The sequence below is a fragment of the Lemur catta genome, chromosome 7, assembly GCF_020740605.2.
Source record: "Lemur catta isolate mLemCat1 chromosome 7, mLemCat1.pri, whole genome shotgun sequence".
Lineage (NCBI taxonomy): Eukaryota > Metazoa > Chordata > Mammalia > Primates > Lemuridae > Lemur > Lemur catta.
In genome coordinates this window covers 92,042,406-92,326,705 of record NC_059134.1, presented here as the reverse complement: position 1 = coordinate 92,326,705, position 284,300 = coordinate 92,042,406, and the positions used below count along the sequence as shown (strand labels likewise).

The following is a 284,300-nucleotide window of genomic DNA, read 5'->3' as shown; positions in this document are numbered from 1 at the left end:
ACGCAGAATCTGCCAGCACCTTGACCTTGATCTTGGACTTCCCAGGCTCCAGAACTGAGAAGTCAATTTCTATTTATAAATTACCTAGTCTGAGGTATTTTGTTATAACAGCCTGAACAGACTAAGACAACCCCCGTGACATTTTGGCTACTTACTGAGAAAGAAATTGCTGTCTAATCTAAGCCATTTGTTATTTCTGGGCTGTCTCTTTTCAGTAGCCACGTGGCTTGTACTAGCCAATAGATTTCCTCTGCTGCTCCTCCAGCTGCAGGTGGTTCCTTTGGCTTTCTTTTTGTTCTTTTCTTTTCCTTTTCTCTTTATCTTTCACTTTCCTTTCTGTTCTCTTTGTAATCAAGCACCTTGACTGCTGCGACTTATTGAGCACAAAGTGCACACAAGATATCCGTAAATATTAGCTATTACTCTGCGTCTAGCTGCAAAGTCTCTCCCCTCACGGGGCAGTGTCGTCCCTTCCTCCAAGGCTTTGGCACCAGGCCCATAAGTTCTTACCGTCCTCCCCTGGACTTGTCACAATAGTTTTTTTCCAAACAATGTTACGGTTCTTCTGATGAGGCCTCCGGTGCCAGCTGTTAAGTTAATAAAAGCTCCTGCACTCCGATATGCTTGTTTTGTTTAGCCTGTGAGCCTGGTGTCCGGCATTTCTGTTCCTTTGATCTCTAAATGGAAAACAAAACCCGAGGAACCTGAGCCTGTGGCCCACAGAGAGAGCCATGCTGGGTAGAGCTCAGCAGCCCCTGAGCCGAGCGCCAGTGCCAGGCGGCAAATCAGAGAATGTCGGCTCTGGAAGGGCAGGCGGGGAAAGCGAGGCTGATGTTGGACGTCGCATGGCAGTGCTGAGCCCAGCCCAGGAGTCCTGCCTCCTGGTCAGCAATTCTGCTGCTGGACCAGAGAGTCTTCTAGGTTGTCCTTGTGGGTGTGTATGACGGACACAGAAGAATCAGATATGGGTCCTGCCCTCCAGGGACTCACAGGCTCAGAGAGGAGCTGGGACATGCTTCCCAAGGTCGATAGCACGTTGCAGAAAGTGATGGGGACAAAGGGAGCTTGAACACTCAGGAGGGAAGGGCTATTTGCCTCAGAGGGAGAGGGAGCACAGGGGGACCTCCTGGGGGAGGGGGCATTTTGGTTGGCTCTGGAAGGATAGGGAGGTTAGGACACGTGAGTCAGGAGGAAGCTTTCTGGGAAGAGGCGACTGCTCATGCCATGAATGTTTACTACGCCTTCCTGAGCCAGCTCCGTGAAGGTGACAGGGGTGGTCTCGTCTCCGAGAGCTTACAGTCTAGCTAGAGAGACAGTGAGCGAACAACTGCTCATACCAATCAATATCTAATTACAATTGCAATGGGCACCGTAAAGAACAGAGTCGGGAGGCCGTGAGAACATCTAACAGACCCTGACCCTGCTGGGATCAGGGAAGTTTCTCGAGGGAGCTGTCATTTCAGCTGAGGCCTGGAGGAGACGCGGGAGTTATCCCGTCCAGGATGGGCGGCTCTGTCACTGCCAGCAGAGGCACCATGTGTGGGAGGCCCCGAGGTGGGGGGCAGAGGGGTGCCCAGAGCACAGAAAGCAAAGGCAAGAGGGGAGAACAGGTGTCGCAAACGCAGGAAGGGGCCACCGTGCTATGCTCAGCAAGGGTGAGAAGGCTGGCCGCCAGTTCAAACGCACTACAGCAAAAGGGAGCGTGGTCACACCTGCCAGTTGCCCCAACCCTCAGTTCTCCCTTTCTCACCTGATCTCAGAACTCTTTTTCTGCTGAGCATGTAGGCAGGCAGAATAAAGACTACATTTCCCAGCCTCTCTTGCAGCTAAGCATAGCTGTGTGTCTAAGCTGTGAACACAGGCGTGTAAACAAAAATGGTGTGTGCACCTTCCAGGAAATGTCCTCACATGGAGTAGGAGTACCTTCTTTTCTCTAATGGCTGGAATGTAGACATGATGGTCGGAGCTCAAGCAGCAGTATTGACCCAGGAGTTGGGAGTGTGGTATTAAGGGCAGTGAAGCAACAAGGCAGAAGGAGCCTGGGTCTTTGATGGTTGTGGACCTTTCATGCCTGCCCTGGACTTGCTTCTGGATTTTAGTCTCTTGTGAAGTACCAAAACCAAACAAACAAACAAACAAACAAAATTTCTCTCTTATTTAAGCTACTTAAAGCTTAATACAATCTAAATTGATAATATGAATTTGTTGGATGATGTTGATTATTTCCTATAGTCACAGGAAGAACTAAGGCCCTGGGGGATCTTCGGGGAACTCACTATGGAATGATGGCACTCATGGTGATTCTAGTGCATTCTATAAGGAGGCAACTCAGAAAAAGGACATTGCAGGAGCCAGGTGACAAGGGCCATAACAATTGGACAAAAAGTCCAAAAGAGGAAATGCAGCCATAGCCGAACCATGCACTACTTGGTTCAGGTGTGAGTAACATCTATCTGGTCATAATTATGGAACATTGACTATGGATTTAATAAAAAATGGAGATTTAATTATGCTGGGAGGAGACGGCAGCAGGGAAAGCTGCTTCTAGCTTTTATTGCACCTCTGGGCAACTAGAGAAATGGAAAGAAGTTTTGCTGCCACTGGAAGAAAAATTGTTGAAATAAATATACAAACATATGATGCTTGCAGGTGAATCATGGCTCCTAAAGTTGCATGGTGGTCCTAGGGTAGGGGGTCTACATGGTCAAAAGTCCTCGTCCAGCATAAGTCAAAAGGTTGAGTCTAAAATGGCTGGCCAGGTGCAGTGGCTCACGCCTGTAATCCTAGCACTCTGGGAGACCGAGGCAGGTGGATCGCTAGAGGTCAGGAGTTCGAGACCAGCCTGAGCAAGAGTGAGACCCTGTCTCTGCTAAAAATAGAAAGAAATTATCTGGCAAACTAAAAATATATATTGAAAAAATTAGCCGGGCATGGTGGCGCATGCCTGTAGTCTCAGCTACTTGGGAGGCTGAGGCAGAAGGCTTGCTTAAGCTGAGGAGTTTGAGGTTGGTGTGAGCTAGGCTGATGCCACAGCACTCTAGCCTGGGCAACAAGAGTAAGACTGTCTCAAATAAATAAATAAATAAATAAATAAATAAAATAAAATGGGTAAAACAAGAAGTAATACAGGGCATAAATATTTTAAAGTAAGGAAGTAAATACCCCAAAGAGTGGCTAAAAGAGTTGAAAGTAGTCTCTTCTGAGAGCAGAGATGAGAGGAGGGCAGGAGGAATAAGAGCTTGCTTTGCTTTTTTTTTTTTTTTTTTTTTGAAGCACTATTTGATCTTTTAAAATGATACTTTGAAAATATAAAATTCAGGAAAAGCCTGACTTGGATATGGTCTCTCTCTCCTTTGAACATCCAAATCGCAGGACAGCTTTCTCTGTGGGTAACACACGGGCTTTGTAGTTAGAGAGACAGTGGTTGGTTTGCAATTGGATCCACCACTTGCTAGATGGTTCCTAGGGAAATGAGTGAGCCTCCATTTTCTCATCTATATAATGGGTACAATGGTATCTTCCTTGTGTTGCTGTGGAGCATTAGTGCAGGTAAAGCGCCTAGCATATGTCCAGCATATAGCCCTCTAGATGGTGTTTGCTGCAGTTGTTTTTTGTGTTATTTGTTCTGGATTAGTCATGCATGAAGTCACCTTATCCCCCATCACAGTGGTTCTCGAACTTGAACATGCATCAGAGCCAGCTGGAGGGTTATTAAAGGACAGACTCCCTGCCCTGTTGCCCCAGAGTTTCTGCTCCAGTTGGCCTGGGATGGGGCTGAGAATCTACGTTTCCAGCGAGGTCTCAGGTGATGCTGAAGCTGATGCTGCCGGTTCAGGGACTGCACATTGAGAACCACTGTTCTGTTACCTGAGGTTCCTTATGGGTGGACCCAAGGTTGATCTGGGAATGCAGACATGAAAGAAGATAATTCAAAGAGCTCTTGCAAGGCTTCTCATCGACTCAGACTTCCCATGTGGGAAGGTTTCATGGAAGAAGTGATACTTGAGCTGAGTCTTGGAGGACCAGGAGAGATTTGCCAGGATGGCTAGACAAAGAACACCGTAGCAGGGGAAACAGCTAGTGCCAAGGTGGGGTAGCAGGAGAAAATAGGGCACGTTGGAGGCACGGCGATTTTCCCTAACTCCTAAGGCATCTTTGGAGAGCACAGTGGACCGAATGGGTCACTCAGCAGATGTTGTGTGCACATTTGGAGATCTCTTTGAAGGGCTGGAGTGACGAACAACAGACCTAGTAATGCGAGTGGCGCTCAGCTCCCAGGAGAGGCAGCTAGAGCCTTGAAATTAAAAGGTGCCTTCACACCTTCCAGACAGGAGTCTTTGATGACTTGTTGGAAATGTCAGTGATATCACACATTTAGGGAGAACATTAAAAGAATCATGAGAAAGTCTTTAATACCAGAACTGCCCATTCTGTGGCTGCATTGTCACGTCCTCCTAGGAAATGTAGCTCGAGGGCTCAAACACTGGCCTTTCCTGGGCATGCGTGGCGGGGGCAGCAGGGCAGACCATATAAAATGAGTCTGAAAAGTCATGTTGCAAGTTCACCCATGGATCCAGCCTTCCTCTTTGAAGGCGTCATCTCTTCCCAGCCTCCTCCTGGCCCCTTCTCCTTCCCATCTCCATCCCGCCTGCTGCCTGGCTGTTTCCTGCTCCGCTGTAAATCTGACCCCAGAGAGCACAGCTCCTTGCCTGCAATAGCACTTGCACGTTAATGGAAGATTGGCGGTGACGCAGGCAGGCGGTTTCTAGGCATTCGAAGGTGCTGATGCTTAGCGCAGGCTCCCGAGGGGCCGCTGGGGCCCTGCGCCTCTCTGGAGAGCCTGCAGCCCAGAAACCTCCAAACGTCACCAGCTTTGTCCACGTCACATGTTAGATTGGCACCTACTGTGTGTGTGGCTGCAGGCTGGCTGCCGAAGGGGTGATGTCGTGGCTGTCCGGCGACCTCTCTCATCAAGTGCCTACTATGCACAGTCCCTGTGCAAGAGTCTTTCTGGGCATTTGGGTTCCTGTTTTGTCCTCTAATTTTCTGCATGATATAGGCACCAGTGTACCCATCTCACAGAGAAGAAAATTGAGCTTCAAGCAGTTGAGCAAGCAAGGCCGCCGGGAGGGGTACAGCGTAGGGGCTAAGAACACGGACTCTGAAGCCAGCCTGCCCAAGTTCAACTCTCAGCTCAGCACTGACCGGCTGTGCGGCCTTGGGTGAGTTGCTTAACTCTCAGCTCCTTGTTGGGAAGAGGAGGGGGTACCTTCCTCATGGAGTTTCTTCAGGGGTCAAGCCAATACATCTAAAGCACCAAGAAGGGCAGCTGCCACGTGTGCTATCTATGTGTCACTTACTGCTACTGGTAAAGTAATTCACGGGCAGTGGGCTGAACATTACTATAGTTCTGATCTTCCATCTGCCCCAGGGCCCCTAAGGCTGGTTTCTAGGAGGTGGAGGAATAAGGACATGAGGGATCAAAAAGCTGTCCCCTCCCTGGGGCCTGCATGCTAGACTTTAGAGTCAGACTGACCTGGGGTTGAATCCTGGCTGTGTGACCTTGGGCAAGTCTCTTGACTCTCTGAGCCATGGTTCCACATATTTAAAATGTCACAAAGTGGTTGTGAGGGTTAAATAAAGCAAGAACCAGGCTCTGGAGCCACACTGCTTGGGTGAAGTTCCCAGTTCTACCGTGTCCCAGCTGCGTGACTTTGGGTAAGTTCCTTTCTCTGTGCCTCAGTTTCCTGCTCTATAAAATGGGCGTGATCATAGTTCCCATATCATAGAGCTGTTAGGGAGATGAAATGAACTGTCACGTGAACAACCCCCTGCACAGTGCTTGGTGCAGAGGAGGCACCGCCCAAGGGTGTGCTGAGCCTCACGTGTGCACCCACCACGGGCCACGCACCTACTAGGTGCCCAATCACCAGTAGCCGTGATGAGGAGGGGGTGGCGAAATCCGGCCTGGCCTCTTGCTCACTGAAAGGTCTCTGGGCCAAGAATTCTCCGTGGCATTTGAAATACATCCGTGGGGTTTATTTAAAATGCCAGCACTCAGGATCCACATCCCAGAGATTCTTAATTAGCCTGCACAGGGCCCTGGCATCATACTAGTTTTACAAGCTCCCCAGGTGATTCCAACAAGGAACCAGAACTGGAAACCGCTGACTTAGGAGAGAATGGAGGGCTCGCTTGGAGGAGATGTTTTAACTACGGGGGTCAGGGAAGGCCTTTCTGAGGAGGTGCCGTTTGAGCTGAGACCTGAAAGTTGAGAAGGAGTGAGCTGGGCACAGACCTGGGGGAGCAGTGGGCTTCAGGCAGAGAACAGAGCTGATGCAAAGGCCCTGAGGCAGGCATGAGCTGGAAGAAGAGCAGGAATTCCAGGGTGGCAGAGAGGCCCATGTGTGTGGGACAGTGGCCAAGGACCCAAGCCCAGGATGGCAAGAAAGGGAAATTGAGTCCCACTCTGGCCAGAGGGACTGAGGTTAGCCCTTGGAATAGGCAGAGAGCAGCTGGGAGCTTCCATCACTCATGTCCACGGCTGATTTAAGTCCCTTAGGTGTCCTCAAGTCAGAGAGCTGGGAATTTTAGGGGGCATATCTGCTGATGCAAGCCTCGAACTCCAGAAAGACTTTCTTCCCGGCCACTCTCATAAGTGGGCCATTGGCCTGAAAAGAATCCTTTGGAAGAATAAGATGAGGAGTCGCTCCAGGGTCCAGAGAGGGAGGAGGCGGAGACAGGCTGGGCTGAGTGCGCCCCTGGGGCCCATCACAAAGGCCTCTTGGGCTGGCGGCCGCTCTGGCAGCGAGGGGCAGCGGGGCTGCCAGGGAAATGCCAGCCTCCCGTGAAGGCTTAATCAGCCTGCTCCCGCGCTGCCGGGGAGGGCTTGGTGGGGCGCAGGTGTTTCTATCTTCTGGCACAATTATCTGGGAGGTGAGGGCAGGAACATCAATGGATGTGTTTGCAGCTTTGTGTGTGTGTTTGTGTGTGTGTGTGTGTGTGTGTGTGTGTCCAGTGTAGAATGCCATGCTTGTATGTCACAGCCTCATAGGAAAGCGTCTGTCCTCATAGGATGGTGTGGGTCTGTGTGTGCTTCTCGATGGCATTTGGCATGTCTGTGTTTCTGTCTTCCTCATGGAACAGCACATACGTCCGAATCCCTCTTAACCACGCAGGACTCTGTGTGGTTGTGTGTGTGTGTGTGTGTGTGTGTGTGTGTGTGTGTGTGTGTATACACAGGTGTGCCCGAGTGGAGGGTGCCATCTGCCTCTCAGCCTTCCAGGGCAGGCCAGGCCCGAGTCTGTGCCTCTGTTTCCTCAGCATCAGGCGGGGCTGCAGGCCTCGGTCCTGGGGCCACATGGCCTCTGTGCACTGTGCTGACGTTCTGCCTGGCAGCTGAGTCTCTTAAAGAACGAGTCTCAGGCCAGCTGCTTTGTCCAGGGCAGTGGACCGGCCAGTCCCCATCCCCCTGTCCCCATCAATGTAGGCTCTTCCTGCTGTACGGCCAGGTGAGGCCCAGCTGCATCTGGGGCCTGGCCGACGTGGCTGGGACAGAGCCTGGCCCAGGGCCATCCGGGCCTGGTGTGCTGTGCGTGTGCAGAGGGTGCGCCATGGGAAGCGCGTCCAGTCCCCGTGTCTGTGCATCCTCCCAAACAGCTGGGCTCGGTGGGATGCCGAGGAAGAGGAAATGAGTCCCCAGCCCAAGGCAGGGCAGGACTAGAGGATGCGAGACCTCCAGGAGTCTCTTTAGTTATCAAAGGGGAGTGGTGATGGGTTTCCATGGAAATACCGCACAGGTTGTGCCTGAAGTCCTCGCCCATCAGCCACTCTAGCATGAACCGAGCACTTGCTCTGGACCAGGCCTTGAACCTGAGTGAGTGTCAGTAATAGCAGCAGTAACAATAAAGCAGCCTCTGCCTGCTCAGACCACCAGCACGGGCTCCACCGGCTACACTGCAGCCCCGCTGGCCTCCCCCGTCTCTGTCCTCTGTCCCCCACCAGGGACTTTGCATGTGCTGGTCCCTCTTCTGTTCTTGCGGCTGGCTTCTCCTCAGCATCAGACCTTGGCTTAGATGTCACCTCCTCAGGGAGGCCTTCCACAGCCCCTTGCCCCATGTCATGCCTCCATCACTGTCTGTCACATCGGGCTTCAGAGCATGTCTAACCACCTGCCGTTATCTTTCTTTCATGTGTTTATTCCGTCCTTCCCTTCTGGAGTATAAGCCCTGTGAGGGCAGGCCCTTGTCTGTCTTGCTCAGCCCCCCAGTTCCAGGATCAGCATCAGCATGTAGTATGTGCTCACTAAAAACTGGCAGCATAACAAAATTATTGAACACTAGCTATGTGTCAGGCACTGAGTATTATCTCATTTCATACTCACAACCCATAAGCCATAGGTGTGTGTATCTTACTGATGAAGGAAAATAAAGTTCAGAGAGGTTAAGAAACCTATCTAAGGTCACACAGCTAAGAAGAAGGAGAATCTGGATTTTTATCCAGGTCTGGCTGATGCAGCTGCATGCTCTTAACGCTCTGCTCTGCTGTGATCAGGAGATAGGAAGAGTAAGCAATTCTGGTCAAAGAGACAGATGGACAGACAGACAGACAGCTGTATCAGTTATATACTAGGGAAAAACTAACCACATGAGAATTTAGTGGCTTAAAACAATTGCCACTGATTGCTCATGACTCTAAGGTTTGGCAATTTGGGCAAGGTTCAGCTGGGGTTGGCTCCTCTCTGCTCCACGCGGTGGCGGCCGCTCTAGGTTTAAGTAAGAGAAACAGTCCACTGGCAAGTGGCTGGGGGCTGGCTGGTCCCAGATGGCATCCCTCGTAGGTCTGGCAAGGGGTTGGGCCTGCCAGTCAGGTGCCTCAGTTTATCTCCAGGCGGCCTTTCCGGTGGGTTAGCTCAGGCTTCCTCATGTGGCAGCTGGATTCCAACACAGCAAAAGTAGAAGCTGCAAGTCCTCTTGTAGAAGTCAATCAACCTCGCTTCCACCACGTTCTACTGACCAAGGCAAGTTACAAGGCCAGCCCTAAGTCAAGAGTGCTGAGAGAGACGTTCCCTCTTGACGTGAGATGCTACAAAGGATTTCATTTTTGATCCGCGGTAGTACTTCCATTCGACCATAATCGTCCACATGCAAAACACACTCACCCTCCCCAAGACTTCCTCAGTCTCACCGCGTTACGGCATCAGAGCCCACGACCTTGCGGGGTGCATTTGAGGTACAGCACCTCTTCTCTAAATCCCTTTCCCCTGCAGAGGACTGCCGGGGGCTGACAGCAGACATCCCCTGGCCTCTGACTTTCCGGCCTTGCACATGTCACCCGGTGCTGGAGACCAAGCCCAGCCACTTCCTCCAGAGTCTCAGCACTTTGCAGACGTGTCAAGCTCTTCCTCCTCCCAGCCCCTTTGGGAAACCGGAGGAGGGGCTTTATTTCCTCATTTTACAGATGGGGGACCTTGAGAACCAGAGAGGTGAAGTGACTTCCCGAATTCACTGGAAGATTCCCACGGAGATGGAAATGGGGGCCAGGGGTGCTGAAGTCTTAGTCCAGGTTGCTACTTCAAAATTTGGGTAATGCCAGGAGATCCTAAGGGCAGCCCAGAGCCCTGGCCTGGGGGGAGATTGAAGTGGGACGATAAGTGGACATGCATTCATACAATCCTTCAGTCATGAAATATTGAGAGCCATCGAGCACCTACCATGTACTAGGCATGGTTCTAGGCACTGAAGATGAGATCGTGAACAAAACAGAGAGTCCCTGTCCCCTTAGAACTTACAGCCTGGTGGGGCAGGTACATTAAACACATAACCACAAGAATATGTGACTTGAAGGGCAAGGATATAAGATGTTATAGTTGCTGCAAATCGGGGCCCCGATTCAGCCTGAGGAGAGCTTGTCTCAGGAAGTATTATGTAAGCTGAGGCTTCAAAAAATGAGTTGGAGTTTACTAGAGGTAGATAGAGTGGAGGGAACAGTGTTGTAGGCAGATGAAGGAGTAAATGCAAAGCCTCTGAGGTTCGAATGTGCTTGGCACATTTAAGAAACAGCACAGCAGCTAGTCCCAATCAGCCAGTTCCCTCCCTCCCTCTCTGTACAACTGTCCCACGAGGCTGAGGATGAGATTGGGTGGGCCAGGCTTCCTGGTCCTGGCTTGCCTCCCTCCTGACGGTGGGGCGCCGCCCGCAGCTGCAGCGCCCACAGGCTCCCCTGGAGAATGCCAACAGCACAGGATGGCCACTCCGTCCAGACACCACCCGACCACATGATTAAGGCTCATTTTCCCCGGCAGTGACTGGCAGGCATTTTATTTCCTTTTATAAGGACAATGTCAGCAGCATGTTTATGGTTTAATTTTTGTTTTCTCCTCCACCGCTCTGCGCAAAACTGCCAGAGAACAGTTCAGCCTCTGCCTGCTGCTCTCGCTCAGAGCTGGCAACGCTGGCCTTCCGCTAAGGCCTGGAGGCAAACAGCTTCCTCGGCTAGCCTTGTTGCACTCACCCCCTGATTCCTCTTAAAGATGGGCTGCAGGGTATGTCTGGCTGTGCCTGGGAGGCCTGAGGACCCTGTGCCCACCACCCATGATCTGGACAGAGGTGGCCAGGACAGTCCTTCTCTCTATACGATGTGCCCAGGGAGCAGTATGTTCTCCTACTGTAGTTGTTGTTTGTTGTTTTACATCACTTTTTAATTTAAAATAGTTTAAGACTCACAAAAAGTTGCAAAAACAATTTGGAGAATTCCTACATACCCTTCACCCTCCTTCACACAATGGTAATATCTTCAGTAACCAAAGTACTTCGTCACAGTCAGGAAATTGACATTGCTGCAATATTATTAACTCAGATACAGACCTTATTCAGATTTTACCAGATTTTACACATACTCTAATTGTATTGTTTTTAATTTTCAATTTTTATTGTTACCCACTTGCCTAGTTTAGCAAATCAGCTGGTTTAGGAAGCCCCGGTCTTCAGTTCCCCCTCCCTGGCCTCTTTTCCAGAAACATCCATTTTCAGCCCTCCTGTCCTCCCTAGATAGTTGTGCCATAAATTTGGTAAGATTAGTATCTTCAGTATTATGACGGTTAAGAATTTCTTCACTTGTTTACTTTTCTGTGTACTAATCACTAATTTTTCTAACCTCAAACTCTTTGCCAATTGTCCAAATCTTTCTCAGTATTTTCATTCACATCAGGCCTTCTGTCAATTTCATATCTTGAAAACAGTCTCTCTTGGAAACTTCCGGCATCTCCAAAGTGGGCTTGCTGCCCTCTGCAGCTGGCATCCTGGGCTCTCCCTTCCCCATCACTCAACCTTCGCCAGCTCCGAGCAGGACTTCCTGTTTCCTGGATCCACATCTTCCTGTTTCTTGGTTACGCCCTCATTCTGGTGGAGCGCATCCTCTCGTAGTTTCCTGAGAAAGGGTAGGTGGGAGGCAAATTTCTCCAGACCTTGCATGTCTAAAGGTATCTTTGTATTTTGACTCTGGGTTCGGAATGGTTTGCCTTCCTTTGCTCCATTGTCTTCTTGCTTCTGGGATCACCATTGAGAAGTTCAAAGCTGTTCTGGTCCTGTTTTTACCTCTCTGGAAGTTTGTAGACTTTCTCTGTGCTACCAACGTCCCGAAATGCCCCACTGACCTTTCCTGATGGAAATCTGGTTTTATCCGTGGTGCTGAGCGCTTGCGGAGTCCTCTCAGTCTTGAGACTCATGTCCTTCCCTTTTAGGAGGTTTTCTTCGCTTACTTTATTGACATTTCCTCACCTCCATTCTCCTTCTCTTTCCAGCATTCATAGGATTGGAGTGTTAGGGTTCCTGCACCAGTCCTCTAATTTTCAGATCATTTATCTCCTATTTTCAACAATTTATTTTGCTATATATTCTTGAGAGATTTCCCCAACTTTATCTCCTAAACCTTCTATTGGATTTATTTCTGCTATCATAGTTTTGTTGTTTTCCAAGCGTTCTTTTTGTTCTTTGTGTTCATCAAAAAAGAGCATCAAGCTCTTTTTTCATGGATGTGTTATGTTGTGCTATCTCTCTTTGGCTTTAGAGGATTTTTTTATTATGATTACATTATTACGACTTTTCTCCATGTGCAGTATCTCTTCCATTCAAATTCTGAGTGTTTTGTATGTCTATTTAGGTCTCTATGTTCACATCAGAGACGTGCAGGGACGCCCTGGGGTCCTTCATCATCTGCTCTTGATAAGAGCCAGGCCCCAAAGTAGGGGGGGGTGTTGACCATGTGGGGGGAATGTTGGATGTTGGTATCCTTAGATCTTTCCTCTTAATCTGTCAATTCCCTGGAGGAGCCTTTTCCATCCTCCTGTCTGGAGGTCAGAGGACTGGCTGCTAGCGTTCTAGGAGCAGAGCGGGCTATAGTCTCTATATGACACATTCACTTAACTTCCTCTTGTGTTCAGCATGGTGCCCGTCCTCCCCTGTGCCTGCAGTTCTCTGGTGCAGGGACTCCCTGCTTTACAGTCACCAGAGAATAAACCTGGAGTCCTCTGTTGGGTGGGGCGGGGCAGGCAGTCACCCTGCAGCATGGAGCTGGGAACGGGATCTAGGGGGATCTCTTTCTTCAATAGCTTTCCCTGACTGCCCTTCCCTCTCCCAGGACATCCCCCTGCCCCCTGTCCCCACCACCCAGGAGCCCAGGTTCAGAGCTTAGCAGGTCAACAGCCTAACTCGGCAACTCTGACTCAATGTGGGAGCCTTCTGTTTGAGGGTGACAGCCGTCCCAACCTACCACTTTCTGAGCATGGAAAGAGAGCAGGCTGGTTGGAGGGCCCCGGCACTGCCACGTTAAGCCTCATGCTGACAGCTGGGGCTTGGTCCCTGCTCAGCTCCCAGACCCACCTTATGAATGGACCTGGGAGTAGGGTGAGGTTGTGCTTTGTCCTGTCTGCAGAGTGTGGACGGATGATGCACTGATGACTGGGTGTGATCAGGGTCCCCCTCCAAACCTCTGCCTCTGCACAGGGCCTGGCTCCAAGCAGGGAGGTGGGAGAGCCCAGGGTGGTCATCAAAGCACGGCCCTGGATACTCCATCGGGATGACCTTGGGTGCTTGTCAACATGCAGGTTCCTGGGCCACCCCAGGTCTTCCGGGTCAGTCATTGGTGGTAGGGTCTGGAATCTGCCTTGTCAACCAGCTCTCTGGGTGAGAAAACTAGCACAATGGGTAAAATGTACAGACTTTGACCTTGATTCAAATTCTGGTCCTGCTATTTCATCATATAAGACTTGAATAGTTAATATTAATAAGAATGTAAGAATGGCTAAATTTTTTTAAGAGACAGGACCTCACTGTCACCCAGGCTAGAGTGCTGTGGAATGATCACAGCTCACTGCAGCCTCGAACTCCTGGGCTCAGGCGATCCTCCCGCTTAAGCCTCCGGAGTAGCTAAGACCACAGGTGTGAGCCACCACTCCCAGCCACAAGAATGGCTAATTTGTGTTGAGTGTTTGTTACGTGCCAAGCACTGTGCTAAACCTTACTGTGTATTCACCCAGTTCATCAGCTGCTCTATGTGGAAGGTTATATTTACACCCATTTGAGATGGGAGACTAAGGTTCAGGAGGTTAAGTGCATTACTCAAGACTGCACAACTTGAAAGTAAACAAAGCTGGGATTTGAACTGGTCAGGACCATGGTCACTATCCTGAATCTCCAGTCTCCAGTCCCCAGTGAAGACACCACTGGGTCATCTCGGAAGGAACACAGGAAGCTCCAGGGATGATGTCTGGGGACGTGAGACCATTCTGAAACTTTAGGGTTTCTCCTCTCTGTCCCATGGCCAAATGCCCCAGAGCCACTGGCTGTCAGATAAGGAAGAGGTAGCTTCAACAAAGACATGAAAGCAGGTTCCATGTGTGCGACAGAAGATTCTCAAATCCTTTTAGATCATAGCTTCTTCTGCAGGTCAAATCAAACACACGTGTGTGTTGTGGGATGAAGGTTTATTCCTTCATTCCATAAATATTTGTTCAGAACTGTCCGGGTGCTGTATCCCCCATCTCTAACTCAGTTGCCAGGACATTTTACATAGTTCCATTTAGTGTGTTTTCTATGTGCCTGGAACTTCAAGTAGATTAAATATACATCCTTATTTTTATAGCAGAGTGGGTAAAAGCCCTGATTCTAGAATTGGATGGCATTGCTCTCTGTTAGTGATGTGACCTTGGACAAGGTACTCTTTCTTAACTTCAGTTTCCTCATCTGCAAAATAGTCATTTTGCCAAAAAAACACTCTCAGAGAACCATGTACTCCTGCGTAATAGCATTGATCTTCACTGCAGTTACGATCTCTGTGTGCTTATCTCATTAATGCCTGTGTCCAATAATAGTAATAGCAGCTAGCAATTATGGAGATTTCCACTTCCAATTAGGATAGAGAGATATAAAGGACCCCTGTCCCTGTGGTAACAGCAAGAAAAACTCAGAAAAAAAAATCAGACTTTCTATGGTGCGAGGGAAGAGCAGCGGCATCAAAGAAGCCTTAATGGACTGAATTCCAGAAAGAAACAAGAGCTCTGGCAGCTGCATACCTGGGGAGGTGCTGCTCTGTGTGGGTGGACAAAGGAGCATCAGCCATAGATGGAGAGACTTTGCAAGGACAAAGGAAAATCTTCCCAGCCTCGGATCAGAGTAGGATGACAGATCAAATCAGAGTCTGGAAGAGTCCCGAATTCCAGGAGAAATCTCTCAGGTTAGCAAGATACATGAGGCTTAGATGCAAGACGAGATCATTCTGTTCAGCAATTCAGCTTCCCCGCCTGTCCTACCCAAGTTTTTCTAGAAGGCAGTGGTGGAGGAAAGGCGGTGGAGGAAAGGCACGTAAATATAGAAAACTTGTGCGCAGTCTTGTGCATTCTCACAGCGTTTGGATTGCAGGACCCTGAAGTAGCTGCATTTAAATGTGAACCAAAAATATCTGAAACTGCTCAAGGTCATGCAACTCACTCATGGCACCAAAAGGCAAGGTTAGTCGGATGTGCTTATCATTGGATCTCGGTGCTCAAATAGCAATATTGGTAGCTTGTGTGAGGCAGGAATTATTAGCCCATTGCCCAAAAGGAACCGAGGCTCAGACTGGCTAAGTGACTTCTAGAAAGTGGTAGAGTCAGGATTTGAACCCAGGACTGGCCTCTCGAGCTTTCCATCTCTCCCCAGCCCTCTCTTGGGCGGCAGATGACATCCGTGCATCCTGGCTTCACACACAGCCAGGTGAGTTGGGCCTTCACACCTGCCCCTTTGGGGCATGTTCCAATGCACAGTCCAGGACATTGCACTGTGCTCCTCACCTCCACCCGGGCGGCCACAGACACTCTGTGGGATAGAGGTGTGTCATTTCAACAAATATTGTGACTTTTAGGGCACGGGAATTCAGGATGTCCCAATTTCTCACCAGTACACTCCTTCAATAAATCTTTTTAAGCACCAACCATGTGACAGGGCTGGGGATGTGGCAATGAGCAAAGTAATGGAGCTTATACCCTAGTGGGACAAGACAGGCAACAAACAAAGGAACGATAAACACGTCATAAAATCTCCAATGGCGTGGCGTAATGAAAAATAAATCAAGGAGACAGAGCATGACAGAGAGGGTGTCGGGATGGCTTTTCTCAGGAGGTGGCAATTGATGGGGTGACCTCTGGGGAGTCAGGGAGTGAACCTCACCATGGGGAGATTTGGGGGGTGAAGCTGCAGGTGCTGCTCAGGGACAGTGTGTGAGACAGGGTGGGGATGGGGGTGCACAACACGCCCGGCTGGCTGAATATGTTTTACTCCTGCGGAAACGGTCCCGGCCAAGTTCACTCCAGGTCTCCAAGACAATGAGAGGAAAAGGAAGACACCAGCTCTGGCCAGACCAAAATTAGGTCACAGCCTAGGAAGGATCCGGGCCAGGCTTTCTGCAAGGGGGGCAGAGAGACATCCTTCCCTAGTGGCCCTGAGCCTCGCTGGATAAGAACAACTCCAGAACTTCCTGCTCGCCCCCAGCACAGGGCACTTGAGAACGTATTCAAGCATGGAGCAGGAGCTGAGGCCCTGCTGGTCCCAGGCACTCCCGCAGGGACTATGTTCACTGCCTTGCTAAATGCCCACAGTAATCGGGAGGTAGCAGGTGCTGGTTCCATCTTCCAGCTGAGGAAACTGAAAGTAAGCTTACTGCTGGAAGATGGCAGAAAAGGAGCTTGAGCCCAAATCTGTGCAGAATCTGCATACATTTTTTTCTCTCTCTTCCGTGATGCTAAGAAGGTGGAGAGCTTTAGGTGCAGTTACCTAGGCTGCAAGATGGGAAGGCCAGAGCACCTGAGCCTTTGGTACCTGTGGACTGGACGGATGGATGGATGGATGGACGGATGGATGGGTGGGCGAATGGAGGGCCAGATAATGACAGGCAGACCATTTTCTGTAACTTATGTGCGTGTGTTTTCAACAAACTTATTTCCTTTTTCTGAACCTCAGGGTCTTCATCTGGAAAATGAGAGGGTTGGATCTGACCAGTTATTGTCAGACTACTGTTTCAGGAGTAAAATCCTCTCTTCCTTTCCTCGTGGGGAAATTTGAACACAATAAAGAAGAATTGCTCTGGATGAGGTCAGGGAAAGAGGTGGGCAGGATACCAGAAGCTGTGCCCCAGGACCTCACCCTGAGACACCTCTGCAAAAGCAAGGATGGCCTTGGACAAAGGTGATCCAGAACATTCTGGCTTCAGATCCAGGGAGGGACATGTGGAGGACAGGTAGCAGAGAAATGGGGATCTTAGCCAAGCCACTGGCCTGTCCTGCCCACATCAAATATCACTGCCTCGTGGTCTAGCAAGGGCCCACCTAGCTAAGAGTTCCCAGCATAGCAACGTCTGCTTCTAGCCCCTCTGAGGATGTCCAGACCGGGGAGTCGGGTATTATCTGCAGCCCTGCCACGTTGCTCACTCAGCCCAGGAAGTGGCAGAGGGGAGGGGGTAACTCTGGGCACCCTCTGCCAACTGCTGTACCCATGTGTGGACCAGACCACAAGCGGGGGCTGGTCGAAGGGATCAACCTCACCTATTGGGTAATGGGCTTCTTTGAGGTGGCACCAGACCAGGTGGGACATTCACTTGGATGTCCTGGGGATGCAGAGCTGCAGTCAGGATGGGAGAGGCTGGGGCCACTGTCACTGAGTTGCGGAGGGACCCTTCTGTGTGCTGGCCTGAGCCTGGTGCCAGGAGACAGCAATCTCTGCGGGGCCCAGTCCCAGAAAATTGGAGAAGGAGCTCACATAGTCAGGACTCCCATTGAGTTCTTGGGAGCTGGATGTCATGGTTTCTCTGTTGTATAACGTTTTGTTGAAAGTGTAGAGCCAAGTGCTTAGGGACAGGGAGGCAGCGAGACCAGGGTGGAGTCCAGCTCTGCCACTCACTGCTCAGGTGACCTTCATTCCGCAAGTTACCCATCTTCTACGAGGCTGCGGGCACAGAGGGGCTGCCTGGGGGTGTCTTAGGTAGGCCCTATTTACTTAGGATGGTGTCCCAGCTGCTTAGCATGGCGGAAAGAGTCCCCCACCTGCCTCAGTCTACCTCCTAGCTTCACCTGGCATCACACTGTGTGCTCTCTCTCCCCCCGACCCCAGGGTTTTGCACATGTGATTTCCTCTGGAACACTCTTGCCCCTCTCCTCTCGGACTCTTCACGGGGCGTGTTCTTTGAGGAAATACTAGCTGCTGTAACAAATAGACTCCAAACCTCCCCGGCTTAAGATAACAGAGTTTATTGATTGTTCTCACAGCTGCACAAAGTAGGGGTTCTTGGAAAGAACTCCTCCCCTCTGCCGTGTTGTTCTGTACCCGGCCCTGCCTGGGGGACTCTGCAGTAGGGCGGGGGCAGGGCCTCACCTACAGGGTGAGATCACCCCTGGGGGCCGGGACCGGGGCAAACACGTGGCTCTCAGACCAGGAACTGGGGGGAAGGGACGGAGGTGGAAGGCGGAGGGCTCAGGGCGCTGTTGTCTTGCTCAGGATGACGCAATGCCTGGGAGACAGGCGGTGAGCATGACGGGCGACCAGCCCAGAGCCGCAGGCAGAGGGGCACAGAGTGGGCGAGCAGCATCCCAAAGCGCTTTCTCCGTGAGGCTCAGACTCCACCTTGGGGGAGCCAGATTGTGTTTATGTCCCTGTTGTCTTCTTGGAGTGTTTGGTCTTTGGGGACATCCAGTGAATCTCAGGTATGCCAGAAGAAGAATTTAAGTTCACCCTGGTGCCTGGGTCCCCAAGGGGGACAGCAGCTGTTAGCCGTGGGAATGGAACAGAGAACAATAATCAAAATAACCACGACCGTTCTAGCAGCTGGGACGTATCGGGCAGGTGCTGTGCACCAGGCAATGCTGTTCTAAACTCTTCCCTGGATTAACCCACTTAACTCACCCGAGTACCCTATGAGGCAGGCACCACTGCTAGCCCCGCTTTCCAGCTGAGGAAATTGAGGCAGAAAGATTTAACCAGTTGTCCAAGGGCACCCAGCTAGTAAATGGCAGGGCTGGGACTTTACCCCAAATGGCCCCGTCACTAAGGGGTGGGTAAAGCTGGAGCCTGCCTGAGCATCTTGTTCTACGACCCCCTCCCGGGGTAGCCCTGGGCGTTCCGGGTTGTGTTTTATTAATGGGATTGGTTTTCTTTTCGAGACCTGCCCTGCCTCCCCCTTGTTTTTATTATTGAGTTATAATTTACATGTAACAATATGCATGCACAGACCTTAAAGTACAGAACAAGAACTTTTAACAAACATACACAGTAGCATAACCGACACTCCACTCAAGATATATAGAACGTTTTTCATCACTCCCGTGCTGTCTACTAACCAGTTCCCCACCATAAGAAGCCACCACCATCTCATGTTGCCTGTTCTTAAACTCGATGTAAGTGGAATTGTGCAGTGTGACCAGTCTCCCTCTTTTGTCCCTCTCCCTTTGTCCCTCCCTCTCTCAAGCTGGTGTCTCCTATCCTCAGTGCCTTGGTTCACACTGAGCTGTCAGGAACTGAGTGCACAGATGGCCTGAACCTCTTCCAGCTTCCCCATGCCCTCCCTGGAGTCCACGGCAGACACCACTCATCGATTACGGCACTTGTCCCCACTGGACCCAGATGTGGCTTCAGAATCCTTAACACTATGAATTGTGAGCCAGAGAGCCCCATCATTGATTGGGATTGGCATGCGAGTTGAAATTCATGTGCCATCTCAGAATTAAAGCTGACACCTGTCTCCTAGTGGGGTCTACATTTTTTAAAATTTGTTATTTTGAGATAAAGTAAGACTCACAAGAAGTTACAAAATTAGTACAGAGAGTTCTCAGGTACCCTTCATCCATCTTCCTCCAATATTAACATCTTTCATAACCACAGTATATTGTCAAAAGCAGGAAATTGACATTGGTACAATACTGTTAACTAAGCTACAGACCTTATTTCAGGAGTGAGAGTATACAGTTTTATAAAATGTTATGACATGCATAAACAGGGAAACTCCCTTGTGCTACCCTTCCCTCTCTGCCCCATAAATGAGCCTTTCACTGGTCTATGTGTCTCTGCCTCCATCAATACCATGAGGTCTTGATTACTGTAGTTATATAGTAATAGAATTCCATTTTAATGAGAATTCAAACCTTAAGCCAAAAGGAAGAAGCCATGATCATGAAATTTTGTGAAACCTGGATTTAAGGCTTGACTCTGCGTGACCTTGGACAAGTCACTTCACAATGTTCAGTCTTAATTTTTTATTAATAAAGTAGGGATAATAATAACAACCTTTATGTTGCATAGCTGAAATGAGGATTCCAGGAAGTTATAAATAGGAATATTCTCTGACCTATAAAGTGCTATCAGGGTGTCAATGTTGACGTTTTTGAAGGGGCCTGATAAATACCTCCCTTCTTCGCTAAGTTCTGAACAAATTAGGAAATAAGACAAAAATATTACCATGATCACTGATACAGGTGATAGTGGAAAAGGTAGCTTGTCTCCCTGAGAAAATGGGCTTCCTTCTGCAGAACTTCGGAATGAGGCAGGACTCCCCACCCCGGGGCGCCGGGCACCATCCTGCCCTGGGATGGCTTCAGCTCTGTCTCTTTGAGACAGAGAGGTGTGGATGACTGTGAGTCTTAATTAGCCGTGGCGCTGACAAGTTTTGCTGATGGAGCAGATGTGGGTGGTGAGGGAAGGAAGGATCCTAGGCTGGTCCCTGTGTTTGTAGTTTGAGGAATTTGGGGGATGATGGTGCCATTTACAGAGAAGAAGAAAAAAATGGGAGTTGGAGCAGGTTATTGGGAAGGAAAAACCCAGTGAATGGCCACAAACTGAGTGACAGCCCACAACCTCTTCCATAGGCTGCAGATGGGCACTGACCCCGATGAGATGGACGCTTAACCCTGGTGAGTCTCTGAGCCCTGTCCCTGCTGCTGTCCAGGAGCTTGTTCTTTCAGCGTCCAAGTGACCGTGGGTGAGTGCCAGCTAGAGGGTGGGCCCTGGGAGCCCTGTCAGTGCCCTCTGAAAGGTCAACTGTCACACGGGCTTCACTCGGCCCAGGCCTATGTGACCTCCCACGTTTGACCTTCTCAATGCAAGGGGCACCTCCAGGACTTACGGTGTACACTAGTGGGTCTGGGGACACAACCCTTCAGAAGGGAATAGCCTGGTGGGAAAAGCCCCCCCACACTGCAGTTACCTCATCTCCTCAGGGGCTGAGTGGCTCATACCTGGGCCTCATGACTCCCTGTCCAGTGCTCTTCCTGTCCCATCCATCTCCCATTCAGAACAGTCCCCTTTCTTCCCAGGACAGCCCACTCCCCGGGTGATGCCCTTCCCCATCTGAGGGGACAGCTGTGATGACAGCCCCTACAGGGACCTGTGTGGTACTGACTGTGCTCATAGGGTACTGAGAAATCCACCACACTTGTTCTCTGCTTCATTCCTTGCAAATGTCCCCAGGTCACCCCGGGGAGCTTTACCTCAGATCGCATACAGATTGTGTTTGGGAAAATACTGTTCTCTGCCAGCTGGGAGCCCAACGAGTGCCAAGGCTCGGGTAGGTGGGGAGGGGTGTGGAAGGAACTCCCCGCTCCGTACTGAGCTCAGCCCTATGGGGCAGGGGGTGCGTGCTGGGCATGGAACCACCAGTGGAAAACACAGCGCAGGGCAGAGGCCCTTCCCCTGTGGGGTGAAATTTGGGCAGCTCTTGTCTGTCTGATCCAGCTTCAGTAAGTCTGACCCAAGGGCAGGGAGGATGACCTTCTGAACTCTGATCAAGAAGTTCAACCACAACAAAGCTACAGAGCCACTTGCAAGGTAAGCCAAGGGCAGAGGAAATGAATCCAAGTTCAACACGCAGATGGTTCCACCCCCCATCTGCTTGGAGCTTGCCCAGCAAGGATTCAGATTGGGAAATTATACCAAGACCTTAGTAACCAGTAACTGAGAAAATGCAACTAGCTTTACATTGGCCCATAAACCTATTAACAATTTGTTTAGTTATTATTGTTTGTAGTGAATAAAAGAATCCCTATTGGGAGATTACTGCAGGCATCATGCTAAATGTCACCTACACTCCAGCTCATTCAACTCCCTCATCAACTTTAGTGCTGCTATTATCACCTTTCACTCAACGCAATCTAGAGAAGTTAAACAGACGACCTGTGGTCCCACCCTGAGGAAGAGGGGAGGGGAGATTTGAATGCGGTCCCTGCAAAGGGTTGACACTCCACCGCGCTGAGGGCCTGCCGTGCCCAACACATTACAGAATGTCTAATTTTATTTTGAGTCCAAAGATCAAGAATTCTCATGCAAAACCTACACTGTTTTAATTACTGTCACTTCATCGTGTGTTTTGGTGTCACATAAGGCAAGATCTCCTCATCACTGTTTCATAATTATTCTTGTCCCAAATCTTCTTGGCTATTCTCAAGTAATTACTCTTCCAACTAAACTTTATACTCCCATTGTTTTCCCTGGAATTACACAATGTTCATTAATTATATTAGGGAGAACTGACATCTTTACATCTGGGGCTTCCTTCCTAGAAACGTGAATGTGTCTCTATTTGTTTAGATATCCTTTCCCCCCGCCATAAACTGTTAAAGGTTTCTCTATACAGCACTTGAAACACTTCTTGTCGAGCAAATTTCCTAGGTGGTTTTTTCTTAGCTTTTTGTTGCTATTATTAGTGAGACCCTTTTCTGAATAACATTTTCAAATTAAATATAGTGACCAGATGGAAAACAATAAACTTCTACCTAATTCGTGCACCCAGTTCTTGTATCAAACTTTCTTACCAGGACTGCTCCTTGTTACCCCAGCAGAACTGTTGGAATTTTTCAAGGTAGAAAATCATACCATCAGCAAATTGTTCTCATTTTTGCCTTCCTTTCCAATGTTGATAATTCCTATTTGTGTTTTCTCGTCCTTGGGACCTGGAGCAATTCTCCCATGTGCCGAGGCTGGGGCCGTGCCGTGGGGAGAGAAGAGCCTAATACTGTTGGATGTGTCATTTGCATTTCATGTTTCGCCAAGTCCTGTCACATACACCATCTCACTTGATCTCACGACAGTCACTCAGCCAATCAGTAACTATGTGTTGATTGACCTGACATGTGCGTTTCTTATTTCCATGGGGTACACAGTTCAGAGTGAACACAGAAAGCAAACAACTGCACAAATTAAACAATTACAAGTTAACAACACACAGACAAGAAAAGGTGTAAAAGTACCATCATCCCTGTTTTACAGATAAGAAATCAAGGCCCCAGGTGGGGAAGTGACTTGCACAAGGTCACCCAACAAATAGGTTAGGTTCCCAAGGCTGAGATGCATCTTGAGGCTGGGGGCAACCTCTCTGCTTGCCCCAGCCTGGCAACGTGCATCCTCCTAGGCCGAGAGGACCAGCTGTCTCCCAGGCAGTGCCCGCTTCCTTGGCAGTGCGCATTCCAGCTGGCTGAGGGCCGAGGAGCGAGCGCTCTAGCTTTCCTGGACAGCCAGCCAGGGAAGAGAATATTCCGTTGGCAGGGCTTCCATGGAGGTCGGCAGCCGGGCTGAAGACCTTGAAACCCCACAGCTGTTGCCATTCAGTGGGCACCGCCCACCCTCGGGGTTGCCATGTTGCTGAGTCCCACTTTACTAGCTGGCAGGCTCTGCCCTGAGAGGTAAACTCTGGCCATAGGATGTGACCTAATTCTGGGTCATGTGGCTTCGGGCCCAGCTGAGAACCGAGGCCAACGCCAAACCTTCTAAAGTGGGAATGAGTGTGGCCATTGGAAATGAGGTCACGTTTGTCTACAGATGCCCAAGCTCCACGGTGGCTTGGAATATGGTGGTTGGGGATAGAACCTTCTTTGGTTCCCACTTGTTACAAAACCAAGACTAAAGTTCCCACCTTTGGGTCCTCCTTGACCTGGTCTAGCCATATTTCTCCTCTCAGCAGCCTTCTTGTTCAAGGCCAAGCGGTGCTATTCCCTGTTCTCCGTTTGCTTCCCAAACCTACTCCCTCTGTGTTTGCTCACTCTGTTTCCCTCCGCCAGGAATGTTGTTCCTGCTCATACCACCCGCCCTAACCCTTTCTCTACAGGACCAAATCCTGCCCATCCCGCATGCCCCAGCTCCAAGTCGCCTTCATCCACCCACCCCAGCCAGAAGAGATCTTGCTTCCTCTGAATTAGGTGTCAGATAGGCAGATATCCTGGTTGGGAAGGTTGGTGGACCCCCCTGAGCCTCGGTTTCTCTATTTGCAAAATGGGGCTGCTGATGCACCCACCTCAGAGCATCCCAGGCTCAGAGGGTAAAACAATGGCGGCAGCAGATACTCTCACAGAACTTACCCGGTGCCAAGCACTGTTGGAGTGTTTTGTAAATATCACCTTGCTTGCTCTGCACAGTGGCCCTGCGAGGCTGGGATCTTATTATTATTTCCAGTCTATTGCATAAAGAGAGAACCAAGGCACGGGGACGTGAAGGATCAGGCTCAAGGACCTAGCAGTAGCCAGGATGGGATTATGTGGAGGGCTATGTGGCTCCAGGTCCCTGCTCTTAATCACTGTGTGTGTGTGTGCGTGTGAGAGAGAGAGAGAGAGAGAGAGAGGGAGGGAACACACAGCACAGTGGTGCCTGGCACCAAGTGGCCAAACGCTCAGCGATGATCAACTTTCCATAACACATTATTTCTGTCCCTCTCTGACTTGGTACCTTGTGCAGTTTTTTCGTTTTGTTTTATTTTGTTTGAGACAGAGTCTTGCTCTGTCATCTGGGCTAGAGTGCCGTGGCGTCAGCATAGCTCACTGCAACCTCAAACTCCTGGGCTCAAGCAATGCTCCTGCCTCAGCCTCTCAAGTAGCCAGGACTACAGGCGCTCACAACCATGCTGGGATAATTTTTTCTATTTTTAGTAGAGATGGGGTCTCACTCTTGCTCAGGTTGGTCTCAAACTTCTGACCTCAAGCAATCCTCCTGCCTCCACTCCCAGAGTGCTAGGATTATAGGCATGAGCCACCCTGGCAGGCCAGCATTTTATTTTTACAATTTTTGCATTTGTAACTTATCTCCCCACTCAATTGTGTGCTCCTGGAGGGCGGGGCCCCAGTCTTGCCCGTGTCTGAATCCCCAGCGCCTAATCCTGGAGCCCTGACATCCCTCCCGCTCGCCTTCGCTGGCTTGCACAAAGCCCATGTCTGACTCTACCGTTTAAGGGAGTCTTGCCGTCAGTGCTCCTCCAATCGTTAAAGGGCTTGAGCCCCCTCATCATTCAGGCCTCCGCCAATGTCCCTGGCTCAGGGAGGCCTGCCCCGGCCACTCTTCCTAAAATGGCCCACACCACCCCCGGCACCTCCCTCCTCATCGCCCTATTTCATTCCCTTCTTAGAACACGTTGCAGTCTGAGATTATCTCATTATATTTATTTGTTTCTGTCTCCCTCCCACAGATACGTAAGCTCCCAGAGTAAAGCTCCCTTGTCCCTGGGGCGGTTTAGAGTAGATCTTTGTAAGCTGCAGGTCACTCACAGATCACCCCAGGATCTTGCTAAAATGCAGATTCCAAATGAATCTTGGTGGAGTAGGACCAGGGCGGGGTCTGGGAGCCACATTTCCAGCCAGCCCTGGGCGCTGCTGACCTGGCTGACCAGCCCTCTGAGCTGTGGGGGTCCCAGAGCTGTGCGTCTCAGCCCCGGGGGATCAGAAGCTCTGGGGAGGGCCCCCACGGTGGGCATTTGAACAGGTGATTCTGTTGAAACCTCTGATCTCGAGCAATGTTAAGGGCCCCAGCCCTGGAGCCAAGGCTGCCTTGGTGCAAACCCTGAGGCTACTTCACTTGCCCATGCCTCTGTTTCCCTGGCTGTACAATGGGGTGACAACAGTCCTTTCCTCATAGGACCGCTGTGAAGACCAAGTGAGTTATCGACTTAGCTGAGTGATCAGGATGTCAGCCGGAAGCTGTGGACAGGAGGTGATGGGAGTCAGAGCGGAAGGCTGTGCCAGGCTGGGTGTGACCTCCCTGGCTGAGGAGGGTCCCTGTTGGCACTGACTCTCACACTCCAGCACGATGACGATGGTGTCGGCCTAAGCGCCAGGCTGCAGCTGGCTTCGCAGCATTTGCCAAAGGTTAGGGCATGCAGGAAAGGAGAGGCCTTGGGGTGCTGGCGACTGACGATCCTTCCCTAGGTTTCTGCTCTAGGGACGCTGGCCTTGGGAACTCCCTGGGTGCCAGAGGAGGACGAGAGGTGACTCTGTCACCAGCCCTGGTGGAGGACACTTCGTTGTTGATCATGCTCTTCCCCAGGTGCACTCATTGGAACGCAGGTCAGCCTGTGAGCTGGGCCTTATCTCCATTTAGCAGATGGGAAAAGTAAGGCTCGGAGAGCTCCTGGAAGGATCTGCGAACAGAGCTCCTGGTCCTTGGACAATGGGCGAAGCAAGAAGGGCTGCTCCTGACCTAGAGGAAGGGAGGGCCAGGACACCTGCCCTAGAGGTCACCATCCTTCATCCATTGATCTCCACAGGCTGAAGGAGGCCCCTAAACATACTTGGGGTCCCAAAGCAGCGCTGTAACTTAGCACAGGACCATAAGCCTGGGCCCCTGACAACTGACCAAGAGCCAGTAAGGACCAGTGCTACGGCCACTTGGGCAGAAGCGAGCTGGGAACTAAGGGGAGGGTGGCAGGAGAGAGGGCTGTTCAAAGACCGTTGCCTTTGCTGTCTCCTCTCTGCCCCTCCGGGTCATGGTCCGTCCATTCGGCTCAGCTCCCGCGCTTCACGCTTCACCTGCCATCTTCCCAGCACGGTCTCGCAGCCTTTGAGGAGGTCCCTTTGGGAAGAACGAGCCCATGGGGAGAGTCCACTGCCAAGTCCATGCCTAGATCACTTCTCCCCCGGAGTGGCTCGGGCTGCCCTCACCCCTCCATCAAGACCGACTGTGTGTGCACCATGCGGTGGGTAGGGAGAGCCAGCCACTGCTGACCGAGCCCTGCGAGACAGTAATTGCAGTTCTTCATCACCGCTGACAAGTTCTTGCTGCTTACAGGACGTTCCTGCTCGTGAACACTGTGCAATCCTCACTGCCCTCCTGCGAGTACTGTCGTCCCCATTTAGCATGCGAGGCCCAGAGAGGCAGAACATTCCCTAAGGTCACACAGCCAGGAAGCAAAGTTGCCTCTTTCAGCTTCGATCCTTTGCTTGGGTTCCTGCCCCTCCGAGAAGTAGAAACAGGTCTTCTGTTTTTGCAGTGGTGGTTGGCTGGGTGGGAAGCCGGAATCTGTCTAGTATTTGCTGTCTTCCTTCCTTCCTTCTTTCCCTCCTTCCCTCCTTTACAATCCATCCATCCATCCCAAAAACACCTGCCAGGTGCTGCGCTAAGGAGGCCCGAGAAATTCAGTAAAAGCCGGTGATGTGTGGCCCCATGGAGCTCACGGTCTGGGGAGCGGGCAGAAAGAGACAGCTACTAATCAAATAACGACACACACACATGAAAACGGCGACAGTGCCACGTGCTCTGGAGGAGAGCCGTGTGGCCATGAGAGCGTGGTCAGGGAGGGGCCCCAGAGCTGAAGTCTGAAGGGGGAGCAGGACGCAGCAGGTGAAGAGAAGGGAGAGCGGTACCCACTGGGGCGCGGACGGCTGTGCAGGGAAGGGGCCACCCGTGCCGGCTCTGGGGTCAGGCTGGGGTTCAAATCCTGGGGTTGCTGCTGACCAGCTGTGCAAACTTGATAAACCCTTCCCGCTTTAAGCCTTGATTTTCCAAAATCCAGGGTGATAAGAAGACCTGCTTCACAGGAGTGCTATGAAATTGCAATGGGACGGAGTGAGTAAAATCTCAGCGTGGTGCCTGGCCTGCCTCATGCTCTGATCCAGCAGATTTGCTCTTAGTAAGTGCGGACAAGGAATAAACAAACCCATAAAAGCACTTTGCAGGAACGTCTGGCCATAGCTTAATGCAAGGGAGTGTGGAGAGTTCTAGATAGCCCAGCAGTGGTTCAGCCTCAGGACCCTTCAAGGATGGAGATTTGGATGCACAGAAAAGACAAGCAAGGGCACTCCAGGCTTAGAGAAGAGGCTGAACAAAATTTTGGAGATTTTGGAGACTGGGATGGAGAGTGGCACTTGTGAAATGGGTATGTTAAAGACTGAACGGTGGGGGCGGCTCGCACAGCAGGGTGCTCAGCCACGGGCAGCTGGGGTCAAGTGCTGAGCGGGCTCAAGAGTCATGAGAGGCCTTTGGTCTGGCAGGACTGGAAACATCCTTGCAGGAAGGTGGTGTGGAAAGCCCTCATCTGCAGGGCTGCATGGTGGGGTGAGCAGGACGGCAGAGGAGGGACATCTCACACGCCAATGCCCAGCGACTGGCGTAGCTGTTTAGAGTGTGTGTTGAGAAGGATTCAGAGCCTGCATCTAAGGGTGATTAATAGCGATGGCCAAGAGCATGGGGGTCGGGATGGCAGCACATATGCCAGGCACTTCCCATCCCTGCTGGCTGGAGTGGAGGGGACAGCTAGGGTAGGGAACAGGGATGTGCTCTGGACTGGAAGTTGGTGTCCCCCCAAATTCATATGTTGAAGCTCTCCTCCCCACTGTGATGGCATTTGGGAGTTGGACCTTTGGGAAGTGATTAGTTTATGAGGGTGGGGCCCTCATGGATGGGATTAGTGCCCTTGTAAGAAAAGACACAAGAGAGAGCTGCTCTCTGCTCTCCCCCTGTGAGGACAGCCATTCGCAAGCCAGGAAGAGCCCTCACCCAGGGACCGAAGCAGCCGGCACCGTGACCTTGGACTTTCCAGCCTCCAGAACTGTGGGAAATAAAATTCTTTTGTTTAAGCCACCCTGTCTATGGTATTTCATTATGGAAGCCTGAACTAGGGCAGATTGGTCTTTACTTCTGTGAGCCTTTTCCTTCAAGAAAGAGGACCTTCCCCACACCTTGGGGACTAAGAAGCCAACCATGCTGATAGCAGAGTGGGAGGAGGATAGTTAACAATGTATTGTGTATTTCAAAATAGCTGGAAGGGAGGACTTGAAATGTTCCCCACACAGAGAAATGATAAACACTCGCTTGAGGTGATGCACACCCCAAAATACCCTGACTTGATCATTACACATTCTATGCATGTAACAAAATATCACATATACCTCATAAAAAATGTACAAATATTATAAATCCATAAATTTTTTTAAATAAAAGAAAAAAAAAAGAAGAAGCTAGCCAGAGGAAGAGAGCTAGATTTGTGTTAGAAAAAAAGCACAAGGCAAGACACAGTATGATGAGGAAAAATAGAGGGGTGGGCTGAGAGGCTCCTAGGATACCTTCCAGTTCTGACATTCAGAATTCCCCAAAGGGCCTTTGAGAGGGTGTGAGATCCCTGTCACTGGAGGCATTCAAGGAAAAAACCTCGCAGATCAGTGGACTAGACTGCAGAGGCCCATATCTCGACAACAGCTGGTTGACAGGACCTCTCGGGGGTCCCCAGCGTGGTGACTCTGTGCTACAGCCAGCAGCTGGCCGGGAGGCTGACAGATGACTTGCTCCTGAGGCCTGAGCAAGGACATCGCTGGGCTGGGTCTGTGCCGCCAAGGCCCAGAGAGCAGGAGCTAGGACCCAGAGGGAGGGGGCGGGGGCAGAGCAGAGCGCATGGAGGAAGGGATGTTGGCTGGATGGCTGTCCCAGGCCAATGACCCAGCAGCGACCCAAGTGCCTCTCTGAGTTTCCTTCCTCTATGGTGACCCAAGCGTCTCTCTGAGTTTCCTTCCTCTGCGCTGGCTTTTACCTTGGAGCTATTTGGGGCCTGGGATGGTCTCCCTGGGGCCTCTCTTTTGGACGAGAGTCTTGCAGGCATGTGTCCTCTCTCTACTGTTCTGACAAACACATCCTGGAGCAGCCAGCTCTCCTCTGACCGGCTGCGTTTGCCAGGGACAGAGGACAGGAAAGGTTGTGCTGGGGTCACGGTGACCTTCCAGGGCCCTTCTGTCCCACTATGTGCTCTGGAAGGCCAAGACCGCAGGACAGGCATGCCCACCCAATGCTGTGTGCACGCTTTGAACCACCGGCTCAGCCCTCCAGCCCTGAGCTCCACCTGGGCCTCCAGAACAGAGGTCAGGAGCCGTCCCTACACGCATGGACACAGAGCCATCCTCCAGACAGACACGGCTGGCTGCGGGAGAAGGCACAGGACTGAACATGCTGCTCCCTCTGTGTGAAACACAAAATTAAAATCCTCCTATATTTTCTCACAGACTACATTTGGAAGAATATTCTAAAAAACTAGGAAGTTTTTTATCTGTAGCAGATACTTCCTAGGAGGGGACTGGGTGGCAGAAAGGGTGAAGAGGGAGATTGCATTTTCATTCCATAACATTTTGTGTCTTTTAAATTTGTACCATATGCATGAATTACCTTTTCAAAATTCAATCATTTTTAAAGCACCGTTCTGAGGTCAGACTCTGTGGGTGCAAATGTATGGCCTTAGCCTCTCTGTGCCTCAGTTTCCTCATCCGTTAAAAAAAAGTAAGGATTTGACCAGCATGTGGCTCAGAGGAGTGTTGTGAGACGGCACAAGGTCGTGCAGCTGTGTGGTTATCACGGCGCCTGGCACACGGATGTCCTCGGTGACGCTTAGCCACCCTGGGGATGCCTGGCCCAGCAAAACCATCCCCACTCCGCTGCAGACGAGGAAACTGAGTCTCAGCTAAGTGCCGGGGCCAAAGTCACACTGTCGGGAGCCTGTTTGGGATTGAGCACAGGTGAGACTGCCCGTCTGTGTTGGAGGGAGGAGGGGGGACCAGACACGAAGACAGCTGAGCCCTGGCGCAGTAAGTGCTGTGACAGAGACTGGCAGGAAGGGCTGTGTGAACGCAGAGAAGGGGCCATCAGCTGTGCCCAAGGAAGGGCGCCAAGGAAAGTAAGAGAGGGCGCTGCGGACTTGACGGCTGTGTGGGCGATTGTGGAGGGGAGAGGGGCGCGCCAGGCGGAGGGCACAGCTGGGGCAAAGGCTCGGAGTCCCCGACGGCCTGTGCGGGGAGGGAAAACCGGGAGGCACACGCCTGTTCACACATGCACAGAGGCGCACTGAGCCTTCATCCTTCCTTGCCTTGGGTCCAAGAGTCAGTCACAATTCAGCACCAATTATATTGAAGCAAATACAGGGACATCACATCGATAGATGAAACAGCAAGGGGAAGCTCAAAAACCATCGTCACCTTCCCTGTGGGGCCATCCCTGGCCAACTTCATAAAGTCACAGCACCCCCTTCCTCCAGCACCGCCCCCCCCACACTGATTATCATCCTCTGGCCTACTCAGTAATCCACTCGTTTGCTTATCCTCTGTCTCCCGTCTCCAAAATGAGCATCCTATGAGGGCATGGGGTTTTGTCTGTTTTGTCCTTGATGTACCCCCGCTGCCTGGGACTGCACCTTCTGCATGGTGGGCACTCACATACTAATACTCACCAGTTACTGGGCGATGACCACGTGCTGAGCACTTCTCACGCGTGCTTTCATTTCCACAGTCGTACAGACAAGGTGGGTATTTTCATTCCCATTTCACAGAAGAGGAAACTGAGGGTTGAGAGGATCCAGTAAGTCATCGAGGTTTGAAAGCAGCTCCTTGAGTTCAGCAAAGCCTTGAGAAGCATGTGGGTGTGTTCTGGAGCCCCTCAGAAGCAGGAAGTGAGGCGCTCACAGCCCTGAACAGCCGGGTGTCTGTCACCCCACCCAGCTAGGGCGCAGGAGAATGTGGCCGGGAGCCCGGCAGGCCTGGGGCCACTCACTGCCACCGAAGGGCCATGTCCTCGGCACCCACCCCTCCTGTAGCCGCTGGAGGCAGCAGCCCTGGGGGTTGTGACTCAGGCCCTGGAGCCAGCGTGTTGGATGCCACTTCTTACATGTGACCTGCGTCCCACTCCAGTAAAACAGATCATGAGAGATAAATAAGCAACTTCTGATGCTATCAGTGGTCGTATTACTCAGGATCCTGGCAGGAAATAGAGGCCGCACGGGAGGCTTTAACGGAGAGAACGTAATTAAGACAGTGTTTACAGAAGTGCGGTGCGTGAGTTTCCTAGTACTAACTGCTGCAAAAAATTACCACACGCGTAGTGGTTTAAAACAACGCCAGCTTATTCCCTTACCGTCCTGGAGGTCAGAAGTCCAAAATGCTAAGATTAAGGGGCTGGTTCCTCCTGGAGACAATCCATTCCTTGCCCCTTCCGGCTTCTGGGGACAGCTCCCCGACGCATGGCTCCCACCCCTGCTTCCATGGTCACGTCACCTTGACCCTCCTGCCTCCCTCTGGTGACTCCATCACGGGGCACCTGGACAATCCAGGCTCGTCCCCCATCTCAAGGCCCTTAATTTAATCACCCCTGCAAAGTCCCTTGTGCTGTGTAAGCTGGCACATCCACAGGGCCCGGGGATCAGGACACGGACATCTTGGGGGCCATTACTCAGCCCACCACACGTGGGAAGGGGTGGAGGGGCAGCCAGGGCTTAGCAGCAGGGGGTGGGGGGGACTTGACCACCCCTAGGGCTGAAGGGGCAACGGTGGGGGAGGAGCGAACGCCCATCTCTCCCCCAGGGAGCCGTGGTTGCAGGTGAGGCCGGACCCAGTGCAGAGCAGGGAGGGCAGGGGGTGGGGAGAGACAGGAAACAAGCAGCTCAGTACTTGTCTTGGCTGTAACCGCACCGTGTGGCAGCCTGGGTCTACTGAAGAGGGGCCAGGGCCTGGGGCTGCCTGCCTCGGGCCAGGCCTTCCACACCCCAGGGCACCGGATGGAGAGTCTGTTCTCCCCCAGGCAAGCTTCAAGGACGGAAGCAAAAGAGCTGCTGGGGAGATTCAAAGCCAAACAGCCAGAGGCTCTTCAAAGCGCATTTCCTTAGCAAAGGGCTTGGAGGAGGCAGGAGGATAAAGACGCTGGCCAGCAGGTGGCCGGCTCAGCAGCCCCCAGTCAGCCCTGAGAAGGGTGAGCTGTGTGAGCTCCGGCTCTCCTGTCTCCCCCAGGCCCCCCTGCAGGTCCTCGAACAAACGGGAGGGACAGGGAGCCCCGCACTGGGAATCCGGAGACTGAGGTCCCACCTCTGCCGGTGACTTGCTATGTGGCTTGAGCAAGGTCTAGTCATTCCCTCTGCACCTCAGTGTCCTCGTCCGTGAGATGGGGATAATGTTGCCCTGTGACGGAAGTCAGGTTCTCCAGGAGCAGGGATCCTTGTGCAAGAGATTTGTGGGGAGAGTTTTCTGGGGTGAAAATGCAGGGAGCAGAGCAAACGGGAGAGGCGAGGGAAGGGGCCAGGCATCGACGCCGGTCCAGCTGAAGTCTAGCCTCGGCCCAGCCCCGCGGGAGCTGTGGAGTAGGAATAGCGCCACGGAGCTGTCCCCTTGAGACAAAGGCAGGACTGTGTATCCATCGTGGGGGAGGCAGATGTCCCCTTCCCTCCCCTGCTATGGGACACTGCATAATGGCCCACAAAGGGGTCCACATTCTCATCCCCAGAACCTGTGGATATGTCACCTCACACAGTAAAAGGGACTTTGCAGCTAAGGGTCTTGAGGTGGGAAGAGTGTCCCGGGTTATCCCAGGGGGCCCCAGAGGAGCAGAGTCAGCAGTAGGAGACTTAAGGGCAGAAGCAGAGGTTGGAGGGGCGTGAGGACGGGGCCACGGGCAGAGCAGGGCAGGCAGCCCCCGGAAGCTAGAAAAGTCCAGAGAATGGATCCCCCCAGGCCTTGATTTAGACTCTGACCTCCAGAACCATAAGAAATACATTTGTGGGGTTTTAATCCACCAAGTGAGTGTCATCAGTTACAGGGGCAACAGGAAACTAACACGGCTGACCCGGCTGGGGGGCCACACGACTTGCCCCAGGCCCAGGGGTCCGAGACCCAGCTCTGGGAGTGCCCAAGATCATGGCCCCTGCTTAACAAGCATGTCTGTGTGTCAGGCATGGGTCACACTGCTGGTGCTGCGCCCAAATCCCCCTGGATGTCTCTTGCCATTCTCGGTGCCCACCTGGCCCCAGCCGCTGTGCCTTTGGTCTCTAGTGGCCCTCAGGCCACTGGAGCCACTTTGACCTTGAGCGCAGAGAGCCGGAAGCCAGGATGAGACCCTCAGCCTGGGATGGGGGGTCTTGCCTTGAGTTTGAGCAACCCGCAGGCGCGATCTAACCTGGCGAGCAGCCCTCCTCACCCCTGCACTGCACCCTGGCTCCTCTCCTCTCAACCCCTCCCCAGTCCCCCTGGGAGCCCGTCTTTGCCGAGTCCCCACTCACAAATCCTCCCCTCAGGCTCTGCTCCTGGGGTCCCCAGGGCAGCACTGTACAAGGGGCTTTTTCTCTTTGGTCCTCAGGGTTCCACCCCAGGCAGGGAAGCCAACACTCATTTTATAGGAAACTGGGACTCCGGCCACCTGCAGACATGAGGGGTTAAGCCAGACTCTGAGCTCAGACACTGGAGAACTTTTCAGTCCTGCACATGGATTCTACAGCCTCCCAGATGTCCCCTGTCCCCTGGGCGCCTCCTCAGCCCCTGGGGAAGGGAATCACTGGGACGGGAAGTGGCTGGCACAATGGGCTGGGCTCTGCAGGCGAGGGGAGTCTTTGTGGGTCCCTGCCTGTCTCACCCCAGCCTGGGTCCCCGCAATGGGACAGCAGGTGGGGAAGGCCTGGGGAGACTACTGGGCCCTGAAACGTGGGTGCCAAAGCCAGGTCTCCCCAAGGCTATGAGGACTGTTGAAAACCTCCCAGGCTTAGTATTGATCCCTCAGTCAAGTCCTGGCAAATGACTTACTCCTCTCCGCCTTCATTTTGTCCTCTGTAGCATGGGGACAATAATAACCACCTCACACAGTCGTGGCTGGGATGGAGGGAGGAACACACGGGCACGTGGCTTGGGCAGAGCCTGGCACAAAGTCAGAGCTCCCTCCCTGCTCAGTTCATCTCTTTGAGCCTCAGTTTCCTCATTTGTAAAATGGGGACACACCATCACGCGGACACTGTGAAGAAACACTCAGCATCGGGAGAGGCTGTAGTGGGGGTCAGGAGTCCTGATCCTGCGTGACCTGGGAGTAGCCACTTACCCTCTCTGGGCCTCCGTCCCCCCTCTGGCTTGTGAGAGCCCCATGAGTGAATACAGGCGACGTCTCAGAGCCTGCCCAGCACACAATAGGTGCTGCTGTTGTCGTGCGTGTGAAGGCTCTGGCTCTGCACGGCACACAGTGAGTGCTCAGTGAGCAATGGCTTTGTGTTCCTCAGCGTTCCCTCGCCTCTGTAGTGAGGAAGGTCGCCTCCAGCCACCCCCCCCACAGCCCTATGGCGGCCATCCCCAAACTCCCAGTGCCCCCGTGGCCGGCTGCTGTGTTGATTTTGTGAGGCGCATGTTCCCTCCACATCCCTCCCCCCTCTTGGAGCCATTTCATACCTCCAGCTCAGCCCCCCAAACACGTCCCTTCCACTCCCTTCTCCCCCCTCCCCAGGGCCCATCCTGCACCTGCTCTGCTCCGCACCTGCCACCGGCCACTGGGTGGTGACTCACACCGGGGCTGGGGAGATGCTGCATGGGTGCCCTGTCCTTCCTGGAGCTCCTGAGGACACGTGCCCTGCCATCCCCGAGAGGTGGCCAACCTCCGGGCCCCCTCAGGGTGCTACCTGCCTCTTCCCCCCGAAGAACAGTGGCAGCCCATTCCAGGTGGCCCGCGAGTCCCCTGCATGACTAGCGTGTCTGCTGGTGCCATCCTGCCCCGTGGGAAAAGCAGCTTCCAGCCTCTCAGTCTCCGCCTCCCAGACCCACAGCAGCAGCTGCCCGGGCTTTTATCTTTCTTTTCCTGGACTACACAGGCCTGTAGCACACGGTTCGTTTTCCTCCCTTCCTGGAGCTCAAAGCCCAGGATGGACGGGGAGCCCAGAGCTGGACCAGCTGCCAGGAGAAGGGCCCCTCTGGCCTCTGCCCTCTCACAGCAAGACTGGCTCCTCCTCCCTCCCACTGGGTGTCCAGCTGCCGCCCAGACTCCCTCACGGCTGCCTCTGTGGCACCCAGGAACTCAGTGGGGCCCCGGGCCAACCCAGGGGAGGTAGGTCCATCTCCTTGTCCCGGTGACACTGAAACCCGGCAGGCAAGAATTTGGGTCTGAGCCCAAACTGCCTCCCTTGTTAAACAAAACCAACCTAGAAAACAAACAGAGTGAAAACTGCCAAATCCACCTGCTTGGAGCTCAGCCAAGCCCGGGGTGTTCAGTTCAAACAATGTTGGCCAGTCCTGGCTCTGGGCTAGGCCTGGGCTCAGGGATCAAGCCACACATTGCCCACGCTGGGGACTGTCACTGTCTATAGGGAAAGAGGGGTGAGAAGGCTCCAGGACCCACAGAGGTCCAAGGCACCGTCCAAGGGGCATCCAAGGGGCACCCAAAGGCTAGGGCACATGCAACAAGTTTGGCTGAAGATTTCCAAGGCCGCTGCTAAGAGTGGCATGTCACACGGCCTATCTCCCCTCCCCTGCACACGCCCCTCTGACATTTTTGTTTTATCTGGCTCCTCCCCTGACATGCAAAGACTTCTCTTTTGTTCCTCTCTTCCTTCTTGGAGCAGCTCCAGCCTCACTTGCTTCAGTCTCCTCTCCCCAGTTCCTGCCTCCCCTGCATGCACGCGCAGGCAAACACACACACACACACACACACACACACACACGCACGCACACACACACTCACACAATCTCTCCTCTCACACACTCCACCCGCTCCACACACCCTCCCCATCCCCGTTTATGATGTGGAGCAATTTGCTATCACCTTTTGTCACTTGAGATGCCCCTACCCCCACTGCTACCCTGACTGCCACCCCCACCACCATCACCCTCCTCCCTTCAATCAGAGACACGCTAGGTGTTGTCCCTGAAGGGAATTCTGATGGCTACAATTTTCTCAATCTAGTTTCAAATTAAAAAAAGCTTGTCTTTACCAAGGGCTAAAATATTCATGAATTTTTTAGCTCCAACACAAGGCTTCAAAGGCATTTCCTGCTAAAGAAATTAAGTGAGATGGTGGATGTGACACTCAGCACTCTCTGCACTCCTGAGGCTGCTCCCTGCGGCCGGTGCTCCAGACTGAGCCCTCAACCTGCCACGGGGAGGTCTTTGCTCTCCTTTGCTATTGGGGGCACGTTGGAAGGAACGTTTGCAAAGCCTTTCAGTGCAGTGAGAAGCTGGCAGCCATGGAGGGGCACGAGGGACAGAGGCGCGCAGTGATCCTCAGGCAGAGGTGTATGTGTGTGTGTGTGTGTGTGTGTGTGTGTGTGTGTGTGTGTGTGTGTGTGTGCATCGTGCGATCGAGAGGTGAGGAAACAGACAGGTGTGTTGTGGGGGAACTCAACCAGGTCCTGTGCAGCCTCCCTCTGCCGTGGGGTCTCACTCAGCTGCTCTCTTTTGCTGCCACTTCCATGCTGGCCTCAGGAAGTCACTGTGGTCATCACAGTCCCCTCTGGCTCAGACTGAACCTCTTTCCCTTAGTTTCCCCCAACTGATCAGAGACTGGCTGCCATTTCCAAGAGGATTTTGCAGGGAGAACATGGTGAAAACCTGACTGTTTTTATGCCACCCATATGCCCTATGGTTATTTCTTAAGGCCTGGCTTCCAGTTCCCAGGGACCCTTGGAAGCAGCAAAGACAGGTGCAGGTCTTTGATTCTCCACCCTGAGATAACCCCAAAGACATGTCAAGTGCCCCCCTGGGCATGCTTCTGTTCTCTACTGACCAGGGGACAATAGTAGCCCACGGACATTGAGCACAGGGAGAAGGGGACTTCCGTACCCTGTGCTGGAACTGTGCCAGGAACTGCTCACCCATTAACTCACTCAGCCCTCAGAACAACATCATGACACAGGGCCCAGCAAGGTCAAGTTCACTTGTCCAAGATCACACAGTTGGAAATAATAGCTTCATTTATGGAATGTACCGTGTGCCAGGTGGAAAGTTAATCCATGTTGTATATGTCACTGGATGCTCTCAAAACGGCAGTCAGAGATTAGGTACTATTATTGTCCCCATTTTATAGATGAGGAGACCGAAGTTCAGAGAAGGGAAGTGATTTGTCTAAGATCCTCCAGCTGGTAAGAGGCAGTGCTGGCGGCCGGGTGCGGTGGCTCACTTTGACAGGGCGAGGCGGCAGGATAGCTTGAGGCCAGAAGTTCAAGACCAGCCTGAGCAAGAGTGAGACTCCATCTCTACAAAAAATAGAAGAATTAGCAGACATGGTGTTGTGTCCCTGTGGTCCCAGCTGTTTGTGAGGCTGAGGCAGAGGATCGTTGCAGCCCAGGAGTTTGAGGTTGCTGTGAGCTAGGCTGATGCCACGGCACTCTAGCCTGGACAACAGAGTGAGACTCTGTCTCAAAAAAAAAGAAAGAAAGAAAAAGAAAAGAAAGAGGTAGTGCTGAAACCCACAGGCGAGAGTAGGTGAGGAAAGCCTCTTCCCTTGGCTCTCCCAGGCTTTCTTAAGGAGGAAACGGGCAAATGCAGCAGCTCCTAACTTTCTGAGGGCTTCAGCCCAGCGACTACAATAAATTCAACGATTTACAAGGGCTCATGCTCAACCTAGGCAAGAAGCATGTGGCTGTGGGGGTGGCCCAGAGCCCACCTCTGCCACAGCCCAGCTGAGCCATGGCTCCTTCTCTCGGACTCAGCTGGAGCAGATGTTTGCATGCTGGGGTCCTGGTGAGCCTTGGCCAGGTGCCCCTCCACGCCTGCCCCTACCCACAGCTGAGTCCTTCTGCCCCGGCCCAGGCCTAGCCCCGGCTGAGCTCAGGGAGTGTGGCAACACTCCCTCCTAGCCTGAGCAGCCATGGACCTTACCCCTCCCAGCCCTCTGGCAGGGTCCTTGCTGTCCTCTTCTGCAGGGAGGACTGGCAGGATGGGATCAGAATAGTTTCTGGTACAAGGACCCCCTGGGCTTCAATCCCAGCCCTGCCACTCACGAGCTGTGTGACCTCAGGTACGTTAACTCACCCCTCTTCCCTTGCTTACACCCTAAGATGCAACTAACAGTGGTCCTCTACCCTAACAGCTGCTGTGGGGCTTCCTTCACCCCCTCCTGTTTGTTGTTGTTGATGTTGTTATTTTTAGGGAATACTATTTGTGTAGCACTTACTTTGCGCCAGGCACTGTGTTGTGAGCACTTTTATTCCTAACTGAATCCTCATGACAACCCTATGAGGGAGGCACTGTTACTATCTTATTTTTCAGATAAGGACTCTGGGGCACAGAGAGGTTAAATAACTTGCCCAACATCACACAGCTAATAAGAGGCAGAGGCAGGATTCACACCCAGGCAGGCCAGCTCCGGAGTGTATGCTCTTAACTTCCTACTCTATAGTGAGATGATGCGTGTAAAGCATTTTACCGTAAAACTCAACAAAGGGGAAATGCTTAATAAATGGTAGCTGTAGTTGCCATGTGACCTCAGGCAGGTCATGTTACTTGTCTCAATATTTTCAGCCCTAAAATGGGACTAGTCATGCCTTTTGGACAGGTTCGTGGTGAGAGTCGTTAGAATAGCGGGGTGAAGTGTCCACCAGAGATCCTAACGCAGAGCAGGGCATGGGCTCTTGGTGGTTCTCGTCCCCTGCAGGGCAGGGGGGAAGGGGCTGGAGCCGATATTAGCTAGACACGTCCACGGAGTCAGCGAGAGCCAGGTGCAGAAACACCAGCCTGGAGGGGCCTGGCTGAAGCAGCAGGCGTGTGAACAGCAGGGGTGAGCAGAGCACAGGTAAGGGCCTCTGGGGCAGGAGGTGGCATCTGGGGTCCAGATGGGGCAATGGGCAAGGAGGTGAATTCTTATGGGGCCATCCAATCCTCACAAGGACTCTGAGAAAACAAGAGTCTCTAAGAGAGGGAACCTGACTTGCCCCAGGCCACATCTCTAGAAAGGGGTAGCAGTGGCTTTGCATCCAGGACACCTCTGTGCTTTCTGTCCCAGGAGACTGCTCTTCAGCAGGGCGAAGGGCCGAGCTAGGGGGTCAAGCTCTAGGAGTAAGTGTTTGCTAAGAGGACTGGCAGAAGAAAGGTGGCAGTCCCTCCTGCAGAAGTGTCCCAAATCAGCAGGTGGGCCAGGGGGGCCTGGGGCGGGGAATGAGGGGGAGGGTGAACAGGAGGCAGGGGTGGCCGGATGCTGCCGGAGTCTGGCTTGGTTCTGGGAGCAGGCAGGGCCTGGCCGGCATGGGGGGCGGATCTCCTGGGATCCCGAGAAGGGCAGAGGGTGCTTCCCCCACCTCAGTCAATCCCCGCAGAAGATTTTCCCCGCATAGATCTCAGAGCAGCCTGTTAGGAGACCCGCAGCGAGGGAGGATGGGAGCCCTTTCCAGGGAGATTATCTGCTGTCTTCAGAGGCGGGTAAGCCACTTCCTTTGGCCCCAGCTGTACCCTGTGAAAAACCAAGCCCCGGCCCAGCAGCCAGGGGGCTTGGGACAGATCCACTCAGAGCCATTATCCTAAGAGAGATTTGTTTCTTCTGGAGAGACCTCACAGTTGCTCTTTTCCCTTGGTGGCAATGACAGCCAGCGATGGGCGGACAGCTAACTCCTGTCCCGGCCCGAGTCCAGCAGCCCCAGAGTGAGGTCACTGCAGTGAGGTCTGACCTCAGCGTTGCCATGGGGACGCTCAGGATGCCACCGCTGCCTGCGAGCAACACCTTTACCCTGGGGGAGTGACTGATGCTGACGTGACCTGGCCCTGTTCCTGGCTGCCGGGGCTGTTTGCCCCCAAACATATGCCATCAGATCTCAGCTGAGTGGGGCCGGCCAGGGCGCGTGGGCCTGCGGGCTCCCCTGTGTGTGCCTGCTTGGGGTGCGGGGAGAGTATTTATCAGACCTCATGGGCGCCTTATTTTCTTTTCTCCCTGGGCTCCTAATGGGCCCCAACTGACATTCACAGCAACCTGGTCTCCATAGCAACCAGTTGTGATGTCAGGAGGAGCCCTCGACCCTTTAGCTGGAGCCAGGAAGCAGGAATGCATGTTTGGGGAAGAAAGAGCACCTGCTGCCCTCCCCAGGGGAGCGTGACGGCGGAGGGGACAGGGACGTGCTGAGGGAGCCGGGGCCTCTGGCTGGAGTGCCAGGGCCTCTCCGGAGGCTCGAGCAGGCTCTGAATGAAATCTCTCCCTTCCTCCCTTCCTCCCCTTTCTCCTCATCCCTTAAAAAAAAGGGTGCGTGTGTATATTTTATAAATTTCCTCAACTATAAAATGGGGACAATAGCGGCCTCTCTTCGCGGCGCGTTTACTATGTGCCAGGCACTGTCATGAGCACCTTGCATGGATTTTCTCATTTGCTTCATAACAACCCGATAAAGCTCTTTCCTCTTAGCGTTTCCCAGAGGGAGAGGAAGCAGAGCAGAAGGGCTGGAAGCAAGACAGCCTGGCTCCAGAGCCTGTTCCACCGCGACCAGAGACGTGCACCAGATTCCTGCCGCACGCCGCCCGCCGCGTGCGCGCCGCGCCTCTATTTCCAGCCCGCCGTGGCAGGCAGTTCCGGCGGCTTCCACTCGCCCTGCTCTGGCAGCGCCTCTCCTGCTGGCAGCGCGAGGCGGCTTTCGCTTTCTGGCCTGGGGCTTCCGCAGCGCCCGGGCGCGCTGCTGGCAGGAGCATCCTAGGCGCCAGGGCTTCCACCGAGCCCGCCTCAACCCAGTGCGCTGCGGGGCCATGATGGCACAATGCGCCTGCCGGTCCCTCTGTGCTCTGTTTGGAATGTCCCAGCAGCGCTGAGCCCTAGGCACCCACAGCAGTGAGCTGATAACGCACTCTTATGTTGGCTTTTCTGCCTTCTATTTTTTCCCCTTGTGCTGGGACCTCCTTTCTGCTCCCTGGGATTACCTCCAAGATAAACTCCTGCACGCACGTCTCTGCGTTGGGTTATGCTCTCACCGGGTCCTAGGCTAAGACAGTTGGCACCAGGGCAGCCCTGGGAACACTGCAGGCTGGGGCAGTGGACCTGGATCACTTGGTGAGATGTAATGAAGACCCCCTTGTAGTGGGATGTGAGGTGGTGACAACCAAGCATCACAGTGATTAAGACTGTCACCTGCGGTGGACTGGGAGAGGTACAGGTAGACAGGAGCGTGGGGTTATGTGAAAGCACTGGGATTTGAGCAATCCGGGGCAACGGTGATTGTAGGGACCGTGGGGCAGGTGGGGGGGCGGGGGAGGGCAGTAACTGTGTGGGAAGCTGTAAGGAAAGAAAACAGCAGGTTTGCAGGTTGATCAACTCAGGGCGTGCAGTAAAGACCAGAATCCCCCGTGGTGCTGTCTAAAGAGACTCTCTCCTATCACAGTCAAAGGGTACCTGGACTGAAAATCGGGCTCAGGAGGGACTTGGGTGGCCAGGCCCTGAAGGAGGTGGAAGGTGTAGCCTGGGCAGAACTCACCCAAATTCAGAGCCCCGTGGGGGTGAGAGTAGGACCCTGAGACTTGAGATGAGGCTACTTGGGTGGATGATTTGAGAATCTCGGGGACCCAGACTCCTCTGAAACTTTGAGCACTGAATCCCCACAACTCAGCAAAGCACTCGTTGACTAGCTGGGGCAGGCACCAAGGCTAGACTTCCTCCAGGGAAGACTACCATGTCCCCCATCCCCACCCTGTCTCCTGCTCGGCTCAGGGCTCCACTGAGAAACCCCAGTCAAAGGTGGGTATTGTATGAGCAGAACACAAGTCCCACAGCTTGTCTCCTGCCCAGTGAGCGTGGGATTAATCGAGTCTTGAGCAGAAATACAACATGCGCAAGTGGGGAGGAGGTCTGGGCTTGGGCTCAGCTAGACCCAGGGACTCATCCCACCCAGGGCTCAGGCAGAATGTCACCCTGTCAGTCTCATGGCTTGTTGGGGTGCTTAGGGAAGCTCATGGGTCCAAACTGCAGTATCAGTGACTGAACAGGTGTTTACGGTGCACTAGGCACTGCTAGATATAAGACTACAGCCATAAAACAGCTCATCTCTGTTTTCAAAGCACTCCCGGTGCAGTGGGGAAGATAAATGCAAACCGTACTACCAGTAGTAAAACTGCTTTTGAGATTTCACTAAGTGCCAGGCTTTGTGCTGAACTCTCAGATGTGCAGTATCGTAAGATCCTTAAAAGAATCCTACAAGGGAGAAATTTTCACCCCCAGTTTACAAGCGGAGCCAGGTGGTCGGGCTGGGATTTGAACCCAGCCTTATCTTTTCTGCTCTCTCCGCAGCCTGCTTGCCCTGAGAGAGGGTGACAGCCTCAGCAGGAGGGGGCCTGAACTGCAGAGGAGAGAAAGACCAAAGAAGTTGTCCTGGTGGGAAGGTCCAGGTAAGCTTCCCAGAGGGGTGGCAAGGGAATTTGCACACTTAAAAAGCTGAATAAATGTGAACCATGGTTGGGTTATCATTAAGCACCTAGAGTGAGGGCTCCATCTTGGGATCAAGTTTTCAAAAGTGGTTCAAGACAACACAGATCAAAGCAAGACAAGCTCTAGCCGCTGCCTAACACCTAGGTAGAGGCAGCTTCCCAGGTTACAGAGCCCAGCTCTGCCCCCAGAACCGGCGACAGCAACCGCTCCTGTTCTCAGCTCTTCCTCTCGTAGAATGGGCCCTGGAGGATGGAGGTTTTCTGGTCGGGTATTTTCTGGACTGGATGGAGCCAGGATTGCACTCGGGCTCTGGAGTTTTGAGTCAGAGAAATCTACTCGGGCTGGGGACTTATTTATGAGTTCCCAATGGTATCTTCCAGATTTTCCCCATGTGGGCTGGGCAGGAAGGGCAGGGTCTGGGCAGTCTTGAGCTGGCATTGAGAGGTGGCTTGACCATTTCTCCCACCCTCATCTCGGTTCCTCTCTGCCGGGTGGTTTCGTTCCTTTCTTTCTGTGCCAAGCAACGCCTTTCATTCCCCAGAAGCCACAGCTGCCCTGAGCAACTGTGTCAACTCCGCTGTGACCTTCCCTCTGGTTCCCTTCCCAAATCCTAATGTTTGGGACAGAGAACTGATTGGCCCAGATAGGATCTGTGTCCCACCTGAGTCTAGTCACCCATGGCCAGGGCAGAGTCATGCAGTGTAATCCTGCATCCTCCCCTAGAAAGTCACTATGGAGAGAGGGGTCTTTGGCTCAGACTGTGCAGTCTGAAAGTGCTCACGACCAAGGTTTCACCGCTGTCCATATGGAGACAGCTGGGTGGCGGCCCAGGTTGGCTGCAGTAGTGGGGCAGACACCAGATTCCAGCAGACCTTGTTTCCTGCTGCACCCCTGGAATCCAGCACACTGTGGAGCAATTTGTTGGATTGAATTGGTCTGAAATAGCAAGAAAAGGTGACCCAGAGTGGGAGGCAAGTGGTCTAAGCCACAATCAAATGAGACCAAGTCCTCCCTCCCACAGGTCCTGTATATGTGTCTGTGCGCGTGGTTTCTCTCTGGGTTGACCCTTACAAGCCAGTAACGTTAACACAGGTCATTCTTCCTCATCTCCAGATGAAGAAACCAAAGCACAGAGAGGTGAAGCATGTTGCCCAAAGTCACACAGCAAGTGGAGGCTCAAACTCAATACTCCTTACTGCAAATCCAGGGATCCCAGGAGGCGGGGGTCTGGATCACACCTAGGCATAGGTTTCCAGAGTCTAACATAAACCCTGCCATGCTAAAACACCAACATTTAGAGGTAGAAGAGAGTGTTTTAGAGCCACGTGGATTCGAATTCTGCCTTTGTTGTTTCCTAGGTGATCTTGGGCAAGTCGCTTGTCTTCTCTGTGAGCACAATGACGGTGCCTCAGAGGATCCTTGCGGGGATAAAGGAGGCAATCAATGCATGTTATGATCATAGTGAGTAAATGTTCAACAAATGTTAACTATTGTTAATTACCATGACGAGTGGATTAACCTCAACTCTTAGCTTTCTCAGCTACAAAATGGGGGTAGTAATACTTCCTGAACAGGGCTGTTGGGAAGATAAAACGAGATAACGAGTTAACGTGCCCAAGTCCTATCCTAGCGCCTAGTTTCACACATGTTCATTCCTTCCCCCTGCCATGCTCCCTCCTGTCAAATTTAAAATTCTAGCATAAATGACGCGCCAGTCTAAGAAAAGCACCACTTGTGAACTTGAACGCACAGGCGCGAGCTGAGGAAGCATACTGCCTTTCCCTCTCCCACCTGGCGAGATAGCCTCCCCAGGCTCTGGGGTAAAATGATCGATTGATCGATTGGATGCTGAGTGGGTGTTCTCGGGGCCAGAGAGAGCCTGCCGGACTCAGCTTCCAGGATTCCCTCCGGCCTGGAGATGCAGCTATGGGACAAAGCCAGTCGGGGCCCTTCTACAAGGAGATCCTTTAGGTGAGGTTGACCAGGGGTCGGGAAGAATGTTCTGGGATGCAGGGTAAGGACAACGTTCTTCTGAAGGCTGAGCCCCAGACCTGACCTCCTCCCACCTTTTTTTTAAACAAACCACAGATTAATGAGCACACATTTTGTTCCAGGCATTGTGCTGAGCAGTTTACATGGACCCCAGCCACCACTGTCTGTGCAGGCTCGGGCAAACAGGTTAACATCTCTGAGCCTCACTCTCCTCATCTATGGAATGGGCTCAATGACGGTGCCTACCTCACAGGGCTGTGATGAAGATTAGATGAGTTAATACATTAGCAGCTTTAGTGAAGCCCAGCTAGATTTTCGTATTATTTATAGACATTCATCAATTTAATCCTCACAACAACCTTGAAAGATAGGAATAATTGTTTTCTTTCTCACCCCACCCTCAATTTTTTAAATGAGAAGATGGAAATGTAGAGAGGTTAAATCAGCGATTCCTAAGTGCTGATCTGACCACGCCCAGATACACGTAGAGAACACGTGATAAACCAGGTTCCTGCAGAGGACGATCCCATGCGTGAATCTAGGATGGGCCCTGATGATGTGCTGGTAGCACATGCAGTGCCCCAGGTGATGTGGAAGTGAGGAGCCCTGCTGGGTTAGGGGGTCCAGCAAAGGCCTCACTGCTAGTACGGGGCAGAGGCAGGATTTGATTGTGGAGGTAGGATCCTAAACTGGCATGATTTACTACAAAGAGCACTGTCCTGACCCATCCCCTGCCACTCCCCAGGGCTGGGGGATTCTGGCCTGGCCCTCTCTCTGACGAGAAGGGCTGGGTGGGGTTCTCCTGAGCAAGGTCACCCAAGCAGCCATTTGCAGGCCATCCTGTCCTTGCCATGGATTCCTTTCCCAAAAGCCACCTGAGCCAAGTCAGCATGGCACCCGTCAGCCCTTGTGCATTCCGGAAGGCCTCACCAGTGGTCAGGGACACGTCCCCTGTGATCTCCCTGCAGCTGTCCTCCATCTCCACCCCCTGGTGCCACTGGGCATGCAGAGAGCCTCTGGCAAACCTCAGGAGCTGCCAAAGCATTTGGTTATTTTGCTCATTTTATTAATAAATGTGTACAAATGCCAACCCCATGGAAGCTGCTGCCTGGGAACAGGACTTGGAACATGCTCTGGGGAGTTTTCTGGCTGGATTATGGTGATAGCAAAGACAGACAGGAATCTGTGGGGAGAAGGGAGGCAGCCGGAGGACGTCTGGGGGCATCCGAGGACCTGTGGAGTTGTGAAGACCTTCTGGGAAAAGGAGAGGCGGAAGGAACTGGAAGGAAGGATCCTGGTGCCCTGACCTTTCAGCCCCAGGACTGTGAGCCACGTGGAGCTGGAAGCCTGGCTTGGCCTCCCTGCAGGCAGCCGGACCCTTCTTCCTCCCAGGGCCTGCTGGCCTGGGTGTGTGGCGAGGGGGAGGCGATGGCACCAGTGTCACACCTGCAGAGGATCTGGAAGGCCCGGAGCAGTGGGAAAGCCCTTCCCCCAGAGGGGCTGCAGGGAGGGAGTCGGCGATCCCATGTGTGAAGCGCAGGGCCCAGGGCCTGGCACCCAGCAAGCCCTCAGTACACACAGCAGGCATCATCAGCACCTCTCCAGGATGCTGTAAGGAGAAATGCTCAGGAGTGATGTGCCCAATAAGGTCGGGCCAGACAGTGGGCCTTTGTGCAGACGTAGCTGGCAGGAGAACCTCACAGAGGGCGAGCTCCATCCCCCTGTTCAGGCACCAGAAAGGCCTTCTCCTCCGGCCAGGACGTGTGTTCTAGTCTATGACTGGCCGACGAATAATCTGAAAGCCTCGCCAGAATCTGCCGTTTACCCTTTAAGGGAATGAACTTGTGTTCATTTGGGGAGGGAAAAAAAAGCCTTCCCAGATGAAAGTCTGGGCTGGGGGAAGTGTTTCATGGTGTGAACTAGACTGCGTGGATGACCGTGGAAAGCCCTCAGCCCCAGCAGGCCGGGCCCAGAGACCGTGGCACCACCTGGACAGCCACCTGCAGGAAGCCAGCACTGCCCATGCCAGCCGGGGCCTTGGCTCCTCAAGTGCCAGCCTGGGTCTCCCCACCTACTTGCTCAGACCCTTAAAACAGCAAAAAATGTTGATCACACAAACTCAGTCTAATTACTAATTTATAAATAATCATCATGCACTACCATACTAACATATTATGAATGTTACCAAACATGCATAAATATAGAAATTAAAAAGAAAGTGAAATAAAAATAAAATAATATTTTTAGATGTTTTAATCATTGTGAATTGTTTTATGCCATCGTTAACTATACTCTCAAAGCAAAAAATACATACTTATGGTTTGGTTTATTAGTAATAAACTGAAATAAAATATAGTGGTTAAAAATTTTTATTTCAAATTGTCTTTTCATTCTTAACATAGATCTGGGGGCTGCTTTCTGGTGAGACCCCCTGTGTCGTTGCTGTTCTAGCTTCCTATGTGGTTGTCTGGAGCAGTCACCAACAGGCCTGGGGTGTCCACACTGTGCCACGTTCTCCACGCTCGCATTAGGATCCACGCTTTTTGCTTTTCTCTCGGTTTCTCCCTGTTCTGCTTTCTTTTTAAGTCATTTGTCCATTTGGCGGAAAATCAGTGGGAGGGTATTACAATCTATAAATCTGCCTAACGGGTCTCACATGAATAGAAAACTTCTTCCAAATGCCGCCAGCGCGGATGAGGGCAGGGCGGCCTGCTTCTCTGTGGGGACCTGTTCCCACTCCTCCCTCCAGAACATTTCGCATACGGACCAAATATGGACGTCAGTGTCAATCTATAAATACTGGAAGAGCTGAATGCTTTCCTTTTTTTTTCTTTTGATGAAATAGAAATAGAGATTAAAAATTTAAATATTCCTTTTACCTTCCCCACCTCTTAGGGTGCCGCCCCTACTTTGGAGACTTCTGTGCCTCTGAAGCTCCCCACTGTCCCCCTCCCTTCCGAGCCAATCCGTATGGCAAACAGTAGCCTGTGTGAGCTTAGCAAAATGCAGAAAATCTAGATCACATCAAGCCGCTGCCCCTCCCCTGCTTCCCACGGAGGCCATAGTCTTGGGGGAAAGTTAAACTTCCTACCAGGTCTGGCGCCCGCTGCTCGTCCAACCCTCCCACTCTGCACCAGCCACGCGGGCTTTCTGGAGCTCCTGGCCCGGGCACGCACCCCGCTCCGTGGGACACGTGGCAGGCTCCCTCTCCTCCACAGGTCCCTGCTCCAGTGTCACCTTGTCTTAAGAATATTCCCCCGCCCTGTGATTCTCTGGCTCAGGGCTTCTTCTGTAACCCCTACAGCACCGATCACATTCCATCACTGTGTACAGCTGCTCTCGGATCCTGCCTGCTGTCTCGGCACCAGGCGACGAGCTCGGGGTCCGTCAGAGAGGCCCTGGGTCGCTGTTTTCCCTGCTCTATGCCCAGAGCCCCGCAGGGTCCCTGGGATGTTGCAGGGGCTTGATAAATGAATGAATGAGGAAATGAATGAATCAGGTCTGAGAGGACCTACAAATGTTTGCTTGGACTGGGCTTGTCTCTTGGTCATAGCTAGAAGCTGCAGGATGTGGGGTAACCGGCCTCCCACCTCCCTGGCCTCAGACCTCGCCAGCCTCCCGCCTTACACCAGGGAGCCAGGGTCCCAGGTCCAGGGCGCTCAGAGGAAGCCGGAGTGGTTTTCCATGGTGGGAGGAAGCTACGGAGAGCAAGGTGTCCGCTCCCCTTTGTGCAGGGCTGAGAACTTGGGATGTCAGAGAGGGCAGGGTCATACCTAATGACAACACAGAGCAAGGTCAGGGCACGAGCACTGCCAGGAATGCAGGTGAAGAGGTGAGTTGGGGCCGCCCTTGGCTAAGTGGACTGAGGCGTCCTGAGTCATGTGTGCTTGTTGGGGACACCAGGTGCTGTCCCCTGGGCTGGGCCTCTCAGAGGGGCCGGGGCTGAGGCCTGACTTCTTCCCCTCTGGCTACCAGACCTGGTGCTCGCAAGACCCTCCTGGGACCCCCCCACAGCCTGGCCAGGGAGGCACAGATGAGGCTGACAGACTTGTCCCCGGTGACAGGGCTAGAGAATGCCAGGTCAGGGATCACACCTGGGTCTCTCCCGCAGGAGGGGTGCCCTCCCCTTCCCCCCTGCCCCCAAGCTGCTCCCTTCTGGGCCCTTCCTTCAGGCCAGGCAGCAGCTGCCAGGCACTTTGCAGAGCCTGGTCACCCTGTGATTACCTGGAAAGCAGGGGAACAGGTGTCAGCTGGCTCCTGTGGGTGTGGCTGCTCCCCCGCTGCCACCAACCTCTCCTGCTCAGCACTGCCTCAGAGAGAAAAGGGAATCCAACCCTCTGGGACACCTTGGAGAGAAAGCAGGAATAAATATTGCCTTTCCAGAAAGAAACTCAAAGGGCCCCTGATTTTACCAGATTCCTTAACAGCCTCTCTAAAGTGAAGCTCTTTTTAATGTATATATGTATTTTTAAATGAAGCCCAGGAGAACAGCTTGGGGAGGAGGTGGTTGGGGACATTTCTAGAAGTCCTCCGTCTCTGGCTTTCAGGTACTTCTTTACAATGAAGGGCCGGCCTCAGCCACCCAAAATGCACAGTGGACAGGCCTCACGTTCTGGCTCCGAGCCTGGGAGGCTTCCAGGAGGAGGTGGGGACCTGATTTGGGTGTTGAAGGATTTGCAGGAGCTGAAGAGTTAGGAGGGCATTTCAGGCAGGAGGAAGAGCTGGGCAGACACACAGAGGTGGGGAGCCGGGGTCTCAGGAGAGGCAGTGCAGGAAGGGAGGGAGGAGGGGAGAGGGGAAGAAGGAGGGGTGGCAGGAAGAGCCTCCAACAAGGCTTCAGGACTTCTGGGTTCCAGGCCCGGCTCTGCGGCTGACCTGCTGGGCAATGTGGAGTGAGGGCTCTGCCCCCCACCCCGGGCCTCAGTTTCCCTATCTGCAAAGCTGGTGGGAGAAGTTTGGACTGGGGGAAGCCTAAGGTCCCCTTGGTCTGACGTAGCTCTGACTCCCCATCCCTCCACCCCCAGGCATCCTCCCTCCAGCCCCAGCTGAGGCCACAGGTGTCTGTCCCCTCTCCCCTGTCCCCGCTGCTTGCTGTGGGACCTGCTAATCTCCCCTTACACCCACTTCTTCCTGGCTGCTGTTGCCACGGGAGGCTGGCAGGGTCTCCTGTCTCAGGGAGAGAGGACTTTGTGACTTAGCAGAGGGAAGGGGGCAGGTCTGGCCTCCGTCCACCCCCTCACCCGCCGGTGCCAGCGGCCCTCAGGCCATCTGTTCCCCAGGCCAGGTCCCAACAGAGAGGCCTTTCAGGGCTCGGTGGCCTGTGTCTGCCCCCCTTCCCGGCCCAGGCCGAGCAGATGGCCCACCTGCCACACCCCCCCCCCGCCACCCCCCCATGGACGCCTGGGAGCCTGGAGGCCCAGCCGGAAGCTGGGGGCGGCGGGGTCTGCCCTTCTTTTACAGCTCGGCCAGCGCCAGGCTCCAAGCCCCGGCCCTGCCTCCCTGCGCCTCTGTCCCGGGCTGCCCTCCCCCCCTCAGTGCCCGGCCAGCCCCACCCAGACGATTCAGAGAGGCGCTGTCAGAGCCACCCTCAGACACCACCCAGGCCAGCACCCCGAAATCACTCAGGTGGCATCAGCCACGGGCAGGGGATGAGCCAAGAGGAGGACCTGCATCTCCGGCTCCTGGTGAGCGCTGGCTGCCCCAGGCTGCGCTGGGCCGCAGATCACTTGGGGGGCAGTTACAGAGGCAGATCCCTGGGCTCCACCCCCCAGATTCCGACCCAGGGGGTCTGAGGAGGGGCTGTGAATCTGTGTCTGTAACGAACTTCACAGCTGAGTCCCTGAAGCTCCCACGGCCACGGCCATCTGGCTCTCTATTCATTCCTAGCCCGAATGGCAGCTGAAGGTCTGTGACGTGGGAGGGACAGGAGCAATTATCCCCACTTAGCAGGTGAAGAAATTGAGGACCCCAATTGCACACTATTTCATAAAGTAAATTTGATGCTATAAATTCTCGCCGGAGCCAGGCCTGGTACCCAATACTTCGGGCTCCTTAGTTAATGGCTTTTGGACATTGGTCCCCAGGGGAGAACAGGGGCCCTTAAACACTCCCCTCCAGCCCTCCCTGCACAGCTACGACACATAACAGCCCCCCCACGCCCTGAAGACTGCAGTGTCTCCCTGCATCCCCAATGAATCCTAAATAAAAATAACACTGAACTACAACCGTAAGGAAATAAAATAACCATAAGGAATAACTGTAAGGAAATCCCATGGTGACAACCGTACTTTAATGTGTTTTTTTAAATATAAATGAGTATTAAATTGTTTAAAAACATCTCCCTTATTTTATTGGTGGCCCTGCTTCTGTGACGCCCAGAGCAAAAGAGCAGCTTCCTAGGAGACGGTTCTTTGTCCCCTGTGGTCCATCCAGCGTGGGTTGTGGGTGAGGAGCAGGTTGGCCCCGAGAGCTGCCCCCTCCCACCCTCGGGCTGGTCCCTGCCCCGGAGTTGGAATGCACTTGCCAGGCGAGCCTGGCATCTCAGCCGTGCCCTGGCAAGGCAGACGCTCATTGCTGGGGATTTCAAACGTAAGCCTCTTGTCTCCTTGACGACCTGGCTTCCCTTCCTGTCGGGGCATCTTCCAGGGAAAGCCCAGGCTTCCTCCTCAACCCTCTGGGGAAGAGGCCCCACTCTAACCCTCCTCGGAGGAGATAGAGACAGAAGGGAAGGGCAGCACACCAGGGATGCAGCCCGGAAGCTGCCCCCCAGCCCCAGGACCCTTGGTGTTAGGTAATTCTAGAGCACGGAGAAGCCAGGAGGGGCTGCAGGGGCTACAAAGTCCTGCTGTGTGTCCTTGAATAAGCCATTTAACCTCTCTTAACCTTACTAAGGTACAACAGGGCCTATACTCTAATCCTACTTTCCAGGATTATTCCAAGAATGGGAGGAAATAGCGAACACATAAGCCCGGTTCACAGTGAGCATTCAACACACTGTACTCATTGTCCCTCCGAGCGTGCATGACATCATGAGAAAGAGCCCTGGAGCAGGAGTCAGGGCACCTGCATTCTAACTTAGGCTCTGCCACGTACGAGCTGGCAACTCTGAGCAATTTTCAAAGCCCTTCCAGCCTCAGTTTCCCCATCTGTAAAATAAGAATGTTGAACCAGGTGATGTCTCTAGTCTTCCAGAGCTGACTTTCCATCACTCCAACACTTTCCATAGCTCCCATTCATCCTTCCCAGCTCAGTCAGATGTGATGATCTCTAGGAACCCTTCCGCAAGACCCCCGAAGCAGTGAGCCTCACTGGGCACCTGCCTGGCACTGCATTTCTTCCCTGGACCCTGGGCAGGAAGAACGTGTCACCTGCTGATGCCCACGCCTGCTGTGTGAACCACCTTAACCTCTGATTTCCAGCCTCAGGGAAAATCATGAGACTAAGGCGACACTGGGTCAGCTCCTTGGGGCTGGTATTATTCCTTCCATTTTACAGATGTAGACGCTGAGGTCCTAGGTATTAAACAACCCATGTGACACAGCTCAGGGAGCCTGGGAGTCCCAGAGCCTCAGCCCGAATTTCTGCAGTGACTCAGGGCTTAGACAATCATTACAGCAGCGATTACTCCTTAAATTGGTTATTTTTCACTGTTGACGCTACTGTGTGGGCCTTTTTCTTTTTTTCTTTTCAGTTTGCGTTCACAGGCTGGGGGAGGGGGAATTACGTGTGAGGGAAAGCAGAAGGAAGAGAAAGAAAAAGAGGGGGCGGGAGGGCCGGACAGAGGAGAGAGGCCCGGGTAGCTGTGGGATTTCTCACCATCTGCGAGGTCACCCTGGACCCCTGGGGAGGGCGGGGATGTGGGAGAGGGGCAGGGAGGTGACAGCAGGTGGTGGTGGTGGGGTGATGTTTCAGAGGTTAGCTGCACCCACGGGCAGTTCTGATCAGCTTCTTGGACTCCGGGGACCAGTGCCTGGGCCAGGGGAGCTGTGTATGAGGTGGGGGGCGGGGGGCAGCCATCTCCACTCTCACGATCTCCCCACCATCTCCCCTCTGCCTTCCCTCCTCCCATGTTGTTCAGACACCTACCATGTGCTCAGCACTGCGCTAGGCACAAAGACACAGCAGGGAACAGATACAGTCCCATCCTAAAGTAGCTCACAGCCAGCCCTGGGCACTCAGAACCAAGCTGTCAAATCCACTCCAGGGCCTGGAGGGAGCCGCTGGGGTCAGCTCTGGGGGGGTCTGTGGGACCCAGGGATGGGCTGGAGTATGGGGGGGAATGAGGAAAGGTTTCCAGAGGAAATAATATCTAAGCTGAGATAAGAGAAGCTTGAGCACAGCTGGCAGATGAAGACTGGGGTACCATGGGGAAGAAAGTCCCAGCAGAGAGAATAGCTGGGACAAGGACAAGGTCCCAACACAGGACAGAGTGAGTCACGAGAGGGGAACTGGGAGTAGCATCTGCTCAGATGTCTACCCCGCACCAGATTATGAGAATCTCTGATGCAAAACTGAGGTGCTGCTCCTCACTCCTTTTACATGTATGTATGTAAATAAGCGCACTGGTTCCTTCATTCGTTTTAGCCGGAACAATTTAAAGCTCATTACAAATCTTGTAGAAGGAAGTGGCAGATCTATGATGGCCTGTACCCTTGGGTTGCCATGTACTGCTGCACAGGCTGTGCACTGCACCACCCATCGGCCACAGGAGTAGCACCCTGTGGCCCTGCTCTCCGCTGTCATTTATTAGCAGTAATCATTCTCTCTCTGCTTACGTAATATGCACAGAGTAAGGTGCTGGGAATACAGTGATGACTGAGACAAAGTCTCTATCTTCTAAGAGGGTACATTCTAGAGAAGCAGATAAAAGAAAGAGGTAGATTTAAAAATTTAAAGGTAATCTTAGATGGCAACACATGCTATAAGGTCAGTGAAGCAGTTGAGTGACAGGGACCTACTACGATTTGGTGGTCTGGGAAGGCCTCTCTGCCAAAATGACCTTTCAGGTGAGACCAGTGGTGAGAGGGAAACAGCCGTGTGAAGGCCTGAGGGGAAGAGCATTACTAGCAGAGGGAACAGCATATGCAAAGGGCCCAAGGTAGAAACAAGTTCAGTGGAGACAAGAAATAGGAAGATGGCTTTGGTGTGGCTTCAGCAGAGGGCATGAGAGGAGGGAAGCAGAGCATGCAGGGACCAGAGCACATCGAGCCAGGCTGGCTACAGTGACAAGCCTGGGTTTTATGCTAAGTGAGAGTGGGGCCATGTTTCATAATCTCTGATTTGCTTCTTAAAACTCTCTTGGTGGAAAGCGGCTTGGGGGCCAGTTAGGAGGAGGATGGCAGTCCTGCTGACAGATGGCAGGGTGGATGGCAGCAGTTAAGTTGGAAAGGGACAAAAAGGGCAAAATAGAGTTGGGTATTTTTATTGCTCTGAATCATAAAAAAATAACATTATTATTATTATTCATGAGCACAAAGCACTTTTGCAGGCACTTTTCTCACCTGGTGAAACAGACAAGGCATTAGTAACAGCCACATTTTCAGCTGTGTAAACTGAAGCGCGGAGAGGTGAGGAGTCCCGCTCAAGTTCTCCCAACCCCAGGGAGACCCGCAGGGACTCTCTCCCTACCTCAGTAACCCCGCTGACGCCTGCTCCCTTGCTGGGCCCGGACGGTTGACCCAAGAGGACCCAGATGTCCTTCCTCACTCCAGGACTGTGGAGCTGCCAGGCAGAGTGGGCTTCTGTTTACTGCCTTGGGCTGAAAACGTGTATTAGCAATTGGCAAAACACAGGGAAGTTGCAGCGGAACATGCTCGATTGGCAAATGCATGCTGTGCCCTTCTCTTAATACAAGGAAATAAAACAATAATTTATTTATACTCGGAAACCAGAACACTTCCTTCTGCCAGGTCCCCCTGCCTCCCCTTCCTCCGCTCCACCCCCACAGAAGGGCTCCCAGAATGTCCCAGGGGCCTGTAGCCTTGGGGGAGAGAACTGAAAGGCAGGAGAGCTGCCCTGGGAGCTTTCGAATGGGGGGGGCATAACCATTATTGAGCACCTACTGTATGCTGGTCCTTAACTACTTTTCATCAAAGTATCAAAATAATCTTGCGAAAGGGAGACTAGAAACACAGGTGACAGAGAGACCAGTTTGAATCTAGGCTCTGTGACTTGGATTCAGCTGGTGACTCCGGAGAGTTACTTCTCTATGAAATGGAGACAATGATAGTAGCTACCTCCACAGGGCGGGTGTGCAGAGTCCAGGAAGTCACCAGCGCAGGTGCTTGGCGCAGTGCCCAGAGTATAGTAAGCGTTCAGTAAACACTAACTAGCCTCATGGGACTGGGGCTGCCGTTAGACCTTTTGTACCAATGGGGAAACAGAGGCCCAAGGAGGCAACAGAAGTTGCCCAAGGCCACACAGCTAGGAGTTGGCATGGTCAGAGGTGGGTTGGTGGAGTTCTGAGGCCAGGTTCTGAAGATTGTCACCAAGCGTTAAATCCATCTGAGGGTTGAAGCCTTCACCTGAAATTCTCCCAGCGCTGTGTGCCGGGCTCTGTGCAGAGGGCAGGTGGCTGGGTGAAAACGTTAGACAAGGAGCCATCATCCCAGAGCGCATGGCCTAATAGGAGCAGACAGGTGACAACAGCTCCTGCGATACAGTGTGGCAGGTGCTGTCACCAGGTGCTCCCAGAGCTGGAAGAGGCAGCCTGGAAGGCTTGCTAGTAAGCAGGGGGTGGGGGGCAGCAGAAAAGGATGCTCAGGGGTGAGATTGCCTGGTGGACAGAAGAGCAATCCTGGCACAGGGCCCAGCCTGAGCAAAGGCCAGGGGGGTTGAAGCACCAAGAATGTTTGGAGAAACTGAGGCAAAAACAGATTCCCATGGTCGTTATAAAGACCCCTTGTGGGGTCCAAGGGGGAAAAACGTGGGCTTTGCAGTTGACAAATTTGGAGATTACAAATCTTGGTGCACAAAGCCAGCCCTTCTGGGCCTTAGTTCCCCATCTGAAAAATGGGCCCCCTAGCCGACGATGCCATGAGTTTGAAACGCACACTGAATGAAGTCGCACCAAACATTGGTCTTTTTCTGTCTATTCCCCCAACTCAGGTTGGGGGTGGGGCGAGGAGGGGCGGTGTCGAGTTGGGGAGGGAAGCCGTGGCTCAGCCTTAGGGTCCTCGGGGACTGGGGTTCTGCCTCCGGAGCTCCCTTTGTCCCGGGCGGAGGACCGCACCCCAGCCACGCGAGGGTTAACCCGCCTCGCGGCTGCGGCCCGGGCGTGGGAGGAGAAGTGCGCGGCTGAAGCCGGGTGAGGACTCTTGGGCAGGTGCTCGCTCCACCCGCCGCCCGGAGCCCCGGAGCCCCAGCCCCCAGCGCAGCCTCCCCGCCGGCCCAAGCTCCCAGCCCCGCCGGCGCGCCCAGCCCTCCGCTCCTCCTCGGAGCAATTACATAACGGCGCCTCGGTGCGCGGCGAGAGGCCGCCTTTGTTATTGCGATCCGCCCCGGCAGCGGCCCGCCAGTACTAATAAACCGATCGCTGGACACGCCAGGCCGGGCTTTATTTGTGTAGATTTGGGTTGGGGCGCTGGGAGGGAACCGTAAGCACGGACGACCCCTCCCCCAGGAGGGCGGTGGAATCCCTTCCCCGCCCCACAACCTCTGATCTCAGAGCTCCACCCCCACCCACCTTGCTCCGCACCCTGGTCCCGAGAACCGAAACAAAAATGTTCCAGAACTGTGGGTTCCAGCCCATGGCTTCCACTTCCCCAATGGCTGATATCTGGCAGAGGGAGACTCATTAGCCTTACCTGGAAAATGGGCTGAATAATAACAAAGGGTCCATTTAAATGAGATAATCTAAGAATCTGCTTTGCAAACTCAAAGAATGGCTCTCAAACTTTAGCTTGTACCAGATTCACCTGGAGGGCTTGTTAGAATGCAGCCTCTGGGACTCTCCTGCAGGGTTTCTGGTTCTGTTACCTGAGATGGGACTGAGAATTTGCATTTCTAACATGTCCCCTGCCTCCAAGTACTGCTTGGAGACCCACACTACTCTTAAGTAATTTATAAACTAGAATCTGTTTGGCAGGTGTTCCTATGAGCCGGCAGGTGACTTCCTGCCCCCAGACGTGGATGAGTGTGTGGGGCTAGGAGGAGCCCCGCCTTCCAGGAGGATTAAATAGCGCTGTCCTGGTCAGTAGCACAGCCAGAGCCATCTCTGCCAGGTTCCTATCATGACATCACTGCTTTCTAGGGTGTGACCTTGGGCAAGTTATGTAACTCAGTGGGCCTCAGTTTCCCTATGTATAAAAGGGGGCAAATAATGGTACCAACCTCCTGAGATTTGTTAGGATTAAATACACGTAACGCTCCTAGAGCAGGGTCTGGCACACAGTAAGGGCTTGGAATGCTATCTTTTGAGATAATAATGACTCCCCTGGCTGTGCTACCCAAGCGGTCCAGCAGCCTCTTGGGCAGGAGGCTGTGGTAGGCACAGCCCTAGCTGGCAGCCCAGGGTCCAAGACAATTATGCCACAGCCCAGAGTGGCTGCTGTGGGCTCTCACTGTGAAGGGGTCTTGGGGTCACCCAAGCTGAGGGTCCAAACTCTGCTACCCTCCTTCCCCCACAGCAACTCTTTTCTTGACTAGGGCTTGGCACTTCCAGAGAATCTGGACCCAGGCTGAAGCTCTTACGTGGCTTGCAGAAGCGGCAGCTGTGCCCACAAGGGGCGGTCCATATTCCGTCCTCCCTGAGTTTTGGAAGCTGCCTCTTCAGCACCAGCACAGAGCAACAGGTGTCCTAGGCCTAGAATACAAGGTCCCCAGACCTCTCGCCCACTCTCACAGCTGGTGGAGGGTGGCTTTCCTGCAGACAGTCACATGCACCCTTCCACCCCACTCACTGCCATTTCCACACGTTCATTCACTCATTGAGTCAATGAACGTTTAGTGAGCACGTCCTGTGAGCCAGGCCCTGAGCTCAGGGCTCACACATGCAGTCTCACCCCATCCCCCAAGGACCCTGTGCATCCTCATGATTTTCTTTTTCCCACTTGACAGATGAACAAACTGAGGCTCAGAGAGGCTGAGTAACTTGCCTAAGACCATAGAGCTGGTTGGCAGAGGCCTAGGGCCTTGAACCTAAATCCAGGATGGTCTAACTCCTACTCTTATCTGCCCCCCTGAGCCCCCCATGACAGGAAGCAGGAAGGGGCTGGCCGAGGTCTTCTGTTGCTTCCCTGCGCTGTCACAGTCTCCCCCATCCCTATCAGTTCTGTCTCCCACAGGTAAGAAACTGCTTGACATTTCATGGTCCTGGAGCAACAACAGCGTGGAACGGATGACTCACAGGAGGGAGGGCGGCCGCGGGGAGGCGGGGAGAGGGAGACCTGCTCAGGCTCCCGAGCTGGAGGAGGGGCAGGTTGTGCTGGGGAGGCCCTCCTGGGGGATCCTGAGCTCCCAGCTGCTTCTCTAGTCCCCAGGCTCCGTCTGGGACCACCAGGGGTGGAGAGGAGAGCCCCGGGGGTCTGCTCACCAGGCAGGTTCACAGAGAAGGAAGCCCTGGAGGAAGTGAGGGAAACCATGAGGGGGACAGGAAGGCCGTAGGAGAGCCCAGTTCCTCCGCCTCACTCCCTGTGTCCTGCAGTGGAGACCCCTTCTGCTGGGCCAAGATGGTGCTCCTTGTGGCAGCCACAGCTAACCCTGGCTTGACAACTCTCTCCCCAGAGCAACCCTTTACAGTTTACAAAGCAGCGGCACTCTGAGGCCTTCTCCCTCCCCTCCTTCTTCTGAGCTGCCTAATAATAACCTCAGCAGCAAGAACTTACAATGTGCCTGCTCCGTGCTAAGGGCTTAACATGCATCCTCTCTGTTAAACTTCCATTAACCCCTATAAGGTGGGCCCCATGATCATCTCCATTTTACAGATGAGGAAACTGAGGCTTAGAGAAGTGAAATCACTGATCTATGGTCCCATAACCAGGATTGGAACCCAGGTCTGTCATCTCCAAAATCCCTGGGCTCAGCCACAATAGGCCTCTGACCATATCATCTTCCTCTACACGCCTCCCCCCTACCCCCAGAGAGGGGGGTCACTGCTGAGACCTCTATCCCCAGGCCTAGCCCCAAAGACGAGGCCCGATTCTACTCCCCCAGCCTTCTCCTCCACCGCCGGGTGCTAACAGGAGTCTCGCTGCAAGCATCTTTGAAATCCAATTACTTCCTCATTCTTTCCTCAGGGATTCACAATCCACAAGTGATTTCTGGCCACAGACACTGGCAGTCCCCGTGCCCACCCCACCTTCACACACCCACCTGCACGGGCACAGACACAGACACACAGGCACTCTGTACACTCACTCGCACCCAGGCACAAAGCAGGTGTGCCGCCCGTGCTGAGGGTGGCCGGGGCAGATGGAGCCCCAGCTGCTCTCGGGCTCCTGCAGGAGTCTGGAGAGAGTGACACCCCCCGGCATCTCTGGCTCTGCACCCCCATCCCTACCATCCTGGGGTCTTGAGAGGAACACTTCACCACAGTAAGAATAATTATAATAATAGAAATCAGCATTTCCAGCTTGCAAACCTTTTTCATCAAATCACCTCACTTGACTCTCATAAGCTCTGAGGCAGATATTTTTGTATCTCCATTTCTCACATGCAGCAGAGGGTCACGTAACTGATTAGGAGCAGAGCCGGGGTCCTAACCACTTCCTGTCATCCTCACCGCATTGTTCCCTGTGCCACGCACCTGTTCTTGCCGGGCATCGGCGTGCAGTTTATGAATGTCAGTTTTAATCCTCCCAACAGCTCAGCAAGGTGAGTTTCTTCATGCCCAATGTAAAGATAAGATAACTCAAAGACACTACGGGCAGAATGGCAGCCTAAGGAGTATTTCTGAACTGGACACACTTCTCTTTGGAAAAGTGCATAGAAGGAGGGGAATAGGAACCTCTGGTGGGTGCTTCAGGGCCCGAACATTTTGCCTGTTATTCTGAGCTGTTTGTGCTGCTGCTGTTGGCTGCTGTATGTGCATCCCTCTTGCAGGGGCTATGAGCCCTCCAGAGACACGGACAGTGTCCTGTTCACCCCTGGGGCCTCAGCACCTAGCACCTTGCCTCGCACACAGGAAGGGCCCAGTCACGATCACCTCCTTTGCAAAAGATGGTGGAGCAGCCGTGGCCCAGCCCGTGCTCCCAGCCTCCACAGCGTCCGGCTGATAAGCTGGGGAACTGAGAGAATGCAGAATCAGCACAGCCAGAGCTCAAAGGTTATCCACGCCAAGAACCACCTGAGGTGTGAATCCCTCCTCTGGTGTCCTTATCAACCCTTCCCTGGCTTCTGCTTGCATGCTGCTGGCGACAGGGCCCTCAGTACTCCTAAGGCAGCCTCTTCCATACTGAAGGTTTTGGAGTCATCGTTACAAAGGCCTTCCTGCTGATGTAAGGTTGGACTCTCTGGTGTCACCCACACAGATCAACCCTGCTTTTCGTCTTTAGGGTCACACCAAGTGGAGCACTGGGAGGTATCTCCAAGTCAGGGAGGACACTGTACACCAGTGGGGCTGGGGCCCTCCCTTCAGCAACCCGGAGTCCTGCATGCTGCAAAGGCAGAAGAGGGTGAACAAATGAATTCATCAGCCCGGCGTGACCCAGCTCTGTTAAAACTGAGTGTCTGAGTTGTTGCAGAGACCACTATAGAGCCCCAAGCCCAGTGGCTCTTGGGTTTGTGTGTCATTCAACACACCTACACAGTCCTGATCTGGAGTCACATACTTTGATTGATTGATTCATTCATTCATTCATTTATTATTGGCTTTCACTGATCAGGTGTTTCAGAGCAGCATTGGTGGCACTGCGGGATCAGAGTTTGGTTACCTTGGAAATCGGGACAGCTATCAGTCGCTGAGGGCTCACTATGAGCTAGGCACTGTTCTGTTTACTCCCTTGCAAAACGCACAGCCTCTCGGGCCCAGTCCCAGCTCTGGTGAGGGCAGTGGGAGTCTGCTGGCATAGTCAGAGCTCAGTAAGTGCAGAGGTGCCTGCCACTATTAACTCTAAATCTCTACAGCCCTTTGTCACTCTAAGTGATTAACTTGCCCAAGGCCACATAGTCACTAAAAGGCGGAGCCAGAATTTGAATCCAGACCAAGTGGTTCCAGAGCCTGCTTAACCCTTAAGGAACTGGTGCAGACAGAAGTCAGACCTGGAGTCAGAATGCCCACCTGGCTAGATGCCTGGGGCAGCCACTCGCCTCTCTCTGTCTAATTTACTTGTGAAACAGAGCTTCCTGTCCCCTCAGGCCCCCCCCCCCCCCGCCCCCACTTCCAAGTGCAGTGACTATCAGACCAGATGAAGAGACTCAGACATTCTCTAAGGAGAGCACAGGGTGCTGAGACTTGGGGTGGGAGAGCACGTTATCCCCCCACCATAAGGGCTTGAAGGAGCCCAGAATCCTGGGGGTGTGTGTGTGTGTGTGTGGTTTGTAGGAGCATGGCACTTTTAGGTTGACAGGCCACTGCACAACCTCCAGAACCCTTAAACCCCATCTCCACCTTCTGTCCCCACAGGGTGTGTAGAGATAAAAGGTCTGACAACTGTACCCCCCACAAGCATCCTAGAGCTCCAGATAAGATCCCTGTCCCCTGACAGAGCAACTTACAGCAGCATGGCTGAAGCTGCATTGTAAGGTGGAGCATGCTGGCCGGGTCATGTTATTTGGCCAAGTCACAGCAAGCCACCGCCCTAGGTTGGAGGCCTGAGGCTAAACGGAATCAAACATTCATGACCACCGTCTGTAAAATGGGACTAATCACAGGGACCTCATGGGTTGTGCAAATCAAATGAGTTAATACTTAACACCAAGCGGGCGCTCAGCAAACGGTAACCATTGTCGTGACTGTGTCATTACACACTTGGGTATCATTATGAGCCAAAACAGTCCCTTCCATTGTAGACACTGGCCTAGGCTCCGGGAGACACCGCGAGGATATTTAAGATTATGGTTTGCCAACCTACGGGGATGTGAATAGTCCCAAGAAAAGGGGCACCGTCTTCAGAACTTGCCAAAAAACTCTTCCTGGGCGGCGCGGGCCGCGCCAGAGTGTCCCCGCGCCCTGGTTCCAATCCCAGGCGCCTTCTCCCAGGGCGTGAGCGCGCCCCCCGCAGGCGGCCTCCAGGAAAGCCTCGGCTGGGGAGCCGGGGAGCCCGGCCTCCCCCCGCCCCGGCGGCCACCCTCGGGGGCGAGGCAGCCCGGCGCGTGGGAGGGGACGGCGCGCCATTGGCTTGCGCGCGGATCCGAGAGGAGGGACCAGCGCGGGCCGCTAGACTCGGGTAAGCCCCGGCCGCGCAGGGCGCCGCGCTCAGTCCGGCCGGCCCTGCCCTGCCCTGCCCGGCGCCGGCGGCGCGATGTGAGCGCCCGAGGCCGGAGCGTCCGCCGGGCCCGCGCTAGCCACGTAAGTTCTGCTCCCCGCCGCCGCCTCCCGGCCTCGCACTTTCCCCTCCCGCCGCCGTCGCCTGCGCAGCGCAACCCGGCCGGGCTCCCGCGGGCGCCGGGACCGCAGGGGGCGGCGAGGACCCGGTGCGCGCGAGCCGGGCGCCCCAGGACGGCTGGCACCCGCGGATTCAGCCGGGACCCCAGGGGTCCCCTCCCCGGTTCTCCCGGGCGCTGTCCCGCAGCCCCTTCTGTTTCTTCCCTTCGCACGGTCCCCTCGCTGCCCCTCCCTCTGACTCGGTTTCCCTCTCTCCCCGGCTTCCTCGCTCCGCCGTCGCCTTTCTCTTGGACCCTTTATCTCGTCCTCGGCCCCCGCCTCTCCGGCTCGCACCCTCTGCTTCGGAGCAAGAGAGAAACAGTGAAAGCAGTTTCCGTCTCCCTGGGGTCTGACCCTGTACCCTGCGCTCGGTTCGCCGTCCCCTCCCCCCTCCCGCCATTGTTCCCCGGCCGGAGGAGTGCGCGGTACAAACTTGCGAGTTCCCCCCACGCAGGGCTGCGGACGGAGGTGGTGGCGGAGTTCCCGCCGCCCACAGTCTGGCCAGACCTTCTGGTTCGGGGGCCGTGGGGGCGGGGGCTGGGCGGGAGGACCCGGGGGCGCCGAACAGCCCGCAGCTCCCCGCCTGGGGACCTCCGCGCCCAGGCCCGGCTCTCAGAAAGTGGGTGAGTGTCTGGAGCCGAGAGGTAGGGGACGGATTGGAGGGGCAGGAGCAAGGCTGGGAGAGACCCCAGTCCCCAAGCCGGCCGGAGAGGAGCAGGCGGAAACCGAGGCGAGACCGCGCCCAAAGCCCCGTTAGCGGGTGGGCAGGGGAAGCACAGGTGGAGAGAGACGCCCCCCACTTTCCCGAAGTCGTGCGATACGCAGGAAGGGGGCAGTGTGCGGCCACTGGCCGGGCGCCCAGTGGGCTGGGCCCCTGCGTGGGCACAATGCTCGCACCTACCCCGGGGGGGTCTTGCGGAGGAAGGGCCAGGACTGCCGCACCCACCCCCGGCCAGCCTTGGGTCCCCGCGCCCCCTCCCTCGTCCCCACCCATCACAGGTTCCCGCCATCTCCCGCAGCACAAAGGGGAGCGGGTTTCTCCACTAGCGATGGAAGCTGGGGCAGGAGCAGGGCGGAGACCGAGAACCCCCAGACCCCTTCACGGCGCCGCGCAGATGGCCAGGTCCCCGCCTCACCACCCCGCTGCCCCGCACTTCCTGCTTGGTTTCTTTTCCTTTTAGACAAACTTGTTGTTGGGGCCGGCCTGCGGGGAGGAGTCCCGGCGCTGCCCACCCCACCTGTGCGGGCCCTCGGACCTCCACTCCCAGCGGCCTGTGCAGAGGGGGCCCCGACCTGTAGCCTGTAAGATCCCAGGGACACGGGGGTCGTTTTGTCGCAGAACCAGGAGGGGGCACTGTCTATACCTTAGCCGCAGCCCCAGACCTCAAGAAAGAAAGGAAAAGATTTTTTCTCTTCGGGGTGTTCAGAAATAAGACTGGGTATTCTCCAGGCCTCTGTTGTCCCATCTGAAGGATGGGTCATCTTGTTCTTAAAGTCCTCTCTGGCCCCAACATCCTGGGGAACCAGCTGCCTTGGCTTCTCTTCTGCCACATGCTGTCAGCCCCTTCCAAATCTGAGGTGGAGGGCTGAGGCCAAGGCCCGTTCACCCCTGTCCAGCTGTCACCACCTGCTGGTTCCACAGCTCTGACCTGTCCTCTGCAGAGCCCTGTCCCCAGGGCGCCTGCGGCTTCTCCAGCCCATACTCAGTCCCACCAAGTCCTTATGATAGCCCCACCTCCGCTGGAGAAAGGGCCTGCCCCTCCCAGGGTGTGGAATTAATAAGTAATGCCCCAAAGTCACACAGTCTCCGGCTTTTCTTTACTTTTACTTAGTGGACAAAGTGTTTGTGAACACTACGCCAAAACTGATTCATTGGACAAAGTGCCAGGCACAAATTCAGGCGCAGGACAAAACAAAGGATTCTTGCCCTCATGGAGCTGACATTTAAAGGGGAGGGAGGCAAATAGCTAATAAAACAAATAAGCCAATGATACAGTGTACTGGGAGGGGAGGGGAGGAGTCAAGTGTTGGGGGTGTTGAAGTTGGGGAGGGGGTTGTCATTTTAAATTGGGTAGTCAGGGAGGCCTCCCAGAGGAGGTGACTTTTGAGCTGAAGCTGTGAGGGAGGTGTGGGAGTGAGCTGTGCAGATAGCCATGGGAAGCAAAGATCCTGCACACAGCGCCCTGAGGCTGGAATGTGCCTGCTGTGTGGCTGGGGTGAAGTGGGGTACAGGTGGGTGCGGTGGGGAGAGATAGGCAGCTAGGCTGGCTGAGAAGGGATGAAGCCCCCTCATTTCACGGATGAGGGAAGTGGGGCTCAGAGACGATATATGTTATCCTCGGACACACAGCCCAGGAGTGGCAGATTCCTGGCTCACGATACCTGCCCTACACCCTGCGTCTCTACTACTCATTCAGCAACGCTGGCTGGGCCCTCCCAGGGCTGGCTTGGCCCAGTGCTAGGGATGTGGAGGAGGGCCACCCAGGCTCAGTGCCCCTCGGGGCTCCAAATGTCTGGAAACCTTTTGTTGCACCTCCCAGGTTCTCCCTGCCCACCTGTTGTCAGGGCAGCATCTTCCTCCAGACTCAAAGTGACCCTTGTGCTCTCTCGTCCCACTTCGTTCGTATGGCCACCCACCTTCTAAACACCCCACTCTGTGTTGGCACATAATCCCTGGAAGGGGACCTGTTCTGAAGCCGGCTTGGTCAAGGGGGGAATAGAGGCAAAAGAGTTGAGTCTCCTAGTCTAAAAATAACAGCAGCATTATTACTGAACATTAACTACAAAACAGGTACTGTTTTAGGTGGGTTTTTTGTGCATCTGAGGGGCTGGTATCATTATGCCCATTTAACAGATGAGGAAACTGAGGCCCAGAGAGGTGAAGGCACCACCCAAGGCCATGCAGCTTATAAGTGGTAGAGCCAGGATGAAGCACAGGTCCTTTAACCACTAAGCCAGAGCCCCAGATGCTGGGGGAGACAATAATTACGAACTGTGGCTGTGGCCCATTCCTGTCTGGGTAAAGTACCGGGCCCCTTCCACCTGCTTCCCTCAACTCACCTGGAAGACAGATTACCAATTGCTTCTGAAAAAGTTGGCTCAAAACTGTGGAGCATCCCTTCAAGGAAATCCCTCCTCTTTCCTCTTCCACCCTCCTCCTCTCCTCCCTCTAAGTTCCTGAGCAGCCAGAGGGGGAGGGGGAGGGGGAGGGAAGGGGGGGGGTGGGTGTGTGGAGAGGGAGGTGCCTGCTGCATTCTCACCAGAGCCCTGGCCCCATGGGATCCGGAAGCCAGGCTGTCCCAGTGACGGCACTAGCTGCCCTTGAGGGCCGTGACACGGTCACTGGACCAAGGGGGAGGCTGGCCCACTCTGGGTAGAAAAGGTCAGGAATCCTCCACGTGCTCTGCCCTCTGTGAGTGACTGTGGGGACAGGAAGAGCCCTCCCAGTGACTTCTGAGTGGTGACCCATAGCCCCCCCACCACAGCAGCAGCTCCAGACCCCTGGGTGGAGCCCCCGGGGATGTCCCCTCCTTGTGGCCTGCTCAGCCCTGCCCTCTCCAGCACAGCAGGGAATGTTTATTTTTGTCTCTGTAGCTTTGGAGATGTTTGTGGTGAAAGTTTGGGCTTTCCTCTGCCTTTCTGGCAATTGGGCAACCTTCAAAAGAAAGAGTAGGAAGATAGAAGGAATCTGTGTGTTGGCCCCGGCGCTGACGGGGGTGGGCAGCTTGGGGGCGGCAGCTTGACTAGGGCCTAGTGTGTAGCTGGAGTGTGGCCAGCGAGACACAGGGCCAGGAGGGGCCTTAGAGACCACGCTCCCGTTTTTTTAGATAGGGAAACCGAGTTCCAAGGGTAGACCCTGGCTTACCAGTGATGGCAGAATCTGCAGGTGACCTCAGCTGTCCTGTCTCTGAGCCCAGGGACTCAGGACACACCTGCCAGCCTTCTAGCTTCAGGGCAAACCCTCAGCTCCCAGCTCCCGGGGTTCATGTTCCTGGAGGTTCTCCGAAATGGGGCGTGGCATCCTTTTCTGGGCTCAGAGCTTCCTCACGGGGACAGGGACGGACGGGGACAGGGACGGGGTTTGCTGGCCCAGCAGGATTCACACCATGCTCCCCCCTCCCTGCCAGTCCTACTTTTTGTCATCCCCACTTTTTGCAGCAGCCGTGACAGTGAGCCAGCCAGTGGCGATGCTGAGATGAGGAGGGAGATGGATGAAGCAGCTCTGCCCTCCCCTGGCTCAGACTTGAGAGACAGTCTGACTAAGGCAGGCCGGGCCCTTGGAATAATTACGCTCTCGCTATCGAGGGACCGGCTGTCAGCAAGCCAGCTGGAGCAGCGGAGGCCCTGCCGCACGGCAGCCTCGCCTCCCTTCGCGGGGCGCCCTGAGAACCCCCCTGGCCAAACCTGCACCCCCCGAGGCTGCTGCGATGGCGTCAATAGTGCCCCGGTGCTAAAGAAGCCTCCTTTGTATCCTGTGACTTCTAGATTAGCTGTCACCCTCCCAACAGCCTGTGGGGCAGGCACCAGCACCCCACTGATGGTGGAAGGCGTGAGGCTCCTTCATGGAGAGGTTCATCGGCCCGAAGGCCCGGGGCTGGTAGCCCAGAACCAAGATTTGAACACAGGTCCCTTTGTTTACAACCCTTGAGAAGTGGGATTCACCGCTCACATCTCAGGGCTATAATGGGTTCATCCTGCCCAAGGGGCTGATGGGTGGCCCTGGAGGGGACCACACCGGGGCTGGATGATGCAGGCTCTCCCCTTGGCTTTGCTCAGCCTGGGGAGAGGGGCTTTGCTTGTTCCTGTCATGGCCTCTCTGTTGCTGCCACCGGGAGCCACAGGGCGGCGTTATTCCCTGCCCTTCTCCCCGGCCACGGCCCCGAGGCTCCAGCGCCCACTGCCCCCTCCTGGTGCTGCCCTGTGTCAAACCCCATTTCCAGCTATTCTGCATCAAGGTGATAACAGAACAATGGGGCTCCCTGCAGCCCTTCCCAAGTCCTGCTGGAGTCTCAGGGCCTTAACCGAAGGGAGCCTGGACCCCAGGGAGGAGCTCAGATGCTGGCGACCTGCCAGGGAATTTCAAGGGGAGGTGCTGCAGGGAAGCAGGCTTAGTGCTCAGTTCCTTTGGGGTGCCAAGCTCACCAAGCCCCACCCCCCCATGCCCCCGCACGTACACACCAGCTCCTCTCAGGGTATCCCGGTAAGGCACATTTAACTTGGTTTGAAACCAGCTCTGCCACTTACCTCAAGGGGCACTTGAATAAATCACTTGGGCCTTAATTTCCTCATCTGTAAAATGGGGGCAATAAAATGGCCATTCTCATAGGTTGTCGTGGGGATTTCTGGTCTGGAGGTAGTTGGCCCCCCCAACGAGCCCTGGGGCAGCTGTCCTGCTTACCAGATGGGGAGGGACAGGGGACAGGTGTGCTGCCCCTACAGAGGGTCTTGTTTGGAAAGGAAGTGGTTCTTTGGCTGAGCTGCCCGGCAGCAGTGACTCCCTCTTGAATCACGACGAGGCTCGGCAGCTAGTGGCAGCTGGTGGATGTTCCGGGCCCCTTCCTCTCCCCCCTCCTCCGGCCAGTCAGGTTTTCTAAGCCAGCCCTCATGGGCACAGTCTCTATGTTGGGGACAGTGCTGCAGTCCATCTGTTTCTATGGAAACCAGGCTTCCTGGGAGGGATGCAGGGGGTTGGGGGAAGTCCTCCAGGATCTGCGAGGGGAGGATGCCACAGCCCCGTCTGATCCGCCGTCCATTCATGTTAGCAGTTGCCGTCTTCTGTGGAGCACACGCCAGGTGCCAGGCCCCTCGGCTGCGTTTCCTCATTATCGCGCACCCCAGACCCGCGCGCTGAGTAGAAGTAGATGTCTGGTTGCACAGACGGGGCATGGAGGCTCAGAGAAGTTAAGTAACTTTCCTGAGTCACAGAGCCATTAAGAGGAGTTAGGATTTGAGCCCAAGTTTTCCCAATCATTAAGGATGTGCCCACCCCATCCCCCAGTGTGTCGTCCTCCCCTGACTCTTGCACCCCTGATAAGCCTCTCTCTGGCCTGGTTCAGCCTGGGGATGGGGGGGCTTTGCTTGTTCCTGTCGTGGCCCCTCTGTTGCTGCCACTGGGAGCTAAGGGGACCTCAGGTTCCATAGCAGATGAGGAGGTAGGCGTCCCACCTTGGCCCCATTCATTCACTCACAGATACTTGCTAAGCTCCCCCTGTGCTGTGCTGGCTGCTGTCCCAGGCACAGAGAACAGAACCAACAGAAGTCCCTGCCCTGTGATGCCACAGCTTTCTGAGGTGGTGGGGACAAGGTCAGGGGCCTGGTGTTCCCATCCAGTCCTCTAACCCCCCCCCCCAGGTAGCCCTATGCCAACCCCTCTGCCCAGAGCATTTGCACCCACTCTCCTAGTTCTTCGGTGCCACACGAGCAAGGCACTGTCGTGCGATTCCCACTGTATTGAGGGCGTGGAGGTGACACCGCTTGCCCAAGGCCACCAGACCTGTAGGGGTGACCAGATGCAAACCCAGCTCTGCCTAACTGCAAAGCCCCCTCTGGCCTCAGTTTCCTGCTCTGTCAAGTGTGCGGTTCAAGGAGAGCCTCCGCTCGGGCCTGCCACGTCTGACCTTGCGTGAGGCCGAGCGTTCTGGGTGGAGTTGGCCCAACTGCCACTCATCCCACCTGTGCTGACAAAGCACTTACTGTGCACCTCGGCCCAGGGGAGATACACGGACGAGCATGACACCAGCCTTAACTTCAGGTTGTTCCTTCTTAGGGGACCACACTGCCATGAAATGCCCTTGAGACCTATGAGAGTCTGGAGGAGGGACAGGGCCTTGCGCTCTGGGAAGAAGGGCCGTGCAAAGATGGCCTTGAGCAAGGGGCAGGGGGCAGGGCAGTGTCAGGGAGGACCCTCCCTCTTGGGTAAAGGGTCAGCAGTGGGAACCACTGTTCAAAGGACAGGTGCCAGGTGTAGCTGGAAATTGGGTTTGAAGAGGCTGGCCAGGAGCAGAAGGCAGAGGCTCAGGATCCCAGGGCCTGGCTCTGGAAACCACTATCTCCCCTCTCCTTGCAGGGCAGGTGAGCTGGCAGGTCCTGCCTGCCCCTCCCCCACCCTCCCGCAGCCTGGCCCCTTGGGGGAGCCCTGTGGCCCTTCAGAACGCAGCTGGGTGGGACAGGAAGCCTGGCAGTGCTGACTGGCAGATTTTTCCACTGTGCACAGCTGAGCGAGGGAGGGAAGCGGAAGGCGAGCTGGGCCCCTCCCTGGGCGGGCACTTTGCCAGCGGGCACCCACCTGCACCCCCCTCTCTATCCACCAGCTCTTCTGCCAGGCAGGCATTCTCATGACCCCATTTCACAAGGGGGAAACTGAGGCTGGGAGAGCTGTCGTGACTTGCCCAAAGCCACACTGCTGGTAAGAGGCCAGAGCTTAGATTGAAGCCCAGGTCCACCCACCCCAAGGCCAGTGTTTGGCCAGGGTGCACGGGCCGGAGTGGTGGGAAACACCCTCTGTCCCCACTTAGGTTAAAATGGTGCCAGGCCTGAAATAAACACTTGGAGTGGCCTTGAGAGGCAAGAAGGGTCGAGGGGAGATCTTGGGGGCGGGTGTGGCCATCCTGGGGTTAGGGCATTTTAGGGGCTGGTGGGTGGATATGATCTTGCAGGGCCCAATCCTGGGGCTGAAGCAGGGCCAGACGCAGTGCTCAGGGCAGTTAGCTGCGCTGAAAGGTGGGTGTGGCGGATCCTTTCCCTGGAGAGGAAGTTCCTATCACGTTCTCCCTGGGAGGCCACGGGGGTCCTTTGTCTGTGGCGAACTCCCTGCTGGGCCTGGGCTCTGAGGATGGGCAGAGTGGGTCCCACAGCCCAGGTACCTGATGGCAGTGCCTGTGGATAAAGCTTGTGCCACCCTGGGTGACACCACCCAGGACACTGTAGTGCCCACTCTGGATCCAGCCCCAGCAGGCTGGCGCTGACATGTCTCCACAGCCTTTGTAGTCACTGTCATGGGCTCAGACCTGCGGTGCAGAGGGGAACAGCGTTTGTGTGTGTGTGTGTGTGTGTGTGTGTGTGTGAGAGAGAGAGAGAGAGAGAGAGAGAGACAGAGAGAGAGAGAGAGAGAGAGTTGGTGGGGAGGGGTCAACAGGCAGAGGAAGGCAGTGCTTCTACTGCTTGGAAGCACCCTGAGGCAGGTCGCTGTCACAGTCTAGGCCTGGTGGGCCTTGTGCCCTGGGACCTAGGTCTGGCGCTTTGCTTAATGGGGTGGCGAGGTTGGGAAACGCTCTCAGCCCTGGCACCTGAGCCTCCCCTGCTCCAGCCAGAGCCGCTGCGGCATGGGAGGGCATGGGGGGCCGGGGAGCGTGGCGGTGCCCCACGGACTGCACGGAGACCTCTACTCTCGCAACATCGCCATGAGATAGGACCCTTTCTTTCCCCAATTACAGATGGGGAGATTGAGGCACGTGGAGATTGAGTGACTTGTCCACAGGCACAGTTACGCGGGCAACACTGTGCCTTCTGGCTTTAGCAGTTCACTGGCTCCTTATAAAGCGCTTTCTGTCCATTATGTCGTTTCTCCTCAGACAGGCTCTGGGGGAAAAGGAAGGGCGGTCGTTTCCATTTCACAGACGAGAACGAGAACGCTGCAGCTCAGAGCGGAGAAGTAACTTGCTCTAATCCGCGCCCCCTCCCCACCCAGGCCTGTCGCCCCACCAGGGCACCTGGCTCAACGACCTCCCCAAATGCGGCTTCTTCATTCAGATGTGCCGGTGCTGCCCCGAGTGCTGTCACCAAGCTTCTCTTTGTTGCCCCACAATCCCCAGGAGGTGGGAATTATGGCTCCGTCTCACAGGGAAACAGAGCCCAAGCCACGCGGCCAGGGAGGGGGCGGCAGGACTGCGCGAGGAGGGCTGGAAAGCCAGGAGGGCCTGGAAGGACTCAAATAAAGCCCGACATACGAGTACTGGCAGGGAAAGGACAGGGCGTGGAGGAGCTGGACGCTCGTGCCCTGCTGGGGCTCGGGAACTGGGACAGCCGCTCTGAGGGACAGTGTGGCGCTTTCTCCGAAAGTTCAGTGGAGATGTGCCGTACGGCTCAGCGATCCCACTCCTGGTGTTTACCGTGGAGAAATGAAAACTTGTCCCACAAAAATCTGCGCACGGATGTCTGTAGCAGCTCTATCGTAAAGCTGGAAACAACTCAGACGTCCTCCAGTGAGCAAATGGATGAACAAACCAGCGCGTGTGGCCCCGGGAATATTGCTCTGCCATGAAAAGGAGTGGATTTCGATACGCACAGCACCTGGATGGATCTCAGAGGCATGTGCCGAATGAAGCTGGTCTCGAAAGGCTGCATACTTGATCATTCCGTGTATGGGACATAATTTGAAAAAAAAAAACAACAAAGCTGTAGTGACAGAAAATGTATCAGCGGCTGCCAGCTGGGACAGCAAGAGGGATTTTTCGGTGTGAGGGAACTGCCCTGTGTCCTGATTTGGAGCTGGTGGCTGCATGAATCTATATGTGCTAAAGTTCATATAACTGCACAACCAAAAAAAGTCAGTTCTTCTGTATGTATTATAAAAATGAAAGCCCAGAGGGGAGGCTGGAAGAGAAAGAGTGAGGAACGGCCGGGGACAGTTAACGTGTCCTTTGCTGAGGGCAGGGCCAGATCTGGGCTCTTCTTAGCAGTAGCTCGCTGGCTCTTGGGGCAGCCTCCCTGGCAGCCGGAGGGACGAGGCTAATTATAGCTTCTATCTGGATTCACAGGGAAGTGGTGGCAGACAGCTGAGGTGTTGGGACAGCGTCCTGGGCCCCCCGGGAGCCAGGTGATGAAAGACTAGACCCTGGCTTCCCAGTCCGGGTGGGGTGGGCTGCCTCCCCTGCCGGCTGGCACACACCATGGCAGCCTTATCTGAGAGCCTCCATGTGCCACGCAGGGGACTGCTGTCACAGTCACCGCCCTTGGTTTCCCATCACCCGAGACCTGTGTGTGGGGAGGGGGAAAGGATAGCCACGCCCTTTATAGATGAGGGACTAAGGCCCAGGGCTGTAGGGGGGCCACTTGGCCTGGACGTGACACCCGTTGAAGACCTTCCGTGTCGACTTCTGCTGTGATTTCCCGCTCGAGCTGGTACACTGCCTCCTCATTGACCTAAAGCCGCATTATTCAGATGCCCCACGGTTCATTCCCTGTTCTGATGTTTATTTGTTTGGGTGCTTTATTTTGTTTGAAAATACTGGCAGGCTTGAAAACAGGAGGTGCCCCGGGGACATTCCCACGTTCCTGGGGACATTCCCACGCTTGGCCTCTGCCAGCCCTGCCTGGGGCTGGGAGGATGAGATTTGCCAGGGCCACACGGCACTGAGATGGCAGGGTCCCCTGGCAGGGGGACCGGCAGCTTCTGAGCCTTGTCTGTCCCTGGGATGGTTTTCTGCCTTGCCGGAGGGTGGGTGTGAGTGGACGTGAGGTGCCGGCCCGCGGCCGCGGTGGGGTGGTGGCACTGCCGTTGTTCACTGCTGTTCCTCACTCCCGTCTTCTGTCCACGCCCAGGGAGCTTGGTGCCTTCTCTGCAGCGTGGCATAAACAGCGCCCATCTCGCAGGGTGGCTGTGACGAGGGGAGCCAGGGCCACCCAGAGTCTCAGCCTGCGCCCGTTCTCGGTCCTTTCCCCGTCTTCACCCCTGTCTCCTCTGTGTAGGTTCCGACTGACTGAAGACACGAGGGGCACTCCGCTCATCTCCGCGTCTCCGTCACCCGCGTCTCCGTCCCCCGGCACAGGGCCTGGCACACAGCAGGTGCTGATGACCTGGCCCGAGACGCTGCTGGGGGTGGCTGGGAACTGCGGCTGTGGGGGGCCGCCGGCAGACCTGGGGTGGGGGTGGTGATAGGGGCAAGGCCTCGGCAGCGTCCCTGCCAACACCCCTGGCCTGCCTCCTCTGGCTCGGCTGGGTCCCGGGCCACCCCCTCCCCTTCCTTTGGTCCTGTTTGAAGGAGGTGGGAGGGAGCTACGGGACCTTGCTGGGCAGCATGATTGCCTGGGAGAAGTTCAGTGGGGGCCTGGACCCCAGAAGCACCTGGCCCAGGCTTGGGCAGACCCTCCCTTCTTCGTAGCCTTGTTCGCCCCGTTGACCCAGGCCCCTCCCCCCATCCCCCAGGAAGCTCGGGTGTGGTCCCCATCCAGGCCTGCATGCCCTTTCCTGGTCACCAATCCTCCAGGGCTGGTCAGCCTGGTGGGATGGGGTGCGTCGGGTCCATTCAGGCCAGATGAGGCTCCCAGAGTCAGACGGGCCTGATGAGCATCCCCACAGCCCATTTGACAGATGAGGAAACTGAGGCCAGCTGGGCTCCACCTGCTGCTACCCCAGGCTGATGGGAGGCCTGGGCAAGCCTGGAGGGGTCTGGCCTCCCCCAGTATTGGGCCCCTCCCCTGAGGTCTGGAGGCTGGGTGGGAAGGTGGCCTGAGGCCTCTGTCTCCCCTCAGCCCTCTGCAGAGGCCGGGCTCAAGGACAAGATGGCAGCCAAGCAGCCCCCACCCCTCATGAAGAAGCACAGCCAGACGGACCTCGTGAGCCGCCTGAAGACCCGGAAGATCCTGGGTGTGGGCGGGGAGGACGATGACGGGGAGGTGCACCGTTCCAAGGTGGGCCACCGGGCAGGGGCCTGCCTCTGAGCACCAATGTGGGGAGGCTGGTCTGACCCGCCATTTGAGGAGAGTAGCTGAGGCTCACAGAGCTGCAGGAGTCCTAGGACTTAGATCATTTTTCTAGAAATCTAATGGAGACGTCAGGAGAATAACAACAATAACAAAAACAGATCGTTAGAATTAATTGAGTGCCTGTTATGTGCCAGGTATTGCACCCGCTGCTGTGTAAGCACTTTTTTTTTTGGTGGGAGGGACAGAGTCTTGCTCTGTCGCCTGGGCTAGAGTGCAGTGGTGTCATCATAGCTAACTGTAAGCTTAAACTCCTGGGCTCAAGCAATCCTCCCGCCTCAGCCTCCCAAGTGCTAAGATTACAGGCGTGAGCCACCGTGCCCAGCCTGTATACGCATTTTTAAATCTTCTTGCTAGCACTGGGAGATGAATCGACTGACAATTATTAGCCCATTTTATAGATGAGGAAACTGAGGCTCAGGGAGGTTAAGTGATTTGCCTGAGGTCACGCCAGTAAGTGGCAGAACCAGGATTCAAGCCCACATCGGGCGGACCCCTGAGCTTTCAGTCTTAGCCACCATATTTTTAGCTGCTTTTCATCCCCGGTGTTAAGGGGTCGCAGGAGACAGAGCAGCCTCAGTGTGACCGTCCCAATCCCTGGGCATGCCAGGGGCTCTGGGAGGATGAGGGGCCGGGCATGCTGAGAGCTGCCCTCCCCTGGTTGCCTCTGACCCCACTGTGTCCACAGATCAGCCAGGTCTTGGGCAATGAGACCAAATTCACTGTTCGGGAGCCTTTGGGGCTCAGGTGAGCATTTATCTGAGTTTGTTTTGGGGGCAGGGTGGGGGGATGCATAAGACCCCCTCATTTTGGCTGTGCCCCTGTTTCATCTTGCCCCTGACTCCATCCCATCTCATCATCTCCCCAGAACCAGCCATCCCTGGACACCTTGGCTGGAGAAGGGAGGGTCCCCTGGGGCCTGGGGTGGCAGCGGGGGGCCTGGCTGTGACCTTCCTCTCCACGCCTCCCCAGGGTCTGGCAGTTTGTTTCTGCTGTGCTCTTCTCCGGCATTGCTGTCATGGTGAGCCCCCACCCCAGCCCCGGCCCCCCGCTGCCTCTCCCTGCCTTGCCATCCTGTCGGGCCATCCGCCCAGCTCCTGACACATGCCCACCAGTGCCCTGCCCTGGGGCATCCTAGATTCCAAGGTCTGTGGCCCTGACTGTCCCTGGAGCCTTCTGTCCCGGCATGGAGGGGTGGGGGCCCTCAGGTCCCGACCCTGGATGCCCCAGGGACCACCCCAGGGACCCTGGCCCTGCTCCTTGGTGGAGGGAAGGAGAAGTGTCCGTGGGAAATGTCAACAGTCACCCCCCCAACCCTCCCCGGCCTGGCCGCTGAGTCCCCCCTCCCACCGCCCGCAGGCCCTCGCCTTCCCCGACCAGCTCTACGACGCGGTCTTCGATGGAGCCGAGGTGACCAGCAAGACCCCCATCCGCCTCTATGGTGGCGCCCTCCTCAGTGAGTTCTGCTGGGGTGGACTCTGGGGGAGGCCACGGGCTGCGGGGATCCCAGGCGGGGACGCGGGGCCATCCTCTGCCGGGCCCCTCCTGCCCCTGCCCGGATGCTGCAGCCCCGCCCCTCCGCCCCGCCGACGGGCGTCTCTGCTGGGTGTATGCTGCCACCCTGTGGCCATGGGTGGCATACGCCCGCGGCTTGGGACTCACCTTCGCCACCACCTGGGGCAAGCACGCGCTGATGCTTGCTGTGTGTCAGTGCGCCGCCCTGGGCACGGGGTGCGGACACGAAGGAGGCCCAGGCCCAGCTCTCCGGGGCCTCACAGTGGGCTGAGTGGGCTCGAGGAGAGGCAGAGTCAGTACTGTGCCTGCGACACCCCTCCCGTCTGTAGCCCCAGAGCATCTGAACCACCTGATCCTCTGATCTGAGGTGCACACAGTGGCTGCTAGGAAGCTGGACTACAGTTTTTAAAGCTCAGCATAGGTGTTATCCCCCACCCTCCCTCCAAAACATTCTATGGCTCCCTATTGCCTGCAGAGTAGAGTCTCAGCTCCTCTGGAGTAAGGGTGGTTGAAATAAAATGTGTCCACATGTGGTGACCCCTGGTGTTCAGAGCCAGCAGACACTGGCCATCGGGGCCTACTAGAGGCTGAATGGGTAGCTCTTCCACTAAAGAGCAGTGTCTGTCCCTCACCCCTGGGTGTTCCTTAGAGTGATGATTCCTTCATGGGCTCAGGTGTTCTGTCCTCAGGACTCCATTCAGAAAGAAAACCCAATCACCTGAGCACGTAACCCGTTAACTCACAGACTCCATCCGCAGGATCCTAATGACAGAACCAGATGTGAGTGGGGGCAGCAGCTCCGTTCTCCCACTTTGCAGATGAAGAGACTGAGTCCAGTGGGGAGAAATGACTTGCCCAGTGTCCCATAGGGCCTTGGAAATGACAGGAGCAGGCTGGAAGGGATGGGACAGGGACAGACACCTTTGATTTGAGGACTGTGAGGCAGGGCGGGGACGTGGAGTCCAGGGCCCTGGCTGTCTTGCAGCAGTGGCCAAAGAGAGGAGGGACAGGCCCTTGCCCCTGCCCCGAGGGAGTCAGGCTGTCCTCCCCCACCCCCCAGGCATCTCCCTGATCATGTGGAACGCGCTCTACACGGCTGAGAAGGTCATCATTCGGTGGACCCTGCTTACGGAAGCCTGCTACTTCGGGGTCCAGTTCTTGGGTGAGTCCTGGGGTGGGCGGCAGGGGAGGCTGAGCGGGGTGCAGGTGGGCAGCTTTGCCCCCCACCTGCCAGCTCCAGCCACTTGCGTTTGCAGGAAGTGATGAAAACCTGTCTGGGGTGGGGGTAGGGTGCGGCAGAGGGGTGGGGACTCACCTGGCTGTGTACCCGTGTGCCTACACACCTGCGTGCACACACCTGACACGTACCTGTATCTTCTAAACCCACACGTGTGGATCCATAGCCTTGCACCTCCCGCACCGCTGCTCACTGTGTACCCAGCGCCTGTGTGACAGCACACGCTCAATTGTGCCCACATGCTGTGCCCTGGTTCCTGCCACATGGGGACATCAGGACAGAAACGTCTGTGGGCTCAGCAGGGGCGGGGTGGGTGCTGCCCTTCCCCGCTGGCAGCACCCCCCGGGCTCAGCGTGGCATCGTGTGGTGGGGCGTGAGGGCATATCCCCTCCTCTGACCTCTGTCCCCTCCCTGGCCTTTCTCCCACAGTGGTCACTGCCACACTGGCTGAGACGGGCCTCATGTCCCTCGGGACCCTGCTGCTCCTGGCCAGCCGCCTCCTTTTTGTCATCATCAGCGTTTACTACTATTACCAGGTCGGCCGAAGACCCAAGAAAGTCTAGCCGCCTGCTGGGCCAGGGGACCCTGCCCGTGCCTGGAGCAGGGTGGCTCTGGGGCCTCTGTTTCCCTTTGGTTCCTGGAGGGCAGGAGGACCCCCGCCTTGGCCCAGGCGGGCAGAGGTGGTGGCCTTCCTTTCCTCCTGGGCACTCACCGGATGCTGTGTTCTCCTGGGCTTCCAGGTTTGAGATCCTGGTTTGGGGAGAGATGGGGGCCTCTGCACCCCCATTCTTCACTCCACACAGTGGCACCTCCTTTTCTTGGGTCTCTTGGCCTCCGAATCCCCTGGGCAGGCAGACTGAAGTCAAGTCAAGTCATAGGGGTAGTGGGCTAAGTCGAGGGTCCAGCCTCTTCTGCCAGGAAGCCCTTCTGGCTTTTGAGAGAGGCTGTGGACCAACTCCCTCCTTCTCCCTGCACCCCCAGGCAACCTAGTGCCCAGGCAGCTGAACTTGGCTTCCCTCTGTGCCTGGAAAACCTGAGAACCTGGCCCTGTGCCCCTACCTCTCAACCTGGGCCCTCCCCATGCGTGCCCCTGAATACACACACACACACACACACACACACACACACACACACGTGTGCGCTAGTGCCCCTTCCCACAGCCCAGCAGAGGGTGGACAGGCAGGGGTGGGCTGTCTTTGAGATGGCACTGCCCTTTCAGCCTCTGCAGATGGGCCACCTGCAGCCAGAGGCCCTGTCCCCACCTCAGGCCTGGCCCGTGGTGAGCTCTCCTGGGCTTGCTCTGAGTTCAGAGGCTGCCAGCGGCCACACGCACGGGCCCCACGGACAGGTGGGCACACAGACAGCCCCGGTGGAGCCACTGTAAGTGATGGCGTTTGGAGATGGGGGAGGAGAGGAACGCCGTGGCCTGTGTCCAGCTGGCTCAGCCCTGCCCGCCCCACTCCCCCCCACCAGGGAGCTGCCCCCGAGGCCTGGCCGCGTGGGCCCCAGGGGAGTAAACACACATTTCAGCAGGCCCTGCCTCTCCGCTCCCCCAGGCCCCGAGACCCCTCCCTGCCTCTCCCTGCAGGTCCCCCAGCTGTGCCGGGAGCCCCCCCCCATGCCTGGCGAGTCCCCGAGATGCGGTGAAGGGGGACGTGGTGAAGGGGGATGGCCACCGGCCCAGACTCCTCCCCCTTCTTGGGACAGAGTCGGGGGAGGTGGGGGTGCTGCCGCCTGGCGGGCCCTGGCCTGGGCCAAGCTGCCCCTGTAGCCGCGTGCCTAGTGCCATGGCCCGTGCCCAGCAGAGCGGTGGCGCCACCACAGTCACGCAGCTGAGGAGAGCGGCCGAAGGGATAGGAGGCTGGACTCTGGGGAAGGGCCCCTCTGTCCTGGCGTCCGAGTCTGGCTCCTCCTAGAGGGCTGTCCCCCTGCTGCCGAGACCGGCCGGCCGGGAGCCCACTGCCGCCTCCCAAAGGCCAAAGCCTCAGTCTCCCATCTGCGCCAGGCCTGCAGAGGCCCAGCGAAGCCCCCCGAGGCTGATGGTTGGTTTGTGCTCCCGGTAACTGCCGGCGTGGCAGGTAGACCCCGTGGCCAGAGGCAGGCGGGGAGCGGAGGGTCCCGAGTCTGGCCTGCGCCCGGCATCTGCTGGGGCTGCGCCCCCCAAACCTTCCACTCAGCTGCCGGGTGGCGAGGGGGCGTGGCCTGCCCCCCGGGGTGGGGCTCTCCAGGCCGGGGCACAGAGCAGAGCTCGTGACATAGTGTGTGGCTTAGTAAGACTTCATTGTAGTGGACCCTGGGGGTGGGGGTGGGGGTGGGGGGCCCCCGAGGTCAGATAAGACCTGCAGGACAGATGTGGCCTCGGGGGCAGGGGACATTAAGGCAAGGAAGGGTTATGGTTGGGAAGGAGGCAGTGACAGAGGGGAGAGGGACCCTCCCCTCCAGCCGGGAAGGCTGGGGTGAGCTGGAATGCCTCTTCTGCCAGTCCCCCTGCAGCCGGAACCCAGCACCCTCTTGTCAAGCTTCTGCCTCAGCCTCGGGCTACCCCCACCCCCAAATCAAGACCACCTTTCTTCACGGTCACTATTTATTCTTCGTTCCTTTTTCTTTTTGTAAGAAACAGTCACAAAAACCAGTGCAAAACCATCAGTGTGGGCGTCCTGCTTTATATTACAAAAACTCCTCTCGATATATAATATAAAAACGGGGGCTCACAGGAGATAAACATGATAAATTAGCTCTGCTATCTACCGCAAGGAACATGTACAGTTTTCAAAATAGACTTTCAACACAGGGCCCGCAGGGGAGGGGAGGAGGGGGCTTCTGGGGAAGTGGGGTGCTGGGGCCCCGGCTGGTTTGGGGAGTCCTGTCTGGGCCCCTTAGGCAAGGACAGAGAGAGGACAGGGGAGGCCCAAGCAACAAGGCTGCATGTCAGTAGGGAGCCTGGGGAGGGGCTGAGCCCCTGACCCCCCGCTTCTAAGATAGATTCCCTTTCTCCAAGATGCAGTAACTTCAGGAAAGTGGCTTTTGGAACAGGGTAGGGTGTGTGATCAGCCGTGTAAAGTCTTCCTTGTTCCTTGCCCTGTTAGTGGGGTCAGAGGAGGTCTCAGTTACGGGCTGTTGTATCCTGGGGTGGGAAGAGGCATCCCTGCCCACCGCCCCCTCCCCAGCCAGCAGCCAACTGTGGGTTGTGTCTGGAATCCTGGCGCCTGCAGGTCTTGTGCAGGGAGGGAGGGTCCAGCTTGATTTGGGCTGGGCTTTATTTTCCTTGGCACCTAGGAATGGTCTCAGGCAGCCTTGCCGATAGCTACCAGCCTGGGCGCATGCCATGGGAGCAGAGACGGCCTGCTTTCCCTCCAGCCCGGGACGGTGGGCAGTGGCTGGGAGCTGAAGTGGCGGATGCAGGTTCCTCGGCACCTTTACAGCAAGTCCTTGGGGAGTCTTGGATCCACCTTGAACCCACCTGAGCCACTGTTCCTCAGTGATCAGCCCTTTCTCCTAGATCCTCCCTCTAGCTCCTCCATGGGCGGCAGAAGCCTGGGATGCCTCTGGACTGGAGCCATGGAGCTGTGCGATTTCTAGCCCTGCCCAGCCTGGGTTTGGGGTTTTGGTTAACCCCAGACCAGCCATTTGCTTCTGCCGGGAAGCTGGAGCTAATCAAGTGGGTGGGTCCAGAGAGGGTCAGGCCCTAGGCCCTTCTCAGGCCAGGCTGGGGTCCCAGCTGCAGGTCCGCTTGGATCCTGGGAGCCGGGTCTCTAGGGAGCTCATGTATGGAGTCGCCAGGGAAAACCAAATCAGAAACCTAGGGGGAGGCCCAGGACTGGTGGGCACAGCAGGAGGACGGGAAGGAGGGTCACACCGAATCTTTCCTGCAGGCACAGAGCTCCAGGCTGCATCTCAGAAGGTGGCAGGCACGGGAGCACTGGGCTCTGTGTCTCCCGGATTTAGCTGGAAAGCATGAGCAGAGGCAGGGAGCTGGTACAGGGTGCCAGCGGCTTGTGAGACAGGACAGGCTCTTTGTAGGATCTGAAGAGGGACGGTGGAGAGAGCAGAGGGCAGGCATCGTGCCGCTCCTTCCATCCCTGTGCCTGTGGCAGACATCACTAATCACCCTGAGGGTGTGGGGCAGACATCACCGATCAGGACTGTGCTGCCCTCTCCCAATGACCCCAGACCAAACCTTGGATCCTCGGCACAGCCTCCGCAGCCACTCCTGATGAATCAGGGTCGAGGCATCTTGCAATCCGGTTGCCAACACTAGTCTAGACTTTGAGGCATGTATGTTGTGAGTGTCCCTGCCCAAGCCTAGAGGGAATACTCAGAAATGTATGGACAGTGTGAAGATACAGGAAACCTTGTCACAGCAGAAATGGCAGAGATGCCTTGGGGACTTTAGAGCCTGGAAAGAAGAGGGCTCAGGGGAGTCAATGTGTAGCCCTAACACTCCGGGAACGAGAGGGAGCAAGTGGGATACCATGGACGGTACCACAGAAAACCAGAAACCTCTTCTGTATATTCTGCTAAAGTCGGAGCAGTCCAAAGGCAGAAGGCTGCCTTGGGAGGTAGTGAGCTCTCCGTCCCTGGAGGTATGCAAGAAGAAAGTGGAGAATCTTGGCAAGTGTGCAGAAGACAACCAAGCCTCAGTTCTGGGTGGGGAAAGGGAGACCCAGATGACCATGGGGGTTTCTTGCACTCTGGGAGCCAAGGAATTGGGGAAGGACGGGGAAGGGGGTGGCTTGTGGGGAGAGGTGGGCGGAGTGGACAAGGGGATGTGATGTGCAGACACGTGTTTTGTGGGGACTCAGAAGTGTGGGGAAGTTTGAGGGAGGGCGGGGACACATAGTGCAGAGTCTTAGCTGTACAGCTGGCCGGGTTCTCTCTCCCCTGTGGGAACCAGGATGCCAAGGCCAGGGGGCGTGTGAGCAGCAGATGTGACAGAGCCCTGCATGAAGTGCCAGCGGCCTGGAGACAACTCAGGTTCTCGTTCAGAACTGTCATGCGTGTGCTGTGTGACTGTGGACAGGCCACTGCCCCTCTCTGGGCCTTCAAGATTATTTGGTCCAACAGATGGGAAAACAAGGACCCTGCCGGCAGGGCTGTTCTCGCATCCAGTGTCTGCAGCCCACTCTTGGCCCTGCCCTGTGGTGGGGACAACTCCACCCTCCGGTGGGCCAGAGATTGCACTGTAGGTTCTGAGTCCTCAAGGACGTGGTGGCTGAGTCTCCTTGGGCCCCACTGGGCTTGGATGACTTCTCTGAGGTTTGCTTTTGCCTCCTTGTTGTCTAAATCCTCACTTTCTTGGCACCAGGTCCTGAAGCTGTGAGGAGAGTGGGCCCCGGCCTGGGGATACCAGTCTGGCTGGGCCAAGGAGGGGGCCTGGGATTGGTGTTCCTTTGGTCTCTAGAGCAGACTGCATCCTGGCCCGGGTGCTGGGGTCCCTGCGGAGAGCCCATGGCACCTGCCCTGGAGTCCAGGCGAGGGTACATCAGTCCTTATTTTTGTCTTCATTTCTTGTTAAAAAAATAGCTCTATTCCCCTGGCCATCCGTGACGGCCTCATCTCCTCCCCTGGGGCCAAGAGGACGGCGGGAGGGGCAGCGGAGCGCGTTGGGTGCTGGGCGGTGGTGGGCGGGCCGAGGCGTCGGGCCACACCATCTACTGGATGCCCCGGAAGAGGCACATGGCGAAGATCATGGCAAAAAGCTGCAAAGAAAGCAGGAGTCGGCTTGTCAGGCTGGGCCCACGGCCCCCAGGGCTGCCCAGCCCACTCCCAGGGGAAGGGGCCGTCTGCCTCTGGGGCAGGACCGGGTCTCGCCTGTCATTCTCAGCGCCTTCCTCCCGTGGGGATTCCTGACATGCCCCTCTCACCAGCCACCTGGCCCCCTTTGCGTAGCGTGAGGAGGGAAACTTTGGAAACTGAGTCACGGGTCCAAATCCAGCTCCCTGATTTGCCAGCGGTGAACTTGGGCAAAGCACTTCCCTTCTCTGGGCCTGAATAAATATCCGGAGCTCCTCTACCGAGTGCCAGGCCTGGTTCTAAGTGCTTTCCTGGGAACCTTTCCATGGACCAGGAAGCAAGGCACAGAGAGGTCACATAACCTGCGTAAGGTCACACAGCTACAAGCGGGGAGTCAAGGTTTGAGTCCAGGCAGTCTGACTCCGTGGTCATAACCCCTGCGCTCTCCCTGCTAGCTCACAGGAAGGTGGTGAGATTTAAGTGGGGGGCAATGATGCAGGACTGTATTTACAGGCAACCCTCCCCAGAGTTATATGCTAACCCCCTGAACAGCTGTCTGAGGGCCCCGGGGAGGCGGGGCAGGCAGAAACCCTGCCTCGGGGACTCCCCTCTGACCAGATTAGCTAATGTCACCATGGCCAGAGCTCTTCTTGCAAGTAGCCCAAGGAACAGTCCCCAGACCATGGCTCACGGCCAGGTCTCCAGGAGGCTCAGTGGCCACAGTAGAGGTCTCAGCCTCGAGCAGGATTCTGCCTCCTCTCCGGGCTGACCAGGGGCTCAGGGTATGCTTGTTGAATAAATGAATGGATAAATAAATGAATGACCCTCCCTGTCCTCATCCGCAATAGCCTCTGCAGAACTGCTCTCGCGGGGCTGCTGGGCACAGTGGGAAATGGAGGATCAGGCCGTCTGACTTCTTTTCCCTGCAGGCCGAGGGCTGGCTGGGGCCCCAGAGAGCCCGTCCTGGGGTTGGTGAGGGGTGGGCGAAGCTGCCCATCCAGCCCACTGAGGCAGCGGGTTCGAGATCTCAGGGAGGACGGCAGGAGGGGCAGCAGCTCCCCCTTAAGGCTACAGCGCCACCTAGTGGTGGCTGCGAACGGTCTGCAGCAGCCGGCCTTTCTCCAGGCGGCTCTGGGGCCCTCAGGCAAAGGGGGCTAGGACCACCACTGGCAGGTTAACAAGGCCCCACAGGCCCCGAACACTCCAAAGAGGCCTGATCTAGAACCACAGGCTGCTGCCCGTCCCTCAAGGTAGCTGTGCTGATCGCTTCGCATCCCGGACCTCGGAGCTGGGGTGGAGGTGGGGGCAGGCATGGGGGAGTGGGAGAGCCGTGGGGGGTCTCAGGGCCTGCCCATCCCCACTGCCGGGAGACTGGCTTGATGCATCATCTCCAGGGTCCAGGGATAACGCTCGGGCAGCAGACAGCCAGCTGGGCTTCTACCCTGCAGTGCCCACAGCGGGCACCCGTTTGGTCCTGGGTAAGGAAATGGCGGGGGGTGGGGGTGGGCTGCCCCCTGCAGAGCGGTGGGAGTGGGGCTTCTACTCACCTCAATGGCCAGCACCCCGATGGCGAGAGCCCCAGCCAGGTAGACGTAGGTTTCGAAAGTGTTGAGGATCACGGTGTAGCAGCCCTGGGAGGGAAGGACCAGAGGTGAAGCCACAGCTAGAAGGGGGACAGTCTGGGATCGGGAGGGCCAGCGTCAGGACTGGGCTTTGTGGCATGTGGCCCCAGAGCTCTGGCAGCAGCAGGCTTACCCTACCCAACTGCAGTTGGGACAGGGAGGTGGGGAGCAGGTGGGAGGCAGGAGACCCATCGACACAGCGATTTGGCAGCATCGCACCAAAGACCCCCATCCACTCAGCCCGCGGCCTGGTCAGCCACAGACCCTTTTCACGTAGCTACCGCAGTGACTGGGATCCTGGGAAATTTCCCACAAATATCTGGACTTCCTGCTGCTCTGGAAAAATCAGATCCAGCAAGACAAGCCATCCTTTCCACGTCAGCACTGTTAGCAGCTGCTCCCCTCAGATGGGATAGGTGCTCCTGGGGGCCACAGTCTCCTCATTCCCTATTGTCCCCTCCTGCCCCCACCAACTCTTTCTCATCATCTGCCTGGCTGCCGAAGTTTTTAGCCTCTGCCCTAAAAAAAACTGTTCACCCATCAAAACCTTGCTAACATCTCACCTCCTCCAGGCAGCCTTCCGGGACCAGCCTAGCCCATAGGGCCCCCTCCAAAGGAACCTAATTCCCATGCTGTCACTGCTTTCTGCAGCAGTCCTGGAGATGTATAAACTGAGATAGAAAGAGAGACACAGCCACAGATAGAGGGGGGTGGGGTGGGGGGACAGAGAGCACAAGAGTGCCAGCGCACAGCCAGGAGCTGCCAGTCCATGACCCTGAGCGCACGCATCTCTGTCACCTTTGTGTCCATGACACCGCCCCCACCCCCGTGCTGACCACAGAGGCTGATGCATGGTGGTTGCTCTGAATGAAATGTGTATTCAAAGGGGGAGAATTTTCTTTCTTTCGTAAGAGTGTGCATAGTCTTTGGGCCCGGCCAGAGAACCTGCAGGGAAAGAAGTCCCTGGGGTGAGGGATCCTGCCCAGTCCTCGCTGGGTGACTGTTGCTGGTTTGGGGCTCTGTTGAGACCTGGGATTCCTGGGTGCTCCCTTGCTCCACCCGCCTGTTGTCAACCACGCAGCAGCCCGGCCTCTCTGGCCGGAAGCAGAATGGAGGAGGCTGCACCTAGGCAGGTGGCAGCAGGGCCTGACCTGGAGCAGTGGCCAGCGTGTGTCTTCGTGCCTGCCTGGTGGAGGCCGACCAGGAGCAGGGCAGGGAAGGCCCCCGCAGGCCCTCCTGGGAGCCCCACAGAGCACGCAGGATGTCTCCAAATAGAAACAGACCCCACCAGCACAATCCTCCGGGTCCACAGTGCTGAGTGTGCATCTGGATCATCCGGGAGGTGGTTGACAAGGCAGATGACAAGGCCTCACCGCCAAGACTCTGGATCAGTGGGTCTAGCATGAACCCCAGGAACCGGCATTATGGGAGATGCCCCAGGTGATTTCTAATCCCCCTGCTGTGGCCGGGCCTTGAGATACCCCAGGTCCAGAGATGACAACAAGGAAAAAGTTCTCAGCTGAACACTCAGGCCTTGTCTCAGCTGTGTCACTGGGAGCCCAGACGAGGGCGGTATGACTGGGTCACAGCCCTGAGGGCAGCCCAGGGGGCCCTAACTCCAGGCTAGCTGGTGGGGAAGCCAGTGTGGCTGGGGGTCCCTTCAGGGTTGGCAGGGGAGCCCCATCCACCCAGCCAGGCCTGGGGCCATCCTGGATCTGTCTGCAGACCAGAGCTGAGGCTGACCTCAAACCCTCTGTTTAGCAATTTTTTAAAGCACCAGAATTCCACTACGTAGAACAGTAACAGCAAAAAGCTGACCTGCTCTGGAGGGGAGGAGAGGGAGATGGGTTGTCTTGGGATCAGCCTTGGAGGCGGATGCTTGTGGCCTCCCGTAATCCCCTTAGCATGCCACGTGCCCGCCAGGCCAGCCACGACACAGGTCACCTCCCCAACCCCAACACACACGCCGGGCTTGTAAAGCTCTTCACGAGGCTGTCCAGATGGGGAGCAGCAATGGCCCAGCAGGGAGCGGTATGTGGTCACTGTTACACACGGGGCCCTGGAGCCCAGCTGCCTGGGGTCCCAGCCCAGCCGTGCCACTTGTTTACCGTGTGACCTTGGGCTGCTTACTCACTCTTCCTCTGCCCCAGTTGCCCCATCTATGAAATGGGGCTGTTCAGACTAACTACCTCATAGGACTGGGCTGAGGACGCGATGAGACGCCACAGATAAAGCACCGCTGGCATGCGCAAGCTCCCCAACCCTGCTGGGATATCCCCCCTGTCTCCGCGCCCCTCTCTGAGCAGATCCCGAGTGGTAGAAGGTGTCTGAGCACAGAGTGGGGTATGTGGGTTTGTCCCAAGTGCTGGAGTGTCACTGCAAGGCAAGACAATGCGCATGTGCACACCCCCCCACACACAAGGGGACAGGAGAAGCATGAAATTGACTCTGACATGCCTCACCCGGGGAAACTGGCAAGATGCGGGGGACCTGGCCCAGCAGAAGGCTGGCATCCCGAGCCCTGCCGCGTGGCACCTGAGGCCCTGCCTGCTCAGTTCCTCGTCACAGTTTGGCACCAAAAGACCCTTCAGTTCCCTGGACTGAAGCAAGCAGACGAGGTTGGCCGACAGGGGCTTCCCAGGCACTGAGACACCCTTGGCGGGGGTCGAGGAGTGGACAGGCCGATGCCACCCACACTTGGGGAGTGTCCACTCTGTCACCAACTTTGCTGGGGCCTCATGGGCTCTTTCTCATTTACTCCCCATTACAGCGGGGTTTACTGCATTTACCTACGAGGAGGAGGAGGGAGAGAGCAGGTGGTAGCTTGCTCAGGGTCACACAAAAGGAGGAAGGGGGCCAGGATTCACACTGAGGAGGATCCCAAGCCTCTCCTGTTCCAAAGGGAAACGGAGCCCGGCACCGGGAAGGCTCGTTTCTCCCTCCCGTGGGCCAGGTCCCTGGTCCCCCCCTCTCCCCGCCCCCCAGCCCGGGACTCTCGCCTGCATTCCTGGGTTTCCCCCGGCCGCCACCCAGTGACACACAGGGAGGGGACCCTCCCTCCCCAGCCTGCCCCCAGGCTGCGATCCCCTAACCATGGGGGATGTTGCCAGTGCTGTCCCCGATTCTGTGGGGAGGCCACAGCCCCGCCCCCTGCTCCCACCCACGGCCACCACCCCACCTGATCTGACAGGGGCAGCTGGGCCTGGTCACCCCACAGTGACCACCCACGTGCAACAACTCCCACGTGTATATCCCTAGCATGGACCCCTCCCCTCCAAGCTCCACCCCGTGTACTCATCTGCCCGCTGGGCCCCTCTGCTTGGCTATTCCAAAGGCACCTCATGCTCGACATGCCCCAAACCAGATCCCAGATCTTCCCCCAAACCCGAAACTACAGGGTCATCCTCAGCACCTCCTCCTCCTTCCTCTCCCAGAGCTGAGCCACCACCGAGGCTGGTAGGTTTTCCTTCCTGAATGTTTCTCGGATCCATACACCACTCTCTGTCCCCACAACCATTACCCTGGTCTGACCCTTCATCCTTTCTCATTGGGATCAGAGTTGAAACCCCCTGTCCACGCAGGCACATCCCTAACCCCCCAGAGCAGCCAGAGTGCCAAGGTGGCCACGCCACGTGTCCCTGCACGCACCCCCCAAAGAGGCCCCTCCAGCATCCCACCCCCCTCGCCACCACCGGGGGCCACTGCAGTCAGACATGCACCCCGGGCTTCAGGGAAGTGGGCTTTGGAGGGAAAACAGACAGAGGCAGTCCCACGGCAGAGGCTTTTAACAGGGAAGATGCTCAGAAGGGATGTGAGTATCTCAGAAAAGAAACCCCAGAAGTCAATCATGGACCGTCCTCGTGAGGAGCTGAGTCACTGTGAGGAACTAATGGGGCTGTGCAGGGAGCGGGTTGGAAGCCACGCCCAGGAGACGGAGGGAGCCGTCCTACCGCAGGAAGAGTCTAGAAATGGGAAGCGTGTCTGATGACACCCAAAGGAGCAGGGCCCACGCGAAGCCTCCCTGGAAATTTGCAAGTAGCATTGGAAGGATATAGGTTTTCCTACGGGCAATAGGCTTTCCCAGTGACAGCTCCTTCAACAAGCTAGAAATTCCTTTGTCGCTCACATCGAATCCTAAGCTGTGGTGACCTGCTCTGCTCCATGGATGGAGCTGTCATCGGCCCAGGCTCTGTGTCTCTGGATTCTCTGCCATCATAGGGGCCACTCTCCTTTGCAAGGTCCCGGATGGCTTGTCACCATACCACAGCTGCACTCCAGCCATGGGGAAAGGAGGAGTGGTGGGCACAGCGCTTCCTCTTAAGGAAGTGACTCAAGTTGCAGGAATCACCTCTGCTCACCTCCCGTTGGCTACAACTCGGTTACAAGGCTTAGCTGCAAGGGAGGCTGGGAAGTGCAGCTTCTACCCAGTGAGGAAGGAGTGAATGGAGCTTGGGGACAGCCAGCAGTCTCTGCATGGTATGGGAAACCTGAGGTCCAGAGAGGGCGTCTCAGTGAAGGCAACTTAGCAGGTACCAGCTCAGCCCTGCCTGACGTTGAAGCCCAACTCCCCGCCCCCATATCCTGAGCCGCTCCCCATGGCGGGTCTCTGTGACTGAGCCCCTGCGGTAGCTCTCCCTGCCCCAAGCCACAGCGGCCTGATCCCAGGGGCTTGGTTCTCTCTTTGTGTCTCTCCCCTACAATGCAGGAAGGCAGGACTATGAGGGGCAGAGGAATGTGGCCCTTGGGGCCTCACGAACCCTTTGATGTGCCATGGGCAGGTGCAGGGACCGGTGCCGAGTTGGAGCAGAGCTGAGGCTGGAAAGGGCCCCAGGAGTCAGGCCTCTGCTCACTGCCACCGCCTCTGGGACTCTAAGAAGCCTGTCCTGCACCCCCACCCCCACCCCAGGCCCATTCTAGCCACCATCTGGTTTTATTTTCTTCATAGCAATCATTACCATGTGAAATTATTACTTTTTATTTGCTGCTTGTTCATCATCTCCTTCCTCTAGACCGTGAGCTCTGCAGGAGCAGGGGCCTTGTCTCCTGTCCCCTGCTGTGTCTCTTGCATCTGGAACTCTCCCATGAGACCCTCATTAAAGGCCTAATCAAGTGAGGGGCCTGGGGTGTGGGCTCAGGTCACCCTGGTCCACCCCTCCCCGCTCCCCAGCTGAGGGGTGGGGCTGGTCAGTGGGAAGGAGGCGGATCAAGTACAGGGGCACTGTGTGTCTCACAGGGTGGGGACCAAAGCCGAGCCCTTCTTTCCCCTAGAGGTGGCACATGCAGGAAGGGAAACCTTTCTTCTTAGGCTGAGGTGACATCCATGGGCTACAAGAGGGGCAGAGAGTCTAGGAACCTCTCTGACCTTGGAGGGTCAGGTCGGGGAGACCTTGCTCCCTTAGGGCCAGAGGGTGCCCCCACATGGCAAATGTGAGCTTCCTCCAAAAGAGGGTGCATGGCTAAGGAGGCCCCACTGTGCAATTCTGCTTCTGCCCCTCCTCCCCAGACTGCATTGTCAGAAGCTCAGGAAACACTGGAAAACTCCTACTCACCCCTTAACCCCAGCCCAAATGCCCACTTCAGCCCGGACCATCTGCCACCCTCATCCTTCCCCACTTTGGTTGGATCTCAGGAGCCTGGATGGAGCCTCCATCAGCCCACGTCCAGGTGCAGGAATCTTATACCACGGCCAACGCTTCCCTGGGATTCCTGGAGGGGCTTCGTACCCTCTGGGCCAGTATCAGCTCCCCCCCATTTCTGGCCACCCAAGTCCCGGAGGGCCAGCTCCCCTGCCTCGCGGGTACCTGCTTGTTGAGGAACAGGCTCCTCCCCAGGAGGCACTCCTCCCTGCTCAGCAGGACCCCGTCCCGACTCTGGGGCTCTCGCCGGCAGCAGGCCTCCGGCACCTCTTCGCTGTCCAGCGTCAAGAGTCGAAAGACTGACGCGAACTTAAAGTCTTCGGGCCCGTTGACCCCACAGCAGCCGAACTAGGAGGAGAGCAAAGACAAGGGTCTGCGGGCAGGGGCTGGACACAGAGGGCAGAGGACAGACAGCCTCTGCGACGGAGCTGGGACAGAGGATCCAGTGTGGGCTGGCTCCGCCTGCCTCCTGTGTGACCACAGGAGAGTCACTCAGTTTCTCTGGGCCTTCAGTGTCCTCATCTGTAAACAGGGGTGGGGTACCAACTGCTACCTCACTGGGCACTTAGTAAGTACCCACTAAGCAGTTGCTATGGTTATCGTCAATGACGATGACTTTTGCTTGAGGACCCGAGACAGGGATAGCAAACAGGCTTCATCCCGAGCTGGGACTGTGGCCAGCGGCCTGCAATGCTGCGTGGATGCTGATGCCAGGGCCAGGCCTGGGGGGAGTGCGCCCTGATCGGTTATTCATGTCTGGTGCGTGAACACTGGACACTGTGGTTTTGAACGCTCACAGCATCCGGGGGCAGGAGTTGGCGGGGTGGTCACTCACTGTGATCATGACCGAGTTCCAGGTGGCAGAGAAGACGTCCGTGTCGTTATTGCCCTGGTAGTGCTTGGTGAGCTCCTTGGTGAAGAATTCTCGGGTGAGCTGCGGGGGCGCAGAGAGAGAGGGTGGGCTGAGACCAGGCAGTGTGGCCCCTCGCTCACCTCTCCTTGCATCGCCTGTGGGGTGGGGGAGTGAGAGCCAGGGCCTCCACGTCCTGGTGCCAGGCCTCTTGGGACTCTCCTAAGCTAGCTTGGGACAGGCCCCTGACCCCCAACGTGACACACACACCCCTCAGCAAACCCAAGGCCAGAGCGGCTGAGACCCGGGCTCAGCCTGCAGCTCTCCCCAGAGGGAGGACTTATCTCGGTGGGGGGCTTGCCCTTCTGCAACCCCTTCCCCCGAGCTGTTCCCCAGACACAGCCAAGCAGAGGCCCCCAGGTCCCAGGCCCTGAAGAAGCTACAGTGTGGGGCAGGGACTCTGTACACCCACAGTTTCCAGAGATGTCCTTGCAAGTCGCTCCTACTCTCAGAATACCCTCTTGAGGTCCAAACACCCTCCTCCCGCGGCAGTGGAAGGGCGGTACCCTGGGCGGTGCCCAGCAGAGGGAGACCATCTGGATGCCATCCTCTGCCCACAAGCGGCTGCCGCCTCCACTTCCCCTCTGTGCCGGCTACCTGCTTCCCAGACCCCCATGGCCAGTGTGTCTCCTGCCCCTGCACCCCTCCCCCTCCTGCTTGTTCCCAGGTCCCCTTTGGCTGTGGTGCCCTCTCTAGTGGATTCAGGGGACGGAGCTGGTGCCCCAGGTGGTTGAAATCTCTGGAGCAAGGTGGCCTGTGGGGCCAAGTTGCCCAAAGAGGACACCAGCCAGGGCCGTATCTGGGAGCACCCTGCCTGTGCTCCTTCCTACACAGCACGTTCCAGGGCTCGGGAACAGCCTCTCCTGCCTATTCTGACTGTCTGACGACTATTGCCGGGCTGTTGCCAGGCAAGGTGTAGAAGGGAAGATTCCAGAATCGGGTATGGGATTGCACCAGATGCTTTGAGAGCAGAGATCCTTTAAGAGCCTCTTGACTCCGTGACCTTCTGGAAAAGCCCTAGCAGGAAGAGGCTCCCTGGGGTCTCTCTCTGGGCTGCGGGGCCTGGCTGGGCTGGTGAGTCAGGATTTGGGCTGGAAATGCAGGGATGAGGCAGCCAAGCCTGTGAGACCCTTTCAGCAGGGGAGGGGAGAGGCTGGCCCTGCATGGCCACCAGCCCTGCGCCAGCAGCAGGGGTGGGAGGGCCGGGCCCAGCACTTACATTTTCCCTGAAGATGAAGGCCAGGATGGCCGCTGAGAGCTCCGCCAGGAAGATGATCAGGATGAACAGGAAGAACTGCAGAGAGAGGGGACGGCTCGTGAGCCAGAGGGCAGGCAGGAAGGGGACAGGGCAGCCCCTGGCTTCCATCTGTCACACAATTGACCTGGTAGACAGTATACTGCTTTTGTAAGATTAAGACGCTCCACTGCCATAAGCCAGACGTGTTTCACAACACGCACATGAACGACCCATCCTTGGAGTCAACAGGTTGTAATAAACACATGAAAAAAGTAAACAAATAAATATATCTTCCATGCAAATGGTAGCCCTTAGAGGGTGTGCAGCCGGAACCACCCTACGCAGCGGCCCTTGAAGATCGCTGATGAAACCCCTTTGGGCCCCTCCGGGTGGCCCTCCTTCCATGTGGCTTGTATAAGCTGCGGGACCCTGAGCTCCTTGGGGTCCCCAGCTGGCTTTCCCCGCCTCACCAGCCCAGGGACACCTCTCTCTGCCCCACTGCGTCTGGCTCCCACGGGAAGTGGCGAGGCCACACTGATCTTCAGCAGGAATAAAGGAGCAAGATCGGAGAGAAAGTGGTTCGACTACCAGAACCCTAAAACCCAGAGGCCAGGAGGCTGATATCTGACTGACACAGCCCCTCCGCTCCACTCACTGAACTTACTGATGTTCCCCAAGTTAGCCCTGATGTCTCTTGTTTGGGGGCCCTCGCAGGCCGCGCGACCTCTGCCAGGAAGGCGCCTCCCTCCCCAGCCCACCAGGTCTTCGTTTTTCCAGACCTCGCTCCCCTGGGCTCCCCGCACGACAGGCCCAGCAGAGGGACCTCCCTGGGCACGGCACTAACTCGGGGGCTGTAACTCGGCTCGCTGCCTCCCCTGATGCCCGACAGCACCGTGTCGATGCGAGACCGTTAGCGGGTGAATGAGCCCGTGAGTGAGGGGCTCGCCACGAAGACCTTGCCACCTGCTGTGTCTCAGGCCCCGGGTGTCACGGATGCTCTTTTGGGCCGGGGCTGCTGGGCAGAAGGAAGTGGAAGTGGCTTTGCCTTCATTACTCAGCATCGCTGGTGTCCTTGGCATCTGCAAAGTCCGTTGTCATCGCACCTGGAAAGCACCAGCAGAGGATGCAGTCCCCAGTGCGTGCAGGGACTGGTTCTTAAACACCTGCCCAGGCACCTGGCAGCTGCCCCCATCTGCTCCCTGGGGTCACCGGCTCAGACGTGCCCACCTGCGCCGGACGTGCCAGGCTGCAGGGAGGCAAAGGGTGCCGGGCTTCATGTTGGGACACCTCAGGTCCCTCCCGGCCTTGTGTGATGTGGGACAGTCACTCAAACCCCTCAAGCCTTGGTTTCCTCATCAGTAAAATGGGGGTGCTGCCACCCACTTCCTGGGGTTCACTGTGGGAAATAATGACATAACGGGTGTGACAGTGTTTCCCATGTTGCAGACGAGGCTGGGCAGAGCTTGGTGCTGCGGCCATCGCAGTACAGAGGGCGCGGGGACGCCAGCCCCTCTGTGACCCCCAGTAGCCCGGCTCTCGCTGACACACTCAGCACTGGCTTCTTCACAGACACCTTCGGGCCGCTGACGGTGCCTTCGGGGGTCTCTCTCCTGGAATGTGTGTGTCTCTAGGTCACAAGAAGGATTCTGTCACTTCATCCCCACCCCAGGGAGACCCCAGTCACGTTCCCTCCCTGACTTTTCAGCTCCACCGGCGGCTGTCCTGTGGAGGTCCCAAGGTGTCTCCAGACTGCGTGGGCTGTGGGCCACTGCAGGGGGAGCCCAGGACAGATTTAGAGAATGTCCACCCAGGACACGGACATAAAATATCTCCGAGGCCTGTGAAATGGGTTGTATTTTTTGAAATGTCCAAACCCAGAGAGAAGCCCCCGCGTGAACAGAGCAGCCAGCGCTGGGTGTGGATCTGGTCTCTCCCCGTCCCTAAGCCGGCGCGCTGGCCTGTCCCCGGCCGTAACGTCAAGCTCGGCTACATCCCTGGGATGCTCCTCGGGGCATGAGGCTTCCCGAGGGTCTCGCCAGGTTCCAGCGGCTCCAACACAGGCTTCTGGTCCCACAGAGGACGCCGGGCACCGGCACCCGCTGCTGTCCCCACGGTCCCTTTTCTGTTGGGTTTTCCCCTTTTCCACAGTGGAGGAAACTGAAGCCGGAAAATGGAAATGACTGGACTGAAAGGGTGAAGCTCGAAAGGCTCAGAGCCAATCCTCTCCTCCTATGCAGAGCGTCGAGAGCAGGAGAGCGAGGCTCAGGGACTGGTCTGTCAGTGACTCTTCCCAGCCGAGGGGCCCATCCCGACAGGTCAGCGGGCGGCCTGCTGGGGTCCGTGCCCCAGGCCAGGCGCTCCTGCACTTTCTGAAGGGGGAGTGACTTTGGGCTGAGGTCAGGGGAGCAGAGTTCCCCAACCAGAGTGGCGTGTGACCAAGGGGCTCCTGCGCCCAGGGCAAGCTGTCCCCAGCTGAAACCCACACAGGTCTCACTTCCGTGAGGCTGGCTGACTCCCAGGCTGAGTGGCCAGAGTGATGTGTTTTCCACCTCCGCCGTCTCTCCTCCTGTGACGGTGATGGAGGCCCCTGGCAGGGGTCCTGGCACCTCCGTTGGCCGATGATGGATGGTCATCCGGTTCCACTGCACAGCGCCTCCACAAGGAGCCCCCCCACCCTCTGTCCTCGCCGCAGCCGCTGGCAGGCCCCCAGGCTGGCAAGGACCGGCCTCGGGGACGGTTTCCGGCCACGGCAGTGTGGCTGAGCCGGCGCGCCCGCAGCCTCGGCTCGGACGGGCGCACATTGTGGAGGAGGCGGCGCGCAAGCCCCACGCGCTCTGTGCCCGTCGCTCTGCAGTGTGCCTGCGCGACCCAGGGTGACTCAGCGTGGCTTCAGCGAGAGAATGCGGGCGTGACGCGGTTGCCGGGAGCCAGCAGGAGGCGCAGCCTTCCTGAAGGCAAGAGCCAGTGTGGGGGCGTCCTCTGGAAAACAGCGCTAGCTACCATCCGCCCACCAAGCACTGACGACCTAGACTGTGGACGGTGCCAGTGTCATTTCATCGCTCCCTCTCAGCGGCCCGCGTTTTACGATGGGGATGGTAACTCTGGGGGCACCTAGTACCCGAGCCCAACCGGCACAGCTGGCAGGGCGCACACCTGGGGCTTAACCACGGGAGCTCCGCTGCCAGAACACAGCCTCTTAGCACCACGTTACCTCGGAAGCCGTGAGCGCCTTCAGGCCTTAGGACTTTCCAGTGGCCTGCAAAGTCTCTTGTGGTTCCACCCCAGTTCTTCTAGTTTTCCGTTTATCAAGGCTTACGCGTGCCAGGACAGAGCCAAGAAAGACACACATTTTCTCACTGGATCATGAACACAACACTATGGCTGGGAAGAGGGCATTATCATCCTCATTTATGTATGCGGAATCTGAGGTTCAGAGAGGTTAAATAACAAGCCTTGGGTCACACAGCCAGGAAGTGGCAGAGCAGGGGCTGGAACACAAGCTTTTCTGACTCCAGAGCCCACACTCTTACCCACACCTCTGATAGCTTCTCTCTGTTCCTTCGTTCCAGGCTGTTTATTGAGTGCCCACTCTGTGCTGGCACCATGCTAGGTATTGGCAAACAAGTACATACAAGGCAGGCGCAGTCCCCATCTTCATGGAGTTTACGTTGCACAAAAGCATCAGGAGATGAAATGAAATAATGAACCCGGTAACTCATGGACTGCGGACAGTGGGCTCCCCAAGCACAGGGACCGAGGGGCGACTTGAGTATTGTGGGGGCATGAATCATGCGAAGGAAAGTGCAGGGCCGTGGTGGTGACATGAGTAACAATGCCACTTCCGCCAACGTGCCCTTCTCTCGCCCCCCACTGGCTATTTGGGGGAGTCCCTGGACCCAGCCACAGGGCTTGCTCTGTGCTCCCCGGGGCTCCCTAGTCAGGGCTTCTCCCAGTGTTTGCATCCATTTGCCTAAGACACAGCTGTCGGTGATTCCTGAACCTCTAATTTACAACACTGCTTAGGATGGAGAATTAGCAAAGGGCAGAAATTGCTGTTTTGCCTACTTGTGAGCATTTCCAGGCTTTTCTAAGCCATCTGCTTGTGGGCAACGTCTGCTTCCCGCTCTCATGTCTAATAAATATTTACAAAATTTACATACTGCATGTACAATTCAGCTCATTTATCTCTTTTGAATACACTTATCTCTTTTTTACTGTTCTCTTTTCCAATTTAGCATGGCTGTGTTATAAAATATTTTTTAAAAATCACCATCTTCAAATTAGTCGGCCAAAAAGAAAAACTCCTTGAGATGCCCAAAAGTAACCAAATGGGAGAAGGGGCTGCCCCACAATCTACAGTAACAGGCGGGAATCGTCTGTTGTACGCGAATGCTGTAATGTTGATCAACAGGAGCGTTTGGGAAATGGAGCTTTAGATAAATTAATCACCAGGTGATCTGGTCATCAGACTAATTGTCCCTGGCCCTGTGGGACTGCAGCCTCAGAGCAGAGGGAAGGGGACACCCAGACAGCCCCGTCTCCAGGCCTCCTTCCTCCGTGGGCTTCCTGGGGTGGCTAAAGTTGCTCTCTCCTGGCCCCTCTCAAGACAAGCCTTCTTTCTCTTCTGGTAGGCTGGGGGGTGGTGATCAAAGGCATCTAGAAGGATCTCAGAGGCTGCCAGGGGTGAGACTCTGTGCCTGCTTCAGCTGGAAATGCCACACAGCCACCAGGTTCAGGTTGGAAGAGAGAAATGGTTCTTCCTATCGCTTAGGTCGTGAACCTTTTTGAAAAGCTGCCAGGAGCTGTGGTACCTTTCCCCAGAAACACTCACACAACCCCTCCACAACCCCATGTACACAACACACATATGCATGCACATACACAACACACATGTGCACACGCATGTACAACACATGCACATGTACACATAAGTGCACCCATGCACATGCATCACAGGCGTGTAAGCACATAATGCAGTGTACACAATGCTTGTACAATGCAGTACAACATACACACACCAACACATGTGCAACATACATGCACACAACCCATGGACACACAAGGCACACGCACACACAGGCTGACATAACATTTTGCCCATAATTTTAGGTGAATTTTGGACTCTCTGAGTCTATTCCAGGTTAGGAGCCCCTGCACCAGCCTTGGTCTGGGAGACAGGAGAACTGGCTGCAAGTGTCCCTGCCCCTGAGCCACACTGTGCCTTGGAGAGAGGAGAGGCGTAGGGGAGAAGAGGGGAGGGCAGGCAGGGGGAGTAGAGAGAGGGGCAGGGAGAGTCCAGGAGAGGGACAGGAAATCGTGCAGGAATAGAAGAAGAGATCAGGAGAAAGACAGAGATGGAGAGGCAGGGCAACAGAGGCAGTGAGAGAAGAGTGGGTGTCACATACAGACAGGCAGAGCAGAGTGGGACAAAGGGACAAGGGAGGGGACGGGATGGGAGGGCCTGCAGTCAGGCTCAGTGGAAAAGACCCGGCCTCCAGCCAGGATGAAGCTCTCTCAGGGAGAACTCTGGGCAAATTTTCTGTCCCCGGGGCTCGGTCTTATGTTCCAAAAGCACAGGAGAGATGATGTTCTTGTGTAGCTGGCAGGTTCGCAGGGAGCCACTTAGCTGGAGGAGACTTGAGAGGCGAGGGCGGCCCCAGCCTGCCTGGGCCAAGAGCACCAGCCTGGCTTCCTGTCCTGGCTCAGAGCTGAGCCCATTAACAATAAGTGAGCCCCTGGGGGCCGAGGTGAGGAGGGGGAGAGGGAGGCTGGTGTGTCCTGGGTCCCATATCCCAGCTCCCTTTAATGCCCCCTCGGGCTCCCCAGGCAGGACTTTTCTAGGCACCGTAGCCAGGGTTCTACCAGGGGGCACTCACAGTTTCCTTTGTTTCTCTGCAAGTGAAAAGTCTGCAGTGTTTGTGCTATTGAATGGCCAATGGACCCAGGCTCCCTGTCACTTATTTCTCGGCTGACCTCACTTCCTGTCTGGATGTGGGGCATCTCACTGTGACACCAATGGGGGCCGTACATTGTGTTCTCATCTGGGGCGGAGGCAGGGTGCCAGGTCCCTGCCCCCTGTGCTGTTGGGTGCTGGCTCATCCACGGGACCGACCCGCCAAGCCTCGCCCACCGCATGACCATCCCAGGTCTGTTTCTTAACTCCCACCCTCCTGCCAACCCACCTACCCACCCACCTACGGGGCGTCTGCAAGCTGACCCAGCCACGCACATACTTCTCTAGGCAGGGCTGTTTTTGACTTACCCTGTAGTGGGACTGGGCTCAGCCCAGAAATTCTCCAAGTCCTGGGGGCCCACGGGACCTCTTAGAGGAGAGAAGACCCACCCGCCAAGGACAGGAAAGGATGCAAGGCCCAAAGCACCACAGCCCACGGGAGGGCAGAACTAGAGCACCCATGGCCTGCCTTCTTTGGCTCCGATCGGCAGGCGAAGAACTAAAGCTCAGGGTGGTACAGAAACTGGCCTGGGGCCACACTGTTGGGGACGGGCAGGGAGCACACTCCAACCCAGGCCTGCTGCAGCGCAGCTTGTCCTCGTGGCTCAGCTGTCCCCCGTGTGCCTGTTCCCGAGGGGGGGAAGGTCACGCCTGGCCCTGCCACATCTTCAGCACCTTATCAACTGCAGCCCCGTAATGGGAGTTCAGGGACTGTTCATTGACGGAATAAGAAACTGTCAGAAATCAAATCATCTCTGTTTTACAACTGGATATCCAAAAGGTGAACAATTCATCCAATAGCTATCGTGGCTGTTTTACTAAGGAGTTATATGTTAGAGTTTTTAAAAGCAGGTAAGGGGAAAACATCATGGTTAATGTCAGTGTTCTTAGTTGACCTTGCTTTGCAAAAGGCCAGCTGTTCGGACCTGGAGGCCAAGGCCCGCTCCACCTGGGGCATCTCGCCCAAACTTCAGGCTCTGGAAGCTGGGGCCACCAAGGCAAACCGAAAAGGCTGGGGACTGTCCCACTCCTGGAGGACAGTCTGCTCGGCTGAAACCTCATTCTGAGTTCCCTGGAGCGTGGACACAGACCAGGCGTGCATGAAGTCAAGGGCCCTCGCTTGACTGAGGGAAGGAGCAAACGCTAGCGGGAGGGAGCAGGGGCGGCCACGGCAAGAAACCCACTCCCACAGGTGCGGTGCCATGGTGAGCAGGCAGCCTGTGGCCGCTCAGGTGCCAGGCTCAACATCTGACTTGTCCTGTCTGCACCGGCTCCCTGTGGGGCTTCAGGATCACTGACGACAGTGAGTGGGGTTGGACGCAGTGACCTCCATGGTGCCTCTTGGCATTGGCAGTCTCCAGTCTGGGAAGGACCGGTCTGAATGGAAGCCAGTCAACAGCCCCCAACCTCCTCCCCCAGAACACCCATGGGTGGGGTGGGGGCTGGGGTACTCACGAACAGCAGCAGACACTTGTTCTCGCGGACAGCCCCGCAGCAGCCCAGGAAGCCGAGCAGAAAAAGCAGGCCCCCCATGGCCAGGAGGATGTAGGCGCCCGTGAGGAGCAGCGGGTTGGCGGCCACGATCTCCCGGAAGCCGGTGGGGTCCACCATGACCCAGATGCCAATGCCCAGCAGGCAGGCCCCGCCCAGCTGCTCGCCAGTCGAGGGAGCAGGCAGGAGAAACAGGCAGACAGAAGGTTAGACACTCCCTATGCCCAACATCCCCCTAGCAGGGTCCCAGGGGCAGAGGCGCTGAGCATGAGCCGGGCAAAACTTCCATTTGCAGCGTGAGCCAATGTGCCCCAGCCGCGCCTTGAATTGCTTTGAACTTTTCTAGTCACCTTGGCCTTAAGTACAGCATGCGTCCTCTACATCCAATTTCTGGCCCAGGCCCCACCTTGGGCTGCTGACGACCATGTCATGTAGAGTTTATTTGCCACTTTTATATTCTCCTAAAATGTCAGAGCTGCAAGATTAGGTCATCTGGTCCAACCTTCTGGTTCCACTGAGGCCTGCAGGGGGTCACTTAGCAAGTGCACGGCAGAGTCAGGGCTATATCCCCGGCCTCCCTGACTCCAGCCCCAACGACAGCCAACAAAGGTCCATGAACATGCATGAGTGCCTGCACCACCCATGCTAGGGTAGGGGAAACACAGACAAAAGTCATTGTCATTGTCCTCAACAGGAGCTCTCAGTGAGGTTCCGTCCTGAGAGTGGGCTTCCCACTCAAATCCGCATCTCAAAGGCTTCCTAATCATGTATTCATCGGGATGGCGCACCTCTCTCCTTGTCTTACTTATCTTTGGAGAGGGGTAGCTTAGTCCAGAGAAAGGGCTGTGCCACTTAATAGCTGTGTGACCTTGGATAAGTAGCTTAACCTCTCTGAGCCTTTTACCTTCTTCCCGGTTAAAAGGAGACTCAAATTCCCACCTCCCAAGACAGCCCCAGGGAAGAAAGGACAGAATGGATGTGAAGGCTTTTAACAGATTTCAATAAATATCTGCTCCATTTTTCTCGGGTGCACACAAGTATCAGGAGCAGACCTGTCATGGGGAGAACCCAAGTTTGGGACCACGGATCTGAGCAGGGTAAAGTGTTGGCAATCCCTTTGTGTGGCGGGAGGACCCGAGGCCCTCAGAGGCCCGAGCGAGGACTGACAGCCGGGGTGATGGGGACACTGCTGAGCTTTGGCTTGGCTGAGCAGGTCTGCAGGCTGAGGGGGCTTTGGGGAAAGGCCATTCATAGATGCCACTGGGGCTGAGGGTGGGGGGAAGCGGGGAGGCCCGAGGGGTCCAGCAGGGGAGAGAGAAGGGAAGACCCAGCAGGAATGGCCAAGGACAGGGTCTCCATTTCTGCCAGCTGCTGGGCAGCATCTTTCTGCGCAGTCTCCCACGGAGGGCACCTGTTCCGCCTTGATGCTGCTGGGGGTTCTGGGAGTCACAACTGTATGCTAAGCTCTGCTTTGAGGAGGGCCCAGCCCCATTTGGGTGGGGATGCTGAGGCTGGAGGAGGAATGAGCTTGCCCGGGGTCACCCGGCTAGGAAAGTGGTGGCCTTGGGCCTAGAATTCCAGTCTGTGGGGCTCTCAGCTCTTTGGGATTATGAGGCAGGGAAGGAAATCCATTGGAGCTGCTGAAATGGACACGAGTGGAGGTTTATTAATCCAGGCCTTGGCTGCACTGAGATCAAAGGTTGAGGCTGGGACAGGAAGGCCTGCGGGGGCCCAAGAAGTTGGGACTGTGGCTCTGTTCCTGGAGAGACCACCGGCCTGAGCACAGCCTTCAGTGGGCTGCCAGCAGGTGGGTGGCCCTAGGTATGTTCCTTCACGCCTAGGATTGATCGGTTGGACAGGAGCTAAGCTAGCAAGTGCCGACCACATCCCAGGCACTTTGTAAACTAATCTTGCTTAAATTTCAAAAAAACCTGTTGAGGTAGGTCATTAACAGATGAAGAGACTGAGGTTCAGAGAGGTGAAATGTGTTTCAAATCACACAGCTGGTGCGAGGCAGAGCTGGGATTTGGATGCAGGTCTTCCAGTCCCAGAGGGGTTTCTAGTTACATCGGGGGCTACACTGGCCCAGCCCCGCCACCTCTGGCATCTGTCGACTGTTCCGGGGGATAAGGCTGGGGAGGGCTCCCTCCTGTCGCCCTCTAATCACCCTCACTCATTCCTCCCCCAGTCCCCACCAGGGCTCAGATCCCCAGACTGGCTGGGATTGGGCTCCCCCCTGCCCTGGCCAGAGGGGCCGAACCACCCCAGGGGCTGTGTACAATGCGTCTCCTCCAATGGTGGGCTCTTCGGAGTGGGGTGGGCACTGCTGCCTCCCCTCCGTGACTGCCTGGCTGGCAGGTTCACCTGCCTCTAGCGCTGGCCCCTGTGCCTGCCTAGGACACGGCTCATGTGACTACTTCAGAGCAGCAGCCAGCTCTGCCCCCATCCCCAGCAGGCCCTGGGAGACCCAGGAATACTTACAAATATGAAGAAATTGAAAACAAACATCAGATACTTCATGCAGCTCAGACAGTCACCTTCCATGGTGCTCCTCCTACAAAACACAAGGCCAACTCGGTCCTCCCGTCGGGGAGCCCCACCCAGGGAAACCGCGGCCCCTCCCCATGGGGGTCTCAGTGACCAGCCCCACCCTTGCAGCTGGTGGTGGAAAAGGATGGCAGATAATAATCGCCTTGTGGGGACAGGGATTTGCCCCGTGGGGCTGGAGCTAGCACTGAGAATGTAGCCGGCATGCCTGGGTTTGAGCCCTGACTCTACTGTTCATTCGCTGTGTGACTTTGGGCAAATTACTCCACCTCTCTGTGTCTTGCTCTTCCCAGCTTTAAAATGGAGATTAAAAACAACCTTCCTCCTAGCAGTGTTGTGAAGAATAACTGAAATAACTCAGTAACACGCTTGGCACAATGCCCGGCATGTGGTGAGTGCCCAGCGGTGCTGTTTCATGTCATTACTCTACGGCAGGTGCGAGCCTTCCATCTGGTGGAGGAGAAACCTAAGGCTCAGGCCTGGAGGGATTTACCAAGGTACCAGAGCCGGGACCAGGACCCAGGCCTGATAAGCTTCCCACCATCCCACATGCCCTCCAGCCACAGGACAGACTGGGGCTGTTTCTTGGTGCCAGTGAGGAGGGGCATTGCAGGGGAAATAGGGTATAGACACCTCCTGCCCCATCAGGCTAAGCCTAGTGCCTTCCCTGGTGCTCCCGTGGCCTCTGCCGACCTCCACCACTGTCCCCACCACAACATGTACCATGATGTTGTCAGCCCGTGCTCCCATGAATCACAGGGTACCAGAATCGGGGCTGTGCCCTCCGGGGACACAGCATGGATGGTACACAGTTTGGACTGAAAAAAAACCCCTAACACAGGGAGTTTTAATGAAGCAGCACATGCAGGAAGCTGGCGCTGGGCTACGGGCTCTGCAGGCTTTAGGGAAGCCGGGTCCTCCTCACCCAATAGGTAGAAAAGGGCAGTGCCAGGATGGAAACCAGCAGCGGGGCTCCTAACTTCCGTGGTCCCTCTCCTCTCTCTGCTGTGCCTCTGCAGGGACAGGATGGTCCCATGCGGCCCTCCTGATGCCCCACGTGTTTGCTCTTCCCTCTAGGTCTTCTTGAGGCCTGAAAGCCTGGAGCTGCGCAGGATGGGAGGCCCCAGGAGGACCTGTCCCTTCCCTTGTTCCAAGCCCCGTCCTCGCGGCAGGCAGTGGGGACCCACGGGGACGGCTGTCCTGCTGTTTAGCCAGCGTCTCTTCTGGTTGGTCATGCCAGTGCCTACCGATTGCCAAACATCTTGATCAGCAGCCTTGACTGTGGGGACTTCATCTCTTCCTTCATCGCCAAGCCCAGACTCTTTCTGCAGAGCAGCTCTGCAGGGCACCTTTTGCAGGCCAACCCACCAGCCGTCCCCTCCTCCAACCCCGACCTTCTAGAAGCAGCATCTGACCTGCAATCTAACCACAGTGGTTCTGAGTATAGCTCTGAAGCCAGACACACCTGGGTTCCAATCCCAGCATTTTACTTTATTTATGTTACGTCTTTGGGCAAGTGACTTAACCTCTTGGAGCCTCAGTTTCCTCATCTGTAAAAATGGGCATTTACGGCCCACACTGTGGCATGTTGTGAGTTAAACGAGAAATACAGAGCAAAGGGCTCCCCACGTCACCTGGCACGGAGGTGGGTGTCAGCTCTCATCATGACCGTACCCAGCTCTGCCTTAGTAGTTACTCCCATTAGATCAGGGACCCAGGACAATGCCCTGCAAGCTAGGGTGTCTCCATGCTGACCCCCTCACCCTTCGGCTCTCGGCCGGCTTCAACTCCACACATGTACAGAGTCCTCATGCTCTTTGGAAAGGAGAAAGAGGACAGGAAGGGACATTTATTGAGTACTAACTCACCGCCAGCCACACACCAGCTCCACTGAAGTTACTGCCTTTAATCGTTTAACAAGCCCATGAGGCAGGAGGCACTGTGCCCATTTTATAGTCGAGAACACTGAGGCTCACAGAGGTCAAATGACCTGCCCAATATCACAGGGCTTGTGTGCATGGACCAGGATTCAACTGCCACTCAGCCAATTCCACATCTTGTGCTCCCCCTGGTCCAGGAGCAGACATTCAGGCAGAAAGTCAGGCACAAGGAGCACTGGCCTAGGAGCCTGGAGCCTCAGGTTCCTGCTCTGTAAGTCACTGCTGTGTGACCTTGGGCAAATTGCTTCCCCTCTCTGACCTCAGCATCTTCATCTGTAAAGATGATGGAGCAGGAATTTGACGGCCTACCCGTGTCTTCTGTCAGGTTCTGACTTGGATGAACAAACCTCTGCAGGGTAGAGTGGCCACAGCTGTGAGAGACTGTGTGGGGGGTGAGGCTCTGCCGTCCCTCCCTCTGCCCACCCAGGCAGAGCTTCTCTCCAGGGTCGGATCCAGCTTCAGCCGGGCTCTAGCTGTTTAGCAATTAAAGGGCATAATAAACATGGCAGCTCATAAACGGGCTACCTGTATTCATTATGTACCACGTTCATTGCAGATTACATCTCCCGGGCCGGGCTTGCGGAGTGCTGGGCTCCCAGACAAATGCAATAAAGGAGACGTGTCTTCTGGGAAGAGCCCCCAACAACCTCAAAGTTGAGTCAGGCAGAAAAATAACGATGGGAACCAGAGGGCGGGTGGAGAACACGGAGGCCCGGGTTCCAGTTCAGGGCAGAGTGTGCGAGCGGAAGAGCCCAACAGAGGATCGTGTTCCAGCTCAGCCCGACTCAGCTCGTGGGGCACGTTGCAACTGCACGCAACTGCATGCAGGATAAAAATCATGCCTTCCTTGTAGTGCATGGAAAATACTGAGCGCAGGGGCACGTGGTAGCTAGTAAGTAACAGCTAGGGATGGCTGGCATACCTTGAGTTCTTATTATGTGCCAGGGAGCACACACAATGTCATTTAATTCTCACAAAGCTCCAGGAAATAGGTAACATCATTCTATACTTCAGGAGAGGGAACTGGGGCTCAGAGAAGTGGAATCACTTGTCCAAGGCTACATAGCACAGAAGTGCCAGTATTTGAACCCGGGTGTGTCCCAATATGGAGCCACAACTCGTAAGCATCATTCTCAATGAATGCTAATTCCCTTGTCCCATTCAGCCAGCCTCCTCCAAAGAGCACACCTGTCTTCACAGCTCCTATGCCACTTTATTTCCCGCTATCCAGGGGGAACAGCCTCCTGGGTCACCATCCACTGCCAGGCTGAGGCCACAAGACCAGCTCCGGCCTTCTCCACCCCCACAAGAGGCTTGTGAATGTGAGGACACATCTGGTCAGTGTGCATGACAGACACATGGGAACTCCAATCTCTGCCTAGATCTGGCTGCTAGCTCCACCCACCCACAACTCTTCTATTAGAAGTTAATAGAAGTTAAGTCATCACCACAGTTTCCTAATTTATCTCTCAAGACAAGAGGAACATGGAGAATCTCTGGAAGGTGACGTGAGAAGAAATTTGAGACTATGAGGTCCAAGGGCTTTTTTGTTCTTCAAAGAAAGTTTTCAAAAGGCACTTAGGCAGGAGACTAGGGGCCTGTCTGCCAATGGAAATGACAAGCCCTCGCCCTCCCCGGGGCCGGGGAAAGGCCCGCCCAGGCATCCCCATTCCACTGAGCCTGCGGGGACCTGGAGTGACAGTATGAGTGTGAGTGTGGGCTGCAGGGCCAGGCGGGACCCAGTACTACCACCTTCTAGCCTTGTGACCGTGGACAAATCGTGTAACTCTGGGCCTTTGCTTTCACGTCTGCAGAATGGGGCCAGGAGTGCCGACCTCCTCAGGGCATCGTACGGAGGACTGAATGATACAATATAGGTGACGTCCCTCATGCCGGGCCTGATGCACGGTGGCCCTGTCCTGGCCCATTTCTCCCTCTTGCCCTGCCACAAATAGCGCCTCTCACCTGCTCTCCCAGACACCAGGTACAGACATTAGCTGCAGTTCTCCAGGTCAGGAGAGGGGAGGACTCTGAAGTGAAGGATTTTGAAGCAGGGAGAAGGATTGTGTTCAGCGGTTCTCAAACCAGGTTCCCCGAGACTAGCAATATCCTACAGTTATTTTCAGGATTTCAAATAACATCTCAGAAATCAACCTCTTAACCACAGGCTGGCTCAAGGGGCAAGTGTCTTGGGTTTTGGAGCAATTAAACCACACCTGGGCGGAGACCCTGTTTCTCAGGTCATTCAGAAGCTCTGGCCACCAGGTCTGGGCAGTACAAACACCAAGGATGAAGTTTAACATGTACTTGATAAATGGCTTGGTAAAGGCAGCACTGTTTGGTGGATAAAATTCTTTAAACCTTGGGGCCCAGCAGGATGAAATGTAGGAGTCAGAATCACAGACAAACTTGACTTAGTGGGAATTCCCCTCCGCATGTGCACCTGGAAAGCTCATTCGAGAGCAGTTCAGGTGCTGTGATCCACCCCAGGGAGACTGGGAGTGGGAGCTGTGGATCTTGTGCTCTCAATGCTTGTGTGCCTGTCCCAGCGACTCCTCACCTGGCCACATAAGGGTCCCCGTGCTTACTGATAGGAGTGTCATCATACAACAGGACGCTCAGATGCAGCCTACTCTTTCGTGCATAACAAAACCAGGTGCTTAAGGGTGCTATGGTTTGAATGTTTATTCCCTCTGGAGCCTTTAAGAGCCCTCACGAATGGATTAACCCACTCATGGATTAATGGGTTACCATGGGGAGTGGGTTAGTTATTCCAAGAGTGGGTCCATTATAAAAGCCAGTTTGGGGGCACACTCAGCCCCCTCGTGTGATGTCCTGCGCTGCCTCAGGACTCTGCAGGGGTCCACACCAAATGCAGCCCCGCAACCTTGCACTTCCCAGTCCCCAAACCTGTAACAAAGAAATGTCTTTTCTTTATAAATTACCCAGTGTCAGGTATTCAGTTACAGCAACAGAATCTGGACTAAGACAAAGGGCTTTAAGGTAGTTTAAGAGACACTCTCCTTCAACACTACTATTTGTGTACGTGCTGACTTAGATCTAGCCCTTGTTTAACTTACGTCACCAGCGAATCAGTAAAAGAAGTTCTTGGTCGTGAAAGGTCGGGAAGCACCGACCTGGCCCAACACCCTCATTTTGGAAGTGAGAAATCTGAGACTGAGAGAGGGAATGGGAGCTTGGCCAGGCTACAAAACCAATTAGAGATGGATCTGAGCTTAGAAGCTCAGCCTGGTGCCCTGGGGATACACCACATACCCTATGCTCTACTTATTTATTTTGGGAGCATGCGCCTGCCTTTATTAGAATACATGCCTCATAAAGGCATGGGCTTGTTCTATTCACTGGCTTGTGCCCGGTGTCTAGAGCAGTGCTGGCATACAGTGGGTCTCCAGTGAATATATCTAAATGAATGAGTGGATGAATGCATAGTGGGAAAACAGCAAACAGAGACAGCAGAAGAGTCAGCAAATCGGAGAAACAAAGACAAGTTAGAAAAAGAGGGGAAGACTGAAGGAGACAGAGAAAAAGACAGAGAGACAAAGCAAGAAGAGGCACAGGAAGAGACAGACAGACAGGCAGACAGACAGAGAGAGGAGCAGAGGGAAGACGGCAGTGTCCGGTGACAGGGCAGAGGTGGCACTCTCTCTGCTGGGCCACTGCAGAGAGGAGAGGCAATTGCCAATTTGTCACCTGGCAGTTCTTCAGGCGTCAGCAGGACGGAGTCTCCTGTCAGAGGGGCTCGTGCAGGTTTCTTTTATTGGCCCAGCTTGTCCTATAAGAGCAAATATTCAATTACTACGGGAAGTCAATAAGGAGCCGCCACAATAAAGGAGCTATTTATGAAAACCCGCCCTCCCGATGCGCACTTGGGGCAAGTGTCTCCCTAATCCAGGCCCATTAGAACTAATGAAAAGCTCTCAGCACCTGGGGCCGCTCCAGCCGGGCGGTCTGCAGCGGGTGCCCAGCCTCTGCCCACACGGCAGCCCCCAGGTGCCTTCGCGGGGCTGCCTGGGGAGCCGCGTCTTCCAGAGACCTGTGGTTCCTGGCACAGGCTTCATCTGGCTGACAGGGCTGCATGTGGCTGCGGAACTGGGAGGAGGTGGGCTCGGTGCTCCACACCCCTGGACGGCACCTGGGCATCCGCAGCACTGCCCGAGCAGAGGGAGTGTCAGCAGGACCCGGTTCATCAACCCCCTCCCCAGACTCCCAGGAGAGAGGAATCTGATGCTCAAAAGTGTTCCTTGGCTTTGCATAAAGATTTGCCAGAAGGTTCCTTTGCAGGGCCAGCTCCCAGCAGCAGGAACAAGGGTTTGATTTCAGAAGTCAAACAGCCCGTATGGAGACTCCTCTTCTATTGCATCTGTGGGGAATTCCATAGCCGGCTCTTGCTTAAACACTGGATTAGAGGATAGTCCCAGGAAAAAATCTGAGGCCTGGAAAGCTTAGGCTGTGGTAGGTATTCCCAGGGGAGGAACGGGGAGATTTCCAGGCCTGTTCAGATTCCCTCCCTTTCGAGGGCAAGCCTGCCTGGGGTCAGTGAAGGGGTGGTGGGTGAAGAATTCCTCTCTATTTGCTCGCCCTTCCCTTTATCTGCCCACCTATCCATCCATCCTTGTATCCATCCATCCATCCATCCACCTATCCTTATATCCACTCGTCCATCCATCCATCCATCCATCCGTCCACCCAGCCCTCCTCTCCATCTGCCCTTCCTTCCTTCCTTCCATCCATTCCTCTCTCCCTCCTTCCCTTCATCCATCCACGTGCCCATCCATCTATTCATCCACTCATCCCTGCCTCCCTCTGTCCATCCATCTACCCACTTACCCATGTACCCATCCACTCAGTACACATATATTGGGCTCCTACTAGGTGCCAGGTGCAGTGTAGGTTGTGGAGATGCAAATAAGCCCCTGTGCACAGGTGGGTGGTGGTAGGAGGCTGGAGGAGACAAGGAAGCAGCTAACAGCAGGGCTGGGGACCCACGGGAGGGAGGACTGACTCCACTGGCCTGACCCCCCTGGGGCAGTGGAGAAAGGGGGGGAGGTGAGTCTCGGAGGAGTGTGGGGCCGGCGGTGGGCAGATGAAAAGGCAGGAGAAGGGGCCCCCTCCCAAGAGCTTGCTGTGGCCCCCGGAGCTGGCACCGCATCTGGCCTAAACATTCACGTGTGGCAGGCTGTGTGTGCCACCTTTGGGTACTACAGGCACTTGTGTGACCGTGCATACATGCATGAGCTCATTAAATGCTCAGAACAACCCAATGAAGCAAATATACCATCACCCCATTTCACATTGGGGAAACTGAGTCCTGGAGAGGGAATTGACTTGCCCAGGCTCACACTGCTGGTAAGTGATGGGGCTGGGGTCCAGACTCAGGGGTCGGAATTAAAAGTAGCTTTTATGGAAAGTGCTTTGTCCTCTTGTGTGACCACACTGAATCCTCACGACAGCCCTGCTGGTGGGCTAGCGCCTCGTTTTACAGAAGGAACTGAAGCTTAGAGAAGGGGCAAAACCGAGAGTCCTCCAGAGATTCTAGGCTTTTCCTACAACTCCAGGCAAGAAGTCACAAAGCCGTGTTGGGGGGTGAGGGGTGGGAGCAGGGCAGGGTGGACAGCCGGGGAAGGAGCCCCTGCTTCTAGCAAGGCCCAAGGAGCTCTGGGCTGGGGCTGCATCCAGGGATAGCCCATGGGGCAAGACGAAGCCAGCTCAGACTCCTTCCTCAGAGCCTGGGCCTCTGCACCTCAGGAATGGGGGTGTAGTCTGGAGGCTGCACCCCATGCCAGGCCTGGCTCAGGGAAGCAGGGAGGGGCCCTGGTTTCCTCCCACTGCTCTCCCTCCCTCCCCTGCCCCCATCCAGGCCTGGTCCCCACATCATTCCCTGCCTGGCCCCTCAGGCTGCCATCCTGAGTAAGGCACGGCTCATCTTCCTCCAGACACTGGGGCTGGGGTGAGAGGCAAGAGTGACACAGAGGACAACCCAGCCACAAAGAGGAGGCACTGCCTCCTCACCAGGTAGCTCCCGCCCTGTTGGATGCTGTACCCTGGCCTGAAATGGGCTCACCCTGCTCTGGAGTCCCAACCCCCCGAACAAACCTGCTTTCCCTCCTCTCGTTGTCCTCGTGCCCCATCGCGTTGACGGCTCCTGTTTGTTCTAGAAGGGGACACCTGCCATGCTCACACCCACCACTCACTGCTGCTTCTGCAGGGCCTTGACCAGCTCTCGTGAGACCCTGGGAAAGTCACCACCCTCCCAAGATGCTGGGTTCTCCCCTGAAAACTGTGATGATCAATTCCAAAGCCAAAGGGCATTGTAAGGATTCACAGCAGCACGAGTATGGGAAGACTGTTACCAGCACCGTCAATGTATTGGAAATACGTGGATGTCGCCAGTTATGAAGGAGGACGGTGAAGGGGAGAACCGTGGACACATGGCTCAGTCAACATAGATACAAATATCTTTCTCCCAAACAGCTCCAGATTCAGATTAATTGTTACAATTTTGTGATAACTGAGACTAATAATAACCAACAGGACTGAGCATTTACTATGCACCAGACTCTCTATGCATTTCTCCTGCAACCTCTTATTGAAGCCTTACCTAGGATGTGGGCACTGTTATAATCCCATTCTACAGATGAGGAAACTGAGGCTCAGACATAAGTGGCCTGAATTCATTCACCTGGTTAGCAAGACATGGCTATGATTAAGCCCCAAGCCTGCGGGACCCCAAACCAGAGCTCCTGACACGACACCTGCCCATGGGCTGTGGTGCCAGAGAGAGGCAGCACCATGCCTCGGTCCCCAGAGTCTCCAACCCAGTGCTGCTCTGCCCTGAATCAGGCAACCAGGCACGGGGTCCCGGGAGCTGGCTAGAATCCTCCCCTGAGCCAGCTGGCGGACTCTGGGGGGTGACCCAGCCCTGCCATCCCTGACAGATGGGAGCCCCGAGGCCCAGAGAGGGGCCAAGAGGAGGCCGAGGTCACGCGGTGCCTGGGGGCTCTCCTCAGCAGGCCCCGTCGGGCCAGACAGCTTTATTCATCTCGCCCCTCCTCTCGCCCAGATGGTGGCTCGGCCCCATCTGCAGGGAGTGGGGCCCAGGAGGGGCTCTCTGATTAAGAAGAACAGCTCAGTTCATAAATCACTCCTTCGACTCCCACTGCCCCAGCCCCTGGGCATGCTTTCGAGAGGGAGAGAAAGGAGGCAGGTGGGCAGAGTGACGGAGCAGCCCCCCGCCGCGGAGCCCATGAAGCTCTGGGCTGCTGCAGAGCCAAGACAGGGCTTGTGCACCCCGGCCAGGCGAGGGCGCTGTGGTCCAGGGCAGAGCCTCACGGGTCCCCTGTGTTCAGTGCAAGGTGGGCTTCTGCCAGCAGGGAACCTGCAAGCCGTGAGCCCGGCCCCTCATCCGGGAGATGCGGACTCACGGATCTAACTCCAGGCCAGCACGAGCAGGAGGGAAGCGGATGATGTGCGAGCGCTTGCTGGCTGCACTGCCGGTTCCTTCCTTCCTGCTCTCCCGGGCACCTCCAGTGCCAGCCCTGGGCTTGGTCCAAGGCGCAGGGACCAACAGCCGCCCTCCTTCAAGGACGGCAGCCTAGAGAGGCTCAGGGACCCCGTCAGTGCTTACAGAGGAGTGTTAACAGCCACACCAACCGAGTGTCCTGGGCTTGCCGGGCAGGACACAGAAATGAAGCCCTGACTGCCGGGTGGGGCTGGGGGCCGGCCTAGCCTGGGGAGGCTGTGTGGGGAGGACAGGGACAGGGCCAGCATTTACTGAGCTGCGATGATAACGCCAGGCACTGTTATGGGTGTTCACTAAAGATGATCTCACTTGATCCTCCAAAAAGCTCTGCAAAGTAGATGGTATTATCATCATTGCTTTTATGGATGAGGAAACTACGGCTCCAAGGGGCTAGGAAGGCCCGGGGCTGGGAAGGGCTGGAGCTGGAATCCACAGCCAGGTTTGCAGGGACCCGAGCCCACATCCTTCCCGCATCGGACGTGGGCCGAGGCTTGCAGGAATAACAAGGACTCTTGCCACCAGGTGCAAGGCTGAGCGGGAGGACTTATTTGCTCGCTGCCCGCTGGGCCTCATCCCAAGACAGACGGTCTCATAAACAAGCAATTGGCTGACATCCTGGCGTTCCTGGTGATGGCAGCAACCTGGGGGCAGGGTCACAGCTGAGTGGGGGATAAATCTCATTAGGCTCCTGAGGAGCAGGTGCCTCGAGGGTTAACCATGAGCAAGGATCCTAACTGACAGCCTCCCCAGCCCCCACCCTCACTGAGCTGGGAATGCCACAGGGTCACAGAGCGTCTGCAGTGCCTGGGCAGGCCCCCTCTGCAGTCTGTGTGATGGGCCAGGCTGGGCACTCTGTCCCTGCCACCAGCCCTTTCCTCTGTCACACCCAGAACTCCCATGGGACTGTTTCCATCAGAGAATCTTCAAAGAAGGAAGCACCTTATTGAGGGCTGTCTCCAACTCCTCATTTCACACTGGGGGTGCTGAGGCCCAGAGAGGGATAGGCTCTTGCCCAAAGTCACACAGCACGGCTGGAACCAGGAGTCCCTGATCTGAAGCCCCGCTGCTCTTCCCACCCATCAGGGCAGCCTCCCAGGACTGACACCTTCATTTACGTTGACTTCTGAAAGCACTTTACACGCATGACCCCATTGGATCCTCCCAACTACATTGCAGCGAGTCTGGCCTTCCAGTTTTCCAGAGGAGGAAACTGAGGCTCGATGGCCCAAAGTCACACAGTAGGTTGGAGGACCTGCTGGGACAAAACAGGGCTCCTTGCTCTTCTGCCTGGCTGTCCTCAAAGCGGTGTGGCTCCGGGGACTTTGAGCCCACCTACCCCCAGAGTGACCCTGGCACAATCCCCCACGGACTGGACTTAAGCCACAGAAGGTGCCAGTCCCAGGCGCAGGTCAGTCCGTCCCTCCTCCTATCTTAGGCAGCAGACATTGCACCAAGATGACCCGTTGGCAAAGGCCTCTGGGGACAAGGCTCTGCACTCTCTTGCAGAGACTTTGTTACTCTGTCAGAGGGCAAGGTGACCTGGGCAACCCGAGTGGTTTCAAGATTTGAACTTGGACAGGAACACGGAGGCGTGGAGGTGACTCTGTGTATCCGGAAGAGGATTTGGCCTCAGAGCACTAGAGTCCAAGTCCAGCGTGGGTCCCATGGTCGGGTGTAGCTGGAGCAGGACGAGAGGCTGAGCTCAAGGGCCCGGGACAGACGGAGGGAGGGCAGAGTGAGGACCCCCTGTGCTCAGGATGCCCCCCACACCCTGTGCTTTGGGCCCAGCTGAGCTCTCTAGGAAAGGGGCCCGACAGCCAAGCCGGTGATCTGGGGAAGGGCAGACGCCAGGAGGAAATGAGCAGACATTCCAGCAACAAGGAGGCCCCGGGAGCCAGGGCAGGCGGGTGTGGCAGGGAAACCCCGGTTCTGGGAGACGGTGTGGGCAGCCCCGGATGGGAAGGAAGGCGATGTGGAAATTCACACCGTAACACATTTCCTTCATTTGCTCCTGCCTACCTCCACTCCTTCATTCATTCCCCACTTAGTGAGCTTCCTTGGCCTTTGCACGAACCCCACTGGCCAGACAGACAGGAAGGGCTGACCCACAGGCCTTGGGTGCAGGGGCTGGTCCTAGGTCTGGAGGATCAGCCAACAGCAGCCTCTGAAGCTCCTCTGATGATGGCCCTGCTCTGGCTGCCCCAAAGTGTCATTGTGTCCCCAACCCCACAGAACCCCCGCGCACGCGCGCGTGCGCACACACACACACACACACGTGTGCTCACAGCCACAGCAACTTCATCAAGCCTCACTGTGTCCCCGGCCCGGCCCCACACAGGCAGGAGCTTCCGGCAACACCTGCGGCTTCACCCGGACCGAGTCTTGCTTCTCAGCCTCCGGGCTGCCTCCCTGAAGGTCTTGTGAAACTTCGTGCTAAGCAGAGCCTGTGTTTGGTCAGCTCTTACTGTATACCTGGCCTTGAACTGAGGGCATACAGAGCCTCACAGCAATCCTGGGAGATGGGTCTGCTCCCCACCGACATGTGACTGAACCAGGCTCAGAGACGGTGGGCAACCAGCCTCAGGTCACTCAGCCACAGGCTGCAAGAGCTGCCTGGCCTGACTCCAGAGCCCGGGGCTTAGCCCCTTGCAGGGGTTTCTCACCTTTTCCCCACCCCTTTAGCAACCTAGTGAGGCCTCTGGACCCCATTTAAATGCATAAAATACATAGGATTAAAAAGGAAACCAATTATACTGAAATATAGTTATCAAAAAAAATTTTTTTTTGAGACAGGGTTTCACTCTGTTGCCTGAGCCAGAGTGCCGTGGCGTCAGCCTAGCTCACGGCAACCTCAAACTCCTGGGCTCAAGCGATCCTCCTGCCTCAGCCTCCCAAGTAGCTGGGGCAACAGGTGTGCACCACCACAGCCGGCTAATTTTTAAATTTTTTGTAGAGACAGGGTCTTGCCATGTTGCTATGGTTCATGGAACTCCTGACCTCAAGCGATCCTCCCACCGCAACCTCCCAAAGTGCTAGGATTACAGGCACGAGCCACTCCACCTGGCCTGGAAGTGTTTTCTAAGAAACAAATTTGTAATGGTGCAATACAAATCTTTATTATCACATGAAGTTCGAGATCTAGCCATGGATCTGATAACTATCATCATTCCAAGAATCTGCCATTCCATAGAAGACAATTTTTCCATGGACGGGGGCGGGGGAGAGATGGTTTCAGGATGATTCAAGCACATTACATTTATCCTGCAGTCAAACCTCTCTGCTATGATAATCTGCATTTGCAGCCACTCCCCAGTGCTAGCATCACCACCTCAGCTCCACCTCCGATCATCGGGCATTATATTCTCATAAGGAGCCGCAACCCAGATCCCTGGCATGAGCAGTTTACAGTAGGGTTCGCGCTCCTGTGAGAATCTAATGCTGCCACTGATTTCACAGCAGGCGAAGCTCAGGCGGTGACGTGAGTGGTAGGGGAGCGGCTGTAAATGTGCACAAAGCTTTGCTGGCTCACCTACCGCTCACCTCCTGCCGTGCAGCCCAGATCCTCCTAACAGGCCACAGACTGGTACAGGTTCACAGCCCGAGGTTTGGGGACTGCAGCACTAAGGTCATCCACATTCTGTAGCCACGGAGACCGCATCCAGCAGGGTGGGGACTTGCCCAACGGCTCATAGCACAGCCAGGGCTGGACAGCATCGTCCAGGCTCCCAGCCTGGGCACACCCTGCCACGGGCTGGGCGGCCTCAAAATACAGCCCAAGCAAAGCCAGGCCCTAGGGAAAGGTCGACTCTGGACCCACCAATGTCCAACCTTCTCCACCAGGTTACAGACCTTTTGGTGGCTGAGGCTGTTTCTCCCACTCCCTTCTGATCCCTTCAAGGCATACCGGGGGTACTAGATAATGCCCCCATAGGGATTCAGTAATTATAATAATCTTATCAATAAAATAACTGCGCCTGCTTCATGTGTGCCAGGTCCCATGCTAAGCACTTTTCCAACACCACCTAAAGTGGGTGAGTTATCCCCAGTCACCTGGCAGGAGGCTCGGAGAAGGGAGCAAGTTTCCCAGGGTGGCTCAGACCCCGAAGGCACGCGCCTGCTAGGGCCCAGGGCACCTGCCGGGCTACTTTAGACAACACGCCCTCAAGGCAGAAGCACGGGTGAAGAGAATGAGCTGGCAAGCAGAGTCCTGGGTTTGAGTCCAGACTCCAAGCACGCGGGCAAAGCCTGCCCTGTCTCTGACTCTCAGTCCTCCGCTGTTTCTCACGGCCGGTTGCACCTCTGCAAGCCTTGGAGGGGGAAGGAGCCCCCAGCCTTCTCTCCCTCCCCCCTGGCTCTCCCCTCCCACACTGCATCCCCCCAGGGCCTGGAGCTTGAAGAGACCCTTTGAAAGACTTAGTAATCCATCCCAAAATATGCAGGGCTGTTGCTGTGGCAACCTGGCCCACTACACAGCCCAGATTTAAATATTTAATGGCTCCACGGGTATTAAGGGGGCCTGGGAACTGGAAGAGAAAGGGCACAAGTCCGAGCTGGTGTGAGGGGGTGGGAGAGCCCTGGGTACTGCCGCCAGCCCAGCCCCCCGCCCCAGCAGAAAAGGGTGCAGAGAGCTCCGGGCTTCCCTCGCTGTATTTAGTGTCAGACAGGATAAGACAGGTGGCGTCTGGAACCCAGGTAGTGGGTGAGACACAGAATTCCACAGCCGGGGCTATGGCAGGGGGTTAGGGGTGGGTGGTCCCAGGGGAAGTTCCCTTTTGCAGGTGGACAAAGGAAATTTACTTTATTCTCCTAAATGCCTGCCATGCCGTGGACACTGTGCTAACTTCTTACATTATCTCCTTGAACCTCACTATAATCCCATGAGGCAGGCATGCTATTACTTCCAGTTGACAGCAGGGAAGACTGGGGTCAGAGATGAAGTGACTCACCCAGGGCCACACAGCTGCTGAGTGGCAGACTTGAGCCCAAGGAGGTGGCTCCAAAGCCAGAGCTCTTTCTACTCCATCTATCGGGGCGGGAACAGAAACACGGACGACTAGCACGTATGAAGCCCCTTCTACAGGCCAGGCGCTGTGCTAAGGACTATGCCTGTTCTACTTCCCTTGGCCCTTGCAACAACCTATGCGGTAGGACTGTCACGCCCACTTTACAGATGTGGAAACTGAGGCCTCGAGAGGAGAAGTAAGAACCAAGATCACAGGTGGGGGGTTGGAGGAGTCTCAATTCAGGCCTTAGCAGTTGACTCCAGAGCTGGGGTTTGTCTTCATCTAGCGCTTCTTAGCCCGCAGTTAGAAAAGTTGGATAACAAAAGATAAACAAAAATCAAATTTAAAATCCTGTTTCACCCTGGCACTGAGTGTCCAAGCTTTCCCAAGTTGGTTAGTGCAGCAGGAGGGAGTGCTTCCAACAGCGTGGTACTGAAGATGAGTCAGCCCGCGTTTGGCTTCAGCATCTTGCTCTACACACGGGACACCTGCACACAAACCCACGCAGGCAGCACACAGACCCAGCACACGGACACGGTGTACATACAGACACTGACGCAGACACGCACACAGACACACACACGCATGCAGGCAAACACACGGATACACACACATGCCGACACAGACATATGCCACCAGCAACACAGATGCATGGATACAGGCACGCAGACAGATGCAGCCAGACACATGGGCACACATACACACAGGTACATACATGCGCACGCACGCACACACACACACACACACACACACTCACTCACTCACTCACAGATATGGCCGCTCGTCACTTTCCTGCCTGAATGACCTAATTAACTATAGTGTCATGAAAAAGACACCCAAAGCCAATTTGCCAATGCCTCTGCCAACATCAAGACTGTTTCTAAACCATCAAACTGATCTTATTCTTGGAGATCTTTAGGAAGCAGGGCAAGCCCCGCAACTTCATTCCCATGTCTCCTCTTTAAGTGGGGAAGTTCTTCCTGGCATCTAACTAAATTCCCTCCTGCTTTACACTAACCATGACACAACTCTTCATTAATACTCCTCCTTACAGTTGCCAGAGCACCCATTTTTATGCTCTTGCTTGACCCTCGCAATCAGCCCTCGAGGCAAGCAGAGCAGAGGTGATTCTATCTTATGGGGAGGGGCCCAGAGAAGTTAAGCAGCTTGCCTGAGACGGCACAGCTACGTTGGAGCTGGGTTTGCTTCCACCCAAACGTGCCTTTGATTTCACTGCAGATTTCACAGCTCCTACGTCTATCCCAGGCTGCTGCAACGTCCCATCAATTTTACCATCCGCGCCTCTCTGCAGTGGGTTTCCATGGCTCTCAGCCTGTGTTCGGTAGTGACCTCCCCGGCCCTGGCTCGAGTCTCCTGCTGGCTGAGTAAAGCCCGGCTGTGGCGCGGAGGCCAGGCATCTCAGCACCCAAGGGCCTGGGCTGCCCGGAAGCCCCCACCCAGAGGCACAGGTGTCTCCTGTCCCCAGAGACAGCACGTCTCCTGTGCTGATGGCCTCCCTTCCTTCTCACAGCATCCTTCAGCTGCACGGCTGGCGTCCCCCTGCCCCCAAGGCCCAGGAACTGTCACTGGAGCAGAAATCAAGCCCAGCCCCGGGCCTCACCCCACCGGGCACGCGGCCCCATTCCACTTACATTTGCTTGGTAATAAATACAGGAGACAGAGGTCTTCTCAGGGCAACTGCAATTGATTCTAGTCACCTGGCCCGAATTAGGGGAGGCCACAACCCCTTCCCATAAGAGGAATGACTACAGGTATTTGGAGCTCAAATTATGGAGGGCAGACAAGCGGGCAACAGAGAGACCGTGACAGAAGTGCCCTGTGCCGCTGAGGAAAAGCCCGCGAGGAAATGAATCAAAGAGACAGTCTAGGGCCTGGGCCCGTGTAGACGGACAGGAGGGAGTCACAGCGTCCTGTTTTCTTTCCTCCTCATAAAAAACATCCCAGCTGCTCCTTGGAGTCATAAAGAGAGATGTGCGTCGGGGTGGGGGTAGGGAGCGGGCTGGGCTTGGAGGGGACAGGCGTGGGGCACAAACACGGGAGCTAGGAGATGCCGCGTCCCTCCACAGACACCGGTCACTGTTCCACCAGAACCTCACGGGTTCAGGACTCTGGCCGTCCCTGCGGGAAGCCTCAGGGGTGAGCAGGGGTTCAGTCTTACAGAGCTCCAGGAGAGCGTTTATACTCCCTTTTGACAAAATAAAAATAACAACAATAATAATAGTAACAATCACCACCACCTTCTTCCACTCCAGGTCTTGGTTCCTCCATCTGTAGAATGGGGACAGAAAGCCCCACCTCATGCACGCCATGGGCTGGTGCCAGACAGGACAGAAGGAGCTTAGGGAAGGGACATCGACGTGAAAGGGACAAGAGAGGATTTGCCAAACACTCATCCAGAGCAGTGTTGGCAACTTTGTCCACAAGGGCCAGCCAGGACGTACCTTAGGATTCGAGGCCACGCTGTACCTGTGACCACTGCTCAGCCCTGCTGGGAGGTGGGAAAGCAGCCAGAGGGCACGATGTGCATGGATATGACCCAGGCCCATTCAACTTGACCCACAAAAAGACCGGGCAGGATGTGGCCCCCAGGTTGTAGTTTGTGCTCCCTGGATTTAAGGAACGTTTGGGGACTCCCCTTGGGCTAACACAGAAGACTAGACTCGAAGTGAATGCGTTTCCCCCTGTTGTGCGGGGGCAGAGTATGGGGGAGAGGACGGGCTGCATGTTGCCAGAGCTGGGTGCAAGCCTCATGTTCAGGCCCGTGCGGCTCCCGACCACTCCCAGCACCTCTCTGAGCCTCGGCGGCTTCATCTGGAACACCCACCTCCCAGGGCTGTCCTGAGGGTCAAGTGAGGCCCTAGTGGGTTGTGGCGACGCTCTTAGCAATCAGGAAACACCGGCCTAGTGGGGGAGAACCGACACTGCGGCAGGAGGGAGCTCCGGCCGCGGTTCCTGGGACCTGGCGAGGCCTGGCCCGCTGACAGCCCGAGTGGGGAATGCGGGGGTCCGGACGGCACAGGGAGGGTCTTTCCAACAAAACAGGCTGAAGGCACCAGCGGAACCAGAGCTCGAGAGCCGGTCACCCACTGAGTCCCAGGGTGCCCCTGCTGCCCAGTTTGAACCCAACAAGAGGCCCCCTGTGGACTGTGGCGCTAGCCGGGAACTCTCGGGAACAGGGCTTCGCTGCACGCGCTGCAGGAGGGCCAGGCGGGAGGGCAGAGTCGGGCACACGGAGCGGTTGTGCTGACGTCTGTCTGGGCAGCCTGGTCAGCCTGCCTGCTGCGGGCCTTGTCCCCCTCTGAGGCCATATGGATGACAAATGACCCATCCAGAGCACGTTACAAGCCAAGGATGTGCGCTTTGATTAGCCTGCTGTGCCCGGGAAGGTCTCTTCCCTGCTCTGCTGAGGCCCAATAGCAATTAGAAGGGGCAGGCAGGCTGGAGGGCAGCGTGGGCAGATCTGGGGCCAAGAGGAGGCCGGAACCTTGCAGGAATGAGCCAGTCATCTCCTCTGCACCCCTGGGGAAGGGAGACATGGCGATACCGGTGGTGATGACAGTAAGAGTTAACACTTACAAGCCGCTTACTGAGGGCCTGGCACAATCTGAACACTTTGCACCGATTAACTCATTTAATTTTCATAGCAACCTATGAAGCAGGTAGTTATTATGCCCATTTTACAGACAAGGAGACTGAGGTGCAGAGAGGTGAAGTAACTTGCCCAGAGTCACACAGCTATGAAGCTGGCATCAGAACCCAGGCAATCTCCTTCTAGCATCTGGGCTCAAAGGGTGTCCAAGATGTCCCAAAGCTGGTGGGACAAACCCTGGCGCTCTCCAGAACTAGGAAACCCACTGGAAAGAGCGGGGATAGGGTGGGGAACCTGCGGCCTTCTGATTTCAAGATTATTCTTTTTTAAGCAACAAAGGAGGCAAGAAAAGCTTCATTTTTCTCTGTTGTACCCCTTTTGATAAAAACATTTGTTTTGTAAAATCTGGATTCAGTCAAAAGGCCACATTCAAGGATCCAGAAGGCCACATGTAGCCCCAAGGCCGCAGGTTCCCCACCTCTCGAGTCCTTGTTCTGCTGCTAACCAGCCTCGTGACTGAGCCCTTCCCAGGCTTCTCTGGGGGGGCATCATGCAGAGTGACCAAGCACATCAGAGTGACCGGGTGGGATCGTCTCCCCACCATGTGGCATTGGCCTTTCTGAGCTTCACTGTGCCCTGGGCCCTCACAGGCCACTGAGAATGTTGGGTGAGGCCACACCGCATGCAACACGGGCAGGCTCTGTAGAAGCGCGAGCTGCTGATCACTCATGCGGAAGCCACACCTTCTATGCTCCACCGTGGGCCACTGTGCCATGGTTTCACGGCTCCCTGTGCCAACGCTGCAGAAACATCCAGGCGCCACCGGCTGCATTTCTCAGAGGAAAGGATTCAGGTATTGTCCTTTTAGAAATGAAAAAGGTGGTCTGAATATTTGATGAGCCAACCTCATCATTTAAAAAATGTACACACAGCCCAGTCTGTGGCCTGCAGAGCTAAGAACCGTCAGTGACATAAAGGGGCCGGGTTTTAAGAAGGCCCAGATGAAGCAAGGACTCCTGGGAGCAGAGGGAAGGTGAGTCTTGCCCCGTCAGAGCTCCAGGTCTGGGGCTGTTGTTCCTTCCTGCCACGTGGTGCGGGGTGAGTCTGAGCTCGGCTGGGAAGGGCGCAGTCACGCTGCTCCGCTAAACGCAACGGTGCCCATCCCCCAGAAAGCGTCCCCCGCGTGGCCGGGTTTGGGGTGCTGAAAGCAGAGCTCTGAGAGGGGCTTCAAGCCAGGCTCAAATCAGGCAAACTGGTACCTTTTGTGCAGTTCCTGAGGATGTAAGGACAGAAGCACTGCCCTTGGGTCCAGGGATCTGGGTTCAAGTGTAAGTTTCACGGCCAGCCGGGCAGCTCTGCGGCTTGGCCATGACCTGTGCTCTCAGCCTTGGCCCTGCATGCCAGGGTCTCCCTCTGTCTCTTTCCATCTCGTCTCTGTCTCTGTCTGCTCTCTCTGCCCCTTCTCTGAACACACACACACACACACACACACACACACACACACACACACGCTGACCATTTCCTGGGGAGGTGGAAGGCTACCTGCTAACTTCAGCTGGAACACATTCTCTGCAAGCACACCTCACGTGGGGGCCTGGACATAAATCCCCAGCCGTGCCCTGGGGCCGTGACCCCCAGAGGGAGATGGCTGCCTTTAATTTAGAGGCTCTGCGTGTGAACCATTGTACAAAGCCCTGCTGGCCCGAGGTAGCCTCAGGACTGCGGGGCCCTGCTGCGACCAGGGGGTCCGGGGAGCCTCCTTGCTGGGAAAAGGAAGAACGGGTAGGTGTTTCATTTCCCCCTGGCTGGCCCTTAATTAAGGAAGAGGAAGATTCAGAAAGTTCCAAGGGGCAGGGGCAGGGGCAGGGTTTCCCAGGGACCACATGGACGCTGTGCTTCCGTGGGGGTAAGGAGGTGGGGGAGGCTTTAAAACGAGGCTGTCCCGAGTCCAATATGACCTCACCTCTAGGTGCTGTGTGACCCTGGGCAAGTCACTTCACATCTAAGCCCCCAGGTAGGTGACTCCAGACCCCAGAGGCCCTAACCACTCGTGCGGAGCTGCACCGGGTCCAGGGAGAACCTAAGAATCGGGATACACCATAGCTCAGTGGGACTCAGGAAGATGATTCTCAATTTTGCCTGAAGTCATTATTTCACCAGTTGCCTCTTCCGGGGTGTAATTGTGAATAGCAAATGTTATCAGAGAAGAGAGTCTATGGGAAGCAGATTCTTTCCAAGGTCAATGTTCTGATAAGAGACAAACCTGAAGGGAGCCTGGATCCTGTTACTTGAATGCCTAAACCTGAGACGGGGCAGGCTTCAGAGCAGCTGGCCCCGTCGGAATGCAGGGCCCACCCCGGCAGGCAGGATGAAGGAGTGCGGGCGCGGAGCGTTTGAGCGGGGCCTGGCACGCACCGGGGCTCCCACTGCCGGTTCCAGGTCGCAGCGGTGTATTCTCACATACGGTGCATCGAAGCCTCCCACAACCTTTCGAGGCATTAATATCCTCAGTTCACAGGTGGGAAAACAGGATGAAGAGTGTTTTAAGGTCATGCTTCCCCCTGAAATACGGATTTTGGGATCCTTCGCTCGACTTCCTCAGTGATGCTCAAAGAAATCCTTCTTTCCCGGGACGCTCTGTCCTGGTCACGAGGTAACAGCTACCCAGCTGCTCCCGGAGGGGACTGCTGTGCGGGGCAGTGGCAGAGGTTCAGAGGGTGGCTGCGGCCTGGGGAGAAGCCTCCCTCGCCTTCAGCTGTGGAACCCGCTCGCCAGGACAGGATCTGGCTGGGGCCCTAGTTCCAGGAGAATAACCAATGACAAAAGCAGGTGGCACTTCAGAGCTGCACGTGCCAGACACAGCTCCCACTGACTGCCATAACCCTGTGTGGTAGCGCTATTTATTACCCCATTTCTCAGCTGTGAAAACTGAGGCTCAGAGAGGTGAAGTCACTTTCCCACGGTCACACAGCTAGAAAGTAAGAGAGCTGAGATTTGAACGCAAGCAGTCAGGCTCCGGAGTCTGGGCTTGTAACAACTGCCCGGCACTGTCCCTGTTCCAGCTGGGACAGCAGGAGCCCCAGGCCTGCCGCAGGAAGACTGACAGCCAGCACCTCCGGCCTGCAGGCCGGTTCCTTTTCTCAGAGGGGCCACGAGGGGCTATGCTGCCCCCACCTGCAGTCTGCTGCCCCCACCCAGAGTGGAGCAACCCCGAGTGTTGCCCTGCGGGTGGCTCAATCACTTTCCCATCATACGGAAGATCAGGGGTGGAGGGGACACAGAGGTCCTCGAGTCCAACCACTGCATTTGCATGATGACAGCTCTGAGGCCCTGTGGTCACGCAGCGTGTTCTGAAGGTCTTCAGCGTTAATCTGGGCTGGCTTAGTCTTAACTCATCTCGCTGCAGCTTACTTCCCAGGTGAGCTGTGACCAGGTCCTGTGGCTCAGAGGTGACACTAAGGCCAGGCCTCTGCACCACGCCCAGGGGCTCACAGAAGTGCACAACTTCAGAGGAGCTGGTTGGGCGTGGGGATCTCTCTGTCCACAAGCACAGAACCCACGCAAGACAGCTGCCAGCCCTGCGGACAGGACCCGGAGCCCGAGGCTGCCTGGCTGTCCCACTTCCCAGCACTTGTTCTGTGATCTTGGAGCCCGTCTGGAGGCAGGGGCCACGGCTGTCCTGGGGGCTCCTCTGGCATAGGCGCCTTTTGGGTCGACCTTCTGATTGCACAGCTTGTCTGAGATGTAGTCACAGAGGCCCTGGGACCGGACAACGGGCCAGGCTTCCAGAAAGGCAGGCAGCCCCTCCCCTCAACGTCCATCCTCTTCCCAGCTGCACCCCCTTGGCAAGACGAGGCTCAGATGACAGGGCCAAAATAGTCCTTGTCCAGTCGGAGGAGGGGAGGGAGAGCTGGGAGAGCAGCCGTCTCTTGCCAACAGCACAGGGGCCTGCCACTCGTCCCTTGCCCAGAGACCACTTGCCCTGAGTTTCCAGAGGACAATAGGACACTGTTGTCCCTCCTCCCTGCCATCTGGCCTCCAGGCACTAACCATGGGAGGCCACAGACATCCAGTTCTGGCTGAAGGAGTCCTCCACCCCCCACCCTGCCATTGACTTCCCCTTGCCAGGGCCTCACCATAGCTTACAAGCCCCTCCATGATCCGGCCCCGCCCTTGCTGAGCTCATCGCTGACCTCCTCCTCCTCCTTGCCCCACTCCGGCCAGCTCCAGCCACACTGGTCTCTTCCCCATGGTAAGCCCCCTCCTGCCTCAGGGCCTCTGCACCTGCTGCTCCTCCGCCAGGGACTCTCTTCCCCCAGATATCCCACATGGCTTATTGCTTCACTGCATTCAGGTCTCGAATCATATTTCTCAGGGAGACCTTTCCTGACCCCCTCTCCCTAAGAGCCCCTCTCACAGTCACCGTCGACCCCTCTCCAACAATGTGTACTTCCCGTTATTTAGCTTCTCTCCCCTTCTCTTGAACACAAGAAGTCAGGGACTTTGCCTGGTTCATTGCTGAATTGCAGCATCCAGGACACAGTGCTCAATGGATGTTTGGTAAAGAAAGGGAGGGAGGAATCTCTGTATGGGCTTCTTTCACACATTTCTGATTTCACCTTTAAGAAAACTCTACTAGAAGGTGCAGAACCAGCTACATAATTTGTGAGGCCCAGTAAAAATGAGGGGTCCCTTGTTCAAATGTTATTAAGAATTTCAAGATGGCAATAGCAAAGCATTGAACCAAGTGTGGGGCCCTTTGAAGCTCGGGGCCCTGTGCAGTTTCATAGGTTACACGCCTGTGAAGCTGGCCCTGGGGAGGTATTATTACCATTGCCATTGCACTGCTGAGGGATCAGAGGATCAGAGAGGTACAGTGGCTTGCCCAACATCACACAGCATGGAAGTGGCTAAGCTATTATCCTATGACTTAGAACCTCGCAAACTCTCCTTCCTCAGTTCCTGCAATGGCAATGGAAGAAACCATGATACTGCCACATTTTTGGAAATCTGGGGACCGAGCCCAGAGAAGACAGCGAGAGAACACAATTGCCTGTAAATCTCCTGTTTTATCTCACATATTCATGGAAATTTTTTTTTGCATTTTACTTCAAAATATACCTACAGTTGTTTTAATATGAAAATAAGGTGTGGTCTTCCAACTTTTTGAGGAGTATCGATGTTCCGTTAGGATGCGTAGGGCCGATCCTGAGACTGTGTATCCCCTGGTTTGGGGAGAAGCACCCAGGGCCCTGTGGGTGCCCACCACTCACAACACCACCCTATGTAAAAGTTCCTGGCGCGGCTCAACAGCCCGTGCTGCATACTAAATGTCAGTTTCACTGCCTGGCCACCCCTCCCTCCTGCTTGGTCCAGAGGAAACCTCCCCGGGATGGCCGCAGGCCCAGAGAGCAGGGAGCCTTCCTCCGGCCAGGGTGGAGACGCTGGATCTCTTTATCCCTGTGGGGTCCAGAGGGGAGCCCGGCTGTGCTCATTCCCTCCTGGGGCAACGCGCCTCAGCTTGTTAGCGGAAGCGGAGGGCGTCATTACACTGCCCAGCCAGCCGGTCCTCTGCTGCTCTAATTGGAACACGTAACGGTTTGTCAATACAGTCTAATGTGGGGGGCTGCAGAGTGGGGGAGGGCCTCTAAGGGGATTGCTGGGGGGCTGGGAGCCTGGCTGAAATGCTGCTTGAGTTTTGGTGCGTGCTCTGCCCAGCAACGTCTTCGTTCAGGACGGAAAGACTTGACGTCTGTCGTGCCGCCATGCGTGTGTGCATGTACACACAGGGGACGAGACGGTCAGCGGGCATGTGCGACCATGTGCCTGTCCACGGCGCAGGTGCGGGACCAGGAGCAGAGGGGAGGGGGCAGGAGAGAGCCGAGCTGTGTTACGCCTAAAGGTAGAGCTCAGTGGTCTAATCTGGGGAGTGCAAACAAAGACATCTCTCTCCCCGTGACTGGCCGCCCAGCCCGTTAACACTAATTAGGAGGCCTGGGAATTCCCAGGGCTGCGAGGGAAACAGAACGGCCCATCCTATTTTCATGTCCAGGGTGACGAGGGTTCAGGTGGTCACTAGGACCTGCGCTGTTCCCCGCGTCCACCCCCAGCCCAGGCACAGGGAGGCCGACGCCCATGCTCAGACCAGAGGCCTCTGGGGAAACTCGCCAGTGCTGGGGCTGGTGGGACAGGCCGGGGGCCCAGGCCGTGGACCCCGAGGCCTCTGCAGCCCGTGGCCTGTGCCTCCTCCCTCAAACGACCAGGCACAGACCACCCCGTGCCAACGTCGGCTCGCTGCCGCCAGCTCAGCCCACCCTTCCTGGGCCGCCCCTGCCCTGCCCACCGGCACCCCAGCCTGACGTCCAGTAGATGAACCCTATTTTCAAGGCGGCGCTGAAGAGCTGGCAAGATCACAGCGGTGACCTCACGATATCCTCAGGCCCCCTCTCCGTCCTGCCACAGCCTCCAGCCAGATGTCTTAGGAAGCCACAGTTAGGCCATTACGGGGACCTTTCAGCTGTTTGGCGGCTGGGCGGCCACTTTGGCCAACTGACAGGCCCAGGGACTAGCAGAGTGTGTCCTTCCCACCAGGCCTCATTCATGCACACAAAGACCCTCCCTCTGGCCGCCTTTCCTCAGAGGTGGAGAATCCCTCACCCTATCCCTCACCCCGTCTGGCTGCAGGCTCCAGACTGCATCTGCCTCCACGGCTCCCACGGTGGGATCTGCCCAGCCCCCAGCCCCAGAAACCTTGTCCGTCTGTCTAAGCCTCGGGGCCTGGCTCTGCTTCCAAGAAGACAGTTCTTTGTTCTTTCCTGTCTGCCCAGGAGCTGAGATTCTTGTATATTAGGGAACTTAAAAGCCACTTTCTTAATCATGTTAAAAAGGGCTGAAACAGTACCAAAGAGTAGCTGACTGTTGATGATTTTTATTTTATTCTTCATACTCAGGTGATTTCTATTTTTTTACAAGGAACATGTATTATTCATGTAATTAAAACAAGTCATTGCAAAAGGACCACTTAAACCCTATACTCTGAGGCTGCCAGGTCTCTGTGGGTGCTGCAACCTGGGCCTGGAATACCATTCCTCCTTTTGTCGGCCTGGAGAACTCCTTCCCACCCTCCAGGGCCCAGCTTGGCATCTCCTCTGCCACGAAGCCTTCCCTGATTTCGCCAGCCTAGGCAGTGTTTAGTCCCTTCTGTTTAGTTCCAATGCCCTCATTTTGGAGATAAGAAGACAAGGCCTAGAGAGGGACAGGGATCTCCCCAGGCCACACAGCAAGGTGATGGGTGGTGACAGTCACTAGATCCCAGGGGGGTTCCCTCCGCAGTGTCCAGGTTGGGGAGGTTGGCACATACCCTGCTTGAGTCATGACACCCGGTTCCCTGGCGCCAGCGCCTGCCCTGTGGGAGACAGCATTGACCCAGCTCTTGGCTCTTCTGAGGAACCAGCTGGGTGATCTCCCGGCCTCTAGGGCCACAGATCCCCGAGGCAAAGGATGAGGAAAAGAGAACAGCCGGTTGTTGTCCCACAAAGGGGAGTGGGGACAGGAAGCAAGGGGGTCTTTCCTCACCCTCTGGGGTCCCAGGCTGTGTCTGAATGGCACCGCCAAGGTGGGCCAGGCCGGCTCCTGCCCTGGCCCCACGCTGGTCTGCTGCAGGCCGGGCCCACAGGGCTGCCTGGCCCTGGCTCTGAGTCTCGGCTGTGCCAGAGAACAGCTGTGTGACTCCACGCAAGTTGTTTCACATATCTGGGCCTTATTTTACTGGAAATTTTATAACATAACCTGCCATTTATTAAGGGCTACCATGAAGCCAGGGCACTGGTTAGGCCTTTTACTTAAATCGTGGCTCATGTACGTGGCCATGCTTGGAGGCAGCTATTAATTACCACTCCCATTTTACAGGTGAGAAATCGAGGCTCGCAAGAAATGAAGCCACTTCCCTGAGGTCAAAGGCTAAACATGACTGAGCTGGGACCTGAGTCTGGACCTATTTGGGGGTAATAAGCTCGAGTCCCAAGGTAGTTCCATGTATCTGATGAGCTAACTGTGCGGGCCGAGTGCTGGGCAGACAATAATACACTGAACTTCCCAGCTTCCCCTCGTTTCATGAGAGCAGGTGCTGTGCACTGGCTGATGGAGGGGGAGGTGAGATTTCCTGGGGCCCTGGAGGGAGGTGGCAGATCCCTTGGCAGTCCCTGCCTCCTGAAGCCCCAGGGCCAGACGTGCTTCTAGCCAGGGAGTGTCGTTTGAGGGTAAATATTATTTTACACTCCAGCTTAATCCAGACCAAGTTTATCCATCCCACCAAAATGCCCACAGCCCAGAGCAAGTTAAGCCCTTCCCAGCTTGCCTAATTGCAGGCTTGGGGACACCAGCCCTCTGGAAAAGCCCATTAAGTGGTCTGGTATTTGGCAGCGCAGCAGAGCGGCTGGCTGTGGTGGGGCTGTCTGGCTTTCTAGGCTGCACTGGGCCGGGAGGAGCCATGGGGGAGGGCATAGGCTGGGCACGGGGGCTGGTTCGGGGGCCCTCACCTGGCACGGAGCTGCTTCCCCACCCCAGGGGAGAGAGGTCACTACAGTGGGAGCAGGGGACGAGTCCTGCTCTCCTGTTTAATGCTGATCCCCACTTGGCAGGAGAAGCCAGTCAAACCCAGCTCCAGCCACTCCTAGCACCTCCCCAGCAGGCCGGGGACTAGGAACTGCCACCAGACATAGAGCTGAGGGACAAAGAGGGACCCCACCCAGGCCCCAAACATGCAGTTCGTTCCTCAGTTGGTTCCCATCTCATCATTCTCCTCTTTCTCCCTCGGGTGCTTCTAGAAAGAAGAGAGGCGACCAGTGTCCGGGCTTTGCAGTCAAGACATGGGTATGAATCCTTGCTCTGTATCCCGGGACTACTTGGTTGCCTTCTCTGTGCCTCAGTTTGCTTGTCTGTCAATAGGATCACTACAGTCCCATCTCACAGTGTTGCAGGGAGGACTGAATGAGAACACGAGTGTGAAACGCTTAGCACAGTGCCTGGCACAAGGTCGCTATCATGCTGGCTCTTCCCAGGGTAGGAGGGAGGTTTCGCTCAGAGGCAAAGGCACAAAGATGGTTGACTGTTACGGGGCCAGATGGGCCCCTCCTCTTGGGAACCACCCTCTTCCTGCTGCCTGGGTCACCCAGCTGCCATCTCTGGTTGGGGTGGGGGGGTTGGGGGTGGAACTAACATTTTTTGAGAAACTACTATATGTCCGAATTTGCCCAGGAGTACACAGCTCCCGTGCTGGGGCAGGAACGCGTTCTCAGGCTTTTCTCAGGGCTCTCCCCAACCCTATCAGCACCTGAAGCCCCCGAGACACAGGTGGTCGTGCCGTCCCTATTCTGCAGGTGCAGGGCCTGAGGCTGGGACAGGCGAAGCCCCCCAGCCGGCCACGAGTGGTGGGGTGGGCTTGAGCCCAGTCATGCCAGTCTAGGAAGGGCCGGCTCCTTTGAGCCCCTTGGAGGGCCCATCCTGATGCCGGTAGGTTGAGGCACAGCAGGGCCCCTCACAGACGGCAGTTCCCCCCAGGCTTTGCCCCTGCTCTGCTCAGAGGGCCCTGAGGAACGGCGCCTCCGTATCCAGGCAACAGGAGCATCCTAAGTCCTCTCTAAGTCACATGCCTGCAAGTCAGGACAGCACTCCCCACAGACTTCCCCGAGGTGGCTCATTTTCAGCTTTCCAGAAAGAAATAAACCCTACGGAGCCCAGACGCCTCGGCTCCCCCAGACCCCGGAGGGAGGGGGCTTCTCGCCACGTCTCCTCAGACCTTCCTCCTGCTTACGCCTTGCCAAATGCACCTCTGGGGAAGTCCTGCCCTGCTGCTGTCTTCCTCCTCGGTCAAGGGGTTTGTCTTCTAGGAGTGTGCATATTCTCTCTGCACTCACGAGACTCGGCCACAGGACCCTGGAGCTGCCGTGCAATCCCTGCGGTTGTCACAGACTCCCCAGGGGCCCAAACATCTGGAACTCCCTGAAGCTGCTGCAGCACTTCTGGGACTGTCCAAAATCCTAGGCTGTGTGGAACCCCCGTGCTGCTGCGGGACCACTGAAATGTCTTCCAGTGGAAATTCTCGGCTAATGAGTCCTCCAGCAACACACAGGCACACCCTCCCTCACCTCCCGCCTCTTCTTCAAGCTGCTCTCCCACCTTCTTTCTGACCTCAGCTTCGACATTTCTCCCTCCAAAAAGCCCTCCTGGTGTCTCTAGGCCTTGCTCGGTGCCACAGCCACTGATACATGAGCTCTGTAAGGGTTCCCTGGGCCTGCCCCATTAGAGCACCCAGCACACCGTCCTGCCACTGCCTGGTCACAGACCCGTCTCCCCTACCAGCCTGCGAACTCCTGGAGGGCAGGGGCCGGGTGCCCGGCCCAAGCAGATGGCACTTAGTATTCACACTGGATTGTCAATACTTGAATAAATAATCATATGCTATTAGTTTATTAAGCACTTGATGACTGTGTGACCTTGACCTTTACCTCTGTGCCTCAATTTCCTCATCTGCACAATCAGGAAGTACTAAGTGCATCTATCTCATGAGGCTGGTGTGAGGTTTAAATAAGTTATGTAAAGCATTAAAACAGAGCCCGGCAGAGTAAGCACAATACAAATATCTGCCGTTATTAAATAACGCGTGCACTGTATTCATTAAGCTTTCATGGGGTCTAGACTTGCAGCAAGGCTAGAAAGGGGGCCTCCCATAGGCTCAAAGCGCCAACAGCAGTGCACGCTAATACAGCACTTACTATGTGCCGGGCACCACTCTTAACGCTTTGCATGCACTCAGTGAATCCTCACAGCAACCCTAAGAGGTTGGTGCATTCTATGGGCTGAATTATGTCCATCCCCCATTCGTATGTTGAAGCCCTCACCCCCAGTGCTGCTGCATTTAGAGACAGGGCCTTTAGCGAGGTAATTAAATGAGGTCATAGGGTGGGGTCCTAATTGGATAGGGTTGGTATCTTTACAAGAAGAGGAAGAGAAACCAGAGAGCTCGTGCTCCTGTTTGAGCGTGCATGCTCCGTCTCTCTCTCTCTCTCTCTCTGTGCAGTACAGAGTAGAGGTTGTGTGAGGACATAGCAAGTGGCTTTTAACCACTACCCTGAACCTGCCTCCAAGCCCAAGGTATGGGATGGGCATCCCAGAGGCAAGTGGCCTGGCCTGAGCAGCATCTACAATCTAGAGGAGAATGGATAAAAGAATTGGCACATTTCAGCTGAGACTTTCAGGCCGCCAGGGCTCACTAGCTGTGGCAGCATCCTAAAGGCTGGGGGTGGGAAGAGGAACTGGTTATACCCTGTGTGGTCCCAAGCTGGTTGTGGCAGAGTCAGAGCTGCTCCACAATGGAATAGCTTCCCGGGTAAGGTGGGACGCTCCCTGTCCCTGGAGGCATCCAAGCACTGCTGCTGGACCACCAATTACTGGTAATGTTTGGAGGAGAATGAATGGTATTGTGGACTAAATGTTTGTGTTCCCCCCAAATTCATATATTGAAATCCTAACTCCCAATGTGATGGTATTTGGATGTGGGAGGTAATTAGGGATTAGTGCCCCTTTTGAATGGGATTAGTGCCCTTTTGAAAAGAGCCAGGGGAGCTTGCTTCCCGTTTCTCTTTCTGCTGTCTGAGAACACAAGAAGAAGATGGTTGTCTGTCACCTGGAAAAGGGCCTTCCCCAAGAACCCAACCATGCTGGCCCTCTGACCTCAGACTTCCAGCATCCAGAATTTTGAGAAATACATGTTTGCTGTTTGAGCCATCCAGTCCACGGTACTTTATGGCAGCCCAGACTGCCTACGGCAGCCAGCCAGAGTAGATACTCTCAATAGTTCCCTCCAGCCTCAAGCAGCCATGAAATACGAAAGAGCTGGCAGTTAAGAGAGTCCCTGGGAACTCCTTCCTACCAGCTCTGCCCGTTAATTCCTGCTCCCACCTCCCACGTCCAGGCTGTTGGTCTGTGTGAGTCAGTCACACAGTTGGCACAACTAGAAACGAGGGGTGGCAGACAGAGTTCACCCCAATACAAAGATGAGTGGTCCCCCAGCAGAAGCAAGTGTGGTGTAGGTGTTAAAAGATGAATCTGAAATCAGAGCGACCTGGGTTTGAAATCCTGGCTTTCCTCTGTGTGCCTGTCGGTGAATGCCTCAACCTCTCTGAGCTGCAATTTCCAGAGCTGTAAAATGACTCCATCCCAGAGGATGGGACCAAAGATCAAATGACACCAGAAGGCCGGGTACTCAGCATGTGATCAGGATTTGAGAGTTTCCTTCGGTCTCTGGAGGGTAGTGAGCTGCTGACACTGGGTGTATTCAAGCATGTCGGAGAGGTGTCAGGGTGGGACCCTGAGGGGTCTCGGGGAGGGGATATCTGGGTGCAGAGGATTTCTATATTACACTGAAGTGAAGATTGCTCTCTGCGAGTCCTTCCGACTCTGCAGAAGTACACTTCCGACCGGGTCCTGGCTGGCCGTGGGACCCACCCCACACACATGCTGTATGATTCCATTTATAGGAAACGTCCAGAAAATGCACATGTACAGAGACAGCGAGCAGACTGGTGGTTGCCGGGGGCCGGGGGTGGGAAGAGGGATTGATGGCAAATGGTACCAGGTTTCTTTTGGGGGTGATGGAAATATTCTAAAATTAGATTGCAGTGATGGCTGCAGAACTTCGTAAATTTACTACACACCATTGAATCATGCCCTTAAAATAAGCAAATTTTATGGTGTGTAAATTATAGCTCTATAAAACTATTTAAAAATCAAAACAGAGTCAATAATATCAAAGCAGGAGTCCAGCAGGGCCAGCAGCGTGGCAGGGGCAATGCCCATGCCCTGTGGGACGTGTGGCACTGCAGGCTGCGGCCTGAGGTCACGAGGTCAGAGGTCACTGCCAGTGGCAGAGACTCCTTCTCCACCTGAGGATTTACAGTGGCACTTTCTCATTACTGTTATTTCCTGCCTGGAGCCCTGGCCACACGAGGTGAGCTCAGTAAAAGCCTGCAGCCAACCCCGGGTGATGTGAGGAGGCAGGATTCTGCAGGAGGGTGGGCCTGGCAGGATGAGGGACGGAGGCCCCCAGGGAGACCGGGCCTTCCAGAAGCCTCTGGATGCCTGGGCTGTGTGGTGGCTTGGGGCATCCTGTGGTCTGGGGCCTCTGAGTTGGGATAAAAGCCATGGACAGGGCCTGATGGTGTCTCGAAGGCACTAAGGGAGGACGAGACCATACCAGTCATGTGCTGGCACCTGTCACGTGCCAGGGAGGAGCTGACATTTATCCTGCTTATACTACTGGACATGAAATGTGGAGATTAACAGAGAGGACCTGTGTGGGCTTAGGGTCTAGCCACTGCAGAGATATTTAACTTGCCCATGGTTGTAGAGATATCTGGTTTAAACCTCCGAGAGGTGGGTATTTACCAAGTCCATTTTAAACAAAAGGAAACAGGAGCTCTGGTGATAAGTCTCTTGTCTGAGGCCACACAGCAAGCAGCTGGGGTAGGATTTGGACCCAGGACCTGTGCAGAGCAGGGGAACAACTTTCAAAGCAGTCTAAACTCCGTTCTCTTGGATGGTAGTGAGCTCCCCATTACTAGAAGCATGCAAGCAGAGGCTCAATGACCACCTCTCAAGGAGTCAAAACCGATGACCTTGAAATCTGTCCCAGTCCAGTTAGTCCATGAGGCTGAATATCCTTGCCAAGCATTTCCTTCTAGGGTTAAATCTATACTAAGAGTAAAGCAGAGGGAGGAGCCCTGGTGGGCAGGGCCTGGCTGGCACCGCCCCAGCTGAACTGGGCTCCTCCAGTGCTCACCGCAAATCAGCACTGATTGCTGGCTGGGGCTGACACTAGAATACACACAGGCCAGGGCAGGCAGCACAGGGCTCCAAGCAACTGCATTTTCGTCTAAACTAGCGTCAGCAGTGGGCACACAGGAAGCTCGAGCTGCCAAAACCAAAGCGGCTGCCCACCCAGTCAGATGGGGTCCCTGTCTGGCCCCCATTGGCCTATTTCTTACCTGCCCCACCCTCTGCCCTTGTTGGGGGGCTCCACCCTCCCTCCCCCCAGTTCCTGCGGCTGTGCTGCAAGGACTGAGGGCTCTGGTTCTGGTTTGCAAGTTCCCCCCTCCCTGCCAGGGGCTGGGCTCTCTGCGGGATGGGCTCAGGGATGGGCTCATCGGAAGCTCCTTCCCAAGCAAGAGCCCTGGTCCTGGGAGAGGTGCCTCCCCCTCCCCCCCCAGCCCCCATTCCCTTTGATGTGCCCGCCTGGCCCTGGGAAGGACGAAAGGAAGGCTGGGATTTCTGAGGAGGGGGCTGGGCTAGGCTGGGCTGGGAGCTTCCTCTGCCACCTCCTCTCCATGGGGTCCCCAAGCCAGTACCGAGGTGGCGAGGCCAGGGGACCTCCTGACCTGCACCCAATCCCAGCTCCCAGCAGGGCACCTCCAGGGCCCCCACCTGGTCCCCACACAGCTCCGCACTCAGGGGGTCTGGATTTGCTCTCGCATTTCTTCGTGCCTCCACTCCAGCCCTGGAACCCGATGTGCAGACGGTATTTTAGTTTCCTCTACCCCAAAGAAGGCAAAGGGGAGCATAGGGACTAATAGCAGTGACTGACAGTTACTGGACACTTCCAAGGTGCTCAGAGAGGAGCAGCAGATGGCCACCTGGGCACCAGCCTTCAATCTGGTCCCCCGAGAGAATGTTCTAGCAGCAGGCAGGGCTCCTCCATGACCCAGGGTATCCAAGCTGCACCCTGCCTCCTTTTCCTCCATCCACCTACAGCCTCAGTCCTGCCCCCAGAAGACAGCCTGGCACCAGCTGGAGGCCTCGCAATGACTGCAACCGAGTCCAGGGGCCCCTCACCCCGACCATTAGTCCCACCTCCCCGTCATCGTCTCAGGGCATAATCTGTCTGCCTCCTCTGCATAAGTTCTTTCATGGCTCCCCAGTGCTCCTGGGGAAAAGCCCAAACTCATGGCACAAGGGGCCTTTTTATTATTCCCCTTCTCACGCCACCCCGGGGACCCCACTTGTAGCTCCTTGAATGCTCTGCTCTGTCTGCCCCAGGACTTCGCATGTGCTGAGCCCTCTGCCAGGAACTACTCCCTCTCCCAGCGACACACAGACCTCTTTGTTCACCTTGAAGTCATTCATAGACCGAGCTCCCAGAACCTCCCTCTTTCCTAGGGTGGGCTCGTCACCCCTTCTGTGAGCTGTGGCATCAGTGTCATCAGACACACTTCCATCTGCTGTGGCCCTCGGTGGTTCTCAAACTTGAGCTTGCTCCAGAATCTCCTGGAGGCCTTGTCAAAACCCAGACTGCTGAGCCTCAGCCCCCTGATTCTGTAAGTCTAGGGTGGGGACCCGAAACTGGGCACATTCAGGTTCCCAGGACATGCTGATGCCACTGGTTTGAGGACCACATTCTAGAACCGCTGATTAAACTCTAAGCAATGTGCATCTGGTGTACAGTTAGTGCTCAATCAGTAAATGAACGAGAGGTATTGATTCATCTGTTGCAGCCAACGTGGGTGGCAGGCGAAGGCACTGAGACCATCTTTCCTGACTTGTTTTCTCTGTACTCGGCGTTCTTCTCTCCCCTTTCCCAAGATGGTCCTGTGCCTTGGGGGCTGCTGGTTTCCGAGGCCAGCAGAGAAGTGGCTGGGCCTAAAAAAACAGCTTAGGCAGGAGCCGAGGAAGGCGGCTGCAGGTGGCCGGGGTGTGAGCCTGCGGGGAGGGAGGCTGAGGCCGCAGGCCTGCGGGGCGGGGTGCCAGCGTCTCTGCAGATGAGCCAGGAGGGGGGATTTTGTGGGATCCCAGAGCTACAGGCTCAGGTGCCCTGTTCAGCAGCAGCCCTCCCCAGAGGTGACTAGACTCTGATGGGGCGACCCCGAGATGCCCGAGAATGGTTCAGAGTCTAAATCCCAAAACTCATAGCTTGAATTTACAACCGAAGACCACAGTACGCCCTGGCTGGCACAGCAATAACTGCTACCCACCTGCCCTCACGGGACCCAGGGACTGGCAAAGGAGCCTGTCTGTAGGGTCCTGTGTGGGCTCAAGTTCAGCAGCCTTTCCCAGAAGTTTCAGACCACGTAAGGCCACCAAGACTCTTATGTGATCCTAGGGGTCTAGAAGTCCCCCTCCCCCACAAGCCTGGGATTGAAAGTCTTTCAAACAGGCAGAGGGAGGCTTAGGGGCAGATTAAATCAGATTTCGAGAGAAGTAAAGGCAGATGGCGTATCTTGTACCCTAGTGCTGGGGGTAAACTTCAAACCTGTTACAAGTCCATTCAGCACCGGCAATGTGCCCGGCCCCGTGCCAGCTCCTGCCGCGGCCTAATGCCAATTGCATTCGCCTGGACCTGGGCCTTTTTCCAAGTGTGGCAGCTGAGGGCACAGCATGGCAGTGCAGCCTGTCGGAAGGTGAACAGGAACAAGAAATTGTCCTTCCAGGATCGTGGAAGCTGGGGCTACACTGAGCCCTGGGCACCTTGACAGAAAAGGGGGCCCCGGGCAGGTGGCCAAGCATCGTGTCTACGAGCCTGGCACTCCAGGCCTACCCCAGTGTGGCTCAGCTCAGGTCACCCCCTCCCCAGGACTCTGAGCAAACAGGTGCCAGAGGACCCAGGCTGTTCGAGGGACCCCAGACTGCCCTTGCTCCAGTGGGGCCACTCGTCACCAGCCTTAGGACTTTTGGCTTAGACAGCAATTCACAGCCACTGGGCTACTGTCCCCTCCCGACTGCGTATCTGTGGTGCCCTTAAGGAGGAAAAAAAAAGAGAAAAGTTCATCTTGGGAGCCTCCACCTTCAAAGAGAATGCTACAGGGGAAAGGGGAAGGTGGCATTGCCAGGTGGGGGGAGGAGCATTTGCTTTTTAATTGAAATCCTTCCAGATCATTTGAATTTTTAAGGAACATATATTGCTTGTGTAATAATAACTTTTAAAAAGAATTTTTGTCTTAAAAATGCAAAGCAGTCTTCAAAAATCCATTTGGAAGACAGAAATTTATACAAGGAATAGCTTAAGGGGGGTCCTTAGATACAGCATCACCGGCCTTTCCCGAGCACAACCACGTGCCCAGAGCCCTTCTACGTGTCTCCACCCTCATTTTTTAACTTAAAGTTCATCACAGCCCTGTGAGTTGGATGCTATTAGTGCCACCACTTTCTAGACAAGAGGACAGAATTTGAGAGAGACTCAATAACATGCCCAAGGTCACCCAGGCTTGGAGCTAGGGTTTGCAATACCTAGTCCTTAAATAGGGGCACGAACCAGGCTGCCTCCTGCAACTGAAACTGAGAAATTGATAAGCTCAAAAGCCATTTGTTTTGAGTCCATTCCACTCCTTGAAAATTACTGATATTCCCCAGGAGCCAAAATCAAATTGTCGCATGAAAACAAGCCAAGAGACTGGTGTCTCCAACCACCTTGGCGGATCTGGGACAGCGTGTACTACGAGTCCATTGTAATCTGTCCACCTGTCTATCCATTCGCCAACCCCCGACTGATGCCTCACTGGCTCCGCTCTGTGCCCACAGCCACCAGGAAAGGGCAAGGCGAGCACAGGGACAGATTGGACCCTCAGCACCTTCCATTTGCAGACTTTGCGTCCTCCGGAAATAATTAAAACCCCTTGCAATTGAGAATCCAGACAAGCAGTAAAGGGGGTGACAATGAAAGGACCCTGTCATCCAGGGCCAGGGCAAGCTCATCTTCCTCTCCAAAATACTTCAGTTCGCATAGTGCTGAACTAGGACTCAGCAGTCCAATCCACCGTTTAAGTCCAGGTGCAACGCTGGACTGGTTAATTTCAGTGGATTCTCTGGCATCTCACCTAGGCCCGAGGCCCAAGATGGCAAGAGAGGGTTAAACAAAGCTCCAGGTACTGGGAGAGGCAGGGGGGCTGGGGTGATTTCTCCCCAAGGCTCCAGCCTGCAGACCTGACCTGCGGAGTGCGGGAACCCTGGGTGTCCTATTCAATAGGATTCTCTGTGCCTCTTAGAGGCCCAGGCGCACAGCAAGTGCTCAATTAAGGGTTTGCTGAATGAATGACTAAATGGGATTCTGGAGAGGCAGCTCCACCCCATTTGGAGCTGGGAAGGGTGTGATTTGCCAGCCCATTACCAAGGTTTGGGGGACAAGAACCAATAGGCACCTATACACCAAAGTCTCTATTTGGGATGCCGCCTACAGAGTGATAAAATTGGACTGTAAATGATACCACCACCAATGGCACCGGTGCCATCGATGAGTGCTGACCCTCTGGCAGGTGCTCCGTGAAGCACTTTCTCTCATCTGATATCTCGTTCAATCCTCACATCAGTCCTGTGAAGTATATACTATTATTATCCCCAATTTATAGATGAGAAAACTGAGGCTCGGAAGGCTGAGGTCATACTGCTAGCAGAGCTGGGATGTGAACCCAGGTCTGACTTGGAATAAAATGTTTAAAGCTGGAAGGGGCCTTACTCCTCATCCTACAAATGACAAACTATAGGACAGGGAGGGCAAGACATCAGGAGCACGGCAGGGACAAGAACCCAAGTCTCCCGACTTTGCCATGAGGCCTGCTGCCTACAAAACTGTAAGGTTCTGTAAAGTATCTCAGGACTGAGAGGATTGAGACTCTTGGTCTTTGTGCAGCACGGTCTCTTCTCAAGGGCGTCTCCAAAACTCCCTTTCCTGGGCAGGGAGGGAGAAAAGGAACAGGGATGAGCCAACGCAACTGCAAGCCCAGGCTGTAGTTTAAGGCGGCACTGAAGACAAGATGGCCTCAGGCCCGGCACAGCCAAGCCTGGAGGCCTGCAGGGAAGAAGGCTGACCAAGTTCATCTCACTCCCTGCCTGGCACGGTCCTCCCAGCCCCAGGGCCCCACCGCCAGCCTCTGCTCCTGGAATGCTTCCCCCAGCCCATGGCCTGGCCCACACCCAAGCAGGTTTCCAAAGCCCGGCTCACAGGCGCCGTGTCCCCTGGTGTGCACCACCGCCACCCAGAAGTAACATCTCCCTCTGGCGTTTGAGCCCCCAGCCTCCTTCTGCTCTGAGCCCTCTCCTTGGATGTCTGCAGGGTGACGCCCGTCTCCCCCCAACTGGCCTGTGAGGTGCCGCTGAGTGCATGTGAGTGAGTGAAGAATGCCTGGGAAGTGCGGCTGGCGGCTGTTTATTGAGCAGGTGCACACAGATCTCTGGGGGGCCCTGCTCCCTCCCCAGGGCCCTCACAAGCTTCATCTTAAACCCTGAGTCCTAGTGGCTGAGGACCAAGTCCTTCCATTGTTTCGGCAGCAACAGGCACGAACGGGGGCTTTAAATCTGGTGTGGAAAATAACTGACCACCGACAAACATCCACCAAGCCCAGCTGCGGCTTGGCACCGAGCAAGGTCCCACATGAGGGGCTGGGGGCAAGACACCCAGAGGAGGGTCCTGTCCCCTCTGCTGATCTCCCAGAGGAGTGAGCAGGGACCCTCAAGGGCAGCAACCTCTGGGCTCTGCTCACTCTCAATCTCCAGCATCTGAAACAGGGCCGGGCACATAGTAGGTGCTCAGTAGCCACGGGCCGAGTAGATGAATCCATAGTCAGTGACGCAGAGGTGCTGGCTCACCACGTGCGGCAGGGGGGGAGCTGGCCAGCGGGGCGGGGCGTGCGGAGCTGCAGCACCCACAGGCGAGACAGAGAGCGCTGGAGGGAGCCTGGGAAGGGCCAGGAGGTTTGCGGTTGACCAAAATCAAGCAAGGGGCAGATCTTAAAAAGCGCTCAGCCGCAGCTGCCTGAGAGGCAGCATCATGAGCTGTGGTTTTCAATCTTTGTTCTGCAGAGCAATCGCTTTTCAAGTGAAATTGTACACGGCACCCAAGCAGCTGCGGCGGAGGTCAGCCAGGGCTGCCGGGCTGCTGGGCTGGCCTGCTCACGTGTAGTTCCTGCTCAACTGGTGACCGGACACCTCTCCTGTCCCTCCTTCTGGGGGGCTTCAAAAAGTGAGGCTGCTGTTGGTTTTCTGGAAAGGGGCTGGCCCATCATAGGTCCTGATGTCTTCTGAGAGGCCATTTAGGGCAAATAAACCATAAAGAGGTTCAAGAAACGTCCCCCAGCAATGAAGGAGTCAGGGTCAAAGGAGGACAGAAAAGTCCCTCCCAGCAAGTGGAGGCCAACCCAATGCGGCCAGGCACTGGGCGGCTGAAATAGCGGGGCGGCCACTAGGGAGTGCAGTGGCTCTCTAAGAGAAGGTCTTTCTGGGGCAGTCCTTTTGGAAAGTGAAGTACCACTTGCAGATACATTGCATACCTGTGTGTGTGTGTGTGTGTGTGTGTGTGTGTGTGTGTGTGTGTGTGTGTGTGTGTGTGTGTGTGTGTGTGAAGTTAGGCCTTCGGATACCAGACACACTAAAAACAAGGCACCTGTCAGAAAAAGGCCAACCCTGGTACCGTAAACCACAGGAAGGACTCCAGCTGGGACAAATCTGACAAATCTGACAAATCTTCATGCCTCCCACCCCCTGCAAGGACACTGGTAGGGAGCACCAGTTGTGTGCTCAGCATTCCTTTCTCCTTCTTCTGAAAATAGCACCTGCCTTTTCCCTTTGGGGAACCTCCCCCCTCTCACACTCAGGTCGACTCCCCAACTCATCACACACGTTCCCTGCCCCCACCACTGACCCTGTCCAACCAGTCAGCATATTCTATCCTCCACGTTTCAGTGATTGGTTGGAGGTGGTCATGTGACCCAAGACCACTCAATAAGCCTCAACTCTGGGACTTTTGTTGGCACTCCTGGGAAAAAGAAGCTCTGCATCCATTGGATTTGAAATGAGCTGCTGGTCACTGCCCTGCTGCCACATGGGGAATGCTGCCAGGGACTGAAGCCCACAAGGAGGGAAGCAGAGGGCACAGATGTGGTCCTAAGGGCAGCATTTGATCCCTGGATTCAGCCGTGCCTTGGCACCAATAAACAGCCCCCAAATTGCCAATATATTGGAAACTAATAAAAAGCTAATAAATTGCCTGCTTTGCTTAATCCAGTTTGAGTTCAATGTTGGCTCCAAGTGATGCAGCATCTGACCTCAGTTCAGCCTCGGCCTGGCCCCTCATCACCCACTGCCACCAACCTTTCCTTCTGACCCATCATGGTCCTTGCTTACCTGCGCAGCAGCGCCATGCTTCCTCACTTGAACCTGAGGGGCACAGGCCAGCCTTCCCAGCTATCTGGCCCCACCAAGGGTTATTTTTTGGCTGATCTAGCAAGACCCCTGCAAACCTGGCTCAGGTCCACTCACTTGATCCCCACTCCTTACTGTCCTGCACCATGGACCTTCCATGCACTGGCGGGAGACAGACACTAAATAATGACTGAGTGGCCTGGAATTCAGCCACTCCCAAGCTTGGAGCAAGAAGCATCCCCCAGGGCTTTGGTTTGCAGTCTCAGGGAGACCTGCCACAGGGAGAGGCAGCAGAGTGTGGCAAGATAGTCTTGGGCTCTGATGTCAAGCAGGCCATGAAAAGATCCCAGATCTCTTACCCACTGTATCAACTTTAAAATGGGGATCATACCACCACACACCGAATAGAGTGACAAAAATCCACGAAACTCACAGCACCAATTGCTGGTGAGGATGCAGAGCAACAGGAACTCTCATTCATTGCTGGTGGGGACTAAAAACAGTACAGCCACTTTGAAAGACAGCTTAGCAGGTTCTTACAAAGGTAAGCATAGTCTTACCATACAATCCAGCCATCATGCTCCTAGGTGTTTACCCAGATAAACTGAAAACTTAAGTTCACACCAAAAAAAAAAAAAAAACCCTGTACACAAATATTTATAGCAGCTTTATTCACAATTGCCAAAAATTGGAAGCAACTAAGATATCCTTCAATAAGTGAGCAGATAAATTGTGGCACGTCCAATGGAATATTATTCACCGATGAAAAGGAATGAGCTATCAAGCCACAAAAAGACACGGAGGAAACTTAAATGCATATTACTAAGTGAAAGAAGCCAAAAGCCTACACATTATATGATTCCAACTATATGACATTCTGGAAAAGGCAAAACTATGGTGTCAGTAAAGAGATGAGGAGTTGCCAGAGGAGGAGGAAGGGAGGGAAGGTTGAAAAAAAAAACCAAGGATCATCATTGCTGGTGGGGATGAAAGGCAGAGGGTTCCGCAGTATCAATTTTCCCCTTCCTCCAGGTTACAGACTTGTCATTGAGCAGATGGCCACTGGAATAAAGACTATAATGCCCAGCTCTCCTTGCAACCGTGGGGGCCACGTGACTATGTTTTGGCCAACGGGACATTAATGGAAGTGATACATGCGCCATCTGATTTCCCTTCTTGTGGACTGGACTGGAGACACAGTGGTGGGCCTTCACCAACCACGTAGATGAGCCACGGGGAAGCCACAACACAAAACAAAAAGAACCGCGACCCCTAATGGTTTTTTAAAAGAATCACCTTAGCTCAGAATTTTCCTTAGAGAAAAATCAACCTCTCTCTTGTTTAGAGTACTGTTATTTTGTGGTTTTGTCACACACAAATAATCCTTTATCCTCACCCATACGGATGATTTCAAGGATTGTTCTAAGGATTCTGCATAATACAGGTAAAACATGGTATCTCATGCATTTATTCAACAAATAAGGGGCTAGCTTCCTGTGCTGGACCTGGGAGGCCAACTGAGAGTAAGACAGACAAAGTCCACGCCCTCATGGAGTCCACATTCTAATTCAAGAGACAGACCATCAAAGCGAGAATGAACTAGTTCCAGGTCGCCATGAATGCACGAATACCATTCGCCACAGCTACCATTATTGGATTCTTAGCTTGCTATATGTCGGTCCTGTTCTAAGCTCCTTTCATATATGCCCTCATTTTATCTTTATCACAAGAGGTGGGTGCTGGTGCTGCCTCATTGGACCAAGATGAGACACAGAGAGGTAAAGGAACCCATCTGAGGTCACACAGCTAGTAATTGGTGATTCCAGGATTTGAACTAGGTCTGTTAAACTTCAGAGCCTTGACCACTGGGCCCTCCTGCTAACAAAGGCAATAAAACAAGACACTGTGACAGAGAATGACAGGGTGTGCTGCCGAGGGTTACTCTTAGCAACAATTATAACAGCCACAACAAACGTGGCACAAACCCTGTGCCGACCCAGCCTGAACTCCCTTACCTGGGTAGCCGGCGGCGGGAAGTCTGGAAAGGATTATGCCCACGTTTCTGGAAAGCCAATTCAAGAGGTTCAAGTTGCTTTGATGGCAGGGTTGGAAGCTCCAGCCACGGCAAGCTGGAGGCCGCCCAGGAGATGCCCACCTGTCAGAGAGAAGCAGAACCAGCCGTGACTGCCTGGTGGGCGGAGATCTCAGCACCTCACTCTGCCCGAGCTGAGCTCTCTTCCTTCTGTTTGAAACGCTCTCTGGGCCCTGCAGGAGGTGGAGAGTTGAGGCCAACATGGCAGGAGCCTGGGTGAATCCACCAGGATCAGGGACCCACCATCTGCTCAACTAGCCTGAAAACAATCTAAGACAGGAAGATGAGTGTGCCCACGTGCCCACGTCCTGGGTAAAATCACATAAGCATCATACCCGCTGCATCTAGCACGATGCCCTTGCAGAGGGGAGAGGCTTAGCAAATGTTTCATGATTGGCTTTGATATAAGACATAATTCTGTATGTCTGAGTGAGTGGGAGGAAACTCCGTGAGTCTGAGCCTATTGCAGAAAAGTTCCTTCCTCATGTGAGAATGCACTCCTGAGATGCCACGTGCAGCCAGACCAACGACCTCTTTTTACTAATGACAAGACGGATACCTACAGAGTGGCAGTGAGGCCTAAACTCTGGGTCTCTCATGACTTGTGGCCAGGTGCTCTCTCCAGGGCCATACCCTCCTTTGGAGGCTACTGGACCTCAGCCACATGCTGGGGCAACCTCTTTCCAGAAGTGGGAGCCTGAGCAAGTCAGGGGTCCTCTCAAAGTGTCCGTCTCCTCGTCTGTAAAATAGGGATGATAATGGCATCTCTCCCTGAGTTTTGCTGGGAGTTAAAATGACTTTCATAACTTTGTGAAGTCCACAGGAGAGCATTTGGCACAAATAAATTGCTCAATAAATGTTAGGGAGGTGACACAGAGGAAGACTGCCTGTGTGTGTGTGTGTGTGTGTGTGTGTGTAAGACAGGGGAGGCAGAGCACTGGACCAGAAGTTGCCTTGTGTCCCCCCACGCTCTCCCCCTTCTCTGGGCCCCTAGCCTGCTGCCTTCCTTGCCTTCCCGGCTGCAAACCCCCACCTGCCTGTGGGATCCCCTCACCCCAGCCACCAAGCACAGCCCACATTTTGACAGCCAGCAAAATGCAAATGTCATTAGCGCTCTGCAAGCTGGTGAGGCTAATGTCACACCAGACGGTGTGAACTGGGGAGGGGCGGGACAGCGCATTCCCCAGGAAGGGTGGCATTCCTGGCTTTTCCCAAAAGGGCATAATAAAGAAATAAGTAAATGGCTGCAGGAAAGAGGAGATTGTTCCAGCAGCAGCCCAGGCAGCTGCGCCATCCTCTCCGGCTCCCCGGGGTCACCTGCAGACCCTGCTTCAGCGGCCGCGTCCCCACCATGTGTCTCTCTCAGCCTCTCCCCGGCATCTCCGTCTCCTCTCTGCGCCCGCACCACACACACTTGAAGAAGAGGCTCACCTGGGCCCCTCTCCCCCAGCTCCATCCTCCTCCCGCCTCCACACAGACAGAAGCAGATCACCCACCCAACTGACTGGAAGGGGGTCTCCACCCTCACAGGGAGGTCAGTGGACCCAGAGCAAGAGTCCTGGGTTCCAGTCCCACGGCCACACTAACTTGCCATGAGCACTCATGAACACCCTCGCCTGCGTGGGGCCTCAGTTTCTCCATCTGTGAAAGGGGTGGCAGACCCACTGTCAGTCTACAGTTGCTCAGGGTCAGCCCCGAAGCCCGTGGTGCTAATGACTCATAGGCAGGGAGACTCAGTGGAAGGCTCCTCCTCTCCTAGCTTCCCTGATAACACGGGAAGGCTTCCTAGAGGAGGGGGCAGGCCTGCACGTGTGCAGATGGGACAGGGTGCTGTGGGCCAGGGTGAGCAAAGGCATGGGCATACCCAAATGCTGGGGCAAGCAGGTATTCAGGACCAGGGGCCAAATAGAATGTGAACTAGAGAAATTCAGGAGTGTGTGTCATAAACGTGTGCACGAGTGTACATGGCATGTGAGGGTGGGCACTCTGCATCTGTGTGTTGGGGAAGGTTGGCATGTGAACCCGTGTCACTGCAAACACACATGCATATCATCCTCAAATAAAAATCCTTTCTCAAGTCCAAGCCCAGAAATGCCAGGTGGGAAGGACATGGCCCAGTGGGAGATGGGCCTGGGGTGGACGGTCATGAGGCCCTGGTCATCCCACAGCAGCTCCGGAAGCCCAGCTCTGAGGCTGTGAGCCAGGCCTGGCCCACGTCACCTGTCCCTGGATCCTGCACTCCCTGAGGCCAGATGGGAGAGAAGTTGGTGACTGAATTTAGACATGGCGATGGTTAATGTTAAGTGTCAACTTGACCAGTACAGACAGGTCTGCATCCCAGCTCTGCAACTGTCACCAACTGTGTGGCCTCAGGCAAGTCACTCAACCTCTCTGGGCCTCAGCTGCCTCCCCTATAAAGTGGCAAAGAAAATAAAGCCACCTTATAGGGTTGTAAGATTCAACCAGATTATATATAAGAACCACTTTGCACACAATAAGTGATCGTTGAATGCTGGCTTTTAAAAATTCACTACTTTTATTAACAAGTGATGCCCTTCCCCTATTACAAATGAGGACACTGAACCTCAAGGTCAAATAACAGGGTAGAATTGGCCTTACTGGGCCTCAAATCACAGGAGAAGCAAGTTATGAGCAAATAAACCTGAGATGACTCAGAGAAGAGTCTTGATTTTAAAATATTGTTAAAGAAAAAGGCTGTTTTATGACTTTTGCATGGTGTGCTTATTAAACTCAAGCTATAAATGTGAACTAATAAGTAAAATGAGTTAAGTTAATGAAAAAAATCAACCTCCAGGATGGATCTATATTACCTAATGGCAGTCCATAAACACAAACATAAAATTTTAAAATACGAGAATGAATTGCAATGCCCAGCAGCTCAAAGAACCTGCAATTTCTCTGCCTGAAAAATAAAAGCTATTGATTTTAGTTGAGTTCTCATTGCTCATGAGTGAGTCTTTGGGAAGTCATAAAGGAAGGAATTATTTTCAATTGTTTACTCACTGAGGATCATACGTATTGAATTTAAATTATCTCCGATTCCTAATTAGTACAAACAAAATTAGAATCCGAATACAGCAGAACTGGAAAGGCCCTTGGAGGCCTTTGAGCTCAGTTTTCTTTGTTTTACGGACCAGGAACCAGAGACACAGAGAAGGGGAGCGACATGCACAAGATCACACAGCAAGGGTGGGACCCAGGCCAGAGCCAGGGCTCTGCACCGAGGTCAGCATCCTGCACTGGTCCCTGCAGCCTCTGGGGTCGGCTCATTAAATCCAGTCCTAAGGGATGTGCGGGGTGGAACCTGGGCCCCAGCCCAAGAGGTTCCTACAATAAGAACTTGCACCCAGCTGCTGGGAAAAAGAAATCTACCCAAGAAAGGACCCTCAAGGCCAAACACAGTCTAAGAGGGTAGAGGAGGGAACTGGTGGCAGAGTTTGCAGTGAGTTCTAAGACACAGCAGCACAGTGCCACATATGGAGCACTTGAGCGCCCATGCCAACCCCATGTGGCCAGGTGGGTCACACGCAAAGGAGACCGGGATTCTATTCTGAGAGGGGCTCCAGGTGGCACAGCCCCAGGCCCAGCTCAGCTCCTCCCTGTGTCCCAGGCAAGGCTGGGGACAAAGTCCTCATTGCACGATGGGGGACAGAGGGGTCTCTAACTGAGCCAGGCTCTGTCCGACACACACACAAATGAGCATGAGACCAAGGAGCTTTGCACGTGGCACAGGCACACACGTGCGCATGCATGTGTGCGTGTGTAAATGTTAGGCTTTGGGCTGCATGCGATTATCAAGCAGATGTTTAATTACTACCTGAGTGTAATTAATCAACACGATTAATACACAACCCATACCACATAATTACTTCCCAATTATACCAAAACGAAATATTTTATTGCTGAGGGTTTGCTAATCACCGGGCCCTGCCAAAGGACAGGTATAATGGCCAGCAATTTTTCTTCCTTCCTCTCCTTCCTTTCCTCCCTCCTCTGCCCTCTCATCAATCTTCTGGGCTGATGTCCCCACCGCACAGGACGGGGTGGCTGTGGGCCTCCTCCCCAAGGCCTGCGTCTGCATTCAGGTCGGTTTCCATGTGAACCCTAAGTCGCCCTTGTTCTACCCTCCCAGTGCTTCAGCTGGGAAACCCACGTCCTTTCCAGAAATCAAGACAGCCTCCTGCGGTCCTGCGATGGGAAGGCCGTGGGGCAGGGGTCACACGCAGAAGCTCTGCAGGCAGCCGCCTGGAGTGGAATTCTGGCTCTACTGGTTACTGGCTGGGAAATCTATGTCAAGGTAACTGTACCTCAGTTTCCCCATGTGTCAGGTGGAGATGGGAACAGTAATTATCTCAGGGGATTCTTGTAATGGGATAAATGCATAAGCAATTAGCACAGTGCCTGGCACAGAGCAAGGCCTGAGTAACTACTACAATTACCACTAATGCTGTCCCAGAAATGGCCCCTTCAGGAACCCTTCCAATCAATCATTCAGTCTCCCAAACTTACTGGCTTTGGATTCTACTCTCTCTCCCTTCCCACAATAGCTCAGTCTACCTATCCAGACCCCTCCTTTCTACTCGCCACCTACGTGGACCCACGTTGCTTACTCCAGCCTTCACCCTCTCTCACCCGGCCCCTAGCTGCCAGCTGCCGCCTCTACCCAGCCTCCCTCCATTCCATCCCCCACCAGGCAGGGAGGCAGGTCTTCAGGAGTGGAGCTTGGACCATGTCACTCTCCTGCTCAACAACCTTCCATAGCTCACCATTGCCTATGCATCCAGGTCTAACTCCCCTGCCTGTTGTTGTAAGCCCTGGAAGATCACCAATGCCCTAGTCCCACCTTCATTGCTCAGGGCGTTAGTATAGCATGAGCACTTGAGTTTCTGGTGAGGCAATGAGCGACCGATCAAATGAACGAATGTTTTGGCAGAGTTTAGAGGCATCTGCACTCTTCAAGCTGGGATGTCCCAGGGCATTTTATAAGCCTGCATATCTCCCAGGAGTCTCCTGGAAGGCGGGGTTTATCTGTCACAGTTCATTTCCAGACCATCTTGGTTCCTTTTCCCCTTCCCCTGACAAACGTACTCCCTGCACCCCACTGCATTTAGGAATGACTGATCCTTTAGGTCACACTGACCAGATCTCCGGCTGAGCAAAGAGTCTATACCAGGACCCTCAGACAAGGACCTGTGCATGACCTGCTCGAGAGGCAAGGGTCAGGGACAGGATGACAGACTCCAGTGCAGGCGGCACCAACTGGAGAGTGGGCCAAGGGGGTGCACACTTGTGTGCATGGTGTGTATGTGTTTGCACAAAGAGGGCCTGTGCAGCTACTTCTGAGTGTGAATGAACTCTTTCAGTTACCAAAATATCAAATAGCATGAGTTGTGCACTCAATCACTCAATAAACGTAATACCCGCTCTGGAGTCAGAGCACTGGGGTTAGGGTCCCAGCTCTCTACTTCTGACTAGCTGTGTGACTTTGGGAAAATGACTTAACTTCTCTGAGCCTCAGTTCTTAGTTCTAAGCAGAGATGATCATAGTTCCTACTGACAGTGTTGTTGTTACTACATGTAACACACTTTAATCAGTGCCTGACATAGGGGAAGGGCCAATGACAACTGCTTTGTTGTTATTAGTAGTAAGAATAATAAATGCTGGGAGCATAGCATGTCAGTACCTAGAGCCAAACATGGCATACCGTACTAAACCAATGGATGTCCAAGTCCCTGCAGAGACACTACAACAGAAGGCAGACAGTGATATTCATTTGTTCGTCGTTCATTCATTCAGCAAACACTTGCTGAGCGCCTGCTGTATGTCTCAGGGCCAGGCACTGGGGCAGAGCAAAGGCACTCCGGCACTGTCTCTGCAGTGAAGCCGAGATGGAGACGTGGTTCACAAGTAGCTGTGCCAAGACAGGGCCTGGGGAATGTTCTAAACCACTTACTGCTGTATCCCCAGCGCCTGGAATAGCCTGTCACAACCGGGCGCTAGACGAATGGATAACAGCACTGCTGAAGATGCAGGAGGTAGCCCCAAATGGGTGGGCTCCTTCCCACTGAGTTGGAGAAAGGAGGAAAGGTGCTCCAAGCAGAGGGCACAGCCGGGGCAAGGGCACAGGGCCCTCGACCTGCAGGACGGGCGTGGGGCAGCAAGCAGGCTGTGCCGTGGCGCAGAGGCATGAGAGGAGAGAGGAGAGGGGGTGAATGGGGACCAGGCGGTGGGGACCAAGAGTGCCTGGGCTGGGAGGGAGCCAACTGAAACTCACGGAGGGGACAGGGCCACTCTCAGTCCCGGGTTTTCCCTCCTTGTCTGAAGTTCAGGCACAGGTCTTTGGAATCCTGAAGCCCCCTCCTGGGAAGCTGACGGAAACATTTCCAGGGAACACTGGACTGATTTCTCTCTCCAGAGATTTGTCTAAAGCTCCCTGCTCAGCGGCAGACCAGACCACAGAGTGCTCAGGCCATGCAGGGCGGCGGGGAAACAGGAAGCGACACTTCAGGTAGATGCAGGGAGGGGCAGGCGACGTCAGGGTGCCACTGTTTTCACTCAGAGCAGGTCTCTTCTTACCGGGCTGCCACTGAGGCTGTATACCGGGAAGAGACCCAGGAGAGAAACCTCCTTCTCTCCACGCACACACACACACACACACACACACATGGCCAAGCCTGGGGTTGGATTAAAGCAAAAAGGTCAAAACTTGAATAACGCTGACCAAGAGGCAAGAAACCTTTGTTCCAGCCACAAGTCTGGGACAGCTTTGCTGTGTGCCCTGGGGCAGATCGAGTGCCCTCTCTCGGCTTCTACTTTGTCCTCTCTAAAATGAGACAAGATCAGCTGCAATCCTAAGTGGCTGCACTTGGACTTGAACTCAGTTCTGCCTGAATGCTGGGGCCCAGCACCTTCCCCCATCCTCCAACAAAGGGGACCTGAGTACAGCCAGAGAAGAGGAGCCTTATGGTCCATGGTTAGGGTCATCCCCTGGGCAAAGGTCACTGCTGTCCCCCTCTGTCACCTTGTGCCATTCATGTACCACGTGGCATGAGGGAGCCACAGATGGGGGGGAGGCAGCTCTGGAGGATGGGAGGGAGTGGGGGTTACCCCCGGGCCCCGCTGGCCTCTCCCCACCACTCCTGACCCCAGGGGCTCTCTCCCTCTCAAACGGTTCCTGACAGGGCTGCTCTCCCCGCCCCTCCCCGTTCCCAATTCCTGCTGTGTGACAGACTGAGCGGCTCAGCCAGGCGGGTTGCAGGCAAAGAATGTGAATTTTACCTGTTAATTTGGTTTCTGTACCCCTGCTGCTTGCCAAGCCTGAACAGCTCCGAAAGGAGGAGGGGGGAAAAAGGAGGAGGGGAGAGAAAGGAGGAGGGGGGAGCGGCCCTGCAGCAGGTGGGGGAAGCAGCAGCTGAGGCCCCTGGGGCTTGCTCCCTGGGGCAGGGGACCAGTAGGGCCCAGGGAGCAGCCACCTGCTCACTCCGTCCCATCCTTGGTCGGGAAAGGGCCAAAAGCCTCTGCAAGCCACGACTCGGGGGCAGAGATGAGCCCAGCCAGACACAGGAGGCCCCTGCTCCTCACCCTTCCTTCCCACAACCCGCCAGCCATCTCCACCATGCATCTCCTAGTGTCCCTTGAGCCCTTGCTACCCTGGGCACTTAACTGTGTTTAATCCTCAAACCACATCCATACAGCCTTCGCTGCGAGACAGCTATCCTTGTTACCCCCATTCCGTAGACGTAGAAACTGAGGTCAGAGCAATGCTGTGTCCTCAAAAAGCTCAACACGGAGTTACTATGCAACCCAGCAATTCCACTCCTAAGTCTGCACCCCAGAGAACTGGGGACAGGGACTCAAACACATATGTGCACACACGTGTTCATAGCAGCATCATTCACAGCAACCAAGAGGTAGAAATAACCTGAATGCCCATCCACATTGGGATGGATGAACAGACGAATGCGGCACCTCTGCACAACAGTAGGATTCCACGGTCAAAAGGAGTGAAGATCTGAGACATGCTAGACGCGGATGAACCCGAGTGAGAGGCCAGACACAAAAGGTCACACCCTGTATGAATCTATTTGCATGAAACACATAGAACAGGTGAATCCACAGAGTGAGAAAGCGCATTAGTAGTTGCCGGGGGCTGAGGGGACGCAGGGAAGGGACCTGGCAGCTGAACATGGACAGGGTTTGCTTTTGGGGTGATGAAAATGTTCTAGAACTAGACAGAGGTGGTGGCTGCACAGCCTTGTGAACGTGCTAAATGCTACTGAATAGGACACTTTAAAAGGGTGAATTCATGTTATGCAAATTTCACCTTGATATATTTTTTAAGAAAGAGGGGACATAACTCCTCCAAGTCACAGCGCTGGTGAGTAAGAGAAACCAGATTCACACTTGGTCTTTCTGACGCCAGGGCCTGTGCCCGTGGCCACCATCCTCGGTTGCCTGTCCTGTGCTCGTCCGCCGCTGGGCCTTGGCCTCTGCCAGGAACGCCCTCTCTCCCCATTTCTACTGTCAAAATCCTACCCATCCATCGAGGGCCCGGGTTAAAAGCCACCCCATTCCTGAAGCCTTTCCCGATCGGAAGTTTCCCCCCACTTGGAGCCCCACAGCCCTGGGTCTCTGCCCCTCCCACGGCAAGTGTCCCCTCCGCTTCCTGCTGCAGTCGGGGCTGCACGAGGCTTCCCGCCAGGCTGCTGGAACTTCCGCAGCCACAAGGCGCTTGTGAGAGTTCAGTAATATTGACGCCCTCAGAGTTCTCAGCTCTGAGCACAGCACACAGTAGGCCCTCAGTAGATGGTGCTCAGGGGCTGGATTCACTCCTGAAAAGCAGGACCTGCTGACTTGTGTCCAGCCCCCTGGCACGAGTCATGACCTCCGCGGGACGCCCCAAATGGCCGTGGAATAGAAGGAGAGGGGGGCACGTTCCTGCCTGGGGGGAGCCCGCTTCCCCGCTGGGCAGGAAGCCGGCCGTGGTTCAGTTTGTAATCGATGCAACACTGTTTCCTCTCGGCTGGGCTGGCCCCGGCGCGCTCGCACGCAGACACACGCGCGCATGCGCAATGGCCTTTGGAACGGCCCAACCCAGAGCGGGCTACGCCCGTTACGCATTCAGAGCCCCTCGGACCAGCCAAGCGCCGAGGTATTTTGAGCCCTGAGGCGCCTCCACGACCACGGTCCACAAGTCAGAGGAGGCAGAAGCTCTGGCCTGCCCCACATCCAGGCTGGAAGGGACAGATACTCACTAAACCCCCGAGATGCCTACTGAGGGGGTGGGAACGGGCGTGAGCAGGAAGACCTATTAGCTGCAAGCTGGAACGCTGGCCTCACACATGTTTGACTTGGATTCTGCCACTTCCTGGTCTGTGAAATGCTGGACAAGTCATTTGAGCCCTCTGAGCCTCAGTGTCCTTATCTGTGAGATGGGGATAATGAGATCCACGCCTCACGGGGCCGATGCACGGATGAAAGGAGACAGCATGTGCAAAGTAGTCAGCACAGTGCCTGGCACAATGTAAAGCCTTCACCAATGTGGCTATTATTGTTGTTGTTGTTGTTCTCCCCACTTTACAGATGCAATAACTGAGGCCCAGGAAGCTAAGTAGGAGTCTGTGAGAGTGACAGGATCCGCAAGCTGATGGTTTACTACCCTCAGGAAGACTAGTGTTTAGATGAGGCACACCCAGAGTGGCCACTGCTGCCTTGGGACACTGCCCCCAGGTCTGGCCTTGGTGATGGCTCAGCTTGCTGGGTGGAAACGGCACAGACTGCACTTACCTACCCACTTCTGTGTCAACTGTGTGCCCTGACGAGTGTCAGGGAGAGAGCATGGAGGGAAGATTGTACACAGGTCTATAAACAGAAGACTTGGGTTTAGGCAAGAGGCTTATCAGTTTCCTGGCCAGGTGACCTTGGGTAAATCCCAGCTCCAGGATTTTGCTCTTGTAGTTCTCTTGGTCTGGAATCTCATCCCTCTCTTCTCCCACTTGATGAACTCCTATTCATCCTTCAAAACCCAGTTCAAATGTTTGCTTCCTATGTAAAGCCTCCCGTCTCTCCCAGGGCAAGGTGGCCACTATGGTGCTGTGCTCCCATTGCATTTTCCTCATTTCTCCAAGTTTCGTGAGGGCAGGGACTGTTTCTGCAGTATTCTTTGCAGTCTCCTCAGCATCAAGCATGGTGCCTCATATACGCACATCATGTAGTCAAAACTCACTGAATCATGAATGAGTCTCTTTGACTTCGCCCCACGTTGACCTGTACTAGACTATGAGTGCCCAAACACAGGACTCATTCAACTGTGTCCCCTGCCCTGAGTCAGTCCTTGGTAAAAGTCCATGGGACGTGACTGACATCTCTAATAATTGTCACCACCCCTTACCTCATTGAATTAAATTAATGAAGACGCAATAAGATAGCCACCAGGGAACCACTTCATAAACTAGAGGAACTATATACATTTAAAGTATTGGCGTTAAGAATAATCCCAAACACCAGATCATGCCAACTCTTTGAATATACCTTTAAAGCTCTTTGGAATCTGCAATGGAACGTGAATTAGTTGAAGATGCCAAGAAATTCTCTCCACTCCAGGGAACACAGAGAGACACAGGCCTCCCTGATCTTGCCTCTTTGCTTGGCCATTGACAGGGGGACATGCCACAGGGCAGGGAGCACCTCCTCTCTGGCTGACGCCCACAGCAGAGTCAGGGGGCCCCAGGACTGGAGAAATCCAGCCCGGCCACTTGCCCACTCTGAGATCTTGGACAAGTCCCTCAAGTCCCTCACTGTCAGGTGGTGTGGGGGTGTAGAGAAGTGGAGGGTGATCACGCCCACCTCGCTGAGTGGAGGTGAGACAGGTGGGCCAGGTCCGGCATAAAGGAAGCTCCCGATAAACAGTCATGCTCTTTCCTCTCAAATGACTCCCAGACACCATCAAGAGAGTAAGAAAGCAAACCGCAGACTGGGAGAAGTATCTGCAACACTTATGTATAACAAAGGACTCGTATCCACAATATATAAAGAACTCCTACAAATCAATAAGAAAAAAAGAAAATAACCCAGTTTAAAATTATGCAAAAGGCTTAAATATAAATAGACATTTTCCAAAAGAAGATATGCAAATAGCCGATAAGCATATGAAAACACATTCAGCGTCATTACCACCAAGGAAATGCAAATCAAAAACCGCGATGAGATATCACTACAGATGAACAACTTGGCTAACAATGAACCAATGGATGGTGCCAAGTGTGGGCGAGGAGGTAGAGCAACCAGAACGCTTACATGCTGTTGGCAGGACTGTCAAATGACATGCCCACTCGACTGGACAGTATCTATTAAAGCTAAACCTATGACTCAGCATTTCCACTCCCAGTCACATACCCAAGAGAAATACCCACAAAAAGATGTGGACCATAATGCTCACTGCACTGTATATGTACGTATGATACCTAAACAGGCATTTTTTTTTAATTACCAAACTACAGGATGCATTGCATCATACCATCTCCAAGGCCTACCAGCTCTGTCATTTTATGATTCTCAGAGCCTGGAGAATGAGTCTCAGGTTCACATGCTAGAATTCAGGGATTTTGCGTTCATTTTACTCTTTCTCTTCCCTTCCGCTGTTACCTTGCTTGCCTAGAGAGGCCATTCTCTTGCTCATTCTCCCTCCGTGACTTCATGTAAGTTAATCAGCCACTCGTGGCCACATCATCCCATCTGCAAAAAGGGGGTCATGCTGCCTGGACTCTACCACAAAACAGAAAGACATGGTCATGCATGGAAAATGCTCTGTGCATCACAGAGCAAAAATGCTAAATCCATTCCCAGAATTGCTAGCAGATGTATCTTTACATGGGGTCAAGCACGTTCGGGCAGAATTGCATTTACTACAGCAAGGGTGTGATTTAAAACTCAAACTTGGTCCATGTGTGTTTCTTTGGCATTGAAGGGACCCAACAGTGGCTGTGGAGCAAAAGTCATTATGGGAAAGGGACAGCAATGAGTTTAACTGGGGGTGGCCTGGATGCTAGCATGGTCCCTAATGCTTAAAGGAGACATAGGTCGTGCCCAACCTGGGGCTTCTGCCAGCCTCCCAAAGGAAGGAACTCTAGAGCTGGTGTCTAAGGATCTGAGTTCAAGGGATGCTTTTGCTCTGATGGGCTGTGTGATGCTGTCAACACATTTCCTACCTCTGGGCCTCAGTTTCCCCCCTGCACAATGAAAAGGTGGACTAGATCATATTTAGTGATCCTTCCAACTCTATAGGCTTATGCGCTTACATATGGCTTACTTCTTAAAATGTAAATCACATTATGTCCCTTCCTGTTTAAAGCCTTATCTATGACTTCATATTAGACTGAGAATACAGTCCAAACTCCTCCGTAGGTCCTGATGGTTGGGTCCCTGCTGAGCTCTGCTGGGGAAACACTACCCCGTCTCTCACCAGACCCCAGCCATACTGCTCTTCTGTCCATCCATGAACAGCTCAAACTCATCCCTGCCCCAGGGCCTTTGCACACATTGCCCTACCAGTTGGAACCCTCCTCCCCCCAGTTCTGCATGGCTGGCTTTGCCTGCTTTAGGGCACCAGCCCCGAAGTCCCCTCTGCAGAGGCTTCCCTGACCACTCCAGATAAAGCAGCCCCTCTCCCCTGTTTATTTATTTTTTCCACCTTCACACCAGTTATATGACATGCAGTCATTTGATGAATTCATAGGTATCTTGTTTTCTGTTGGTGTCCTGCACTGGAGTGTAAGCTCCACGCCGGCAGCCACAGTGTCTGTCACCATTAACCCTCTGGTGCACACACAGAAGACACTCAACAAGTATCCGTGCATTTTTTAATCCTCCCCGGCAGTACTCCAGGGCTCCTGCTGTCCTCGGAGGCTGATGTGTTTCTCAAAGGGCAGAAAATGCTCAGGTAGGGAGGTCCCACCAGGGACTGTGAGGATGCCAGGCTCTCTGCGTCCTGTGTCATTTAACTCTCACTGCAACCCTTGGAGATAGGATTAGTGGGGGAAACCGAGGCTCAGAGTAGTGACTCGTTGTGCCCATGGTCACACACCAGTAACAGGAGCCCTGAGTTCGGAGGCTGATGGCCGTGTGCCACCTGCTGGCTGGGGAACACGGTGTGTGACCCCGTCTCTCTAGGCTGTGCTTTCCCGTCTGCAAAGTGGGGTTCAGATCTCCTGCCTGAACTGCAAGCTGTGTCATGATCAAGCAGGGTGATTAACTCGGTGTGCTGTGCACCGATGTCGAAACAAAAACAGGGCCTGGGGTTTGCTTTGCCCATCAGTCTGCGTCCCACCTCTCCGGGAGGCAGCCAAGGAGGGGAAGGAGCGAGCCTTTGGAGCCAGCCTGCCTGGGACTGGAATCCTGCTCCAACCCAGCTCAGAGCCGGTGCCCTCGGGCACACACACTACTTGCTTCTTTGAACTTCAGTTTTCTCATTTGCAAAATAAGAATAATTCCCTCACCCTAGGGCTGTTAGAGGTATTAAGCAGATCACCTGCAAGAAGAGCTTTATTCTTTCCAAAGTATTGTGCAAATGTTCCTTCACCTTTTGATGTCTTACGACATCTAGTTATTATTGTAGCAACTTTCCCTAACGAGGGAGACACCAGGTGAAGGCAAGGACGCTCAAGGCTGCCTCTGCCACCCCCAGGGGACAACACTGGCGAGTGCTTACAGAGCCCTCACTGTGTGCCAGGCCCTGCAGGACACCCTCTCTGAACGGCCTCCTCAAGTGCTCAGCTGTCAGTCCTGTACAACCATCCCATTTTACAGATGAGCAAACCGAGCTTCAAGAACCCTGCTTGAGTTTCCCTGGCCTTGGGAGTTTTCCCCCAGTGGGGACTTGGCCGAGGGGAGTGTGCACACAGACCAGGCAGCGTGCTCGGGAGGACTAGGCCAGCTCTGGGCCCCAGGACAGCCATTTGGAGAGAACCACGGAATCAACACATCACACGCACCTTGGCCTCCCCCAACCGACAGCCACGGGCCCACCTGCCCACTGGCTGCCCACAGCTGGTCCCTAAATGGCCCCTGAGCTTCTGCCCCACCACTTCCCTCCCTCCCCCACTGCACACTCAGTTCTAGGGGGTGCCCGTCTTGGCTGCAGGAAGTAATTAGACGAGATTAGTGGGGCAGAGAGGAGGCAGGAGCGGGAGGGGGAGCTGGCAGAGAGAGTTCCCTGGGGCAGAGACTTCAGAGGATGAGAGAAGGGGGCAGGGGAGACGGAGGCGGTCTAGTCTAGACGAGAGGGGAAGAACAGCAGAGGGGTCTGCATTCGAGAGAAGCTGCAGAGGGAGAGACAGAGAAAGACACAAGGACACACTCTCTTTCCTTCCGTGGGAGGGAAAGAGACAGACGCAGAGACCCAAGGAAAAGGGAAAAGTGGAGCCTGAGGGAGAGCTCATTAGAGGGAAACAGATAGACACAGGCTCATTTATCTGGCCTCATCCCAGAGCGCGTCTGAGAAATGGTTTCTCTGTTTGCGGGGGGGGGGGGGGTAAGGGAGACAGCCTGAGCGGGGAGGGGACAGGCCGGGCGCTGGGAGCCCAGGGTCCAAGCCACGAGCCCTTCCCACCGCAGCTTCCCAGGAGGTAAGATGAACAGACACGTCCTTGCACGTGCACCAGGACGTTCCCAGAGATCTGCAGTCTGAACACCACAGGGCAGGCAGGTGGGCTGGAACCGCAGGCAGGGACTGATGCTGCAGTCTTAGGGTAGAGTTCCTTCTTTTCTGGGAAACCTCAATTTTTGCACTTAAGACTGATGGGATGAGGCCTTCCTACGTATCTAAAGCCAACTGACTGCAGGTATTAGCCACATCTACAAAAGACCTTTCCAGCAATACTGAGGTTAGTGTTGGATTAGACAGCTGGGTACTCCAGTCCAGCCAAGTTGACACATAAAATTAAACCATCACGCCGCCTGATCTGGTGTCCTCTGGCTACTATAATCAGCTACCGCAAAGTTAGTGGCTTAAAGCAACACAAATTTATTAATTATTCTGGAAGTCAGAAGTCCCTTTACATGGGTCTCACTGTGGCAAAATCAAGGTGCTAGCAGGGCTGTGCTCCTGGAGGTTCTAGGGAAACACCTTTCCTTGTCTTGTCTAGATCCTAGAGGCGGCCTGTGTTCCTTGGCTCCTGGGCTCTTCCTTCTCCAAGGCCAGCAACGGCCAGGCCAGGCCAGGCCTCCCCAGGCGGCATCGCTCCGATGTGCCTCTTCCGTAGTCAACCCCCCTCTGCCTCTTGTAAGGACCAGTGTGGTCAGCCCCACCCAGACACTCCAGGATAATCTCTCCCCACCTCAAGGCCATTAACATGATCACATCTACAAAGTCCCTTTAGCCATGTAAGAAAACGTAATTCACAGGTTCCAGGGATTAGGATGTTGCCATCTTGGGCAGGGGACATTATTCCTCCTGCGCTGCCACCCGATAGCAGGGTAGGCAATAGTGGGGTGGGTCCAGGCACACCTCGGAGACACTGAGAGCTCAGTTCCAGACCACTGCAAATAAATTAAATATCGCTATGAAGTAAGTCACATGAATTTTTTGGCTTCTCAGTGTATATAAAAGTTGTGTTTACACTATACTGCAGCCTATTAAGTATGCAATGTCTTAAAAAATATATATAGCTTAACTTAAAAATACTTTATTGCTAAAAATGCTAACAATCATCTGAGCCTTCAGCAAGCTGCAATCTTTTTGCTTGTCGAGGGTCTCGCCTTGATGTTGACGGCTTGTGACTAATCAGGGTGGTGAGGACGGGGGCCAGGGGGTGATTGTGGCAGTATCTGAAAACAAGACAACAATAAAGTTTGCCACATTGATCAACTCTTCTTTTCATGAAAGATTTCTCTGTAGTGTGTGATACTATTTGACAGCATTTTACCCACAGTAGAACTTCTTTGGAAATTGGAGTCAGTCCTCTCAAACCCTGCTGCTGCTTTATCCACTAAGTTGATGTAATATTCTAAATCCTTTGTTGTCATTTCAACAATGCTCACAGCATCTTCACCGGGAGTAGGTTCCATCTTTAGAAACCACTTTCTTTGCTCATCCATAAGAAGCAATTCCTTATCTATTAAATATTAAAGTTTTATCATGAGATTACAGCAATTCAGTCCCATCTTCAGGATTCACTTCTAATTCTAGTTTTCTTGCTATTTCCACCACATCTGCAGTGACTTCCTCTATTGAAGTCTTGAAGCCCCTCAAAGTCATCCGTGAGGGTTGAAATCAACTTCTTCCAAACTCTTGTTAATGTTGCTATTAATATTTTGACCTCTTCCCATGAATCACAAATATTCTTAATGGCATCTAGAAAGGTAAATCCGTTCCATAAGCTTTTCAATCTACTTTACTCAGATCCCTCAGAGGAATCACTATCTATGGCAGCTATAAATTTATGAAGTGTATTTCTTAAATAATAAGACTTGAAAGTCAAAATGAATCCTTTATCCGTGGGCTGCAGAATGGATGTTGTGTTAGCAGTCATGAAAACAATCTCCTTGTACATTTCCATCAGAGCTCTTGGGTGACTGGGTGCATTATCAATGAGCGGTAATATTTTGAAAGGAATCTTTTTTGCTGAGCAGTAGGTCTCAACAGTGGGCTTAAAATGTTCAGAAACCATGGTGTGAACAGATGTGCTGTCATCCCGGCTTTACTGTTTCATTTCTGGAGCACAGGCTGAGTAGACTTAGCATAACTCTTAAGGACCCTAGGATTTCAGAATAGTAAATGAGCACTGGCTTCAACTGAAAGTCACCAGCTGCATTAGCCCCTAACAAGAGAGTCAGTCTGTCCTTTGAAGCTTTGAAGCCAGGCATTGACTTCTCCTTTCTAGCTAGAAAAGTCCTAGATGGCATCTTCTTCCAACAGAAGGCTGTTTCATTTATATTGAAAATCCGTTGTTCAGTGTAGCCACCTTCATCGGTGATCTTAGCTAGATCTTCTGGATAGTTTGCTGCAGCTTCTACATCCACACTTGCTGCTTCACCTTGTGCTTTTATGTTACGGAGACAGCTTCTTTCCTTAAACCTTGTGAACCAACCTCTGCTAGCTTCAGACTTCTGCAGCTTCCTCACCTGTCAGCCTTCAGAGAACTGAAGAGTGTTAGGGCCTTGCTCTGGATCGGGCTTTGGTTTAAGGGAATGTTGTGGCTGGCTTGGTCTTCTATCCAGACCACTAAAGCTTTCTCCGTAACAGCAGTAAGGCTGTTTCACTTTCTCATCATTCGCCTGTTCACTGGAGTAGCACTTTTAATTTCCTTCGAGAACTTTTCCTTTGCATTCACAACTTGGCTAACTGGCGCTGGAGGCCCAGCTTTCTTTCAGCCTATCTCAGTTTTCAACATGCCCTCCTCACTGAGTTTAATTATTTTTAGCTTTCCACATAAAGTGAGAGACGTGTGACTCTTCCTTTCACTTGAGCACTAAGAGGCCACTGTAGGGTTATTAATTGGCCTAATTTCAATATTGTTGCCTCTCAGGGAATCAGGCGGCCCGAGAAGAAGGAGAGGGAGAGAGGTAAGAATAGCTGGTCGGTGGACCGGTCAGGACACACGCAACGTTTACCGATTAAGTTCTCCATCTCATGTGGGTTCGACTCATGATGTCCCCAAACAATTACATCAGTAACATCAAAAATCACTGATCACAGATCCACTATTATTATAACAGATATAATAATAATGGAAAAGTTTGAAATATTGTGAGAATGACCAAATGTGACGCAGAGACATGAAGTGAGCACGTGCTGCTGGAAAAATGTTGCCGATATACTTGCTCCACACAGGATTGCCACGGACCTTCAGTTTGTAACAAACGCAATATCTGCGAAATGCAACAAAGTGAAGTGCAATAAATCTAGGTTTGCTTGTACATTTTGGTACCACCCCCACCCCACCCCCCGCCAGTAAAATATGGATATGGCCGTGAGAAGAGATGAGCAGGGAGGGGCTGGATCCGAGCTGGGCTGCAGATCTCCCGGCAGAATCGGGTCTGGTCCAGTCATGCCTCACCCAAGCCTTCCTCCTTCCCTGGGAGCAGTCCAGACCCCCAGGGAAAAGGCATGAGAAGGACTCTCAGGAAATAATAAGATCGCAGCTTAGAACTCTAAAGAACGATGACATCAGGAGACTCCAGCGTGTCTGAGCAAAGACTTATCAACTCCAGCCTCTACGTGGATGTGCTGTGCATCTGCAGGTCAATGTCTCAACTTCTCTGAATCCTTATCTTCATAAACTGTCCAGGGACCCCCATCCCAGGTTCCACGCACTGTGCACTCACTATGTGCCAGGCTGGGAGCCTGGCGTCCTGCAGCAGCACTGCGGGGCCCCTCCCAGCACCCCTAATGTGCGCCCCTTCCTCAGAAGGCCCGTCCCAGCCACTCTCCTGGGCTGCTGCAGCCCCCTGCTCCCCTGTGCAGGGAGCCACAGTGCCTGGAAGCTTCCATCCCTCCCCCACCCTCGGGGAGGCCCTGAACCAGTGTCTGAGGGTGTGGGAGGATGAAAGTTGGTTCTCTGGTCTCAAGTTGAGACGTGGAGGTTCCCCTGCGAGCTGAGCAGGAGCAGCCCTGTGCAGGACGGCAGGGAAGTCCCCCTGCTTGCCTTCCTCCCCTTCCTGCGCCCTTCCCCCAGCCCCGTACTGGTTTCCTCTGGGAAATCATCCTTAACAAACCCTTTGTCCACAATGCTTGCCTCAGGGCCTACTTCTGGGGCGTCCAGACCACCTGTGTGTATCACCCCATTTAACAACAACCCCGTGAGGTGAACGTTGCTGTTACTCCCACTTTCCAGACGCAGAAACTACGGTCAGGGGAGTTTAGTGTTACTCCGAGTTACAGAGCAAGTAGGTAGCTGAGCGGGATTTGAACCCACATTAGCCTGGCACCAGGCCTGCAGGCCTCACCTCCTCTCTCTGTGACTTCCCCATCTCCCCGGAGACCTGAGAAAACAAGGGAAGGGGGCCGGGAGGTGCATTCGGTAAAGGACAATGGTGGAAACTCCTGGTGGGGCCTTGGGTTTCATCAAAGTGGGGGAAAAAATACTCATCACTTGCCAACTCCCCAACCTGGGGGGCACTCACAGTGTGATCTGAAGCCCGACCTGGTGGTCCTCTCCCTGCGGCCGCTCCCTCCTCCCCGGAAAGAACCTGGTGCTCTGGGTCAGGCAGGGGTTTGTTTCCTGAGCACAGGAAGGCTCCGGGGCGTAAGAAGCCGGTAGGTCCTGCTGCCAGAGCTGCCCGCGTGGCGGCTGCAAAGAAGCTAATACCTCACTGCTCTGTGCCCCAGCCCCGCCCACCTCCCTGTGGGTCCTTTTCAAAGGGAGAAAGAAGAATCATAAACCACGCCCCCTCGGTCGTGGCCTCAGCCATCTCAGGGTTCCTGCCCGGGGTTAAGCCTTAGAAACAAAAGCTGATCCCCTGGCCTGCTGTGGGGCAGTAATTAATTATCTAGCAAGCCATCATAAATTCCTTTTCAAAGGGGAGCCCCGCCCAGTGTCCTTTACCTGCCCAGCAGGCTGTCTTTCCACGGTGGGAGTGAGCACCTAACGGCCGGGTGCGGTGCGGGGGGAACCTTTATTCCCCTGCGGGGCCCCAGGTCCCAGAGACCCACGTGATGACTTTTAAGGAGGAATCAAGGCCCAGGTGAGGTGTGTATGAGACCCAGTGTCTGCACATGGGCTGCAGGTGCCTGCACCTTCTCTGCTCTGTGGGTGGCCTGCCTGCTCCTGGGTCCTACTTCCCTGCCTGGCCACCCCTCTGGGTTGTTTACAGTGATCCACAGTAAAATTCAGCCACCACAGGTGAGCTCTTTGAGGTGAGATTATGTCATCCATCCGCATGAGCCTCATCTAGCACAGAAGATGCACCATTCAAGTCACTATTCTAAGGGGTGAGAAGCAGTTATTAGTGAAGTGCTGTTGGTGATAACAGGAAGGAGGGACTGAGGCTGGGCGGTCAGGGAGCGCTTCCTGGAGGAGGTGAAAGGAAAAGCCACCATTTGCTGCATGCCAGCTCAGAGCTAGGGGCTTTGCCTCTGATCATTAAACCAACCCAGGAAGGAATTCTTATTATTCCACTTTACAGGGGAAGGAATGAGGCTCAGAGAGGTTAAACGGCTACTTGCCCACGGTCACTAAGCCCATAGGAAGGAAAGCTAGTATTTGAACCCAGGTCCGTGTGCCCACCCAGCACCCTGCTGTGTCCCCTGAGTCCTGGACAGCCAGGCAGAGTGAACACTAAGGGGCAGACTACAGGCTATGGAGCTCACAGTGGGGAGAGGGTGTTTCTGTTGGAGCCGTGGAGGCAGGCCTCCTGGAGGAGGTGTCTTCCAAACAAAGAAAGCTTTCAGCAGGCAGAGGAGGGAGGAAGGGTATTCCTGGTAGAGGAGAGTGTGCAGGCACAGAGAGGGAGTGCGGGATGTGTTAGCGAACAGCCTCATTTATAGGCATCCAAGGGGCATTGTTGGAAAATAAAGTCCCAAGCATATCCAGGATACCCAGGCCAGTCCTCCCAAGAAGGCCTTGAAAAGGCAGTGAAGACCGGCAGTGGGGGCCATCAAGGTTTCCCTGGATAAGTAAGTGTCTCCGAAGTCGAAGGGTGGCCAGGCTGTCATCTGAAAGGGGAGCCAGGCTGCTGCAAGGCCAGGCGAGAGCAGGTGCAGCAGGACCCCAGACAGCGGGTATGGTGGGGAAGCTCAGCTCTGAGCACCCGGCAGTGACAGCTCCTTCCTGTGCCCCCTGGGAGAATGACGGTGCCACAGAGAGAACAGATCCCTGGGGTGGGGTGGGGGCAGGGGCAGTTTGGAAGGAGCACGATTGGCTTGTTCCACCTGTCACCATGGGGAGAAGAGCTCAGAGCTGGGAAGACTCTTTGGGGGCTGGGGAAGGTGGAACTTGTGGGTCTTGGGTAGAGAACTGGAAACAGAAGCTGGGGCTGGGGAGGGACAGGAGGTGCAGAAGAGAACAAGGGGGAAGGAAGAAGGGGCTGAGGACACACATGAATTGCCCTTTCTAGTGATCATTCATTCACTCACTTGTGACTCGGACACGCACAGCCCCGTGCCGGATGCTGGATGCACACGCGGCAGGATGCAGCACGAGTGCCGATGGAGGGGCTCGGGGGTGGACTGCCAGGGTTCAGCTCCCACGCACAGCCCACCCGGGATTGGCTGCCACTGGGGTGGGGCTACATGCCGGTCTGAGCCTCACTCCCCTCCGCTGACGGAGTGACTGCAATGACGCCTGCCTCATGAGGTGGGGCTCGATGGAGATGACAGTGACACGAGTCAAGTGCTTGCACAGGTGGCCTGCATCCGTCAAACAGTCAGGGCATGGATGGTCTAGTCCTTCACTGTCCTCCTCCCTCACCCTCTTGGTGATCTCCGGCCTCTTCACTGGTCCTGGAACCCAAGCTGTTCCACTGTGTAAGAAAGCACAGCGATGTCTGGGTTTAGATCCTTGGATATGCTTGATCTAAAGCTCAGTTCTGGCTTTCCCTGGGGCTTGTGAGGCCTGAGTGAGGGACCTTGAAGGACAGGAACCAAGAAATGAACAGCTCTCATCAGCTCTGGTGTACCATGAAGTCCTGACATCTTTTTTGCGGGGGTGGGGGGAGGCACATCTTTTGTCTGAGTCCGGAGCTCTGAGCACGCACCCTCTCCCCATCGGCTCCTGAGGCAGGAGACAGCCTCTCTGCAGGTCTGACAGGGAGGGATGGGGGGGCCCCCGAGGACCTCTCCTGCTTTCCTGTCCCCTGTGCCCTAAGCCAGAGTTGAAAACCAGCGTCCTGTAGACCACACCTCCATCAGCCTAACGCAGCAACAGCACGGTGGCGTTTTTAAAAACCGTGAATTCGGCTGGCAATATTTAACAACTGGGAAACATCCCTTTAGACATCTGAGTGTCCAACTTCTTAAAAATTTCAGAAGATCTGAAAATGCTGGAGCTGAAAGGTAACTTCTCCCTTTAGACGGGACACATGTTGAAGTGAGCTGTAGTCCCCACCGCCCCTTGATGTCTCCCTGGCAATAAAGCCATAGTTCAGATGCCCATTGTCATTGCGCCAGGGCTGCTGGTTTGTTTGTTTGTTTGTTTTTCACTCAACCCGCTCGCTTGTTTGTGTTAGCCGCCTGGCCCTGTGGGAGTCTGAATGATCCCTGGGCTAAGACCCTTTGCTTCCGGTTCCCGACCTGTAAAGTACAGATGACCTTCCCTCCTAGGACCGAAGAAGATAACAAACACGGAGGTAGCCAGACTATGGCTGGTACCCAACCGATGCTCGGTGCATATTTTCCCCTTCCCTTTCCTGTTAGCCAGACTGGCCCAGCCAGCATTCTCCAGTCAGCAGATAAATACCGAGCAACACCTTTGTGCCAAGTACCGTGCAAGACCCTGGGACGTGATGGCGCAAACTGACATGGCCCCCGCCCCACGGCACTTCCAAACTATAACCCAGCAAACCACTCTGTAATTCCAGGTTGAAATATGTGCCAGGAAGGCAATGCATAGAGTAGAATGAAAGGGAATGTCTCTCCAAGGAGGTTTATCTGCACTGAACATTGAAGAATGAGAAGCCCCGTCAGGTGGAGAAGGCTGGGCAAGTGCTCCAGGCAGAGGGAACAGCCTGCGTGTGGCCCTGAGTAAAAATAAAGGGGGGAGGGCTTTTGCTGTTCTAGAAACTGAAGTGAGGCTGGTGTGGATGGTGTGGGGTGAGCAAGGAGAAGGGGGTGATGTGACCTACTGAGGAGGACAGGGACTGGATCAGTCAGTGCCTTTCAGACCATGGAGAGTGGGCATTTTATTCTCAGCACAGTGGGAGCTGCAGAATGCTGGCAGAGACAGGTTGATTCAAAGTGCACATTTCAAAATATCTGGGCTATGAAACAACAGTAACACACCACCACACACCTACTAAAATGGCTAAAATCCAAAAAACTGATAGTAGCAAATGCTGACAAGGACGTGGAACAATGGGGACTCTCATTCGTGGCTGGTGGAAATGCAAAATGGTACAGCCATTTGGGAAGACAGTTTGGCAGCTTCTTACAAAACTAAACACACCCTTGCCACACAATCCAAACACTGCACTCCTTAGTATTTAACCAAATGACCTGAAAACTTGTGTCCACACAAAAACCTGCACACAAATGTTTGGAGCAGTTTTATTCATGATCGCCAAAAAACTGGAAGCAACCAACACACCTTCCAATAGATGAACGGATAACCAAACTGGTGCATTCATTCAATAGAATATTATTCAGAGACAAAAAGAAACGAGATATCATACCCGAAAAGACATGGGGGAATTGCCAAAGACCCTGCAGCCAGCCGGTGGCAGAGTGAGGCTCCCACCTCTGTGCCATCTTCCTTTGCACAATTCAACACTGCCCTTTTCTCGTGCCTCCCAGTCCCCCAGCCACACGTCCTCGCAGGCACACACGAGCGTTTCCTAGATGGAAAGCTCTCTGCTGTAGTTCTGCGAAATGTGGGGACAGGTCTCGTGAGAGGTATTTGAAATCACAGGTGGTTCAGGCACACCACGTTTTGAAAGGTGGATAATCTTAGTTCGAGTCCAGGCTGAGGATGTGAGGAAGATAAACCTTTCCCTTGTTCCGGCGTAGGGAGCCCCAGGGTGGGGCGTTTCACCCTCCACGTAAGGAAAGCTCCTACCTGGACGCCCTCCCGGCCCACAGGCTGTGCCACCTCCCAAATTCTAGGCACTTTCCCCGTCTCTCTGCAGAATCGGAGAACGCCCTCCAGGGCGGGGCACACCTGGCCTGCACCAGCATGCCCTGCGGGGCCCAGGCCTCAGGGGGTCCAAGGGTAAAGGGAGCTGTGACTCAGGAGAAAGGAGCAGCGGTTAGAATTGGCTGGACTTGGTGGGGGTGACGAGCTCAGTGGGTCCGGAATAGGGGTCTGAACAGAGCCAAGGGGCCAACAGAGCCGTCGCTCCAGGGGCTGCCACACCAGCCAGGCGACAGGCAGGCTGCGCAGACAGGGCGAGTTAATGCCTCACAACACTCGCTCCTTGCATCCTTCCCTCTGACGGTTTTATTCCAGGATCCCAGGGCACGAGGCCTAGGTTTGCCCCAGTTCCTTCCCCTTTACTTCGCCTCAAAGGTCCTGTCACCTGACTTCCGGGGATTCAGAGCAGGCAGACCTGCAGGGACATGGGACATTTATCGTCTCACTCAGCTCCGTCCCCCATATCTGTCCATTCCACAGGAGCAGACAGAGGCTCAGGACGGGGTACTGACTTCCAGGGTCACACGGTTTTCTTCTCGAGCAGAGGCCACAGCCCAGACCTTCCACGCCAGCACTGTTCTCTTCCCTCCCTGGCCCCGCACCGCCCTGCCCCAACGTGGGTTCATCATCGGAAGCCACTCAAGACACGTGTCCTCCAAGGGAAGGCCCTGTCTGAGCTCTCAGGCCATTTGGAGATGCTGCCTGGGGTGTGTTGGTCTTGGTCTGTCTCCTGGCTTCCCACGCTGGGATCGCTGTCGTGTGGCAGGTAATGCCAGGGACCTGGAAAAGCAACCCCAGGGTCTCAAGGTCCTGAGGTGAGGCCCAGAGGACAGATGATGACAGCTGGCTGGGAAACCATCAGGCCCCTGAAAGGGTAAGTGGGAGCAGTGGCCTTGGCAGGGGGCGGGTAGGGACCACAGAGACCACAGTGGCAAAATTGGCTGGTCCCACCCAGAGGGGCCGGTCACCCAAGCAGGGCCCTCGTGAACAGAAAGGCTCTTGGGCTGGCCACAGGAGGGAGCACCCAAGAGTCCAAACACCCCAACCACATAAGCTCCAGTAAGCCAAGCACAAGAGCCAACCAGGCAGGCAGGGCAAAAAAGGCACGAAGGAGAAATGACACTACACAGAAAGACAGTAAAATCGGGCCCCTCCCTCAGACGCAGAGAGCCACTCCTGGGACTACGGCTGGCTCGCCCTCTGCTCAAAATCCAAACCCCTGCGTGCGTCTATACCCAGGCCACACAGACCCTGAGAGGCACGGCCATGGCATGGACAGCTCTGGCGTTAGAGTCTGACATTTCTAGTTCAAATCCTGCCTCTACCACCTATTAGCTGTGTGACTCTGGGCAAGTTACTTAACCACGCTGTGCACCAGTTTCCTCATGTTTAAACCAGCTGAGGGGAGATGAGGCATGCGACAGTTCACGTACAGGTGAATGCAAACTTTTTCTTTTAGCCTTGCCTGTTCAAGGAAAGCCCTCCTTTCTACCACGTCCTGCTAACTTGGTGGTGTCATAGTGTTTTACATCCCCTCTCTCCCACTGTCTGTCCTCCAGCCCGGGAAGGTAGATGTCATCCTTGTTCCATTGTACGGTGGGACACAGAGGCTGCAGGGAGAAGGTCCTGGCCCGAGGCCCGTGGGCAGGAAAGGCGCAGAGTGGGGACACACAGCCTGGGTGTCAAGGCCACCTTGCCTGGCGTGCTGCTAGGCACGTAGACAGAGTGAGCTCCCAACCCTAGACACGCTAATGGAGACACCAGCCCAACTGGGGCAGTCTGAGAATCCTGCAAGTGGCCTAGTCTAGGAACACAGGCCCCGGGTGACATGGAAACCCAGACAGCCCTGAAACCTTTAACCAGATGTCCCCACGGTCCTGCACACCTATTTCCAGCTCGAGTCCCTCAGAGGAGCCCTCACAGAGGAGAGGGTCCCACTTGGACACATCGAGTCACCCAAGACCGGCGTTGTCCTAGGAGGGGCGCAGCCTCTGCTGGTGCCCGAGAACCCGGCAGTGCGGTGGGTGCACAGTACAGAAAGTGGCAGGACCCGGGGGAAACTCGAGGGTGCGTGGGTCACACGACCCACCTGGGCTCCCACCCAGCTGCCCCCTGCCTAGTGATGTGATCTGGGCCTCAGTCCCTTCATCCACGAAATGGGGATAAAACTCCCCGTGGGCTGTCCTGGGTAATCTGTGAAAGCTCCCGGAATGGTTTCTGGACAGGCGCAGAGCAGCGATCACAAGGCAGCCGTCTACCCACCCCAGATACACAGGAGCCGGCGAGAGCACCCCTCCCCACCCCCGCCATACCGAGCCCCGATCCGAGCCCACTCCCCAAAGGGAAGTCAATGGTGCCACCCTCAGCACAGTCCCTAAGCCGTGGGCAGCTCCTGTCGTTTGACCACACTGAACTGCGATGATCTGTTTGGTGTCTGTTTCTGGAGGGACACGGAGGACAAGGATGGGCTGTTGTCGACTTTTATATTCCCAGCTCTGAGCTGGTGCCAATATACGTCCGTGGCATGAATGAATGAATGAATGAATGACAGCCGTATCCCTGAGGAAGCATCAGATACACAGTCTGCCCTTGCTCAGGCTTCTGAAATGGAATGATTATCTCAACAATAACAGCCAGAATAAAAAATGGCACTGGCCCCCTCGAGGCAGGAAGCCAGGCCTGTGTTTACACGAAGCCTCCTCTCACGGCTGGGCTGCCTCTGGAATCCCAGGCCAGACCCTGGGGCCCTGGGCCTTATCTCCCCGCTCTCCCCTTCCTCCCATTGTCCTGTTGGCTTCCCACAGCCCCAGGCCAAGGCCTCGGCTTTGTTTGGAGGTCACAGGGCCACCCTGACTGCCCCAGAGGTAGAATCTGGTGCAGAACTGCCCCATGGCCCTGCCCCTCCCAGGGAAACACTCCCTTCCAACCTTTCCCAGTGACCCATCCTGCCACCTTGGCTTCCTCAGAGACACTGAGGCCACCACAGCCCTGTCCCTGCCCCCATGCCCAGGGGGCCGGTGGTGAGAGGCCAACTGATTAGGAAGAAGGGGGGTGGTAACAGATCACCATGGCAAACGAGTAACCAGGTCCAGTAAAAGTTAAAATGCTAAGTAATGACAGCCAGGGCAGCTGCTCCAGCCTCCCAAGCAGAGGGGGACAACAGGGAGGGAAGAATTCAAAGGCACTAGAGACCCTGAGGTTTCTGAGGACCCAGCTAAGGAAACATATGGTCACTCAAAGGCCTTAAGTGTAAACCCCCAGCGGTGCCGGTGCAGAGATGGTGAGGCAGGCTTTACACAGAGAGAAGGCCCTGGGACGCAGCGTGCAGGGCTGGGAGGTCGGCACTCAGCCTGGGGTTTTACTGATTCCTGGCAGCTGGCTAAGGCGCAGAATTCTAGGGCCTGTTTTTGGAGACAGACAAGAAATAATCCCCACAGATCCCGGTCTCCCGGTATGAAGGGGACCCAACACAGAGTGGCTGACCTCTTCCTCTGCCTCTTCTTCCTCTGCTCCTCCAGCTACTAGACTCAAATGAGCTTCTCTAATTGTCTCAGAAAGCGATGGAAAATGCTGAAGACAAAAATATCTGTGGCAACATCACTTCTATTCATTTTGGCCTTAAACCTAGGCCAAGACCTTTAATCTCCGACGTTGCCATGAATGGAGGGGCGACACGGGTGCCAACAGCAGCAGCTCACATTCACCGAGGGCTGACAACACGCCAGGAGTGTCTGGCTAATTCGCATGGAAGCTCGGGGAGGATTTCACACAGACTCAGGGGGTTTAAGAAACCTGCCCAGCGTCATAATCACTGGTGAGTGAAGGACTCAGCTCCACCTGCCTGGGACACCCTTGGCTCCTTAACTTGGTTCAGCGGGACCTAAATCATACAACCGGGGAAACTGACGCCCCGATCAATGAGTTCTCTCTCTTGTCCTCAGGAGCAGGGTCCTGGTCTTCCCTTTGGGTCTGACATTTTCCCAGCGTTGTGCTGTGTCTCCTCAGGCTGCTGGGAAGCACCGCTGACAGGGGCTGTGACTCCAGAAGACTGGCTGTCCCCCAAACGCTGGGACTGTCCCTCCAGAGGGAAGGGCTGTGGCTGGGACAGCCTGCCCAGCCAGGAACTACATTTCCCAGCCTCCTCTGCTCCACTGTGGCCATGTGGCTCGTTCTCACCAATGGGAGTGGCGGCGATGTGCATGGTTCCAGGAAACAGGAAAGCCCTCTCCACCGTTTCTTCCTCCTTCCAGGGTGACATTGGAAGCCACGTGTTGAGATGGAAGGAACTTGGGGCCCTAAATACTGTGTGGAAAGTCGCTCACCAAACGATCTCACCAAACTGTTGCTGAGTGACACATAAATTTGTACTGAGATTCAGGCTTTACCTCCTATGGCACCCGGCACTGCCTTAACCCATGTACTAGCCTTGGGTTCTCAACCATTACCAACCAGCTCATCCACAACCGCCCAGATAGAAGTTCATCTGAGTCAGGAAATACTTACTGAGCACCTCCTATTCCAGGCCCCACCTCATTACCAGGTAGCAGTTCTGGAGTCTCTACCTGTCACCCCCCACCCATGCACAGCTGTGACCCTCTCTCTTTCCTGCCTTTCGCAGCCAGACTTCTCAAAGGAGTTGTCTTCACCTCTTGTTGCCATTTCTACATCTTCCACCTACTTCTCAACCCCTCCAGGTCTGGCCTCTGTCCCCAGTCACCCTCAGAAACAGGCCAAGCCGAGACCCCCCTGCCTCCATTCCAGTCAAGGTTGGGAGTGTCTTGACCCCCTTGAACCTCAGTTCCTGCAGCAAATGCCCTCACCTTTCAGGAGCACAGCCAAGCTGACCACACAGCCTGTCCACACACCTGAGTCCTTCTAACTCTCACTGCTACCTGGAGCGATCATCCAGCTCATTTCTAGAAATCTCTGCAGAAACCTACTGATATAGCTTGGGTATTTGGCCCCTCCAAATCTCACGTTGAAATTTGATCCCCACTGTTGGAGGTGGGGCCTGGTGGGAGGTGTTTGGGTCACGGGGCTGGATCCCTCAATGGCTTGGTGCCCTTTCCGGGTAATGAGTGAGTTCTCCCTCTGTTGGTTCATGCAAGAGCTGGTTGTTTAGAGGAGCCTGGCACCTTCTCCTCTCTCTTGCTCCTTCTCCCACCGTGTGACACGTCTGCTCTCCTTTCACCTTCTGCCTTGATTGGAGGCTCCCTGAAGCCCTCACCAGAAGCAGATGCTGGTGCCATGCTTCTCATACAGTCTGCAGAACAATGAGCCAAATAAACCTCTTTTCCTTTTAAATTACCCAGCCTCAGGTATCCCTTTGGAGCAAAACACAAAACGGACTAACACACCTACTGTGTGTTAGACAATGTTCTAGGCAGGGATCAAGAAGAGACAAAGGTGGTAAAGAAGAAACTGTCTCACCTAGAGAGGCGTATAGTCAGGTAGGGTAGAGTATTTCCCCATTTTTCAGATGAGGAAACTGAGGCTCAGAGAAGCTAAGTGTCTAAAATAACATAGCTGATTAGTGTCATCTTGTCTGCTGACCTAGCATAGGAACCATCTGAAAAAGATGATCGACGAAGACGATGCCCTTCGAGAGAGGTGAAAACCTTACTGTGCCCCTAACTCATCCTTCCAACATGGGACAAAGAAAGGAAATAGAACAACCCCAGGTTCGCCTTCTCCTCTGCCTGATGTTATTATCTGTAATGTTCTCATTAAAAGTCAAGCACTCTCAGTAATCCCCAATGAGACCCAAGGAAACGTCTTGGTCCTAATTTAGCTCCATAAAAAAATAGTCCAATATTATATTAGACACAATTATTTGACCTTGAAAAAGGTTACAACCCCTCTCTGTGCTTCCGTTTCCCCATGTACACACTGAGGAGTTTAAAGAGCTAAACTAGATGATCTCTCGGGCTTACTGCAATCTTCAATGTCTGTGATTCTAGGATATCCCCACTTGCGTATGAGACACTGGGAGCTGCCTCGCCTGTCCTCCTGCATCTTAAAAAGTTAACATCTTACTGAGTGCTTATCTGGTATGTCACAGATATTAACTCATTTATCTTTCATAACAACCCTAGGAAGCTATTCTACAGATGAAGATCCCAAGGCCCAGAAAGTTTAAGTAACTTGCTTAAAAATGCACAGCAAGTGGCCGAACCAGGATTTGACCCCAAGTAGTCTAACTCTCAAGGGCTATGGTGGCACCATCCACAGTCTCATCTACCGCAAAAGGCTCTGTCCGTAGCTGCTGGGAAGTGGACAGGGCATCATGTGACCCTCCCCACTTGCCACAGCTGATTGGACCAGGAGGGACGCCAGAGCCCGGGGCAGCCACCTCCCTGGTGTGGAAGACCCTGCCTAGTGGAGGACACGTTCAGGTTTACACAGGGAGCTTCCAAGGGCACTCGCCAGTTGGCTGTGAGAAGCTGAACCAGATATCATGAGGCCATCTGCAGGGCTCAGGCACCAGGTTTGTCAAGGTCAAGGTGAGTGAGCAGGGAGAGTATGAGCCACCCTGAAGAAGCCTCACCTGAGAGACAGAATTCCTTAGTTTCCTGGTGCCAGGGGCTCAGACATGGCCCATTTTTGCCCCTTGGACTTCCCTGAGCCCTGACTATATCTAGACAGCACCCCCCCCCCCCCCCCGCCCACCGGCCCTGGTGCAGGTGGCCCTGGGCGCCCTGTCGTCCCAGGGAGCTTGCTGAAACTAAAACCCCTGCGCAAATCGATTCCGCTGCTCCTTACCAGACACCTTTGCTGAATGCGACTGTGCCTTTTCACAAAACCAATATGCTTGTGATAGCTAAGCCATTGGCTCAGGCTCCGGACTTTTCTGTGATATAGAGATTTTTGCTGTCACAATATTTATTGTAATAGGATTTGACAAATAAAGCACTGGTGTGAGAGACAGTGTGTATAAACGGGAAAAAAAGAGAGAAAGAGGGTTTAAAAAAAAAAAAAAACACAAAAAAAACCTTCCCAGCTCAAGAAAATGGGAAAAGCAGAGTGCATAACAGAGGGGAGAAAAGTCAATTAAATAATGATAATTACTTCCGCCGCCGTGCCCGAGAGCAGCATGAACGTCTATTAATTAGGAGTTCCATGTTGACTGTGGCCATTTGACTTCAACGAGGCAGCCAGTGTGCTCCGTAATAACATTCTCGTGGAGAGCAAATGTGTGAAAATATTTTCACCCTGACAATTAGCAGTTTTAAAAAACCCAACACACACACACACACACACACACACACACACACACACACACGCACACAGAGCCAGGTTCTCTGGGCCCATGAAACTGGCATAAAATGCAGCAACTTCTGCTGTGTCCCCACTCCCCAGAAGTCAAGATGCCCCAACCCCAATCCCAGTAATTACCAGCTCCTCTAATCAACACTGGGCAAAGCTGCCAGGGTGTAAATGCCTCTGCAGGAGCACAGAACAGGGGCCTGAAGGGCGTATTGCAAAGGGTGACCTTGTCAAGCCTCCTGCCCCAGGCAAGACAGGCCCAACCCCTCCGGAGAAGAGCCTGTCTGAAGGCAACCCTGAAGGCAGGGGGTTCAGAGCAACTGCCTCCGTGCTCGGATCCAGATCAAGATCTCGACGCCAGCCACCAGTGCCTGGACTCCAGCGAACGTTCTACACAACCCCTAGGACCTGGGTCAGAGACGATGATTCTCCCAGGGCAGGCAGGCAAAGGTCCGAGGTGTTCGCTCAGGAAGGGCCTGTCTGGCACACTCTGGACAGTCTGGGTCAGGAGGGATGTCAGGATCTAAGTCACTTGGCAGATGGGAAACCGAGGTTCAGGGAAGTCAGGCCATGTGGTTTTAGTGGCAGGGCCAGGACGTGAGCCCAGGCCCCTTGAGCTCCAGCCAGGGCCATCCTAATGATATTCGAAGCTCACCTAGGACACGTTATGTCTTGCTTCTCAGAAGAGAGAAGCGGGGAGCCTGGTCTTGCACAAACACAGGATGGGGGTGGGGGGCACCTGCTTTACCTGCCCTGATCAGCTGGAAACGAAGGACCTACGTGAGGACACGGGGACAGGGCCCTGCTGGCACTCTCTGGCCGGCTGGTGGGACTGAGCCAGGAAATCCTCTGACCCTCGGGCCCCAGGCTCTCCCTGGCTTCAGAGGTGGGGACAGAGGAAAGTGAGGGTCGGGACACTGGGAGGACTGCGTCCTGGAGGATGTGCAGAAATAGCGGCCTGGCCCAGGGAGGGCCGCACGCTCAGGGCTGTGCAGGGAAACGGGCTTTCCTGTCATTCACCGTCTGTCCTGCACCGGCCAAGCCAAACAACAGGACTTGCCCACACCACACACCCAGCCAGTTGCAAAATTTGGATCTCCTGATTCTCGGGCTAGTGCCCCCTGCCGTCCTAACCTAATAAATGCTCAGGGCTACAGGGACAAACCTTGCACCAGAAATCTACAGACAGCCCCCGCCACCACCCCTGCTTCCTGGCGGGGTGATCTCAGCCACAGGCCTCTCTCTCCAGACCCAGACTTTCCATTTACCCCTGAGGACCGATGTCCAGCTGGATTCAAACGACACCAAACTGAGAGAAGTGCCTGAACCACAGCGGCTTAGGGTTAGGACCCAGAGTCAGGTGCCCTGGGTGAGCCCCCAGCTCCTGGGGCTTCATTTTCCCGTCTGTGAAGCAGATGGGGTTGGTGGGGTTGGGCACTCACTTTGCATTACACCTGGCACCATCACGTCCTCGGAGTGTGAGCTGTGGTCAGTACGTACGTTTTTCTGCACCCTGGTGGTGGCCTGAATTAGAGTTCCCAAGTCTTCCCTCTCTGTGAAACAATTAGCAGCCCACACCCTTGCCGTGGCCTCACGTGGGCAGAGTGACTTTGGGGCTGACCACATGACTTGCTTTGACCGATGGGACGTCAGCGCAGAGGCACGGATGTGCCGAGGCTGGAGAGCCTCTTGCCCGCTGGCCAACTGCCGTGAGAAGAACATGTCTCAGCAGCCACTGCCACGACAGTCTGGGCCCCAGAATAAACACACGTAGAGCTGACCCCGGCCCCAGGCAGCTGCCGGCCCAAAGGGGAAGAGAGACACGGGGAGCAGACGCCACCCCCGTCTACAGCTGAGCCTGGAGCCCAAAGCCTGGGTGGAGGCCAGCCCGGCCACGCTGAAGCTGTCCTAGCGCCCGTGCACGGGAGAATAAACGCTGCTTTTAGCCACTGAGCTTGGAGTCTTTTGTTATGTGGCATTATTGTGGTGACAGACAATACAACTCCCATTTCACTCTGAGGAAGGCTGAATGACTTGCTCAAGCCCACCATGCAGGCGGACAGCAAGCCACAGCTAGAACCCAGGATGGCCCCTCAGCATGCCCTCGTGCCCTCGGGCTGCCTCTCTGGCACTGATCTGGCTGTGTTCCTGGGGCCTCCCTGGGGGGAAGCCACACGGGGCCCAACACCCCCCTCCAGCCTCACACTTCCCTGGGGGGGAGTCTTCATTCGACTCCTACTGTATGCACTAACCCGGGTGGCTCACCACAGCCCTGGCACCAGAGCCCAGCTGGTCACAGGATCCCCTGACCTGAGGGCCACCTCACCTGGGCCTGGCATGCTGCCTCATCACTCTTCCTTGGCAGGGACAGGAGTGAGGAGGAATGGGGGGAGAGGGGGACGCAGACAGCAGCTTGGATGGGAAAGGGGCCAGGCTCCTGCACCCAGACAGCAGCAGCTTGGGAGCCAGATCCTCCAGGAAGTCTACACTCACTTGGATTTGGAGGCAGAATTCACTGGGGTCAGATAGGCTCAGGGGCGGAGGAGGGGACAGGAGAAGCAGCCAGTCAGCCCTGGCTTCTGGTCAGCACACTCAGCTGAGTGATTCTCAGGGTGCAGGCTCCAAATATGCGCGGGCCTCACCTCCTCCGAGGAGGCAGCCTGGGCTGCAGAAAGAGCGGTGTTTGCAGCAAGGTGAGTTCCAACCCCGCTCTGCCCCTTGCTGGCTGCATGGCCAGAAATAAGTTCTCTGGGCCCTCAAATCACCACGTATGGAGAGAATGGTTAAGACCCACCACCAGGGCTGCTGTGAGGACTGAACAGGCTATGAGCACCCCGGCCTGGTGTCAGCTCTAAGGCAGCACAACATGTCAGCTGCTTTTATTCTTCGATGTTATTCTGTGCCAGGGCGCTCACAGCACTTGATTCTGATGAACCAGGGGGGAAAAGACACAGATGCTGAATTTGATACAAGCACATACAAATCCAATGTAGTCTCTGGACAATTTCATCACAGATGATCCAGGAATGGCAAATGTGTGGCATGCATGCAACCACCTTCTAGGTCTCACCCATGGCAGACATCACCAATCGACTACCGAACTCTTTGCTGATTTCCCTAGAAGGGAGCTCAGAATCCTTTTCGGTCCAGTGCAGTTGGCAGCTGCTATCATGGATCTACATTGGCACTAACAATTAGACCTATTTACCCTCCCTTCTCTAGGCCAGCAGTCTTGTTTTACAGAGAAGCTAAGGCCCCAAGTGGCCAATAGACTTGCCTCAGGTCACACAGGAAGGCATAAGAGCTCAGGTGTCTAGATTCTGGGGCTTTCTCCACTGCACCAGTGTTGCACACTAACACCAATTTTGTTTTCTGGCCATAACGGAGAAAAGGTCAGTCCCTGATGCCTGAGGTTCAGTGAGACCCTCCACCATCCTCTCTGCCCACTCTGCCCAGCCACCTGGCCTCTCTTGCTCCCACCTTGCTGCTTTTGTTGATCTCTCTGTCTGGCACCCTCCTTCTCTTGAGGTCACATGGCTGATGGGCTGTCAATTTTGACTCCCAACTGTCCCTCCCCAAAAGGGGCCACCCCTGACCAGGTGATCTGAAGTGTCCCCACACCCTCCCTCCACCTCCAGCAGTTTGCTCTCTGACCTCCTTTTATTTTCTGCAGAGCACCCACCATGGCCTGAGTTTACCTAAGGCATGTAGGTATGCATCATCGTCACCACTGTATCCTCAGGGCCCTTCTAGAATAATCCCTGGCATAGGGCAGGTGCTCAACAGACATTTGTCGAATGAGTGAGTGAATCCCATCAGTCGTCAACCCACCTTCTCCCCCAAACACTGACACACACACACACACACACACACACACACACACACAAACTCCAAGGACAGGAGAGGACACCTCCATTGGGCAGGCCTTCAGACCACACACCCTAACTCTCAGGGTACCCCCAAGTCCAGAGCCCAGCAGCCCCCGAGGAGGGGCAGGTCAGCAGCAGGGCTGGGGAATTCAGCCTCTGGCCTCCTGACTCTCAGTCAGCTTTCGGGAGTGGGGCTGGGCTCCTGTTGGTTCCTGGTTTCAGACCCAAGATGGACTCGGAAGGCTGTCAGGATGATAGGGACATGCACCCAGTCCCTGGGTCACCCCACCCTGTGCTTGGACCCACGTGTCAAGGTGGGAGGCAGATCCCAGCCGGGGACCAGGAAGCCCCCCAGCAGGGCCCGCCCCACATTGCAGGCAGGAGCCCAGGTAGGCTTCCATTTCCACACTGGCCAACCCTCGGGCAGACCCTCCAGTGCGAGGCCTCTAGGAGCCCCAGCTGCCCGCCTGCTGAGCACTTCTTGGCCCCGAGGGCCCAAGATGAAGCCGCTCACCTGCTCACCACCACCATCCCACACCAAGCCGTTCCCACCTCAAGGCCTTGGGTCTTGCCGTTTCCTCTGCCTGGAATGTTCTTCTGCCAGCTCTTTGCATGTGTGTTTCTTCTTACGGTAAAGGTCTTCTTAGCACAAATACCACTTCATCAGAGGGACACACCTGATCACCCCCACTGCCGCCCTCTCACGCTCTCCTGCTTCATTGCCTTTGCATTGTGCTTTACTCTCTGAAATCCTCTTACTTATTTCCTTTCTTTTGTTTTACCTGCCTGCCCCACCGACTCTAAACCCCATCAGGCAGTACCCTGTAGGCCCTGCGCATACTTTGTATCCCTAGTTAGCTGATCTACTGCAGTGGCTCAATAAGTTATTGGCGAATGAATGAATGATTCTACCACCAACTCCCTGTGGGATCCTCCTAAGTGGTATTTCTCTCTGAGGCCCCACGACTAACCCAGGCACAGTACAAGGCACAGAACAGACACAAAGTGCTGCTGAGTGAATGAGCTCTCTTGTTTGCAGGGCCGCAGTTTCCACATCTGCTAAATAAGGCATTGGGACTAGGTAATGCTCTTCAAACCAAGTGGCTGGAAACCTCTGTAAGGGGTTCCCCCCTGCCACTCTGCTGCTGTGGGTTTCAAATAAGCAAATGAGCAAACTCAAGGTAACGCGGTGAGTTTTCATGAAGGCAAGTGTCTTCCTTGCAGGGCCCTGTCCTTCCTATTTGGGGGATGGGAAGGGGGGCAAATATTCTTTCTTCTATGAAAATAATGGTCATAGGAGATGATAGTTGTCTTTTTAAAAAAAAAAAAAATCCTTAGCTGCAACAGGAAGAGGTTGGCAACCAGATGCACATGTCAATCCTGACGTTTTAAAAAACAATTTATTGGTAAAGGAAATGAAGTCTGGGAACCTCCACCCTGGTGCTCTGCAGAGATGCCACAAACAATGAGGCATTTTCCACCAAACAATGAAGAATTAAACCGCCTGAGGACTCCTTTTTTGCTTTTGTCTGTTTTCTATTTTCGGTTTCCTTTGAAAGAGTGGTTTTGCTGCTTTATAAAGTTTGATGATCCCCGAAGAGGCCCCCATTCCCAGGGTCTCTGTACCCTTGATTTTATTTTCGTATCCCGGCCCGGCATCACTCAGGCTTTCCTCCAGGTCTGTGCGTGGTCGGATCCAAGGATGCCCAGGACCCCGGAGAGGGCTCTGCCCAGCTCAGTGTGGCCCTCCGTGGTGGTCTGACAGCGGTCACTGCCCTGGGGCCCTCTCCGTGCAGGGCTTTGTGCCTCTTGCAAAATTACAGCATCTGAGGTGTATTGCTACGATGCATGCAGCTGGGGCCCTGGCGCTGACAGTAATTGTACTACCCCCATTTTTAACCTCATTCAGAGAGACCAAGTGCCTTGTCCAAGGTCACACAGCAAGGACAGGCACAAAGCCAGTTCTTAGAGGTCTTTCTCCCAGCAGCACCTGCTGAGTGGAAATTTCAAGAGCCCTCTGGCAGCCACTCTCGGACATGAGAAAAGGTTAAGCCGGTGTCCAATGTACTCATCCTGTGCTCACAACTACCTTGCGTTGAGTACTTGGACTGTGCCAGGCACTTTATATACATTATCTTAACCCCACACGTGCAAGTAGGTGTCAAGCCTCGTGTTTTCCCCCTGTGGAAACTGAGGCTCAGAGAAGTTCCGTGACTTGCCCGTGATCATATAGTGTGCAGTAAGCCAGGCTCTTGGCCCACATCTGCTCAGCTCAAAGCACACCCTCTCCTTTGGGTCTGTCCCCAGGTGGGTTCCTGCACACAGGTGGTTCAGCTGGCCTTTCTCTGCTCAGGGTCATCTCTCCAGAAGCAGCTTGGCCAGGCGCCTGTCCTGCAGGAGAAGTGTCAGGCTGCTGAGGCTGGGAGCAGACAGGCAGGGCTGGGGGAATCCAGGCCACCTGTTCCCTGGGAGAGCAGCCATGACCAGCAGGCTGCTGCAAGGTGAAGGGTGGGGGTCCTCGGAAAGGGCGGGCCTAGTGTCGAGGAGCTGCACAGAGACACAGGGCTGCGCTCCCTCACTCAACAAACTGCACACACACAGTCTTAATTTCTGTCCCAGGGAAAATAAGCAATAGTGCTCTTTGTGTGTGCGTGCATGCGTGTGTGTGTGTGTGTGTGTGTGTGTGTGTGCGTGTGGACGTGTGCTTGTGTGTGTGTGTATGTGCATGTGTGCACGCACACAATGTCCCAACCTAATATTCCCAGGAACCCTAGGGACCCCACCGGTGCCAACAGCAGCAGCATCACAGGCTGGGGCTGCCCATAGAATCCCCTCTCCCTCACTCACATACCCCCTTTGGCTGAGAATCCACCAGTCTCTCCTTGGGCCCAGTGAAGCTTTGTCAAAGACCTGGCCTGGCATCCTTTGGGGGTGGGGGTAGCTGGCAGGCACTGGGAATGCCAGCCCTGCATTTTCCACCAGGCAAACTTCTATTCATTCTCTGGGAACCAGAGTAGGGGCCACTCTCTGTGAAGATGGGTCGACACCCCCCACCAGTTTGCTGCTCCCACCATGTGTTCCAGCAGCACACGGCACCCACTCTGTGAGTTTGTCTGTTTGCCATCCCCACTGGCCTGCCCTCCTGAGAGCAAAGGGTCCCTTAGATTAACCGCAGCATCTCTCATAAGTCAGACCCAGAAGGTGGATAGCAGGAGGGGAGGAAGGAAAGGGCATAGTGACAACCACAGAACTGAGTCCATAACATGCACCAGGCGCCTCGCTAAGCACATTACAAGCTTGAACTCACATCATCGTTACTGTAACCCCACATGGGAACTGAGGTCCAGAGAGGTTAGGTCGTTTGTCCAAGGTCACACAGCCAAGAAGTGGCTAGGCTGGGGTTTGCCAGGCCTGTGGGTCGGCAAAGTCCATTCTCTTTGCCCTGGTTAGGCCTGCCTGGCTGTGGAAGATGGAAGATGACCTCAGCTTGGAGGCCCATTACTGGAGGTCCGGAAGCCTTATTTGATTACTCACTGAGAGTGACCAAAGAGGGAAACTAGGGAGCCCGTTTCCAGCAGGTGCAGCATGGAGAGTAGGCCAATGTCAGGCAATACAGAGTGTTCCTGGCCCTGGCCACTCATTGGGTAGCTGGGACAGCTGTCATCCTGGGAGGAGAGCTGCCCCCTGTTCTCCCAGGGACCCCCTATTTCACCAGTACAGCCCTCGTCATTGAGGAGCTTGTCAGCACGTCCAAATAGTGCTGTCGCTAACTCACTGAACAAACACTTGCAGAGCCCCGACTGTCCACTCAGAGCCAGAGAAAATGGTACACGCTATCAAGGAGTTTGTCACCAGGAGACTAATTGTGCTTACTCTTCTGATTCTCTTTCCAAGGCTAACTGCAGAGTGTGCCTTTCTCTCCTTCTCTCCTCACATCCTTTGAATGGTGCTGAGTGTCTAATGGAGGTAGTTAAAAAAAAAACAACAAAACCCAAAACATCAGATAATGTCAGTAAACATCAATAGAGATGCACTCTCCCAGTTGGACAGCAACCAACGGCAACGCCGTGGCTAGCGTGTGAAAAAGCATAGCGGTGTGCGTGTGTGTATCTGAGCGTGCACGTGTGTTTAAATCTCCAATTATTGACCAGGGAGGTGGAAGAGTTTCAACCATCTTATAGAACAGGAAGCCTGTTAATATTTGGGATGAGACAGATATTAACCAAATTCTTTAATTATAAATGTCTGTTGGTTAAGTCATATTAAGAAAGGACAGTATAGCATGCATCTGCCTGTCATTTTAAAATTGAAGGAAAGTGGTATAAAGCCCCCAAAATTGAAAACAGGTACTCAAACATAGCAGCACTATTCGCAACAGCCAAAAGAGGGAAACAACTCAAATATCCATCAGCAGATGAATGAACAAACGATGGTGTATGTGTACAATAGAGTATTATTCGGCCACAAAAGGGAATGAAGTTCTGATGCACATGACAACATGAACCTCTAAAACCTCATGTTAAGTGACAGAAGCCAGAACAGGTCAATCTGCAGGGAAGGACGGCAAACCAGGGGATGCCAAGGCTGGGGGAGGAGGGGAGGGGGAGACACAGATGAAGGGGACAAGGTTTTGCTGCCGAGTGATGGAAGTGTTTTGGAACTAGACAGAGGGGGTGGCTGCACAACAGTGTCAGTGCACTAAATGCTACTGAATGTTACGAGAATTACTGTAAAATGCTTAATTCTATGCTATGCGAATTTCACCTCAATAAATTATTTTTTAAAACAAGGAAAAATGATTTCAGGGCAGCCTTGAGTTCTCCCAGTGACTCGAAGACGACTGGGTGACGCAGGGTGAAGGCACTGGGTCTGCTCTCGCTCTGTCACTTTCTAACCCTGTGACCTAACTGGGGCAATCACTTTTGTGCTCTCAGCCTCAGTTTCCCCCTCTGTCAAATGGGGCCTCACCAGGCCGTGCAAGGACCCAGTGGATGCTAGATGAGAAAGTGATTTTGAAAGTACAAGATGCATGAAGCTAACATTTATTTTACTTTGAAAGTCAGATTCACTAGTCAACAGACGAGCTGACATTTACTGAGGACATATGGGCCAGTTACTGTGCTGAATACTTTTCACTGTGTATCTCACTTAATTCTCGTAACAAACCCATTTTACCAAAGAGGACCCTGAGGTTTCAAGAAAACCAGTGGTACAGCCAGATCTCAAGCTCACGTTGTTCTAAACCATAAAGTGCCACGCTGCCTTTCCCATGCACGCGTATTACCGCGGTTCGGAAGAGTTAGCCGCATCTTAGATAAATGTGCCAAGCTCCATACTAACGTTCAGCATTAAGCAAGACGCTGGGTCACTCTGCCCCTGTCCCACCAACCCGCCATGTCTACGGATCTGTGGCTCTTTGCTTCTCACATGGCTTCCTCCTGATTCTTGGGTAGCTGCTGATGTGAATTTCTCTGAAAATGAACTTCAAATTTGCATCCTTTTGTTTCAAGATCATTACTGAACAGTCTCCTTGTGCCAAGTGTCATGCTGGGTCCTGGGGATACAGAATTGAATAAGATTGTGCCCTCGGTTCAGAGAACTCAGAGATCAATGGGAAAATATAGGAGTGCTCTCCAGTGTTACCAACTCAGGGACGGACATCTGCACAGTGCATGTGTGTGTCAGAGGAACTCCTGGGAGACTCAGGAGGGCGTCGTGTTTAGGAAGCAGACTCTGATTCTAAGTCTCCTTCTTCCACAGAGCTGTGTGGCCTTGGGAAGTCACCTAACCTCTCTGTGCCCCGTTTGTAAGATGTCAGTTGTACCTGAATCAACGGGTGTGCTGAGGATTAAGTAATTAAGGACATGAGAAGTGCTGGCAGCAAGGTCTGACACTCAGTAATTGCTACATAATTAGTGTTCGCTCTTACTATTACCATGATTTCTGAGTGAGTGTCGGCCTGGGAGGGAGTGACAGTGCGAAGTTCAAGGAAGACACTTGGGGAACAGGGATAGATCCAAATGCCAAACCAACGCAGGCCTGTTTTCAAGTGGAAATGCGAGTCTTGTATGAACAAGGGCAATGAGCAGTTATCAAACGTGGTGTGGGAGCCGGAACCCAGGGTCTGTCCACAGACCCAGATCCTCTGGGAAACGAGAACTTCAATTTCCAAGAAATGCCAAATTATATCCTCCCAGCGTAGCTGCCAGACCCCAGGGAGTATCTTCGTGTTCAAATTGCTTTCTAATCCCCTGAGATTCCATCTCCCTTCCCAGCCCCAGCCCCCGTGGTCCCTAGAGGATGTATTTGGACAATGTCCCTCACTTCTGTGCTGAAAAGAAAAGTGAAAGCCGCAGACCAGGGGGTGATCCCAGGGTCTCCTCCCTAGAAACACGGGCGCGATGAGCAGAGCCTGTGGGTGTCTTCACCAAGGGGGTCCTTATGGATAAAAAGTCTGCTCTTCAGGCAGCTATAGAATTTTCTGGTGAATTTCCCATCTCTTCTCCTGTACTGGGTCTGTCCATCATCATAGCTGTGCTCTGAATCCAGTTTGGAAACACCCGGCCCTAGGGTGGCAGGGGCAAGGTGCTGGAGGAAGATGGCAGAGGTTTTCCAGTCCTTCCTCCACTTCTAGCTGTGTGACCTTGGTCGGGTTACTTCACCTCTCTGAGCCTCAGTGCCTTCATTTGTAAAATGAGACTAATATCACTTCCCTCCTGAGGTTGTTGCAGGAACAATAAACATCCCTGTGAAGCATCTGGTACATAATAGGAGATTTAAAAGAAATCAAACCAAAGCTTCCTGAATTACTCAAACAGGGTTTCCTCCTGGGACCACACCCCAGGGTCCAGCATTCTAGAGGATCCTCTAGCTCAGAGCTCTGGAACCCATCCAGCCCCACCCCCTCCACCCCCCACCCCGCCTTGAGCAGCTGGGGTGTGTGTCTGTCTTCCTGTCCCACTGGAGGCTCCTCGCTGACAGCCACATGCAGCCCACATCAGCTCTCCCTCTGCGCCCGGTGCTCCACAGGGACACTCAGTTGGCCACAGAGGCTCTCTCCACCCCATTTTACATATGGGGAAACTGATGTTCCAGGGCAGTAAATGACTTGTGGGAGGTTACCAGGCTAGCAGGCAGTGAAGCAGAGATTCAAACCTAGGTAAGGATGCCAAACTCTCTAACCCACTCAACCAGTGTTCCCAAAACCCGAGTCGCACCATAACCCCCTCAGGGTTTTTGCAATATCCACACCAACTGTATACTATCTTCATTCATTTTACCTAATCTGCATCTCACCTGTACTATTCTTTTATGTTTATTTTATTTTATGTATTTATTTTTTTAGAGATGGAGTCTCACGATGTTGCCCAGTCTAGACTGGAACTCCTGGGCTCAAGCGATCCTCCTGTCTCAGACTCCCAAAGTAGCTGGGACTACAAGCGTGTGCCACTGTGCCTAGCTTGTACTATTCTTTACTGAATCTTTTTCTTTCAAACAACTTAAAACCAACTCATTTTTAAATCTTACTCTCGTCTTAAGCAACACTATTCAGGAAACCATGGATTTGATGTGCTAAATATACTTTATCAAACACTCATTCAGATAACTATATAACCATTAAAATAAAAAGTGTTCCCGTTCATGTGAGTTCCACCTAAAATTGTCTGACATATCACATGCTGCCAATTGCTAATGTACTTCCTCCCTGCTCTGAAGGTGTTGAAGGAACTAGCTTGAAAAGTTCTGTTTGATTTCGATCTGCCAAGGACTTCTTAGACTATTCGGCCAATGTTCCAACAATTGTTGGAGAGAGTCTCCAGAATCAGAAAATGTTCTTTCAGCCCCAAGACAAGTTAGACAGATTTTTATAGTGGAACAAGTGACATTAAAAGTATAGCTTTCACAATTTTCTTTGAACATCCAAGCAAGCCTAATGCAAACACTATAGGTGTTGTTGGTAAGTGGCTACATTTTTTGGAAAGAGCTCTGGCTTCTTGGAACCACCCCTCCCATTCTAACAGGCCTGGCACACGTTTAGCTGAAGTTGGTGTGCTATGAATGAGGCTGGAAAATCCAGAGCAGTGTCTTCCTCATCTCCGCCCCTTTCCCCAGCACTCTGCACCCAACAGGTACTTAATCATTGTCTATGAACTACATTAGCTCTGACCTCATAAAGTACAATGCCTTAAAAGAATGAGGTGTACTGGGTTGCACAGTGCCCTCCCAAAATTCATGTTTGCCCAAATGTGACCTTATTTAGGAAAAGAATCTTTGCAGATGTAGTTAGTAAGGATGAGGTCGTACTCATTATGGGTTGGCCCTAAATCCAATGCCTGTGTCTTTACAAGAGGAGAAGACACAGAGAGACAGACACAGAGAGGGAAGACAGCCGTGTGACTGGAGTGACGCAGCTACAAGCCCAGGAGCGCCGGGGATCGCTGACAACCAGCACGAGCCGGAAGAGGTGAGGAAAGATTCTGTCCTGGAGCCTTCAGAGGGAGCATGGCCCCACCAGCACCTTGACTTTGGACATCTAGCCTCCAGAACTGTTTTAAGCCACCCGGTTTGTGGCAATTTGCTGTGGCACCGCTAGCAAGCAAGTATGGAAGGAAACATGGAGACGCAGAGACACGGGGTGACTGAGCTGAGAGGTCCCACCGTTAGTTAATCTCAGGACCGGGACTAGCGCTCACCCTGCCTGGCCTGGGTCTCACTCTCACCTTGGAAGGAACAGGAGCTCCCTGGAAACCGGCAGCCAGAACCCGTGGCAGGTACCAGGATCCCTCCCACCCACCAAACCTTCCCAGGTTTGACCAGCACCGGGAAAGCTCTGGAGACCACACAGTGCGTGCCTCCGTGGGAGCAGCTTTTCTTTCTTTTTCTTTTCTTTTTTTTTTTTACTTCTGTATCACAAAGAGCTGCGAAGAGTGGCCAGACATGCCACCTGTCATTAGGCAAGTCTCCCTGTCCGTCCTCCCTGGCTTTCTGGACAGACGCACACACCTACCGCTCCCACTCAGAGCCACGCTTTCTCTTCTCTCTGCCAGGGAGCCGCAGACGCTGATCAGACCCCGGCTTTATGAAAAGTGGTAACCAGCTCCGCTTCTGGGCGGTGTCCAGCGCCACCGAGCCTGCCCACGGGTAAGAGGACCCACTCCCACTAACGAGGTGGCAGTCCGTGCAGCGCCAGACAGTCGCTCCCAACTCCCCACCCCGCAAGGCGGCCGAGGTTTCACTGCTAAATGCAGCCGACCAGAAGAAGGTCTATTATTTCTCCATAAACCGACTCCTTCCCCTGCGACCTCCCCAGGCCCGCGCCCTCCCGGGGACTGGGTTTCTCGCTGGCCCCACTTCAACAGCCCATTCTGTTTTTATAGTGCTACCTCCAGCCCAGAAATCATTAGCGGGCGGGGGGTGGAGAGGGGCTTTCTCCTCTTCCCTCTCACCCCATGCACCCCCCCTTTCCTCCCCAGAAATGCAATCCAGTTGTTGTTTTAGGCTGAGGTTTGTAAAAAGCCTTTGGACTTGAAAGAAAAATGTAGATCCAGACCTTAAGGATAAACACACCACTGCAAGTACAGCAGCTACCAGAGGGGAGCCCCGAAACCCCCGCCCACGAACAGTCACTCACCCACTGCTCACCGGTCCACGACTGTTGGCTCAGCGGCTTCTGCGGGCTGGGCTCTGTGCTGAGCTGAGAGGAACACGGCATCCCTTCTCTCCTCCGTCCCTGCCCCCTTCCCTTCCTTCCTCCCCGCAAATATTTGTCCAACTCTTTTACTGCCAGGCACCGACTGGGCTGTATTTTGGATCCACAGGAGTCAAAAAAGAACTGATGTGGCCCTAAAGGAATTCGCCATCTAGAAGCAGAAAGAGACACAGCAGCAAAGAAAAGGCGGATGGCCGTGTGATCTGATGAAGACGGCACAGGTAGGCTCTGTGGGCTGCGCACTCCATTCTGACCTTTGAGGCCTAGTAAACGCTGGCCAAACTTCCAGCCCAGTGCGAGAGAACACTGCTGGGATGGCATTCTGGTGTAGGAACGGTGATGGGGGAAGAATCGTAACTTCCTTGCCCGGAGCCCTGCCCACCACCCCACTAGCTTTTCCCCCATCCTCTGGCCCACCACTTTTCTGAGCAGCCCCAATAATCTGGGCACCTCAGCTCAAAGACTCAGAGACTAGAGCATTTCTGTCCTTCCCCATCCAGTTCATTCCAAATCCCCGTAGAGTCATCCCGTTGCCTCGTGTATCCGCGCCCTCATCTCCACCCCTGTGTCCCTGCTCCACTTCCGACTTCCAGCTTCTGTTGCTTGGACCACTGCAGTAGACAACACACTCCAGTCTCTCATATCTTCAGTTCATCCTCCACGCTCTGTCACAGCCAGATTTCCAGACTACTGGCTGGATCCAAACCCTTCAAAGTTCCCCCAAAGTGGAACAATGAAGTGCAAATTCAGCATTCAAAGACTTCTGTAATCTGGCCCCAACGTACCTCTCTGATTTAGTATTTTCCCACTCCTTTGCATGTTCCCAGAATTACTACCAGAAGGGATTGTACCTTCTTTGCTGAAAAAATACACCCCATGCTTTCCCACCTGCAGGCGCTGGCCAATGCTGTTCTGCCAGCTGGAACCATCTTCCCAGTCCTTTACAGCCACCCAAATAAACCCTTTCTTCCCTCCTCTCTTGACTTCTGTCCTCCAAAAAGCCTTAGCTGCCCTTGCGGAGTTTGTCCTGCCCTGTTCCTACCCCACCTTGTGTTACCGTCTATGCAATTCGCCCTTCATTTTCTTACCTGGCTGAATACCTAGGGGGCAGAAACTTGGTTTTATAGACTAGTGACTAACTTTTGACACCTTGTAGAGCCTGGGAAACATGGGGGATGCAATTAACAGGTGGTGAGTGAAGTTATTCCTTTGCACCACGTGCCTCGGCCGTTCCTCTGCCCGTTACACAGGCCTCTCCTCCCTCCTGACCAACTTGCACCAGTTTCCCACAGCAGCTCCATGTTAAAACAGCAATAACATGAACAACAATAATAAAGGAAACGGGTTTGAGCAGACTCGGGGGAGGGCTTCCCCAGTGAAGCCCTCAGAATCACTCTCGTTCACCATTTCCTTTTCCCTCCCAGCATTTTGGGAACCAGTCTGGACAAACTGGACCTCCCGGCTAGATGCCTTGTGGTCCCCACCCATAGCCTCCACCACGTGTAGCTGCAGCCACCTGTCCTCCAGGTTCTTGAGCTACCCCCCACCCCTGTCAGAGACAGGACATGTGTGCACGCGTATGCTTGCGTGTGTGTATGTGTGCCCTGCGCAGTGACCCGTGCGCTGCCCTGCTCCCAGCTGGTCCATCCAGTGGTGGGTGGGGGCTGGGGGAGGAAGCCCTGACTTCTGTCGCCCGCACTCCTTGGGTCTCTCGGCTCCCACTTTCACTCCTATAATCCATTCTCCATGCAGCAGCTAGAGGGATTTATTTAAAATGCAAATTAGAACCTGGAGCTCTTCAGCTTAAAACCCTCTGAAGGTTTCTCACTGCACTTAGAACAAAACCCAAACTCTTCCAGGCCCTGCAGCCCCTCACCCACGGCCACGCCCTGCCTTCAGCCCCCACAGCCCTGCCCCCACCCACCCGGCCACACCGAGCTTGGCCTCTGTGGGTCCCTGAACACACCTCAGAGCCTGTGTTTGCCGTTTGCCTTCCCGCAGGCACCCAAGATCCGACCCACCCAAGATCCCGAGGGAAGTGCATGGAGGACGTTCTCCGACATCATCATCCCCACTCTACAGACAGAGAGATGAAGGCTTGGAACAGCCGGGGCCTCCCCCCAAGGAAGGGCCCCCCAGCTGGGATTCAAGCCCGGCAGTGTCCTCTGTCTTCTGCACCCTTAACCCCCGCCCTGAGGCAGTGCTGACTCACAGGGCTATTCGGTCATTTCCCCACTATCCCCCACGAACTCCCCGAAGCCAGTGTGCTTTCTCCAGATGCTCTATGTCTATTGTTTTATTCCACAGGTATTTATTGGGTGTCTTTTATATGCCCAGCTCTGTGCTAGCAGACCCGACACACCCGTAAACAAGCAAAACAGGAAGCTCGCACCCAGTGAGACAGACAGAGACAGACACACATAACAACAAGAGAGCTCTACGTGACGGCAGGTTCCATGGAGGAAGCAAAATGGGGGTGTGTGGAGGAGGATGGCAACCTCAAGTTTTGTTTAGTGAAGACCTTTCTGAGGAGGTAACATTGAGTTTATCATTTTAACTGATAATTTTGGACGTTTCTAAGTGCGCGCACACACACAGAATACTTCATGAACCCCACGTATCAATCACTCAGCACTGATCCTGCAATCCTTATTTGGAAGCAATGTAAGCATAAATAAATAAACAGAATACTCTACAGCTGCAGTCCCCAGTGCCCAGGCTGCAGGCAGGGATGGTCATGGCCTGTTAGGAACCGGGCCGCACGGCAGGAGGTGAGCACGGGAGGTGAGCGAAGCTTCATCCGTATTTACAGCCGCTCCCCGTCACCGGCATCACCGCCTAACCTCAGACCCCCGTCCGATCAGTCACTTTCTCCCATCACCCCCAATGGGACCGTCTAATTGCAGGAAAACAGGCTCAGGGCTCCCACTGATTCTGCATTATGGTGAGTTGTGTAATTATTTCACTATATATTACCATGTCATAATAATAAAGTGCACAATGAACGTAATGTGCTTGGATCATCCCCAAACCATCCCTACCCCCATCCACACACGTGGAAAAATTCGCTCCCATGAAACTGGTCCCTGGTGCCAAAAAGGTTGGGGGCTGTTGTTCTAAAGAACTTGGGCATCTGAGGATTTTTGTATCCATGGGGGATCCTGGAACCAGTACTCTGCAGATACAGACGGGTGACTGTATAGTTTTTTTTTTTGTTGTCGTTTTTGATTTTTTGTTTTTGAGATAAGGTCTTGCTGTCACCCAGGCTGGGGTGCAGTGGCTCAATCATAGCTCACTGCAGCCTCAAACTCCTGGGCTGAAGTGATCCTCCCGCCTCAGCCTCCTGAAGTGCTGGAATCACAGGCGTGAGCCACTGTGCCCGCCCGGGTAACTGTATAGTTTAAAGAGCATCAGACTGGGAGTCAGAAGAGGTGAGGTTTGGTCCTGGTTCTGCCCTCGTCAGACTGTGCAGCCTTGGGAAGTAGGGTCAGGCCACCCAGCCTCGGCAGGCCAGGCAGGGCCCCTGCCGGGTAAAGAGCTTTGTGTTCTCTTTGCCTTTCTCAGGGGACAGACTTCCTGGGCAGACCCTGGGCCTCTGTGGGGGACAGCTCTGCAATTAGCTCAGATTTATGGCCCCACAGACTGCCTGGGAAGTCCCTTCCCCCACCTACCCCCAATCCTGGGAAGATCCCTCTCAGGGAGGGGGCCACAAGGGGGCTGGGGAAAATAGGGTCCAGTAGGGGACTTCTGCAGACAGGTGTCACCCAGAATCCTGCCGGACAGCCCAGGAAGAAGCGCCTTGGGGAGAAGAGCTGCAAATGCACTTTGAGCAAAGCTTCCTGTGGCTGCATAAATACCCTTTGGAAGGGACTTTGTGTGGTCAGGGAAAGCCCTGAGCCGGGGCCTGTTCTCACACGGGCAGGGACTCACCCAGACCTGGGCCCTGGTCTCCCGCATTTACTTGACTGGGCTTTCGCTCACAGCACGGGTATGGTATTGAGGGCTGACCCCGAGCTGAGGGCTTAGCTGGAATTTAAGCGAGTGAGACGAGGCTCCAACCTCAGCTTTGCCAGATTCACGAGCTCTGGGGCCTCCGGCAATTCCTTTCGCCTCTATGAACCTCAGTTTCTCCATCATGGAAATGGGTGCTGTAATAACTGCATGGTCACCCTGAAGGCTGTGATCTGAAAGCGTGTCATGGATCGTAAGGCATGTGCCCTGGGGAGAGGCTGTTCTAGTGGCAGAGAGCGCCTGGCTCAATCGATACTTGCTAAGCACTCTAGAGATGCAGTGGACGGTTAAGAGGAGCTCCACAGGCATCCCGCCTGGGTTTGAATCCTGGCTCTGCCACTTGCTGATTACAGCCCTGGGCAAGGGCATCACTCCTCATGCCTCAGTTTCCCCTTTGGCAAGAAGGGAATAACAGTCGTAACTGGCTGGGTGTGGTGGCTCAGGCCTGTATGTAATCCCAGCACTTAGGGAGGCTAAGGAGGAAGGAATGCTTGGGCCAGGAGTTCAAGGCTGCAGTGAGCTATGATGACGCCACTGCACTACAGCCTGGGCGAAGGAGCAAGACTCTGTCTCAAACAAAAGTAGTAGCACCAACCTCTACCGGTGGGGTTGTTGGGAGCACACAGATCATCACTGGCACATAAGAAGCACTCACCAAATGCTACACACCCGGGAGTGGCCGGCTGTCTGTCCTCCACCCCCTGCCTCCCCCACCAGGAGCTACTGCTTGCTTTTCCCACACGTGGGGCGGGGTCTTCTAGATGTTTGTGGAATTGAAATGCCGTTGAATGGGGGCTGGGGAAAGCTGAGGGAAGAATGAACTTGCTAATCTAATAAAACCATTAAATCCGAAGTTGGTGCTGTGCTGTGGCTGTGTTGTTTGCCCCTGGCATGGGTGCGCAAGGGCAGCGGCACACTCCTAAGTTGAGGGGAGGTGGGAGTCAGGCCCCTGGGGCAGAGAAGACCCCTCTCCCCACCAGACTGGTTTAGTCTGGTTTTCCAAGGGTTCAAGAAGGTCCTGGGCAAGGCTGAGGAATGCGGGACAGGGCCCCCGGGAGGGCCAGGGGGGGCCTGCAGCTTCACAACAGTTCCTTTGTGTCCTCTCTGCACCGACAGCCCCCGCAGTGGCCCACTCTCTAAGGAGCTCCCAGAAGAACAAAAAACCGAAGGAGGGCGAGGGTGAGGAGGGGGAGGCACCGCCCGGGAGAGGGGGCAGAGGTGGTGGGGTGCAGGGCGCGACCTGCCAAGTCACAAAGGCAGGATGCAGGGCGGGGGTAAGTCCGCTGAGATGGGGCTTCGCTGCCCTGGGTCCCCCGGCTGGCCCCCGTCCCACTCCACTCAGCAAGGGGGGGACGTGGGAGACAAGAAAAGCAAAAGACGGCCAAGCCCGAACAGGGCTGAATAAAACTCCTTTATTTATCTTTGTATCCCCTAAATGCACGAACTTGAAACCCTAAACCCTCCCTCTCTATTTCTTTTGGATGTGACTGTGCCTGGCAGAGCTTCCCCACTCTTGCCTTAGCTCCTGACCAAAATTATACCAGTTTCCTGTTTAAAACTCTCCAATTCCGTGGGCTTCTGATATACTCAGCATTAGTTCCAGGAGGGCTGGGAGCAGGGCGGAGGTGGGGAGGCTGCGTCCAGACTCAAGCTAGCAAAGCAGACACAATGGGGCCCCCTGGCATGGCTGGCCCAGGGTCTGGGGTGGATGGGGGAGGGTACCCAGCCCCTGGCAGGATAGAGCATTGGTTAGGCTGGGGGAGGGGTGCTCTGGAGCCTTCCTGCAGCTACATCCTGGCTCTGCTACTTTCCAGCTGTGTGACCTTGGGCAAGTGACTTCATCTTTCCAAGCCTGGCTTTCCCCAGCTGTGGAACGAGGGTGGTGATGACAGCATCCATGTCACAGGGCTGCTCTGAGCCTTAAATGAAAGACGCAGGGAAACTGCTTACAACATCGCCTGGCCAAGTTTTAGGACTAAGAGAAAGTCATTATTATGATGCTAATGATGGCACCATCTTCAGAATAATCCTCAACAGCAGATAGTGATTTCTCAAGAGCTAAGTGTGGGAGGGCACGGTGCCCCTCAGACCCCTTCAGGGACAGCCAGCAACTGAGCAGATATGGGCTGGGGCGGGGGAGGGTGGCCTGAAGAGCCTTTCTGTGGAAGCAAGCTCAGATTTTAATAAGTGCACCAGCAAAAAGAGGCTCTGCGATCAGTGAAGTCTGGGAAATGCTGGCTTAACCCAAGTTAAATAGGCTCTATTGTGCGGGACTTATCAGAGCCTTTATTTGACTCACTGTACATCTTGAATCTCCAAAAAGAAAGGCACAGAATGCATGTTGGTTCCTAAACTTCTCTGCTGCACAATTGTTTAGGGCCAAGTGTTAGTGTTCTATGTCACCTGCTTAGGGAAAGGCCAGATACTGCTTCACCTTAGGCAAGGAAGTGTCCATTCTGTCTCTCATTTATTCACACTTTCCTATCATCACGAGCCCTTTCCCCTCCCTCATTCACATCTACACGTCACAAACCTTTCCAGAGAACCTCACCTCTCAGACCCTGCACCAGGCACCGGGGTGTAAAAATGAGGAACCTGGCCCAGGAATGGTCCCTAAGAATCTCTTAGTCTCATCGGGACATACTCACTGCAGGTGTGTCCACCCCACCCCCACTTCCGTTAATGGCAGGACTCTTCTCCCAGGTGCTCGGGCACAAAATCTATTCGTCACTCTCTATGCTCCCACCCTCCATCCACCGTCCCCCGCATCCGCCAGCAAGTCCCACCAGGTCTACCTTCCAAGCTGCCAAATGGAAGGGGAACAGCGGCCACAGTGGTCCCCGCGAGTTTTCCCCTCTCGCTCCCTCACCCCTCCCTGCCTCTCAGGCCCTCCCCCTCTACTCCCGAGTCCCCCGCCCCACCAGGCCACAGCAGGGGCTGCAATGTCCAGCGCTTGGTTTGCGAACTCACTGGCCGTGTGTCTTTGGAGGAGTCAACCTCTTGGAGCCCCTTGGTCCTCACCTGTGACACGGGCAGAGTGAGCCTTGTTTTGTCCTCCTCCTGGGTTGTGAGCGAGCAGATGAGCCGACAGCGTGGCGTGCTCAGCGCTCACGAGGGCGGTTACTACAGACTTCCTCGTGGCCTCAGTGAGTCACTCCGCCAGGGCCATCTGGTGTGTGGAGGGCAGCGCTTACCCCAACGGAAGACCCTCCAGAGGCGGAATTTCAGGTCCTGTGAGGTGGGGATGCTACCTGGGGGCAGGGGTATGCTTGGTACCCCCAAAGCCAGCAATGGAAGAAACCCACCGGCCAGGGTTTGGAGAAGGCCACAGCGCTGACCACGCCCTCGAAGCCCGCGTCTCAGCGGCTTGAGAAAGCCCTTGCAGACCCAGGCCTGGGGCTGGGGAACACGCACGCTAGCAAACTCCCCTGGTGTCCTTCACTCTGCCAGCCAGCGCGGGCGCCCGGAGGGCAGACAGGAGGGGAGAGTGGCCCAGGCTGGCCCGGGGTAAGCGGGTCTGCATCTGGCTGTGGCTGTGTGACTGAGGATTTTCAGGTCATTATTTCCCCAGTGCATAAAACAGGGAGGAGAGACCAGTGATCACCACATTCTCCCTACCCGACGTGCTGGGTTCGTCTGGGCGCTGCGGGCAGGCCACACCTAGGAAGGGCTGGTGCCCACGGGGGAGACCCCGCTGGAAACAGGGAGGGTGACATGGCCAGCCCCCAAGACCCAGAGCGCCCGGTTCCGGCTTTCCACCTCCATCGTGTGAAGGTAGAATAACTCTTCAGTGATGGTGGGGTGGGGCTGGCGGGGGCAGAGGGCCCTGACACCCATTTCCCATGAATCAGCAAAAAAATCACAAAAGCTGAACACCAGTCTCTTGCTGCCATGCCGTCTCCACTGCACAAAACACACACCTCAGGTCACTCGCCAGCGAACTCTGACGCATGGTCGTAAATAATTAAAATGAAATTATGGTTGTCAAAATAAATTAGCAAAGAGCCAGGAGCCTCCGCTTTCTCCTCCTCCTTCCCATCCTGTGACATCTCAGTTTGCTGCTCTGTAGAAGCTGACTGTGGGCAAAGGGTCTTCGGGACACCAGGACACCAGGGCAGCTGTGACACAGAAAGGGCAAGAGGGGGCTCCAGGGGGGCTTGGGGGGCACAACCAAGGACTAGGAAGTGCATGTGCAGCTGTGGCTCACCCCTGGGGCTTGCAGTGGGTGGGCGGTGCTGGCCACTGCTGCGTGTGCGAGTCCCCATTCAGCAGGCCTGAGAGCCGGACCTCCGGCCAGTCCCCATGACCGCAAAGCCCTGGAAGGTCCCTGGAGCAAGCCTGCAGGGCATGGGGCTCAGTGCATCCCACACCTCCACACCCAAAGGAACTACGATTCCAAGAGGCAAAGACTGATTCCCCCGGGAGGTCTGGCAAGAGAAATTCTACCCTTCTTTCTGCTCCTAGAGCAGGAAATTGGGTCTGGCCCCCAGGGGCCTGGGCCAGCAGAGCAGCAGGAGTAGTCGGTGCGTGTGAACTCACCACCAGAAATTCAGTGCATGCCTAATCTTCACACCCGGGTGCCAGGCTGGCCAACATGCTAGCCTGGACCATTGCACTGGCCTCCCACCAGGTCCCCTCTGTCCCCTTTGCCCTACTGCTTGCATGAGCAGAGGCAGGATTAATACTGTGCCTGTTTTGCAGATGAGGAAGCTGAGCTTTAGAGGACTCCTCTGGCTCCCAATTACTGGGCAGGCAGTGGGACACTGGACCTGAACCCAGGCAGGCGGGCTCCAGGTTGGGCATCTTAAACACCATCTGATGCCAATACCAGGCTCAGGGCATTAGGCAGCGGCATCAGCTCGGATGATGTCAAACACTTCCTCGCCGGAGAGGGCCAGTGAGGACAGACTGGTCCCAGGAGAGAAGCAGCTGGCGTGAGGACAGGAACCGGCCTGGCTCAGTGAAGGAACCCAAGTGGTGAAGCTGAGGAGCCGGCCATGACGAGGGTTTAGATCCGGCCCTGGGTGTGATGGGAAGACCCTGGGAAGTTTCCATGGCAGAAGTGGCAGCAGCTCTTAGGGGTGGCTCGGACAGTGCCCATGTCTACCTAATGCCAGCGAGGACCCCTCTCTCATGCATCAGCCAAAGTGGCACCGTTTCCCCCACTGGGTCACTTGATGGTAACGAGTGCTAATAACTAGCATTTATTAAGCACCTTTGTGTGCCAGGCACTGTGCTGAGCACTGTTACATGTATTTGTTCTCTCATTAAATCCTCACACCTACCTCACAAGACAGGAGCTTTCATTATTGTCCCCATTTTACAGGTGAAGAAACTGAGGATGCGGCAGGTTAAGTAGCTTGTGCAGTACCCCAGCCACTGGCAGAGCCAGAATTTGAACCTATGTCTGTCTGAGTGCAGAGCCTGAGTTTGTGATACCAGTGACCCTGTGCTCTACACGCACACACACACACACACACACACACACACACACACACATGGATGCATGTGCACAGTGCTCCTGGTGGTTTGAGCCAGGTACTCCCTGGTTATTGGAAAGACCCAGTAGGGGGGGAGCTGGTGGAATCCAGAGGGCTGCAATTAGTCAGACAAAACTTGACCACAGCTCCTTCTCCTTCTTCCTCTTGCCGTGCATCCAAGGCAGCCCCTGCTGGAGTCCCTGAGATGGGGCGCCAGGGGAAGGGGCCCTGCGTCTCCCTCCTCTAATGGCGCATTCCCGGGTAAAGCAATCGGAGCTCAGGATTAATGGACGTGGCTCTTGCTTTCAAGTCCCACCCGCTGACAGATCGCCTAATTCCCCCCCACCCCCCTGTTCCTCAACCTTCCAGAAAAAAATATAGGCGGCTTGCTTATCTTAGTGTGGGGTTGCCGTGGAAACAGCATCCCTTGTGCAATGCACTGTCATAACATTTCAGGGCTGCTTGGAACACTTAAAGACACAGCCTCCTCCTCTCCCAGGCCTCAGCCCATGGGCAGTTGTCAGCGACTGGGGAGGGGAGGAGGCGGGAGCAGGGAAGAAGCAGGACTTGCTGCTTTGGCAATGTCTGCTTCCCTCACTCCAGGGCTTGCCTCACCCGGTGCCTGGCAAGTGAAGGGGACTCAGAGAGCAACGGTCCCCAGATGGCTTCCAGGCCAGTCCACACACCCTGCCTGTGTGATTTGTGGTGACTCTGACCAGCACCCCCACAAGGTTGGCTCTATTATGGTCCTCATTTTCAGAAGAGGAAACTGAGGCTCAAGGAGGTTGGGAAAACGTAGGGGACGCTGGTGGTGCTCAAGATGACCGACCATCCTGGCTTTAGCACTCAGAGTCCTCCATCTCCGGAAGCCCCTGGGTCCCAGGCAAGCTGGGAGGCTTGGTCACCTAGGCTAATGCCTTGCACGGGTCTGAGTGCACCGGCCTCTGTGCATTTGCTTCTGACACATGTACCTGGGACTCTTCTTCAGCAGGCGGCCCTTGAGACCCTAGAGCTGCTCTGTCCCAGGAGCAGAGTGGGGAGTGCTCTGAGCCACCCCACCTCCGTAGCCAGGGCCCGACAGGTGTGTGGATGGGGACGCCCAGGTTCCCGGCCTCGATGGAGGACAAGCTCTGGGGCGCAGCTGCCACCGCAGAGCTCCCTGCGGGACTCTGCCCTGCATCTCACCCGTGCCTGGCTTCCTCCCCTTCCCTTTTCCCAACGCCCTCACCCCTTCCCTGGGAGCACGTTCTCAACAAACCACTCACTCCTGACTCCCCATCTCAGGGTCTGCTTCTGGGACAGCCTGACTGGGGTCCCACGGTGGGCCCTGCTGGGGCGTGCCACCGCCTGGCCTCAGCTCCTGTAGCTTCCACACGCCCCTGCAGACCCTGGACCTCCAGCCCTTGCCCCACAAGCCGCCCTCCCTAGAACCTCCAGGCCTGGGCACCTGCCATGGGTCTGTCCCCTTGGCTCGGCATGTCCTTCCCAGGCACTTCCCTGGGTGGAGGCCACGCACCCTCCGAGAGCTAGTTGAGGCCTCGCCTCTTCAGGGAGGCCTGCCCTTGTCCTCATCCCACCCCCGAAGGGTCCGGGGGCACAGAGACCGCCTGGTTTCCACATCACTCCCACGTAGCTCCACCAAGCCCATGGGGGGACCACCAGATCACCTCTGAATCCCCCACGGCCTGGCACACGGTCTGCCCCTGAGAAAGTGCGAATGAAATGGAATGAGTGAATGAAAACGCACCCACTGTGTGCCAAGCAGTCAGCAAGACAGACGCCACGGTCCTCACAAGCACCTACAAGGCCCCACATGACCTTCCCTGGCCAACCCCCCTCACCTCCTTCCACGGGCTCCGGGCCTGGGACCCCCTGCCCCTCAGCGCCCCGAGCCCCACGGGCCTGCGGCTCCCTCTGCCTGCAGCTCTCTTTCCCACAGGCTCCGGCTGTCCCTCACCACCTCGGGGCTTTGCTGAAGTGGCAGCCCTCTCAGAGGACTCCCTGAGCTCTACGGGAACACTGACTGCCTCCCTTCCGTACATACAGACATATATGATTACCATATGAGCCAATTATAAATATATATTTGATTATGTGTATAAAATCATAAACATGATATTTAAATACTATACAAATACTTCATATATGTTACTATAAATAAATTCACTTTGAATACATATTTAATTATCTGTCTCTCCCACTAGACAGCTATGCTCATGAGCTCCCCAAGGAGGGACTTCTGTCCACTGCCACAACCCCGGCATCCAGAACAGTGTCTGCTGCACATTTTAGGTGCTCAATAAAAATTTTTGAATGAATGAATAAAATGCTAGCCCCAAATTTACTGCTAATAAACAGTCGATTGCTGTGAGTGCTATTATAAACCAAAGCTCCCTGGGTTAAATGACTTGCCCACAGCCACACACACAGCCGGGACCTGAGGGCCTCTTGCCCCCCTGCAGCGCGGAGCTGCCCTGCCGGCCTTGACCCTGCAGCCTCCGCGAGCCCTCTCTGGCAATGCCGCCACACACTGCACCCTGCCCCTGGAGCACTCAGAAAAAGGCCCCGGCATGGGACAAGAGCTCCAGAGGGGGCCTTCCAGCTCCTCTGAACCCTGCACCCCGACAGACAAGAACTAGGAGGAGGAGGCCAGGGCTGCCCCTCCCCAGCACCCCCAGAGATATGTGTTGAACACAGTTATTATTGTTTTTTCCTTTTCCAATGCTTGTAGCATCCTGCTGACAGACAATGAAAATAAAGACTCATTTCCTACTGATCTAGGGTATTTTTTCTTCTCATTCCACGAATGCCATAATTCTGGGTGTGTGGCACGCAACTCGCCCCTGGCTCGCTCCCAGGTCAGTGCTGCTAATCTTGAAGCCTCCTCGAGAGCTCACCTCCCCCAACACAACATCACAGCCACTTTCAAGGGCGGACAGAGCTTTGGTACTTGCCAAGGCCAGCCCTGCTTTTTGTCTCATCAAATTCCTACAAGCCCCCTTCAAGGGATGCCTTTGGCAGAAGAAAAGACTGAGGCTCAGAGAGGTTAAGTAACGTGTCCTAAGCCACACAGCAAGTCCATGAAGGAACAGACAAGCAAGGAGAGCTTTTCCCTTAGCAGAGGTAAAAAGCCAGTGGAGCTATTTTTCTTGCAAAGGCTCCACCTTGGACAATTTAATCTCGGTGTCGGCTCACGATGGGAAGATCCCTGCAAGGTTTGAGGTTGAGCGGTTGTTTCATTCTCCCGCCCCTGACTTATTCCTGTTGGGAAGTGAGAACCTCAGCTTCCCTGGTGATCCCTGCTCTGTCTCGTGTGAACACTGGTACAAGCTGCGAAAAGAGTTCATTGATGAATTCATCCGGCACATTCTCCTTGGGTGAACGAGAGCCAGAGACCGGCGCGAGGGTGTTATTGTCAGGTTAGCCCGCTTTCCACGGTAACACTCGTGGCTGTCACAAAAGGCTCAGGAGAAAGGCCCTCCACGAAGCATGACTGCACTGTTCCCTGTGGTTTCACCACACGTCGATCCCAGGCCCCCCGCACAGATGTGTTTGCAGAAAGGCAACGCCAGACACACGCACGGATTCTTCCTGCCACTTGGCCCTCTCTCCTCTCTGTGCAGCGGTGGGGAGGGAATTAGTGTAAAATCAGCTCTGACACGTGACCTCCTTAATCTCCTTAATCTTGTCCAGCTCTCCAGGTACAGGAGGAACAAAGCCACCAGCAAGGAGGCACCAGCTCTCGTGAACGCTTCGCTTTGCAGGAAAACCCTCCTCCAACCTGCACTGTCCACTACGGCAGCCACTAGCCACGTGTGGCTCCTTACACTCAAATGCATAAAGATTAAATAAAATTAGCATCCTAGTCCCTCAGTTGCAATAGTCGCACTTAGAAGAGTTTGACGTGGCAAGTGGCTCTTATACTGGACAACACACGTACAGAATGTTTCTATCCTCACAGGAGGTTCCAGGGAACGGGCAGCCTCATTGCACTGCTAACAATCCCGCCCATCTGGGGAGTGAGCATCCGGGTGCAAAGACTGTCTCCCGGGTCCCTGGCTCTCCAAAGCTCCAACTGCCAACTGTTTACAGAGGGTGCCTGGGCCCCCGTGGGAGCCATGGGAAAAAGCATGAAGAACGTTTACCCGGCCATCTCACTTCCACGCTCTGGATTCCCGACCTTTTCTTCAGCTGCAAAACAGGGCTGGTGGTTACCTGCCCTGCCAGACAGAGTCCACGGAACACGGGCCAGCTCCTAGCAGGTCCACAGAGAACAAAGGCCAGTGTGACCGTCTGTCATCCCAGGTCCCTGTGCCAGTGCCACTCACCAGCTGGGCCTACGGGAGGAAGGCTCTGATGGTTGTCCCCTAGGAGTAACAGATGCCACAAAAACTGGCAGGGAGACACTGAGGGCACCACCCAGTTTCACTCTGAACCTCCCCAGTGCCAGGTTTCAAAGTCCCGATCCACAGAGCCTCTTTCCCTGTCCCCAGCTGCGGGGCTGGGCAGTCCCCAGGAGAGAAAGGAGGCCTCGGCTCTGGGCTCTGCCAGTCACCAGCGGGGGACCACAGGCAAACGCGAATCCTCTGAGCCTAAGTATGCATATCTGTCAAATGGGGACACGACCAGCCTACTTCACACAGCATCAGGAGTCTGAACGACCCTCGTAGGTGTGCAAAGGTCTGTAAATCCCAAACAGCCAAACTCTGCCAAACCTGTGGCACCCCTGGTGCCCTCACCTCACCTGTCATGAGGACAGCTAACGGGATGTGTAGAGGCAGCGTGCTCAGGACTTCACAGGCTCTGCTGGCACCATTGCTGTATACAGCTGGTGGATGGGGAATACAAGGAGGTAAGTGACTTGCCCGAGGCCACGCGGATGTCAAATAGTAAGTGTTTGTGACCCTCTGCCAGCAAGTCCTCTGCCTGTCACAGGCACCTCTGACCACAGCCACCCAAGCATCCAAGCTGCCCTGGCACCACCGTTTGGCAGGCAGCAAAAGTGAGGGGCCCCAAGGCACAATGTTCTGCTAAGTCCATCCCTGCTAAGGTCCCTTCTGCTAAGACCAAAGTTCTGCTGAGTCCAATTCTGCTAAGTCCAAGGTCCCGCTAAGTCCAAAGTTCTGCTGAGTCCAATTTTGTTAAGTCCAGTCAATGACCCGATATACCCAGAGTGAAAAGGAATGGGGGGAAAAGCCTCCAGACAAAGGGAACATTATAAACATTACAAAACTACCTTGCCAAAGCCACAAGTACTTTGTGGAAAAAGCTCACAGGGGGCTGCAGTGTGGGCCAAAGCACAAAGGAGGCATTTGAGGGGAAAAAGTTGGCTTCAGGGGTGCTGGGGGGCAGGGGACACATACCACCAGGAGAACTTCTTTGTCAGAGGAAAAAAGAATTGCCTTTATTTCCTCCTTTTTAACAGCAACAGGGCTGCAGGGAGGGATTCGGAAGCTCTGTAACTCTATCTGCGGTAGTGGAGCTCAACAAGCATTTGCTGAATGAACATTTAAATGAATAGAAAACAGTAAAGTAATGGATGTGGAAAAGCCATAACAGAGAAAAAGCAAGAGGAGATGACGTGCAAAACCTGGGCTGGGAAGAGGTGTGCCGGGCAGGCACTGGAGGTTTGCAGTTTCTGGGTCTGGGTGGTGGGTACCCATGTGCTCCATGGATTGTTATGATGTGTCCCCTACTTGTATTTCATAAATGCCCTTTTGTACCTCATCAATCCTCACAGAAGCACTCACAATGCAAAACATATCAAGCTCCTGCGAAACATCTGGATTTTAGCACTAGCCCTACCCAGATTTAGAATAACGCTTTGTCTCATTACCGTGGTTAGGGATGATTAAAATCCCCATAGATATTTTTAATGATACATTTTATTTATATAGCGCTCCACATTTTTATAGCATTCGACACTCACGTTATTGGGTTTAAACTTAGACTAAGGAGTGCAGCCGCCTTAGGGTAGAAATACTCAAAACCAGATCTGCTGTTCGTTCCTGACTCTACCTCTCACCAGCCGTGAGACTCTGAACAAGCCATTTAACTCACCAGAGCCTCGGTTTCCCAGTTGGGAAAATGGGGAGACAGTACTTGGGCTGTCTACTTGCCCATGGTGGTTGGCGAACCATCACTGACTGACTCACGGGCAATTCCTGTGTGCCCAGGGCAGCCCTGCGTGCCGGGGACACAGCAGAGACCCAGGCAGAGGGGTGGCTGCCTTCGCAGTGTCTGTGGCCCTGGGACGGAGACAGGCCGTGGAAAAGGGATATGACAACAGTATTTCATTACACTGTGATAATGCCGGGAATGGTAGCGCAGGGGCTCCCAGACAGCTGACAGCAAGGAGTCCAGCCCAGTTTGGGGGCCCGAGCTGGGGGCATCAACACCCCAACACATTCTCACAATCTATGGCCTGTGCGGAAAGGTAATGGATTAACATGGCTGTTGTCAAGACAAGAATAAAAAGATTTTGGAGGAAATGGGGAAAAAACTAAACCATGGGCTGGAAACAGAAGCCGTCAAAGCAGGGCTGAGAGCCTGCCTGTACCCCCTGAAGGAACACTAATGCAGGCTGGTACTGGTTGGCGATCGGCGGGTGCTCTGAACCCCAGAATCTTCCCACCACCTCCTCAGTCCTCTCCCACGCTCCGGCAGCTAAAGGGAGGACGTCTGCCCCAGTGGGGCCGTCTGGCACCCAGCGCTGTGGCCAACGTCCACTCCAACTGAGAGGGAGGGAGGGAGGTAGCTTCGTGAATAGCTGGGAAAAGTGTGTTTCAGAGAACACAGGAAGGAGTTTCGAGCCTTGAGGGACCGAGCAGCCACAACACACAACAGTGGCACCGGCAGCAAGGGGAGGGGGCAGAGGCCCATGCATGGAGCCTGGAGGCCACCTCAAGGCTGCTGGGACAGATCCGAGCGCCCTGGCAGGGCAGCAGGCGCGGCCACGGTCAGATCGCACCCACAGGCCGCACGGAGGGGCAGGGAGCCGGACGTGCGGGACCACAGGGGACCAGCCAGGGTGCCACCTACCAAGTCCTCAGAAACAGTCTCGGTGTGTCCTGAACACACATGTTGTGGTCGTTTCTTCCAGTCTGGAGCTTCCTACTCATTTGGAGCAGAAGTTTTTAATTTGACTGAAATCCAGTTTATCAAATTTTCTTTTTATGGTTACTATTCTTAGACCTATCTCAAGGTCACAAAGATATTCTCCTGTGTTTTCTTCTAGAAATTAAAGAATTCCTTTAACTCAATAATAAAAAAGAAACAAATCAATAAAACACGGGTGAAAGGCTTGAACAGATATTTTGCAAAAGAAAATATTCAAATGTCAGTAAGTCCAGGAAAAGACGTTCAACATCACTAGCTAAAGAGGGAAGTACAAATTAAAACCGCAATGAGATACCGTTACACAACCATTAGAATGTCTGGAATTAAAAAGTTGACCATAGCCGGGGTTGACCAGGATGTGGACGAACCAGAGCTCTCACAGAGGGCGGGGGGACGTATGAAATGATACAACCGTTTTGGAAAACAGCTTGCCAGTTTCTTCTCAGCTAAACATACACCTACCCTCTGATGCAGTTACTACATTCCAAGATATTTACCCAAGAGAAAAAGAAAACCATGTGTTTACACAAAGACCTGTACTCAAACGTTCATAGCAGCTTGATTCTGTGGTAGCCAGAGAGGGAAAACAACAAAACGTCCACCAAAGCGTGAACGGACAAATTACTGTATGCACATAAGATGGAATACTACTCAGCAATTAACAGTACTGAACCACTGATCCAGGCAACAACGTGGGTGAATCTCAGAAACCTTATGTTGAGTGAAGCCAGGCACAAGAGTACATACTGCAGGATTCCATGTATAGAAAGTTCTAGAACAGCAAAACTAATCTAGAGTGATAGAAAGCAGACCAGTGGTTGTCACTGGGGACGGAGCAGGGATTGACTGGGGAGGAGTACAAGGGAACTTTCTGGGCTGATGGAAAACTCTATATCTTGATAGGACTGATGTATACAAGATCAAAATGGACTGACTGGTACAATTTAGATCCGTATATAAATGATACCTCAATAAAGTTTGTAGCTCTCTGGGGGAAAAAGAAAAAAGGTTGCCAGATAAATGTGTATGAAAGTGCTTGGACTATTTTAAAAGGCTCTATAGTCCTGTTGTTAGCAAACACGCCCAGGGATACGGGAGAAGACGGATGCCTGGCACACGCTGCTGGGAGATTCCATTTATTTATCATCAGACGAAGATCTGTTGCCCCCTACAGTGAGCTACCACAGCCTCCAGAGCAACAAAGACGGATGTGACAGCGTCCCATCCATCAGGAAGCTCCGTCGTCCTGCGCATGTGCCTGTGTGTCTCACTTCTCGAGAAGTATGTCATCATGGTTTCCAATGACCAATTAAGGGTGTTGTAACACTGTTAAAACAAACAATCAAAACAGCCACTCGGGCACCTCTCGGTCCCTCCAGGCCCTTGGCAGTCCAGACTTCCAGACCTACATGGAAACGTCCCACCTGCCTCTCCTAGGAACCGGGTGAGGAGGGGAAGGGCTTCTGGCTGGAATCCGGGTGACGGTAGGCAGCCGTCTGCAGCCCTCCACATGCTGACATCCGCGAGGCTGTCCAAGCCTCCAGCAGCAGGCTGTGCTGTCCCTCCTCTACAGAGGGGCACGACGGGCCAGGGGCCCTCCAGCAAGGCTGCAGCCCCTGGATGACTAAGCCACCCATTTCTGGCTGCTCCTCCTGTCCTTTGCAGAAACTTCAAGAGCATCGTATTTCCTTAATGTATGTGATAAGCCAGTCCTGGCTCCACCTCTTTCTCTTAAAAGGACAGAAAAAAGAAACTGACCAACCTTGTCCAAAAAGCAGGAATGCCACAGACAGGCTCAAAAACTCACCAGGACTTGAAAAACTCTTCCCCAGTGTTCCCAGTCCTCACCCCAGCCCCAGGAAGCCGGCAGGGTGTAGGGCCCAGTTTCAAGCAGGGTTTTGTTGATGGACACAGAAGTCCCCAAATCAGTGCTCACAGCTGCTATCCACAGAGCCCAAGACACTCCCCAGGAGTGAGGCTCCATGACCCCAATTTTACAGGAAATAAAGATCCTTTAAGGCCCAAAACAAGTGGCATCGCCCCAGCCGAGCAGACAGAACCCATGCATGTGGCGACTACCTCGATACCCCCAGCCCCTGAACCAGGGCTTGGCATACAGTAGGCACTCAATAAATGCATCGTAAATTACACTGGCATGTCTACCCAGACACCCCTCCTGGAGCTGGCATAAAGACTACAAGGAATTACAAGAAAGACAAGGGAGGGGTGTGGGAGGCAGGCCTCAGGGAACCACAGTGTGATCTATTAACAGTGGGAGAGGAGAGAGAATGAATTCATTTCCTCCCTGTAGTAATTTGCCTGTAAATATTCACAAACCATGCAATTTCTCTCAGCCTTCCCATTAAAGATAAAGGCATAAATAAACCAGCCCTACCCAGGGGCTATGCACACAGGCTGTTGTTCCTCTCCTAAAATATTGGAGTGACTATTTACTGAGCAGCAACCTGCCCATCCCCGCAGAGTCCCAGGGGGTGCCCGGAAGTGGGTGAGCTGGAGAGCGAGGCACTGGCTCGGCAGGAGGGGGTGCAGGTCTCCAGGGGCTGAAGCAGATTGGCTTGCAGGACCCAGGGAGAGGCTAACCCAGCAGCCCAGCAGCCAGACGAGGTGGCCTCAAGCCTGCCCAACAGAGGGGGTGTCTTTCCTTCGTTCCTCCTCCCCAGGCTGCCCATGAAAACTCCTGGTCCACTAACAGGGAGCTTGGGCCCAAAGCCCGATCCCATTAAAATGCTCAGAGTATGAACCAAATCCAGAGAAGCTTGCTTAGCCTGGACTCACTTAACCGAATCCCAAAATGACAATGGCAAACCCCAACATAGTGTTTCCTTAGCTCCCATCCTTTGAAGCCTCCTGGTAGCCCTCGGAGCGGGCTATTATTATGATCCCAACTTTACAGGTGGGAAACTGAGGCCCAGAACTGGAGTCACACAGGGCGTTGGGGGTGGAGTCAGGGCTCAAACCCAGACATTCTGGCTCCAGGGTCTGCGTGTAAAACCCCAGTGCTCAGAGGAGGAAGCGCAGCTGAATGGAGAGAAGCCAAATACAAGGTCCCAGGACGTGTGTGTGGTTTCATTTTAGGGAGAGGTGCTATTTTCCCTTTAAACATATGAAGGCCCTGGGGTGCGGTGCACCCTTACCTCACTCCAGCAGCAGCTCTGCAAGGAAAGGTTATTGTGCCCAATGCACAGATGCACAAACCAAGGTTCATGAAGCTTAATAATGGTCTCCCAGCCAGCAAGTGAGCGGCAGGATTTAAATCGGGGCCGACACCACAGCCAGCTCTGCTGGCTTCAGGCCCAGCACCCCAACAGCCAGATGTGACCTGGACAAGTCCTTCACCAGGTGGGCATCAGTTTCCACATCCATGCAATGGTCTTATTACTTCCCTTCCTGAGTGCCAGCCCAGGGTCGCTGGGCAGACAGAATGAGATGGCAGCGGATGGGAAGGGCCGCGGCAGAGCACACCAGCCCCGCTCCGGCTCTAGAGCCCGAACGCAGGGCTGCACGGCGAGGATTGACATTTACAACAGTGCGCCTGGACACCCCGCAGGATCCTTCGCCAGCGAAGAGATTCAATTATGGTCATTATGGTGCACTTAGGAAAACCAGGGAGCTGGCTAATACGTTTTAGAGAGATTGGCAGCAACAGAGGTTGAATCAAAACGAGTTTTCTACTTAACCCTCAGTTAAACAGAAAATCCATTTAACCACAAGGCAACACCATGTCTTCCCAGCTTCCAATCACTTTTCTTTTTCTTTTTACTGTCTGCCACTTCGCTTTATATTTTTATCACCCTGAAGCTGCCTTGGCATGAAAAATAAGCTCACTGATGGAAAGAAAGATGTCATCAACCGCTATGGGTTTGCAGCCTGGACCAACATCCTTAAACCCTTACTCCCTCCAACACGGCAAGAAGGACACAATTCCTGTTTCCATCCTGCCTAAGAGGCTGGTGCACGCTGGAGGAAGCAGCCCCCAAGAGGCAGGAGAGGGACTGCTAAGTCACCCCTTCCACCATCCCTCTCGCCCCCTAGACGGAGCAAAGCAGTTATCTGCAGCCACTGGAGGCTCAGAAGGAGGCTGGGGATGGGGTACCTAGAGGGGACCCACCCAGATGCAGTGACCTCCAAATATGCTAAACGGCAGAGCAGTACAGAGGTGTGGTCAAAAAGTAGGAGAGATTCAAGTTAGGGAGAGTGTTCCCCATGAAAGGGGGAAGGAACCATATCAGCCAGACAGTTTTCTCCACCGTTAAATAAAGCGTTGACCACACACACGGGAAAAGATATCCATGCATAGAGTTGCCAGATAAAATGCAAGAGGCCCAGTTAAGTCTGAATTTCAGGTAAACAACAAATAATCTTTTAGTTAATGCCCCAAACAGCACGTGGAACAAATATTACATGGGGTCGACTTTTAGTAAGAATTGATTCGTGGTCTACAGGAAGTTCAAATTTAGCTGGGCAGACCATAATTTCATTGGCTAGACCTGGCCCCCGTCCCAGGGCATGCAGGTGACAGTGGACACGGGGGGCCCTCCAGCTGTATGTCTGACAGCAGGGGCCCTCCAGTCCTGGGACGCCCGGGAAGGGGGACAGAGGAGAGCAGGAATCCACACTGAACTGACGTTCTGGTGGCAACTGTCGAACACGCGCCTAAGTGTGAACAAAAGCAGGAAACGAGAGAGCCACTTGTCCTGAGAGAGGAAGTGAATGATTCCTTTTCCCTCCATTTTCCAAGCTCTCTGAATTGTTGCTTTGTTGTCTTAACAATTTAACAGCTGCACACACACAACCAAAGTGCTCAACTTGTCTCAGCTTTTGAGAGTGACCTGGTGGCTGTATCAGATTGTGAGCACCTGGAGGTCAGGGATTGGGAATTTTTACTCTCTGAACCCAGCGGATGCTCCGTGGATGACTGAGGGGAGAAGACAAGAAGAAAGGGAGGGACGTGGGGGGGGCGGGAGGCCTCCGTTAGCATAACCGCCAAGGGCTGAGAAGTCCCCAACTGCACAGAGACTTCTGAGGCCCACTGGGACCTCCCAGCAGGAGCCAGCTCTGTTGATGTGGGTCTCCCTGCCACCTCTCCCAGGTGGGGAAGGCTTTGAGGTCATGGGCCTGGATGCTCTGTGGACAGCAGGCGGCTCAAAGCCTGGCCACTGTCGTGAGGTCCCTTCCTATCACATCCTCTGCGTTCACTGAGAGCCATTGCCCAGTGCGGGGACGCAGGACGCAGGAACAAGCCTGTGGAGCTTTCCCCAGAGACAGCAAGCAAATTCCACAGCCTCGGGCTCTGCCCCCTCCTCTCCCATGGGACACGCCTGCCTCTCGGTTCAAGTTCAGTTTAAACAGATGTCCTGTTCCTAAGAAGCCCTGTCTTTGAAGCCTAGGAGAAAATCTCAGCTCCAAAGGGACCTTTCCTACCAAAGAGACCCTCTGGGGAGTCTCAGCAGAAATAAAAAACAAAACCCCTGGATCCTTATCTCCTGGCATTTATGAGATTTTTAATTAGAACAGCTGCCTCCACAGACTGCACTGTTGAAAGGCCAAGGGACGGAGAGGGAGGGAGGGCAGGCGGGGATCCCACTGAGGAGGGCAGACCACCTCCCCGAGAGGAGCGCAGCCTCACAGGCCCTCTCAGGCGCGGGGACAGTGGCTTCGTGCCACTCTGAGGACGAAGCCCTCAGTGCCCGACTCCCCGTAACACTAGGCACGGCACACAGATAGTGCAGGAGCCCTGGTGGCTTTCAGGGACTGCAGCCAAATGTGTATTGACTTGGGGGTCCCCAGGACGCCAGGCTCTGTCCTGCCTCCATCTGTTCCACCTGGAACCTACCTGGTCCTGTTGCAGGACTCAGCCACAGGGTCTCCCCTACCCTGTGACCAAGGTCCATCCCCCGTCCCCCAACAACTACCCTCCTGGAAGCATCTCTCTGTGGGTGTGCCAGGGGCGCTGTGGGCGTGCCAAGGGCAGGGCAATGGGGGCTGTCCTTCCAGAGAGCTGGCAACAAGGGGATGAACTGCCTGTAGGGAATTTAAAAACAAATCTAAAAGCCACTAAAAGCTGACAGTTCTAAACAATGTCGGTGATAAAACACTCTGCTTTGAAAAAGATCTTTTGGTGATCTAAGTTCTAAACAATGGCTGCAGTCACTGGTGAGTTTTAACAATGTGTGTAAGCTTCAAATGAGCACATTTTTATTACTTAGCCTTTAAAAACACATTGTGTTTGCGTGGATGTGAATTCAGAGAGCACCTACTTGTTCAGTTAGATGCCAGCGCGTGCAGATTCTGCAACACACACTCGGAGAATCAAGATTCGGTTCTCTCTGCGGGCAGTTCGAGTCTCCACCCCTATGGGACTAGGCATCCCTGCGCTAAAACGACAGCTTTCAAATAAATAATAGCACTGCAACTGCAAGGACAAGAACACAGAAACTGGGTTACTGCCAACGCCGCCGTTCCCTGTGCCAATCACTCTCTGGACTTTACGGAGTTCACAATCGGAAGTTTCTTTGTATTTTTTTTCTCTTTTGTCAAAGTATCCATTGATGCAATTAAAATGTGTTAACCCATTATTTTTTTCCTTTCTTGGCGTCCTAATGTGTTTACTAATGGGCCTGGTTATACATACGGAGTTCACTAAAAGTTTCATTGTCTGCATTTCTTTTCTGGCCATTATTATAACTGATTTTATTTCATCATTATTACTGAAAACAGTTTGGTTGTATAAGGGAGGCAGGTATTCAGAAATCTTCTTCCCCAGGTGTCACATACCCTGCAGTGACAGTTAATTTTATGTGTCTACTTGACTAGGCCACGGGGTGCCCAGACATTTGGTCAAACATTATTCTGGGTGTGAGCCTGAGGATGAGGATGTTTCCAGATGAGATTAACATTTGAACGGGTAGAACAGGAAAAGAAGAGAGCCCTGGGAATGTGGGGGGCCTCATCCAATCAACTGAAGACCTGAGTAGAACAAAAAGGCTGAGTAAGAGAGCACTTCCCTGGCCCGACTTCCTGAGCCGGGGCACAGGTCTTCGCCTGCCCTTGCACTAGAACTTACACCACTGGGTCTCCTGAGTCTCGAATCTATCAACTGCAGGGCTTAGGGCTTCTCAGCCTCTATAGCCACATGAGCCAATTCCTTATAATAAATATCTTCATATATACAAGTCATCCCTTGGTATCCATCTGTTGGTTCCAGAACACCCTAGAATAGTGAAATCCATTAATGCCAAGTCCCTGATATGATATGGTACACTATTTGTATGTAACCTACACATTCTCCCATATACTTTAAATCATCCCTGGATTACTTATGATACCAAATATAATGCAAATGCCATGCAAATAGTTGTTATACTGTGTTGACTTTTTTTGTATTATTTTTTATTGTTTTTTTTCCAAAATACCAACTTGATCTGAAGTTGGTTAAATCCACGGATGCAGAACCCACAGATACAGAGGGCCAACTGCATATCCTATCAAGCCCTGTTTCTTTGGGAAATCTGACTAACACACCTAGGAATGCCGCTGCTGCACCTGGTACGTTTCATGCCGAGCACCAACAACTGAACGGCACCATCCTTCAGGACAGGCACTAAGTGTCTCTTCTTCCCTCATGAGCCCAGAGATAAATAGCTTCGTGCTGGGGACACAGTCGACATTTAATAGATGTTTTGGTTTCAGTGAATGAATGAATGAACTAACAAAGACACTGGAAGGTCTAGCCAGACCTTGGAGCAAGGCACAGAGCTTCATTTCTGTCCCCATCCTCAAGCCCCTCACCCTTGCCCCTGACCAAAGGTGCACGCTTCATTTCCAGCATGTACTGGAATTTTCTCAAACAAACGTTCAACTGCCCTTGATAGTGGCTCAGTCCCCCATCATATTTCGCATCTACACTCACTCCCTGGGTGATCTCAATAAGGCCAAAGGTTTGAAGTACTCTCCATAAGCTGATGGCTTTCAAATTTGGAGAGCCGGCCCCAGCCCCGACCTCGCCCCGAAACTCTAGATGCGTGTCTCCCTCATCTTCTCTCCACCTCCACGTGAGTGGCCAATGGCATCTCAACTTAAAATGCCCCAACAGACTCCACCCTCTGCCAAAGCCCACTCCAGTCTCCCCCATTTCAGGACAAAACCTGTGGTCATCCTTCACTCCTCTTTCTCCCACCCCCATCCTACCCATCAGCAAGTCCCATCAGCTCTGTTTTCAAAATAAATTCTGCATGTTGTGGCATCTCAGCACCTCTGCCACCATGTCACCCTTCCAATCCACCTTGCCTCTTGCATGGATTCTAAAATCAGTCTTGATCTGCCTGCCACCTGCAATCTGGTCTCCACCCAGTAGCCAGAGTGATCTTAGTAAAATGTAAACTTGATCCTGTCTCTCCCTTGTTCATTTAGATTCAAAATCCAAAGTCTTCACCCTGGCCAGCAGCACCCTACAGGCTGGGCCTCCGTTCCTTCCTGGCTTCCTCTCCATCCACGCTATCCTCGCTCTAGCACCTTGGCCTCGTGGCTGGTCATCCCACCTGCCAGCCACCTGGGGGCCTAATGCCCCTTATTCTTGCTGTTCCCTCAAACAGGAAGGCTCTTTCCCCAGGTAATGTCAAGACTTGTTCCTCACTGCCTTCAGGTCTCAGTTTGAATGACCTCTGATCAGGAAGGCCTTCCCGATACCCACTGTCCAAAATAGCAACCCCGGACACTCCATGCCCCTTCCTCTCATTATTGAACGTCACACACTGAATACTGTCTGACATTCGATTTGTTTGTTTGGTTTCTGTCTCCCCCAACTAGAAGACAAGCTCCATGAGGGCAGGGACTTTATTATTTTATTCACAATGATATTCTTAGCATATAGAACATTGCCTAGTACATAGTAGGGGCTTGACAAATATTTGCTTGGTAAATAAATGTGCACTCACATTTGACATTTGCCCTCAAACCAATTCTGTGCTAGGTGTCGTTATCACCACACCCATTCTGCAGATGTGGAAACTGAGATTCAGAAAATAAAAGAGATTTACCCCAAGATCCCTCAGATACGTAGTATTAGAGCTATGATTGAAACATAGGCCCCCCAAAACAGGAACTTAATACAGAAAAATCAATAAAACCGAAAGCTGTTTCTTTGAAAAAATTTATAAAATCAATCAACCTTTAGCCATGCTAACTAAGGGGAAAAAAACAAGAGAGAAGATACAAATTATTAATAGTGGAAATGAAAAAGGGAACATCACCACAATTCCCATGGATGTTGAAAGGATAATAATGAAATACTATGAACAACTCTATGCCCACAAATTTGATAACTCAGATGAAATGGAAAGACACAATCGGCCAAAAATCACACAAAAAGAAATTGACAATCTGAATAGGCTTATACCTATTAAAGAAATTAAATCAATAATTAAAATCCTTTCAAAGCAGAAACCATCAGGCCTGGAGGGGTTCATTTCTCCCATACATTTAAGGGAGAAATTATACCAATTCTCAACAATCTCTTCCAGAATACAGAAGCAGAGTGAATACTTCCTAACTTATTCTATGAGGCCAGCATTATACTGATACCCAAACCAGACAAAGAAAATACAAGAAAAGAAAACTACAGACCGATATCTCTCATGAATATAAATGCAAAAATCCCCAACAAATATTAACAAATCAAATCCAACAACGTATAAAAAGAATTATATACTATGACCAAGTGAGATTTATTCCAGCTATGCAAGACTGGTTCAATATTCAAAAATCAAATAATGTAATCCATCACCTCAACAACCTAATGAAGAAAAATCACATGATCATATCAGTGGATGCAGAAAAAGCATCTGACAAAATCTACTACCTATTCGTGATAAAAAGTCTCAGCAAAATGGGAACAGAGGGGACTTTCCTTAACTTGATAAAGAGCATCTACAAAACACCTATAGTTAACATCATACTTGATGGTGAGAAATTTGAAGCTTTCTCACTAAGATTAGGAACAAGGCAAGGATGTTCCTTCTCACCACCAATTTTTAACATCATACTAGAAGTCCTAGCTAATGCAATAAAACAAGAAAATGGAAAAGCAGGTATACAGATTGGGAAGGAAGAAGTAAAACCGTCTTTGTTTGCAGATGACATGATTACCTAGGTAGAATATCTGAAAGAAATGACAAAAAGAATTCTGGAACAAATAAGCAATTATAGCAAGGTTGTGCAATACAAAGTTAATATACAAAATTCAATTGCTTTCCTATATATCAGCAATGAGCAAGTAGAATTTGAAATTAAAAACACAAAACCATTTATATTAGCACCCAAGGAAATGAAATACTAAGGTATAAATTTAACAAAACATGTACAAAATCTATATAAGGAAAACTACAAAACTGTGATGAAGAAGTCAGAGAACTAACTAAATGGAGAGATATTCGATGTTCAAAGATAGGAATGCGCAATACTGTCAAGATGTCAGTTCTTCTCAACTTGATACATAGATTTAACACAAGTAAGTCTAAACAAATGTTGTTTCATGTGTATCAATAAACTGATTCTAAAGTTTATATGGAGAGGCAAAAACAAAAAACAAAAAACAAAAAAAAGCCAGAATAGCCAACACAATATTAAAGGAAAAGAACAGAGTTGGAGGACTGACACTACACAGCTCTAAGGCTTACTATCAAGCTACAGTAATCACAACATGTAGTATTGGCAAAAGTATGGACAAATAGACAAATGGAACAGAATAGAGAGCCCAGAAATATATCCACATTAATATAGTCAACTGGTCTTTGACAAAAGAGCAAAGGCAATACAATGGAGAAAAGATAATCTTTTCAACAAATGGTGCTGGCATACTAACTGAACATTTACATGCAAAAAAAAGAATCTAGACACAGACCTTGCATCCTCCACAAAAATTAACCCAAAATGGATCATAGACCTAAATATAAAATGCAAAACTACAAAACTTCTAGAAGATAAAATAGGAGAAAATCTAGATGACTTTGAGTATGGCCACGACATACTCAACACCAAAGGCATGATCCATGGAAGAAACAATTGATAAGTTGAACTTCAATAAAATTAAAAACCTGTGCTCTATGAAAGACATTATCAAGAGAATGAGAAGACAAGCTATAGACTGGGACATATCTGATAAAGGACTGTAACCCAAAATATACAAAGACTTCACAAAACTTAACAATAAAAAAACAACCAACCTGATTTAAAAAATGGCAAAACACCTGAATCATAGACACCTCATCAAAGAAGACATAGAGATGGCAATAAGCATATGAAAGGATGCTCAACATATAGGTCATCAGGGAATTGCACTACACACCTGTCAGAATGGCCCACATCCAAAATACTAACACCAGATGAGGATGTGGAACAACAAGGACCCTTACACTGCTGGTGGGAATGCAAAATGGTACAGCCACTTTGGAACGCAGTTTGTCAGTTTTTCACAAAAATAAACATACATACTTTTACCACACAATCCAGCAATCGTGCTCCTTGGTATTTACCCCAATGAGTTGAAAACTCATGTCCATATCAATGTTTATAGCAGCTTTATTCATAATTGCCAAAACTTGGAAACAACGACATGTCCTTCAGTAGGTGAATGGCTAAGTGAACTGTGGAACAATGGAGTGTTATTTGGCACTAAAAAGAAATGAGCTCGGCAGCACTATTCACAATCTCTAAAATGTGGAAGCAACCCAAATGCCCACCAATGCATGAATGGATAGCAAAATATGGTATATATACACACACAAATGGGATATTATTCAACCTTACAAAAGAAGGAAATTCTGGCATATGCTACAACACGGAGGGACCTTGAGGACATTACACTAGGTGAAATAAGCCAGTCACAAAAAGATAAATACTGTATGACTCCACTCATATGAGATATATAGAGTAGTCAAAAATCATAGAGACAGAAAGCAGAATGGTGGCTGCCAGGGGCTGGGGGTGGGGGGAGGAGTGGAGAGTTATTGTTTAGTGGGCATAGAGTTTCAGTTTTGCCATATGAAAAGAGTTCTGGATGTGAATGTATTTAATAACACCGAACTTAAAAATTATTGCAAAGATAGTGAATTTTGTTATGCATATTTTATCCTAATAAAAAAACGTAAGAAAAAACAAAACCAGAAATGAGCTATCAAGCCATGAAAAGAGATGGAGAAACCTTAAAAGCGTATTACTAAGTGAAAGAAGCCAACCTGAAAAGGCTACGAGCTGGATGACTCCAGCTGTACAACATCCTGGAAAAGGCAACACTACGGAGACAGTGAAAAGACCAGCTGGTTGCCCGGGGTTAGAGAGGGATGGATGAATGGGCAGAGCACAGAGGACTTTCAGGGCAGTGAAACCCTTCTGTGTGAAACTACAACGATGGATATATGTCCTTGTACGTCTGTCCAAAGCCATAGAACAAACACCACCAAGCGTGAACCCTCTACTGTAAACCACAGAATTTGGGGGAAGGTGATGTGTCCGTGCAGGTTCACGACTGCAATACACCTTCCACTCTGATGCAGGACGTCGCCCAAGGCGGGGGCTGTTCACGTCTGGGAGCAACGGGCACACGGGAACTCTGTGCTTCCCCTCAGTTCTGCTGTGAACCTAAAACTGCTCTACAAAATAAGGCTTATTTAAAAAAAAACAAGCTTCAGAGTCCAGAGCCCATTCTTCTTCTTTGATCCCATGGTGCCCTTCCTTCCTGGGCTCTGCCCACACCCAGAGGGGGAGACACCTTTGCAAACTCCAAAGCACAAGGAACGGGACAGTTCATTTTCTCTCATATCAGCAGGTCCGGGCAGGAAACAAAACACAGCAGCCAGCAAATCTAGCCTGTTCCCTTTATTTGTAGGCTATTAATTAAAATATACTGTTTTTCCCTTTAACTAAAAAAAGGAGGCAGATGGGTGCAGCAGACCCGGTCAGCAGACCCACAGACTAGGCCCGTCTTTACTATTTAGTAGCTGTGTGACCTCGGGCTACTCACGTCCCCTCTCTGATGCTGACAGTGCATTTGCAAATGGCATTCCTCTCCTCTTGGCCATGTCTGGATGTTTAAAAGTTCTTCTCCTGCTGTGATTCACAATGTGGAGATACGTCATTATGAAAAAAACAATAGTAAGGCCTCCTACGAGGGTTTTCCGCTAATTTTTGCTGCATGAACAGAAAGCGCTCATTCTTTAGCTTCAGAAGGTGAAGTCTTATCATTATCGCTCCATGGTGTCAACGCGCGGTCACCAGCAGAGCAAATGGGTCTGTCTGGCTGGCTGTCACGTCAACACATCAGGGAACTAGGGAATCTCTGAGAGGGAAAATCCACTGGCTTAGCCAACGAGTGTGTGGCCCTGGCATGAAGCTTCTTGAGTAAATGCAGAACAGAAATTGAAAAAGAAAAAAAGAAGGTTCCAGATGAAAAATACCTAAGAAAGGCAGGAAAGGGCCCGGGGCTGTGGTGAGTTACAGGTGGGTGCAGAGCTGGTGCGAAGCCAGAAGGGTCTGGCAGGCGCTGAGCTGAATGAGCAGGAAAGTAGGGTCCTGATAACCTGCCACCCTGTCCCCTCATGCACACATCCCAGCACAGAGCCAGGGGCAGCCCACAAGGGGGATGGGGCCGGGGGCAGCTGCCCCTCCTAGGCCGAAGCTCAAGGCCCGAGCCCCTGGTGTCAGAAACGGAGGGCAATGGAGGACAGCATGCGGATGACAATGGTAATGACATCCACCGTTTCGGGAATGTTGACTCCTTCCCAGGCAACGGGTTACAGGCATGACATCCATCACCTCATTTAATGTTCACCACAAAACCTGCAATTGTCTCTGACTGTCTTCATCTAACTGGATAATAAACTCAGTTCATTTGCCCAAGATAATAACTAGCGAAGAAATAGCCCTGAAATTCATCTAGTGCCAAAGCTCCGCTCTCCCTCTTGGGTTAAACTGCCTTATGCTTTATAAATACCAGACGACAAATGTGGTCTACGTAGCAACAGTGACTCCCTTCTCTACCTGGCCAAAAAGCGGTGGTGACCCTTAATCCCCCAATGTGGGGGTCACTGGACCCGGAACACCATCAACACCATCTCCAGCTGCACGACAGAAGCATAAGGTCTCATCTGAGGGAGGTGATGGTCCCACCCACCTTGCCTGGGGTCAGAACACAGCTGGCCTTGGCTCCAGGGCTGAACTATGAATATGTTGAATACAGGCCAGAGTCTGCCCAGAAAAAGGTGGGCAAGACATCAACAGGGCACCAGATCCTGACAACCATGGGCAGGAACTCTGGGGTGGAGACTGCATCAGGCATTCAACTGCCTTTAAGCCCCTTCCACCCTTTGCACAGACCCTCGCCTAACCGTATGCATGAGCAAGTACAGAATATCGGTCCACCTTCCGGAGGCAATGAGGGTGTTCAGAGAGGTCAAGTGATTTGGCAAAGGTCACACAGTGGGGCAGAGCTGTGACCAGGACCCAGGTCTTCCTCCAAATCATATTGGGAGGGGGTAGGAAGTTAATCAGGGTCACTTGGACCACTGGCTTCTGTTCTCACCCTTGGCATCTCTAAGGCCTTCTGGAATTAGGAAGGATTGGGATGTCTCCCTTACAACCTCTCTCAACTCCATCACAGCCTCTCCACCCCCATGACTACAGCTTGGCTTTGGGCTGTGGCGTCTCTGCCCTGTGAGATCATTCTGGCAGCCTCTCCAACTGTGCCTCAGTTTCTATGACACAAACCAGTAGTGCACAACCTTGGTTGCACACTGAAATCAGCTGGGGAGCTTTAAATATGCTGATGCTTCTCAAAAAGTTAAACATAAAGCTGCAGTAATTGAAAGAGTGTGATACTGGCATAAGGATAGACATACAGACCAATCAAATAGACTTGGGAGCCCAGAAATAAACCCATATATCTATGGTCAATTGATTTTCAACAAGGCTACAAAGACCAGTCAATGGGGAAAGAACAGTCTCTTCAACAAATGGTTCTGGGACAACTGCATATCCACATGTACTAGAGTGACACTGGATCCCTACCTCACACCATGCACAAAAATTGACTCAAAAGGGACCAATGACCTAAATATAAGAGCTAAACCTATAAAACCCTTAGAAGAAAACATAGGGGTAAATGTTCATGACCTTGGATTTGACAACGGATTCTTAGATAGAACACCAGAAACACACACGGCAAAAGAAAAAACAGATAAACTAGAGCATGGGGACCCCACAGAAAGTTGCTTCTCTCACTCAGCCGAGGGCTGACTGGGGAGATAAAAACATCACGGGACTTTCCCTTCTGCCTGAGCTCCATGCTTGGTGCAAGGCTGGGTGGAGGCTGGGGAAGAGTGCCAGCGTGGGCACCATGGGGTGCTACTGCCAACACACGGTCCTTGGGCCAGGAGCCCTGTGTTTGGTCCCTACTTTGCTGCTTTTTAGACACAAAGCCTGGAGTCATGTACAACTTCCCTGAACCCAGATGGTCTCACCGTAAAGAGCTCATTAATGCTGGCCTCCTGGGGAAGGGGTAGGGTTAACACCATCTACAAAAAGGGTCCAGTAGAGACGGTTGGAAATGAAGTGTTAGCAGTGGGGTAGAGGCTCACGATGAACTGTTCACATACGAGGCCCCGCGCTCCAGGACGTCGGAGCAGAGAGCTGACACAACCCAGCCGCCTCTCACAGCCCTTTTTTAGACCTCGCACAGAGAGAGGTATGTGTCTCCAGGGTAACCCACTCTTTGGTAACAAACACCCAGCTCTTTCATCCCAAGAGACCGGCCCTCTTCCAGGAGTCACCATGGGAGTCTACACTATTCCAATGGGGCCTCCATTGTTCAAAGCAAATGGGACATTCCACTGGCGGTTCCCTCTGCCTCTCAACCACCCAGTGAGGCGCATGCTATTTGCCCATCTTACAGATGAGAAAACTGAGGCTGTGGGGGATCAAGCCACTGGCCTAGAGCCAGACAGCTACCGAAAGGCAGAGCTGGGCCTCAGCCTCCACCCTTCTGGTTCTAAAACCCCAGCAAACCTTTTCCATGACAACACCTGCCTCTGTCTGTTGCCTTATGGCCATCTTTATACTGTCCCTGTGACTCGATAACATTTACCTGTTTCCTGGCTAATAAGAGGGGCAAGGCTAACGCACTCTGCTCCTGGGCTCCCCTCCTGAAGGCAAACCGAGAACAACAGCTCCCCTGCTGCTTTTCTCTGCACTTAGAGAGATTCTTTCTTCCCATACACTGAGGCCCACGGCTTCCCCTGATGGAGAAACACCCCGAGAGGAAAGGTGCTGGGGACATGAAGCTTTTTCGGACTCACTTCAGCGCCTTCTCCAGATTAAGAAAACCAGGCAGGAGCCAGGCTCTGTGATAAGGCCACCGTTTCCTGTGGGGACCAGGGCGGCCGCTGCCAGGAGGTTTACAATTAAGATTACGGCCGGGGCAGCCGGCGGGGTGAGCCGCAGGACACAGACGCTGTCCGTGTGGGCCAGCCCCGCGGCCGTCCGCCTCGCCACTCCTCCAGGCTGCCCACCAAGGCCTCGGCCTGGCCCTGCGTTATCTGCCCCTGGGAACCAGCCACCCTGTCTTGCATCCAGCCTAAAATAACCTCGGGCAGCCAGGGCCACGCTCCGAAAGGGAGAGCGACCTGTCAGATCAGTGACTAAGAAAGTGGCCGTGTGCTTTCCACCACGGGCACCAGGGGCAGCCGAAACAGAAATGCCATTAGTGCCGCAGACTTCACAATCTGTGCGCCCCACCCGCCCCGACGGCAGCCCCTGGGGGAAGGGCAGGAGGGGAGCATGTGGGGCACAGACCAGGGACAGTGTGGGGAGCTTCCTGAGTCCCCACCTCATCTCTTCCCCAGCACAGCCCATGAATCGATGCTACATTCCCATTGTAGAGAACAGAAAACCAAGACCCTCAAGGATTTTATGAAAAGCCCAAAGTTTAAAAAAAAAAAAAATCCAGGACAAGGAAAACAAGCCATTTTTATGTTTTTTCAGGAAATGAAACTTTGGATCTGGCCAACAGGTTATTTTTAACCTTAAGCTTCAAATCACAGACATAGTAAGCAAAAGACACACACACAGTGGGGCAGTTCAGGCAGTGGCTTTAAATCTGGGATACATGACTCAGTGCTGAGTGACCCTGGGCAACTCATTGGCTTCTCTGAGGCCTGGGTTTCTCTTCTCTCAAATGGAGGTGATAAGAGAGCCAAGGTCACAGGGGGTTGAGAGGATGGAATGGGATGACGCAGGGACTGTGCTTCGCACTACACCTGGCACGGGAAGCGCTCCGTCGTGCTTGTTAGTTTGCTGCTCCGGTTAGCAGGGACTCAAGCCCAGGTCCCTCTGCACCTCAGACCCTGGGATTACCCCAGGCCCTGAGCCATCTCCTTTGCCTAAGATGGGCGATCGGATCTCGGATCTCCTTAGAGTTTCAAAGCGCCCCTCGTCTCCACGGCCTTCCCACGGCCCCCACCTCCTCCCCACCTGTCCCTTCCTCTAGTTCAGCCCTGGTCTTGGAATCTCAGAAATCAAGGAGGACGTGAGGGCTGGGACGGAGATTCCACTCACGGCTGCTTCATTTTACAAATGAAGAATATGGGGCCCAACGAGGAAAGCGACTTAGAAGACACACTGCTGGCCGGGGCTGCCCAGAGGACGGATGGCGTCCTAGCTCTCCACTCGGGAAGCTTCCGGGAGGCCACCCAGCCCTGGGGTCGTGAGCAGCCCAAAAAGGCTTCCCAGAGCATCAGAAGTGACCAAGTCCTTTCCATTCTCAATGTCATCACGCCATGTGGTGACTAACCCCAGTCCTTGTGGATTCAGACTTTATCCAAGAGAGAGTCGGAGGTGAGACGTGGTGATCACCTGGGAAGCCATTTCCTTCCCACAGTCCTAAGACCACGGTGGGCGCGGGGCGGCGAGGTCGGGGAGGGGCAAGGCATGGGGGGATCCTTGACACAGGTTCCCTGAGCCCCCCAGGAGCCCCCAGGAGCGCTGCTCTTCCTTGGAGGGCTCGCTCCCTTCCACGCATCGACCCTCATGTCCTGAATCAGCTCTCGGCCCTTTCGCCCCCAGCCTGGAACAAACGCCTGGGGTTGGGGACAAGAGTGAAGCCGCCCTTCGCCTGCCCTGCACCCCGTCTGCAGGGGCCAAGAGCCCTTGATCAGAAATGGTGGGCTTGGAGGGCAGAGGAGGAGAGAGCAGATTAGATCCTCTTGTTCCAATGAGTCACGCTGCCACCCCACCACGTCGTAAATCGTACCTCTTTCCACGTGTGTCTCTCCCTCTGAGCCCACGGGTGCCAAGCTTCTCCTGAGCCCTCCTTCTGATGGCAGCTTCAGGATCGACTCTAGAGGGAGAAGAGAGAGAAATATATTTCATAAAGGCAAGGGTTCGGGGGGCACGCGGCTTCTGGGGTCGTACCAGTCCAGATGTGACTCTCAGTCCCTGAGGTCTCCTCTCCCTCCTTCCATCTCTGCAGCTGCAGAGGTCAGATGGGCGCCCAAGTCTGGAAAGCGGGAACTAAGCCCCCCGCCCGACAAAGGCTCCCAGGATGGCATCCGCATCGCCTGGGGACTGGGGCCTATTTTCCATCTTCAGCCCCGAGCCTGTACGACATCCGTGTGATGATACTGAACACGCTAATCAAAACATCACATCGCGCTTCTTTGCTTCTAGCTAGAACATTATCAACTTGGTGTGGGAACTCCAGTTTTCTCAGGCTGAAAAAAGGCTTTCTAAGTGATTTTGAAAATAGGAAAAAGAATTAATCATTGCCTAATGAATGCAGGCTCTCTGGGCAGACCGATACTTTCCAGGTCTGGTATCCACGAAGAGATAAGTAAGAAGGGGAGGAGAAGTCTTTGGTGGTAAAAAAAAAAAAAAGGACTTAGCCCTGGAGTGCAGGGGCCAGAATTCCAGCCTCCCCCACCCTTCCCCTCTGTCAGTTTGACAAAGCGTCCCCAGGTCACCGGAGATGGATCAAATTCACCATGTCCTGGCCACATACCTGCCAGCTGAGGCTTAGGCCAGGCCCAGGGGACTGGCTTGCTCACATGCACAGCTGAGAAACAAAAGAGCAAGACTTAAGCCAGGGGGCAGGGAGCTGAGAGCCAGTTCCCCAATCTCTCCCCTCCCAGCCTCCTTCTGCCCTGGATGACAGGCTGTCCAGTGGAAGCCCTGATCAATTTCCATGTTGTCCTGCGTGATAATGACAATCACCCTGATACCTTCCGCAACCCATGAGAAAGTACCACCACTTCAGCGACAAGGACCATGATGAGCTCAGAGGAGTTAAACAACTTGCCCAAGGTCACACCTCTTCAATGCAGCAGAGCTGAGGCCACGAGTCCCACACAGGGAAGGGGTTCCCAGAACTCCCACTAACTGGCGGGAAACAGGGCTTGGCCGGAGGACGCGGCCTCGTTTGATCTGGCTCTCTCAGCCTCAGATGTCCACCCAGGTAGTGTCAGCTCAGGGGGGCCTCAGGCATCATGAGCCAGACTGAGGCTACAGCAGAGGAATTCATTGCAGTATAAACACATACATACATAGACATATATAATTTTCATGTTTAACCACAAAAGTGAATATTCTTCTTCACCTTAACAGACAGAACCACTGCAAAGGCTTTGGAATGAGACTTTCTAGACTATTCTACCTAATTACACACAAGCGTGTGTGTGTGTGTCTGTGTGTGTGAGAGCATGTGCCCATGTGGGCACACACGCACTGTGACATTTTACGCAAATGGTATCTTACCATGTTCTACAATGTCACTTGCATCACTCGTCAATGATACCATATCCACCTGTGAGCGTGAAAACATATAAATCTTCCTGAGTCCTTTTCATAGCTGCATGGTGTCCCATAGCACATGTGGACCATAATTTGTTTGCCATTTGTTGTTTACCACTGTGGCTGTGCGGCGTATTTGCATGTGAGGCCACCACAGCCTTGCTGCAGTGACGCCCGGGGTGCCCTTCTGTGTGTGGAAATGCCCGTGCAATTCCAAAGCCCGATGCTCGGCAGAGGGAAGGCCGGGCGGGGGCTGGCACATTCTGCACGTGGGTAGGTGCTGACAAACTGCCTTCCCCCAAAGCCGGCTCGAGTCCCCTCAGCGCAGGGCCGAAGGAGCCCCTTCCCTTGGCTGCAAATCTGAATGCAGGGCTGTGCCTATGCAATGGCTTTCCTGGTCACTTTCCAGCGGCCCGGGAGGGCCAGTGCCCTGGACAAAGGGAGGAGTGTGTGGCTTGGCAGGCGCGAGGTCGCTCCTTTACTGCCTGGGGGCATCGCTGAGGAACTCAGGCCTACCTGAGCCCGCACTGCATTTACTGGCTCAGAACTGATAATGAGCTTTTATGAGCTCCAGGGACCGCACGGAACACGTATTAATGTCAAGCGTGCCTGTCAGCCGCACAGCCTGGGTGAATGTCACACATTAACGGAATTAAAGGCCGCAGCCACGCTGGGAAGGAGCTGCAGGCTGTGTGTCGGGGGTGTGGGCAGGGTCTGGCAATAACAAAATTACTTTCCAGGTTTTGCTCTCCCGAGCCTTAAGTGGTCTCCGTCTTCGGTTGGAATTCGGGTCTTCCTGCAGCCCGAGAGGAGATTAGTTTATTACCAGGCTGCCAGGAGAGGCAAAACCCAGCACTAATCCTAATGCCCATTTAAGCAAATCTGCATTGTGTGAGGGAAACCAGCTCTTAGAATTTCTTCCCCTTGCCCCTGAGATCTCATTGCAACCCCCTCCTCTCCGTGGGGGAGATATTAGAGCCAGAGCTCTATAGGTATTAGAGCCCGAGCTCTCCTGGGAGAGAGAAGAGGCTCCCAGGGTTTAGCTGTTCCAGAGCAGGAACAGCTGGGTGACAGGGGCAATGTGGGAAGCTGGTGGGGGACATGGGGGTGGCCCTTGATCTAGCTCCCTAGTCCTCACCACCCTCCCAGCCCCAGACCCGCCCAAATTCCTCCCCAGGGTCTGATGCAGCACAAGTTGAAATCCTAAATCCGTTCTTACGAGCTCTGAAACCTAGAGCAAGTGACCTGCCTACTCGGTGCCTCAACTCCCGATCTGGGACACAGGACTAACAACAGCTAATCACTCCCAGGATGTCATGAGATTGGGTGAGAAATGTGAGTGCAGGACTTAGCAGAGAGCCCAGCACTCGGCATCGTAGCTCTTGAATGTAAGTCTCCGTGGATTATGATCACAACATAATTTTAAGTACTTTTAAGAAAGAGAAAATACTACCAATTAATCTAATTAATTATGATGTCTTTTTTTGGTATGATGCATCTTTGATTTCAAAAACATTAAAATGTAAAAAAAAAAAAGTGTGCCTTACAATCCACAAAAGATAGCAAGAGCTTAATACATGGTAGTAAAGATGATGACTATTAGCCCGGTCTACCCGTTTCTCAAGGTCTGGCTCAAACGTTAGTTACTTAGTTAGTAACATTGTTGCTTATGTAAACAATAGCGCATACACCATAAGTATACAGCTTACTCAAGCTTCACAAACAGAGCAACCCTGTGTAACCAACACTCAGATCAAAATTCTTGTCTATTTCCCAGCTATTGTGTCCCTTTCTTCTCATGTCTCCCAAATCGTCTCTGACCCTCCATCCACACGGCTCCTGCTCATCCCTGGTGGGGTTTAGCCTCCTCACTGCCTGTCCACTTGCTGTACGCAGGCTCCTGGCTGGTCTGCCAGCCTGCTGCCTCTGTCCCCTCCTCCTGAACCCTCCGTCACTGTCATAGTCAGCCCATACTTGTGGAGCACTGTGTCCATCTCCTGCCTCAGCGGGTTCCTTGGCCTCCCTTTGCCTTTTGTCATCTGATCCCTCCCTGCCTTCCAGGCCTATCTTCAGGTCCTCACAGCATGCACAGAGCCCACAGTCAAACTGAACTCACCTGGACTCACACACCTCACCAGCATGCTCAGCCCAAGCTCACCGGTGTTCACTCTGCCTGAAATTCCCTTCCTGACCCTGAGCTTCACCTCTCCCCTCACTTGGCAAACTCCTACTCATCCTTCAAAGCCTTCCTTCTATTATCCCCTCAGAGAAACTTTCCCACCAACAGACATGATAAAGCAGTATTCTCTGGGCTCCCACAACAGTTTGTGTATATAGGTAATAGCATATTTTTTGTTCGTGTGATTTTCCCAACCTACCAGACTATGAGTTCCTCAATGATAGGAATGGTGTCTTACTCCCTCTGTGAGCCTCAGTTCCTGACTCAGCAAGTAATAGCTGGATGGATAGATAGTTGCTAGGATAGATGGATGGATGGGTAGAAAATGGATCTATTAATACAAAAGAACTTGAATGGTGGGAAGGAGGAACTAGGTTATAATTGGTTGCAGGAATGGAAAGATAGATGGATATATGGAAGAATGGTTGCAGGGATGGATAGGTCAGATGGAAGATGAATGGATCTATAAAAGAATGAGTTAAGTAGGCCAGGTGCAGTGGCTCACGCATGTAATCCCAGCACTTTGGGAGGCCAAGGTGGGAGGACTCTTGAGGCCAGGAGTTTGAGACCAGCCTGGGTGACATAACGAGACCCCATCTCTACAAAAAATATGAAAAATTAGCCGGGCGTGGTGGTGCATGCCTGTAGTCCCAGCTATTCAGGAGACTGAGGCAGGAGGATCGCCTGAGCCCAGGGGTTCGAGGCTGCATTGAGCTATGATCGCGTCACTGCACTCCAGCCTCGGTGACAGAGCAAGACCCTGTCTCTGAGAGGGGGAAAAACAGAATGAGTTAAATGAATGTGGGAAGGTGGGCTAGGTTAATGCAGGGAAGAGAGGGAATGGAGGACTCTCAACGACTTGTATCATTTCCTCTAGACCCTGAGAGACCGAGGCTTCTCGTGGCTGTGAAGAGAGTTGCTTTATAGTGCTCCAGAGTTGTGGGGCTGAGCAGAGACCACGCGGTCAAACGCCGTCAGCCCCCAGCTCACCCCACCTCACCACCAGCTCTGTCTGCACATCTACAAGATGAAGCCCTCAGGAAGCAGGGGTCAGAGCTCCCTCTTGCCTTGGTCTCTGCCAATCCAAGTGGTGAAGAATTCAACAGTGCCACAAGGAGACCAGAGTTTCCCTATGTCTGAGTCAAGCCCCAGTCTGCAGAGCAGCTGGTTTGCCAACTGTGAACAGGCGTGGGATAGGCCAACTACCTCGTTTAGGGCAGAGGGAAGCTCCACGCTGCTCTGCAGTGATGGGATTTGGGGGAAGATTCTACGATGGGTAAAGAATCAGGATAACTGAACAGCATAGCACCATTTGGACGGTTACCTGTGCATGGCCTTGCATGAGGACCAACCCTCCAGTACGGCCTGCCGCCTGTCTGCAACGTGGGGAGAGACGGGATAGGAGACAGGGAGCACGTGGTATCAAATGACTATTGTGATTAGAGACCAGGCTTTTGTACCCCACAGGCCTGGGTTTACATCTCAGCTCTGCCTCTCGCCACTCCAGTGACCTCAGAAAAGCTCTTTATCCCACTAAACTTCAAGATATCCACCTGCAAAGTGTGGATAATCATAATCCTTACCTTGCAGACTTGAGCTAGGGATTAGATGAGCTACTAGATTGCAAGTAGTCAGCACTTCATAAGTACCTGATACACAGAGGAAGCAGGAATCTCGCAAAATACAATCTGCTGCAACTTTCTGCAAAAAGGGCAACTGCCAAGCATTTTGCTGATGCCAAAGCCAGATGAAGATGCTATAAGAAAAGAAAACCACAGAGTGATATCCCATATGAACATTGATGCAAAAATCCCCAACAAAATCCTGGCAAACCACATTCAGTAGCGTATTAAAAGGATTATACACCATGACAAAGTAGGACTAATTCCTGGAATGCAAGGATGGTGAAACACACAAAAATCAAGTTAATACACCACATTAAAAGAATGAAGAGGAAAAAACTACATGATCATATCCACTGATGCAGAAAAAGCACTTGAGAAAATTCAACACCCTTTCGTGATAAAAACATTCAACAAATTAGGAATGCAAGAAAACTACCTCAACATAATAGAAGTCATATATGAAACACCCAGAGCAAACATCACACTCAACAGTGAAAGACCGAAAGCCTTCCTTCTAAGGTCAGGAACAAGACGAGGATGTCCATTTTTGCCACTTCTATTCAACATAGTACTGGATGTTCTAGCCAGAGCGATTTGGCAATGGATTTGGCAATGGTTTCTTTGATGTGACACCAAAGGCACAGGCAACAAAAGAAAAAACAGGTAAAACGGACTTCATGAAAATCTTAAAATTTTGTGCCCCAAAGACAATATTAACAGAGTAAAAAGGCACCCCAGGGAATGGGAGAAAATATTTGCAAATCGTACATCTGATAAAGGATTAATATCCAAAATATGCAGAGAACTCAAATTCAATGACAACAAAAAACAGACAATCCAATTCAAAAACTGGCAAAATATATTAATCAACATGTCTCCAAAGAAAATATACAAATGGCCAATAAGTACGTGAAAAGATGTCTAGTATCACTAATCATTATGGAAATACAAATCAAAACTGCAGTGAGGTAGCACTTTACACCCATTAGAATAGCTACTGGGGGAAAGAAACTGCTAGCAATCTCTCTCCATCTCTCTCCATTTCTCCTCCTCCTCCTCTCCCTCTCCCCCCTCTCCCCTTCTCTCCTTCTCTCCCTCTCTCCCCTACCCTAGTCCATCTCTTTCCTGCTTCTAGATGAAACCATCACCCTTCTGTGTCCTGAGACCACAGGAACTCTTGGTCTCTGCCCCAAGAAGGGCAGCATCCTCAGAGAGACCCCGGGGGCCAGCTCTGAAGGCCAGCTCAGCCTCAGGCCCCCGTCTGGTGCCAGGCCACAGGATCCAGGCTGGGCCTCTGCCAGCCTGATGCATTGCTGTTGACAGATAAAAGCTCTGCAGTTTATGGCTCCAAAGCAAAGCCAGGGCTTTGTTTTGCTTTGTTTTAAATTAGCAATGTAGGGGGTAGGCGTGGGGGAGAGGGAGGGAGAGGAGCCCAGGCAGAGCTCAAGATGCTCTGGCTGCCTCTGCATCTCCACAACCCCCCAGGGCAGCCCTTAATGACGCTGCCAGAGCACTGAGCCCCTGCCCAATCTCTCCACCTGCACTTGGTTCACTGGGGGAGTGAGGTGCTTCCCACCGCCCTCCCTGTCACTAAGCCCACCACTCTCTGTCCCATAATGAGTCCCCACCCAGGGTCTCTGTGGGACTGAGGTGGGAGCCATAGCACCCTCAAAGATTGGGACCTACTTCTGCTCAGGAGTGGAGGCCATTCCCCAAATGTTATTGGACACGGCACAGGTGGCTCTGGGCCCTGCCACCAAGGGGCTCCCAGGTCTGCCCAGGGCACAGGACTCCCAACCTGAGCCCCTCAGTTCCCAGTGGCGTGGGGAGGGTGGAAGGGCCAGGGAAGAAGAGAATGCACCAACCCCATAAATTAACATGTTTAGCTGTTCATTCTCGATGCAACTGCTGTTCACAATCATCTCCCCTCATGCCTCCCATCTGGTCAGGGGCTCTTCTGCAGATGGCACACGCCAGCCAGGGACTCTGGGTGCCCTCCTGCATGGGACCTACGTTAGACAGACATGCCCACGCTGGCCAGCTGGGCAGGAGGGAGAGTGTGGAGCCCCTGGGAGCCGTAGACCCCTTGCCATCGTGGGCTTCGCCCGGCATCTGCTTCCCCTTTGTCCCGTCCGAAAGCACTTTCTCATCACCTGAAGGAGGGTAAGGACAAGGACTATCCACTGGACCTCACTATACATTGGAACTTCACTCTTACCCCTCCCACACTGCAAGGCGGGTATTAACACTCTCCCCATCTTACAGGCCAGGGAAGTGAGCTGCAGCATTTTTGTTAGGTAACTACACATTGTTGAGTTGTTCATGGAGAAAAGGAAACAGAAAACAAATTATTCTATCAACAAAGTCTGCTAAGGCTCACTCACTCCCACAAGAGGGAAATCGCCAGCAGACCTGCCAGGCAAGTGGCCCTGCATCCCAGACCTCACATCCCAGACCTCCGGCACTTGGTACCAGAGGGGCCCGGAAGCGCTAAGGATTTAAGTGACTTATCCCTGGAGGTGGAGCCTACACTGCCTGGCCCCTGACTCCAAATCCCACACCCTTTCCACTGTGTCACCTATCTGGATAAGCACACAACTCTTCTGCCAAGAGGCCAGTGTTCTCCTGCCCACCAGCAAAGGAGGGCACTGAGCCCTGATCAGAGAGGTTGAGCATCTTGTCTATAGTCACAGAGCTAAACCTGGCAGAGGAAGGACCAGACTCAGGATTTTGTCTGCAGTCAAAGCTGCCCAAGCCATGGCACCCACTGAGTGTGGCCTGCATTCATTTGTTCATGCTCCCTAGGACATATCTGAGGTCCTACATCGCAGGCCCTGGGGCTGTCTGAGTGAGGACACCTGGACTTTCAAAGCCTGCAAGAACGGGCGGTGCTCTGGCTCAGGGTCCAAGAAGACAAGAGACTGTCTTAGGGCTGAAGTTGGCTTTGGTATGAATTGTGTCGCAACACATTCCAGACCTTGAACTCCACGTGGATGCATGTGCAGTCTTCCACACAAGGGAACGCATGTCCAAGGATATTCTGCCTCAGAGAGAAGCAGTATTACAAAGCTACACGACCGTAATAGAGATGTTGCTGAACTGGCCACCCTGCAGCTAGCGAGGAAGCTGAAAGCTGAGTGCTAGAAACTGGAATCCAGTGAAGGCCCAGCCTCACGGCCAACCACAGCGTCCCTCTGCAACTGGGGCTATTAATTCAGACTTGATAACCCACTGGGTTGCGGTGGAATCTGGGAAAACTGTACCCCAACTCTTTGTAATTCTGCCCTGCTCAAGTCCATGTAAATATATTCTAATGCAAAAAAGGTCTGCAGGAGGCAAGACCGCAGAGCCATTAGCATTTTGATGGGTTTTCCCAACACGTGCAACCAGAGAGCTTTAAAATTCATAGTGGGAAGATTAATCCTTCCAGCCTCACTCCTCCCTCCCCAGCTTGAGAAGGGCAAGAACTTTTTTACTCCTTTAAGACCTTGATTAGGAAAGAAAGTTAGGAAACCAGAGAGCTCGATCAAGGAGTCCTAGAGAGAAGAGACAGGACTGGCTTTCTAGACTGAGTGTCTAGCCCTCCAAACACAATCAAACGGCAGAATTAGAGATGGCTGATGAGATGGGAAAAGGCTGTCACGCTGCACGGAGCTTCTTTGACTCAACAGTGGGAGAGGAGCCCCTGCCCGTCCCTAATAGCAGGGCACATCTTTTTGTAACTGACAAGGGCCAGTCCTTTGAAAATCCAAGTTCACTCAAATCAGCAAGCACCTCTGAAGTGAATCCCTCTGTGTCCACACAATAGACACTTGGGACAGAGAGATCAGGAAGACAGTTCAGCTCAACAAATCCCTCATCTCAGGAAACTCAGTTCCAATGGAGAAAGAGACAGGAAAATCGACAAATACAATAAAATGTGCCAGGTGGCAACGGCAAGTCCAGCTGCCCTGGGACCCCTGCAGGAGTCTGGGGGTACCCACGGAGGGTAAGCTGGGTTTCGGAGCAGTTGCACCCTTTGGGGGATTCCTGGTCCTTCCTTAAACCTTTCTTTCAAAACTGAATGTGAGTATTAAGTGTGAAAGGTGAGGTGCAGTGTCTTCTAGCACATGATCAGAAAGAATATATAGATACTGTTAAGAAAAATAATCCGAAATATGGAAAGAAGGCAAGGGGAGGCCTGTCTTTTTCAACAGCATACTGGAGCCCTGTTTAGCAAGCCCATCCAAGGATCATTTAATTATTGAGGGGATTCTAGAGGAATGTAACTTTGTACGAAGTTACGTATGAACTTGTGGACTTTTTGCCGGGTAAAAAAGACAAGCCCCAAGGTTATGGTCATATTGCCCTATAGGGCACGAACCAGTTTTGTATCCAAGCCAGCTAGCTCATTTCAGCGTTCCTTCTCCAGTGCCTATATTACGACTGTTCCTCCAATTCTCCTGAGAACCAGCTTCACCATCCTACTGGCTCCCTTCCTAATTAAATCAACCTCTGACCTATGTTCATTCTAGATTTATATGAGAGTCATGGCTTTAATTTTTTGAAAATTATACTGACAATACATGCCCAATCATGTGTGTATGTATAGATGTATATGCATATATGTATATATGTATGCACACACACACACACACACACACACACATACACACAAACTGCCAAGGAACAAAATTTCAACAAATTGAGTTTCAAAGATCTAATTGGCTTTTATTAGTGATTCATGAATTGGGCAGCATCCCATCTACAAAACAGAAAGACACTCCATTGAGCTGAGCAGAGGGCGTGGGCTTTATAGGCAGAAAAAGGCTGAAGAAAGCAGAAACAAGGAACTAGAAGTGGATTCATCATTTTAAAGTTGCTTTCCTTGTATGGGTTAAAGCAGAGGGGCCTTGCTCATCATGCCAGCTAAAACGGGCTTGTTTGGGGATTTGGCTATATCTCTCTCCTGATTTCTCAGAAGGTCACATCTTACAAGTGAACAGCTCAGGTTTCGGTTTGGGTGATGCAGAACCTTAGCATGAGTGACTCCATTTTGGGTGAGTCTGTTGGGGCCTAGAGCAGGAGCTCTGTCAAAAACAATGGCCTCCCATCAATTTTATTTAACAACACGCACACATATTCACATGCACACTGCACAGGGAAAGAACTGAAGAGAAATACAGGCAAATGTTATCTTTAGGTAGTTGGGACATGTACATGTGTGATTTTTATAATCAGAAAAAGAAAAATGATAAACTTTTTTTTTTTTTTCAGGCAGAGTCTCACTCTCTTGCCCCACCTAGAGTGCAGCGGCGTCATCATAGCTCACAGCAACCTCAAACTCCTCAGCTCAAGCGATCCTCCTGCCTCAGCCTCCTGAGTAGCTGGGACTACAGGTGTGCACCACCACGCCCAGCAAATTTTTCCATTCTCTGTAGAGACGGGGGTCTCACTCTTGCTCAGGCTGGTCTCAAACTCCTGGCCTCAAGCGATCCTCCCACCTTAGCCTCCCAAAGTGCTAGGGTTACAGGCGTGAGCCACTATGCCTGGCCAACATTATTTTTTAAATGCATCAACAATCACACTCCCTTCTAAGATTCCCCAAACTAGTATCTAATGCAGGCTGCTCGCTTATCCCACCAGGCACTTTACTAAGCATGTATGTGATGGATTATCGCATAGGGCCTCACCCCCACCCTGTGAGAAGGGTACTGTTACTGTCCCCATTCTACAGATCAGGAAATGGAAGCACAGTCAGCCTGGGATCACAGGTGCAAGCAGTCAGAGCCGGCATCTGAACCCCAGGCAGCCTGGCCAGGAAGCCTGCCTGCCTCCCAAGTGGAAAAGGAAGAAATAAACACATCTGCTGGGCTGCCAGGGTCAGGCTTGGAGAAGACAGTGTTCTCCGCCCACTCCAGAACACGGAGCCTGCGGGAAGCCAAGCACAGGCCTCACCAGCCTCGAACTGAATGCACATGTGTTTCTCCCACTTGCAGGCAGGCACCAGGTCTTCGCCATTCCTGACGCTCCCACCACATGGGGACAGCCGGACACACAGGAGGTGCTTCCCACCCGCTCTGACAGCATGGCCTGTTTATGTGCTCTAAAAGCCAGTCTCTAACTAGTAGTTCACTCCAGCTCTCTCTCTGCCCACGCTGAAGAATTGGTTTATTATCTAGATAATAAAGCCAAAAAGGGCAGCCTGCCTTCAGCAAAGAAATGGTTCAGCGTGTTGGAAAGGCGCCCAGCCTAGGGACCCTAGAGGACAGGGGCTCTGCCTCCAAGTCACTGTGTGACCTTGGCCAAGTCACATCACCTTGGCTTTAGGACATCTGATGCCCCAGATGTCTTGCAAGCATCACTCTTTCTTTTGCTGCTCCTCCTCTTCACCGGGGTGTTTCGCATGCAGCAGGCGTGATGCCCACCCCAGGGACCCCCACCTATGGAGTCCCACTGAAGCTCTTCATGTGTTGGGTCGCCTCTGGCTAAATCCGCGCGGAAATTAGGTTTTGCAGGAAGAATCCCACGTGGTCTGGAACACCAAATTGGGGTGGGGGGCTGCAAAAGGGAGAATCTGGGGAGTGGGCAGCAATGCTTCATTAAAATAGGCCTCTGAGAGCCCCTACAAGCCACCTCATATGTGGATTCATCCCGGTCATAATTTTTATTCATTTATTTTGTCAAATTTATTCTCCTAGGTCTCCAAACACCTGCAGATTCAGGCAGGATTCTTTGGGTAAATACTATGTTTCAAAAGCTTCCAAATAAAAAGCCCCATTTTCCTTGCTTTAACAATAAATATCCACCCAGCCTTTACCTATGGCTGTGAAGAAGGAAGGAGAGAGAATCATTCAGAAATGTCAGCTGCTAAGTAAGTGTCAATATTGAAAGACGCGTCTCTAGGTGATTAATTAAGACCAATGGCTGAAAGAGGCACAGGAGAGCCCTCTTATAAAACGGAAAATGATATCGCTGGTGGAAATGATTCTAGCAGACGCGCCTGCTTCGGATTCCTGGGTGAGTTACTGCCCCTTTCTGGGTCTCAGTTTCATCAGCTGTCACCTACTGGCCTGTGGTTTTTCAAAATGGGTTCCCCAAGGGTCCCTCAGAGATACCAAAGCGAAGGGGGGAGGGAGCTGGGGAGGGTGGAGCAGCCCCATTTGGAGCAATTTCATATCTGCAAGTTCCATGTGGAACTTTCTTTGAGTTCTGTAGCTACAAGTTGAACACCACTGGACTAAATTATCCTGGGTCCTTTTCACTCAGCATTTGGAATCCTGAAGATGGCACTTTGGTGATGAAACCCCAAGGCGTTCGGGTGGCAGAATGGGTTTTTATCCAAAGGCATCGTGGTGATCCATGCACAATGTCACTTGGGGAAGAATTCCTCTAACTCTAGGCTGAGGCTCTCCATGCCAGGCAGCTGGCCTCCATCCCCAGCAAGAGTGCCAAGACAAAGCCTCAAACCACAGTGAGAGCTGACACGTACTCCTCATGGCAGCCTTACGGTGTTGATTTTCTCTCCACGTTGCGAATACAAAGCCTGAGCATCAGAGCAGTTGGACAGCCTGCCCACTCCCCACGGCTCCTCAAGTGGGGTTCGACCCCAGCACCCTGACTCTTACTCACCAGCTGACGTGGACCGCCCCAGAGAGACGCAGAACACTGTGCTGGAAGAGGTCTTGGACATCAGCTGGTCCCTCTCTGCCATTTTACAAGGGGTTAACTCAGCCCAAAGAAGAGAAGGGACTTGCCCAAGGTTCACAGTGAATTTGTGGCAGAGCAAGATTAAAACTCAGACTCCCATCTTTAGATTCTGGGTCCTTCCACTCTACCTTGGTCCCACTGGGCCAGACTTTTGACTACACGATCAAAAGCTTAGCTCAAGCACCAGACCACCCAGGTGCAGACCCAGCTCTGCCAGATTTGCTGTGTGATCCTGGGCCAAGGACTGGGCCTCCCATGCTGCGGCCTCACCACCCCTGAAAAGGGAGTGAATCCACACTTAACCTGCGGGGTTAGAGCTAGGATTCAACAGGACGGTATGTACCATGTGATCTGCTCTGCAAAAATTCTCTCTCTCTTTGTCCCTGGAACTTCGGGGGGAGAAGGGGGACACACCAGAATGGATCCTTCTAGTGGATTTGGTTCAGGAAACACAGGCTGTTTGTCTTAACTTCTGCCACCCCTCCTCAGCTAGCAGGGGCAACCTGACCACTGCCTCTGTTTCCCCAGTCACCTCTGCTGGGGGCGGCAGGGGAAGGAAGGGGAATGAAAGCAAGTGAGATGCTATGACGTCATGTCTTCTCTGGAGTCAAGAGTGAGTCACCATCTTGAAATTTCTGTTTGCTCCTGACCTTGTGTTAATTTCTAGCCTGAAATAAAATGATGTCTCTTCAGTACCAGGAAAAGGCTAAAATGCAATTCCAGGTTGGCACACAGTCTGCCTAATGAGATCGCATCCACTCACTGGCCGAGTCCGTGGAATTTAAGATGCAGAAAGCACCTTATCTCAGATCATCTGAGATGCTGCAGAGGAAAGTGACGATCTCTCTAAATAAACACTGGTAGCTCTGCCTCTGTTGAGAGGGAGGAAACCAAGGCCCACAGAGGTTAAGTGACTTGGCTCATAAGGCACAGCCACACAGCCCGGTTGGTAAAAAGAAATTAGAGTGAGACCTCATAGCTCTGCCGGGAACGAGGGAGTGAAGGGGAGGTGAGAGAGAGAGAGAGAGAGAGAGAGAGAGAGAGAGAGAGAGAGAGAGAGAGAGAGGCAGGTGTGACTGGGAGAATAACTGTGTGTTGTGCAGTTGAGAAAGCGCAAGCCTGTGAGGTAGAAGGAAGAGCATCCGGGCCATTGGAAGTTCCACCTGCACTTTGAGTGTGGGAAGGTGAGTGTGAGCAAGTGTGAGGGTCGTGAGTGAGGATGAGTGTGCAAGAGGGATGTGAGGGAGTGAGAAATCCCAGTGCTGGGGAGAGAGAGAGTGTGTGTTTGAGAGAGAGGAGGAGAAACATTTGGGCCATTTTCAAATTCCCACAGTTGAATAAATCGAAACAGATTGTCCTGAGACAAAGAGGCCATTTCAAGCCACATCCTTTATACCAAAGTCAACCCAAACGGCCCTTGGTGCCGTCTCACAGCCAACCACCATCGCAACACTGGTGTTCACCATCATGCTCAGGGGTCCCGGGCAGCAGCCAGGCCCAGTACAAACGTTTCCTCCTCAGAGCAGTCCAGAGAGGCAGAAATGATTCACACCCATTTTCCACATAGGGCTACTGAGGCTTAGAGAGGGGAAGTCACTGGTCCCCGCACCTCCCTGCCCAAGGGATTTCTGGGATAAGAGAGCCCATGGGCAGCGGCGAGCCAAGGAGCAAGCCTCTCGTGGAAGCGCTCTGTCCCTGAGAACCCGAGAACCGAGAACCCGAGGCCAGGCATTGGGGGCAGATGGAGATGAGAGACTCAGGGAGCTGGCACGTTCCCGGGCGCTGGCTGCCCCGTAAGGCAAAGCAGATGCTTGTCCGTGGGCAGGGTAGGGGAGGCGGACCTGGTGCTGTGACCAGCAGGATGAGCTGCTGGGAGCTGCAGTCACTGCCTCGCCTGGGTGCCTGGCCCTGCCCGGTCAGAGGAGGACCCTGCCCTTTGGCGCAAGGCTGGGCCAGGGAGGAGGGCACTGCCAGGACCCCAGAGAACGGGTTTCCCACATGCCACCTCAGCATCACCAAAGGGAGGACTGGGTCCAGGCAGCTACACCCCAGTAACCGAGTCTCCCCTCCCCACGGGCACGGGGCAGGCAGTGGGGAAAGCGGGCACACGTAGCTCACCTGACCATCCACGTCCACCGGCATAATCCTGTCCTAACCCTAGAATAGTCTTTTGATGTGGGTGTTACCCTCCTCGTTTTACAAATGGGTAAACTGAGGCTCAGAGAGACCGAATAACTCGCTCCTAGTCACCAGGATAGCACATTTAGGTAGAGTCAGGATTGGAGTCCAACATGGCCACGAGACCTTTGCTCCTTCCTATCCCACCCAGCTCACCTGCGAAGCCTTTCTCCCTGACAAGGGTTGGGAGTCCCAAAGAGAAGCATTTTGTCATGGGTCCCCGGTTCAAATCCCAGCAAAGACCCTGAAGCAAAACGGGAGAGGCAACACGGCCACCCAAAGGGGGCAGCTGCTCACCCCCAGGCCACTTTTGCCACATGGGGGTCCTGACTGCACGACCGTTCCATTTGTCAAGGAAAGCAGCAATCCAGAGTTTATGTTCCATCTCCCATTTTGTCAACTGGTTAGAATCAGCTGTAATATTTTATGGCTCATTAACAGAATTTTTTAAATTGAAGTATAACACATAGAGAGAAAAGTACCTACATCTGAAGTGCACAGCTCAATGAACATTCGCAAGCTGAGCACACCTATATAACATATGTATATATAGAGAGAGACACACACCTATATATACCTGTATAACCTATATAACCACCAACCAGACAGACAAAAGAAACAGACCAGCACCCAGAAGCCCCTTGTGCCCCTTTGGGGCACTCCCCAACTCCTGTCCAGAGGTAATCACTGTTGGGACTTGAACCACCATAGATGCACCTTGCTGACTTTGAACTTTATGTAAATAGACTCATAAGTCACCATTTTGCATCCTTGGCCTGTGCACTTCGTGCATTTTAGCCACTGGCCAGAACATCTTCCTTGTGAGCTCACTGGAGCCTCACAAACCCGTGCACTTTAGTGAGGCATAGTCTAATACCCACTGTATACTGATGAGTGAATTGAGGCCTCCATGGGCTGTCAATGGCTGTACTTAGTGCTTCTCCACCAGGATGAAATTATATTACAATCACATAAGCAGCCCCTTCAAAATGCACATGCCCAGCAATGCACTAGTCCAACTCCAGGGTACCAACCAGATTTTCTGAGAAAGGAAGATGCCCACGCACAATTACTTTGAAATCCGGCCCAACAGAGAACCATCACCTTAGCAGTGACAGAGCACTCAGGTGCCCAGTTCCCGGGCTCTACCCAGCACCCCAAGATTCTCCAGATCTATTCTGTATGCCGGCACTCAGCCCTCCTCCAGCCAAGGCAGACATCAATAATTGATCTTGGCACTCCTTTCTGCTGAGCCTGGATAAAACAGCCTCATCCACCCTCCAACTGGGCTCAAGGCAGGCCCTACCAATCGATCAGCGTTGGCATTTGAGATGAAAAGTGTTTGCCATCCCGGTACCACCTCTCCAGGCTGCTCCTGCTACTCAGAAACCCTGGTTGCTTTCTTAAGCAGCGCAGCCTTCTTACACCGAGGATGGTTATAAGAGAAACAGAGAAGGACCCAAACCCAAGTCTGGCCCCGTTCTTCAGCTTATTTGATTCTATTCCTCATGCCAACCCTGTGAAGCTAGCTGTGACAATGATTTTTATCTCTGCTCTGGTGTGTTTTTATTTCTGTGTTTGGTTTTGGAATTTGGCCCTAGTTTTTATAGATGGCAAACAGGCCCAGAGAGGACTAGTGCCTTGCCTAGTGTCACACAGCTGGGCTACGGCAAACCTGGAACTTGAATCTACATGTTCATTTCTAGTCCAGGGCTCTCTCTCTCCACTCCATGGAGTTTCTTGCAACCAATTAGGCACCACTGGAAAAGCCAGAAACATGACAGTAACCTTATTCATTTCAAACCAATCACATCTGTTTCCTTTCTCCCCTGCTAAGCAGTAAACAGTGGAGACAGGGCCCGGGCTGGCTGCAGGCTGGGATCTCAGCGCAGAGACAAGACTGCGGCCCAGAACAGACAATCTCACGTTGATCCCTGGGCTATAGGAAAGAGATTTTCCCTAATGCAACCGAGATTGGTGATCTGACATGGCTGAAAATTGCCTTTTCCGAAGAGCTGTGCACATAAAGCCAGGGAGGAGCGGCACTGTGCAGGTGCTCCCAGCAGCAGCCCAGGGGGCCTGTTGTCTCACGCTTTATGTCTTTATTAACATTTGCAGAAAAACTCACTGTGCATTTGGCGCAAATGAAAACCAAGCAATCTCATTTTCTCCCCTCAACCAGGCCAGGTGGCTCCTTCTTGCTCTTTCCCCCTTGCTCATGCTAGAAATTTCTAAAAGTTCCCTAACATCCACAAATCGGCCTTTTCAAGGCCATTTATAGCAAACTGTGCCCGAAACTGGACACTTGGATTGTATTACAGCAGCATTTCCTCCCTCAGTTACAGTTTTATCTTCCTCTCCAAAGTCTTTTCCTCCTACAGAGCTCTGGGGCAGAGGAAGTTGCCCGGCATGCCTGTCCTGGCCCAGGAAACAAAGGCAGGGCTCACAAACTGCAGAAACACTGTTTGGGAGTCTTCCTGCTGCTCTCAGAGGTGGCAGAACAGGTGTGACAGAAACTAACCCAAGGGCAATTCAAAATGTGGGGGAGTCCTAGCTCAGGGCAGAGCAGCCCTGCAGAGGCCCCATCAGTGCTGCGCTCAGCATGGCTGTGACTTCATCTTCCCAACCCCAGCACTGCTGTTATCTAGCCTCACACAGAACAAAAGGAAGCACCAATACTGAAGTGGCCCGAGGTCACACGAACCAGAAGGGGACAGGGCTGGACTCCAGCCACGATGGCCTGACCCCAGCCCCCGGTTCTAACCACTGCATCCCACACCTCTTTCCTTCCATTACCACCAAAGGGGCAGGAAGGGCTTGGCCTAGTCCTGCTGCTCCTTACCCCAGAGACATTGTCACCTTCTGCCTCCAGCGTCACACAAATTTCTGACACCAGCCCTCGGTGAGGCCTTACCGCACAGGTTCAGGACCCAGCAGAACCCACACAAGCACACGTGTGCACCCAGACATGCATCACCTGAATTCCTTCTTGGGGGAACAAGGGCCACTTCTTTCGACAGCCCCCCTTAACCGACAGGACAGACAGCCACATAGACGTGACTCAGGAAGGTGACCTGCCAGCTCCCATAGGAGGGCTCATAAGAGTGGTGTTTTCTAAGGAGCCTCTACGTATCAGGGTGTAATTCAGTCTCAGGGGATCAGGAAGCATCGAGCGTGGGAGCAGGTGCCGCCCCCATGAAGCTGTCCCTCTGCAGGTACAAGACAGGGAGCTGCCCAGGACCTGTAGAAAAGGGTCTCTGTCAACGGCCTATGGCAGGGAGGGATGGTGAGTTGGGCGCTATAGGGGCCATCTTCGCCGTCCCTCTTGCCCTCTGCATGTGAATGGTACCAAACCTGAACCACCTACATGGGGGGCAGGGGGGTCCTCCAAGTGAGACCAAAGGAGCGGAACACTCTGAGGGAGGGACAGAGAGGGCCTGAGACCAGGGAGAGGCTTGGGAGATGAGGAGTGGGCAGGAGAGCCCAGGCAGAGTCAGGGACAGGGGAAAGAGTTCCAGTGGTGGGTGTGGCTGAGAGGCTTTTGGGACCAGAAAAGTCAATTGTGCACTATTGGGATGGATAGTGATGAACCACCCTCTGGGTGCACCATCTGCAGGCTCCAATGTTTAGTAAAAGTCCAGCACACACAATGGAAGGAAGGGAGGGGGGTGGAGAGGGAGGAAGGAGGCAAGGAGGGAGGGAAGAAGGAGAGAGGGAAGGAAAGAAGGAAGCTGGGAAGCCAGGCAGGCTGGCTACATGCAGCAACACCGGGACCCATTTCTGCACTCAACATACCTCCCGGGCAAAAATTCCCTTACAATGGAAAAGGCCAGACCTTGCTATCGTTCAGACAAGTCCTTCCAGTTTTTCATATACCCCTCTACCTGCTAGGTAATCTACCAAATTCTGTGACTCAGCACCTCAGGTTTCCATTGTGTAAAATGGGGATAAAAGGCTCACTTCAATCGAACTGTTGGGCATCAAATGAGATACAATTTACATGGATCCAGGCTGGGCACCGTGGCTCACGCCTGTAATCCCAGCACTCTGAGAGGCTGAGGTGGAGGATGGATTGAGCCCAGGAATTCAAGACCCACCTGAGCAACATAGTGAGACCCCATCCCTACAAAAAAATAGAAAAATTAGCCGGATGTGGTGGCGTACAACACCTGTAGTCCCCGCTACTCAGGAGCCTGAGGATTGCTTGAGCCCAGGAGTGTGAGGTTGCAGTGAGCTATGATGACAGCACTGCGCTTCCAACCCAGGCAACAGAGCAAACCCTGTCTCAGGAAAAAAAAGAAAAGAAAAGTGGATATGGGTCCAGCGTGTACATAGAAAAACTGCTGTCTTTCTGGAAAGAAAAAGGAAGAGAAGGGGACAGAAAGGGAGGGGAAGGAGGGGCCAACGCCCAGCACCAGGCCAGCACTTGACCTTGGTTTTGCTGTCCCTATTTCCAGATGAGGAAACTGAGGCTCAGGTGGGATAAATAACTTGCCAATGGTCATGCAGTTGGTAAGGGGCAGAGCCAGGATTTGAACCCAGATCAGTGGGACTCCAGTGATGGGTTCTCCTCCCTGCTACGGCCCCCATTCAAACGCCACAAGGACTCTACCTACAGCTGCCCTCGGATCTCTTCCCTCCAGCAGGGTGTTTAATTTTAATCCCGCACATTTCTCACCAGCAGACATACAGGAACTTACATTTTAACTATATTATCATCATTATTATTCTTTTTCCAAAAGATTCTATCAGTGAGGTCATTTTTCTTTATACACACACACACACACACACACACACACACACACACACACACACACACTCTTGTCTTCTTAAACAGGTCTGAATAGACCTTTGTGAGTAGTTGGACTACGTAGAAAAAAAATTGCTCCTTATTTAAATTCAATTACATAGCAACCACTTTTTGAAAAGAATATTTTTATTTGAGCTCATTGTGCATCAAATCATCAGACACTTTCTTTCATCAAACTACTTGGAGAAGGAAAAATTATCAAATGAAAGGGAGGAGATGTTATGCATATCATCCCAGCCAGTGAAAATAACACGGATGAATTGTCCTCTTTTGCTCTTAATTTATTTAAACAACATCCCCACTTCCATCAACAACCACGCCCTCGGCTTCCTGAGCGCTTTTCTCCAGGGGACGCAAAGCTCCCGGGTCATGTTCCCCGTCCCCTGTCCGAGAGACTCTCAGGGGAGACCCAGGGGCTCTGGAGTTGGAAGGAGACCCAGATGACAAGCAGCCCTGCTCCCCTGATGTGGATCAAAAGTCCATGGGGGACACGAAGGTTTGTTAGAGGCAAACCAGGACTGGGTCTGGACTCAGGCTCTCTGGACTCCCAGTCCAGTGCTCCCCACAGCACTTCAGCCAAGGAACAGTGGGGGACAGCAATCCATGGGCTAGGTCTAGCTCCCCCAATTCCTTGACAATGCCACATTCCCAGGCCTCCTGGTCCTGCTGGGGGCCCACCACCTCTGAGCTGGGCCCCCAGTGTCCCCATGGGTTCTAGGCACAGAGAAGGGAGGGAGGAAAGACCCTTGGGGAAGTCCCACCTACGGCCAGCCCCAGCCCCTCAGAGCACAGGTGACTCCCCCTGGCTGGCCCTCCCCTCTCACAGGAGGAGCAGGCAGCAGCCCCCAAGCCACTGTTTGCCTTGGCTCTGCAGCCTGCTTTCCCAGCAAGAATCCTCTGGAAAGGAAAATAAAACAACAACAAAAGCCCCTTTGATCTGCCCATCGCTGCCCTCATCACACGCCGGGGGAAGGCCCTGTATCTTGAACCCTGGGTCTCCTCCTTACATGTCCTCTCCAAAGGACCCCTGGGGCTCCTACCCACACCCAACCTGGCCCAGGTCCCAGACCCTGAGAGACGGAAAGGCCAAGGTGATGCTTGTGGGGACCAAGTGGGGATGGGCAGGGGGCAGGAAGAGGCCGGGGAAGGCCAGGCAACCATGAGGGAGAGCAGACGGCCGTGGGCCCAGGCAGCCACTCCAAAACAGGTGTCTCTGCAGACTGTCTGCTCAGTGGGGTGACGGGAGACAAGCGTTCAGTCCACCAGTGGGGAGTGGACGCATCGCGCTGTCCATGCCGTGGAACTCCAGGCACCCGTCACAACGCGCCTCCCCCTTAGCCCACGGTCCACCCAGGAGAACCTCCACCGCGTCAGTGACAGTTCTCTGCCCTCGGGGAGCTCTGACCTCAAGCAGCCCTTCAGCCTCCCGGCCTGGAGGCGTCTGTAGTACCAGGAAGCTAATACCCCTGGGACCCTCAACCAGCGAGACCGACAATCAATACCCAAATCCTTGCTCAGGGTCTGCTGTTGGAGATGCACGACTACAACAGGGCAGAAGCACTTGTGCCAACACAGACCAAGTAAACAACTCTCGTGACGGGTGCACCAAAAGCCCAGACTCCACCACTGCACAGTATACACATAGCAGAAAAAAGATAAATAAAACTACTTATCAACAAAAAAAACGAACAAGTAAACAAATGCAAGATGCAAAGCAATGTGTACAGAATGCCACCAGGTCTACCAAAAGAAGGGCGCTGAGAACACAGAAGTGCTCGTTTACTGAGAGAGCAATTCGAGACACACAAGCAGCTGGCAGCACTGGCATCTCTGGGCAAAGATGGGTTTAAGGCTGAGAGGTCCCTCCCACTGAATATGCTTCTGTTCTATTTCCATATTCTCTATGTTTACGCTTCATTTTTTTCTAAGTCTTTCATGAGTAAAACATAATTATTGTCAAAGAGCTGATGACTCCAGGGAACAGACCGTCTGGTGGTGAGGTGTGGGCTCCAGGTTTGCATCTCTGCACCTCTGTTATCAGCTGTGTGACCTTGGGGAAGTGACTTAACCTCACTGTGCACCAGATTCCTCAACTATAAAATGAGGATAATCAGAGTACTGAATTAGAAGGTGTTATGGGCTGCACTGTGTCCCCCAAAATTCACATATTTAAGCCCTAACCCCCAGTACTGCAGAATGTGACTGTATTTGGAGAGCTGCCCTTTGATGGGGTGGCTAAGTTACAGTGAGGCCTTCAGGGTGGGCCCCGATCCAGCCTGACTGGGATTATTAAATATTACAGGAGGAAATTCGGACACACAGGAGACACCAGGGGAAAGAGCGTGTGAGGATGCAGTGAGACAGTGGCCACCCGCTCGCCAAAAGAGAGACCTCAGAAGGAACCAAACATATCAACCCCTTGATCAAGGACTCCAGCTTCCAAAACTGGGAGAAAATTAACTTGACAGGACTTAGTTTATGGAGTCCTCACAACAACTCAATAAATTAGGTATTATTGTTGGACCGACTTTATGGACTCACGGCAGGGGGGCTGCAGTGTCCTTGCTGTAAACCATTCTGCTGGTTGATGAGGTCAGACATGTACACACCTGGCACCCTGCGAGGGATCAATACATGTCAGCCGCGATCACTCCCCAAGACAACCTGAAAAGACTGGTTTGCAGAGCAGAAAATGGAGAGAAGGCAAAAGAATTTCTCAGGCACCTTATGAGCACCTGCCAGGTACCCGGGGCAGTGCCAGGTGCCTGAGACACAGGAATGAGCAGACATTGTCCTGCCTTCCAGAGCTCACACTGGAGTCGATGGGATGGATGTATAAAACATCACGCAAAGAAGTCAACAATTCCCAAACAGTGACAAACACCACTATGGAGAGGACTTAGAGCGCTGTGCAGTGATCAGAGCCAACAGATGGGGAATTTGGCCCATGTGGAAGTCAAGGAGGACTTCCCAGAGGAGGTGACGAAGGGATTGGGATCCAAAAGACAAGGAGGAGTCAGGTAACCAAAGAGGGAGGAAAAAACAGTCCAGGGAGAGCATGAGGAGAGGCCCATGTGGTGGGGACAGGAGAAGGAAACAGGGCGACAGGTGGGCTGGAGACAAGAGTCAGGCCTGGGTGGGGACGGGGCGGAGGCCACATGAAAAGCCTTCTGAACACAACGGAGGATCCACCGAAGGGTTTTAAGCAAGGCGGCTAACACGATCACATTACACAGCAGATGTTTTCCCTGGCAGTGTGTAAGCTGAACTTCTGTAAATCGAATCTATTGTTGAGGCCGTAGGAAGCAAGGGGAATCTTAATCTGTCTATAAATTGAATGACGACCTTCTAATCCAGCTGGCATTTTCTGAGGTCCGGGCTCCCTGAAATGAGGTGCACCTGTTGGGTGATCACACTGGAGAAGGACTGGCCTGTCCCTGGAGTGCTGGAAACGCTGGGGAGCGTCTCTGACCACACGTCAGTCTGTCCCCCACAAGATCACATTCTGAATGTGACCTCCCCCTGGGCCACCACATCCTGCTTCCCGCAGCGACCACAATCTTCCGGGGTCCCCTTCCTCAGCTTCTCCTCATCTCCCCGCTTCAGCTAGTACTGCACTTCCATGAGGAGGCCTTCTCTGTCCCCAAGCCCCTGGCCATTTCCACAGCACCCTGTGGCTCCCGGGCTTTGTTGCCATGGTAACCCCAGTCCCCTACATAAGAGGGGTTCACGGGTAGAGGCCTTGGTGCATAGCGGGGAAGGATGGGATCCCAAGCTAAGCATTCTTTCATTCATTCATTCACTTGTCGGATCAGCACGTATAAACTGAGCATCTGCTCAACCCCAGGCACCGAGCTCCACCCCACAGGCTCCACGGAGAACAAAACAGAAACATCTCGGCCTTGGCTCTACAGGGGGAAACAGATGATAAATAAATCATATAGAGTAATTCTAACATTCATGGGATACTTTTGATGTCCCACATTCCATCCTAAAAGATGATGCATTTATACATTTTAACCAAACCCTATGAGCTAAAATGGCAGCACAGAGAATTTAAGCGATTTCTCAACAATCAGACAAAGGTCAAGGTAGGAGGCTGAACTGGGATTTGAACGCGGGCCATTGTGTCCAGAAGCTGCATTGCTAACCCTCCACCGAAGGCTGCCTCCTCTGCCCAGTGGCACCAGGTGAGGCTGCGTATCAGAGCCCACCAGCCTCCACGGCTGAGCCCCAAACCCCCGGCCCCCGAGGGCAGGGCTCTGGAGCTGACAGTCACCGACAAGCCCTCCCAGGGACCTCCCTGCACAGACGCCCAGAAGCCCCCCTGGAGAGAGAAGCCCAACTTGCAAAAGTCACCGTGACTTCTGGGGTGCTCAAGGCGAACCCAGGATAAATACCAAGCAAGAACCATTCATCTCCACAGATACTGTCGACGTGCGAGGAGACAGACCCGGCAGGCAGCTCCAGACAGAAAAGTCGAAAAAATGCAGGTGGTGTCTCTCATTCAGTCGTTTCAAACAATTATTTCTAGAAAACATCCTGTCTCCATTTAGTTATAATTCATATATGCTGATGCTTCCCGAGCCCTGGCTGAACACCCGGCCCCTTCCAGGCATGCTGGGTGGGAGCAAAGTGGGTAACACGACCGACAGGCGCTGAGCTCCCACGAAGTGTGTTTTGATGACGGCATTTGCCTCCTTTGATGCGCATAACTAGAATATGAGGTGGGTGTAAAACCCCACTGTATTGATAAGAAAACTGAAATGGATAGACGGCAATTTGCCAATCACCTACGAGTTGCGTAGTTGTATGACCTTGGGTAAATTACTCTTCAAATTGATTTCCTTGGTTGTAAACCGTGCAGTAACACTACCCACCTGCTATGGGTCCAACTGCACACCCCAAAAAGATATGTTGACACCCTAACCCCTGCTACCTGTGAATGTGACATTCGGAACTAGGGTCTTTGCAGATGTAATCAAGCTAAGATGAGGCCATTAGGCTGAGCCCCAACCCAACATGCCTGGTATCCTTACAAGAAGAGGAGAGACAGACACCCGGGGAGAAAGACATGTGTCGGAGGAAGGAGGCAGAGATTGGAACGAGGCATTCACAAGCCAAGGGACACCAGGGATTGCCAGTAACCACCGGCGACCAGGAAGGAGCCAGGGAGGATCCTCCCCTGCAGCTGTCAGGGAGAACGCAGTGCTGCTAACACCTTGATTTCGGACTTGAGTCTCCAGAACTATGAGAATAAACTGCTGTTGTGTTAAACCACTCAGTTTGCGGTACTGGGTCACTGCGGCCCTGGGAAACCCACACGCCACCTCACAGGGCCGCGGAGCTGCTCCAAAGCTGCTGCCCCGCCCTGCAGAAGTGGAGGTCCGGGGGCAGGAGTGAATGAGGTGTGTCTGAGGGCCCCAAGGTGCCCACGTCGCAGCTCCACCGGCCTAAGTGCCGGCCCACGCTTCTCAGAGAAACCCGGAGTCGGCATGTCTCCAGCTTCGGAGAAAGGCCACTCTCTTCAGTGCCCCCAGGGACAAGTGTCCACTATGCCCAGGTGGGGGATGGGCCATCTCAGAACCCTGTCTTGAGGAGCAAATTCTTCCTAACCGTGCACTCCTGTGTCCAGCTCAGCCAGCCACAAGGTCCACTGAGAAATGCCGCATTCCCCTGGGGGCTAAAAACCCGCAACCCCCGAGGGAGGGGTTCACGGGGCCTGCTCTGGTGGAGGGAGCCCTAAATGTCAGGCACCAGGTGGCCCAGCACGCTTGGCCCGCTACGGCGCACGGCAATCTGTCCCCCCAGCAGGCGAGGCAGCAACCCAGGGGGGTGGGCGGAAGTCTCTCTCGGCAGCATCCCCCAGCCCCGCGCCCCCAGTGGTAGTTAAACATGAAAAGACAGGCCTATGCCAAGGGCGGGAGGACCCAGTGACTGGAGTTTAAGCACGTGTGCTGGGCCCACTCCCAGCCTCGCCCCAGGGGCTGCTCCCCTGCCAAGGGCAGCTCTTCCTTCTTGCTCAAGTGGGAAAGGAGAGATGCAAACACAGTGACACCTACCATGTGCTGGGCACTTGACTAGCTTTTCCTGTAGTCTCACCATTGTCCAGGGCAGAAAACTGAGGCGGGCTCCAAGAGATGAACGAGTGCTAAGTAGAGCAGTCAGGATTCGAACCTAGGTCTGGCCATCTTACTGTCCCCAGAAACACAGGCCTGGAAAGCCTCATCGGGCCATCTCAGTCCATTTATGTTGCTAAAAGGAATGCCCGAGTCTGGGTAGTTTATAAAGAAACGAGGTGTACTGGGCTCACGGTTCTGCTGTACAAGAGCACGGCGCCAGCACTGCTTCCGGTGAGGCCTCAGGCTGCTCCCACTCACGGCGGAAGGAGCAGGAGAGCTGGCGTGTGCAGAGATCACGTGACGAGAGAGAAGGAGAGAGAACCACCAGCTCCCCTGGGAACTAACAGAGTGACGATAGCACCAGGCCATTCGTGAGGGATCCGCCCCATGACACAAACACCTCCCGTTAGGCCCCACCTCCAGCACTGGGGCTCAGATTTCCACAAGAGATGTGGAGAGAGACTTGGAGGTCCAACAAGCCAGACTATAGCGGCCCCTCTCCTTCCCTGCCCAATCGCACACGGAGACAAAGGGCTGCATGGGGCCGCACGGCTGGGAAGGAGCCGCAGGTAAGCACATGTGTGCTTTGGGGGACAGCCCCGAGCTTGAATGCACAGCAACTCCCAAAGCAGTGTGCGTGGGGCCCACATCCTATGGCCCTTCTCCCTCAGCTTCCAGATAGTTCCTGCAACCTCCCCTCCCACCCCTCCCCCTGCCACAGACACACAGAAGGTTGGGGAGTGGGGGGAGGAGAAAGGAGCAGACGTGGGTTCTAAACAATCCTGGGAGAAGTTCTAGAAAAAGTTCTCAGAGCAGTAAACTTCAGTAAACTCGAGGGGTCCTGGGAGCCCTGGGCCGAAGGTCCCTGCTCTGTACTCACTCGACAGCCCCCGGCCTCAGTGGGCCTCAGTGGGCCTCACCTCCCTCCAGCGTATTATAGGCACAATACCATCTGCCCAGAAATAGTTTCTGTATTTCTATAGACAGTCTGTAATCTATAAAGGGCAATGCACATCAGGGATTATCAGGAAAAGGAAGCTTCCATGCGTTAGGAACTGACAAGGTACCCGGTCAAGCCCCCAGGAGGGTGAAATTAAACGCAGAGAGTCAGTGCTCACGTCCCTGCAGCAGCTTCCCTACATCTCAGCTTCCCTGGAGGCTGGTCTGGGGCCAGGTGGCAGTTCTGACCAATGCACTGGAGCTGAAGTGACGTGTGTCACCTGCTAGCTGAAGCAACTGAGTGCTAGTGTGGCTTTCCCATCTCCCCTCCCCTTCTGCGCTGACTGTGGGTGCCACACGCTCCAGAAGGGGCAGCCACAAAGATGGTGGGGTCACCATCAGCCTGGGTCCCTGCGTAACCGCGTGGAGCCCAGACCCGCTTAGACAAGTCATGTGAGTGGGAATAACCCTGTTGTATTAATTAAGCCACTGAGATTTTTGGAGTCGTCTGCTGCAGTAGCTAATGTCACTTAGCATAACAGTGTTCTTGTTGCTATTATTCTGATTTTCACAGATAAGAAAACCAGGCCACACTGCCAATAAATGGCAGAAACAAGATTCAAATTCAGATGGGTGACTCCAACATGTGTCCTCTTTCCATTACAACTTCTTGTTGCTTAATAAGATCATTCCCCTTGGTAAGCAGCCATGTCCCAAAAAGCTCTTTCCCCTCACTGTCCCCCAGATGCTGACGAATCCATGTAGGATGAAAACAGGGAATCCCACAAGGTGCTCTGAGCCTGGAAGATGATCAAAAGCAGGGAGGAGGGGGCCTGACCGAATCTAAGAGATATCTTTCCTGGGGCCTGGGGCTCACAGGAGGTTTTGATGCAACAGGAAATATCATACAGTGGTTTGGTGCACAGGACAGAGAATCACAGCAACCTAAAATCAAATCCCATCCTTCCTGCCTTACTCTCCAGTCTACAAAACGGGGCGACTATCTGAACCATCCTGGCAGGGGGAGACCAGGATGAAGCATTGTCTAGCTCCTGGCCAATGGTGAGCATTCCCCAAACATCTGCCCCTACGATGCCATGATGATCACCTCTGGGATAGCCCAGAGCAACAGCCTTGCTGGACCGACGTGAGGAGGAGACGCAGCCTGGCCTGTCCCTTCACAAGCAGCCGGAGGAGGCTGCCCCAGCCAAGACAGCGGGTAAAGCCCAAAGCCTTGGACCGCAGACCTGGCCCAGCCCGTGTCCCTGCAGCAAACCCAGGGCAGACCACAAAAATGGACGCGGGGCCAGCCAGACATAAAGCAACACAACGGAGGAACCAGATCATTTACTTGAAAGTCGAAAGTGTCTTCTAGAAAGACAGGCTCTTACTTGGGTGAATCTGAGAGAGGATGATCAGCTTAAACTCATTATCTGCACATATGGTCTTCGTACCACGGTTAAGGGTGGGAAACAAAGGGTGGAAGGAAAGGACAGGCAAATACTAGCTGATGAAATATCATCCCTCAACTGCCAGAAACCAGGATATTTGCAGTGACGTCAAATTAGGCTCCTTGCCACGGGGACGAGGCTACCATGAGAATAATCACAGGGCTCAGGAGCACTCCCTCAATGAGGAGACAGAGGAGGAAAAGAACCAAAAGCGTGACTTATTCTACCCTCAAAGAAGATTTTTACACACACACAAACACACACACACACACATACCATGCTCACAATACTGGAAAGGATCAACGTTGAACTCTCCCATTATACGATAATAGTAATGACAATGACAATGCTGGACATTTATTGAGCACTTACTATGTGTCAGGCACTCTGCTAAATGTTTTGCAAGTTTTATCTCATTGACTATTCACAACTTGCAGGGTATCACTAGTCCCATTTTATAGATCAGGAAACTGAGGCACCAAAGGTTGAATGGCTTAAGGTAACACAACTGATACAGAGGATAAAGCCGACATTCAAACCCAAGCAGTTTAACCACCATGCATTGCTGCCTCTAAAGAAATAGGGAAACTGAGGTTCAGAGAGAGGCAGTGACTCACTCGAAGTCACACTGCTCCATTCGTTACAGAATGAGGATGAGAAAGCAAGTCTCCTAACTCCTAGTTCAGTGACCTTTCCACTCCATCGTGTTGCCTTCTAGTATGTACACACCCGCCCACGACCAGCGAGCATGTTTTTGCTCATCTCCAAGTTGTTCAATGCACCAATTAAACCATCAGTCTTGGGTGCAGACAAGGGGCAGAGGCTGGATCTTAAGCCAGCAAGTGCCAGGATGAAAGACCTGCTCTGCCAGCTGCAAACGCTGGGCTCATCGTTGCACGCTCCCTCTCTTTTTAAAAAGTCTTTCATGATCCTCACCCACTCCCTCAGATGGAGCACTGATGTGGGTCCAAGGTGCCAGGCTGGGTGGTAGGAGGAGCCCAAGCTGGCACGCTTGCTCCATGGCATCAGGTGGCAGAAATGCCTGATGAACGGGCGTCATCTGCTCTGGGGGCCCAAAGTGCTGGTTTCCAAGCCCCCCTCCCTTTGCTGCGTCCCAGCTGAGCATGAACAAATGTTCCTGATTTTTCTTCTCAGCGGCTGATGAAATAGGCCAGAAGAGCAGCCCTCTGGAAGGGGAGGGGTCCCTAAAATGTGCAGCCCAGAAACTGACATTGGCTATTCCCAGGGAAGAGTGGGGTGTGAGCTTGCAGACTGCCATGGGACTCCCAGCAGGAACTGGTCCCCGACATAACCCCCTCTACCCAAAACTGCTGAGCATTTTGTCCACACAAGCCAAAGCACGACAAAAGCTGGTGTCTATTCCACTGGGTTCACTCAGGCAGGACTTTGCTGTGCAGGGTTGGGTGGATAGAGGCAAGAATTGGAGAGAAGGATGAGCCAGGACGGAAGGCAGAGCCCAGCAGGCTGCCCACCCCCTAAAAGGGCAGGCTCTCCTAACTCTACATTGCAAGGCCCCCAGAACCTCTTTGGCCAACACCCTCATTTACAGACTGGGACAGCAGGTTCCAGAGGGAAAGTGACTAGCCCAAGGCCACACTGATGATCCAGAAGAGCTGGATTTCAAATCTGCCATTCTCCCTTTTCCTGGCCCTCCTCCCCCAAATCCCTGCATAATCCTTTGCCTCCACAGCCTCCAAACCTGTTCCTGCCCAGCACCCTGTTCTCCAACCCACCCACCCTGGACCATCACAACCTCATTTAGTAACTCAGGCAGCTGTTTCCAGGCTGATGTGGAATCTTCTAAAGGGCAGCGTCCTAAGCCCAGCCCCGGATTACCTTCTGATTCTAGACAGTGTCCTGGAGCTTTTCTTGCCGTACTACCATTTTGGCCTCAGGTTGGGTAAAAACATCACATACATTAGCCCTTTGAATGGATCTGGGAGAAGGGGAGACAAGAAAACAGAGCTCCCAAGAGTTGAAACCTAGCTTGGTCAGAGGTCTCAGAGTTTGCCTGGGAGAAGTCTACGTCCACATAAGGTAGGCTAAGTCCAAGCACGGACATCAGAAGTCCTCAGGGGCCTCAATCCCCTCCTCAATTTAAGACAGGTGGGATGAGGGTGGGGGTGGAGGGGAGGCAGCATACAGGAGCTGCAGGCCTTCTGGGGCTCCCGCACGGGTTCCAGGGCAAGGCTGTTCCTAGCAGCCTTCCCTCAGCAGAAAAACAAGAGTCACTAAAAGCAAAACAAAACAAAAAAAAACTCTTTTGTTTTCTGGCCCCCTGGAATGTCTTAAAGAGGATTCCAGAGACAACAGCTTCTCCACCCTTCCTTTCTCTCCTCTCTCCTCCTCCTCCTCTATTCAAAACAAAAATCATGCTGATCTTTCTCATGGATGGCAACTCGTCCCAGAGCATTTCAGTAGCACCCAACAAAAACACTTGGCGGCTACACCAAACTCGGGAGCCTCATCTCTCTTTGAGGGACTGCCCCATGTCCACCACCTTTGTAGGGGACTCTGAGGGCACCGAGCAGGAGGGGCCTGTCCAGGGAGCACGCGCCGCTAGCCAGGAGAAAGGAAAGATGGGGCAACAGTCCCTCCAGTGGCCCTTCAACGCTGGACAGCCCCAGATGTGCCAAAGATGACACTCTTCACAGATGCCGGCAGCTGTCCCCACACTTCCCAAGACACAGACACACAGCCTCAACACACAGGGACCCTGAGTCAAACAACAGGGACACAGAGCAGGCTCCCACCAATAACTGAAATGACCAGACCACTGTGGCCCGGAGACCCCAGACCCAGGGGGTGGGGTGGAGGCCGTTGTTGACTGCTGAGAAATTTAACACTTGTGCTTGGGCTGCTTAAGTCTTCAAGGCCCCCCATGCCCCTACCCTGTGCCTCCCAGGTTCCTTGTGCCCAGAGAGGATGGCTATACCCCGAGTGGATACACCCCCGGACCCCCATCCCACCCACCCAGCTAGGGATTTGGCCAGATCAGGGAACAAAGGTACAACTTTTACAAAAAGGGTGCATTTTGCAGTTTGAGTTTCAGCAACTCCAAGAAACCTCGAAAAGTTAATTCTTAAACCCACCCTCCCTACACCCTTTCGCTGATAGTGTAAAGTTTCTTTTGTTTTTGTTTTCGGGAGGTGAATTTCCTATTCACCCACGCAACCTGCCAGCCCCCCAGGAAAAATAACCTCATGACTGCCGAGCTTTCCAGCACACAGCCCCCTCGGCCTCACACTAGGCCCCCTCCTCTAGCCCGGCTGGGGCTCGCCGGGCGGCCCCCGCCTAAGTTGGCCGGTCTGCGGGGCGCGACTCCCGGCCTCGGGCGCAGCGGTCTCGGAGAGCCGGGACTCGCCTTCCTGCGGGCGCGCGGGCCGGGGCAGGGCGCCCCCTGGCGGGAGCCCGCTCACCTCGCTCCAGCCGGGACCCGGAGCCGGCGCGAACCCACCCGAGCCGAGCGACCCGCCAAGCGGACTCCCGCTGCATCCCTAAATCTGGACATGCCGGAGCTGCCGATACACCCACCACCCTAGGGAGTCCCGTTTCTCTAAACCGCACACACCTTGTCGCAAATAACGGAGCCCTGGAGGAAAGCGTGGCGCCCCGCCCCGCTGCCAGGGACCCCGAAGGCGGCCCGCCCTCAGTGCCGGTGCTGGGCCCACCGATCCTCCCGGCGCGGATCCCCGCTCCGAGTCCCTAATCCCTACCTGTCCTCCTACAGGGTGGCTGGGGCGCACCCCAGTCCTCCGGGCGCAGCCCTGGCCGGAACCCCGGACCTTGCAACCACACCTGCCACTCCCCGCCTTTCTCCGGAAGCCCCCACTCACCCACCCAGGGCGCTCGGCGCCCAGGGCACTGCACCTGTCCCGGCGAAGGCCCCCGCCCTCGCGGACCCGGGACAGGGATGGGGGCGAGCCCGTCCTCCCTGCCCCCCCCCATGCTAGTTTGAGTAGAACTTGGTTCCTGGGCTTCCCGGGGACAGTCCGGGATCCCTGTTGCACCCCCTCCCCCACCGTGCGCACAGCCTCGGGGCAGCGCGCGGGGTCCGGTCCCGGGCGCAGCGGCGGGGCGCGCGGAGGCACGGGGGAGCGCGGCGCCCTACCTTCCCGCGGCGGCAGCTGGGATCCCGCGCCAACTCCCGCCGGCGGCCGCGGGGGAAACTTTCCCGGGCGGAGAGGCGCGCTCGCAACTTGCTCGGCGCCGGCTGCCTTCCCGGCGGCGGCGGCGTGTCCGGGGACCCGCGGCGCGAGGCGGCGGCGGAGCTCCGGGCTCGGGCCGGGGCCGGGACTCGGGCGCGGGCGGCCTCGCGCGGCTCCGCCGTGGATCGCTCGGCGCTGCGTCCGCCCCGCAGCCTGCAGCCCCCGAGACGCCGGCGGCAGCTGCAGCCGCGCGCCCGCCCGCCGGCCCCACCTCCCAGCCACCGCTCCGTCCCTCCCTCTCCCCGCGCCCCCTCCTCCTGCCCAAACCGCCTCCCCTCCAGTCTCAGTCGCCGCCGCCGCTGCTGCCGTGGCGGCGGCGGTGTAGGCACGTCTCTTCCCGCGGCTGCCCTCGCCACCTCCCGGCCTCCGTCTCCGCCTTCAGTCCGGCATCCAGGCCTTGCTCTGGGGGTCCCTGGGCCACGCTCTGCCGGGCTCCCCCTCCTCCACCCCGACCACCTCCGCGCTCTGTTCAAGGACCCCCTGGCTGGGTCTGCATTCGAAGACCCGTTGGGGGAGCGGGGAGAGTGTCACGCTGGACCTAGAGTATTTGTTCCCAGGGAACTTTCACACTGCCCCCACGGCCCGGCCGCAGGGCTGGGGGTGCGGAGCCCTGGAAGTACCTGTTGAAAGCCTGGGAATGCAGATGACAGAGGGGGCTGTGGGGGCTCCATCTGGCCCCTGACCCCAGATCTGATGCAAATGACTTGATTGCCAGGGGCCAGACCTGTGTCTCCCACGTCAGGACTGGGGGTTGGCGGGGGCGGGGAGGTGGAGGTGGGGGGTCATCTTTTCATCTTTGTACTACTGCCACAGCCGCACCCCTGCCCAGCCCCAGACGGCTTCACTGAGACTTGTAAGCTCGGAGCCTCCTCTGTAGAACAGCTACCTGGCTCCTCCCCAGACAAAACAGACAAGCCAGCAGATCAAACGGACAGCCCATGTGAAAGTGCTCAGTTACCGCGAGATGAGAGGGGCTCCAGTTGCCCACTCCTCTCTCCTTGGCCACTCTGTTTTGACTCCCAGCTCTGAAGTTTCCACACCCAGTCCCCATGGGCCGTGGGCATTCGAGCACACAAGAGCTCTGCAGGAGGTCCCTCGGCCAACTGATTCTCACTAAGGAGTGAGTGACTGATAGGAGTTGAACCTACTCCTGTCTTGGACATGAATGTTGGTAATGTCAGGCCACAGGACGGAGTTTTGAGGGGAAGGAAGTGGCTGCTTTTCCTTACCACATTCCAGGAAATGGATACGTCCCTCTAAGGACTTCTGGGATGTCTGGCCCTTTCAACCACTTCACTGAATCACGGAGGGGCTCACAGAGCCGGCATATGGCTGGGAGAAGAAGCCCTGGATCCACAGCTTCTAAAGGGACCCCAAGTGAGCAATGATTCACCCAAGGGGAGAAAATCTCTAGAAGAAGAATTCCTATAAAAGGAGGACAAGGACAGCTCCACATTCACCCCTTCAGCTGCCAAAACAGGGTTGGGGTAGAGGCTGACCCTTCTGGCTGAGAGCCCCGCAGGCCCTGCTCTTGTGGAATGCTGCCCTGGGTGGGCCTCCTTGTACACAAGGAGCCACATAAATTTAAAGAGGAAACATCCTAAGCCTAGAATAAGGGTGCTGGGGCTCAGGAGGGGGAGGCCAGAGGCAGCAGGCAGGAGGGGTAGAGCATCTGAAGGTCTGGGGGTGAGCAGCGGGGCAGGAGGGAGTGGGGGGAGAGAGTGCAGGTTGGCCATAAGTCTCAGACACCCAGCTGGGGCCACAACTCCAGTTCCAAGTCCCAGTTTCCCAGACCTCAGCCCCTCTCCTGCCTGCACGGAGAGTCTGGCCCTCCCTGTGCACCAGCCAGGGCCATCTGCTTAATAGCTTTCTGTAAATCAACTCTTACTTTGTTATCTTTCTGTTTTACTCAAATGTGCTTGTTTTTAAAAAGATATGTTATATCATTACCATAAATGGAAAACCAGCATCACATTACTATAAATAGAAGGTAACCATAAAAATAAATACAATGAAAACAAAACGGTGTTATTAAATTCTAACAAAGTATCTTTAACCACAATAATAATAAAAAAAAATTCTAACAAGATACTGTTGCCTGAGGAAGGTGCTGAGGCCGCACTCTGGCTTGAAAAGGGAGATTAACAAGGGCTAGAAAGGTGTCAGAGACATATTTGCAACAAACTCATGGTCTGTAGGGTTGAAAGAGAACAGGAGGGGGACCTGCCCCCACTGCTGGCCTGGTCAATCAGGGTATTGGGAGCCCTTGGATGAATGACCTTAAAATCTCCTAGATCTCTGATGTCCCACAATTGGGGAACTCAGTTCTATATATAATCGGTAAAAAACAAAAACAAAACAAAAAAACCTTTTGTCAAAAGTTAGGAACTCTGAGAGTGAGTCCTGGACAGGATAGAGCCAATGCAGGTTGCGGGGAGAGTGTGCCTCCCTGTCACAAGGTAATCTTGGGGCACGTGCTCCCCTCTCCGGCCTCAGTGCCTCCACCTGTAAAATGCGCTTGGACAAATGGCCTGTAGAACCCCTTTGGCTATTTTACAAAAGCGAGAAAAGATTCAAGCTTGTGGCTTATCAGGAAGCCGAGAAGGTGAAAGCTCTACCAAGGAGAGGGGGTGGAGAGGGAGAGGCAGGGAAGGGGAGAGAGCACTGGGGGTGTGAGGAGGCTGGAAGGCCAGAGCCAACTGATTGGAATCTAGGTTGGCATAAACCCAGGAGTAGCCTGGCCCAGAAAGTTCTAGGAAGATTCCAGAAGGAGCCTAGTGAAGAATTCATTGTAATCCAACTACTTCATTTTACAGAAGGGAAAACTGAGCAAGAAACGTAGACTAGATCCTTCCCTGTCCTGGTTAAGAACTAGGCATTAAACCCAGACCTCCTGACTGCCAGGCCAGGGTCCTTTCAACTCCTCCTGCAGTTGAGGGTCTAGTAGAAACAGTTCTGAAAAGACTTACTTTTCCTCCCAAGGGCTTTTAGGCTTTGTTGTTTTCCAGCACCTGGGGAAAAAAGTAGAATTGGCCTGAAAGCTTCAAACTCACCATAGTGTGGCCAGTGCTGGGCCACCCAGGTTCTATGCACCAGTCACTGGGCACAGCACACCTGGGGTGAGCATTGGCACCATAAATGGCATCATGGGAGCACTAACACAGAGCAAAGGGCCCTAAACCAATAGTCCCCAGACCCAAGCTCCAGTCTTGGGCATCTCGGTGATTCCCATCTCTCTGGGCCTCAATGTTCCCATCTGTAAAAGGAGGTGTTTGGACAAGAGCAGTGGGTTTCAGACTGAGCTGGTAGGTCCTGCTGCTAGTTGTCTTAAGGACAGTGGGAGAGGAAGAGCAAGCTCCCTTCCAGCTTTAGCCAGAAACAGCTTTTTCCTTTTCATTTGTTTTGCATGACGGTGTCTCACATAAGATTTCAAGGAGAAAGTATCCCTCATTTAAAAGGAGTTTGACATCACTAGAAGGGATGACCCCTGGCTCCTAACATTCATAATGTTGCAGCTGATTAGACTGTGAGCTCCTCAAGGTCTGGGGCCCTGCCTTGTTCCTCTCTGGGTCTCCAGGTCCTGATGCAGAGTTGGCACGCGGGGGGATTTTGCACACCACTTCCTAACTGTGCCACCCGAGCCAGCCTCTTACGCGTTTCTCAAATGCGAATCATAACTGTAACTCTGGCATTGAGTGGCTGTGTGGGTCCCGTGGAAAACTCCTGGGACTGATCGATGCTCAGGACAGGTGAGCCAGATGCATGAATGGCTGAATAAATGATGCTAGACCTAGACAGGGCAGACTCTCACTGGAGGCATGTTGACCTCCCAACCTAGTTTTTCCAACGCAGTCTGCATTTTAAATGCTTAATCATTGCCTTCCTGCTTTTTTTCTGAATTGTCTCCTTTTATATGTAATTTGCAATCATGTCCAAAAAGTGACAGTTCATTAAGTGTGCAACTGAGAGTGATTAAATTTGTTTATCTTTGCAATGAAATAAATTCACAAATCCTAGGAACACCCTTCGGGGGTTTGAAGGATATTGTCTTGACCCTTGAGGGCCTAGACTAGTTCAGAGATCCTCCACTTTCTCTCTTTTGCTCCCTCCAGTAAAACACCCGCAGGCCATGGGCTGCCTCTCTGAGTGTTTTCAGCACAAGGCCCAGGGACGGCCTGCCTGCTCCTCCTCCACCCCCAGGAATGCCGCTGGCTGGGAGCTGGAAGGAAGGGATGGGATGCTCATTCACACACACACACACACACACACACACACACACACACACCCTGCAGGAAAAGAGGTAGTGTCTTGGAAGGCTCTGCTGGGAGGGGCCAGGGTCAAGCTTCTTCTAGATGCTTTGTAGGTAGGTTTTCCAGAAAGTAACTCCCTGGGAATAACAAGGGAAGATCTTGCTGGGTAAGGAGACTGCTGAACCTTCATTTCCTTAATGAACTGATTATTAAATAGTACAATACTATTATAATAACTGCCATTTGTGCAGTGTTTGCCTGGGTAGAAGCTCAGGTTACGAGGTTAAATAGGCCCAGGTTCAAAGCCTGCCTTCTTCAGTCACCAGCTCTGTAGCTTGGGGCAAGTTACTTTGCCTCTCTGTGCCTTAGACTGCTAATCTTGAACGGGAGGAATGGCAGGCACTGTGCTAAGGCCTTTAGAGGCCTACGAGCTCACTCAATCCTCCAAACAACTCCATAAGGTAAGGATGGTGGGGAGGCCCATTTTACAGAGAGGAAAACCTAGGGAAACCTGCCAAAGTTGTCCAGCAGATAAAGAACTGGGATTCAAATCTTTTTACTTACATTAGGACTATTTGCTCATGAGACAGAGAGAAAGTAGTGGGCAGGGAGGTCAGGAGGCCCAGGGCCAGTCCTGGCATTGAACCTTCTGACTGTGTGGCCTTGGCCTAGTGGCCTAACTTCTCTGAGCCTTTCTCCTCCTCATCTATAAAGGGAGATAGTAACACCTGCCCCACAGAGCTGTTGTAAACACTGAAGGAGATGACATCTGCACAGGGCTTTGAAAACCAGAAAGCAGGTAATAAATGTAAGACTTTTTGAAATCACCATCATCACCCATGCTGAGCTGCTGAGATTCCAGGTTTAGAACCCAGGGTCTCGCAGGGGCACCTGGTACAATTTAGCCACACAACAAATATTTGTGAAGGTGTGATTTGGAGCCAGGGGCTGGCTCTGGTACCTGGGCACCCACGTGTGAGTAAGGACAAAGAATGCACATGGTTCCTGGCACAATCAGCACAATCAGAAAACCTGTTCATTCCAGACTCATCCTGTGCGACAGCGACAGTTGTCCCATTTTACAGACAAAAACACTGCGGTGATGCCGTGTTGACCAAACCCACCAGCAAGCAACTTCAGCATTTAGGAGGGCTTGAGTTCTGCTTCCCAAATTAAGTGTTCTTTGGGCCCAAACTGCCTCATTTTCTTCTCTCCAAGCCTCACGTGCTTGCAGATACCCTCTTCCCTCTGTGAACTATGAGCCCCGACTCCAGAGCCTCTCATGCCCACCCCTTCTGCACTCTGATGCAGACTCCTGGGGAAGGAACGGAAAGGCAAGTTCATAGTATCAGTCAGCCGGGATCTCGGGCAGTATCCGGGAGTTCCTGCCAGGAAGCTCTCCAGGTGCGTGCATGGCCAAGGGCTGTCTGGCACCTGAGCAGCGGATACGTTCTTGGGTTGCTAACAATCCCGCCATAAGTCAGACCAATCTTCTTGCAGTATCGGAATGATGCAGCTCTTGGACTCCAGGGGCAGATTAGATCTGGGCTGAAATCTCAGCCCCGCTGTGACCCTGGACAACTTGCTTACCCTCCTTGAAGCCAGTTTCCTCCTCTGCAAAACAGAGGTAACCACTGCCCCTTAGGGTTTGGAAGTGTCACTGAAACAGCACGTGGAAAGTACTTATCCAGGGCACAGTAAGTACTGAAGACTGTTGTATCTATTTTCCTCACAGACCAAGTTTCATTGATGCACAAAGCACATATCGAGAGTCTACTGCATGCTTAGAGGGAAGCAAAGCTACAAAAGGCAGAAATTAAGAACTTTATTGAGCTCTTACTGAATACCAGGCACTTCATTAAACATGGTACCTCTATTTATTCCTACAAATGATCCTGTGCGGAAGGGTCTATTATTGTCCCCATTTTACAGTAGGGAAAATGGAGGCTCAGGAAGATTAAGTTACCGGCCCAAGATCTCCTAGCCGGTGAGTGGCAGAGCTGGAATTTGAGCCCAGGCAGTCATATGCCAGAGCCTGGGTTCTGTACCCTGACTCACACTACTTCATGTCTATTATCCCTTCTGTTCTTCCTGATAACCCCGTGGTTATTAGGACTGCCCCCATTTTACAGATGAGCAAAGTGAGGTTCAGAGAGGTGGAGTGACTCACCAAGCAACACAGGGGCAGAACCAGAAAGAACTCCAGATGTTCTGACTGAAGCAGCCATGACTTTGGAGACACATGGCAGGTGACTGGCCTATGAGTCCCCTTTAGCCAGTAAGGGCTACGTGCTTTGAAGCTAAGTGACCCCATAGTAGTCACACAGGGTGCACAGGCCACCGAGGAGTGTGCTGAGCGTGGTGAAGAGGCGGCCAGCCCACCTCCTGGGTGCTGATTTTGAGGTCCGCTTCATTTTCTGGGGTGCTAGCCAGCAGCAGACAGCAGAACTGAGGAAGGCAACTCCAGGCTCAAGGACAGATCTGCACCCAGCTGTCACAATGACAGGGTGTGTCAGCACAGGCCACTGGGGTGGGAAGGACGCCCCTACGGCTCCTGTTACCTGGGTAGCACAGGCTGCCTCTAGGGCCCTCAGTGTCTCCAACCTCTCTCCCTTCCTCCCCCTCCTTCCCTCTCCTTTTGTTAGGAGTTGAACCATGTCCCTCCCAAAAGATATGGAAGTCCTAAGGCCCAGTACCATGAATGGTACCTTATTTGGAAATAGGGTCTCTGCAGATGATCAAGCTAAGATGAGGCACCAACCCAACATGACCATATCCTATCAAAAGAGGAAATTTGGGCTGGGCATGGTGGCTCACTCCTGTAATCCCTGCACTTTGGGAGGCTGAGGCAGAAGGATTACTTGAGGCCAGGAGTTCAAGACCAGCCTGGGCAACATAGCAAGACCCCATCTCTATAAAAGATAATAAAAATAGCCATTCATGGTGGTGTCCACCTGTAGTCCCAGCTACTCAGGTGGCTGAGGTGGAAGGATTGCTTGAGCCCAGGAGTTCAAGGTTGCAGTGAGCTACATTAGCTTCACTGCACTCCAGCCTGGGCAACAGAGAGACACCCTGTCTCAAAAAAAGGTGTGGGGGTGGAAGAGTTTAGGCACAGTGACAGACACAGAGGGCAGATGATGCAAAGATACACAGGGGTCAAGGTCGTGTAACAACAGAGGCAGAGTCTAGACCAAGGCCACTGCAAGCCAAGGAACACCGAGGTTTGCTGGCCACCATCAGAAGCTACCAAGTGGCCAGGGAGGATTCTTCCCAGAGTCCCTAAGGGGGCATGGCCCTGCTGATGCCGCAATTTCAGAGTTTCTAGCCTCCAGAGCTGTGAGGCCAGAACTTTCTGTTCTTCCAAACCATCCAGTTGTAGTACTTGGTTATGGCAGCCCCAGCAAACTAATACACTCCCTCCCTCCACCACCCCACTTAGCTTCCATATTCCAAACATACACTTCAAGGTGACAAGGCTCAAAAGCAATGACCCCATGCCAAGTTCTCACTGACGAGTGTGCTCTGCACCACCTGTCGCTGGAGCGGATGCAGGAAGGAGTTGGGCTCCAGAGTCCTCCACTCCCTTAGGAATGGTTTCCTTAACTAAAACCACAGAGCACTTACTATGTGCCAGGTGCTCTTCTAAGTAATTTCTCAATACTAACTCTCCTCATTTTACAGATGGGGAAACCGAGGCACAGAAAGGCAAAGGCATCAGGCAGACATCACCTAGCTAAGCGGCAGAGCTGGGATTCGGGCTCTGGCAATCTGCCTGCACGATCCAAGCTCTTAACCACTTTATCTTGCTGCCTCTAATAACTTTATCCTGTTACGTCAGCTTCCCTGTCTGTTAAATGAAAACAACTTACAGACCCGCAGGAAGAAAATCAAGCCCTCTTACAGGCCCCAGGATCCTAGAGCCCACCATGGAGCCCACGGAGCCCCGAGATGGAGGGAACTGTGGCGGTGGCTAGCCCTCTGCTTGAGAGTGAGGGAACGAGAGGTGGCATATGTCCATGCTGTGTGTCTGTGTGTGCTGGGACATGTCCGTTCTGCTTCCTGTTATCTTTTTTTTTTTTTTTTTTCAGAGCGAGGCTGATTCACTTACTCAAATTAATGTTCACATCTTGCCTGACTCATTTAATGGGAACAGTTAGTTCATGTGTCAATATGTGCACTGACCCTCAAGACCCTTTCACCAAAAAAATATAGAGAGTGTCTTGTTCTCTAGCTAATGAGTGCTGGACAATGATCGGCTTGTATTTGACTTTCCCTGTTTTTCAGAGCGATGCCTGCTGACCTCCGTCTGGCGTTCTGACAAGAGGGTGGGCGAGCACCTATGCAGGAAGACAGAATCAGGACTCCCGGAAGAGAGGAAGAGGAGAGCATTTTACAATTTATCAAAAGTGATTTTACCCCACCGGCTTTCTTTGCAGATGAGGAACCTGACACGTCAGAGCGGGTCAGTGGCTCGGCCAAGTTCATCCACTGATTTACAAGAGAGCCAGGGCTAAAGCCTGTGAGTCCAGATGTCCACTTGTCTCCTTCTAGATTTCCTTCCTCCCAGGTTATTCTCTGTCTCTGCTCCTGTCTGCCTGATTCTTTGCTTTTTATTCCAAATATGTAAACTTCTAATAAGCCTAGAGACAGGCTTACGCCTGATGATTCTCAGTTACAGAGGAGCCAGAGCCAATTATAAGGCGGATAAATGTCCCCATGTGCAGTTTTTAGAAATGCTTCCCCGGCATAAACAGCTTAACTCCATAAAGCTCCCCGAGAGAATGTTTGCTTAGTGGCTTCATGTTTTTAAGAGACTGACCTTTGCTACAGGCCTTGGGTCTGTTCGGAGGATCGCAACACAGCAGACCGAGGCGGCTCGCGTCTGAGCGTGGATGGACCAGCCACTCTGGAGCGGCCTTATCCAGTGTTTAATTCACAGTGCTTGGCATCTGGGAGGGGCTCAATAAATATCTAGTGAATGAAAGAATGAATCAAATAATCAATGAATATTAGCTTTAGCAAAACAGAATTAGTAGGTTAAATCCTCTTAAGGAAAAAAAATCAAATAGCATTTCCTCCCCGGCCAAAAAGATCTTGTCTGTTGTTTTTTTTTTTAATTGTCTGTGCTACTGAGCACACCATGATCAGAGACACCAGGCCACATTCTGGGGTATGAGCCCTCAAACCTGAGGTTTCATTCATCCATTCAGCGTTTTAGAGTACTACCCGCATGCCAGCAACCATGCTAGGTAAACACCGGGTTTGCCAGTGAATCCGACAGATGTGGTCCCTGTTTAACGGAGCTCGCAGATCCTGGAGGAGACACTCTGTTTTGGGATTTAGCAGACACGAGGCTGCCCTGTGAAGGAAGCCCAGGAACCCCAGCTTCACTCATGGGCACAGAAGTCAAAGGGCAAAGAAGCCAGTTCAGGTTGTGCGGGGGCCAGGGAAGCGCCTGGGCTTAGGTGTGGATTGCAGAAAGTAAGCACAAAAGACTCTGCCACCCCCCAGTCTGGGAAGGAACCCCAGATTTCACCCTTGGGCTCAGAAACCAAAGGGCAAAGATGCCAGTGTTGCTGGTGCAGGGGTCCAGGCAGACCTGGGCTTAGTCTGGATTGCTCAGGTACACCTGAGCTCTGCACACCTGGCCACCTGTGGCTTGCTGGAGACCTTGGTCCGGGCCCTTTCTCTCTGCCTTCTGTAGTGGGCTTCACAACTACTGGGTGTTCCCCATGAGCATCTCCAACTCCACACATGCCTCTGAGAAGCAGAGTGGACTATTGATCTAGAGGACAGAACTGCATTTGTCCCTGTCACTTCTCAGAGTAAAAGCTGAAGTCCTGACAATGACCTACCAGGCTCAGACTGATCCATCTGCCACCCCCTGCCTTAGGTCATCTTCTCCCACCCTGCTTATTCTGCTCCAGCCAGACTGGCCCGTGGCCATTCCTCTGACACCAACATGCCAGACATATTCTTGCTCCAGGGCCCTTGCACTTGCTGTTCCCTGTCCAGAATGTTCTTCTACTAGATGGCTACACGACCTTCCCATAGATGTCACCTTTGCAGCCAGGATTACCCTGGGCACCCTATTTAAAATTTTAATCCTCATACCCCTTATCTTGTCCTTTTTCTCATAGCACTTAGGATCTTCCAAGATTCTGTATTGTATACTTATTTATTGGATTAGAAGGCAAGGGGTCATTGTTTTGTTCACTGCTAAAATTCCCAGCCAAAGAGTTTGGGCTTTATGAGGAGTTCTGGAGAGTGGGGTTTTAGGCAGCGTAGTGAATTCATTTTTTCATTCAAAGAACAAACATTTTTTAAATGTTTACTATGGGTTAGGCCCTGTCTTGTGTCCTGGGACCTGCGTTTGAAGATCACTCCTTGCAGACACAAAAGGTGCCTGGCTCGAATCCCGACTCCCGGAAGAGGTTCTATGGTTGTCTGTTAATGAAACGAATGAATGAACAAATGGTTCTCGTTCCTTTACCCGGCAGTCCAGCCATGAAGCTTTGTGACACTGAATGGAAGCTCAGACCCCTGTTCCTCTAGGGACCCGCTTCTCTGACACAGAGAGAGACACATTAGGATCTGGGTAGTCTTTTAAAGATTATCCACTGGTGAAGCCACAGGCAGGAAACACAGTGATGTGAGCCGCCAGGAGTGAGGGCCCAGGCTGGCAGAGGAAGCCCCCGGGAGGGTAAAGGGTGGGAGACCATCACTGAGTACAGACACCTGTGCTCCCCTCGGGCTGCTCACTGGCTTTAGTGCTGCTGGGACAAGGAGGCAGGCTTGCCCCTGGTTCCCGGTGTCCCGTACCAGGCTCAAGTCCCCAGTATGGTAAAGAAAGGACAGAAAGGACAGACAAGCTTGGTTAGCCAGTGTTCACGGGAGGGTCCCTTTGTGGGAGGGGTTTAGCCATGACTGATTTATTTTCTTCAAATCTTTTCTCATACCGGTCCTTTGGTTTCAATTTCTCTAATTCGGCCCATGTTGACAGAAGCCTGTCAGTGACACCCGGGGACGCAGAGAAGCTCTGGAGGGTGAATCAGTCAGGCAGGCACACATGTATTGAGCACCTACTGTATACAGCATGCCATGCTGGAAGTCATGCCACAGGGCAACTCCTGTGTCAATACTGATGACAAGAGTCAGGACCTACTATCAGCCAGGTGCGGTGCTCCAAGCTGGGTGTGTGAACCCATTTAGTCTTCATGACAGCTTTTACCAGGCAGGTCCTACTGTCATACGCCCATGTCACAGGAGAGGAAGTGTGGCATCAACAGGAGGGTTGCCATCTAAGGGACAGTGTCCCTAGCCATGGCCCTGTGATAGGACAGGAGGACTGGCCTGTGTTCAGGGGAGGGGTGCAAGGGTGATGGGGGGTTGTCTGCCTGCATGTAATTCAAGCAGGGACTTTTCATGGACCATGTATGTGATGATTTAAAAATATGTTTTCAAATTTTTCAACACTCCTCCCTTTAAAAGGTAGAGCCAAATTCCCCTCCCTTTGAGTGTGGACTCGACTTAGTTCATTACCCTTGTAATGAACAGAATGTGGCCACAGTGACAGTGTGTGACTTCTGGGACTAGATCATGAAAGGGATTTTGGCTTTGTCCCTGCTCCCTCTCTCAGATGACTCACTCTGGGGAAGCCAGTTGCCATGGTGAGAGGACCCTGTGGTGAGGAACTGAGGCCCCCAGCCGACAGCCAGGGGAGGGAGCCACCATGGGGACAGATCCTCCAGCCCCAGCCAGGCCTTCGGATGCAACTTTAGCCCCAGCTGACTTCTTGACTACAACTTCATGAGAGACCTCAAGCAAAACAACCTAGCCAGTTGTCATGAATTCCTGACCCACAAAGTTGCGGGAGATGTTTTATGACACTAAATTTAGGGATGATTCATTTTTCAGCAATGGACCCACCTTAGGAGAAAGAGGCTTCTGGGGCCTTGGAGTGGGGAGATGAGAGAGGGAGGATCCTTGGAGGTCAGGTGGAGGCCAGTGGTGACTTGGACGTAAACAGAGGACAATGACGGAGATTACCGGGAGTTGAGCTGCACATGCATTTACACCGGTTACCTTCACAACTGTCCCATGCAGTGGGCATTGTTCATCATCTCCCAATTAAAGATGAAGAGACTGAGGCTCAGAGGGGTCAAACGAGCTCCCTGAGGGTGCAAAGCCCATGCTGGAGGTAGACTGAGCTCACGCCTGTGTCCTCAGCCATTGCACTGCCTTCAGACAGAATCCAGGAAAGCCAAGTTCTATCTAGGAAGGGATGTGAGGGTGGGGAACACGAGTGAGGACCCAGTAGGCTGGTGACAGCCTATGTTGGGGAAAGGAACAGCAGAAGTGCTAGAGAGCTGGGGGGCTTGGAAGTCCGCCCAGGGCATGACAAAGGCCTCCTGTCCTCTGGGTGGTTATGATGGGGTCAGGATCACCTTCACATGATGCTAAGTAGCCCCAGGAACCAGGTGACTCAGGTTCAAAATGTGGTTCTGCTGTGGGAACTCAACAATGGCACATTTCATGGGTAAAGCTAAGCTGCTATAACAAAGAGACCCCACAATACGGTGAAATAACATGGAATGTCTTTCTCCCTCATGTAATAGTTCCAAGGTTGTCAGGACCCAGGTTGCTTTCCTACTGAAGTCATTGTCATTTCTACCTGTTTGAGATTGGGTTCCTGGCATAGCCAGGCTCCAGGTTCTAGCCAGTGGGAGTGGAGGAGGAGTGTGGTAATGGCCCACCCAGTGTCTTAAGGCCAGGCCTAGAGTAGCGTGCATGACTGGCTCACAGCCTATTGGCCAGAGCTCTCTCACTGGCCACATCCAGGTACAGAGGGTGATGGGAAATGTATCCACTGGGCAAGCATGTGCACACCTGCAGCTGTATTACTACAGAAGAAGAGGAGAGGGGTCTCAGTGGACCACCAGTTACCTCTGCAACAGAAGAATATCGGATACGACTTGAACCCACAGACACGATATTGCAAGCCTAATCCTGACTGCCCTCTTTTTAAACCATTTATTTTATTTATTTTTTATTTTATTTTATTTTTTTATTTCAGCATATTATAGGGGTACAAATGTGTAGGTTATATATACTGCCCCTGCTCTCCCTCCCCCCTGAGTCAGAGCTTCAAGCGTGTCCATCCCCCAGATGGTGCACATCACACTCATATATGTATACACCATCCCCTCCTCCCCCTCCCATCTGCCCAACACCCGATTAATGTTATTCCTATATGAGCACTTAGGTGTTGATCAGTGAAACCAATTTGACGGTGAGTACATGTGATGCTTATTTTTCCATTCTTGGGATACTTCACTTAGTAGAATGGGCTCCAGCTCTATCCAGGATGATACAAGAGGTGCTATATCACCATTGTTTCTTACAGCTGAGTAGTACTCCGTGGTATACATATACCACATTTTATTAATCTACTCATGTGTCAATGGGCACTTGGGTTGTTGCCACATCTTTGCAATTGTGAATTGTGCTGCTATAAACATTCGAGTGCATTTAAATGTAGCAGATATCTCTGAGAACCTTTGGAAAGCTGAAGACCCCCTCCCCAGAAAAATATATATAGACATAGTTTTGCATATAGTTTCAGGGGCTTTAGAAAGCCTTTAGGATTCATGGACTTCAAGTTAAGAATCTTTAGTTTAGGAATTGATTATAAATTCATTATCATTGCATCTTGATCTGAGCTTCCTGGCAGCCAAGGCAAAAGGAGATACTGTACTCTATAGATCTCATTTGTCTTCACGGGAAAAAACCAGTTATTCAGTTCTTTGAAAGAGAAATTCTTTTTCCTGGCACCATCATCTGAAGGAATTTATCTCTTGGCAGCAAAGCAGTAGCTCTTATTTTTTCACTAAGCGGAAGCTGCAGGTTGCCTGGGAATCCCAACCTGCATAGATGGCAATACCACCTTGAGATGTAAAACCCTGCCAGCTTCCTTCCCCAACGATAGACCATCACCTGCCCAGGTGTAAATACAGCTCATAGTTTGGAGGCAAGTTGCTAACCATATGCAAGGAACATACGGAGGACCCAGGGAGGGTGGCCGCCACCAGGAAACACTTCCAGCAGCCAACCTGCTGTGGCTGCTGCTGTTCCTCTGGGTCCCCACCAAACAGCCCAGGCACATGCTTCTGGCCCCAGTGTTGCTCTGATGGGACACCTGGCCTGCCACTCTCCTGGGAAGACAAGGGGCTGAGTCCTGGGGACCCTTTCTGGGTCAGACTGGGGTTGTCTCTGGGTCCTTTACGTGGCAGAGGGCTCAAGACCTGAGTGGGGTAGGGCTGGGAGCCTGCACGGGGCCTAGCCCGTGTCCTCTGCTGAGTTGATCATCCTTCAGCCTCCACCTCCTCCCTCCCCTTTCCTGAGGGTCTCTCTACGTCTGACTCTTTCTCCTTTTCTTCATTTCGCTTCTGGTTGTCTCACTCTGGTCCCACGTTTTTGCTTTTTGGCTGACGCTCTCTCTGCGCATGCCCCGCCCCAAGTGATTGTGCTTCTCTGCCCCGTTTTCTCCTACCTGCCCTCCCCTCTGCACCTGCCGCTCCTTCATCTCTGCCTCCACTCTTCTCCTTTCATTCTCCACCTCTGTCAGCACTCCCCTTTCTCTCTGTCTCTCCTTCCCTCTCTCTGTGTGTGTGTGTGTCTGTCACCCTGTGTTCCTTTCTGTCTTCTGCCAGTACTCTTCCTCTACGCAGGTCCCTGACTCTCTCCCCGCTCCCCCTCTGCCTTCTTCATTTAATATCTCCCCCCGCATTCTTTGTCTCCCTCCTGCCCCGCCCCTACCTCTCTCTCTCCTGCTCTCGTGTTTGGCCTCTGCCTCTTTTATCAGTGTCGCTCTCTTTCTCTGTACCTCTCACTCATCTTTCTTTCCTGGTTCTCAGAGAAGGGGGCTGGGCCCGGAGCACCCTGTGCTGTTGGAAACACGAGGACAGTTAACAGCCCAGAGCTCTAAGGCTGTGCATTACAGATCCCCGTTTCCCACAGCTAGCTCACCCCTGGCCTCTGGGACACCCCCCATCTTTCTCGCCCGCCACCCTGACAAACACTTAGAGTGGCCCCTGAGCCCAGCCTGGCCTGCGGGCCTCTCTGTGGACCTGGCTCCCTTCTTCTCCTGCCCACCCATCCTTGTTGCCATGGTTACCGTCGCTTTCCCAGGCCATAGGGGATGGCTGGTGCTGGTGGCTTGGACTAACCGGAATCAGAAGCACCTCTCTGCCCCCATCCCTGTTCCTGCCTCCTCCTTTCCAGCCTGGGGAACCCACCGTAACTCACCAGGGGCCATACGGTTCTCAAAAGGACATTGCTGATAGTTTGTTTGAAAAGAGATTGGAACCAAGGCTCGCTCACCCCGGCTGGGGCCGTGGTCAGGAGGACATCATTGACCAGGTGTGGCTCAGACCAAGATCGAAGCTGCTGAATCCTTGCTAACATCCATTCATTCATTCAAGCAAACATTTGGGGATAGAAGGCACTGCCTTTGAGAAGACCCCACAGACGACAGGGGCAGAGGATGCTGGAAACCTTGACCTTGTGTCTAGGGCATCAAAAAGGTCCCCCAGAGGACAGGATAACAGTTGGGCCTTAGAGAAAGAGGCGACGGGCATTTGAAGCAAATGACATAGCTTGTGCAGATGCATCGGGGTGGGGGAGAAGGTGGGGGGAGTGACTGTGAGCTCTGTGAGGTTCTGAACCCAAAGCCTATCTCTGTGTCTGCCAGAGCGGAAGCTAAGCAAGTGCTGAGTGCCTGAGTGAATGAATGAATGAATGAATGGGTGAGTGAGTGGGCTGCAAGAGGCTCAGGGGAGGCTGTGGGCACAGAGGCATGGCGGGGTCGGGGAGAAGAGCTGGAAAGTTATGTTTGGCAGGTTTTAATAAAGTCCCTTCCAAAGCCGAAGAGTTGGGACATCACGACTTAGCCAACTAGGGTTTTTGCTTGTTCATTCGTTTGTTTGGCTGCTTTTTAGAGAAATAGCACTCGAGCAGCTGTTTTGAACATGAACTAGAGCTGAACTTCACAAGTTCAGCTTCAACAGAACCCTTGATCTGCCCCACCTCCCCCAGAACCTACGAGAAGCAGGAAGAGCCATGGCCTCCTCTATCCAGTGCTCAGGCCAAAACCCTGGCATCATCTTTGACTCATCGCTTTCTCTCACCCCCCCACATCTGATCTGTCAGGAAATCCTGTTTGCTGCACTTTCGAAATGGGCCTGGAATCCAACCGTTTCTCCCCACCTCCGCTACCACCATCCTCATCCAAGACACCCTCATCTCTCGCCTGGGCTATGGCAAAAGCCCTCACTTCTGGCTTGCACCCTCCCCCTGCCTCCGCCTGCCTCCGCCTGCCCCCGCCCCCATCTCTTCTTGCACACTACTCAGAGTGAGCCTGTTGCCATGTGAGTCAGATAACGTCATTCTTTAAAACTCAAATTTCAAACCTCCGCAGTGGCTCCATCTCACACTGGGTAAAATTCAAAGTCTATGCAATGGCCCAAGGGCCCTAAGTGGTCTACCTGCTGGCCCCCATGTCCTCTCTTCTCTCCTCGCCTACTGTACTGGGCCCCCTCACTTACTACACTCCAGCCTCCTTACTTTTCTGCAAGCACTTTAGGCAAACACTGGCCTCAGGGCCTTTGCACTAGCCATTCCCTCTGGCCGCCTTGCTCTTCCACAGGATAACCAGTATAATGCTGGAGATGTGACAGCTGTCTTGCCACGTGAAGGAAAAGCCAAGAGAATCAGAGATGCTATGACATTAACCCAACACCAGCCTCCCTCCAGACGTTTTGATCTGTGAAGAGCAGAAACTCCTACAGCTTTGCCTGCTGTTCACTGATGGGGCAGGTTCTGGGTGGGCTCTCTCAACCTCCTAGTGTTGAGGAAGTTGAGAAGCTAAACAATCACTTTCCCAGACTCCCTTGCAGCTAGGATTTGGGCTGTGAATGAGGCTGTCCAGTTGAATGCACCTGGATGAAGTGAGGGGGGAGGAGGAGAAGCAGCAGCCACCTCGCTGCAACTCCGGTGGCCCCAGCTTCTGCTCACCAGCCTTGCGGGTGTGTGGCAGTTCCTGCCGTAGCAGCAGCAGCCCCCATGCATCTGGGTCACAGTGGTAGTTATGACCCTCCCAACCAAAGTCTAGGGGCAGCCCCTGACTGTCCCTTCTCCAGCCCAGCCCTCCTCACAATTTTGCAGACACCTAATTCCTTGTTTTAATACATTTGCTGCTTAAAATTCATGGAGTGCTTTCCAGTTCCTGCACTGCACCCTGGCAGCCAGTCCTGCCTCACCCTGCTGGGCTCCCTCTCCCTCACTGCAACCTCTCCTGTCTCCCCTCCAGTCTGGATAATTCCTTCTGGCTGGAGACGTAGGGAGAGATCATTTTTTTTCAGCCCCTCCCCCACCATACACACAATCCCCAGCTGGTCATCCAGGTTCCTGAGTAACCCCGCCCTTTTGGAACTCCAGGTCCAGAGCCCATCCTTTTTGCTCTCTGCTGTCTCTGTGCCCCTCCTGGGAGGAAGTCACTTTGTCTGGGTGGCTTTGCTCTGAAGGCCCTTGAAAGACTCTTCCCCTCTCTAGACTGACCTTTCTCAAAAGTATGTTCTGTGCAAGGGGTGCGAACAGAAAAGAGAGCTACCACATGGAAACTGGTAGTTACTCAAAGTTAAACAGGTTTCTTTACAGCAGGACTTCTCAGAGCCTTTACTGTGCTAAGGTAAATTGTGAATCCCCGAGAGGGATCTCACGTGGTGCCTGGCACTGCATTTCACACGGAGGGCACTATCCATTAACCACAGTGTTTGGTGACCAGTTCATGATTTGGACCCTTGATTGGGTTTGGCTTGGGTGAGATAAAGGGACCACTTTCCAGTGTGTGCAGGAGAGTAGACAAAGCACAGGCTCTGATCTAGAGAGGTCTGAGTGCAGACGACAGCTCTGCCACTTACTGTGGAAAAGTGACCTCACCACTGTGAACCTCAGTTTCCTCTTCAGGGACAGGATTCCTACCACTCAGGAGGGTGGTGTTGGTGAATGAAAAGAGGTACACAGTGGTGCTGGAGAAACAGTAGCTAGCAAGGTGACCAGCTCCTCTAATGGCAGCCGGGCCCACCCAGCACTTTTTAGCCAGGCTGACACGGTGAGAAGGAGAAAGTGGGTGGTCCTGGCAGGCTGTGCAGAGAATCCTGGGGGACCCTTCCCCTGAATTCCAATCATGCCTGTGGGCTCTTGGGTTTCAATGTACAACATCACAGAGCTGCTCTGCTACCTGGGACAAATTCCTGTAATCGAGGGACTAAGAGACATTTCCAAAGCCGATTTTCAACTAATGCTGCTGCTCCAGGTGGGAGGCGGCCCAAGATGGAGGCAGACTAATGTTGCAATAATACTGCTACTAGCTAAGGCCTAGGACCACTTACCACAGCCTGATAGTGCTGTAGCATTTTGCATTTTCCTGTTTACTCCTCATGGCAAGCCAAAGAGGGAGGTACTGTTATCATTCCCATGGTGCAACGGAGGAAACCGAGGCTCACAGCCTCCCCAGGCAGCCTCAGCTGTGCCTGCTGCCGCCGACTCTGACCAAGTCCTGCCTCTCCGAGCCCATGACTGCTTCCATCAAATGTCCACTTCTTGGCTCTGCTTCCATCCTCTGCGTCCTCCTTCCCTGCTTCCCATGGCGCTGTGGGAGGCCAGGGGGTTTCAGATTACAGGGAGCTTATCCCATCCAAAATGTCAGGGCCAAGGCAGCCTGACACAGCCCAGAAAGCTTGAAGTTTGGAGCAGAAAGTTGAGGCCTGAGTCTCAGCAGGCCCACTCACTTGCTGTGTGATGTGAGACGTGTCACCCCACTTCTCTGAGCCTTGCAGTGGAGCTGGGGCCTGCCTCTATCACTGGGATGCTACATCAGTGTGGATGCAAACAACAAAAGCCCAACTCAAAGTGGCCTAAACAGCAAGGAAATTTAATTTTCTCATATAAATAGAAGTCCAGAACTAGAGTGGGTAATTTACGGGTATCAGGGATGCAGTTTCCCTCCATCTTTCTGTTTATCCTTCCTTGCTTGGCTCATGGTGGCAAAACAGCTGCAGCAGCTCCAGGGACAGCATGTCCACAGGACTTAAGAGAGTGGGCTTTTTCCTCCCGCTGCTCCTTTTTAAGAGAGAAAAAAGCCTTCTGGAAGCACCCCCATCAGACCTTCCCTTTGGCCAGAATCGTACACATGCCCCACCTAGCATCATACCTGATGTATGAGTCTGCTGGGATTGCTATAACAAGGTACCACAGACTGGCTGGCTCAAACAACAGAAGTTTATATTCTCACAGTTCTGGAAGCTGGAAGTCTAAGATAAAGGTGGCAGCAGAGTAGGTTTCTTCTGAGCGCTCCTTCCTAGGCTTGTAGACGTCTGTCTTCTCTCTGTGTCTTCACATGGTCTTCCCTCTGTGTGTGTCTGTGTCCTAATCTCTTATGAAAAAGGACACTGGTCATATTGGATTAGGGCCCCCCTAATGGCCTCATTTTAACTTAATTACCTCTTTAAAGACCTATCTCTAAATACAGTTGAGCTCAGAGGTACTGGGGGTTAAGACTTCATCAATTTTGTTAGGACACGATTCAGCCTGTAACACCTGGCAATAGCTCGATCAACATGAGCTGTTCGTATTTGTATTTGCATTTGTATTCACATTTGTGATTTTTCATTATTGCACGGCCCATTTCTGCAATGGAAATGGAAACCTCTGCTCTGACTGAACTGTTTAAACTCAGCAGATGGCAGCCAGGGCTGATAGGGGGAAGGTACCCGAGCAGGTTCTGCCTTCCAGCGCCAGGCCACATTCCTGCTCTGAGCAACAGTGGGGGAAATTCTTTTCAGCTATTCCCAGAGTTCCTTCTCCCCCTGACCCCATAGAGGGAGAAGGCAAGGAGGGAGGAGCGGGGTCGAGCAGAAGGGTCGGAGATGCCTTTCACAGCCTTGCTCCTCGATGACCAAAAGTTTTCATTCATTCATCCATTCATTCATTCCTCAAATGTTTATTGAGTGCCTTTGGGTAGGCCAGGCACTATCTGATACGGTGGTGAGCAAAATAAAATGCCTGCCCTTGTGGGGTTTACAGTTTATTGAAGGAGACAGACAATAAATGAGGAAGCCAAAATGGATATCAGATAACATCGGGTGCTATGATGACAATAGAAGCAGGGAAAGGTAGTAGAAAATAGGAGGGGGAAAAAGGAAAAAAAAAGGAAGAAAAAATAAAACGGGAAGAAAAGTGGTACTTAAACCAGGGGGTCCAGGACGACCTCGTCAAGAGATGACACTTGAGCAGAAGCTGCAGGAAGAGGCTGGGGGTGGGGTGGACAGCTGGGACAGCTGCAGGAACGGGATCCCAGGCTGTGGGAACGGCGCATGCAAGAGCCCCGGGAGGGGAACTGGCGAGTGTGTGGTGTGTTTCAGAAACAGCCAGAAGCCAGCGTGGCTGCAAAGGAGAGCGAGGAGACGGACCCTGCAGGTGTTTGGAGGCCGTGCAGAAGGCTCTGGCTTTTGCTCTGAGTGGGAGGGGAAACCACTGGACGGTTTAAAACAGAAAACAATATGGTAGGATTTAGTGTGGGCAAAATAGGAGGCTCATACTGCACAGGTGCCTGCAGGAATAAAGTGAGTTCATTCATGAGAGGACTCATGTGCAGAGCACCTGGCCCACAGTAAGTGCTACGTGAGACTTTCTATCATTATTGTTGTTGTTATGCCTATTTTACAGAGGAGTAAACTGAGGCTTCAGGTGGTACCTAACTTGCCCAAGGTCAACCACCAGCAGTGGTGGAGCCAGTCTGTTTCCAGAGCCTGGGCTCAGCATCACGACAGATCGGAAGTCCAGCAGACCCACTTCCAAATCTTGGCCCTGCCACTTACTAGCTGTGACCTTGGATGGGTAATTCGTCTATCACACGGAGGGGTGGCAGACAGCCTCTAAGAATGTGCCAGTGATCCCACCTCCTGGTGTTCCTGGCCTTTTATAACCCTCTCTGCTGAGCTCACCTCTAACCAATGGAATACAGCAACGTGGAGGGATTTCACTTCGTTACTGCTTACGTTACAGACGATCGTGGGTTCTATGTTGCTAGCAGACTCTGCTGCCTTCTGCTTGAGCACCTTGGTGAAGCAAGTAGCCATGTGGGAGAGGTCCACGTGGTAAGGCGCTGCGGGCAGCCTCTGGCCACAGCCCACAGAGGACAGAATTCTGCCAGCAAGCACCAAGAAAGCTGGGAAAAATGATCCTTTCCCGGTCAAGCCTTCAGATGAGACTGCAGCCCTGGCAGCTGGCTTGCCTGCAGTTTTGTGACAGATGCTGAAGCCGCGAGCCCAGCTGAGTCGTGCCCAGTTCCTGACCTGCAGGGGCTGTGAGACAATAAATGCACGCTGCCTTAAGCCACTAAGATTTGGTGTGATTTGTTACACAGGGACAGATAACTAATGCAAGGGAGATGCTTGGGTCTGTGACTGACAGTCATTTCGGGGATCACACACAGTGTTTGTATAAAGTACATAGCTCCATGCCCAGCTGAAAGTCAGTTCCCAATAAATGGTAGCTGGTTTCATTTTAATAACTAAGTCCTCCCTGAGGGCAGATGAGAAGTCCACTCTCCCCGGACTCTGAGCCTGAACAATGCCTGGGGTTTGCTAAGAGCTAGGCCTAGGAAGGCCGGGGCCCAGACATCTCACCCTGAGGACAGGCGTATCCCTGGCTACTTTGCTTTGCTCCCCCGCCCCAGAGCCCCCCAGCCATCCTGATGTCCAGGTCACGCAGATCCCACGCAGGGCCCCCGACTGGCTCGCACCCCAGCTTCACCCTCAGAGCGACCTCAGGACCGGTGGTGCTGCACCCTCTTCCCCACCTCCTGCCCGACTCCAGAAGGCCCCAGACCACCCTTCCCAGTCCCAGAGAGGAGGGGGTTGGGAGATGGGAGGGGGGCACAGCCCAGCCGGTGGCTCGCGGTGGGCTCGGCCAGGCCTCTCCTTCAGGGGGCAGCCTGTCTGCGTCACAGGCATCCAGGCAGCGGCAGGCCCGGGCGCCAGCGCTGCAGCCAGCGTCTCATCCTTGGAGCCGGAGCTGTCTCCGCAGCCCCACCCCCACCACACACGGGCAGCGGCCTCCAGCTGTGAGTCATCGGCTCCATCAAGGCCTGTGACCATGACCATTTCTCTCAAGGAGATGAGGAGCCAGAGCCCCTCCCCCCAGGTCTATCCACTCTCTCAGAGGCAGGACACGCCACAGCCGGCCCCGGACCATCCTCTGGCCTCCCCCAGCACACAGCCTGGGCATGCAGTGGGGCTCCGAGGTCTCACTCTGTCTTTTTCTGTAACGTTGTCTCTCTCATCTGCCTGGTGTTCTATCTCTGTTCCTCTCCCCCTCCCACTTTGATGCTGATCTTGCCTCATCACTCCCGCTGTGTCCCCCTCTCAGTGCTCTGTCCCCTTCTCCACTTCAGGGAGACTCCTCCATGCACTTCCCGCCCCCTAGTGACTGCTATCTCTGCTGCCTTAGATGCCACCTCCTCCCTGAAGCCCACCCTCATTACCCCCTCATCCCCTCCCCTGGAGCCCAAGGAGTCTCTCTCTGGGCCTTCTGCCGTGTCATTTGTGGACAGGCCCCCGATCCCCTCTCCTCCTCGTCACATACTCCCATGCTAGGCCCCGCTGTCCTCAAGGGCAGTGGCAAACACCAGCCTGGCCCAGGTGGGCGTTCAGTCAGCCTTGAAAGGAGTAAGGGAGGGAGGAGGGGGGAGATGGACATTGAAAGAAAGGTTCCAGATGGATTCACTGAGCACCTACTCTGTGCCAGGCACTGTCCCAGGTGCTGCGGAGTTATCAGCTCCCTCGGGGAGCTGGGGAAACGGATGTGTATATGAAATCGTCGTTGCCATAGCGTCATAGAAAGGGAAGACCAGGGCCGTGGGAGCCCACGGGCCGTGTTCCTCATGCTGGACGTGGCGGGTCTGAGAAGGCTTCCCTGAGAATGCCGTGTCTAAGCTGGGACCTACGGAACCAGTCGAGTCAGCAAGGTGACAGGACAGGAGCGAGCTCAGAGGCAGGGAGGCAGGATGAGCGGGTGGGGTGAACGCAGGCTTGGATGGAAGGGGCTGACAGAATGGGTGGGGGCTGATGATGGATCGAGAGCGCGGGGGCAGATGGGGGACCCCATGACCTGCTTGGCCAACTGTCGGGTCAGGGCGGCAGGAAAGGGGAGGGTCCTGGGTCGTGCTGTATCCTCCTTTGGCCCTTTGATCTGGGTCTCAGGCAGACACTAATGACCTCTGCCCCCGCCCCAGCCTCAGGGACCAGACCCTCTGGCCTCAGTCCCTTTCCACCTCTCTGGGGGTCCTGGGGCAGGGTTACTTGCAGAAGATATCCCGGCCCCCCTTCCCCCACCCCGCACGCAGACGCTGGCCTCTCTCTGGCCACTTCCTCCCATTCTCAGCAGCCCTGGCTCGGCAGAGCCCCCGCCCCCTCCTTATCTCTCTCCCGCCAACTTCCTGCGGAGGAGCAGGGATCAGAAGGCAGACCCGCTGTGTTAGTGATCCTGGGGGCCAGCTGTCGGTCTCCAGGGCCCCACCTGGCCTGTTCCCACTGCCAGTGGGGGGCCCCTAGTGTGGCGTGTCCATGTGTGGTGTGACCAGGCGTGGGGTGACCAGGCGTGGGGTGTCCATGTGTGGGGTGACCAGGCATGTGGTACCCAGGCGTGGGGTGACCAGGCGTGGGGTATCCAGGCGTGGGGTGGCCAGGTGTGTGGTGTCCAGAGGTTGCATACCCAGGCACGAGGAGGACCCGGTGTGGGGCTGGGGTGGAGACGATGGTGCATGTGTGCCGTGGCTAAGAGCATGAGACTAGTCTCTGCCTAGTTCTGTGTCCCTGGATGAGCCACAGCCTCCCTCAGCCTCAGTTTCCCCATCTGTGAAACGGGGATGGTGACAGTGCCCGTCTCCCAGGGCTGGTGTGGGAATTAAGGCAGACAGTGGAAGTCACAGAATGACTGAGGACGTTTGACTTCTTTTATTAAGGCCAGACATGCCCTTGAGGAGCTCTGTGGGGATGAAAAGAAGGTGCTGGTGGGCAACAGGACCCCCCATGGAGCAGGTTGGGGGGGCAGGCTACAGGTGCCTCGGACCTGCTGAGCTCAGGTCTGGCGCTCCCTCCCTTGGGCCTGGGGATTGCTGGGGAAGGCACGCCTCTGGCATCCTGCCTCTGGCTTCCAGGAAGCACCCGGCTCCGGGTCCCCTCCTCCTCCCTCCCTGCATCCCAACACCCGCTACACACAGCCACGGCGCAGGGATGGAGGGACCTGCCTCCCCCCGTCCTCCTGCAGCAAGTGGGGAAGTCCACAGCACTCCCAGTCTCCACCCCAGCTTCCACTGGGACCCTGACACACCCCTTCATGGTGTGTGGCTCAGAGACAAGTGTTGATATCCCTGACATCACAGGAGAGAGACCCAAGTTGTGGCTTTCAGCACTAGGGGCATTTCTGAGTGCTCACTGGGCATTTCTCCCTTGATGGCCCTCTAGTATCTTATGTATTCATTCAACAAACATTTTCAAGCACCTACTGTGCACCGGACACAGTGCTGGGCCCTGGGAATACAGAAGGGGCCTCAAATGGGAAGGATCCTTACTGTCTTCCAGGGAACAGAAAACCAGCAGGTCGGGAACGTTACAAGGGGAACGTTACAACAGGAATGAGCAGAGTGCTTGGACAGGAAATAAAAGAAGGGACGGCTATTTTTCTAGACAGAGAGGTCAAGGCAGGCTCCCTCAAGAGGGGACATTTAACAGGAGCCCTGGCCACACTGAAAACTGGGGGTGATGGAGCAGCAGGTGGGGGTGTGGTGTTGGGGAAAGAGTTCCAATTCTAAATGTCTTAGTCCAGATCCTGCTTTTGCTCAAATTTGTTTCTCCTCCAGCCATTGCCTGCTTTCCAAGGTTGCTGGCGGCTCCTCCTCACCCTGGACCCACAGCCTGTCTGTTATGAGGCTGCTAATTCTGCCTCCAAAATGCCTCTGCTGTCGGCGCTCACCCTCTCTGCAGCCTGAACTGTTGAGACACCCACCGCCTCCTCCTTTCACCCTCCCAGGTCACCCTCCTCCATGCTCCCAGGGATTGTTCTACAACCAACACTCTCATGTAGGTACCCTGCTCAGACATCTCCCATGGCTCCCCATTGCCTGCCCAGCCCAAACCAAACCATGCTGCTTTGCCACGCCTCTTGGTGCTTCACGATCATACCCCACTTATCCCTGCCACCACCCTCACGCCTCACAGACCCCGAGCATCTCATGCTCCCCTGTCCTCATGCCTTTGTTCATGCAGTTCCCCCTGCCTGCAATGCTGTTCCTTCATTGCTCCGCCATCTTCCCACCTGGCCCAGCAGTGGAGCTCTTGCTCTGCGGTCCTTCTTCAGCTACATGTCCCAGCACTCCATACGTTGCCCTGTCCAAACCCTCCCCATGGTGTCCAGAGAGGGTGTCTAGGTGTTGGCGTACCCCCAGCTGGGATGCCTTCTGCATATTTGGGTCTTCAGGGCCAGCCCAGGCCTGGTAGGCAGGAGGGAAGGGCATGTAGCCGACTGCATGGACTTCAGGCGAGGACTCTGGGCTCAGCCACTTTACCTGGGCGCTCTCAGTTTCCTCATCTGTAAAATGGGAATGACATTAGTTCTTCTTACAGGAGATCATTGAGATGGTTAAATGACACATCTAAGTGGGTGACAGGGGATGATTTGGAAGTAGACAGGGTCATTTTGGATTGTCACAAAGATGGGGATGGTGGGCACCACCGTATTGAGCAGGGGGTGGACCTGGGAAGGCAGGTGAGGAAGAAAGAGTGGGACAGCCCTGCCCAGCTCACATGACTTCCCTGCATCTCGCTAGACGTTCATGTGAGAAAGAAAATGTGTTCATCATTATGTGAGTCTAGACTTTAACTCTGCTTTACATATAAACACAAAGCATTCTGCACACTTTGAATATATCCTGAATTTTCCGGATGCAACTCAAGACAAAAACAAGAGAATCTATATTTAGTTTTATTCAGAACATGCCAGGAACAGCTCACAGTTTTGGAAACGCGCATCTGACGGTGATACGATGAGAATGTTGGAGTCTCTGCTCGGTGCCCCGCGTGCCGGTACATCTGTGGCTGTCACCTTCACCGTGGGCCTGCGGAGGCTGCGCCCCCGACTACTGCATGTGTCTTCCAGGGCAGCTGGGCCTGATCGCTTGCGTGTTTGAGCACGGGTTTTATTTTATAGGACATTCTTTATATTTCCTCTTTATATTACAGCTGGGGCATTATATATGGATCTTTTAGAAAATTACGTGTGTAGGTAGGTTACAGTATATCCACAGGGTCTATTTGAGAATATTAAAGGGGATGTTATGCACCTTTAACATAAAAAGAAGGTGTCAGGCAAGAGAGGGTTCAGACGCTGTGTTGTAGGCACTTAGGAAGTGGAGAGAATTCAGATGCTATTGTCAGGGGCTGAACACACATTTGATGGGTGAATGAATGAATGACTGGACACGTTGTTGAAGGAGGCCCCCTACCCCTTGATGCCCCTTATATTACTACCCACAGGTGACCTGTCACTTGGGCCTGCCTGGGCCTATCTGCTCCCAGTTCCAGAACCTTCCGTGGGGTGAGCTAAGCACAAGGCTTCCTTGGCCCCAGCAGCCAGTCGTCTTCTTGCTGGGTCAGGAAGTTGCTCAGGATAACTTTAGCTGTGCCGTGGGGCCAACCAGGATTGGAGGGCCCAGCCAGGGTTAGAGCAAAGCTACTTCCGGGGCGTTTGCAACATCTGACAGGAGCGGGGATTCCTGCCTGGGATTCCTGGTTTATGAGAGAGGGGAATCGGGGAGGAGCTTGGCTCTAGGTGTCATGCTCCTTCCTGCTGGGAACAAAAATCATCACATTGGCTTCCAATTTATTTCGTTATTTACATGTTTTCTCCGTATAAGTAATACATGCTGGTTGTCCAAAGAACTCGAAACGGTGCAGGAATGTGGACTTCTCTGTTCCCTTTTCTATTTCTTGCTAACCAGGCAGGCTGGTGGTGGTAATAAATTAGTGTGTGCCCTTCTTGACATTTTCCCTGAACACCCAACCCACTCGCTTCAAGTCTATCTTTTCCCTTTGCAGAAACCCAGATCATACTGAATCTATTATTCCACAATCTGTTTTTACACTAAATAACGTGTCGAGGACACCTTTCTGTGGCAGTGCACACACAGCAACAGCTTTCTTCTAACTGATGCTCGTTTAGGTGGACGTATCTTTACATATTTGTCTTTAAAACGTTCTCATTAAACTTTCTTTTTCATGGAATAAACATGTGCATATGGTTAAAAAATTCATAAAAAGCAAATTTCTCTATTCTCCCAAACACTCCAAGTTTGGTTTTTGTTTTTCTGAACTGAACCGTAAAAAAATAATACATTTCTATTTCTTCGTTTGTTCACTTTAGGTAATCTCTTCTGACAACTCTCCATAAAAGGTGAAAAATTAATGATCAATCCCCCATGTTTGTTGGCCACGCGATTTTATTTTCTATTGGGAGGGTTAATAGCATTTACATTCTATTTTATTACTATAATTATAATTGATTGTAAAAAGTGAAAGCTGATAACCAGCATTTTTAGAAATAGCTAAATAACATTTATAAAGTCTTTAACCACATTCGGTATTGTTCAAAGCACTTCACACAGAGGTCAACTTGTTTGATCCTCACAACAATTCTAGGAGGTAGCAACTATCATTGCCCCCATTATGCAGATGAGGAAACTGAGGCACAGAAATGTTGAAGGATTTGCTCAGGATGGCTCAGCTAACGCTTGGCAGAGTGGACACTCAAACCCCAGCTATCCCAGGGTCTGTGTTCTTAACCACTATGCTGGACTTCCTCTCTAGGACTATTTCAAAATTCCATTTTTCCGAAGCGTGGGCACACCCCTTAGATCATCCAAGCCTCTCTTCGTCCCATGTTACAGATGGAGAAACCCAGGCCGAGATCATAATCCTCCATCGACCCTCATTTGCTGAGGATTCGCCGTGTGCCAGCCGCTGTGCTCAGCACCTTGCAGATGAGACCCTGGATCAGCCCCACACAAGCTCCTGAGCGGGTGCTGTTGCCGTCCCCGTGTGTGGATGAGGGCGTGGAGGGACACAGAGATTAAGAAATCAGAGGAGAGAGGGCCCTGACACCCGCCTTTATCTGGTTTCATGGAGGAGGCCCTGAGTTAGGAGTCAACAGCCCTGGACTATGCACAGTAACTTGTATGACCTGGGGCAGGGACTTTAACCCCTTTGGGCTTTGTGTTTCCCAACATAGAGTCAAGCCGAT

General features: G+C 53.7%; 2 protein-coding genes and 2 long non-coding RNA genes across 9 annotated transcripts; 3 read left to right on the top strand and 1 right to left on the bottom strand.

Moving 5' to 3' along the window:
- Window positions 1-62,165: 62,165 nt before the first annotated feature.
- TP53I11 (tumor protein p53 inducible protein 11) lies at window positions 62,166-79,459 on the top strand. 2 transcript variants are annotated; one of them, XM_045557874.1, is made up of 8 exons: window positions 62,166-62,289; window positions 73,051-73,147; window positions 73,834-73,992; window positions 74,753-74,811; window positions 75,037-75,085; window positions 75,424-75,520; window positions 76,640-76,741; window positions 77,246-79,459. In XM_045557874.1, the coding sequence occupies exons 3-8, from the start codon at window positions 73,864-73,866 to the stop codon at window positions 77,377-77,379; spliced, it is 570 nt and encodes a 189-aa protein (XP_045413830.1). In that variant the 5' UTR covers window positions 62,166-62,289; window positions 73,051-73,147; window positions 73,834-73,863; the 3' UTR covers window positions 77,380-79,459. The 2 variants fall into 2 exon arrangements, with proteins under 2 accessions (XP_045413830.1, XP_045413831.1); XM_045557875.1 differs by lacking the exons at window positions 62,166-62,289; window positions 73,051-73,147; window positions 73,834-73,992 and having other exon boundaries at window positions 74,772-74,811; window positions 75,424-75,443.
- TSPAN18 (tetraspanin 18) lies at window positions 79,387-255,723 on the bottom strand. Of its 4 annotated transcripts, XM_045557871.1 has the most exons (11): window positions 255,540-255,723; window positions 222,880-222,966; window positions 143,231-143,370; window positions 107,597-107,678; window positions 101,880-101,952; window positions 99,363-99,557; window positions 91,937-92,011; window positions 90,643-90,741; window positions 89,973-90,155; window positions 84,097-84,180; window positions 79,387-82,515 (listed from the first exon to the last, which is right to left on the bottom strand). In XM_045557871.1, exons 5-11 carry the CDS (start codon window positions 101,940-101,942, stop codon window positions 82,468-82,470), a joined length of 747 nt encoding a protein of 248 aa, XP_045413827.1. In that variant the 5' UTR covers window positions 101,943-101,952; window positions 107,597-107,678; window positions 143,231-143,370; window positions 222,880-222,966; window positions 255,540-255,723; the 3' UTR covers window positions 79,387-82,467. The 4 variants fall into 4 exon arrangements, with proteins under 4 accessions (XP_045413827.1, XP_045413828.1, XP_045413826.1 ...); XM_045557872.1 differs by lacking the exon at window positions 143,231-143,370; XM_045557870.1 differs by lacking the exons at window positions 222,880-222,966; window positions 255,540-255,723 and adding an exon at window positions 187,876-187,965.
- On the top strand, window positions 186,537-190,688 carry LOC123642629. Its single transcript, XR_006736498.1, has 4 exons — window positions 186,537-186,708; window positions 187,292-187,385; window positions 188,063-188,174; window positions 189,955-190,688. It is a non-coding gene; the product is annotated as an uncharacterized LOC123642629 (long non-coding RNA).
- An 8,132-nt stretch (window positions 255,724-263,855) lies between the features above and the next one.
- On the top strand, window positions 263,856-264,826 carry LOC123641755. Of its 2 annotated transcripts, XR_006736344.1 has the most exons (4): window positions 263,856-263,874; window positions 264,171-264,211; window positions 264,323-264,405; window positions 264,717-264,826. It is a non-coding gene; the product is annotated as an uncharacterized LOC123641755 (long non-coding RNA). The 2 variants fall into 2 exon arrangements; XR_006736343.1 differs by having other exon boundaries at window positions 263,857-263,874; window positions 264,171-264,405.
- The last annotated feature ends 19,474 nt before the right edge of the window (window positions 264,827-284,300 follow it).

Excerpts from the sequence above, each read along its gene's own strand:
- TP53I11 (XM_045557874.1), top strand. The coding sequence starts at position 73,864 with ATGGCAGCCAAGCAGCCCCCACCCCTCATGAAGAAGCACAGCCAGACG. Across the intron at positions 73,993-74,752 it reads GGGAGGTGCACCGTTCCAAG|ATCAGCCAGGTCTTGGGCAA; the intron begins GTGGGCCACCGG and ends CTGTGTCCACAG. Across the intron at positions 75,521-76,639 it reads CTATGGTGGCGCCCTCCTCA|GCATCTCCCTGATCATGTGG; the intron begins GTGAGTTCTGCT and ends CCCACCCCCCAG.
- TSPAN18 (XM_045557871.1), bottom strand. The coding sequence starts at position 101,942 with ATGGAAGGTGACTGTCTGAGCTGCATGAAGTATCTGATGTTTGTTTTC. Across the intron at positions 92,012-99,362 it reads ACAAGTGTCTGCTGCTGTTC|TTCTTCCTGTTCATCCTGAT; the intron begins GTGAGTACCCCA and ends CTCTCTCTGCAG. Across the intron at positions 84,181-89,972 it reads GCCTGTTCCTCAACAAGCAG|GGCTGCTACACCGTGATCCT; the intron begins GTACCCGCGAGG and ends CTTCCCTCCCAG.